The sequence below is a fragment of the Phacochoerus africanus genome, chromosome 2 (genome assembly GCF_016906955.1).
Source record: "Phacochoerus africanus isolate WHEZ1 chromosome 2, ROS_Pafr_v1, whole genome shotgun sequence".
Lineage (NCBI taxonomy): Eukaryota > Metazoa > Chordata > Mammalia > Artiodactyla > Suidae > Phacochoerus > Phacochoerus africanus.
The window spans coordinates 253,776,143-254,010,943 of NC_062545.1; the positions used below are offsets into that span (position 1 = coordinate 253,776,143).

Sequence of the window (234,801 nt, forward strand, 5' to 3'; positions counted from 1 at the left end):
CTGAGCAAAGCCAGGGATCAAACCCGTGAACCTAATGGATGCTAGTCAGATTCATTTCCACTGAGCCACGAAAGGAACTCCAAGATAATTTTCTTTATTATTTCATTTTCCCTTATAACACACATCATGTTACTGAATCTTGGTTGTTTTTCTCTTTTACATCCATCTAAAATAGCCCCACTTCTTTCCATCTACACCAACACCCTAGTCTAAGCTAACATCATTTTTAACTTCAGATACACTGGTAACATCCTACTGGTCTTCTAGCATCCACTCATGCCCTCATCTAAATTATTGTCCAATTAGCAAGTTTTTGAACCTGCATAGCTCATGGTTTCCCTCCCTGCCTTGACACCGAATACAGTTCCTAATTACCATCCCAATTCTAGCACCCCTCCCTATTTTATTTTATTTTTTGTTTAGGGTCACACCTGTGGAACTAAATATATAAGTTCCCAGGCTAGGGGTCGAATCGAAACTGTAGCTGCCAGCCTACACCACAGCCACAGGAACGCAGGATCCAAGTCATGTCTGTGACCTACACAAGAGCTCACAGCTATACTGGATCCTTAACCTACTGAGCAAGGGCAGGGATCGAACCCATGTCCTTGTGGATACTATTTGGGTTCATTACTGCTGAGCCACGACGGGAACTCCAGCACCCCCCTTTTGATGCGCTCTCTAATATTTCAAATACTTAAGAGCACCTTAAGAGCATGCTTTTAAAACTTTTACACATGACCTTCCATCAATCTTCCCACGCCCTCCTTTTACCTGGATAACATCTACACAATCCTCAGCTATAAACTTGGAAATTATTTCTCAGAGAAACCTTATTTGCTGCCTTCATCCCCATTTTCAGACAAGGTTAAGTCCCCTATAATATTCCTCTGATTCATAAGAATTACTCTTTCCTCCTGTGCATTGGGTGGTTTAACTAAGGAGATTTTCAGGTATAGTGTTAGAGGTTTGCTTATGTTTTTTGACATTTATAGTAAAATGCAACAGGAGAAATGAGCTACAGAAAGAACTGTTAAATATAAACGATCCAGGAACTGTTTGGTTTGAAAATTGTCATTTTCTAAAAATGCTAAAGGACGCTAAGTAAAAATGGCTTCGAGCAAAGAAGAAATTGAGGGCACTGTCAGGAAAACATGGTCTAAAGATGAAGCTAAGTTTGTGACTATAAAGTATCTTCTTCAGACTTCAGGAAGGTCTAAGTTGGTGGCTCTGAGAACCATTCAAATAACAGGCTTATTAAAAACAAAACAAAACAATTTGTTCCCACTATAAAAAAAATCCATGTGCAGTTTTTTGTGTGAACATAAATTTTCAACTCCTTTGGGTAAATAAGAAGGATCTCAATTGCTTAAGATAAGAGTATGTTTAGTTTTGTAAGAAACCACCAAACTGGAGTTCCTGTCATGGCTCAGTGGTTAACAAATCCGACTAGGAACCATGAGGTTGTGGGTTCGATCCCTGGCTTGCTCAGTAGGTTAAGGATCTGGTGTTGTAGTGAGCTGTGGTGTAGGTCACAGACACAGCTTGGATCCTGCATTGCTGTGGCTCTGGTGTAGGCCGGCGGCTACAGCTCCGACTCGACCCCTGGCCTGGGAATCTCCATATGACACAGGAGCGGCCTAGAAATGGCAAAAAGACAAAAAAAAAAAAAAAAAAGAGAGAAAGAAAAAGAAACCACCCAACTATCCTCTAAATTGGCTGTACCATTTTGTATCCCACCAGTAGTGAATGAGAGTTCCTATTGCTCCATATCATTGCCAGCATTTGATGATTTCAGTGTTTCAGATTTTTGCCATTCTATTAGTTTCATAGTGGTATCTCATTGTTCTTTTACTTTATAATCCTTAATAATACATGTTGTTGAGTATCTTTTCATATGTTTATTTTCCATCTATTTATCTTCCTTATTGAGGCACCAGCTCAGGTCCTTTGTCCACATTTTTTAATTGCATTGTTTTTTTTATTGTTGAGTGTTAAGAGTTCTTTGTGTATTTTGGGTTACTGTCCTTCATCAGGTGCATCTTCGTAAGTATTTTCTCCCAGTCTGTCCTCTCGTTCTCTTGATAGTAAATTTCACAGAGAAGATGCTCTTAATTTTAGTGACATGTGGTTTATCAATTATTTCTTTCTTGGATCATGACTTTGGTGTTGTATCTAAAAAGTGATTGCCAAACACAAGGCCATTTAGTTTTTTTCCTTTGTTAACTTCTAGGAGGTTTATAGTTTTGCATTTTACAATCAGGTCTTTGATCTATTTTGAATTAATTCTTGCAAAAAGTATAAGTTCTATTCCTAGAGTCATGCTTTTGCATGTGGATGTCCAGTTGTTCCAGCTAGCAATAGTTTTTCCCATTGTATTACTTTGTTCCTTTGTCAAATATCAGTTTGACTATATTTACATGGGTCTATTTCTATGCTCTCTATTCTGTTCCATTGATCTATTTATCTAGTCTTTCACCAATACCAGACTGTCTTGATGACCATAGCTTTACAGTAAATCTTGAAGTCAAATAGTGCCAGTTCTCCATTATTCTTCATTATTGCATTAGCTATTCTGGGTCTTTTCCCTCTCTGTAAAAACTTCAGACTCTGTTTGCCAATAGCTACAAAATATTTTGCTGGGGTTTTGGTTGGGACTGCATTGAATTTATAAATCAATTTGTGAAAAGCTGACACAACACTATTGAGTTATTATACAGAAACATGAAATATCTTTCCATCGATTTGGTTCTTTTTGATTTCTTTCATCAGAGTTTGTAGTTTTTATTATATAGATCTTCTCCATGTTTTGTTAGATTTACATCTAAGTATCTTTTCCTTTGGTGTTAATGTAAATGGTGTTTTTAATTTCAAATTCCACTCATTAATTGTTGATATAGGAAAGTGATTGACTCTTGCACATTAATCTTACATCTTACAACTTTGCTATAATTGCTTATTAGCTTTTTTGTTGATTTGTTCAGATTTTCTATGTAGATAATCATACCATCTTCAAAGACAGTTATATTTCTTCCTCCATAACCTACATACCTTTAATTTTTCTTGTCATAGTACATTAGCTAGAACTTTCATTATAAAAGTTCTTTAAAAGGAGTGGTGAGAGGGGACATCCTTGCCTGGTACATAGATATTAGTGGGAAAGCTTTGACATTCTTGTCATTAAGTATCACATTAGCTGTAACTTTTTTGTAGATACTCTTTACCAAGTTGAGGAAGTTCCTCTCTATTTCCAGTTTACTGAGAGTTATTTATCATGAATGGAGATTATAGAAAGTTGGTATAGTTTATCCCTTAAGGGGAATTCACCAGAAAACCAATCTGTGGCTGACACTCTCTGTTTAAAAGGTTCAATTTCTTTAATAGATACAGACTTCTTCAGATTGTCTATTTTTGCTTGTGTGAGTTTTAGCATACTGTCTTTCAAGGAATTGCTGAATTTTATATAAGTTATCACCTTTATGAGCATAGAATTGTTCACTATGTTTCTATTATCCCTTTTAAATCAGTGTGATCTATACTGATGCCCCTCTTTCATTTTGCTATTAGCAACTTGTTTCTTTTTTTTTCTTAATCTTGTTAGAGGCTTATTTTATTGATCTTTTATAATAATCATCTTTTGTTTTCACAGATTTTTCTTTACTGATTTTTTTTCATTTTCCCTATTTTATCATTTCTTTTCTTCTGCTTACTCTGGTTTTAATTTGCCCTTCTTTTTCTAGTTTCCTAAGGTGGAAGCTTAAATGATTGATATTAGATGTTTCTTCTTTCCTAATATAAACATTCACTGCTATAAATTCCCCTTAAGCACTGCTTTCACTTAAGCAGTGAAAATTTTGGTAAGTTATGTATTCATTTTTATTTACCTCAAAATATTTTAAAATTTCCCACAAATTTTGATAAGTTATGTATTCATTTTTATTTACTTCAAAATATTTTAAAATTTCTCTTGAGATTTCTTCTTTTACTCATATGTTATATAGGAATGTTTTATTGCCAAGTATTTGGGGATTTTTTAATTCAAACTTCAAAGACAGATAGCATCCAGTATTGGTGAAAATACATATAAAAATATTCTGTGAGTTCCCATTGTGGCTCAGCAGGTTAAGAACCCAGCTAGCCTCTAGGAGGCTGCAGGTTCAATCCCTGGCCTTGTTCAGAGGGTTAAGGATCCGGCATTGCCACAGCTGTTGTGTAGATCATAGATGAGCCTGGGATCTGGCATTACTGTGGCTGTGGTGTAGGCTGGCAGAATGTATGCCCTAGAGGGTCTTACAGATTCATGTCCATTAGGTTCAGTTTCAAACATGACTTGCAAAGCCCTCGCAAGTGAGTATGTTTGGATGTTAGGATGTAGGAAGTCAAGAAATAACTTCGTTATCCTCCTTAAAAATACTTAAGGCCAAAAAAATACTTAAAGCCAAAGAATTTATTATGACATTGGGCAAGGTGTATTCAGAGTAATGGCTGAATCATTCAAAATAATTAGTCTTTTCAAGGAAAGCTTTGTCCTGATATATGCTCAAGACTGGGATTGCTGGGTTATATGGTAGTTCTATATATAGTTTTCTAAGGTACCTTGAAAGACAAATACCATAGGATATCACTTATATCTGGAATCTAATATATAGCACAAATGAAACTTTCCACAGAAAAGAAAATCATGGACAAGGAGAACAGGCTCATGGTTGCCAGGCTCATGGTTGGGAGGGGGAGGGAGTGGGATGGACTGGGAATTTGGGGTTAATAAATGCAAACTATTGCCTTTGGAATGGATAAGCAATGGGATCCTGCTGTATAGCACTAGGAACTATGTCTGGTCACTTGTGATGGAGCATGATAATGTGAGAAAAAAGAATGTATACGTATATATGTGACTAGGTCACCTTGCTGTGCAGTAGAAAATTGACAGAACACTGTAAACCAGCTATAATGGAAAAAATAAAAATCATTATAAAAAATAATTAGTCTTAGTCTTAAAAAAATGAGAACAGTTAAATTCACAAGTCATGTTTCTTAATTTTTTAAAAACCCATAACTTACTCCAATATATGACTTTTTTTGGGGGGGGGCAAAAAAATTACATTATATATTACCCAAATATATGGTTTTTTTTTTTTCCTGGCAAAAAAAATTTAAATCACTTTCACAAATGTTGAGTAGCTCTAGTCAGAAGTCTTTGGCTAATCCAAATGCTCATAGTCAAATGATAGCTTATGCGTACTTTGAGTGTTAATTATTAGTGACTCAAAAGACTCCTCACATTTACAAATCTCTATGTCAGACACTGCTGGGGAAAATTCCCATTTCTGGTACTTAGAACTTCGCATGCTGAATTTTTGGAAAGTTCATATTATAAGAAAATATAATTATTCATTGATAATATTCATAATCTTGATTACTTGAAGTTTCAACTCTGAACACTTTCCTCTGTGTGACATACATAATGACACATGTTTTCCAAGCATTCCATCAGAGAAAACTCTAAGTATAAAACGGACTCGCCTGACTACTGACTTCATACTTCTTTTTGATGTGTCCAAGAACAGCAACTGGCACTACGCTCTCCTCTGCTGATGAGAAAGTTGAACTAAAACCTAATAAAATTGAGAAAACATTTGAAAAACATATGTGTGTGTTAGAGACATTGCCAATAAGTAAACTCTACTTAAATACAATAGTCAAGATTCTGGGAGATCCCGCTGTGGCTCATCAGGTTAAGAACCCAACTAGTATCCAAGAGGATGCGGGTTTGATCCCTGGCCTTATTCAATGGGTTAAGGATCTAGCATTGCCATGAGCTGTGTTGTAGTCTGCAGACATGGCTTTGATCCCGCCTTGCTATGGCTGTGATATAGATCAGCAGCTGTAGCTCTGATTTGACCCCTAGCCTGAGAACTTCCATATGCCACAGGTGCAGCCCTAAAAAAAGAAAAAAAAAATGAACCACAAAATCTCACCAAAAACAAAGCAAATGTTTATTTCTTGATCATGTTTTACATTCATTATGAGTTGGCAGGGATTTGGCTCTACAGAGTCACTCAAGGCCCCAGGCCAATGGGGACTTCACATCTCTGTGTCTGGCTTTTAGGGGGAAAAAAGTCTGGAGAGTGGCAGGGGCTTCCACTTCCTCAGCTTAGCAAAGGCACTTGTCCCATCTACTCATATTCTACTGGCCATAAGTAGTCACGTGGACCAGCCTAACATAATTTTAGTTTTCCCAGGGTCCAGGAAGGAGAAAAAAACAAGATATTAATAGGCTCTAAGCATCTCTACCTCAACTACACAGTGAGGCAGACACATATTTATCAACCTTGGATCTATCTCTATAATGTATTATCAAGTAAAAAAAAACCCCAAATATATGTAATTACACTTATTTGGTTGAAAAGAATCATCTCCACATTTTCTGGATAATATTTTCAGCTATTAAGGTCTGTTCCTTTATTTCTCCCCATTTCCTTTTCCTTTTTTTCTTATTCAAACACATCAAAGGTTCTGTGTTTTCTATCCCAAGGAGGAATGTGGCAGGATGAAAGCTGAAGAATTTGGACCCTAAAATCTAGATTTTTTTGATTCAGAGATGCACCCTGAGCTTCATGTATCCCATCGCTGCCTCCCTACTGTAAAATTCTTGAGTGGCTCATAGATATCTCAAAGTGTACTCCACAGCTTCCTCCTGCAGACTTGCTCCTCACCCTATGTCCCATAATTGCACCATATCACATCCCCACCTGTCCAGTGGCCAAGGTCATAGCCCAAGGTATAACCTTAGCACAGAATCACCAGGTCCCAAACACTTCTTCAATCCATCCATCTCTTTCTCTCTACCTCCACAACCACCTTCATCTTTCACCTAAGTTAACGAGACAACCTCTGAGCTTGTCTTTTGCCCCCAGGCTTCCTCCTCTTCAACTTATTCTGAAGCACCAACCAGACTATGCCATTCCTTTACATAAGTGCTTTAACTCATTCCTCTTATTTTTCAGGATAAAAACGACTTGCAAAATCACTCAACACATTATGTCTGTTGCCTTTCAAGCCTCAATCTCACAGTTCATATTGCACTTCTTTCCAAAACGCATGCAATCTCTCACCAAGAATTGACACATCTTGCCTGGAATTACTATCTGCCTGTGCTGGATTCCTGTCCATTTCTCTAATGGGTTGTTTTGATGTGTACTAGTGACCAGAGTGAGTGCAAGTTAAAGAGCTTGACAGAACCAGAGACCTTCATGCAGTTCAACTCAAGGTGAGGGTACTGAGAGGACAATTCCTATCCTAAGAGGGAGCCTTCCTTTCTAGACCATCCTTTCAAAGGTAGTTCCTCTCTCCATCTTTTTTATCCCTTTTATTTTCCTTTAATTTCTATGTCATGTGATTTCCTGCATGGCTTTTAATACAATTTGTAATTTTATTTTTAACTTATTTATTTCTCCTCATTTTTTCTCTCGCTCTTTCTAAGTTCTAAGCTCCACTAAAGATCTTCCACATTTCCTGGAGTTCTTGTCACAGCTCAGTGGTTAATGAATCCAACTAGGAACCATGAGATTGCAGGTTCGATCCCTGGCCTTGTTCAGTGGGTTAAGGATACGGCGTTGCTGTGAGCTATGGTGTAGGTCGCAGATGTGGCTCAGATCCCATGTTGCTGTGGCTCTGGCGTAGGCTGGCAGCTACAGCTCCGATTAGACCCCTAGCCTGGGAACCTCCATATGCCGCGGGTGAGGCTCTAGAAAAAGACAAAAAAAAAAAATAAAATCTTCCAAATTTCCTAAGGGCCTAGTATATAGAGGGCTCTCAAAAAAGCCCTTGGGATGAATAAATTAAAAAATGAGTGACAACACCTAATCATGGTCTTACAGTTCTCAGTCAAGAACCACTTAGTAAATGGCACCATAGTTTTGGTTTTGTTCCTGTCATTTGAATCATTAAAAGGAGGTGGAAAATACAAGATTATCCCATTCTCAAAGAATTTATAATCTAGTTTTTTGTTTGTCTGTTTGTTTGTTTAGGGCTGCACCTGCAGCACATGGAAGTTCCCAGGCTAGGGGTCGAGTTGCAGCTGCAGTTGTCAGCCTACACCACAGGCACAGCAAGGCAGGATCTGAGCCTTGTCTGTGACCTACACCACAGCTTATGGCAACGCCAGATCCTTAGCCCACTGAGAAAGGCCAGGGATAAAACTCGCATCTTCCTGGATACTATTCGGGCTCATAACCTGCTGAGCCACAACAGGAACTCTCCTATGATGTAGTTCAGGATGTAGACACACCTGCAACAACGTTAAGTTCCACATAGAACAATTCATGTGCCTGCTCATGACCACATTATTTGTGACTTTTACTGTATTAGGTTTTTTTAAAGAATTGTTAAATGTAATACATCGTACTAGTCAAGGAACTCACATTTTTTTTTGGAGAGCTGCGATAGATAAGCACATATGAGGAACTATGAATTACAATATGAAGACGTAATTGGGTCCAAAAAACTCTATAGACAACAAATATTAGGCCCACAATTTTTCCTCTGATACAGTTTCCTCATGTGTAGCAAAGTCTCTGCAAAGATCAAAATACGAATTATATGAATGTGTTCTGTAAGCTGTAGGTAACATTAGATTCACCGTACAGTAAGATTAAAGATCAAAATAAGTTAAACAATACACACTGAGCACAAGCTAATATTGATAAAACATCCTATCATTTCTTTTTAATATTATCAACCTCAATATTCTCAAACCTGAAGGGAAACCTTTATCAGGGTTGTGGAAGTAAGGAGCATTTCTTGGTCCAGAGTGCCTTTATTTATGGCTCCCACATTTTCTTTCACTTAAACAAGCAAGTATTAAATACTCTTTAGCGTTGTGTTATGTGAAATGGAGAATATAAAGTGAAATAAGCTTCCTTTCCTAAAAGGAAGGTGCAAGTTAAGAGATAAGATGCAAAACAAGCAGCAAATCTGAAGCCTGGCTCCCCTGATGCCAGTGCAAAGGCACTGAGAATTTCACAAAACAGAACACAATGTAAAATCCTTTGCTAAAATCTACGTTTGACGGGTAATGTGCTCAACAAGGATGGGTAGTCTAGCTTCCCTCCTACAGGAGAGATTCTTATTTTTTACTTTACTCATTTCTGTATTCCTTGAAGTATGTTTAAGTTTGGGTAGCTTGTATAATCACAAAACTTCTCTCTCTCTGGATGTATCAGCCCCCATACTCTAACATTGTTGTTATATAAAAGGGTTTGTTTTTTTTTTTTCTTTTCTTTTGGAAGTTCAGTAGGAAAAAGAAGTTTAAATGTAATTGAAAAAAAGGAAAATAGATCAGGGGGTCAGGGTAGTGTAACAGGAAATCAGATCTAGGGATCAGGATAGTGTAACAGGAGGGATCCACCAACAACATAGAGGGTGGAACTATTTTGTCCTTAGCCTGTATCAATGTCAATATCCCACCTGTGATGTCACACACTGGTTTTGCAAGATATCACCGTTGGGGGAAACGGGGTAAAAGGATCTCACCATGTTATTTCTTACAACTGCCTATGTATCCAAAATTATCTCAAAAGCTTAATTCTAAAGTAATAGTGGAATTCTCATCATTGCACAGTGGAAACGAATCCAACTAGGAAACATGAGGTTGCAGGTTCGATCCCTGGCCTCACTCAGTCGGTTAAGGATTCAGTGTTGCCATGAGCTGTGGTGTAGGTCGCAGACGCGGCTCGCATCTGGCATTGCTGTGGCTGTGGTGTAGGCAGCAGCTATAGCTCTGTTTAAACCCCTAGCCTGGGAACCTCCATATGCCTCAGGTGTGGCCCTAAAAAGCAAAAAATAAATACATAAATAAAGTAATAGCAACATTATAGCCAAATGAAAAAAACAGGACCCATGAGCCCATTCTGGCATAAATCAATGAATAAAAAAATGGAGAGGACAAAGACTTTTCACAGGAGAGAATTAATACATTTTGAAAAGAAAATTAGAAATTCATCATTTGGTGACCATCAGAGCAATGATTCATTCATCCAAGAAGTATCAATGGATGTTAAAACTAGATGTTACAATTTGATAAGGAACAAAGGAGTTCCCGTTGTGGCTCAGTGGTTAACGAATCCAACTAGGAACCATGAAGTTGTGGGTTCGATCCCTGGCCTTGCTCAGTTGGTTAAGGATCTGGCATTACTGTGAGCTGTGGCGTGGGTCGCAGACGTGGCTTGGATCCTGTGTTGCTGTGGCTCTGGTGTAGGCCGGAGGCTACAGCTCTGATAAGACCCATAGCCTGGGAACCTCCATATGTGGCGGGAACGGCCCTAGAAAAGACAAAAAGACAAAAAAAGAAAAAATGCAAGGAACATAATATTTCTTACAAAATGTGTACTACACAGGGAAAATATTAGTTCTTCTTCCATGGAGAAATCTGGCAGACATCATCCTAAGTAATCAAAGTTAACAGCACTAGTCATGGAACAAGTGAATACCATGGGCTCTCAGGAGGCTGAGAACCACAGCAGCACTTCTGTGTTGTTGTGTCAAAGATAAATAATACAAATCAAATTATGAAGAAATCATCAGACAAATCCATACTAGAAAATGAGTGTAACCTGTGATGTTTCGATGACAAGGTCATATAGGTCAAAAAAAGACAGAGGGACTGTTCCAGAATGACGATGACTCAAGAGAGACAACCACTCAATGCACCTGCTGACCCCTGACTGGATTCTTTTATAAGGATCATGATTGGAAAGACAAGTTAAACTGGAATGGGGTCTGTAAATTAAAGGGGAGTTCATCTATCAGTGGTAGCTTCCTGACGTTGATGGTTGTACTGAGGTTTTAAGAGAGAATATCCCTGTCTGTAGGAATTACACAATATTCAAGAATGATGGGGCATTGTGTTGGCAACTTACAAATGGTTCAGGGGGAGCTCCTGTTGTGGCTCAGTGGGTTAAAGACTCCATGTCTCTGTGAGGATGCAGGTGCAATCCCTGGCCTTGCTCACGGGTTATGGATCCTGCGGCGTAGACTGCAGTGGCAGCTCCCATTCGAGCCCTGGCCCAGGAACTTCCACGTCCCAGGTGTGGCCACTAAAACAAACAAACTGAAACAAAACAAAACAAAACAACGGTTCAAGAAGAATGTTCTATAAATTTGGCAAATTTTTCTCTCAGCTTGAGATCGTTTCAAAATAAAAATTATTTATTATTTTAAAAAAAAGCAATTGACAATTTTCCCAGCAGTCTAGAGCGCAAGAGATCATGGTGTGTCCAATTTCTCCTTTCTTTTCCAATAAACACAGAGTCAAATGAGGAGAGTGAATGAAAATACAATTCTCTAAGTCAGGGATGGGCACACTTTCTCTGTAAAGGATCAAATGGTAAATATTTCAGACTTTCGAGGCACAGTCTCTCTTGCAGCGATTCCATTCTGCTGTTGCAGTACAATAATAGCCATAAACCATACATATCCTGGTGAGTGTGCCTGTGTACGATTAACACTTTATTTACGGCCACTGAAATTTGACTTCCGTATAATTTTATGTTTCACAAAATAGTCCTCCCCGCCCCCATCACTTAAAAATGTAAAGCCCACCCTTAGCTCTTAGGTCATACAAAAACACTGGCCGATTGGTCTTGGTTTGCCAACCTCTGCCTTAGATTTGTAAATGCCGTATCATTAAACAGATTAGCTGTAAGTAATCTGCGACTGTGAACATGATTAGAGAATGTATATGCAGACTATACAGAGTACAGATGAATGTTACAGAATAAATAGTTCCTGCATCGCAAGACTGATGACCCAATCTGGTTCCTAGTTACACACGTATCTTCTGTCAGATGGTGCCTAAATTCAAGCCCATCCCAACACACAAACCAACCCCAAGCCTTCTGAGGGTATGGGATCAGGTGAATCTCCCTTGGTGTTAAAAAAAATAAGCCATTTGTTTCAAAAGGTCTTCACATGGAAATGTTAGGCTTGGTTTGGCATCATGAAGGGATCTGACAAAGATGTGTTTCTATGGCTTCTATCCAGCACAAGTCACTCTCTGGGCTTAAGAAGGACTGGAAACAATATCACAAAATTCCATTTCAGATGATGAGAGACTAATGGAATAAATTAGAAAGGTGATGAACAGTGGAATCTAAAGCAAGAGCTAACTGGAAAAAAAGGATGGGAAAACTGACAATTGTATAATGTTAGCTTAGGTTGTGAGTCTTGGAAATTATGGTTTCATTTTTTTAAAAAGGTACTATGTGAAGGATAGTTCATTTGCGAAGAATTCTGAGATATTCAGCATTCTAACAATCTTACAACCACCTAAATTTAAAGGTTCAGAATTCTATTCCAAATACTCACTGAGACATTCACTCGAATAAACTGTTCTTTTCCCCCAACCTTTTAGCAATATATTAAAAAGAATATAACTAGCATATACCTGGAAGACACCTATCATCTTTACCTGGTGAGTTATAAATCTAAAATCATAAAGACCACTGTAACCTTTAAAACTCCTAGTGAGGGTTTTTCATAAAGTTGTCTTCAAGTTTTTATAGCATCAGTTTTGCCAAAAGAAACTGACTCTGAATAGTTATACTGCTGAGGTAAAGTACTGTCCTAAGATGTTATCTCTTCCTTTCATGCAACGTAAACCACAACTTCTTGGACACTGCAAAGAATTATGACTCAGGCTAAAAAAAAAAAAGGCAGTTCTGAGATGGGGAAGCATATGGCAGCTTCACCTCTGAGTGCAGAAGCCCTTTTTTGCAGGGACAGAAGAGAGGTCACAGGTGGCAGGCACCAGGCAGTGCCAGCCAGAAGGAAGACTCTTCAACAAGAGAAACAGCATGGACCAGAACCACACATTATCAAGCACTGATTGAGAATGATTTATTAAGGTCCAATTAGTATGTTTTTAATTTTCAAATAGTCCATATCTCCTTCAGAATAAACGCACATGAGTAAAGACCCAACTTCCTTTCTTTCATTTCCACTATAAAATGCTCTCTATTTTGTATAAAGTCTGTGCAAACGCTTTTCTGCCAACTGGTTCCCCAGACTCTTTCCACTTGGGGCACTTGTTGAGTCTGCCCTCCGCTCAAATGGTGACCATACGCTGCCTTCCTCCTTCCGAAATAACCGTTCTTCTTCTGGACATCTCTCTCTTAAACCTACTTCTGACTTGCCCACACCTGCTTCGTGACCGGGACTTTATCGGTTACTTCTTAGAAAAATTGGTGCAGTTTCCTGGACCATGAAACAGGTATCATCTAATATGGTGGCATCTCTGAGAGTGACCCTAGAGAATACACAGTATCCAGTCACGTACTGACGCACTCAACCCACTGGCTACCGAAGGGTCCCAAGATACTTAATAGGAAGATGATCCTTTATTCACTCGGTGGATTTGATTTCTTTGCATTTTCTTCAATTCTGCATTACAGTTGTGGCTATCGAGAGCTGGATAATCCGTCTCTCAAGTGGAATCTGGAATTGCTAGACCTATTGGTTGGGGTATCCTGACAATTTGTGACAGCTGACTGTTTCTCATCCATCTTGTGATACAAAAAAAAGTCACTCTCAATTAGAGCAACCACTGCATTTCCTTTGTACAAAAAGGTAATTGGCTTTCCTCACAATTACCACCCACGCAGGGCAGAAGCAGGAAATCCCCTTTTATAAAAAGTAAGCGCATACAAAGATAGTTCACATTAAAAAAAAAAATCCTTCAGGGGAATGCGTCCTAATAATCAACTATATGGACAAAGTTGTATGTACATAAAATTTTTCACAACATTATTTATAATAGTGAAAATGAGACATAGCCTAAGTAGTCAACAGTACGGGAATGGTTAAACTGAGTGGTGTCCATTAAATGGAATATTATATAGTCATTAAAATTATGTTTTTGTAACATTTTTAATGCCATAGGAAAATGCAGCAATTCTTCAGTGGAAAAAGCAAACTAGTTATAAAATTGTATGATCCCAATTATATAAAAGGGTATATAATATACATATAGGCATATACAGGGGGAAAAAGCTGTTCATGGTGGTTACTTCTGGGGTGTGATATCATCAGTATTTTTTTGTTTTATACATTTCTGCATTTTTTCAAGTTTTCTACAACGACTATGTATAATACTATAGAAAAACACAGGTTATTAAAAAATTCTTCTGACGAACTGATAATTAGAATGTACTTGGGTATTATAAATATGTGGGAACGATACCACTGTGCTCTCATCTTCTATAACTTTTATAGAGTACATATTCTTCTGATAATAAACTTACATTCCTGTTTGTTTTATACATGTTCCAACACTTGAACCAAAAAAGGTAATATTGTGATTAGATCATTGTTTGTTTCATAACCCAAACAAATACTGGCTTTGACATCTAGGTTCTTCTATTTCCTAGAAGACTTAAAATTAATACCCTTTTATCTTTTGAAGTAAGGCATACTGCATACATACATTACATGCATGCTTTCTAAAAAAGTAATTCTAATTTACAGTTTTCCTACATAAGGAACAAAATGGAGTTATGATAGTTTAAAAACAGTCTATAGTCTTATCCATCACAAGCATGCTGATAAGCATAAACAGGTTTATTAAATGACATGTATCCTTTAAAAAAAAAAAAAAAAAGGGAAGCCTGTATGTAAATGACGTTGTGGATTCCATTAGCCAGAATTTATTCCGACTTGCACCAAACCACACAAAATCTTTTGAAGACTAGTTAGTGTAGTGTAAATGGACACTCCAGAGTCTGTTTATGAATTCCATCGTGAAATCGCCACTTTCTACTTTCAAAAGGAATGGGGATCAGGATGAAGGTTGTCACAGAAGCTAATTTTCAATATGTATCAAGTCTTGTTGGGTCTACGAAGAAATACTGCCATGGGTTAGTGTTTATTAAGTACATGAGTGTATTTTTCCTCTCTTGCTCTCTCTCTCTCATATCCCCCACCTTGCCCTGGCCTTGGGTTAGCGGAGGCTGCTCATCGCTCAATAGATGATGGCTGCGTCTCATCTTAGTTTCCTTTCTAAACCACCGAGTGGTCATTGCTGTGAACTCCAGCCAAGATGGTGTGGTTGAGGGAGGAAGCTGAGCGGTCTGAGCCTTCGGTGGGGCCACTGGTGTTCTCACTGCGCTGGCAGCAGAGGATCTGCCTGAAGGTGGCGCTCATCTCCTTGTCGCGGTAGGAGTAGATGATGGGGTTCATGGCAGAGTTGAACTCGGCCAGCAGGAGGAAAAATTTCTCATACGCCAGAACGTCACACTGTGGACAGCACACATCGAGAAGTAACAGGACCAGTCCAGGAGTCCAGCAGATGATAAAGGCGCCTGCAAGGATGGGGATGGGGATCGGATAGATTAAAAGAGAAAGAACAAAAAAAGAGAATGATGAAGCAAGCCACCAGCAAGTGAAATGATTTCAGTTCAAAATAAAAAAACGTTGCGATTCAAAGCCACCAGATCCTCCTTTGAAATAAAATGTCCATTTTCTTAAGACATCTGTTTTGCTGATAAAATAAGCAATTTAATAAAATCTCATTAATTCGGACCCGACTAAAATCGAGTACTTCTGAGACACCGATGATGATTACTTGGAGCAAAACAGAATTTGCCAAACTGAGACAGGAAACGGAGACATCCTACATCCCGGATAAACCTTTCAAGCCATGAACCCCACCCATCATCTACTCCTACCGCGACAAGGAGATGAGCGCCACCTTCAGGCAGATCCTCTGCTGTCAGCGCAGTGAGAACACCAGTGGCCCCCAAGACTGTTCTCAGGCAAAAGCATTGTTGACAATTGCCCTTTGAGTTTATTAGCTAAAGCACAGTTTCTAGATTCAGGTTGACTGGACGACTCAAGTCCTTGCTTTGCTATTTAATAAACTGAATGAACTCATTAGGCAAATAATGTTCTCACCTCAGTTTTCTCCTCTGAAACACAGAAACGTTTATATTTACCTCATTTGGTTTGTTGCAGGAGTAAATGAGTGCTAAGGAAATAATCAGTATATCTTATCAGAACCAATAATAACAATATTGTTATTCTCTGCTCAGTAACCCGGGCCTGTTTGGAAATAGCAATTTCCAACCATAAGATGTATACTTACTTTTATTTTTAGTCAAACTCTCGTTTAAAGGGTGCTTTTCTATATACTTTACAAAAATCATTTAAGCTGCAACAGAGCCATAATGAGATATGAACTATTATCTCATCACATAGAGGAAGAAACTGAGAATTGGGAAATTAAAGTAACCTGCTCAAGGCCATGGTCCTTGGAAGTGACAGAGAGGATGAGACCTCAGAATTTCTGCTCTTCCAGGCTGGCTCCAGAGTCCACGCTCCAAAAAATACTATGTTATATTCCTACTTCTTAAACTTTAATGGATAAAATTAAATATTTTAAACCAAAAACTTTATGCTTTGGATGTTTTCCTATTTAGAATCTCTTCCTCCCCAACTCTTCAGAATCATTAAGGCTTTTCTAGAACTGTAAAGGAATTGAAATACAGATTATATTCTTAATTTCTTTAGTTTCTGAAGTCACTCATTTTACTCCCAGGGAAAGTGGAGGTTGTGAAACAGTATTAAAATCTACCACTGTGTTACCGGAGGGCGAACTGGGGATTCTTGATTAAGAGAAAGAGAACCAGTGGGCACCATCCTATCCCCTATCTCATTTCCCAGCCCCTTGTGTAATCAGGCTACACAGTGAGCAGAGAGCAAGTAGGGATGGCCCCAGAAATGCATTTGAATCTTTTGATTTAAATGGCACTGACCTAGGTGGATGCAGGCTTGCTTGGAATGGGGTTGCAAATCTGCCTAGCCTCAAGGAAAGAGTTTCACAAAATGCAAACACACGGGATTTAGTCTCCAAACAGCCCAGTTTTGAATGTGAGCTTTCTTTTTTGAAACTTTTCAGCAGGGAAATGAAAATAAAGAAAGGAGTGAAGTTACCCCCATAAAGCTCTTTGTTCTAAACACAAATGTGTATTGATTTTAAACTGCTGTTCACTTTGAAGACTGTCCAAGGTGCTTCATTTTGCAATAAATACAATACCTTAGACTTTCTTTAGAGAGAAAAATATTTCACATGTCAGAAGATAATGGCCAAGGAGATATTTGAACTTCAAGTAAAAATGTTAATAAAGCATTCATTCCAAGTCCTTGAATTTCCCTGCTTGAAAATCACTCAGAAAGCTAAACATAAAGGAAAAATCAAAGGAATGCCTCTTCAGTTTCAGAAATAATGCATTATTCATTGAGAAGCCAGGAAGGGAATTATTCTCAGGGTGGAAAATGCTTGGGTGGAAAATGCATGGCGCCATTATTCCATTGACTTGGAAACTAAAAACATTCAGGCCCCTCATGAATGGGCAAGCATTCTTTCAAGTTTCCTGTCCCCTTTCTTTTATCAAAGCTCTAACTGAGCTCAAATTCAGAACTTGATTAGATACCAGCAACATGCATCTCAATAGATGACTAGATTAACTTCAAATGAAATGACCTTTCTCTCCTTCCAGGCAGCAGAAGGGAACATGCTTCTTCTCAGGGTCTTTTGCTCAAGCTGCGTGACTTTGTTCAAAAGGGACAGAATTCAAATACCGTCATCTGTTGTCTGTAACCTCTTCTGGTTTTTCAGTTCAGAAAGAGCAAAATCTTTGCGATACAAGCCGTGGTCTGATGAAACTGGCCCAGTGGGCCTTAGCAACCATACAAGGGACCTAGCACGATTAGAGACAGAAGTGGGAACACCAGGGCCTGACCAGGAGCTCACACACAGGGACACTTCACTGTGGAACTCTGCGTCCTCTCCCTGCCTCACTAAAAGGAACTGTTTCTAGAACTATAATTAGGCCCAACCACACCATCCCAACACTGTGTGTTTGGATCTGCAAGACGTAATGGAGTAGCTTAAGGGACTCATGGGACCCGCCTCAAAGATCAACATCTAAAACCAATCACCTGGAGCTTCCCCTTCTCCCTGCCCTTCCCTTTCGCAGAACTGCCAAGCAGCAAGTGAAGGAAAGAAAGCGGAAAGGGGCCCTGGAAAATCCCAAGGTGATCAGGCTTTAAAACAATAGTGACTGAACATGATGAGATCAAGTTTGCTCAGATGATGCATTTACCACCAAGCCTCTAAAAATCAAAACAACACCCACGCTCCTTTAGCAAAGAGGAGCTGACCAGAATCCAGTCAGGTCACAGAACTTGAGATGTGCCCTGGGAACCCTCAAGCTGTAATCCGAAAACAGATTATCAACGCATAACCTGTAGAGACTCGAGTGCACACCTCTAAGGCAGGTTGACAAGAATAAAAAGAACTTTTCCTCTCCACATCCGTGAAATGCAGAGGTAACAGCTCTCTGCTTACTCCACAGGGTGTGGGGAGGCTCAAACTAAGCCACAAAACATAAAAAGCCCTTTAAGACATGGCACATCAACCTGACTACACTACCCACTGCCATCGAGTGTGGCAGAGTGTGGAGCACAGTACCAGGGACAGATTCCCTCCAGAGCCATAATGACCCGGCATTTCCAAAAGCTCTGAGATGATACCATCCAAAGAGGTTTCTAGGTAGGACTCGCAGTGAGATGTGAAGAGGAGAATAAGGCAAAGAGAGGAACGCAGAGAAGCACCAAGGCCCCAAACCATTTTGGAGTTTCTCATGGGCCAATTCAATACCTACCAAGGTGGTAAATAAAAAAGCATGTGGGACTCAGCAGGGACAGTCCCTTAGGTAGCTTGCATATTTCCAGAACATTTCTGATGGATGAATCCCCATGGTCCAAAGCATAAAACCAAGAAATAATATGCAACAGCATGAAAGAAAGAAGAAGCACAAGTAGTTTATGGTTACTTATTGTAAAGTCCCCGCAGAAGTGGCAGAAGGTAGGATGCCCAAGTTCACAAGGACCTTGTATGTAGCCTGGCTAAGACATTTGAAATTTCTCCAGTCTAGCGTTGATTCTCAGCCCCAGCCACATACCACAATAGCCTGCAGAGCATATAAGAAATGATAATTTTCATCTACCCTTCCTCCTATGAGACTGTAAGTTCACTGGCCTTTTTGGTTAGAGTCTCCTTTAATATAAGAGAAGGAGAAGAAAATGATCTGGATAAAAATAAAGGTAAAACCATCAGATATTTCCAAATTCCAGAGGAGAAATAATAAGAGGTGGTGGCAACAGGAGAAGAGAGGTATGAAAGGACTGGAAAAGTATTTAGGAGATGGACTGCAGGGAACGGATGAGAAAGATGCAAGAGTCTAGAATGATTTCCTAGATTTTCCATTTGGGTGAAGGAAGGACGGCGCTACCTTTCGCTGAAGGAAGAAACACGGGGGCAAGCACTGCTTGGTGTTTTTTGAGCAGAGGTGATGACACAGATGGTGCTCTCAGTTTTATTGCTCTTTAGCTTGAGGCACCTGCAGGACTTCCAATAGAGAGGGCTTAAAGACAGCCTGAAGGGCTCATGGCAATCCTGGAAAGCTCCCAGTGGGCTGAACAAGAGTACTTATGATCGGCATGGTTTGCCAATATTACAAGTCCCATGGGGGAGGAGAACATTCAAATGTATCTGTGGGTTGGGATAAAGGGCAGAAGCCGCTCTTCCTCAAGCAAGCTTCATTCCTTTCTTCTACATCTGTCAAGTCAATCTGGGAGGGCCCCACTGTGCAGGAAGGTGGAAGGAGAGGTGCTGGAATGTAGATACAAAAGGTGGGGAGGAAGGAGGCTGTTTTGGAAGGACAGGTCACAGCTGCAGACCAAGATCAGATTACCAAACCATCCCTGAAATCTACACACCCCCATGAGGCTGAATAAAAAAGCTTACCATCCGGTCTCACGATTAGAGGCTTTTTTCCTAGAATGACTTTTTCCTAACCCCTTGAACTTTGCTTACATATAGAATACAAGAACCAAAGTTAAAGAGAAACAAATGCCTGACAGAGAAGACCTCTAGGGAGGGAGTCCAAGGTTTTTAATGAAAAAAACAGAAAGTATTTCCAGTCTAGCCGGCCAATTTGTGTTTTGACAAAAAGAAGTTAGACATCCTACAGATCTAAGATGAGTCAAGGTGAATCAATTCTATGCAGAGGCGGTGTCCCAGTTAACCTCTCCTTGTTTCTCAAACGCAGATCTCAGAAATAGCCCTGAGGCTTGTGGTAGAAATCAAATGGGAAAATAAGAGTTCAGGAGTTCCTGTCGTGGCTCAGCGGAAATGAATCTGACTGACATCCGTGAGGACGCAGGTTCAATTCCTGGTCTCGCTCAGTGGGTTAAGGAACTGGCATTGCCCTGAGCAGTGGTGTAAGTCGCAGACACGGCTTGGATCCTGTGTTGCTGTGGCTGTGGTGTAGGCTAGTGGCTACAGCTCCAATTTGACGCCTAGCCTGGGAACCTCCATATGTCATGGGTGTGGGCCTAAAAAGATAAATAAATAAATATCTGAAAAATCTGTTAAAAAAAAAAAAAAGAAGTGTTCAAATCCACAAACTACCTTTTTCTATTGCCAGTAAAGTTTCTATTCTTTCATCTTGATATCCCAGAATCCAATCCAATTTTGGTTCATTGCCACAGTTACAATGCGATTTCTGCTCTTAAGGTACACATAGGGCTCATTAGGAAATAATTCTAAACTATAAATCTTAAAAGAGACTGACAGGTAACAGACCACAGATACAAAGCTTATCTCTAGGTCCAATGGTCAAGGGATCGCTGTAAATAGAGATGTATGTGAATGGCTTTTGGAGATGAGAACTTTTCTAAATGAATACACTAGATTCATTAAAATCTCTGTTTTCCCTAACATTGAGAAGAGGCTATTCATGCAACTGAGATAGCTCCATAATGAATCATTTCTATCGTATCAATTTTACTTCATTTCGTGTCCAGCGCTTCTACTTCTTCATGGCTATAGAAAATGTTTTGTGCATTTCAAGTTTCATGATTTCATTCACTGTGTGATAAATTTTAGTGTTTCTAGAGTTCCCCCATCATGGCACAGTGGTTAATGAATTAGACTAGGAACCATGGGGTTGCTGGTTTGATCTGTGGCCTTGCTCAGTGGGTTAAGGATCCGGTGTGGCTACGACCTATCGAAGATGCGGCTCGGATCCCGCGTTGCTGTGGCTGTGGCGTAGGCTGGCGACTACAGCTCTGATTCAACCCTTAGCCTGTGATCCTCCATACGCCACAGGAGCGGCCCTCGAAAAGGCAAAAAAGACAATTAAAAAAAAATTAGTGTTTCTATCACTTACCCCTGAGAGCAGCATTTATCTTTTATAGAAGGGCACCCACAGGACACACATCTCCAAAGCAGTGTAGAATACGCATTATTCCAGGGCGGAAGATTCAGCCCCATCATACTGCCCCGACCAACACAATGCTGGCTTTCCTACACATAAGAGAATGCTAACCTTGCCTTCCTCTCACATTTTACATTTTCCTACACATTAAGCAGTGAGTATCATATATGCACATGCTCCATTTTCTACAACAGACTCTAAACCATGTTCCGCAATGCTACATTGGAAGGCACGTGCTGAAATGGCTTGCATGCTACAACTACTTCTTAAAGGCCACCATCGGTGCCAGGCTCCTGACCAAGTCCTCTTCCTCCACGCTTCTTCCCTCAAGTCCAGCTTGTATGGAGCAGCTAGAATGATCTCTCAGAGGCATAGACGAGTTCACATCACAGCACTTTCCCCCTTAAAGTCCTATAAAGGCTTCCTACTTGACATCCTTATAGGGGTCCATAATGCCCTACGTGACTGACCCTGCCAGAATCTTCAACCGTCTCTCTTCCCACTCGCCCTTCTTCCACTGGGTTCTAGCCACACACACCAACCTCATTTCTGTCTCAGGACTTTTGCACGTGTAATTCCTTCATCTGAGCATCTTTCTGTAGACCTTCATGTCTACTTACTTACTACTAAATACCATGTCCTCAAAAGCCAAACCTGATTATTCTAACTAAAGTAGCACCCCTCCCCCATGAATTATCCCATTTTATCATCTTCATATCTCTTATCTAGACCCCCAAATATCTTATTTACTGGCTCTTGTGTTTATTTTCTGTCTTCCTTCCATGAGAAGGGACGCTTCATAAAGGAAGGAATGGTATCTCTTTCATGTCAGTATCTCTGGCATCTAGAACAATGGCTGGTAAAGAGGGGATACTCAACATACCTTCTGCTGAAGGAATTGGCAAATCACAGCTAACTGCCTGGTAGGCACATAGAAAATAAGGAAAATTAATTAGCAGGAAAGTCGCTCAATTCTGTTTGGAAAAGAAACATTAACACCCACAATGTGCAATGCCTTCAAGTGGATGCTAGGAGGCAGTCAAAGGGGCACAAGGTGGACCCTATGTGCAAACGTCTCATTATCTACACATTTGTTACTGTAGCAAAAAACTAGCCTGTTGTTTCTAAGTCTGATGGGTATCAGATTATCTACAGAATACACTGAGCTGGGGAGAAGTAGGCTGGGTCCGTGCCGCATCTGTGACCTACAGGGCAGCTTGCAGCAACACCAGATCCTTAACCCAATGAGTGAAGCCAGGGATCAAACCCACATCCTCATGGATACTAGTCGGATTCACAACCTTCTAAGCCACAAGAGGAACTCCATATAAGGAATCATTTTAGTAGGATGCTATCTCCCCATCAGACCCTGTATTCTGTCATAGCTGCCAGGAAAAATCACACTAACTGACCCACTATACCTTTGTGTTACTCTCTCAAAATTCAAAGTTCCACTCAGGGGCATCCAACTCACCATGACGTAGTCTCTTATCAATGGTCCAGCTGTCAGGACGCAGCTAGAAAGAATATATCCCCTCCAGCAGGTATCTTACCATTTTCTAAAATACATAGTTTTAATCACTCATCAAACATTACCAATGTCCATCTCTACTACTAAGTTTAAGTATTCATAAGACTTTTTTCAACTTTGATTTTCTGTAGGGACTCAAATTGGTGAGTTGTTTTCATATATTTACATCTTGATGATTTGTAATAATGTTCTCTTAACTCAGGAACATTTATAATTTATGAGAAGATAATTCTCTTAAACTCATTTTTCTTCCCAGAATGGTGTCTCAGCTGCTTTCCTTCCACTGACAGATGTCTGAATGATGGTATGAAGCTAATGCCTTGAATTATTATTTCTTTCTTATAGAAAACTTTGAAAATACAGAAAACTATAAATAGGAAAACTAAAAGTTGCTTATAATCCTGCTGTCTTGAGACATTTTAGTTACAACCTTACACACTTTTTAAGTGTTTCTCTTCATTCTAAATGCGTGCCCCTTTTTTGAATTGCATATGAAATCAACACTGAAAGATGATCTGTTTATTAGTTATGGGTAAGGGAGAGCAGGCGATCATATGTTTTATCATCAGGAATAATTTTTTTCCTATTTTTATATGTTTTTGGTGTTTGAAATGTTTTTTGGTGGTTTTAATATAGCCATATGTCCTAATTTGGTCAATGCAATATCCCCTTGATTCTGTGACGATGTTCACTGCAATTTATTCTAAGCTATGCCACCTTTGTTTCCATGTAAGATGATTCAATACATACACATACACTGGTTGGGGGAGGGGGCACCAAGGGTCAAGGACTGTCTGGCCATTGTGCAGAAGACCTTCCTGAATAGGGAACTCGCTAAGATGACAGGGCAGTGAACTGCCACCAAAGCCAGCATCTGGTGATGCCATCTCATGAGTGGGCAAGATACTATATTAGACAATCACATGGAGAAAGGTGTGATGCTCTGAAAGTTTCTATGGCTAGAGAAAATGAAGTTGCAGGAATGCTCAAATGATACAGAAATAGCTGGCCATTCTCATTGGCTCCAACTTCTAAGAAATGAAGAGAGAGCTAGAAAACTCAAGAAGCACTAAGTTACATGTCCTTCCACACACACACACCCGCACACTCCACTTCCAATAGTAGCTAATGTTCTCCTGGAGTGTTATATGACCCCAGATCTCTGTATAAGCAGACAAAACAGGAAATGCTTTAATTTACTGTCCACAAAACCAGTGCGTGTGAAGCCATGTTAAAAGATGGGTCACTGCCTCTCTTTTTCCTCCCTAAACATGTTTTCTGATTTTTCACCCATCTCTGTCTTGGAGCAAAGTAACTGGATTTTAAGGCTGGCTCACCACAGCATATAATCAAAAAATACCACTTATAACTAAAAGACAATGTACTCCAAAGGATGTGTGCCAAAGGATTTTCCTATAAGCCCTTTCCACTTTCAAGGAAAAGATAAATTTTAAACTTAAAAACACAAATATAATTTTTATATGTGCACATACACATATACACATACTTGCATTATATAAATGTACATAACATATATGTCAACATATATGTCTATGAATATATATATACATATCCCCTCACATTCAAAACTGTCACTGCATTTTAGTATCTCACAAAGGACAATGAGATTTACTTTCTCTCACACGAGAGCCAACGAGAAAGGATAACGCCACTTACATATTCTTCACATAGGAGATAATTCACCATTCTCAGAATACATCTGTTTGGCTTCCTAAACAGTGATTACAAAATTTTCTAAAAACCAGATTTCTCTCCCTTAGTTTAAAAATAATAAATCCTAAATCTCATAGAAAGTCAGGGTTGTCAACCACAGACCAACACCATCTAACTCAGAAAGTGATACTAAACCTATTGCATGACTGTGGTCTAGCTATTACCAAGGTGATTTGAATAATATTTATCCCTTTAAAGGATAAATGAAACTCTGCCCCACCCCAGAATCTTTCCCTAGAAAAAGCTCAACATAATCAGGGAATTTATAACTGGTTTTGCAACATATTTAATTTTTCAGCCATGAATTAAGACTCTCCCAAATGGTATGAGTCTACACAAGTACTAAAATCTGGCTGAAAATGCTCACAGAATACAGCTGATGACAGAATCTTGGGGATTATACTCTTTGCAGTTCATGAACTACTGGCGTGAATCAACAAGATATGTGTCATTCTGAAGACAAAATTCAAGGACAAAGAAACATAATGGAATTTTTTTTTTTTCTTTTTGGCTGCACCCATAGCATATAGAAGTTCCTGGGCCAGGGATTGAACCTGTGCCACAGCAGTGACCCAAGACATTGTAGTGACAATGCCAGATCCTTAACCTGCTACAGCACAAACTCCTGGACATTTCATGTATTATTAATTATTTTAACAACAAAATGAGGGGAGAAAACCAAAATTTAATACAAAAGCAAATTTAGAAACATTTTTGCAACCTAAAAATATTAAAAGATTATATGTGTGTATATCTATTTTTTTGATGGCTGAAAGACATGAAACAAAGAATGACAGAAATTGTAAATATGCTGACTTGCTCTGAGATTGGCTATGCCTGTTACAGTTGCTAAATGTCTTGGATTGATGTTTATAAAGTACAGATTCTTGGCAGAGTAGGAGGGAGGTACAGTCTGTTCTGCAATAATATGAGAGCTGTGGGCCTAAGATCTCGTTATCAAAAACTTTCATTAAAATGTTCTTTTAAAGTTATAAAAATGATTATTCAATCGGGAAGTGGGTATTTCGGCTAACAAGTTCCAAATGCAAATCATTAACACATTTTTCTACCTCGCTAGTTTAACTGCAGAGTCAAATAGCACTTGCTCAAAACTGAGATAAAATATTACAAAGCAAATTCTAACATATAAATCCTGAACCAAAGGCAATCTGTTTTAAAGCCATCAAAATAAACTGTAACACTTTCTCTTCTCAGAATTTACCCTATAGATATATTTACACACAATATAATTACGGATGTGCAGGGAATTCTTTGCAGCATGATTTTTAACAATAGGAAATAATCTAGGTAACCACAAGTAGAGAAGTAAAGTTGGATTCATAAAGTGGAATTCTATGCAACTCTCTAAAGTTCTTAAGATATTCTATACTTACCAAATAATCTCCAAGATCCACTGTTAAGGAACAAGATATTAAAAATACGTATAATATGGTATCAATTATGCTTTAACGATATGGACAAAAATAGCGTGTGAACACACAAACACAGACATCCCATAATACGCTTCAGTTGAGGCTAACAGTCAATTAATTTTTAAAATATTTAGAACACAAAACTACAAAAATGATACCTCCAATATTTTCTTTGAATTTAAAACACCAATTTGTATTCACTTGCCGATCCTTTAACACAGAGCCAAGGCTTTGTACTTGAACATGGGTCTGTAAACCCGAGTTCTACGTCACCTTCCAAGCCAAGCCACACTGCTAAGCATCACACAGTAACTATTCCAAACTGGCTCTTCCAAGTGGAGTCCGAACTTCAAATTCTTGCAAAGCAACTTGAGTACAAAAACCCTGCAGATTTTTCATGGTTTTCCCCACAGGGACAGTTGTTCTCCCTAGCAAATGCAGAAGTGATTTCTCTTTGCAACTTGCCTTTACTGAATGCTGAAGAACAAAGCCTTCCCCTTGTTTTGCCAGAGACATTTTCTTGTTGCACTCATTTTTTACTGGATAATGTGATATTTATCTAGCTACATTCTTGGTATAATAACCGCACAGGTGGCTTTAGGAGCAAAAACAATTGATTCTTGGTACCTATCAAGAGCTGAATGATTTGGCCTTAAGACTAGGGTCTACTAACCTTCCTTTTTTAAAAAAAATTCATCTGATATATGAATGTATACTGTATGTCAGCTACTGTTCTAGGTGTTGAGGATACCACAGTGAATTGAACAAAAAAAACTCTCTCCCCTCATTGAGCTTAGGTTCAAAGAGAGTGAAAGACCACTTAAAAAATAAGTGTAAACTATCTTTTAGTAAACTGTCTTTTAGAAGGGATAGTATTTGGAGACTATGGGAGAGTAAGTGAGGAAGGAGAAGGGCAGCTAGAGGCTCAGAGGGTAACCCAGACGAAAAGCTAAGGGAACTCTGAACATGAGGAAGTGGTGATCACAGATAGAGGTGGATCATAAAGCTGATATCATCTGCTAACCAACTGGGTGATGGGGAGAGAGAAGTCAGGAAACCTGAAAACAACTGAAAGAAAGGATTTAGCAACCAGGAGGTCACGGGGGACCGTTCAGTGGGTCTTGAGAATGGAAGGCTGACTGAAGCAGGCAACTTGAGAGTGAAAAGGAGAAAAACTGGAGGTTTTAGGTAATTTTGCTGTGAAAGAAATAAAAGTGGCTAAGGGCATGAATTATGATGTTTTACAAAGCTTTCATTAACAATCAAGTTGGTTAAGAGAAAGCTAAGAATAGGTCTATACTCTGTGTGAGTGTGTGTGTGTGTATTCCACACATATATTCATATATGTACAGACTTCAGATTGCTATACCAGAAAATGATTATCAATTACATGTAAACTGTACACTTTAAATACATGTGGTCTGTTATATATCAGTTATACCTCAATAAAGGGAGGAGGGGAGAAAGAAGGGTGAGGGAGGGAGGGACGGAGAGGGGGTTAGAGAGAGTGTGAGTGATTGAGATTAAGAAAGAGAATGACCCGGGAATTGAATGTCAAGCTTCTGCACATTGTTTCAATTGTTTCAAAAATGTAATGCATCTGTTTCAGAAAGTTACAAAAATTTTATATTTTATGAATTCCCTGTTGGGTCAGCAGCTTAAGGATTTGGTGTTGTCACTGCTTTGGCTCGAGTCGCTACTGTGGCACAGGTTTGATCCTTGGCCTGGGAACTTCTGCATGCTGCAGGTGGGACGAAAAAAAAAAAAAAAACACAAAAAACCCCCAACATATATATACACATACATATGTGTACACATACATGTATACATATACATACATATGTATATATGTACAAAATGTAAAATATATGCAAAATACATGCATATACATTCATACATATACACACACACATATGTATAGAAGGGTTAAGAAAACTGTTGTGTTCAATATTACTATGCATCATAGACTTGAGATAGTGATCTTTTACTTACCTCTTTAACTAACCTGGTACAGGAAAATAATGTAATAAGAGAAACAGCCCAACACTGAAGCATGGCTCTAGCAGATAGTGTTAAAAAGAACCTAAGCAATTATTACACAAATCCATATATCCTAAAACAAGAAACTGCCCACATCACACCCAAACCTCTTACCTTACTATTTTGTGATTGTTTTTCTCTTTAAATATGATCTTGTTTTTTCTCATTTTGGATTGATTTGATCTATATAATAATGTCCCCAGTGAGTGCAGAGAAGGAGTATGATTGCGTTATAGACAATTATACTTATTCAGTCTGGCACACAGGCACACAGGATGAGGAAGAAGATGGATTGAAGCTTCTTGGAGATAAAATTTCTACTAATCTCCCGGGCTGCATGAGTGGAGGGTTTTAAAGGACGGCATTCATATTTTATAGGAGAAAAGACATACACCTGCTGTCTTTGACATAATACTGCTTCTTTGCCTTACTAGCGGTGTGACAAATTAGTCAATGTTTCTGAGCCTCAGTTTCCCCGCTGTCAAGTGGGGGTGCTACATACTTTCAGGGCAGAATGAGACACTGCAGACAGAATATAAAGCAGGGGCCATCTGCATTTTTTTCCCCTTTCCTTCTCCTTCAGGGAAAACCCAAGGGATAAATCTATAAGAAATATGGATAGGATAATTGGGGCAAACAGCTTTTGGTTCTCCCAACCTACAGACAGCAAATTGAGGAGCTGTGTTTCGCTTACGCTATCTGTCTGGGTACAGAGGGACCATCGGGCTTGTCTTCCCTCAGTTTGAGAACCTTCTGAGCCACCACCAGTGTTTCTTGACCAGCTCTCATCAAACCCTTAAGTTCCAAGGGTCAGCCTCCTTTCTGCTTTCAGTTGAAAACAAAATGAGTGGTTTATTTTCATTTCTTACGTTCAGATCCTACCTCATATGAAAAAGGATTTGCAGTAAGAGATGAATTAATACACAGTCTACGTGAGCCGTGATTTTCCAATGCTGCAGGCAGAGGGGACCAATTTCTAAAGAGTAAGGGGCTACTTTAGCCCCTTCTGCTGCTCTGGCATTCTGGAAAAGGATGAAACCCTCCTGGCTTTGGAGAGCCTGGGAATGGAGACACGCTGAGCCTGCTCAGAGCTGGCACAGCCAGTGGGGTCTCCAAGCAGCTTGCTCCAAAATTCTCTGGGACAGACACTGGGACCTGCCATGCAGCACTGGGGGCCCAAGGTGGAGGCCAGGTCACCCTCTGGGCTGGGAAACTGGGTGACGCTGACTTGTTTTTAATGACAGGCCTGACTCAGCTGAGACATTCGAGGAAAACAGATAAGGCGGGGAAGGAACTTCTTCAGGGAGTGGACACAGGCCTCAGATTTCTGTTCACAAAGTTACAGCTTGGGGGGTGGGGGGACAGGTCAGGCCCTGTAAGCACTGAAGGTGGGTGGTCGGCCGGCCATTCCAGATGCTCCAGCCAGCTCTGTAGGATGGGATCCTGCCCTCCTGAAACACTTGGGCTGTTGGGAAAGGGCCAGGGCTGAGAGAATACCATCACAGTCTAGTTTTGGCTAAAGGGGAAAAGAAAACAGATAAAACAAAAAATAATTTTCCTAAGAACAAATGAAGTCGAGAGGAGCTGCGTGTTTGCTTTTGTAAGAACAGGGAAGGGATGTTTTAGCTACCCCGGACATTTCTCTTGTTTTTCTTGCTCCATTTACCCACCCACTTCATATACATTTCTTTTTTTTTTTTTTCTCTCTCTCTTCTCTCTCTCTCTCCCCCCATTCAATTCAATAATTTATTATTATATCCCAAACTGAGGGTTGGAAAACTCCTCAAAATAAATAAAATGATGTGCAAACATATTCAAACAATCTGAAAAAAGATCTGCAGGGGCTTAATTTCATACCTATTTTCAATCAGTTGCCTCTTTTGTGTTCTCTGGTGAAGGTACAATTCTATGCAACACTCTGCACCTGTTCCATGACGACAGCTGCAGTGCATGTTCAATTTATCCTCCAAAGGGTGGGACATGGCTTGACGCTATAATCTGTGTCCTTCCAGGGATGGAACACTGTCATTTTAACCAAATCAGACTCAGTCTGTCATATATATATTTCTTAATCAAGGATCTTAATCAAACCAGGCTTGTAGTTCCCATCATGGCTCAGGGGAAATGAATCTGACTAGCATCCTTGAGGATGCAGGTTCAATCCCTGGCTTCGCTCAGTGGATTAAGGATCTGGCGTTGTGGTAAGCTGTGGTGTAGGTTGCAGATGCGGCTTGGATCTGGCATTGCTGTGGCTATGGCGTAGGCCAGCAGCTACAGCTGCGATTCAATTCCTAGCCTAGGCACTTCCATATGCCGCGGGTGCAGCCCTAAAAAGACAAAAAAAAAAAAAAAAAAATCAGACCAGACTTACAGAGAGAAAATTTTGTTCGGGAAGATACATGCTGTGGCAGTTCAAATTTTCCTACCCTGTGCTCCAAGCTGCACAATATCTGCTTCCAGGCTACACTGGAGAAAGAAATGGATTTTCTCGATTTCATCAAAGGCTATGATGCTAAGGAGGAGCTTCTAGTCTAATTTGTAATTAGTCCTGTTGCTTCTTAAGATTTTAAACCCTGCTGATAGTTTCTAGGGCTGTCATTTTTCAAAAATTACTACTGATGGTTTCCTTTTAATAAACCTTTATTTTTCAGACACCTGCTATTTCTTCCAGTCTTTTGTGGCTTTTTTTTTTTTTTTACTATATTTTTAACTATCTAAAGTCTTAAAGTGCAATTATCCCTTTTAAATGCACTTCTACAAGATATCTTTTTTAATGTACAATTGAACTTATCAGGGGCAACCCATACATGGTACATACACAAGGCTTATCAAAGTGTGAAATGTAGTTGCTTAAGACTGATTACTGACAGCTCATTTTGCACTTTGCACTTAAATATTTGATTTTTTTTAAATTCCTCATTGTGTCCCATGGTACAATGTGGAAGGTAACCCTACAATGAAGTAGGTTAAGGAAAATATAGCAAAGGATCAGCAAAAAAAAGTACCATTCTGTCCTATTAGATGGAATAGTATAACAAAATTAGAAAGCTCCAGTAAGATGGAACTATGATTGTTATAATAGTATAATAAAAAAAAGTCAGGTTGCTAGCTTGAAGATTTCCAGAGTCAAGCACCACACAAACATTTATCACATACACAATACATTTAAAGATGGCCTAAAAATTAGGTGTAGGAGTCAGTAACTTGCATATGAATGTGCAACTTTTTAGAAAATTTTTCTTATTAAAGTATAGCTGATTTACAATGTTGTGTCAATTACTGCTGTACAGCAGTGACCCAGTTGTACATATATATATATATTCTTTTTCTCATATTATCTTCCAACATGCTCTTTCACAAGAGACTGGATATAGTTCCCTGTGGTACACAGTAGGACCTCATTGCTTATCTATTCTAATGAAATAGTTTGTATCTACGAACCCCAAACTCCCAGTTCTTCCCACTCCATCCCTCTCTCTGCCCTGCCCTTGGCAACCACAGTTCTGTTCTCTATGTGAGTCTGTTTCTGTTTTGCAGATAGGTTCATTTGTGCCATATTTTAGATTCCACATATAAGTGTACATATAAGTGATATCCTATAGTATTTGTCTTTCTCCTTCTGACTTATTTAGTATGAGAATCTCTAGTTACACCCATGTTGCTGCAAATACCATTATTTCTCAAAAGAAGACATACAATGGCCAGCAGGCACTTGAAAAAATGCTCAACATCACTAATTATTAGAGAAATGCAAATCAAAACTACAGTGAGGTACCATCTCACACTGGTCAGAATGGCCATCATTAATAAGTCTACAAATAACAAATACTGGAGAGGGTGTGGAGAAAAGGGAACCCTCCTGCATGGTTGGTGGGAATATAAATTGGTACAACCACTATGGAAAACAGTATGGAGGTTCCTCAGAAAACTAAATATAGAACTATCATATGAGATAGCAATCCCACTCCTGGGCATATATCCAGACAAAACTAAAATTCAAAGATACATGCACCTGTATGTTCATAGCAGCACTATTCCCAACAGCCAAGACATGGAAACAGCGTGAAAGTCCATTGACAGATGAATGGATTAGAAGATGTGGTTCACATATACAATGGAATACTACTCAGCCATAAACAAGAATATGCAACTTTTGAACCAAGCAGAAAATTGTTTCCCTGCATCCTGCCTTCCTACCCTCCAACGCCCTGAGCATACTGGCAAAGCTTCAATGGATCACAACTGCAGATAGATCACATAGGGAAAAACCTCTGTATTAGTGTCATCTCTAGCATAAGTTACAGGCACCTGTGTCCTCCAAATGAGAACACCCCCCCCTAATACTTTCACTGAAGATTAGAAGACATGAAGTAGAAGAAAAAAGACAACTGGAAAGATAGGGAGGAACACTGAGGCTGGGTATTGACTAAAATAAGCGCTTAAAAATATTTTTTTTCAGAGTTCCCATTGTGGCACGGCAGAAACTAATCCGACTAGGAACCATGAGTTTGCGGGTTCAATCCCTGGCCTTGCCCAGTGGGTTAAGAATCCAGTGTTGCCGTGTCAGTCGCAGATGTGGCTCGGATCTGGTATTGCTGTGGCTCTGGTATAGGCCAGCAGCAACAGCTCCAATTAGACCCCTCACCTGGGAATCTCCACATGCCGTGGGTGCAGCCCTAAAAAGACAAAAAAAATATAGTATTTTTTTTCTAACTAAGCAGATACCTACTTTGCCCCTGTCACCTCTATACCACTGCTGTTGAATTTTCATCATTTGGGGATTGTTTCATAAAAGTTACCTAAAGTCCTCAATCATATAATTTTTGAAGAAAGAAAACATTTAAGGGAAAATAGGGGATTCAAGAAATCCTACTAATAAAACTTGCAATCTTGGACAAGTCATGTTCTCACTGGCCTTCAGATTTTACATATATACATACATATGTATATGATATATATTATATCAATAAATGTATATTTGAGGAGTTGAAAAGGTTGGTGCTTCTTAATCATTTTGATGACATCAGCCCCTCTCAGAGTCCGAAGAAAGCCAATGCTTTGTCCTTAGGGGGAAAAAGTGTCCTAAAACAACTTTTTGCTTACAATTCTAGGCAATCCATGCCAAATTTCTGGACCAAATTATTTTTTCCAGTACTAGTTGTGCTTTCAGGAATTCTTTTTAAGGTCTCTTTGACTTTGTCTAGTAGATTTGGAATTACAGAACTGTGACTGAGAATTAATATAATTTGGCACTTTTATTCATCTGTGTATGAAGCAAAAACTTTTTTATGGAGATTAATAGGTGCAAAGGAACATGAATTTAATCTAACTTCAATACTAGTATTGAAGGGAGGGTTTCCACCCCAGACAGAAATAGTCTACAGAGAGGCAGTGTGAAACTATAAAAAGAACATTACTTTAAAAATAAGAACTGGATTAAAAATGTTTTCAAAGTTGCAAGGGGCACTCAAGGATCTTCTGGTTCACTGTATGCACTTATGAGATGAAGACATAAAGTCTAAAAAAAAAGGTCTCCAAAGGTGCCCTTTCCACAAATACAAACAATGAGATCATTTTTTGCCCAACACTGACTTCTCTGGGTCTCCGTTTCCTTATTTGCAAAATGAAAGAGATCCTTAACAATCTGAACAATCTATGGTTACTTAAACTACAATTTTTAATTTGTCCATTTTCCAAGGCAGTTAATTCTTCGGTATGCTAAAAATTCCAACATTCAGAATATCAAGTCATTGCAGCGTATGTCACCGCAACGCCAAAATATTTTCTGAATGTTTTCATTGCATCTGTGCAAAGAAAGAACCAGGTTGACTTCCTTGCAGTTGTAACTATTATATAAAGTAACAAATTATGATTGATACCCCCCCCCAAAAAAAAACCCTGATAATCCTCTCAGGTGACTCAGAAAAACATTAGGCAATTTTTTTTAGTGTAATGATAATTATTCTATTAGAATATACGATGATTCCAGAGAGCTTCACAATTAACATTAAGAATTAAAAAGTGCTGCCATATTTGGTTACACAGAAAAGACTCAATATGGTATATTATGATGCATTCTCTTCATTCATGTCATAGAATTACTAGGAGCCCTTAATTTACAATGAAATTCCCAGATATCTGCAAAGGTTTTATTTTTTTTCATAATCAAAACTCAAGGAAACGCCCAAATTAAGCTATAAAATAAGAGATTAAAAATAGCCATCCTAGGGAGTTCCGTTGTGGCACAGCAGAAATGAATCCAACTAGTATCCATGAGGATGCGGATTCAATCCCTGGCCTTGCTCAGGGGGTCAGGGATCTGGTGTTGCCATGAGCTGTAGTGGAGGTCGCAGACACAGCTCAGATTCAGCATGGCTGTGGCTGTGGCGTAGGCCAGCAACTGCAGTTCTGATTGGACCCCCTAGCCTGGAACTTCCATACACTGCAGGTGTGGCACTAAAAAGCAAAAAATAGAATATAAAAATAAAAATAAAATAAAAAACAGCCATCCTTTTGGTAAAAAGCAAAAGGACCTATACTAAGATTGTTCAGAAGTTATTTCACTAAAATTCAGTCCAGAAACAATAATAACCCAACAACTATTTTGTGCAAGACAATGTACTAAATGTCTTTGGCCAGGGTGGGGATGGGGAATACAGAGATGAAATAAGACATAACTCTGGCTTGAAAAGCCTGGAAACTAAAGTTGAGAAGAATGGCATTTGTGCAGCCTTTAAAAGGGAAATAGAAGAGTCAGGAGCACCAAAGGGGAGGGAAAAGACAAGGCAAGAGAAAGTCATTGAGACTTCAACTTGAATGTGAGTGTAAATCATATAGGAACCGTATTACAATACAGATTGAATAGATTAGCAGTGGGGCCTGGGCATCTGCATTGCTAAAGAGCTCCCAGGTAAATGCTGATTTTACCTGTCCATACAGAACATTCCAGGTAGCAGGGATGTGGAACACCCGTGCTACCTACTAGAACTTTCTTCAACTATAGAAATGTTCAACATCAGTTATCCAATACAGTAGACACCAGGCACTATGACCAGAAAGCACTTGAGATATGACAAGTATGACTGAGAAAATTCATTTTAAATTTATTTAACTTATTATTATTATTTTAATAGTTATTTCCCCAATACAGTTTTTTTTCCTACTGTACAGCATGGTGACCCAGTTACACATCCATGTTCACATCCTATTTTCTCACATGATCATGGCCCATCATAAGTGACTAGACATAGTTCCCAGTGCTACACAGCAGGATCTCATTGCCAATCCATTCCAAAGGCAATAGTTTGCATCTATTAACCCCAAACTCCCAGTCCATCCCACTCTCTCCCCCTCCCCCTTGGCAACCACAAGTCTATTCTCCAAGTGCATGATTTTCTTTTCTGTGGAAAGGTTCATTTGTGCCATATATTAGATTCCAGATATAAGTGATATCATATGGTATTTGTTTTTCTCTTTCTGACTTACTTCACTCAGTATGAGAGTCTCTAGTTCCATTGATGTTGCTACAAATGGCGCTATTTTGCTCTTTTTTATGGCTGAGTAGTATTCCATTGTGTATATATACACTGCATCTTCCTAATCCAATCATCTGTCGATGGACATTTGGGTTGTTTCCACAACTTGGCTATTGTGAACAGTGCTGCAATGAACATGTGAGTGCATGTGTCTTTTTTGGAAAGTTTTGTCCGGATATATGCCCAAGAGTGGGATTGCTGGGTCATATGGTAATTCTATGTACAGATTTCTAAGGTATCTCCATACTGATCTCCATAGTGGTTGTACCAGCTTACATTTCCACCAACAGTGCAGGAAGTTCCCTTTTCTCCACACCCCCCATAGCGTTTGTTATTTGTGGACTTCTTAATGATGGCCATTCTGACTGGTGTGAGGTGGTATCTCTTGGTAGTTTTGATTTGCATTCCTCTAAAAATCAGTGATGAGCATTTTTTCATGCGCTTGTTGGCCATCTGTACATCTTCCTTGGAAAAATATCTATTCGGGTATTTTGCTCATTTTTCAATTAATTTAATTTTAATGAAGTTAAGTTTAAATAGCCATGTGTCTAACAGCCATCCTTTTGGAGAGTTCAGGTCTAGACTATGCAGTTAACTGAGAGCAAACTGCATGCTTGGCCTCAACTTCCTGCAAACTTTGAGTGTGAAAATCAGCCTAGTTCAGGATTCCTCAACCTGGTCACTAGTGACATTTTGGACTGGATAATGCTTTCTGGACGCGGGGCTGGTCTTTCCATTGTAAGCTATTTAGCAGGATCCTTAGCTTCTACTCGCTAGATGCCAGTAGTACCAACCCTAGTGATGAAAATAAAAAAATGGCTGTGGACACTGCCAAACTGGGGTGGGGGAGGAGGATGGCCAAGACAGTGGTCTAGAGAATACTTTCATATGGAAAGGCATTTGAGGAGAACAAAATATCCTTAAACATAACCCGGGTATTTGCACTAGTTTTTTGTTTTTTTGTGTATGTGTTTTTCTTTTTTCTTTTTCAGGCCACACCTGTAGCATATGCAAATTCCCAGGCTAGAGGTCAAATCAGAGCTTCAGTTGCAGGCCTATGCCACAGCCACAGCAACATGGGATCAGACGGAGCCACATCTGTGACCTACATCACAGCTTGCAACAACACTGGATCCTTAATGCACTGAGGGAGGCCAGGGATCGAACCTAGATCCTCATGGATTGTAGTCAGGTTCTTAACCTGCTGAGCCACAATGGGAACTTGTGTTAGTTTTCTATTGCTGTCATAACAACAAATAATCACAAACTTAGGAGCTTAAGACAAGATAATAAGTTTATTATCTTGTATTTAGAGATAGGCTAAACTCAAAGAGTTGGCAGGGTTGGATATCTCTCTGGAGGTTTCAGGGAGAACCCATTTCCTTGACTTTTCCAGCTCTCAGAGGCCACTGTGTTCCACTGCTCACGGTCCCTTCCTCCATCTCCAAAGCCAACAATTCAGCAAAATCTCCCCATCTCAAGGTCCTTAACTTCATCATATATGCAAAGTCCCTTCTGCCATGTAAGGGGACTTACAGGTTCCAGGGATAAGAATATGGATATCCTATATGGGTTACTTTTCTCACTCCTCCAATATTAAAAGGAAAACTTAAAGCAGTAAATAATTCCATACCTAAAATAATTTAAAATTGTTCCCCACAGTTCTAGAAATTATTTTATTCTGTGCTGCAAGTAATTTTCTACCTGAAAACGTTTTATTGCATTTTCCATTCACACATAAATTCACTGAAGGAAGAATCCAGTTTTTTGATTTTTACTAGGACAGTTCTCATGAACTTCCCATGCTTCCCCAACTCTGCTGAGATCACTAGTATAAAATTTTTATTTGTATTATTTTTAACACCCAACAAGTGAGAAAATACCATTGCTTTCTAGCTCTTTGGATTCTTTTGAGAATTTGAGAATTCCATCTATACATGTCCTGGTCCATTCATGCTGCTATAATAAAATACAATTGATTAGGTAGCTTGTAAGTCCAATATCAGGGTGCCAGCATGGTCAGGGGTTGGTGAGAGCCCTCTTCTGGGTTGTAGACGGCCAGTTTCTCATGGTATCCTCATATGATGGAAGGGGCTAGGGAGCTCCGTGGGGGTCTCTTACATAAAGGCATTAATCCATTTATGGGGGGCCCACTCTCAGGATTTACACATCTCCTAAAGGCCCCACCTCCCAAGACCATCACCTTGGGGTAAGGTTTTAACCACTCAATTTGAGGGGGACACATTCAGATTATAGTTGTTATATTTACTAATGGTTTAAATTTCCTTTCAATTTTTTTTTTACTATTTCCCTTAGTTAGAAATGAAAGGAGAATTTGGTTTTCCAAACCCTCATCCAGTATCTTCATCAGCAGCTTCTCTGCATTTTTTAGACTTTTGCTCATATGGGCCAAGGGCAAGGGCATCTTCAGTGACTACATTAATTAGGTCAAATTATTGTTCAAAAACTTGAGAAGAGGAGTTCCCATTGTGGCTCAGCAGAAACGAATCTGACTGGTATCCATAAGGATGAAATTCAATTCCTGGCCTCGCTCAGCAGGTTAAGGATCCAGAGTTGCCACAAGCTATGCTGTAGGTCGCAGACTCGGCTCAGATCCCATGTTGTTGTTGGCTGTGGCGTAGGCCAGCAGCTGCAGCTCCAGTTCGACCCCTAGCTTGGGAACCTCCATATGATGTGAGTGCAGCCCTAAAAAAAAAACACAAAAAAACCTTGAAAACAATCTTCAATCTCTTCCTATAAACTGCTCTTTAGAGTAAAAGGCAGCATCTGTTCAACAGTTGCTGAAGGAGATGGGCGATGAAGAGGAAATAAAGCCAGATGGCAGCTATACTTAAGGTGTCTTTCCCTTTTTTGAGTTTGAATGTATAAGATGTGACAAACTGTCTTTAAAAGCCCATTTTCCCAGTCTTGGGAAATTACGCTTGGTGAGGTTGACAAGAGGCGATAAGGAGGAAGGTGGAGGGAGAAGTGGTGGCCCAAGGATAGAGTATTTGCTGACTCACTTTCCCACCACAGCAGCTGGCAAACTGAAACTGAGGCTTTAACTCTTCTTCTGCACATTGAAAGACACAAGAACTTCCATTCATAGAAGCCTATGGTTGGCAGCACGATTACAGAAGTGGAGGGAAGATTGGGGAAGAGACTGTCTTCTTGTTTTGTTTATGGGGAACTACGCGAGGTACAAATGTACCAGAACAGACTACCTTCTGCTGAAATACAGCCAGAGACCAAATTTGTTTTTTTCTATTATGGGTTTCCCTCTACCAAAAATCTGGGAATAAGACTTCTGGACCAGACAAGATGGTGTAGATTACTTTCTCCTTGCAGCTCCAGCCAAGTACAAATATAAGCCCTGGAAAAAACACAAGAGGCAACCAAGAGGAGGCTGAAATGCAAACAAAGGAAGGTGAGTCGACTAGAGACCCCAGGACTAAATGATCTTGCAATCCCAGTCCTAAAATAAGGTAAGCCAAGCCCAGATTCCCCAGCCTAGCAATAAAAGGCAGCCCACCCTCATTCCTTCCACCAGGTACCACCTGGGAGAGGTACCACCAACCCAACCAGGCTAGCCAGCAGCACTGGCAGAAGGAATGGACCAGGAGCTCCACTGACAGTACGTGGCTGGGGACAGTACTCTCACCAGGCCTAAGACTCCCCTCCCCTAGTGAGAGAAACCAGGCAGCTGGAAGCATCTTCAAGGAGGATCCTGTCACCAAAAAAGCTCCACCTGGGAAGTGTTCTCCTTCCCTGCAAAGTGGGGAACAGAGAGAGGAAAGAGGATTATAGCACAGTAAGTGTGTTGTTCTCACTGACCAAAGAATTCCTCTCCCAAACCCCATCCGAGACACTGGGAGGCCAAACCCACAGAAATTCCTCCATCTCATCCAGTGGGATCCCAGGTAGTCCCAGATAAACTAAAGTCTACCAAAATAGCACCACAAATCTCTGAAAATGTAATTGTCATTGGAAGCATAGCCTATAAAGTTAGGACAGAATCTGTGGGCTAAGCCTAAATGGGATGGCTGCCAGATAAAAGATTTAAATAGCACTTTGAATCTCCAAATATAATAGCCAAAATGTCTAGGATACAATGAAAAAAAATCACCCATCACATCAAAAACTAGGAAAATCACTACCTGATTAAGAAAACACTGAGTGAAGCAGTTGTTAGAATTATTGACAAGGATTTTAAAGCAGCCATTGTAAAAATGCTTCAACATACAATTGCAAATTCTTTAGAACAAATGAGAAAAGAGAAATATCTGGAGTTCCCATCAGAGGAACTAAATTTTATATACAGGTTCCCATCAGAGGTTAACAAACTTGACTAGGAACCATGAGTTGCGGGTTCGATCCCTGGCCTTGCTCAGTGGGTTAAGGATCCAGTGTTGCTGTGAGCTGTGGTGTAGGTTGCAGATGTGGCTCGGATTCCGTGTTGCTGTGGCTCTGGTGTAGGCCGGCAGCTACAGCTCTGATTGGACCCCTAGCCTGGGAACCTCCAAATGCCGTGAGATCGGCCCTAGAAAAAGGCAAAAAGACAAAGAAAGAAAGAAAGAAAGAAAGAAAGAAAGAAAACAGATATATATGAGCAAAGAACTGTAAGTTATAAAAAATGACCATATGGAATATTAAAACTAAAATATGCAATAACAAGAATAAACAGTGGGTGACAGAGGATAGGCATCAATAAACCTGAGGACAGATCAATAGAATCAACTCAATCTGAACAAGAAAGAGAAAATAGACTTAAAAACAGAGTGGCAGGGAGGACAAAACAAAAGACCCAACATCATCAAAGTCACAGAAGGATAGGACAAAGGAAGTGAAATTAAAAAAAAATTAGAAAAAAAATGATTTATTATATCCCAATCTGGCAAAAATTATAAACCTACAGATTCAGGAAAGAGTATGAATCTCAAAGAGGATAAAGGCAAAGAAATCCACATCAAGATATGCCATTTCACAATTAATTTCTGAGAACTGAAGAAATATATATATATATTTATATATATATATATATTTATATATATATATACAGACACATATATATGTAAAGCATCCATAGAGGAATGGCACCTTAGTCATACAGGAACATTAACTCAAATAAGAGCAAATTTCCCATCTAAAACCATGATGGCCAGAAGGAAGTGGCACATTTTCCAAGTCCTGGGATGGGGGGAGTGGGAAACTGGTCATCCTCAAATTCTATATCCAGCAAAACTATCCTTTAGGAACGAAAGGAAAACAGTGACATATTCAGATGATAGAAAAGTAGAAACAGTAAAAGAAGGAATCTTAGAGCATCAGAAAAAAAGGAAGAACAACAAAAGGAACAGAAATATGGCTACATATAATAGACAATTCTCCTTACGGGTTTTAGAAAACGCCTGAGATGACTGAAACAAACACTAAACACCACCTGATACTCAAGACAGTTATATTTAAAAGTAGAGCAAATAAAGGGACCTAAGTGGAAACAAGGCTTCCACATCTCAAAGTGGTGTTGATGGTGGTAAGTTGCATTTTATACATATTTATACATATTCAAAATCACTGTAAATCAAGAGGCAATCCTAAAAGCAATCCTGAATATCTACATGGGATCTGTGTATAAAAGGACTAAAGGTATACAAGAGCATACAGTCATTTAAGGAAAAGCCCTGGACTGGGGGCTACCTCACTCTGGAATGGCTCTAGACTAGAGTATGATCTGAATGTACCTGGGAATGGAGATCGCCAGAACATACTGGGCCTCAGTTTCTACACTGAAATAGAAGTGGCTGGAGAAATAGGTATAGAAGACCATCTGGGGCATTTTCAGGGCTAAAATTTGATTATTCTATGAATTATGGATCTTCAATCTTATCACCCACCCTGTGTTATTCCTTATGATTCAGATGTCTCTAAAAGTGCTCTGAGAACTGTGAGAAAATCTACCAGCGAAAAAGCTATTTTATTTGTATCTACAAAGTAGAGAGAAGAAGTAAGAGGAAGAAGAGATTTCATATGTAATTTTCTTCCCATTGGGGCAAAGACCACTTCCACTTAGAAGAATTATTCATTCCTTTCCCACCACTGGCAGGAAAAGTAAGTAAGCAAGGCAGACTCATCTCTTTACTGCTGGACACTCGGCATTCTTCTTAGATCAAGTGGTATCAAATCTCTGAAACCAAAGGGATTATGGGAAAACTGGCTGATACCCATCAGAGTACACCAACTCAGCATGCTTTCATTTCTCCCTCAGCTGGCCATGCTACCCTATTCCAAGTCTGCATCAGTGGTCCATAAACAATCTGCCTTTGGGAAATGCTGCATCCTACGTGGACAGTTTGTTACATTAGACAAAGAAATACATTTGATACAAAAATACACTTTCAGTGGCATTCACTGGTAGTTCAGCCGGTTAAGGATCTGGTTGGTGTTGGCACTGCTGTGGGCAGGTTTGATCCCTGGCCCAGGAACTTCCCATGCCATGGCCATGGCCAAAAAAATTTGCCTTTATAGGTAAGTATAAACACCTTAATTTTATCATAAAGATTAAAAATATTCCATTTTCTTATTGGTAATGTGGAAAGATTCAAAAGAATATAAACTTCTTTCAATCTCTTAGGTTCTGTGACCCAGAGTGAATTACTGTTCCTCAAGACAATCAGATAGACTCATTCAACAAGGCTGTCTAGCTTTGTGGTTAAGAGACTGGCCTTGGCTCTCAGGTGTATCTGGATTAGAAAACATCCTGATCTGTGTACTTGCTGGCTGAGTGTCCTAGTTTAACATCCTGAGCCTCAGTTGACTCACTGGTTAAAAAAGATTCACATCCTCTATAGGATTACTCTAAGAAGCAAATGAAGTTACAGACACCAAGTGCTTGGCATATAGTAAACTTTCTTGTCCGAGGTAGACATAATTTTGGAAACAAAATGAAGCATTTTGAGAGGTCAGATCAGTAAGCTCTATGACATAACAAAACAAGTTCTTAGAGAGGTTACCTCGGAAGCCAAAATTCTCCTGGGTTCCTGTTTGGGGCTCTGAGAACATCTGTCACATGACTAGCCCTCTGTCTCCTATGTTAGGATCATGGCAACCTCCTCTCACACTTGGTGTAACATGTTCCATAGAATAGGATACTTCATTCATATGACTGCAACACTGGTGATTTTAAAAAAACTTATTTCAAGCCTTTTTTTTTTTTTTTTGAGAGAGAGAGAGAGAAATTTGAGTAAAGACATGTAATCATTAAAAATAGCACCTCTATAGCCTAAGGGTCCAGTGTTGCCATGAGCTGTGGTGTAGGCCGGCAGCTACATCTCCAATTTGACCCCTGGCCTGGGAACCTCCACATAAAAAAGCACCTCTATGATTTTAGCCTGTACAAGAAACACATGCTTATCTTCCCTTTTTTAAAACCAACCAGTGGATGCCAAAGAGTCACCTCAAAAAATGATCTAATAAAAGCATACATTCCAATCATTCTGTGGTAGAATTCTTTTTCATATTTAAGTATTTTCCTTGGATTTGACCCTCACAACCATAAGAGTTGAGAGCCAGTTATCAAAGTACTTTAAAAACAGTTAACAAGGCCTGTTTTTCTTCTAGGCCTCCTCTAGGAAAAGATTTTTTTAAATCAAAATGATTTCTATGTAAAAAATACAAACGAACATATTTAGAAAATATAAAATATAATGGATATAGCATATGAAATACAAGTAAGTCCAAAGTTTCTTGAGAGATAAACTTTAAGGGGCCAACTTATGGATAAAGGAAGTTTCTGAAAATTATGATTTGAAGTAATCCTTTACTGACACCAAATGAATTTGGAATAATATTTTAATTTTGTAACTTAAAAAAACCTTAAAATTAGGAATAAAAGAACTTCTACAACTATCTGTACAGTTTCTATTATTACAAGGTAGATAGCGAATCACCATAGCTAACATGCGTTTAAAAATATTAAAAATGCATTCATCATATCACTTTCACAAAGAGACATGCATATGAGAAAAGAATAACACCATCTAAGAAGAGATTTCCATCTTATTTAAGAATTTGATGGCAATGATGTCACAGATAATCAATGTTCTTGATAACGTTCTACCAGCAAATATCATCATGGAACCATCGAGGGGGAGGTCGAGAGAAACTTAGGCTAATAGACATGGGTGGAGGACAACCTAGAATGATCTGATCCCCTTGGCATTGTGGGGTAAAAGGTTCTAGGCTTCCAATGAACAGCTCCTTGGTGGAAGACAGAGCAGAGACAGAAGTATAACGGCAATGAAAAGAACCACACACCTACCTACGTGGAAATAAACAGACTATCTGCAAAAGGGAGAATAATCAGACTGACCTCAAACTCTTCTAAACCAGGTTCAGTAAAGCAACATCTCTAAGGGTTTGTAGGAAACATCTGATCCATTAATTCGACATTTTCTCCTGTCATTACATGTCAGGACAAGAGGAAGATCCTCTCGGATTAAGGACAGGTACTCTGTATCACAGGTCTATATAAGTGACTATTTCCTTTCCTTTTCAATATTTCCCAGTTTATCTGTATTGATCATATATTACCTTACAATGGAAGAAAATAAACATCATTAATAACAACTAGAGATTAAAGCAGAATGAGACTTAAGAACCAGACTTCCCTTGCAGCTCAGTGGGTTAAGGGTCTGGCGTTGTTACTGTTGTGGTGCAGGTTTGATCCCTGCCTGGGAATATACACACAACTCTGACTCAGCCAAAAAAAAGAAGGAGATGCAAGAATCACAGAGGATAGAAGGATGGCTTACTCTTCAAAGAATATTTAAGGTTTCTGATTTATATCAATTTAATCACTCTAAAATTTTCATACCCCAAAAAGACATCTTAGGAATTCCCATCGTGGCTCAGTGGTTAACGAATCCAACTGGGAACCATGAGGCTGAGGGTTCGATCCCTGGCCTCGATCAGTGGGTTAAGGATCCAGTGTTGCCTGAGCTGTGGTGTCGCAGACTCGGCTCGGATCTGGCATTGCTGTGGCTCTGGTGTAGACCGGCGGCTACAGCTCTGATTGGACCTCTACCCTGGGAACCTCCATATGCTGTTGGTGCGGCCCTAGCAAAAGACAAAAATAAATAAATAAATAAATAAATAAATAAATAAATAAATAAATAAAAGACATCTGAAAACACACACCACACAGGCACCAAACCTCTTATTTCAGAATGGATTTGTTAAAAAGTTACAGTAGATAAGGGCTAAGCTCTTTTCCAGTCTAAATAGTTCCATCTATTGCACCTTGTTTATTTGTTCTTAGGAAATAACTAATCAGTCTGTTTTTCTTATTTTCCTGACTTCCCTTAAGCTTGTTTTAAGAACATTTTCCATTTTAACTAGAAACTAAAGTACTATTACATTTAAATATTTTAATTTAAATATTTAGGAATACTTAGATACTGTAAAATATTTTTGTTACTTTAAAAAATTTTACAATGATTTATTAATACTTAATAAAATATTTGTAAGTTATTATTCAGAAGGGTATTTTTACCATTAAATTTACTAATAAAATACCTTAAATATAATAGTTTAATTACTAACGTCTTAAACTAGGAAACTCCCATATAAATGGATGCCTTACCACATAATATCTTTGAAGGAAACCCAGAGGGAAATATTTTAAAAAATAATAACCTAAGAGGATAAACACAGGTAATAGAACATTCTAGTCTCTGAGAAAGAAACTCATCAGGTGGTAGGGTTAAGTAGATACGGTGAAGCAGTGCCTTTTCCTCTGTGGACCAGAAACTCCCAAAAGTGGGCACAACTTCCCAGAAAGCCTGATTAATTCAGAAGCGGCTCCTGAGGGTGGCGGGAAGACCCTGGCTGAAGGAAAGGACAGGCATGCCCAGAATCCCTTGAGGATAGGTGGTGTGCTCTATGCTTAGGGAAAATTCTATGGAATTTTGCGTTTCCAATTCAGAAAGGACAAGAGAACCACGGACTAGACACCAGAGTGGTACAGAGCTGCATGATCCGGACTCCTTTTCACACCTTCCCCATATTCCTGGTACTGTCTCTTTCTCAGTTGAGATTGGAATTAAACACTTAATAATACACAAAAAAGTGTGTGTGTGTGTGTGTGTATCTTATATATAATAACAAGTAAGGGCCAGCAAGAAAGCAGAAAGGCCAGGGAGACTCTCAGTCTAAAGAAAACCTCAGAGGCAGAAAACCCAGAGTGAGAGAGGAAGTGGACAGACAGATGCAAAGCCATGTGGGTCACCAGGGACGGGGGAGGGAGAGAGGGGAGCACAAAAGCGATGCCGAAGCAAAACCGCTAAATCACGGGCTTCAAAACCGAATAATAGAAAATGGAACAAAAAACACCGCTTCTTTCCAAACACACCCACTCCTGACCACCCATGAAGCCAGGCCTCTTCACGGTGATGTTCTGCCCCCACGAAGATGAGCAGAAATTCATGTCACAGAACCCTGGCACTTGGAAACTTGGACACTGCCAAAATCCACCACCCTCAGAAGCCATTCTGACCTCTTTGCAGATGCAAATGTCAGATCCCAGACTCAGAGATGAAATATAAAACTTTGAGGAGTTCGCACTGTGGCTCAGCAGGTTAAGAACCCGGCTAGGATCCATGAGGACACGGGTTCGATCTCTGGCCTCACTCAGTGGGTTAAGGATCTGGGGTTCCCATGAGCTTAGTGTAGGTCGCAGACATGGCTTGGATCTGGCATTGCTGTGGCTGTGGTGCAGGCTGGCAGCTGCGGCTTCAATCCCACCCCCAGCCTGGGAATCTCCATATGCCACAGGTGTGGCCATAAAAAGCAAAAAACAAACAAACGAAAAACCAACTAATAATAATAAAAATAAATAAAACCTCAAAAAGGGGAAACGCTTGTGTTTTAATAACAGTTTACAAAAAAGAAAAAAAAAGAGAGAGAGAGGGAATCAATAGAGGTCAAAGGCCCGTTTGTGGACTACAGAGTTCTCATTTAATTGTTTCTACTTCTAAAAGCAAAGAGAGAAGAGGCAAGATTAAGCGAGCCTCTCTGTTCATAATAAAACCCATTTTCAGAATTCATCATTCAGACAGCACTGAACTTGTATTAATGGAGCTAGTGTTTGGATGCTCAGGCTTTCATCAGCTACAGAAACTAGCCATGTCTAAATCTGAATAATTATGATATAGCCCTATGCTGCTTGCTGAAGACAATGTCTCAACATCACAGGTTTTGCATTACTCAGGAACCGTGCCCAGAGGGAAGGGCTAGAAATTCCACTCTAAATGTCCCCAGGACCCTGTCCTTCCTTCTTCAAACCTCCAGATGAGACTGGCCCCTTTTAGTTCACAGGGCACTTGCTAATCTTGCCTCTTTGGGGATTGCCCTAATTAGTGCAAGGGCTGGCCTCAACTGGACTGAGCAACTGGTCAAACTTGGGAAGGTCCGATTTCCAGCCACAAGAAGGTCTGGCTCAGGAACAAGGACTCCATGGCAGAACCTTCAGCATTTACTCTTCGACACAGTGTTTTAAGAAGAATCAAGGGTCTCATTTCCAATGAGGAACCTAGAGTCAAATGTAATCAATGTGGCAAACCACCGTTCAAATTGATGTGTGTGTTCAAATCCAGATATTCTAACGTATTCCCAGATCCAGAAATTCATCTGGCCTGTAAGAGGTACCATCTATCTATATATCTACCTCCCTACCTACTTACCTACATGTATGGAAAAAAAGTGTTGAACTATCCCATTCCAAGGCAATTTTCTACCAGACCATGCTGCATGGAAAGTCAGACTTTTAGAGCAGCCATTACATGAGGTACAGGTTTGCAAAAGTAATATTTGCCACTATTACAAGTCAGTCCTAGAGCCAAATCAGAAAGGTTCATCTTCCTGAAATGAAAATTAGCACCAATGTGTTATTACATACACACAGGCAGACACACACCTTTGATTCTAAACGTCTTTAAGTCAGTTTTACAAAAGTATTGATGAAAGGTGTTTTATATACATTTTAAGTATGTCCATTTTTAGCTTTAGACATTATAAACCCACATAATAACGAGATTAGACCAGTTAGGTAAGTGCATGATACACCCAAGGAACAACAGCCCATTTTGGATGGAACACAGTAAGTGAGGGGGAATTATGGGAAATAAGTCTGAAGAGTGGGCTGCAAGATGATTCGGGGAGAATGAGAATATTAGGGTAAGAGATTTCAGCTTTCCTTCTTAGACACTGGGGATGACCCATTTGAATTGCTGATCAAAGTGACTATTTTGCAGGATGGAGAGGAATGGTGAGATGCTGAAAGTGCACAAAATGGCTACAGAGTTCAGTTGGGTACCTGTTACACTCCTGCCCAGGGAGGCCGGTTGTTTCTAGATTGCATTAACAGGACATGTCCAAGCTTGACAAGTACCCTTGCCCTTTATCTTTGATAGGAGATGAGGAACAAAAAGACATTCTCCGTTGCTTTCTTCCCTTGGTTCCTGCCCACAAAGGATGCTATCATCTCAAAAGTTGCCTCTCCCTAGGGTAAAGCAAGCTCCACACCCAAGAACATACAGAACTCCCACTGGATTCTAAACAAACTCCCCTTTGTCTTCTTATGTAGCTGCCTCCCTAACTTTTAAACTGTTTTATCACTGAGTATACAAATCTGTTTAGTAGACATGTTTCTACCAAACATCTAGCAATCCTGGTTGAGAGAATAACTCATGGTTTTCTTCCTCCCCAGACTGTATCATATAAGTCTCCCAGAGGCTTATCTGGATATTCCCAGATGCTTACACGGAAGATGCCTACACATAGCATGAATACAAGAGTCCTCTCTCTCTTTCCACTTCTTTCCTCATTAATGACTCATGAAACTTGCTTCATTCTGCTTGCTGAGAGCCTACTTCTGTGTTTCATTTCTCCTTAAGAAGGGATATTTTACCTCTTCAGCAAAGCCCATTGCTAATCCTTGAGAATGGAATCTGTTCTTAGCTCTGGCCACCTGGCTGGCATAGGAACTTGGGTGAAACAGATTTCACAAGTTAAAAACACAAGTCTGAACTCAGGGATGATGATAATGATGATGAGGGCACCTTTTGTGCCTACCACATCAATGTGCAGTACATGCAACATATGTTTAAGACGCAGACTTCATCCTCAAGGAGAGGTTGGATGGGTTTTTTTGTTTTGTTTTGTCTGTCTTTTTTGTCTTTCTAGAGCCACACCCATGGCATATGGAGGTTCCCAGGCTAGGGGTCCAATCAGAGCTGTGGCTGCTGGCCTACACCACAGTCACAGCAACGCAGGATCCAAGCTGCGTCTGCGACCTACACCACAGCTCACGGCAACGTTGGATCCTTAACCCACTAAGCAAGGCCAGGGATCGAACCCACGTCCTCATGGATACTAGTCAGGTTCTTTAACCACTGAGTCATGACGGGAACTCCTAGATGGTTTTTAAAGTCTATAGAACTGTACTCTTAAACTACTGTTTAGGATTTTATCATTTTTCTTAACTTCTGTCATTAAAAATATTTAAGTGTTATTTTGTGATCATGAGAGTTTTATACAATGTAGAACCCTTGAAAATGAAATATGTAACAAAATTTATAATTCCTTCCGAGATCCAACCTGTGAATGGCATCTATGCATCAATATATGTACATGCACACATATACATCTAACCACACACCCACATTTCTTTGTACACATTTTTTCCTCGGAATAAATTCTTAGGAGTACAAAGACAGAAAAGGATACAAAGAGTTTAACGTCTTTAGATGTAGCTTTTTGCTTATTTTTCTATACTTATTATCAGGGAGGATGTAACCACCTTCCCTAAGAGGAGAGATTGAACAAGTTTGCCTTCCTCTTCCTGTTTACGTCCAGGTCTCTGTCATCAAAATAATTTAATAAATGATCAATCATCAAACCATGGAAACAACATGAATGACCAAATTAAAGCAAACAGGTTAGGCATAGAATGAAGTAAACCCTATGGTGAAAATACTAGGCAGCCTTTAAATATTACAGGTAAAGGAAGCAGTATCAAGCATGACATGAATTTTATAACGTGACTGTACTGCTTATATGCATGTACACACACACGCAATAGCTACTGAAGGCAGCCACCATATGCCCTGCACCATGCTAAGCTTAGCACGTGTACTTTCTCAGCAGTTCTCTCAATAACCTCAGGAGATGACACTCTCGCCGGCTCTGTCTTCCAAATGAGGAAGTTGAGGTTCAGAGAGCTCACGAAGCTTTTCTGGGCAACCCAGCTAAGAAATGGTAGATAGAGCTGAGAGAGTTCCTGTTGTGGCTCAGCAGAAACAAATCTGACTAGTATCCATGGGGACACAGGTTCAGTCCCTGGCCTCGATCAGTGAGTTAAGGATCTGGCAGTGCCATGAGCTGTGGTGCAGGCTGCAGACATGGCTCAGATCCTGCGTTGCAGCGGCTGTGGCGTAGGCCAGCAGCTACAGCTTCAATTTGACCCCTAGCCCAGGAACTTCCACATGCTGCAGGTGCACCATCTGCCCACCACCCCCCAAAAAAGGGGGAAAAAATGGTGGCGCTAGAATCAGAGTCCAGATCCTAATCCCTGAAGAAGCCATGGTTCCAAGCCCCAAGACTACACTGCAACAGGGAAAAACACACTGGATGGAAAGGTGTCCAAACGATGGTGGTCAGATGTAGGATGGATTTCTATTCTTATTTAAAAGTTTGAGTCCTTTATAAAGCACTGATACTGGATTGATTTACTTTGCTAATCGGCATAAATCAGTGAAGAGTAAATAGATAGCACATGCAGCCCTTGTGACTGGGGGCCAAGAGGTGTGGATGCTTCACTCTCCAGGACTTGGCCACGGCTACGGTTCTCCTCCTCCTGCCTTGCACTTGAGGTGGTACAGTCTTCTAACAAGACAGCTATCTGCTTGAGCCCCTCAGGTTTTCTCTAGAGAATGTCAGTTACCGCCCTCACCTCCCACCCTTGCCAAGAAAAAAAAAAATCTCCACTGACTTCAAATATTCTATACTTACTCGAAATGTTAAAATAACAGTGGTTCAGATGCTATCAGGTAATATAATCTGAAAAATGAAACCTTGCAAAAAGAACTATATAATACAATATGCATGGCTCACTGCATAATTTATTCTTCTAATTAAGGTAAAATAAAGAATCTTAAGAGCTGTTGCAGGAAAGATTACAGCAGCATTCTGAGTGCTAGGCATATTCGTTCTAATGCTATTAACAACTTTATAGTTGGAAGATTAAAAAGCTTATTCTCAAAACATAATCCGGAGTTCCTGTCATGGCTCAGCAGAAGCGAATCTGACTAGTATCTATGAGGACACAGGTTCGATCCCTGGCCTCGATCAGTGGGTTAGGGATCCAGCATTGCCATGACCTGTGGTGTAGTTCACAGATGAAGCTCGGATCCTGGGTTGCTGTGGCTGTGGTGGCCACAGCTCTGATTCGATCCCTAGCCTGGGAATCTCCATATGCCGTGGGTGGTACAGCCCTAAAAAGACAAAAAATAAATAAATAAATAAAAATTAAAAATCAGTCAATCAAGGTACGGGGAAAATTTTCAATTTTCTTAAATGTTCAAGGTACAGGATAACAGGTTTTAAACAGTCTAGGAAATACTCTAATGAACTTCACTCTAGACTGAATTAACCAACATACTAGAGAGTCAAGCCCCACAGAGGTGCTTTCCCTGAGCTGCATTCTGGCAGCAGACCACTGGCCTTCAGGAAGGAATGCTGGTTAAAAAAAAAATAACAACAACAACAAAACAGCCCTATGCCCCTGCTGAACGTGGTGGGCTGTCCGGTCCATCACACCATGGCTCATGTGTCCATCAAAGAGGAAGACCCATGAGAGCAGTGTCTCTCTGGACTCAGTAGCCAAAAGTGCTATTGCTCCTGATTCCACCTTACAGCCAGCAAGTCGTGGATCCAACTGGGTTTACGTCTGCTTTAAGCACTAGAAAGTATATCCTTGCCTGGCCCCATGTCACTTTCTTACATTTATTTTTCCCTTTCCCTCCTTTTTCTTGCTTATTTTTAATTCAACTTTGTCCTCTGAACTGTATGCATCTTTTTAAGCTGCCTTAAATCCTTCTTTTAAAATTCAAGGTGAAATATAAACAAACATAGACAGATACTCTGCACAAGCCTATGAGGCTGTTTATGTCATAAAAATCACCCAATATGCATGGAATCAGCATGTCTCCCACAAACCAAAAAGGAGAAAATAGGTTTTCATTTCTATTTTAACAGTGAGGTCCAGTCTGAGGTCACCGGCCACTCAGCAGACAGATTACAAGTGACCCCAACACAGTTGCTGGCTTATCTGCAGGGTCACTATTCCAACATGGTTATGTGTTTCCAAGCCACTGTGCTCAGGAAGAGAGTAGTCAGGGATACAAGACTTCTGCTATCCTTGAAGTGAAGAGACAAAGGGAAATGTCAGGCTGAAGATGTGACATTTCCAAAACAGTAGATGGATGATGAGGCAAGAGACAGGAGAAACAGGACAGAGTAACAACTTAGCAGCCAATGGAAAAGAAGAATTCAAGATGTGTTAAATGATGCATTCTTTAAGGAAAGACAAATATTTGTGGTGCAAATATTTTTTAATGTAGATTTAAATACAGAATTTCCCACCCTTTAGTTGTCCATCTAATAATGTTGATTCCTTTTAAAATGGTGCTTTTCAAAGCCAATTTTTTTCTTGCAGTTGAGCTCATATTAAAACATGTGGCACGTGATATGATCCAGCAATCCCTGTCCTGGGCATATTCCCAGATGAAACTATAGTTCAAAAAGATACAAGCACCCCTACGTTCACAGTAGCACTATTTACAGTAGCCAAGACATGGAAACAACCTAAATGTTCATCGACAGACGATTGGATTAAGAAGCTGTGGTCTATATACAAAACAATGGAGTATTACTCAGTCATAAAAAATGAAATAATGTCACGTGCAGCAACATGGATGGACCTAGAGATTATCACATTAAGCAAAAGAGAAAGACAAATACCACATGATATCACTTATATGTAGAATCAAAATATGACACAAATGAACAAATCTACAAAACAGAAACAGACTCACAGACCTAGAGAACACTTTTCTGGTTGCCAGGAGGGAGGGAGGGTGGGGAAGGGAAAAACTGGGAGTTTGGAATTAGCAGATACAAACTATTATACACAGAATAGATAAACAACAAGGTCCTACTATATAGCACAGGGAAATATATTCAATATTCTTTGATAAACCATAATGGAAAAGAATATGAAAAAAGAATGTATACATATAATAATTACTTTGCTGTAAAGCAGAAATTAACACAACATTGTAAATCAACCATACTTCAATGAAAAAATTTTAAACCATGATCTATAAAAAAACAAATATGGCACATATATGGTGGACACACTCTATGGTGACCTCCCCCAATGAGTCACAGCCTTGAATAGTTCCCCCCCTACCCCACCATGTGTGGGAAAAACCTGTAACTTCTTCTAACAGAACACAGAAATGGTTATGCAGCATTCCCTTGATGGTTTGGTTATACGGGAAAGGTGAAGAGATTCTGTATATGTAATTAAATAAATATAATTATTTATGTAATTAAATGGATCAAAATGGAAATTATCCAGAGGCAGTAGGACCTAATCAGGTAAGCTCTTCCAAAAAGAAGCTAGAGGTCAGAGAAGCTATATAGACTTTCTCTCTCCATTACTGACTCTGAACAAGCAAGCTACCATGATTTCACGATCACAAGAAAATGAATTTTGCCAACTACTAGAAGGATCCTGGAAGCAGGCAGTCCCCTGGTCTGGTCTCCAGATGAGAAAGGAGTCCAGTCAACTCACTGATTTCAGCCTGGTGAGATCCTGAACAGAGAACTCAATAAGGAATTCTGACCTACAGGACCTATGGGAGAGTAAATGAGTGTTTTACCACCAAGTGGCTACACAGCACAGAACATTAATGCAACGTCTAAAGATAGTCAGTTTGCATGAGCATTGCCTTATAGTAACAGAAAAAAATGGAAGTTTTTTTTTGCGTTTCTATATACATAGGATCTACTTTTTTTTTCTCTAGGGCTGCCGGTGCAGCATATGGAAGTTCGGAGGCTAGGGGCCAAATTGGGGCTACAGTTGCCAGCCTACACCACAGCCACAGCACTGCCAAATCTGAGCTCCATCTGTGATCTACACCACATTTTGTGGCAACACAGGATCCTTAACCCACGAGCGAGGCCAGAATTGAACCTGCATCTTCATGGATACTAGTCGGATGTGTTTCTGCTACACCACAACGGGAACACCTATTTTTTTTTATACCTCTTTATTGAGATAAGACTGACATCAGACTCTTAACTACTCACATCATACCTAGCCAAGCTCTCTTGTTAAATTCTCCAGATACTTAAAGCTGCTGCCACCACGCCCATGATGCTTGACTAGAGGACCACCGTGCTGAGTCACTGTGGGAGTTGAGTGCTTGCTTGCCCAAAGAGACTTGCCTCTGGTAGGCCAGGAAATGCTTAATTTGCTAGCCTGTGACTTCTACAATTTTCTAATAATGCAAGAGAGAACTAGGCTACATCTTAACATCCGTACAGTGACTCAGTACGTAGAAGTCAGTGCCTTTGACCTTCAACCTCAAAGCTACAAGACCATCTATTCCCCCCTCACCTTCTTCTTTCGTCTTTTGACTCTTTAGGGCCACACCCACAGCATGCGGAGGTTCCCTAGCTAGGGGTCTAATCAGAGCTACAGCTGTCGGCCTATACCACAGCCACAGCAACACCAGATCCGAGCTGTGTCTGTGACCTACACCACAGTTCATAGCAACTCCGGATCCTTAACCCACTGATCAAGGCCAGGGATCGAACCTGCAACCTCATGGTTCCTAGTCAGATGCATTTCCACTGCACCACAACAGGAACTCCTATTATCATCATCATCATCATCATCATTATTATTATTATTTTGCATTTTGCCATTTTAGGGCCGCACCTGTGGCATATGGAAGTTCCCAGGCTAGGGGTTGGATCAGAGCTGTAGCTGCCAGTCTACACCATAGCCACAGCAATGTGGGATCCAAGCCATGTCTGCAACCTACACCACAGCTCACAGCAACGCTGGATCACTAACCCACTGAACGAGGAGGCCAGGGATCAAACCCGCATCTTCATGGATACTAGGTCAGGTTCTTTAACCACCAAACCGTGAGGGGAACTCCGCCCCCTCACCATCTATTTGGGCATGACAACCACAAAACAAGCAGAGGACCAGCAAACTCCCTACAGACTTGAAAAGAGAAGCCAGGGTTTCATTTTTCCATTTTTACACTGAGACCAAAACATAGTCCAAGGCCAGGCTATTCAGCTGAGCCTCAGTTCCATAATAGCATGTTCTCTCTGCTGTGTGCAAAATTATACACTGATGATGTATTTCCATGCCACTGTGCCCAGAAAGTGGTTAGGCAGTGATGGCTCTGACATGGGTGAAAGGGTTAGTCATGTGAACATTTAGAAAAAAGCAGAATGGGGGAAGAGAACACTTCTCTCTTTCTGAAGCACTTTTTTGTCAATTGGAGATTGAGCTTAAAAAACATTTATATCTTTTGAGAGATAAATACAACGTTGTTTTTTTTTATATTTGAAAGCTTTATTTTCTTCTCCATATTTTTATTTATTTTTATTTTTTATATAATGGTTTTTTTTTCCATTATAGCTGGTTTACAGTGTTCTGCCAATTTTCAGTTGTACAGCATGGTGACCCAGGTACACATATATGTATACATTCTTTTTTTTCTCACATTATCATGCTCCTTTATAAGTGACTAGACATAGTTCCCGGTACTACACAGCAGGATCTCAATGTTAATCCATATTTTTAGATTATTTTCAAGGAAATGAAGACACAAACTACCCTGGAAAATTTAACAATCTTAACTATAATTACAATATATTTTGTATAAGTGGAATATCTTTGGTAGAATCTCACTTGGCTTTGGCTGAGTCTTTTCCTTTTTTATTTATTTATTTATTTTTTATTTTCCCACTGTACAGCAAGGGGATCAAGTTATCTTTACATGTATACATTACAATTACATTTTTCCCCCAGCCTTTCTTCTGTTGCAACATGAGTATCTAGACAAAGTTCTCAATGCTATTCAGCAGGATCTCCTCGTAAATCTATTCTAAGTTGTGTCTGATAAGCCCAAGCTCCTGATCCCTCCCACTCCCTCCCCCTCCCATCAGGCAGCCACAAGTCTCTTCTCCAAGTCCATGATTTTCTTTTCTGAGGAGATGTTCATTTGTGCTGGATATTAGATTCCAGTTATAAGTGATATCATATGGTATTTGTCTTTGTCTTCCTGGCTCACTTCACTCAGGATGAGATTCTCTAGTTCCATCCATGTTGCTGCAAATGGCATTATGTCGTTCTTTTTTATGGCTGAGTAGTATTCCATTGTGTATATATACCACCTCTTCCGAATCCAATCCTCTGTCGATGGACATTTGGGTTGTTTCCATGTCTTGGCTATTGTGAATAGTGCTGCAATGAACATGCGGGTGCACGTGTCTCTTTTAAGTAGAGTTTTGTCCGGATAGATGCCCAAGAGTGGGATTGCGGGGTCATATGGAAGTTCTATGTATAGATTTCTAAGGAAATACAACGTTTTTGACACGTAGTTTAACCAAGGCCACAAGGTACTTTCTCTTTCAGAATTATTTCTAACAAAACATCAGCAGTATTTTTTCAAGCTGTTATTGCTTCTTATACACTAAATTAATAAAACTATTGTAACGTAATCTTCTAGACACAGCAGAAACAGCAAATTTTCATTGCTTAGGGGAAAAAAAAATCAAAGAAGATAACAATATCATCTTTCCTTTTCCTTTTCTTCCTTCCTCACTCATTTTTAAGGTTTTAAATATTAAAGGTAGTAAGAGATTAAGTAAGGAGTTCCAGCATTGAAATCACAAATCTGGAGTTGGGGTGTTGGTTCCAGCAAACCTTTAGCAATACACATAATTTCTCAAGCCTCAGTTTTATCATCTCTAAAATGGGCAAAAGGTCATAAAGTATATGCCAATTATGTCAGGAAAATCTTGAGATTATGTCTGTTAAGATACTTTAATTACATAAACCAAATGTTATAGGAATGTAAAGTGGTTTTATTTTCTCATTTTAATACCCATGTTCTCGCTCAGAAATTGGCAAAAAGACAGATAACTTTAAAAATGACTGGTTTGTAACTTTATTCCTAACAAAAATCAAAATACTTGCAAGTAAATTTTATGGCTGCTGCCAGGAAAATAAAATAGTAATGGTTAATATTTATTAACTGGTTTAATAACACTTACTAATGTCAGGCATTGTGTTAAAAGGCACCAGATTTTATTTTATTTTATTACTTCAGTTCATTTTCTTATTTTTTGTACAAAGTCAGGTCCATTATTATCTTCATTTTACAGATGAGGAATCTGACGTTTCAGGAAATTAAGCAATAAGTGGTAAACCTAGGATACAAAAGCAAGCAGGCTCATTCAAAGACCACAGTTAACGCAATGGCTTTGAACGCATTTTCTGGATCGACATGCAGAGGGCAGGGACAGTGAGAGAGACGTGGACCAAACAGGTCCTTGTTGCTCTAAGGCAAAGAGCGGCTCTGGTGAACTGGGAGGCATGGTGTGGAGAGCGTGCCCACCCCTGTGGCAGGGACACCTCTGCAGACGGATCTAAAGATACAGTACCTCCCGGGGATACCAGTGGGCAGCCTGCAGAGGAGATGAAGCTCCCGAGAGTTTCGAACGGCAGAAGTCTGACAAGATTTCGAGGATGGTGACTGATCCAGAGCCAGCTACCAAACCACACCAGGACCTCCGGGGCGGCAGAACTGGGGCAGCGGCTCCAGAGATGGCTGCGGCTGGATGGAGACCAAGCAGAGAATGGCTCGGGGCAAAGGGGAGGGAAACTAGACAGCGAGAACCAAGAACGGGACTAAAAACAGGAACCAGAGAACAAGAGAAGTCAAGTTGCCCAAAGAAAACAAAACAGAACTGAAGTACAGCCAGAAAGCAGGAACCTAGTGGGGCTCTAGTTCCCAAACTGCGCCCCATGGCACCTGAGGGTTCCCATTAATTTAAAAGAACAGAAGCAGACAGACAGATAAGATGGACAGAAAGACAGACAGACATCAAGGGGAGAAGAATAGGTATCAATATCTGTCAGAAACCCCTGAACAGCGAGCTTGAAGTAATTCACCGTTTCAACATTAGATGGCATGACATTCCTTTCCGTGACATCACGTCTCTACAGTTTGTCTGCTGTGACAAAAATCAAATCCTGCCAAAAAATCAGCGTGGGGAACAGGAAATGGGGATGGCAGAGGCCACTCTTAGTCCAGGTTTTGAGAAGTTGTGATGAGGCCTGACGAGGCACACATGGGGCCCTTAGTCACTGCTGTTAAGAATGAAACATGATTTTCATGTTTGGGTTTTTGCTTTGTTTTCTTGTATGGGTTTCTTGTATGATTTTCATGTATGGGTTTTTGCTTTGTTTTCTAAAATGGCTACTCATTTATCAGGACCTGTCAGCTCATTAAGTTTATTTAACCACTTAATAAGTGAAACTGTTAAGTATTTCTTTGGGCCTGAAAGCACTGTGAAAAAAATTACTGAGATCATAAGGGCACCGAGGAATTATGGAAACATCTAGATCAGAGAAGACAGACACGTGGGGCTCTCAGAAGTTAGTTGTGTCTCGGTTTTCAGAGTCATTCTGGATCCCTTGACATGGCAGCACCGCCCAGACCAAGGAAAACCTGTCTTATGGAATCCCAGAAGCAGGATGGGTCCTGTTCCTCCTGGGCTGACCCTTCTTCTCACAACATAATGAAGATTTACAACAGAGAGGATTAATCCAGGGACTTTGGGTTTCATCACGGCAACACGATCATTCAAGGAAAACACCACGTTACCTATTTCACAATAGTATCTACCAAGTACTTACATGCCTGGCATCTTAAATAATAACCCTACTTAATTTTTTGAGGTTTTACTGTTTCTGCCCTGCCTCTCATCGTGCAGACGGGGACATGGAAGCTTGGAGTAACAATATGTTGCCCAAGTTGACTCTTTTTTTTTTTTTTGTCTTTTTGCCTCTTCTAGGGCTGATCCTACGGCATATGGAAGTTCCCAGGCTAGGGGTCTAATTGAAACTATAGCTGCTGGCCTACACCGCAACTCACAGCAACATCAGATCCTTAACCCACTGAGCGCGGCCAGGGATCGAACCTGAAACCTCATGGTTCCTAGTCGGATTCACTAACCACTGAGCCACGACGGGAACTCCAAGCTGACTCCTCTGGTATGCAGTAGGGCTAGGATTAGAACCAAGCTGCTGGCACTTCAGAGGTAACACTGTTACCCCTGTGCTGCACTGTTCAGCTGTTAGGCTTTTAGATTCTAAAGAAATAAATATACTTGACTTTTGCATAGGACAAAGTACTTCAAAGCCATACATATATTTAAATGGGACTAAATGTATCTCTATTTTTGTTCAGTCTTAGTTTCTAAATCCCAGAAAAGTTTCCACCTCTTTTCTAGGTTTACTAATACCCACTTTCACAAACAAAAATAATGTCAAGGGTTACAATGTGGCACCATTAAGAAAGGGGGGGAAAAAGCCACCCAACCAATATTGGCATGACTATAACAAAACATTCTCATTCTCTTGTGCTAAGAAGGTAAACTGGTACAAACTTTCTAGAGAACATTAAACAAGAGTTAATCAAGATTTACAAAGTCTCAGTGAAGAAGGCAGAGATTCATACTAGGTAATATTTATCTCGCTATTATTTATAAAAAAAAAAAAGAGAGAGAGGGAGTAAGATAAAACCCAAGTGCCTAGGGATTATATAATACCCCGTCACTAGGCTGTACTGAACTTTGTGTGGAAAACTCATGTTTTCAAAGATTACTTAATGGCATGGTTGTTAACATGCTGAAGAGAGATTTAAAAATCATGCCAAAGAAAAGTATGTACCATACGGGTCTCAATTGTAAACTACTAACCAGAACAAAGGATTGGGAAGAAATAGCATACTCATTTTAATAAATATTTTGGTTTTTCTCTGAATGGTTTAGAATTCTAAATTTTCTTAATTTTTCTTTCATAATTTCACCTATTTTCCTCTTGATAAATATGCATTCCTTTGGTGATTAGAACAGGATTCAGTACTTAAGGGGGTAAATGCAGTCCAGCAGATTACCTCATTCCTAAAACATCACCTAGGATTCAACACTGGAGACTCAAGAAACTCATTTACATAAAGCTTTCCTGATAGGATTCTCTCTCCTCTAAATTCCCAGATAGCTTTATCCATACTTCTTTTTTGGTATTTTTGTCACCTCTGGTCTTTCAAAATAATCATCTCTGTACACATGGCATGTTTCTTACCAGACTGCAGGCTTTAGGATGGCAGGGCCATTTCTGCTTTGTGATCGTATTTGCCTTAACCCTTAGTTCCATTCTACCTTATAATTTAGTCACATCTGTAAATTAGCAATGACTGTACATTTTGGTATTTGTTATCCCAATACATAAGAGGCATGAGATGTCCCTTGAACTGAATTGGTTTGTATATAGTTGCAGTGTTCCTCACGGCACCAAAAGGAAAACACGAGATCAAGTGGGTGGTACCCGCTGGCTCAATATATACGATGGTCCATCTACATGAAGACATTCTGGCCTCTAGGGAGATGGGAGACAGGATGTTCCCTGCACCCAAGATGTTTGAGGAAAGGATGAAAGACCATGGAAGACCAGAGAGCCCTACTATTGCACAGATAAGAAAGCCTGGCTTTGGAAGAGGGTAGGAATGTCATAATCCTTATAATCTTATCCCACACCAGGTTTCTAGGATTTTACATTCATTAGTTAAATGAGTAATTAAGAGATGAATGGATGGATGAATAAACAAACCACAGTAATGCAAGTTGAGTCCCCATAATAGGACACTCAGTTCCATTTCTATGAGCAAACAGTGGGAAAATGCCACTACTGATCATATATGCCAATAAAAGAGGCTAAATGGCTCCAAGAAATGACTATCTTAGGAAAATAGTTCAAAGGCTAATTGCTACTGGTCAAAGGTGGTACTTTCATAAACACAGAGCAATAGGTCAGGCATGAGAAGTTCATGTTGATTGTAACAAGTGCCAGGCAGCATTCTAAGCACTTTGACACATATTTAATTCTCACAACAACCTCCCCATATGAGGGGAGAGTGATAATAAATACTGCTCTCCCCAGTCATCAATGGGGAACAGAGCTCCGAAAGGTCAAATATATTGCCTAAGGTAACAAAGTCTATGTCAGTCAACTTGAGGTTTTTAACCCATGTACATGTAATGTACCTCTTAATCCCATGCTCTTTAGGTTATGGCATGCTGCCTCTGGAAGGAAAGGGGAGACATGTAGCCTACGAACTAAATGACTGATTTATATTCTGTGAACATCTCCATGTAGATGATACAACTGTACTAGGTTAATGCAAAAACAAACACTATTGCTCTATCTCCTCTCTTTGGAGCAAGGGATAAAAAGTTCCTCCTTAGAATAATATAGTCACATGCCTACCTGAAAAAAGTCCTAGATTTTATGCCATGATTTCTCAAGGTATCTTTATGACAGGTCAGCCACATTTTTCAAGCACTAAATTAAAGGTGACAAACTTTCCTTGGGTGACAATAATAGCGTGGATATTTCATATATGTTGAGGAAAGCTTATTTAGTGTAAAAATATCAATTTCCTTAATAATAAACTACTTTATCGTAGTAGTATTGTATTTTCTCCCTAATTCCACCTTCCTTTACCTTTTCTCCTCATCCTCTTGCAAAAGCAGGTATACAAACACACACATGTCAGGGAGATCGCAGGTCTTCACCCATTTTGTTTTTTTGGGTTTTTTCTTTTTTTTCTTTTTTTTGTCTCTTTTTTTTTTTTTTTTGTCTTTTTAGAGCTGCACCTGTGGCATATGGAATTTCCTAGGCTACTGGTTGAATCGGAGCTGTAGCTTCTGGCCTACGCCACAGCCACAGCAATGCCAGATCCAAGCTGTATCTCTGACCTATACCACAACTCATGGCAACACCAGATCTTTTAGCCCCTGGGCAAGGCCAGGGTTCAAACCCGTGTCTTCATGGATACTAGTCGGGTTCATTACCACTGAGCCACAGCAGGATCTCCTTCACCCACTGTTTAAATGATACCAATCATATGTCCATTTTGGTGGGAAAGGTGAAAAATAGACTTTAGAAATGAGCAAGGACAGGCTTAATTGCTAGGTTTGTGCAACTGAACTATGGCTATCTGGAAACCAACAGAGATTCTGCTTCCGTAGGTTTGGGCTGGGACCAAGGAATCAACCTGTTAAACAAGCACCCCAGGTGATTCAGATGCAGGCGATCCTTGGGAAACACTTGGAGAAACACTGGTACAGATGAAGAAATGCCATAGAGGTTAAGTGGACTGCCCAAAGTCACACCAACTAGGAAGCGGCAAATGTGGAGTTAGAACATAGTTAATGCCTTTGCAATGACACTACATCATATTTCATGCTTAGCATTCCTTTTTTGGGGGTCACTACTCTATAAGCAGTAGCTGCAAAAATATCCATAAATTTATCTGACAATTCCTATAAAAAGAGCTCTCACAATAATTACCATACATGATCATCATAAAAATATATTATCTACATCTAGCATAGCAGGGAACTGAAATGTAGAGAGCTTAAGATTCGTGCTAAAATTTTTATATTAGATAAATTTGGGGCAAAGTAGTAAGACTTAATGAAACCTGATGACTAGTAAACACTCCAGTATTAACCATATCATCCTCACTTTTTTAGACACTCTCAAAACTGTAAATACTGACCTAGGAAAAGTTAAAATTGGTATAAAAAATTAAAAATAAAATTAACAGCCAAACACACAAAATTTATTATATATTAAAACCTAAAAGGAGCTCCTGATGTGGTGCAGTGGGTTAAGGATCTGGCATTGCCACAGCTATGCTGTAGGCCACAGCTGCAGCTCGGATTCAAGCCCCGGCTCAAGAACTTCCATATGCCATGGGTGTGGCCAAAAAAAACAAAACAAATAAAACTGGAAAAAGTAAAATATTTTTGGTAAAACTTAGCTTGTAAAATAAAGCCAAAGAAAAGTAAATGTGAGAGGAAAAATAAAAATTCACAATGGTAGACACTTAAATTGCTACAATCTAATATATTTACCAAAAACTAACCAATAAATTAAGTCTTCGTCTTACAATCTATACAAAAACATTTGATTCCCATGAAAATTTCAGTTAAATTATAAAGATGGCACAAAAATATCCTCAAAGCCTTTTCAAAATAATGGATCAAACATCCGATAACTTCAATAAGCTACTACGAATAGAGTTTATAAGTCAGTGGTTGCTGAAGGATAACACACCGCAAATGCATTGTAATGTAATGCCAGTAAATTATTTATTATTTGATATATTATAGAAATATCAATGCATACAGACGAATGTATTTTCGAATTCTTTGTTCAAAACATTATTTTCTTGTTTTGAATTTTTTTTCTGTTCCTGCTTCTGATGTCTTGCAAACGTATGTATGCTTTAGTGACAGATTTATTGCCTTAAAAGCAGTAGAACCAGTTCAGATGGAACTAATATATTAAGAAATTTCATTATGGAATTATATCAACCTTATTATCCTAGCCTAGCAATGTAATAATCTCTACTGCAGTTAGACTTATTATTCCAATTTGGTTTCTACAGCATTCTCTTCCATTCTAAATAAAATGTTCTATGCATTAATAGTTGTAAATAAGCTAGAATATACATGCACAGTGCCTTAGAAACAGTGGGGGATTTTTTTGCATTTTTGTTTTTGTTTGGCTACCCCATGGCATATGGAGTTCCTGGGCCAGGGATCAGATCTGAGCCACAGCTATGACCTAAGTCGGCAGCTGCGGCAACGCTGGATCCTTAACCCACTGGGCTGAGCCAGGGATTGAATCTATGTCTCAGAGCTCCCAAGACGCCGTCGATTCATTGCGCCACAGCGGGAACTCCAGAAATAGTGTTTTTTTTTTTTTTAATGAAAGCATCTTCATTTTCTCCTCAAGACATAAGACTCTGCCAAATTAAATAAAGCTAGTGCTCTAATCTCTCCCACTTTTGTTTATTTGATCATTATATATGAGCTCTGCAGGATGTCCAAACACAGGCTTCCCCTGTTTTCGTTCAGAAACTCAGATTCCAGTGCCTCGATTTATAGCTGGGCCCCTCCTTTGGGGCTGGGGCAATATACAAAGGTTCATTCCCGGGCATCGCATGCACAGCAAGGTTAGCGAAGCAAATCCCACCAGCATAACATGGTGAATCACTTGCTGGCTGTAGCAAAAGCTTGTCAGCTTTTCACCTCATCAGTTTCCTGTGCAGGTCCTGGAAGGCTGGGCTCCTAAGCAGCTATCTTCTGTCTCCCCCCCAACCCCAAGAAAGGAAAATAACCCGAGCAAATGAATTCCTGCCTGCCACATGAAGGGAAGCTTTCCGAAGTGTAGAAATACCCATTAAGAATGAACTCATGGAAAACCCTACTTAAAATGCAGTGTTCTTTGTGTCAACAAAAGTCTACTCGGGCAGGATAAATAGGTGAAGCCATGAATTTCCAGTCTCTGGATGCCAGACTAAACCCCACTTCTTGAAAAAGACCCTGTTATTGCTGTGTCACCCCTATGAGAACTTCGTATTTGCTTTGGATCATTATAATAACTCCTCTATTGGCAGAGGAGACCTGCCAGGGTTTAAGTAAAGCCATGACCACACTCAGTCTAGACAGTATCATCTTCACTAAAATACATGAATAAAAAGTAGTTTCTCAGAGTATAAGGCCCTAGTTTAGACCTCAAAGGGGAAAAAAAAAAAAATCAAAGGTACAAACACAAGGAAAAGATATTTATAGGGAAAAACAAATTGCTAAAATGCTGTTTTCAAAGAGCATGACAAAGTATATGCAAAAGAAGAGAAAAATTCAGTTTTGAACTGGAGGTATATATTACCTGTTCATAAACATACATAGTTTTGTGAAACAAACATAAGATTCCACAAAGCAGATATGCCCCTTTATTTCTAGACAACACAAAAATCAGAAATACTAAATAAATGAAATCCCTGTGTACTTAAATTGATCTCCAGGATAATACAGAGACCTGTAAGACAAGGAAAAAAATCTGTAGAGAGTTGACTGCCATCTAAAATGCTTCATTTCTCATCCAATGCTGTGGGTGTTGTGATTGCCAGATAAAACACATAATGCCAGTTAAATGTGAATTTCAGATAAACAATAAATACTTTTGGGGTTGTTTGTTTGTTTTGTCTTTTTAGGGCCGCACCCATAGCATATGGAGGTTCCCAGGCTAGGGGTTGAATCGGAGCTACAGCTGCCGGCCTACACCACAGCCACAGCAACGCGGAATCTGAGCCGTGTCAGTGACCTACACCACAGCTCATGGCAACACCGGATCCTTAACCCACTGAGCAAGGCCAGGTATTAAACCCCTGTCCTCATGGATACTAGTTGGATTCATTAACGACTGAGCCACAACGGGAACTCCTGAATACTTTTGTTAACTTACGTATGTCCCATGCAATTACTTCTATTTTTCTAAATTTGGGAATCTCCCTGTGTGTATGTATTTTTCCTAAGTATAGAATGTCCACATCTGTGGTCAATGATCTTTCAAGTCCTGAAATATACATGTTACTATAGGGCACTTCTTACTTTCTATGAGATGTTAATGTGCATATGCAGAAAATCATTCCTTTCCTTATAGGTCAGTAGCCACTCAAACTCATTTACTTCATGACCAATTTAATGTGAATCTAATAACTGTGGTCAAGTCAAAAAATGAATCATACCAGTGTAAAATCCAGGCAAAAAAAAATGACAAGCCCAATGCTGTCTTAAAATCACACAAGCTTCCCTTCCCATCCCCACCCCCCACAAAAACCTAATGGGTTAATTCCATATCTAAGTAACGTATTACTTGCAATACAAGGAAGTAACTGAGTATTTAATTCAATTCAGAGGGTAAAGAATATCTAACAGAAATCACTTCTTGACCTGGGTTCACATGGCAAATTCCTACACATCACCGAAGATGTTATTTTGACGTCACTTCATCATGAAGCCTCTACTGACACTGCCCAATTAGAAGAGCAAGCTTCCATAAGCACCGTGCATATTTTATTTATCAAATTATACTGTATTTATTTAAATTATCTATCACAATCTACTAAAAGAAAGCCCCTTGAGGACCGGGTCCCTATTTTCACTAATCTCTGCACCCCTACCCCTTAACAGAGGACCCAAGAGACACTCAATATATGTTTTTAAACAAAAGAGACTACTATTAACAAGCTCACATTAGAACTTAACCTAAAGAAATGCCCTTGACAGGAGGGACGTGGAAGTGCCTTTTTATAACTACCTTATAATAAATACTCCTTTGAATGAGACTCATTGCTAAGTTCCATTGAATTTCAAGCTACACAGGTATATTTCTACTGTTGCTAGGGAACCTGTAAAACTCCATCCTGAGTAAAAGGTATAGTTCATCTATTCATTCAACAAAAGGGTTTTCCAAGTGTGGAGCCCTGTTCTAGATGCTGGGAAATAAGATAAAGCCTTGCCATCATGGAATGGCCATAAGAATACTCCAAAGAGATGCATGAAGTAGCAGTGAGCGAAGAGAAGGGGGGTGAAATTTTCCTTTTCCTTCCAGGTGGACAGAGATGGTGCCCAGCGTGAAGGAATCAGAGGTGGTCGCACTGTAAAGCCAGGACTGACAAGGATCAGCAATAATGTCTCATGACTCTGTCCATTTGCTATGTCTTTCATTTTCACCAGACACAGCCCTTCACTGTGGATCAAATGGAGCCCTTAACTGTGACCAGGTTGTCAGCTGCATCCTAAGCATGACTGGTCCGCCAGAAGAAACGGATGAGCTCTTCTAACAGACATGGACAAAGTGGCCTGCCTCATCTCAGAATACATTTTAATGGTCAAACACTATTTGATCATCTCCAGAGAGTTACCAGGTCAAAACCATCATTTCTTATGGTGCTAATAGGACTTCTTCTACATGGGGCTGAGGCTCAACAAATAAAGTGCAGGTGACTCTGCAGTACATATGTATCTTTGGAAAAGCAAAGGCCACTCAAAATAAAATTTGCAGCCTGTTGTTAGAACCAACAGCTGCTAAATCACAACAATATTTTCATGCCACGTCACAGATATGAAGCGCCATCACAGCCACCAAATCCACTACTGTATGTGTGCTGGGGTGTGGATCAGTGGGGACATGTCAGAGAGAGAAAGGATGGGGGGGGGGGTTGTAGGGGGATGTGGGGCAGAAAATGCACATGCAGACAAGACTTCAGAGTAATGACAATACTTGCTACCATTCAGTGTTTGACATTAGCCAGATCCTGTGCCAAGCATGCTTGACATGAATTACCTCATTCGACGCTCACAATCACTTGATGAGCAAGGTCCTAGTCTCTCTATGTCATTAATTCTGAAGCCAAGGTTCAGAGAGGTTAAGTCATTTACTCAAGGCTAATGAATCTAAGAAGCGAAAAGTCAGGATCCAAATTCTCAACTCCGGCCGATTCTATTTCAAACAGAACCTCTCAAGCCCTGAGCAGCAGTGATGCCCAGAGGTGACCACGACTCCTTCAGGAAACCTTTGCATCCTTCGTGACCTTGAAGGCTAAGGACAAATGACTGTGTGACATGCACACTGGGACTGACAGGCGTCTCAGCGAGACGAGGGCTGAATCTGTCTCATCAGACCTAAAATAAGCTTCATGTTCTGGCTGCTCCGTCCACACCTCAGAAGGAACTCTGTTAGGTTAGTGTGGTATTTTTGTTTTCTGTTTCTGTCTCAAAGTTTCTTCGGCGTAAAAATATTTGAATGGAGTCGGGCAACAAAAAAAGGCACAAAGAGCTGGTCTTTGAGGGTTGTTTTCTCTTTTGACCAGGCCCAGGATCCGGGGTCTGGGCAGCACCGTGGGGCTTGCACGGGGCGTCTCTCCCGACCACACCCGCCGTGCCAACCAGCCTCTGGGCTGGCCCAACAATGGAGGCTCTCAGGATGGTCTCCCAGGTCCTTCCTCAAAGAGGCCTTCAGAAGGATGCCACGGGGACCTGAGGAGACTCGAGGGTAGCTTGGGTTCCTCTTCAGAGCACCAGGAGGTGCAGCTGGTCACCTGTGGCCAGAGAATAAGAGACTCCTGTGTCTACTCCCTTCCCCCAGCAACAGGGCCAACTGGGAAACCCTCCCTAAACAGCTCTCTATTTCAGAGTAATTTTTTTTTAACATTTTTTGAGACCCTAAATGGACCACTCCCTTTACGGGGGCATAGTACATCTCAAGCCAATTATTAAATAAGAAGCTGATATGGAGAAAAATCATAGGCCCTTGGACTTACTCCAGTTCTCCTGCTGTGCTTTCCACTAGAAATCTCTACATGGCTGATCCACAGTAGTTATGTCCTTATCTTATTTATAGAGTTATGAGTGGAACTCTAAATAATCTTAGAAATGAAATCGGCCAACTCCATCCTAGAGACGGAGGTACAGAGAAATTAATGCACAGAGAAAGTAACATGCCCAGAATCACCAGTTAGTAGAGTCAGAAGTAGACCCACAGGCATCCTGCCTCAATGAATGTAAATAGGAACACACATCACACACACACAAACATGCATGCACACACACATGGTAAAATATAAACTTAATTTTAAAAAGATAAAAGAGAAACTAATACAACACTGCTATTAAGAAAGGAAAGGGGATGATACGTGCAAAAACTACATAATTAGTAATTCAGTGTCCAATGACTTTTGTCAAAGCTTCATTTCAGAGATCACCAGTTAGTTATAACAAGGCCAGATTCAAGGGGACCCTTTGGATGGGTTCCAGGTACCTTTATAGCCACAATGTTTACACCTAATCCTGGTTAGCCACATAAATACATGTTGATATTCACGAGGAAGAAAATGATGGAAAGTGTGGATGGACCCGAAGAAGGTGGAGGCCTAGGCAGTAAGAATAGCACCCTCTGGGAGGTAACAAGCCTAGTTCTTGGTTTGAGCCATCAGCTAACTCAGACCCGCATTTCTCACTTAACTTGGCAGCTTTGGTCTCTTTATTTGTAACATTAGGAAATTGGAACATGTGTCGGGTATTTTTGGGGGGGGGTGTTTTTTTGGTTTTGTTTTTTAAGGCCACACCCATGGCATATGGACGTTCCCAGGCTAGGGATCTAATTGGAACTGCAGTGTCCAGCCTACACCACAGCCTCAGCAGTAAGTCTGAGACCTACACCTCAGCTCACAGCAACACCGGATCCTTAACCCAGTGAGCAAGACCAGGGATCAAACCTGCATTCTCACGGATACAAGTCAGGTTTGTAACCCACTGAGCCACAATGGGAACTCCCTGGACAGTGTGATTTTTCAAAGCACCCTTTCAGCTCTAAAATTCTAAATCTGAACAGATCCTTGGTTTAACGAGGGGAAAAAAAAGTTGTTCTTTACTATCTTTCTACAGTGGAACAAGTCCAGTGTTGCGCTCTACATTTAAAAAAAAACAGAAAAAATGTAGGAAGACTATAAACAAACAGGAAGAGAGCCTAGAAGGAGGGTGACCATACATTCTGGATAAGTCCTGCGTTGTCCCAGTGTCCTGGTTTGTGCCTGTGTTCACTCCCAAAAGTGTCTCCGTTTGCATGATAACTTATACAGGGACCCCTAAAAGGAACTGGTGTTCTTTATCTTAAGGAATCCTTCGGATCTCTGGTCACCTACAGGCAGAAACCCAAGCTCCTTAGTATGTTATGAAGGCTTTAAGCCCAACCTTCTCCAGCATACCCACCATATGGTAATCATACCTGACTATTTTCAGTTCCCCAAAGGTGAGCAGGTGCTTAGCCTCTCCTCTACCCCCTCTCCCCCTACAGGATGGCAAGCTCCTTCACAGGCATCAAGACTCAATACCACCGAGAGGAGACCGAGCCTCCCTTCCCTCCACGCTGCCTGTACATCAGCTAGCATAGGATCTGACGGCTTTTGCAACTTTTCTGAGTCCCCCCTGGTACACTATAACCTCTGTAAAGAACAGAGTTTAAAAAGCCAAAATAAACAAGCCAGAAAGCTTCTGCATAGCAAAGGAAACCATCCACAAAACAAAAGGACAACCTACTGAATGGGAGAAGATACTTGCAAATGATACACCCGATAAGGAGTTCATACAAATATATATATGAACTCACATGACTCAACAAAAACAAAAAAACTGTTTAAAAAATGGGCAGAGGAGCTGAATACACAGTTTCCCAAAGAAGACATACAGATAGCCAAGAGGCACATGAAAAGATTCTCAAACCACTAATTATTAGGGAAATGCAAATCGAAACCACAATGTAATACCATCTCACGCCTATTAGAGTGACTGTTATCAAAAAGGCAGGAAATAACAAGTGCTGGCGAGGACAGGGAGAAAAGGCCACCCGCCTGTACTGTTGGTGGTGATGGGAATCGGTGCAGCCGCGATGAAAAACTACATGGAGTGCTCGCTTCGGCAACACATACACTAAAAAAATTGGAACGATACAGAGAAGATTAGCATGGCCCCTGCGCAAGGATGACACGCAAATTCGTGAAGCGTTCCATATTTTTGAACATCTCCTCAGAAAAGAAAATCATGGACTTGGAGAAGAGACTTGTGGCTGCCTGATGGGAGGGGGAGGGAGTGGGAGGGATCGGGAGCTTGGGCTTATCAGACACAACTTAGAATAGATTTACAAGGAGATCCTGCTGAATAGCATTGAGAACTTTGTCTAGATACTCATGTTGCAACAGAACAAATGGTGGGGGAAAAAATGTAATTGTAATGTATACATGTAAGGATAACCTGACCCCCTTGCTGTACAGTGGGAAAAAAATAATAATAAATAATTTAAAAAAAAAAGAATTCAAGAAGAGAAAACACAGTAAAATATAATTATAAACCTATTGTGCTAACAAAAAAGAAAAACTACATGGAGATTCCTCAGCAAGTGAAAAACAGAACTCCCATATGATCCAGCTATCCCACTTCTTGGTATTTATCCAAAGAATATGAAAACACTGATTTGAAAAGGAATAGGCACCCCTATGTTCATCATGGCATTATTTACAATAGCGAAGATATGGAAACAATCTAAGTGCCCATCAATGGATGGCTGGATAAAGAAGATATGGTATATATACACAATGGAATACTATTCAGCCATAAAAACAGGTGAAATCTTGTTATTTGCAACAACATAGATGGACCTTGAGGGAATTATGCCAAGTGAAAGAAGTCCGAGAAAGACAAGTACCATGGGACTTCATTCATATGTGAAATAAAACAAACAAAAAGAAATAAAATAAATGAATAAACCAAAGGCAAACATGTGGACACAGAGAACACTGTCATACTTACCAGAGGAGAGGTGGGGAGGAGTGTGAAATGGATAAAGGAAATCAACAGCATGTTAATGGAAGGAGACTCAATTTTTGGTGGTGAGAAGGCTGAAGAAACCATGCTGTACATATATGTTAACTTAAGTTATAAACCACTGTCATCTCAATTGAAAGAAACAAAAGAATGGAGGAGTTCCCGTCGTGGCGCAGTGGTTAACGAATCCGACTAGGAACCATGAGGTTGTAGGTTCGATCCCTGGCCTTGCTCAGTGGGTTAAGGATCTGGTGTTGTTGTGAGCTGTGGTGTAGGTTGCAGATGCGGCTCGGATCCCACGTTGCTATGGCTCTGGCGTACGCTGGTGGCTATACCTCTGATTAGACCCCTAGCTTGTGAACCTCCATATGCCGCAGGAGCGGCCCAAGAAAATGGCAAAAAGACAAAAAAAAAAAAAAAAAAAGAATGGAGTTTACCTTATACATCTTTTTATCCCTTAGCACATAATTAGCACTCAACGTATATGTCTGCGGAATTAAATTGAAAAGAGACGTGCATGGGAGTTCCAGTCGTGGCTCAGCAGTAACGGGCCCAACTAGTAGGATCCATGAGAGTTCGATCCCTGGCCTCACTCAGTGGGTTAAGGATCTGGCATTGCTGTGAGCTGTGCTGTAGGTGGCAGACACGGCTCGGATCTTGGGTTGCTGTGGCTGTGGTGTAGGCCAGCAGCTGTCGCTCTGATTTGACCCCTTGCCTGGGAACTTCCATATGCTGTAACTGCAGCCCTAAAAAGCAAAAAAAAAAAAAAAAAGAGAGAGAGAGAGAGAGAAGAACATAAAGATTTGCTAACAGGCTATTAGCCAAATTGTCTTTCATCAGAGTGAACATAAAGTCATTTGGCCCCACCTACTATTATTCATACCAGTCACAGTCTCTTGCGGGACCTGTGAACAGCATCCTATGATGGGAGGTCATGGTTTACCAGTTCTGCTACTTACAAAATAAGTTTTCCTGAACAAGTTACCCTATCTTAACTCAGTTCCCTCAGTATGCAATGGGGAAAACACACTCTTCCTTGGAATTAGAAACAGTGCATGAAGGGCAGTGTCAGGTACTGACCCTAGCACAGGGCACACAGGTAATGAGCAATAATTTAGCTTCAGCAGTGATCATTTCTGGCCAGGACAGATCAAACTAGAAAAACAGTGTCTTCTCCCAAAGAGCGAAGCCCCACCTGGTTTTATTTCGCTTTATGTCCCTCATTCTCTCCCATGATTAAGATGCAAAAAACCTCCACACCATAACCATTGCTTTGTCTTTCCAAATCCTGGTTTCTCTCTTCTCTAATTATCCCCAACAGGAGTGTCATCACAAGGAGCAGAGCGAGAAAGGCAAGGACTTGCAACTCAAGATAGACTGTGGTCAAATAAGGAAGAACTTCTTGACTGCCACTCTGATTCAACCGTGGAACAGACTCAAAAGGAATTCTTGGTAAAATGTCAAGGGGGGAGAATTCAAGCCTGGGGAAGGATTACATGACTTCACGCTGGGACAATGAGACCTCAAGTTAACTACACCTTGAACTAAACACTCCCTCCATCAGAAGCATTCAGTTACGGGTGCTCCAACACCAACCAGTGGAAAAGGGCCCGTGAGAGGAGAGTCAGAAGCATCAGTCTCAGAAGCAAAAGGGGGAAAGGAATGCTCCCTTAAAGCTGTCTCCAACTCAGGAAATAAAGCACAGGCGGCTAGGCAGTTATCAACAGAGAAAAAAAATGGGGAGAGGGAATCACAAGGTTTCAATTTAATAGCGCAGTGCTGTTCAAACATTATAATAAAATCCCGCATGTGCTGGTAGCTGTTTTTATTATAGAGAGTCAGCATAGCATAGAGGTGAAAAATACTTGGGCTCTGGAACCAGACTGCCTGAAACATAACTCAGCTCCTATACATAACTAACTGTGTGACCTTAGGTGAGTTACCTAACCTCTCTGTGCCTCGTTTTCAACCTCAAAATGAAGATAACAAATAGAGAATGGTACCTAGACTCCATAGGGTTGCTCTTTATAAATACTAATTTCTAAGGTAGGGTAGCGCTGGGCACATGATTAATGCCATATGGATTTGACAAATAAAAAAAAATTATTTAGACCCAGTCCTCACTCAAAAACAGCTTATAACAACCTTGCACTTAAAAACTGCTATTGTGGCGTTCCCGTCATGGCGCAGCAGAAACGAATCCGACTAGGAACCATGCGGTTGCGAGTTCGATCCCTGGCCTCGCTCAGTGGGTCTGGGACCTGGCATTGCCATGAGCTCTGGTGTAGGTCACAGACGCGGCTCGGATCTGGCGGTGCTGTGGCTGTGGGGTAGCCGATTAGACCCCTAGCTTGGGAACCTCCATATGCTTTGGGTATGGCCCTAAAAAAAAAAAAAAAAAAAAAAAAAAACAGAAAAAAGACACCTCCAAAATGCTATTGCTATTGTCGCCATTAAATCTCAAAAAAAACCTTGATTTTATGCTAACAAATCTCTTTGTTGATCAAGATGACTAAATAGGTCTAAAACCCAGAGGTCATTTCCATGCAGTGAAACAGAAACTGAAGGTCGGACAGTTAATCAAACTGTAATCATCCTCAGAATAAATGAATAAAATATGCATTATTTATTGAGCAGCCATTGTGGCCAGTCACTTCCCAAGTTGTTATATTTGGCTGGAAGGCACGAGATGTGACAGGAGTGCAGGTAAGTGTGGCTCCTGCCACATGACAGAATAAACTGGCACTGAGTTAGTGAATCCACCATGGCTCTCTCCAGACCTCAGTTTTGAAGGCTCGCAAACTTGGTTTTGTCACCACATTCATTTATACAGCAGTTATTTGATGAGCACCTACTTTTGTGCCAGACCCTGTGCCAGGTAATGTGGAGAAAATGGACAACAGCATTACAATCCCTGCCAGTGGGCACAAAGCTGCCATCTGGCAGAGAAGACGTATTAAAAACCAAACACGTACCCCCAGATCCTAATCGTCAAACAACTCATTTACTAGGAGAAGAGCTTCAAGGAGACTAGAATTCTTCTTCCTACAAGACCAACCCATCTCTTCCAGGCAGTTATGATCACACAGAATTCAAGCAGGGGCGTATGTGGTATGAATGGTGCCAGGCACCACCTGGACAACCACAGGACAGTATAGGATTGAGAATTATCTATTCCGACCCCCACCCAGCGGCCCATTCTCGCTGCTTTTCTCAGAAAGGCTATAGTCGTAATCAACAAGGACCTAGGATATATATGGCACAGGGAACTATACTCCATGTTTCGTAATAATCCATAAAGAAAAAGAATCTGAAAAGAGTCTCTGAATCACTGTGCTGCACACCTGAAAGTGACACAACATTGTAAATCAACTATCCCTCAATTTAAAAAAATATTTGAAGGTTACATCCACTTACGCAATTTCTTCTTCCTATATTACAATTCCATACACATCTCGCCTCACCAACTTTCTTCATCCATCACCCTAGTTGAAGTTTTCCATGTTCTAACACTTCTTCCATCACCCATCTATAGAAATAACCCTGGTTATTCCAGAGACAGTTACAGGTATTCAATCTTTATAGAGTCCACTGCTTAACCTCAGAGGGCAGCATTATTTGTCAAGTTTGGGGTTGGTGTGGTGGAGCAGAAGAGGCACTTAGGGATGCAGAACACTGAACCTGTTGCTCCGGAAACTCAAAATATTTCTTCTTTAACCTGCAAAACTACCCAATGAGGCACAAAAGTTAATTTTATAGGAACCATTAAGCATACCACACGTCAGAAAAATGCCAGGCATTATACAAAGGTCAAAATTAAAACAAGAACTTGGCAGGTTCATAGTCCATAGTCATTTTTCTGCTGGTGGTTCTATGAGCTGTAAGCAGTACCTGAGATCATTTTAAAAGTGCACTCATATGAAAAGTTTCAACCAACATTCAGATCAGCAGCAAACAAACACTTGAGTCAATACAGAAGTAAAATATCTCATGATATTTGATGTAAAAATAGCACTCATGGTAAACCCATGGGTTTACACCCATGGAAGATGGGTTTCCTCTGTATCGTGCAGAATGTATACTTGAGCCCCAGGTATCTTCAAGGCTTTGGTTGCTAAGTAAATACAGAGGGGAAAGCACTTTTGTATTTCTCCTGTACTCTGTTGGTTGGAAGAAGAGCAGCCATTGTGGCCAGTGACTTTCCAAGCTGTTGTATTGGAATCACATCTGAGGTGATGCTGGCCTCAGTGGGGATATTACCTCCAGCTTTAGTTGTGTTAGCAATGCCCAGGCCTGGTCTTTATTCTTCTAGTCATAATTAGGGCTCTCCTCCCTGGGCTACAATTAAAGTAGCTCCCAGAGTTTCAGAGGAGCCACACAATCCCAGGTTGCAACCACCCAACGCTGTTTACAAACTGGAATAAAGAGCAATAGAGGGAAATTCCCAGCATGGCGCAGCAGAAATGAATCCGACTAGAAACCATGAGGTTGTGGGTTTGATCCCTCGCCTTGCTCAGTGGGTTAAGGATTCAGCATTGCCATGAGCTGTGATATAGGTGGCAGACATGGCTCAGATCCTACGTTGCTGTGGCCATGGTGTAGGCCGGCAGCTATAGCTCCGATTAGACCCCCAGCCTGGGAACCTCCATATGCTGCAGGTGCAGCCCTAAAAGGACAAAAGACAAAAGACAAAAAAAAAAACAAAAAACAAAAAACAGTGATAGAGGAACTTGCCACTGACTTTCCATGGAGAAAGATGAAACACTAATGATTTTTTTAACTATTTTTTAAAATGGAATCAAACATTAAGATGAATACAGTCTATGGAGAAAACGTAATCTGATAGGAAAATTTTGAAAAATGCTCATTGGAGAACTGTTCAGCCAGGCACTCTGAGCTCCAAGAGAAATGTTCTGAGCGTCTTCGTCGTGGGCACGTCTCTAGGAGTTAGCACAGGGCCTAGAACTTATGAGGTGTTTGTTAACTATTTGCTGAAAATACAAATGAATAAATAAATACATGATCATTACCATGCATTCTGCATCCAGGAAAAACAACAGTTATTTCAAGGCCAGTTATTTGTATATACATCACATAAAAGAACAAAATCTTGCTTTTCACCTTGAATATGAATTAACTTCCACCACCACAAACAAAATGAATGGAAGAAAGTTTTCACGAAGACGACTACCACAGAATGGTACTCAATTCCAACCCATTTTGTGCAGTAAATGTATATGCAAAATCTTGATATACTTACCCACATGTATGTGGGAACAATTACACAGTGTGAAAGATACCTGATGTAGAAATAGACTCATTAAAAGTAACTATATATGAAAGCATATTCAGAGGACAGTAAAAACACTTTCGGAGAATCTGTAATAAAGAGACCGCAGGCAAAAGTGCCACAATTTGGGCTGTAACGAAACCTTTCCAAAGGAGATATTTTCAATATTTGAAAGCCAAACTCATCCACAACATCATCCACGTCACCAACATTTCTCTCACATCATTGAGATATTCTTTCCCGGAGATCAACTCCATATGGGTCCCAGAGAAACAAAGAAAGAAAGAATAAAGAAAGATCTGGATGCTGACTTCAGCAGAGACATTTGCTCTAAAGGTGCCCCGTCCTTCCTTGATTCCTGCACACATACCCACTGGATGTTCATATTGCACTTCGCCCCTGTCATAATAAACTACTCTGGTTTATATTAAGATACTGAGAATCCGTAAAGTAAGTCAGAGTCGAGGCACAACTCACCGAGAACAATGACCACAGTCTTCAGAAGACTCATCATGGTATCCCGGTTCCGCCGGGGGCCAGAACTATGCCGAGACATTCTCATAGTCCTCTGGCGAACATAGCCAAAGATGTGAGCGTAGAGAACCACCATGACGACAAAGGTCACCAAGTTGAAAATGGCCCAGAAGACCAAGTAAGAGTCACTGTAGAGGGGCGCCATGTTGGAACAATGCTCAATATCACAGATGCAGTTCCAGCCCACACTGGGTATCGCGCCCATAACAATGGCCATGGTCCAGATGACCACGATCACCACCACCACCCGCCGGTTGCTCATCCGCGTGTGCAGCTGCATGCGGAAAACTGTAATGTGCCTCTCGATTGCAATGGCCAGTAAGTTGGCCACGGATGCCGTCAGGCTGGTGTCAATGAGGCCCTGACGCAGGAGCCACGTGCTGACCGTCAGTCTCCGAGTGTTGGGTCCTGTGTTGAACATTAAGTAGAAGTAGGCCAACCCAGCAAAGAAGTCTGCGGCAGCCAGGTTCGCCATTAAGTAATAAATAGGAAAATGGAAGCGGCGGTTGACATAGATTGCCACCATGACCAGGAGGTTGGCCAACATGATGAAGATACAGACGGTGATTCCAAGTCCCATCACCAGCTTGCTCACTGTGTTCCATTCTGTGGCAAGGTACTTTCCACTCCGGTTATAGAAGAAGGCGATGGATTCGTTGTAAAAGCACTGCGGTTCATTCATGGCTGTGAACTAAAGAGAAAGGAAGAGAGATGAAAAAAAGAGAAAAACCACAGATCCAAATTTGAAGATGTATAGATAACACAAGGCTTCTATGGTAAATGTGGCAAAAAAAAAAAAAAAACAGGCTAAAAGCAAAGATTTTGAAAATCTGATCCTGCTAATGTTCTATGATTATGTCGAAACCCCAAAGTTTCTCACTGTTTTACTGTCTTCAAGATTAAAGACAGTTGAAATGAAATAAATGACAAGGTCTGTGCTTGGTGGTTGCACATCACTGCAGCCGACTGGAAAAGCCACATGACCCAGAAATCTTGCTTAAAATACACGAGACAGATGAGAATTTTGCAGGGCACTGCAAGTGGAGTATTTACCATAGTAAATCTATTTTGACCTGTTATTTAGGGCATCTGTAAACACAGTTGGTTTACAGATAGGGTATTATTGTTCTATTATTCTGCATTTCTCTTCTCACATAGCACGTTCACTCCGTGTTGGGCATCTTGTAACCAAGTCCCCATGTGGACCATCAGTCCCAACATTTCAGCGAGGTCACTACGCATCAAAGCTTCTTTGCCCAAAGCCAGTCTTTGCTGTTTGGCATTCCTGTGGTCAGCCCTCTCTATCCCCACAACTCCTTACCCCAGAATAGCATTTGTCAACCAATCTACGACATGTGAGAAATTTTTCTTTTTGAGCACATAAGAAATACGTTGCTTAAGGTAATCTCCAAAGAGCAGATGACACTTTATGACACTGCTCTACAAAAAGCAAGGTATACTCAGATAAAGTCTACCTGCTAAAATATGGAGTGATGTTTCATTATGTGTTTTCTTATTTTTCAACATCACCAATTAGAATAAATTTTCTCATTAATTGTTTATACTCACTTGAATCTAAAAAGGATCAAGGAAGTTTATAAGAGAATAATATAGGCAATCAATAACTACTAAGACGAAAGCAGAAAGGAAAAAGTAACATAAAGGAGAAACCAGAACATTATACAGCAAATAGAATAAATCACCCTTCAGGAAGCCTTAAGTTTGTCTGTGACTCCCAAAATTAGAGAAGATTTCTTGAAGACAGCTCACACACAACCTATTTTACATTGCACTTAATAAATCACTTAGTAAATATGACAGTTCTAACCATTATTATTATTTTTGTAAATGGCTGTATCCATGGCATATGGGGGTTCTTGGGTCAGGGACTGAATCCAAGCCGCTGTGCACCCATGCCAGATCCTTTAACCCACTATGCCAGGTTATATTTCATAATATACCCTTTCAATCTCTCACTCTCTCTCTCTCTTTTTTTTTTTTTTGCTAACACAGCAACACGTTTTCTTCAGAATTCAAAAATCTTCTCGTTTTAAAAACAGTTACAGAGGACAAAATTGATATATGAGGTAAAACAATAGCCCCATCAAAATTTGGGGCAGCACTCCATATTGATACACATTAATTTCTGAGGTAAAACTTATAAAAGTATGCACTAAATTTGATAAATAAAGGTGGTAAGTAGCTTCACAGCTAGTCATCCAGATCAAGTTTTGCCACTGAGAAAAAAAATCTTCAGGTTTAAGATCTTCTTGAATTTCCTAACTTCAGGTAAGTAAACAGAGACTTTATCTTTTAAGCTACTTGCTCCACTGTATTTCTATGGCAATTTCTCTAGAATGACACCAGTCTTGGATGAATGCATTTGGTTCCCGCTTCCAAAACTTATGCCAAGGTTTCTGAGAAATGTGAGAGAAAATCAAGTTATCTGGAAGATCAATTCTGGTATAAAGTCATGATGTCTGGCCTCAACGGAGAATTTAATGCCACATGCAGTCAATTTCCTCTCTAATTATTATCCTGTATCTTCTTCATCATGACTATTTTAAACATATCTACTGTTCCCTTTTGAGCTCCCATCTCCCCTCTTTCCATTAGCAGTTGCCAGAAGAGGAAAATTAGGTATCATCAGATTGCAACTTTTTTATCTTTACAATTACTTCTCCAAGAATCCATCCTTTCTTCCCCTTCCATCACAACAGAAAAGGTGTTCCTTTGCCATCCAAGTGTTCTGAACCCTATCTATTCCTACTATTTCCAGAACCTTGTTCTATAAATTATTTCCTTTCTCTTCCTTGTATCTTCAAATCTCCCCCCTCACTCCTTCTCCTCTCCCTTGAACCTTTCCTATCGATATTCAAATAAATTTAATCTCTACCAAAGACAGACACACAAGAAAGCCCCATGGGACCTCATGTTGGCCTTTCAGGCCTGGATTATTTTTCCCTTCACAGCCAACTGCTCTCTGGTGTCTCACTGGAGACACATAAATTTCTCAATTACCTGTGGTATGGCTTCTCCCTCCACTCTGCCATCAAATCCACTCTTGCCAATTTTTTTTATTGCCCTTTTTAGGGCTGAAACCATAGCATATGGAGGCTCCCAGACTAGGGGTCTAATCGGAGCTGCAGCTGCCGGCCCACACTACAGCAACGCAGGATCCGAGCCATATCTGCGACCTACACCACATCTCATGGCAATGCCGGATCCTTAACCCACTGAGCAAGGCCAGGGATTGAACCTGCATCCTCATGGATACTAGTCAGATTTGTTAACCACTGAGCCACAATGGGAACTCCCCACTCTAGTCAATTCTTGACGTTCATATAACATTCCAAAGTCACGACAATCTGGTGGCCATTCCAGTGGAAATGTTTTAGTCTCTATCTTAACTAAGGCTTCAAAGCATTAGACACATGACTGGGGAGACTCTTAGAAAATTCTTTCTTTGGCTTTCATGACATCATACTCTTCTGGTCTTGATCCCTCTCTCTGGCTAGTCCTTCTCGGTCATTTTTTTTTTGTCTTTTTGTTGTTGTTGTTGTTGCTATTTCTTGGGCCGCTCCCGCGGCATATGGAGGTTCCCAGGCCAGGGGTTGAATCGGAGCTGTAGCCACCGGCCTACGCCAGAGCCACAGCAACGCGGGATCCGAGCCGCGTCTGCAACCTACACCACAGCTCACGGCAACGCCGGATCGTTAACCCACTGAGCAAGGGCAGGGACCGAACCCGCAACCTCATGGTTCCTAGTCGGATTCGTTAACCACTGCGCCACGACAGGAACTCCTTCTCGGTCATTTTTGAGGGTCCCCATCCTCTGAGCAACATCACTGTTTCTGCACTGTTTATATCCTCATTCAACACGATTGCACAGAGTTTTCTATGTGTCCTCTAAGAATTCTATGAAAATATATATATATATATATATATATATATATATATATATATAATATTCCCATTTCTATATTTAGCCCCTGCTTTTTACCTGAGGTCTAGGCAAATATCAAATTGCCCACGGTTATATCGAATGGACTACCCCACAATTTCCTCTGCCTCTGCTCAAAATCAAGCTCAAACTTATAACTTTCTTCATGAGCCCCTACTTGTTCCTCCCATGTTCTCGTTTCCAGAGGCTAGAGAACCTGGAAATTTCCAGGGGCCTGTGTGCTCAACCTAGAAATTCCTTCTCTTCTCATTCTCATCATTTCAGCAATAACCAAACCCCTGTAAATTCTCCTTCCTAAGTATCTGCTCAACCTATCTACTCTTCCGTCTCTCAGAGCCCCCAGAAGTATTACTACACAGGCTTCCTAAGTGTCCTTTCTGTCTGGCACCAATTTCTTCTCTAGGGATCTTTCTAGAAGACAAAGTTGCCCAAATTGCTCCTCTACTAAAAAGGCTTCTGTGGCTTGTAAGCAAGTGCACTTAGGATAAAAATCTAAACTCTCCGACTGTCATATCAGGCCTCCTCTGCCTCTCCGGCCTCAACTCAAGCTATTAATGACTTCAAGGTCTCTGCTTTCGCTCAATTTAATGTACTGGGTTCTCTCTCACCTCTTGTTCTTGGCCATCAGTGAGAACAGCGGTGTTGTGCAGCAGCCACCCAGAGGGTTTGTAAAATATAGACTGGTGGCCATATCCCCCAAATTTCTGTTTAGCAGATTTGAGGCAGGGCCCCAGATGATGCTGATGCTGTACTTTGAGGACCACGGGCCTAGAACACTCTTCCCCTGATTTTCACCGTATACTCATTCTTCATGTACCAGCTGAAACACCACTCTTTCCAGTCATTCTCCCTGGATCGTCTCACGTCTACACAAGGTGCTTCCAACCAAAATTCCCTGCATTACTCCTGTAACAACACTTAACACACTAATAATTGCTTAATTTTCTACTGCCACCTCCCCACACTAGGCTGTAAGCTCTGTGAGGGCAGAGATTCTAGCTTTCTTGTTCACTCACTGTTGTATTGCACCATCGACTAGATTAGATGCTAAATATAAAGGTTGCTTTAATAAATTAAAGATCATTTCAAAAACGTTCACATTTCACAAGTTTCCTTTCTGCAAGGATGCACACACACATACACACACACACACACACACACACACACACACACATCAAAAAAAAACATAGACATAAATTAGGATTCTGTTATTTCCTTTAGCCCTCTGGACAAAGACATTGCTTAATCAAACATGAAGCATATAGTATGTCACAGCATTCCAAAGGTGGAATGCCAGCTGCTGACAAAAGCAGTGGTATGTACAGCTTCTCCGCTTTTCCCACTGAGAAAAACTATACAGTTAAGAATGGAAAAATAAAAAATAAATTGTCTTTTTTTGTTTGTTTGTTTTTAATGGCCACACCTGTGGCACACGTAAGTTCCTGGGTTTCAGACAGAGACTGAATCCGAGCTGCAGCTGTGACCTATGCCGGATCCTTTAATCCACTGTGCCAGACTGGGAAGCAAACCCGCACCTCTGCAGTGATGTGGGCTGCTGCAGTTGAATTCTTAACCCACTGTGCCACAGTGAGAACTCCTAAATTATCTTTCCAAGCCAATTGCTAAGATGAATAAAACTGACAAGTTTTCTCTGAAGGAATCCAGTATGTTTACTTAGCAAATGGCATGTGACCTGGTTCTATGCCATCTTATCTCTCAAAAATTGAGTAGTGATACCATAAAAACTGTACCCTATTTAATGATATAACTTACATGATTTTTTTTAAACCTTGGTTTCACCATCTGTGAAAGGAGAAAACAGGACTAAACTATATATCAAGTCTTTTGTAGGTAAAATCCTATACTGAGAAAATTCTGGGTAAGGATCAAGTAGAAAATGTACCAGGAATTAACATTTATAAGGGTAGAATACATTTGAGAAAAAATTCAGAGGAATTTTAGCTAGATTCAGTGCAACAGGACTGAGCTGAAAGAAGAATTAAATCCCCTCTTCTACCATCTAAAATGCAACCGATCTGGAGAGTAAGGGAGGGAGACTCTAGCAGCATCTAGAGTCATGTGGCCGTCAGAAGACTGGTTGAATGGGCTTCTTTACTTCTTCGGGACCTGAGGGATTTAGGCAAAAACCTACATCAAGCTCTGGGAGAATCTAATTCAACAATGATTGGACTATAAACAACTTAAGGTAGTCATGGCTATAATGATACAGCAAACAGGAAAAAACATATCAAACACAGTGGAAAGAAAGCAATCTCAGAGGAGGAGATGATCATTCTAAAAATAAATAAATAAAACAGCTCCCTTGAAGCAGATTTATGGGAAACAAAGGGAAAATGAAAATGACATGTTATTTCTGATTGGTCTTCTCAAACTGTTTTGTGAGGGCACCAGCACTGAAAATACAGAAAGCCAGGAAGTTCCTATTGTAGCTCAATGGAAACAAGCCCAACTAGGATATGGGTTCAATCCCTGGCCTCACTCAGTGGATTAAAGGATCTAGCATTGCTGTGAGCTATGGTATAGGTTGCAGACACTGCTTGGATCCTGTACTGCTGTGGCTGAAGTGTAAGCTGGCAGCTGTAGCTCCAATTTGACCCCTAGCCTCAGGAACTTCCATATGCCACAGTTGCAGCCCTAAAAAGCAAGAAAGAAGGAGTTCTCATCATGGCTCAGTGGTTAACGAATCCGGCTAGGAACCATGAGGTTGTGGGTTCAATCCCTGGCCTTGCTCAGTGGGTTAAAGATCCGATCCAGTGTTGCCGTGAACTATGGTGTAGGTTGCAGATGCGGCTCGGATCTGGCATTGCTGTGGCTCTGGCGTAGGCCGGCAGCTACAGCTCCAATTAGTCCCCTAGCCTGGGAACCTCCATATGCTGCAGGGGCAGCCCTAGAAATGGCAAAAAAAAAAAAAGACAAAAAAAGGCAAGAAAGAAAACAGAACAAGCCATTATGAAGACAGAACATAAATAAATAAAACTCCAGTTAAAAAAAAGTACAGAGATTATATTAGCTTTCTATTGCTACTGCAACAAATTGCTAACAAACTTAGTAGCTTACAAATAGGAATTCATTATCTTACAGCCCTGGAGGTCGGGAGTCCAAAGTGGGGCTCATAAGGCTAACACCAAGGTGTTGGCAGGACTCTATTCCTTCCCAGAGGCTCTAGAGGAGAATCTTTCTTGTCTTTTCCAACATGCTGCCCATATTCTTTGTCACCTGGCCCCATTCCAGCTTCAAAGCCAGCAATGGCCAAGTCTTGCTCACATAGCATCATTCCAATACTGACACTTCTTCATCTTCCACATTTAGGGACCCTTGTGATTACAATGAGCCCACCCAGATAATTTAGGATTATCTGCCCATCACAAAATCTTGAACTTAACTGCATCTGAAACGTCCCTTTTGCCATGTAAAGTAGCATATTCACAGGTTTCAAGATTAAGTACACTGAAATGCACATCTTTAGAACTCCATTATTGTGCCCAGAGGTGAAAAACAATTTCTGAATTAAAAAACGTAATTCAGGCAATGAAGTTTAAAAATCCCAGAAAACTGAAAGGGCAAGTAGAAAACATAGTTAAGAAATTCACTCAGCACTTCGAGAAGGTCAGAGATCAGAATAAAAGTAAAGAAGACACGCACAGGAAAAATCCCTAATGTAACTAGCTTTCCAAGTAAAACTAGGATGAAGCTTAAGGAACACAGCCTGAAGTACGTGAAAAGTTGTTCCTTAAAGAGAAAGACCTCAGGTTACTGGCTTAAGTTTCTATAAATTACAGAAGAGGTAATTAAAATCAACTGAAATTCAGATACAGCTAGTTTAGATTCTGGCATTTCAAGGGTATCATTCAAAAATTTTTAAGTACTTTTTTAAAAAGCAAACAAATTAAATATTGAGAGAAAGAAAGAAAATAAGGTATCACCAAGATTCTGCTGTAGAATTCCAAAGGACAGAACACAAACATCAAAATCTCCATTATGCTTCAATTAAAAAAAAAAATCTCTGCTATGTGGAGAAAATGTCTGAGATTCAAATTCAAATTCCTCAGCCATCTATACTGATGTTCTCATTTGAGGACAATACAGAACAGTCCCACAGATAGGAGAGATCGCTATCTATATTTCCTTCCTAAAAAAAATATAAATTCAAGTAAGCCATAAAAAAAAACAAAAATGAAAAACACAATAGAATAAAACGACTGGCAGCAAGCATCGAAAATACACAAAACCTAATTGAGTCGAAGCAACCGATCTTCATATAGTTATAAAACAAAGCAAATATCAAAAATAACTCTTGAAAGTATACTTAATAAAGAACTAAAATCCCTGTATCAATAAGAATTTAAAAATGGAAACGAAGTATTAAATATCCATTCATTTTCTCTTACTACTCAGGTATGAATCAAAACATTCATTTAAACTGTAATGATAATTTTCAAAAATAAGTTTAAATATGGGGATTCAAAAACCACCAAACTGAGTAGTTAACACACTAAAAGTGGGATGACTACTTTCCATGTTACTGGGGAAAATAGAGTAAAAAATGGCAGGGGGGGACATAAATGATGTCAGAACAATTTGTGAGATGTATTCAGCTAAGATTGTAAATGATGTCTTTTCTTCCTTAGAAAAGTGGTATTTGCTGCAAGAAATTTGGAGGAAAACAAAAACATAATCATACAAAACTCAATAAATATTTGTTTAAAGTCTATTACTCTAAAATCCAAATCATTATAATTAGAAATTTCTCTAAAATAAGTTACAGAAGTCTGCCCTGCCCAAGAAACAAAGATATAAATAAAACAGAATGATTCAAAAAATAAATTATCCTCAAGGCTAAAAAGAGAAGTCCACATTCAGGCCCTTTTCACATCTACCAATTACATCTCAGGATAAGGGGGCAGATGGAGGAGAACTCGTTAGCTGCTCCACAGAATGGATGTTCCAAATCTCAGAAATTTACCTCACCCTATCATGTGATCTCAAAAGAAGTCATAACAAATGTGCCAAGCCTGAATTCTAAAGAGGCACAGATGGTGTTCTCCTTGGCAATGCACTTCATTCATTCAACTGGCATATCCACAAGCACTTCTGGAATGCCAGATATGGCCATGGCACTGCCCTGGGTTGTGCCTTGAAAGGAAACAAAATGACACACCCGGGCACCAACTATGGGGCCATGCACAGTCCATCCAGTGTGGTTTGGTAGCTCCCGAAAGACAGCTAAATAGTCATAAGCCAAGTGGAAAGGGAACACTTAGCACAAGCTCACCAGCTGGTTATTAAAACTGTATGGTTTAGTAAGTATTTAGATAAGAATGCAAATATATATTCCAGTGACATCCTAAAGAGAGATTTTCACCTGTGCTGGTAAAAGGACCCGTAAAAAGATATAAATCAAGCTACTTTGGTTTCCCACCTCTGTGAAAGTACAATACTGGAGTGGGTGTGAACTTCCTCCCGACCCTGATGCTCACCAGCTAATCTGGCCTTCAGTAGGTCTCCTAACTGCTCTCAGTGTTGATTTCTCATTTGTAAAATAAGATACCTCTAAGAACTCTTGAATCTAAAATAATCAAACCTTCCATACGTTTCCTCCCTTCCCTGCAAAAAGATTGAAAAAGACAGCGCTCGAAATGGGATTAAGATGGCGGAATAGAAGGACTGGAGCTCAACTTCTCTCCTAAAAACAACAAAATTCACAACTAAAATCTGAGCAATCCCCACCCAAATGGACCGGAAACCTTAAAAAAGATACCCTACTCCAGAAGAAAAAGAGGAGGACACATCAAGAGGTAGCAGGGGCAATTTCATGATATAAACAACCCCATATCTCCCGGGTGGGAAGCCCCACAGACTGGAAACTAACTAGTTCACAGAGACTCACCTACAGGAGTGAGAGTTCTGAGCCCCACATCAAACTCTCATGTGTGGACATCTGGCAGAGGGAGAAAGAGCCCCGGAGCATCTGGCATTGAAGAGCAGTGGGGCTTGTGTGCAGGAGCTCCACGGGACTGGGGGAAATGGAGACCCCATTCTTAAAAGGCGCACACAGACTTTCATGTGCACTGAGTCCCAGGGCAAAGCAAAGTCTCCAAGGGAATCTGGGTCAAACCTGACTGCAGTTCTTGGAGGACATCCTGGGAAAACAGGGGTGAATGTGGCTTGTTGTGAGGGAAGGACATTGGAAGCAAAGCTCTCCAGAATATTCAGCAGCAGCAGTGCCGTTCTCTGGAGGTGGCCATTTTGGGAAAATCTGGCCCCACCCATCAGTCAGCTGCTGAGAAGCCCCAGGGCAAACAACAATCCAGGTGGGATCACAGCCCCACCCCTCAGTAAACAGGCTACCTAAAGACCCCTCAGGCACACAGATGCCTCTAATCCCATCCAGAGATGAAGCCCCACCCACAGAAGGATTAGAATCGGCTCCTCCTACCAGGGGGCAGGCATCAGCCCCTCCCATCAGGAAGCCTACAGCAAGCCCCCATACTGACTTCAGCCTCAGGGGGGCAGACATCAGAAGTAAGAGAGGCTACAACTCTTTTACCTGTAAGAAGGTCACCACACCAAAAACCTATAAAAATGAAAAGACAGAGAACTATAACTCAGATGAGGGAGAAAGAAAAAACCCCAGAAAAACAGCTAAGCCATGAAGAGATTCTCAGCCTCCAGGAAAGACTTTAGACTGTTGATACTGAAGAAGATGCAAGACATTGGAAATAAACTGGAGGCAAAGATGGATAACTTACAGGAAACACTGACCAAAGAGATACAAGATATAAAACATAAGTAAGAAGAGATGCAAAATGCAATAACTGAAATAAAAAATTCACTAGAAGCAGCTAACAGCAGAATACAGGAGGCAGAAGAACGAATAAGCAAGGTGGAGGACAGATTAGTGGAAATTACAGATGCAGAACAGAAAAGAGAAAAAAGATTGAAAACAAATGAAGAGAGCCTCAGAGAACTCTGGGACAACGAGAAACGCACCAACATCCGTATTATAGGGGTGCCAGAAGGAGAAGAGAGAGAGAAGGAGACAGAAAAAAATATTCTAAGAGATAATAGCCGAAAACTTCCCTAACATGGGGAAGGAATCATTCACTCAAATCCAGGAAGCACAACGAGCACCATACAAAATAAACCCAAGGAGGAACACCCCGAGAAACATACTAATCAAACTGACCAAAATTAAAGACAAAGAGAAAATCTTGAAAGCAGCTAGGGAAAAGAAACAAATAACATACAAGGGAATCCTGATAAAGCTATCGGCAGATTTTTCAACAGAAACTCTGCAGGCCAGAAGGGAGTGGCATGATATACTTAACGTGAAGAAAGGAAAAAACCTCCAACCAAGATTACTCTACCCAGCAAGGCTCTCATTCAGATTTGAAGGAGAAATCAAAACCTTCACAGATAAGCAAAAGCTGAGAGAATTCAGCAACACTAAACCAGCCTTACAACAAATACTAAAGGAACTTCCCTAGGCAGAAAAGAACAAGAAAAGAAGGAAAGGAAAAAGAGCAGCAAAAACAAACTCAAAGTAATTAATAAAATGGCAATAAGAACATGCATATCAATAATTACCTTAAATGTGAATGGACTAAACGCCCCAACCAAAAGACATAGACTGGCTGAATGGATACAAAAACAAGACCCATATATATGCTGTCTTCAAGAGACCCACTTCACTTCTAGGGACACATACAAATTGAAAGTGAGAGGATGGAAGAAAATATTTCATGCAAACAGGGATCAAGAGAAAGCTGGAGTAGCAATACTCATATCAGACAAAATAGACTTTAAAATGAAGAGTATTTTAAGGGACAAGGAAGGACATTACATAATGATCAAAGGATCAATCCAAGAAGAAGATATAACAATTTTAAATATCTACACACCCAACACAGGTTCACCACAGTATATAAGGCTACTGCTAACAACCTTAAAAGGACAAATCCACAATAACACGATAATACTGGGGGACTTTAACACCCCACTTACACCAATGGACAGATCAACCAGACAGAAAATCAATAAGGAAACACAGGCCCTGAATGAAGCATTAAACCAGATGGACTTAATAGATATTTATAGGACATTTCATCCAAAAGCAACAGAATACACATTCTTCTCAAGTGCACATGGAACATTCTCTAAGATTGATCACATCCTGGGCTACAACTCCAACCTCAGTAACTTTAAGAAAATTGAAATCATACCAAGCATCTTTTCCGACCACAATGCAATACGACTGGAAATCAACAACAAGAAAAAAACTGCAAAAAACACAAACACGTGGAGATTCAACAACATGCTACTAAAAACAACCAATGGATCACTGAAGAAATCAAAGAGGAAATTAAAAAATATCTAGCAGCAAATGACAACGAAGATACGATACTCCAAAACCTATGGGATACAGCAATTTGGCAAAGTTGCACAATACAAAATCAATACACAGAAATCGATAGCGTTTCTATATACTAACAATGAAAAAGCAGAAAAGGAAATTAGGGAAGCAATCCCGTTTACCATCGCATCCAAAAGAATAAAATACCTAGGAGTAAACCTACCTAAAGAAACAAAAGACCTGTAGTCAAAACTACAAGCCACTGATGAAAGAAATCAAAGATGACACAGAGACAGAAAGATATACCATGCTCATGGATTGGAAGAGTTAATATTATCAAAATGACTATACTACCCAAGGCAATCTACAGATTCAATGCAATCCCTATCAAATTACCAAGGACATTTTTCACAGAACACAAACAAAATATTTTAAAGTGTGTTTGGAAGCACAAAAGACCCAGAATAATCAAAGACATCCTGAAAGAGAAAAATAGAGCTGGAGGAATCAGGCTCCTGGACTTCAGACTATACTACAAAGCAACAGTCGTCAAAACTGCATGGTACTGGCACAAAGACAGACATATAGATCAGTGGAGCAGGATAGAAAGCCCAGAATTAATCCCATGCACTTACAGCCAACTAATCTATGACAAAGGAAGCAAGACTATATAATGGAGAAAGGACAGCTTGTTCAATAAGTGGACAGCCACATGGAAAAGAATGAAATTACAATACTCCCTAACACCATACACAAAAATAAACTCCAAATGGATTCAAGACCTAGATATAAGACCAGACACTATCAAACACCTAGAGGAAAACATAGGCCAAACACTCTCTGACATAAACGACAGCAACATCTCCTCAGATCCACCTCTCAGAGTATTGACAATAAAAAGAAAAATAAACAAATGGGACCTAATTAAACTTCAAAGTTTCTGCACAGCAAAGGAAACCCTAAACAACACAAAAAGACAACCCACAGAATGGGAGAAAATCTTTGCAAGTGAAACGACTGACAGGGATTAATCTCCAAAATTTATAAACACCTTCTGCAGCTCCATACCAAAAAAACAAACAACCCCATCCAAAAATGGGCAGAAGATCTAAACAGACAGTTCTCCAAAGAAGACATACAGATGGCCGAGAAACACATGAAAAGATGTTCAGCGTCACTCATTATTAGAGAAATGCAAATCAAAACCACTCTGAGGTACCACCTTACACCAGCCAGAATGGCCATCATCCAAAAGTCTACAAACAATAAGTGCTGGAGAGGGTGTGGAGAAAAAGGAACCCTAGTACACTGTTGGTGGGATTGTAAATTGGTGCAACCACTGTGGAAAGCAGTATGGAGATTCCTCAGAAAACTAAACAGAGAACTACCATTTGATCCAGCAATCCCACTCCTGGGCATCTATTCAGAGAAAACCACGACTCGCAAAGACACATGTACTCCAATGTTCATTGCAGCACTATTTACAATAGCCAAGAAATGGAAACAACCCAAATGTCCATCGACAGAGGAGTGGATCCAGAAGATGTGGTACATATACGCAATGGAATATTACTCAGCCATCAAAAAGAACGAAATACCAGCATTTTTAGCAACATGGATGGACCTAGAAACTATCATGCTAAGTGAAGTCAGCCATACAATGAGACACCAACATCAAATGCTTTCACTGACATGTGGAATCTGAAAAAAGGACAGACGGAACTTCTTTGCAGAACAGATGCTGACTCACAGACATTGAAAAACTTATGGTCTCTGGAGGAGACAGTTTGGGGGGTGGGGGGACCTGCTTGGGCTGTGGGATGGAAACCCTGTGAAATCAGATTGTTATGATCATTATACAACTACAGATGTGATAAATTCATTTGAGTAATAAAAAAATGAAAAAAATTAAAATATGTAAAGTAAAATAAATAAATAAATAAAAAATAAAAATAAAAAAATAAAGTCTTCACAGGAAAGCACCACTCAAATGCCTATCAAGCCATAACAATAATAATCATAATTCATCCTGTTGCCCAAATAAGACCATGGTCATTGACCTAGATTGATAAATTTGTACATTGAGAAGACACATGAACAGATATCTAAGAGAAATAGTAGGGGGAAAAAAGGTAGGAAATTTACCACCTTTTATATCACAGGAGTGCCGGAAAGCTGAGAAAAATTAGGTATGTTAAATATTATTAATATTTACTTAAGTGTTTTCCACCTAACACCTGCATCACTTAAGACACAAATGATCCCAAACACAGCTTTCAACTTTTCTGGATTAATTGACATGTTTATATAACAATTTCAAACTTGATATTTTAGAACAAAATTAAAAATAAAATACGACTGTCTTTCAGGTAGCTTTGGTGAGTCAATGCTTATAAGGAAAATATTCCATATTTAAAATTATTCTATGGAACATAATAAATCCTTACTTTTCTTGCAGCCTCCCTCTTGAAAACTGTCTCCACTGGTGAGCCTTTTAAGCTATGTGTACCACTATTCGAAAACCAAATATTCCATGCACACTTTTCATTTGTTAAACACAAGCAAGATGCCTCTTAAATCAGAACAAGCCCAGGGAGAGAAGGAGGTGGGGTTTTAACATGCTTGCATGGCAAGCCCAGGAAGTTAGATCTGTCAGGAGAAGGCAGCTCGTATTCTGCATCGATGACATCGTCATCAGTCAATCTCTGGGGCCACATTGTGCTGAGCACAGCAAGCAGGCTTCAGCTTCTGAACAGAGGGCCTCCATGACTCTCAGTCTCACTGAGAACTGTGGAAGATGGCCTAGGTTTGCCCTTCTTAGTCTGGATCTGGAAGGCTGGCTCTGAGGAGGTGTTTAAGTGCTAAGTGTTTAAGGCTCCTCTGGCATCTCCCTGCCCTTTCCCAGATTCTGCTCCAGCCATGGAACCTCCCTCTCCCTTAGCTCCTGTTTTCAAAAAATTCACCCTGAAATGTTTTAAGATGAGAAAATTCCTTAGAAGAGAGGGGAACACGGGAGAACCAGGTCCAACGGTACCATCACATATCTTGAAGAAAAGACCCTCAAAATCCAGCTATTAAAGACAGGATCATAGCTAACAAATAAGAGAGGAAATATCAAAGAGAAAACATCAAGATACTGGTCATGAAGAGCTTTGTAGTTTGACTTCATGCTTTTCCTTAAAAGTAATAAGCAATTTTTCAGTTACAATAATACGGTAACATTACTTTAGCACTATCAATATCACTAATATTGATATTAAAGAAGAAAATTTGTATCCTAGAAATCTTTGGTTTTTTGAGATATCAGAGTTGTACATTCCCCGTTCATTAAAGCTATTGAGTAACTGGATTTATAGCTGGAAAATGTGAAGGCATAGATGTATGCTGCGGACAAGTGTGCCTTTCATTTGTGTGTTGCTCCCTTTTTCTGCTTCATTATGCTTTGCTTGGTATTTTAGGAAAATATTTTTTTTCAATCTCCTTTGACTGCTGGGTTTTGACTAGTTCTGCAACAGGAATGTTGGAAAAGAATTGGAGGATAAGGGGTAATTTCTCTTTCTTGCTCTGCCTCATAGCCTATAGAAGAAGCTGCAACTCCCTCGTGGCTCAAATCCCGCTGGGCAGTTGGGTGATGTGGCCTCGCATCTAGATTCTGGCTACCCCACTGCTTCCCACCTTTCCTTTAGCCATCGAGCTTTCCACCTTTGCTAGTCTGGTTTAACTGATTGCATTACATTGCTCAATCAGATTCTCAATTCTTCTTCATTTACATACCCAGTTTATCCAAATTTTGCCTGTATTAAATTCTCTTTACTTTGAAAAATCTACCACACACACAAAAAAAGACAGTGCCGAATTTATGAAATGCCATTAAGTCTCTATTAACAAGAAAAATAGTTCTCGCATTTTTAGAGCCTCAAATTAGAAACAATTTTTTAAAAAGGAATGATTTGCCAGTAGAACCAAAAAAGAGGCCACAGAACAATGTTGAGACAAACTAAAAATATTTTAAAGTTAGACTCCCAGGAGTTCCCACTGTGGCTCAGCAGGTTATGAACCCAACATAACATCCATGAGGATATGGGTCTGATCCCCGGTGGGTTAAGGATCCGGCATTGCCATGAGCTGTGATGTAGGTCTCAGACTACGTTGCTGTGGCTGTGGTGTAGGCCGGCAGCTGCAGCAGCTCTGATTCAACCTCTAGCCTGGGAACTTCCATAGACATCCTTGTGGCCCTAACTAAAAAAAGCAAAAAAAGAAAAGAAAAGAAAAGAATCCTCAAAGTAGCTGAAGAATATACAGCTTCTGGATTTTTTTAAGTTTATCTGAAAAAGTACATAAAATGCTGCTTCTTATAAAGAAACGCTGTACATGAATAGAGTATATACACGTAAAAAAGAAACTACAGAACATAAACTAAACGAAAATGTTATAGTCCCTCGTAACAGGCAGAGTGAGGGACGTCATCTTTGCTCAATTTCCAAAGAGAATTTTGAGCCAGTCCCAAGAAGAAATGGGAGAAAAAAATAAAACACGAAAAACACTAAGACACGCTGGAGAAAAATACAAGTAGTGTTTTAGATGCGCTGCTGAGCTAAAAGGGAACAACAAACTGGGGTGACAGGCTGCTCTGGCGGCAGACTGTCAAGATTATGGTCATTAAATATGTCCATAATTAATATGGGCATTAAATATTTCAGGGAAAAAGAAGATGAGTCCTTGGCCTTGACTGGGACAATGACTTAGGACGAAGACCTAAGGAGGATCCCCACATCATTTCCTGAAAAATGTAAGCTACCCAGCTACTCCGAAGAAAACAAGGAAGTTTGTCTGTTTTAGCTTAGGCTCCAGATTGGAAAACAAATAAATAAAAAGGTTTCCATCAGAAATCAAGCCCCCAAAGTTCCTGCTGTGGCACAATGGGACTGGCAGCGTCTCTGCATTGCCGGGACACGGGTTCAATCCTTTAACACCGTGACTTTAAGGATCTGACGCTGCCACAGCTGGAGTGTAGGTCACAACTGCAGCTGGGATCTGGCCCCTGGCCCAGGAACTCCATTTGCCACAGGGTGGCAACAAAAAAGGGGTGGGGGAGAGAAATCAAGACTCCAAGCCTGTAAATCGTGCACCGATGGGACGTGAAGTTAGACGGAGTCTGAGAACCCACAGAAAGAGAAGTCAACACAAACCACAGTCCTTGGCCTGTGATATCTCCACCCCCTCCCGTCCAAGGGCCTGGCACTACCGAGCATCAAACCTCTCCAATTCAGCCACGCAGGATTCTCTCAGATCAGCCCCACTGAAGGGGAATTCATCATCGCAAACAATAAAAACACACAGGAAGGATACCATGTGCGAGAATCGGCAGAAGAGTCCACAGAGGACTGGACCCAAAAATGTCAGACTAAAGACAAAACTGAACTGGTTGAGATTTTGCATTCTCCCTTTCCACCTTTACCAGTTTCAGTTACATTTCTAAGTCTATTCTTTAAGGCTTATTTTTAAGATTGTGTGTGTGTGTGTATGTGTGTGTGTGTGTGTCTTTTTGTCTGTCTAGGGCTGCACCCACAGCATAAGGAGGTCCCCAGGCTAAGGGTCTAATTGGAGTTGTAGCCTCTGGCCTATACCACAGCCACAGCAATGCGGGATCCGAGCTGCATCTTGGACCTACACCATAGCTCACCGCAACGCTGGATCCTTAATCCACTGAGCAAAGTCAGGGATCAAACCCGCAACCTCAGTGGTTCCTAACTAATTGTGTTCATTTCCACTGAGCCACGACAGGAACTCCTATTTTTAAGATTTTAACATGCAAACGTGACTTGAAGTCTGAAGGCAATCCTCTTCCCTTGGTAAGCTTTCACTCCAATACCTCTGCTCTCATCTTACTATGGTTCAGCATTTTACTTCCATCTGTTTTGAAACCTACCTAAAATTACTTGATATTACTCTTTTGATTTTATAGTCTCAGTTTATTTGCTTATCTTGGTTTCTTTTTGTTTTGTTTTTGTTTGTTTTGCTTTTTGGGGCTGTACCTGTGACATATGGAAGTTCCCAGGCTAGGGGTTGAATCAGAGCTGAAGATGCCGGCCGTCGCCACAGCCACAGCAATGCTGGATCCTTAACCCACTGAACAAGGCCAGGGATTGAACCCGTGTCCTTATGGACACTAGTCAGGTTCATTACCACTGTGCCACGACAGGAACTCCTATTTGGTTATCTTTGTATGAAACCAGCATACCCATGTTATAAAAACAAAAAGGAGATTAGGAGTGAAATAAATTATCGACCAGTATTATTTAAGAATATAAATGAGGGTTTCTAAATAAAATACATATCTATTTTTAGATATATGGGGGAGAAAGAGGAGGAGGTGTAACTAAATAGAGTTTATTCCAGGAGTTCCCACTATGGGGCAGGGTGGGTTTTTAAAGTATCCAGCCTTGACTCTGCCCCTGCTCAGGTTGCTGTTGAGAAGCAAGTTTGATCCCCAGCCCAGGTGCAATGGGTTAAGGATCCAGTGTTGCCACAGCTATGGCTAAGGTTGCAGCTGCAGTTCAGATTCAATCCCTGGCCCAGGAACTTTCCACATGTGGCCAAAAAATAAATAGGGTTTATTCCAGAGTGCAAAGTTGACATTACAAGTTAAAAATCTCATAATAGAATTCACCACACAAAAATGTTCAAGAAAAGAAAAAAGGCCAAGGATCATCTCACGAGACATGGGAACATGTGTTTGGTAAACTTAAATACCCTTTCAGGATAATATGACAATCTCGGATTAGAAGGAAACTTCTCTAACTTGGTAAAAGGTATATGATATGTATGGCAACTGTCATATTTGATGAAAGTATTTCCCCTTCAAAGACAGAAACAAAAAAAAGCTGATTTGATCACCAGCTGATTTTACCATGTACTGCTGATCACAGCCAAAACAATATAGAAAGAATTGGAACAGAAAAACCTATTGTTTTTCACAAACAATTAATCAGTTACATATAAAATGCAAGATACTTTATAAATAAACTGTACTAACAGTGTTTAGCAAATTCGCTGGGTTAAATATCAAGCGACATGAGTCAACCGTGTTCCTACAGAAACTCTGGAAACAAATTTTAAATTATAATTTCAAAAACAAGCATATTTCCGACCACAAAAGGCCTAAGGTATCTAGGAAGATGTCTAAAGATTCAAAAGCTTACAAGGAAACCTAAATAACTGAAGACATAATACTTCAGGGGCAGAAAAAGATATTAAGATGTCAATTTTCCCAAAATTAATATATACATTCAATGCAATAAAATGAAAACCACAAAGGGTTTTTCATGAAGCTTAACAGGCTCCCTGAACATTGCTACAGAAGTACACAAGAACCAGAGCATCCAACTTGAAAAACAAAGAACCAGATGCCCTAAAGAATGCATATTTTATTTTAAATTGATAGCAGTAAGACACGATATGGGCACAGAAAAACATGAATAGCCAATAACCAGAAACACACACTTCCATGATAACTTGATATAAAAAGACATGGGGAGTTCCCGTCGTGGCGCAGTGGTTAACGAATCCAACTAGAAACCATGAGGTTGCGGGTTCAATCCCTGGCCTTGCTCAGTGGGTTGTGGATCCGGCATTGCCGTGAGCTGTGGTGTAGATTGCAGACGCGGCTCAGATCTGGCATTGCCGTGGCTGTGGCGTAGGCCGGTGGCTACGGCTCTGATTCGATCCCTAGCCTGGGAACCTCCATGTGCTACGGGAGTGGCCCTAGAAAAGGCAGAAAGACAAACAAACAAACAAAACACATGGGTTTACCCACCCATGGGGTAAATAGTGTAACTGTTCATCTATATGAAAAAACAAACTGACTATGACATAACATACACAGAAATCAATTTCAGGTGATATAAAGGCCTGTAAAAAGGAAATAAAGAATACATTTATAATTTATGAAAAGGGGATTTTTCTAACCAAGACAAAAACATTGACAACATTAAAAAATTCAAGACTTCTGTGCCACAAAAGACTTTCTCATCAGTGAAAAGCTGAAGAATTGTAAAATGTTTACCAATGCACACAAAAAAAAGCTTACAAATCAAAAGCAAAAAGCAAAACAATCCAATAGCAGAGTAGGCAAAGATGGGGACAGGCAATTCACAGGAGAGGAAGCCTTAATAGCCAACCATCGGATGAAAAGACAATCACCCTTACAGGAGATCAGAGAAAGTCAAGTACAAACTGGAGTCAGATCCAACTAATCACTGCATCAGGGGGCAGAACTCAACAAGTCTGAAGATATCAAGAGTTGGCGAAGACTGCCGCACAGTTACGGTGGAAATACAATTTAGTACAACAGCTTTGAAAGACAGTTTGGCAAAAACCACTTAAATTGGACATATATACATGATTGAGAGATTCTAACCCTAGAAAAACTCTCGCATGTGTCTAAGGAGATGTATATAGGAATATTCATTGCCACTTTTTTATAATATCAAAATATCAGAAGCAACTGGAGAATGGATACATTACAACATAACCAGAAGGGTATACCATAATGCAGTCAAAACGCTCGAACTAGAGCTTTATGTATGGTGATGACTAAAGTAATCTTCAAAGTATACACGCAATCCGTCATTCTTAGACATGTTAAAAATTTACCGAAATATACTATATATTACTTAAACACTGTCTCAATATACGTACATATTCACAAACACATTTGGGAAATGACAAATATCAACATATGGTCTGAGCCCAGAGGGAGGTTAATAGAACTGTAAAGGACTACAAGAGACTCAACTTGATCTATAATGACTTGTTTTATTTATTACAGCCCGAAATATTTTCTTATTGAGCCATATTTGACATATAACTTTATATTAGTCTCAGGTGTACAACATCCTAATTCAATATTTGTATATATTGTGAGATGATCCCCATAAGAAGTCTAGGTAACATCCACCACCACACATGATTACAAAATATTTTTGCCTGTGATGAAAACTTAAGCTCTGCTCTCTTAGCAACTTTCAAATATGCAATATAAGTATTAATAACTATATTCACTGTGCTACACATTACATCCCCAGCAATTTTTTTTTTTTTTTGTAACTGGACATCTATACTTTTGGCCCACCTTCACTCAAAAGGTTTTGAAACAATTGCATCAAAATGTTAAAATTTTACAAAGCTGGGTATAATCAATATTCTGTTGTACTATAGTACTCTCTACACTTTTCTGTATGCTTAACATATTTAAAAAACAAACACCGGAGTTCCATTCCCACTGGCACAGGGGAAACAAATCCAACTGATAACCATGAGGTTGTGAGTTCGATCCCTGTCCTCACTCAGTGGGTTTATGAACCCGCGTTGCCATGAGCTGTGCTCTAGGCCACCCACAGACGTGGCTCAGATCTTGCAATGCAGTGGCTGTGGCATAGGCCAGCAGCTGGAGCTCTGATTCCACCCCTAGCCTGGCAACCTCTATATGCTGTGGCTGCAGCCCTAAAAAGCAAAAAAAAAAAAAAAAAAAAAAAAAAACAAACGCCTTAATCAGTCTGAGTCCAAGCAAGTGGGTTCCATTGTCACTAGAGCAGAGAGGAGAAGGAAGGTGAGGAGGAGTAGGAAGCACTATCGCTAGGCTCCACCAGGGCCAAAGAATGATTAACAGATAAAACCTGAAATGCACAATGATGCATCATTTAACATTTCAATTTCCCAGCAGACGGCAAAAGGTCTGGGAGATAACGTTACAGATTGATAGAGCCTGAGAGCTTAGACCACACAATCAGTGAGAGCTGGGTTCAAATTCCAGTTATTTTGTTTACTAATATGACTTCAACACTATTTAGCACTCTCAGGAGTTAGTTTCCTCATCTGTAAAATGACATAAACACCACCTTCTCTTAAGGACTGAGTTATTATTCAGTTTCTGTAACATCTATTTCTCCTGAAATTTTTAAGTAACCCAGAGGGCTTAAACCTTTATAAACCAAACACCACACCTAAAATGCAACCTTCTTGAAATCAGAGATCAAAACAAGACAAATAATTCCTCGTATGAAGAAAATTTTAAAAAAAACCAAAACACTTCTATTTGCATTTTTCCCCCATAGACTAACAGCAGAATATGTTTATTTTGTTTCAAATTAATTTCCTTACAATGGTATGTGTGGATAGGTGTTTTCTGTTGTTGTTTTCTTTTGTTTTTGAAATTTTATTTTAATTAATTAATTTTTTTTTTAAGGCCACACCTACGGCACATGGAAGTTCCCAGGCTAGGGGTCGAATCAGGACTGCAGCTGCCAGCCAGTGCCACAGCCATGGCTATGTGGGATCCAAGTCTCATGTGCAACCTACACCACAGCTCACGGCAATGCCAGATCCTTTAGCCCACTGAGTGATGGAACTCCAGGGATGGAACCTGCATCCTCATGGATCCTAGTCCAGGTTCTTAACCCTCTGAGCCATAATGGGAATTCCCTGGATTGGTGTTTACACTCTATTTCTTCCAATGGTTTATCCCTTTCACAGTGACTTTTTAATTATAACTTTACAACAATTCTGTTATCTGGAAGATCAGTTTTTTCCACCTAGATCATCTTCTTTAAGATTATGTTGGCTAGGTTTGACCTTTTGTATTTTTATATAAATGTTAGAATCAGGGTGGCAGTTTCAAAACAATTTTCTGGAATTTTGATTGTGATTGCATTTGATCTAGAGATATGTTTTAAGAGAAGTGACATGAAATCAATGAAATCTTACAATATGTTGACATGGTATTTCTTTAAGACTTCTTTAACGTCTATTAATAGGGTTTTATAAATAATCTCAGAGTTCTTACACCAGTTCTATTATTAGAGTTATTCTTAAGTACTTGATACTTATAACACACTTCTATATAGCAACTTGGGGTAATTTTTTCACTTAACAGTTTTTAAAAATTGAGAATATAACTGATATATCATTGTATTAGTTTCAGGTGTTCGATTTTTTAAAAATAGGTTTGTATACCTCTGCTGTAAGTGTTTGGTGTATTCTACACTTTTTTTTTTTTCTTTTTGTCTTTTTGCCTTTTCTAGGGCTGCTCCCGAGGCATATGGAGGTTCCCAGGCTAGGGGTCCAATAGGAGCTGTAGCCGCCGACCTACACCAGAGCCACAGCAGTGCGGGATCCGAGCCACGTCTGCGACCCAACACCACAGCTCACGGCAACGCCGGATCCTTAACCCACTGAGCAAGGCCAGGGATCGAACTCACAACCTCATGGTTCCTAGTCAGATTCGTTAACCACTGCACCACAACGGGAACGCCGGTGTATTCTACATCTTATACTTACTGTATTCTTCTCTTCTTACAAACAGCTTGTCTATGCTTTCTCTGTGACCAGCTTGGAGGAAAGCAAAATGATGTGCAACCAAAAACAGGCAGCATTCAATATTTTAAATATTTGATGAAACCTGAATAAGTTTGAGGAAAAAAATCATGCAAAAAAAGTTCTTATAAGCATATATTCCTGATATATCATTTGAATTAAATATCTTGCTGTACCTAGGACTACAACCTCACCAAGTTCCCTATCATTCACCATCTTGTTCTACCTTTTCTTTCTCCACCGAGACAGAGCTGAATTCCTAGCTGCAGGTTGTGTTGTCCTACTTTTCCAAGGTAGTCCTGAAGGAGACAGGGACCTCGCCAGCAGCTCAGTCTCTCCACCCTGACTTGTCACTCAGAGATGCATCTACGCATGCCTGACGGTGACTGCTGAGTGCTGAGGACCCACTGGACCTCCCTGTACAAACCAGCATGTCAGACGTAAGCCCTGAACACAGGGCAGAGGCCTCGGCTACTTCCTGAGCCCTCCCCTCCACTGGTTTTGCCAGGTGACTTCGGTCACCTGATCAACCACAATTAGGGTTAGCTAAACAGGGTTCTAGGAGAGGCAAATCCCTTAGAGTTGGGACCCAAACATGAATCCAGATGAATGGTTCTTCCTTGCAGGCCTGAACTAAGGTTTCAAACCTCCCTGTGCTGGCTGGTAGCAGTTCATCTAGGTGCAAATACTTTCTTTTTTTTTTTTTTTGTCTTTTTGCTATTTCTTTGGGCCGCTCTCACGGCATATGGAAGTTCCCAGGGGTCGAATCGGAGCTGTAGCCGCCAGCCTACGCCAGAGCCACAGCAACGTGGGGTCCAAGCCGCATCTGCAACCTACACCACAGCTCACGGCAACGCCAGATCGTTAACCCACTGAGCAAGGGCAGGGACCGAACCCGAAACCTCATGGTTCCTAGTCGGATTCGTTAACCACTGCGCCATGACGGGAACTCCAAGGTGCAAATACTTTTAAAAGCAGTTATCATCTAGTTTACCAACACCCACACCCAGAAGGGGTACCTCTGCCTACGGGACAGGAGCTCTAGCTCCCAAAAGCTATCTGGATCTCTGAAAGTTGCTTAATAGCTCACCTTTCAGGAATTCATCTCCTCCATGGCTCTTTCCTAAACTATTTTATCTGATGCTCAGCAGCAGATAACAACCCACTATTACTTCTCGCCCAGCCTGAGCCTGCCTAGGATAATCATTTACTACATGGAATAAGCATTTACAACATGTAATAAGTCTATCTTATAGGCAGTTCTTTAAGGGATGCTACGCAATTACCAAAGGGCTGTATCATCACGCAGCAAACGAAGGCTGATTTTTTTTTTTTTTTGTCTTTTGTCTTTTGAGGGCTGTACCCTCAGCATATAAAGGTTCCCAGACTAGGAGTCGAATCAGAGCTGTAGCTGCTGGCCTACACCACAGCCACAGCAAAGCAGGATCCAAGCTGCTTCTGGCAACACCAGATCCTTTACCTACTGAGCGAGGCCAGAGGTCAAACCCATGTCCTCACAGATACTAGTCAGGTTCGTTAACCACTGAGCCACAATCGGAACTCCTGATTTTTTTTTTTTTTTTGAAATGACAGCATTGTGTCCTCAAAAGACATAAATCTCCTAGACCCTATGATTATCATTTCCTCAGCTGGTAAAAAGAGCAGGGCATCATCCCACCTTAGCATGTATTTATGGAAAAGCAGCAACTAAAGTTCAAAGAAAAATAGCTGGAGAATCTAAGCATGACAAGAGGAAAAGAGGCGAGGAGAACCCTAATGGGCAGTAAGAGGGAGGAAGCCACATCCCTTTGAAGGATAAAGAGTTAGCACCATTAATCATTAAAGACTAAGCCAATTAGAAAGGATGTATCAGAAAGAAAAAGAAACAAACGTGAAAGGTCTCATTTGTAGTTTACCGTAGGTAGCCCAGTACAATTTGGTCTTATGAACAGAAAATTCAAAATGTGCCCTCAGATTCTGAAATAAGATATCCTCTCAAGCTCCGAGTTTATAAACACAGAAGGGGGCATAGATGAATTCACACTGCAATATGAGAACAAATTTAACTTCTAATAGAAACATGGTTCACGATGGAGTAAGTCAGAAATCTCAATGTTTATCTCCACATGCATTTATTCCTGGCAATACATTGGAGTTTTCTGTAGAGTGTTTATCTAACTTGGCTTTCTTCTGATGGATCTTCTGGCATGCTACATAAGCTCGTCATATACACAGCCCATATGCAGAGGTAATCACTTTCTCTCTGTACAGAAACTCCAAGAATAATTATGAGGGAAAAGGAAGGAGCTAACATATGTCAGGGATCTATTAAGAGATGGATACTGTATAAAGCACTTAACAGATATTTTACCATTTAAATCTGTGAACACAGTGAGTACTACTGAATTCTAGAGATTTAAAAAAAAAAAAGTTAGCTGGAGAGATACCTATACTGAACGATCCCCTAGCTACGGGATTTAAACCGAGATTTGCTTTTTTTTTTTTTGTCTTTTTCCCATTTTCTTGGGCCACTCCCATGGCATATGGAAGTTCCCAGGCTAGGGGTCGAATCAGAGCTGTAGCCGCCAGCCTGAACCAGAGCCACAGCAACGCAGGATCTGAGCTGTGTCTGCAACCTACACCACAGCTCACGGCAATGCCGGATCGTTAACCCACTGAGCAAGGGCAGGGATCGAACCCACAACCTCATGGTTCCTAGTTGGATTCGTTAACCACTGCGCCACGACAGGAACTCCATTAAACCGAGATTTGAACCAAAATTCACCTGGATCTAAGATCATTCATTCTCTTTACTCAGTTACATGTGCGGCAAAGCCAGACCACATCATGTCCTCATTGGGTGACCTTAGAAACATACTTCATACTGCAATTAACTGCTCACACTTTAGTCCAAAAGAAAGCACAGTCAACACAGACATGATTCCTTATTTTGGGGACTGACAATTTTAACAACTGTAACAACTCCCTTTATAAACCTTAAAAAGTCACTGAACGGAGCTCCCTTCATGGCTCAGTGGCTAACAAATCCATCTAGGATCCATGAGGATGCAAGTTCGATCCCTGGCCTCACTCAGAGGGTTAAGGATCCGGCGTTGCCGTGAGCTGTGGTATAGGTTGCAGACTGGGCTCAGATCCTGCGTTGCTGTGGCCGTGGCACAGGCTGGCAGTTACAGCTCCGATTTGACCCCTAGTCTGGGAACCTCCATATGCTGTGCTCCATATGTGTGTCCTAAAAGGCAAAAAAAAAAGTCACTGAATAGTTTCAGGCAAAAGAGTAAATTGATCTAATCAAAGTTTTAAAAAGATAACACTTAACAAGCCAACTGCAAAAATCACTTGAGAAAAGCAACTGGAAACTGCATATGGATGAGCAGAAAATGATACCAAAGAGTTGTTTCCAATTTTGTGACATATGAGAATGGTACTGTGGTGACACAAGTGAATTCTTCCTTCGAGATCCACACGGAGGCATGAGGACTAAGATAAAATGACAGGATGCCAAGGATTTGTTTTATTTCATTCCCCTCAAAATGCAAGAAAGTGATCAAGTATGGACAAATGTTAATTACTGCTGAATCTAGCTGATTGGCTACATTGGCATTCTTTATACTCTCTTGATGTTTGTGAATGTTTGCAAACTGCATAATACAAAGTTAAGAGAAAAAACAATAGTCGTCTTTCAATCTCAAAAAACACAACCCATTGAACATGGAATTCAACTACTTTAATCCATAAGTATCCACTCTCTAATATCAGAAATAAAAACTTAGAGGTTTTAAAAACATAGATTTTGGAAATATGATGGAATTAAAAAAACCTATTAGTAATGAGGCTCAAAAACACCTGTCTTCCAACAGACACAAAGTAGAGACCTACTTGTTAGTCATAACAGAACACTGGGTAAGAATCAGGGAAACAAACCTATGAATTAATTAAGACACTGAGGATCTTACCTCACGTCTTTGATGAAAACTACAGGAAATCACTTGATGAGATCAAAATACATTCATTTCCTTGGCTTAAAACCAAGATAGCCACTCAGCAAACGAGACAGAATGAAATACCTTGTAAAACACAGATGGCAGATTCCTTCCTTAGTGGAATGGCAGGTGTGAGATCCAAATTCCTTAGAAATTCTCAGACAACTTTTCTGGTCTCCAATACCAGCCCTGGGTTTGAGAGAGGCCAAACCACCCATTCATGGATTGAACCGGTGACCCATTCAAAAGGAAAAGAAAGCTTTTAATCCAGAGTCTACCCACAGTAACTGGGTGAACCACCCTTGAAGTCGTGCAAAAGAGTTTGAAAAACAGAAAGCAGCCCCAAAGAGTGGCAATTTTTTGGAGTTTTCTCATGGCATAGTGGGTTAAGGATCTGGTGCTATCACTGCAGTGGCTCAGATCGCTGCTGTGCTGCAGGTCTGATCCCTGGCATGGGAACTTCCACATGCTGCAAGGTGGCCAAAAAAAAAAAAAAAAAGTGGCAAGTTTTTTGGTGACCTAGTCTACCTCCATCCTCTCCATCCTCCCATCCCTGAGGGTAAGAGCACATCAGTTTAATTTAATGATGAGCAAAGTCCTGTCTGCAAACATCTCCGGAGCTTCCTCTGGGTGTTCTATATGGACCAGCGCAACTACACAGCAGCTACAAACACAGTCTTCCTGCGGCTGCAAGCCCAGTTTCTCCTTAGAATTCAGCTGGCTTCAGAAGAACAAGGTGCTCGCTCTCTCTGCCTGAGCAAACAAAAATCCGTCTTACAGTCTAGGCAGGAGTAAAGCAGGGAATACAAACTCGCCCCACTTCAAAGCACAAGGCATATCTTTCAGTGACTAAACAGCAATTCCAGCAGGAGTGACAATGAAGGCTTTCTTCCCTATTATTGCTGGAAACAATCACCAGCTATTTGGTTCATATTAATTAGTTTATGTCTAGTATTAGGCAGCCTTGCTTAGAAAAATGCTCTTTGTTACCAAATGAATAGAGTAACAAACAAAACCAAAAGCTTTTTTTTTTTTTTTTAATTGTTGTTTTTGCCTTAGGAAAGGATTGTCAGGCCTTTCACACTTGAATGTGGGCTTATCTTTGCCCACGTCCCTGAATTCACCCTAAAAGAATGCAAGTTGATGTGCCAGACAATACCAGGCTAAACTGATTGAGTGAGCTGCTTATTACACTTTGCCTAAGGAGATGCTGTATTTGAATTACTTTTACCTTCTCTGAATGGGGCGGGCGGCAGGGGTCGGGGGGAACCCTTGATAATAGGAGAGAATACATGAGTACAGGCTTGGGGGCAAGAGCAAATCAGCCGTGGATTAAAATCTAACTGCACAAATCACATGTGAAGCGTGGACATATAATCAGGAGGCTCCTCATTGACAAGAGGATCCTGGGAACCAGGTGACCCAATGATCCACATCTCCCAGAAAAGTAAGCTGCCTCTCTCTGTGACCACCCCACACAGCCCAGCTTATAGCTGACTCCTTCTGAGAGGGCTTGAGTTCTTCTAACATCAGAGACTACTGCTGTTCCCATCATCTGATGAGGAAAAAAAAAGAAAAAAAAAAAAGAAGGCATTCACTTCCTTGATCAAGATTCATTCATGAATCAGTTCAACAAAACTGTCAAACGTCAAGGTTTGAACCCAGGTCTGAGACTCAAGAGCTATGCAGGCTTCTTTGAGGGTAATGTTAAATACTTTTAACGTGGCCCACGAGGCCCTGCAAAATCATCTCCAACCTTGTAACCCATTCACCGACCTCCTCTACAGCCAGAAGGAGGCTGATAAATATTTAACAATGGGCTCTTAGGAATGAGGGCCTGTGTTTGCCAATTTCCGTGGTGTAAATACTCCACGCTGGCTGATTTCAAGCTATAAGCATGTAGTCAGTGGGCTCACGAGAAAGTTGAACAATAAGATCTTGTGAGCTGGGAGAGCTGGCTGTAGACATCACTGTTGACAAACTCACACCCCACTCTACTCCAGCTACCCCTCAACTAACATCCAAACACTGTGTACTCGCTCACCTTGGGAGACCTGAAACCTACACAGGCTATGTTTTCCCCCTTACTGGTATAACTCGTACTCATTCCTAAGTTCCCAACCTGGCAGTCTTCCTTTGAGAAGCCTTCTCTGATCCTCTTTTCCGGTGTTCCACTTAAACCCTGGACACTTGTACTTTCTATATCATAGCATTTGTCACCCAGTATTGTAATTTTTTGTTTCCTTATTCTGGTATTTCCCACCACACTTCTAAACTCTGACAGGGTAAAAACCTTCTTTATTTTATGGATTCTTGCATCCCCAGGCCTGCCACTGTGCTTGCTGAACAACACAGCAATGTCTTGAGCAATATGTCAGATACTAAGTTTTTTACACACATGATCCCATTTCAACCTTAAAACCACCTTATGAAGTTGGTTTTATTATGATGATGCTCATTTGGCAGATGAGGGAATTGAGGCACTGAGAGAAGGAATACCTTCCCCCACCCTCCCCCACAGGCTGTTAGTAAATGTTACAGCCAGAATTTGAACCCAGGTAGTGTGACTGGAAAGACCTGTACATCCTTCTAAACCCATGTTTTTTGACTTCTTTTTTTTTTAACTATTGGTGACGCTCAAGGAAAAAATGTTGATTAACTTTGAATTCTCCCTCATGAGAAATTAAGTACTAAGGAACAGGATTTCATCAGGCAGGGTTAGGCTCTGGAGCGATTTTTTTCATCTCCCAAGATCCAACTTTTGCCCTGCTGGGGGCAACATCACTCCCACTGACAGTATATGTTCCAGACCTTTCACTATGCATTTACATTAACGCTTATCCCTAAAAACACATGGTCCTGTTTTACAGTTTTAATGACATCTTCCTGTAAGTATTAGTCTGAATCTTGCTTTTTCTCCCCCTCTACTGGACACCTTGAGGAGACAGAGCTGTGTTGAGATAGACAGACATCCATCATTTAACTACTGAATAATATTTAAATCATATCAACTTAACTGACTTTATTAAAGTCCTTCGACTATTGAACATTATCAAGTTTTGGACTTCTTGGCCTTCAACTAATGCTTCAATGAATATCTTCCCGTACATCTCCTTGGGCTCATGCTTTTCTAACATAGGTACCAAGATGGGAACAGCATATGTACAAAGGTATACAAATTTTTTTTAATTTTATTTTATTGGCGTAGAGCTGATTTACAGTGTTGTATTAGTCCCAGGTGTATAGCAAAGTGAATCAGTCATACATATAAACATAGCCATTCTTTTTTCCCATGGAAGTTATTACGAACTATTGAGGCGACTTTTCTGTGTTATACAGTAGGTTCTCATTAACCACCTATTTTATACACTAGGGTGTATGTGTTATTCCCTCCCCCCCCCACCCCGCCACAGTTTCACCTATGGCAACTATAAGGTTGCTTGTGAAATCTGTAAGTTTGTTTCTGTTTTTTAAATAAGTTCTTTTGTATCATTTTTATTAGATTCCACACATAAGTGTTATCACATGATATTTGTCTGACTTCCTTCACTCGGTATGAAAATCTTTAGGTCCATTCATGTCACTGCAAATGACATTATTTCATTTTTTTTAATGCCTGAGTAATATTCCATTGTATATATGCACCACATCTTCTTTACGCAATCCTCTGTAGATGTACGCTGAGGCTGTTTCCATGTCTTGGTTATTGTAAATGGTGCGGCAATGAACACTGGGATACATGTATCTTTATGAATTGTGGTTTTGTCTGGATATATGCCCAGGAGTGGGAGTGCTGGATCATATGGTAGTTCTATATTTAATTTTAATAGATACTTTCAAGTTACTCTCCAGAATGACTGTAATTTACTTTCTCACACAGAACTTATAAGAGTACACATTTCCCCAAGAGTTTATATTAAATATGACCTCTTTCTACCTAGGGCGGTGCTAAACATTTTCATTAAATGAGTCATTTAAAAGTGTTTATATTAATCACGGCTGAGAGTAGCTTGGGTAAGAGGGAAGATGTGTAGATAAGATGATGCTGTTGGAAATGCCGACCAATGAGAGTGTGAGGTTGGGCTGCTGAAATGTCCAGAAAACCTGTATTAGGGCCTAACTTACCCCCACAAAACACCAAGACTTAGTCTTAGCAGGGGACTTGCAGCAGACTTTGAAATGGTGACCTCAGGTAACCGGCACTAAATCTTTTTACCCCTTCACCATGTGTCTCGGGCACCAAGAACAATATTGAGGGGAATGGAAACCAAACACCCAAAGTAAATGAAGTGGTGAAAAGGCAATGATCCATTTACCAGAGAAGAACAATACATATGATGATGAGAACACTAAACAGCCTGAAAAATGAGGCTAAAAACTTTACAGTGTTAGGGAGCAGCAAGGACCGCATCCATATGATAAATGCCAAGGTCTTTTAGAGAAGAAAAGCATTTCTAGTAAATAAAAGTAGAAATGCCCCTTTCTCCCTCTCCTTCCTTTCCCTTCCTCCCCTTCTTAACACACACACACCCATATACATACCCCTACCTGAAAGACATACAACCAGGACCTACTGTAGAACACAGGGAACTATATTCAATATCTCCAAATAGACTATAATGGAAAAGAATCTGAAAAAGAATATATATATATATACATACAAATATACATATGCATAACTAAATCACTTTGCTGTACCCTTGATACTAACGCAACTTGGAAAAACAACTATACTTCAATTTTAAAAACAAAACCAGCATCAAAATCATAGGTCTGTTACTTCAGATAGCCATTTCCTTACGAAGGCTCCCATACCACATAAAACTTATATTCAATACACACACACACACACACACACACACACACACACACACTTTAGTATCCCGCAAATTATGATGCAGTGGGAAAAAAAGCATGGAACAACATTTCACAACACAAAGATTCAAATTTCAACTGTGGCTTTTTCTCAAAGGTGTACTTTTTCCTTCCAACTTGGCCTAAAAACAATTCTCATCAAGGAGACAGGAGGTCACACTCTAAGGAAGAGAAGATGCTGAAGGAAGAGCAAATGGGAGACCATACTTGTTGAACACCTACTGAGTGCTTGGCATAGAGACCCTCGTTCAATCCCTGTAACGAGGCTGGGAGGTACGATGACCTAAGAAATGGAAACCAAGCAAGGTAAACATGACTAAGGCCCCTGATTCAGCAGCTGAGATGTGAACGCAGCCCTAAGAACTCCAAAGTCTGCTTCCCCAGGGTACCATGGAACCTGCTGAAACTCAAGAGTCCTGTTAATACTTGAAGAGGTCAGACTGTAAAACAGACAGAACAGTGCTCCTGCTATGTTACTGTTCTTCCCTGGACAGAAAGAGGAACTCATGTTACTGCTGCTCAGAAGTTTCTAGAATTGCATTTTTCTCCTCAAAGTTACTCGAACATATCCAGGGAAAATAATCATCATTATAAGAGGAGGACATCAAGACAATATTCAGAAAACTTGCTGGAAGATTAGAGGCTGTCTTTTTTCTTTTTTTTTTTTTTTACATGAAAGACTCCATTGTTTTAACAGTACTTTTTTTTAATTATAGTTGATTTACCATATTGTGTCCATTTCTGCTGTACAGCAAAGCGACCCACTCACACATATATACTATTGGCTGTCTTGATGGGAATTTTGGGGCCTACAGGGGCAGCCAGACATCCCAGGCACTGAGAACCAAAAGCATCCCCTTCACAAAAACTCCCCTACCCCAAATCCCCACCAAATAATCATTCTGTAGACACATGACCTCCAGGATCCAACACACTTTCTGAAACTCAACTGAAACATTCAACAATACAATGACAAGCCCAAACCTATGCGGGTCCTGAATCACATACCTGGGGCTGTGAAATGACAGGCGTGGACGTGAAGGCAGCAGCCATGGCAGGTCCGGAGTGGTGGGCAGTGACCAGGCCCCAGGACTAAGGCGCCGGACACAGGAGTCAGGTTCTGGTGGTTGCTGATCAGATCGCAGTCATGCTAGGGGCAACTGTACCTGGAAAAGGATGGCAAACCCACATTTAGCCTGAGAGGATGAGCACTTGGGAGGGAAGTACCGCTGGCCACAGGAAGTGAAAATCCCCCACATCAAATGCCAACTACCCACTTAGTGAAAAGTGGAAGCTGGGAGAGAGCCGCTAACACCCCAACACCAGGAGTCCTGTACCACATTATGTGGCTGGATCTTCCGAAGTCTGAATCCCACTCGGCATGCTAGCTAGATGTTCTGGGCAGGTGAAATGACAGGCGTGGACTGTCAAACTGTAAAGATGGGGAGTGTAGGCAGGGGGGAAGGGCCATCCTGTCACTAAGTCATAAAGTGAGGGGCTCCCAATTAAGAGCTAACAGTTTATAGACAAAAGGCAAGGGGAATGCTAGCATCCAGTCTCTTGGAGAGCACCCAGTTCAGCCCTGCCCATCAGCAGATGAAAAAAACTGAGAACTGGAAAAGATCGATGACAGAAGCAGACTCTTCATCAAAGGCAGAACCAGCCCTAGAGCATCAAACATTCCCAGTCCCCCAAGAGGCATAAGGAAATGGGTTCCATGTGTCCGTTTCCTTAGGGAACCTGGGACCACTTGCAGAATTAAAGAAAGACAAGACACTGCCCCAAGGCTATCAGAGTTGGTCACAAGAAGTAGTCAAGTATCTGGACTGGGCAGGAAGAGAGGCTTTGAAAATCAGACTTCCGCACGTGTCAGTGTGTGTATGAGGAAGGATGTCTCTCAACTCCCCTCAACATCGTTAGGGAGCGGATGCTGGATAAGCACAAAGTATAACCAAAACTTCCAATATTAATATGTGTATTAAGAATAACTCACAAGTATGATAACGTCCTTGCAGTAAAGCATGGCCTAAGTTCCATCAAAAGACTGATGTAATCATTTCCACATTGCAATCTAGTCCAGACAGGAGAATTTTTTCATTTTTTATTTTTATTTATTTATTTATTTATTTATTTATTTATTTATTTATTTTGTCTTTTCAGGGCTGCAGTCACGGTATATGGAGGTTCCCAGGCTAGGGGTCTAATCAGAGCTGTAGCTGTCGGCCTACACCAGAGCCACAGCAATGCCAGATCCGAGCTGTGTCTGCGACCTACACCACAGCTCACGGCAATGCCAGATCCTTAACCACTGAGCAAGGAAAGGGATTGAACCCGCAACCTCATGGTTCCTAGTCGGATTCGTTAACCACTGCGCCATAACGGGAACTCCAAGAATTTTTTCATTTAAAAAATTTAAGAAAATATACAACTACCATATGATCCAGCAATCCCACTCCTGGGCATATATCCAGACAAAACTATGATTCAAAAAGATACATGCATACCTATGTTCACTGTAGCACCACTCACAATAGCCAGGACATTGACAGATGAATGGATGTGGTACATTTATACAGTGGATTATTACTCAGCCATAAAAGGAACAAAATATGCCATTTGCAGCAACATGGATGCAGCTAGAGATTCTCATACTAAGTGAAGTCAGAAAGAGAAAGACAAATACCACATGGTATATCATTTATGTGTGGAATCTAAAATGTGGCACAAATGAATCTGTCTACAAAATGGGAAGAGACTCACAGACATGGAGATCAGACGTATGGTTGCCAAGGGGGAAGGCATAGGGTGGACTGAGAGTTTGGGGTTAACAGACGCAAGCTATTCCATTTTGAATGGATGGACAATAAAGTCCTACCGTATCCAGTCTCTCAGGATAGACTATGATGGAAAGGAATATTTTAACAAAAAGAATGTATATAGGACTGAGTCACGTTGCTATACAGCAGAAATTGGCACAACATTGTAAGTCAACTATATTTTAATTTTAAAAAGTACTTAAGAAAATATTTTCAAAACTAAAGAAAATATTTTCATTTAAGAAAATTTGGAGTTCCTGTCATGGCGCAGCGGAAATGAATCTGACTAGGAACCACGAAGTTGCGGGTTCGATCCCTGGCCTCGATCAGTGGGTTAAGGACCATGCGTTGCCATGAGCTGTGGTGTAGGTCGCAGACACGGCTCAGATCTGGTGTTGCTGTGGCTGCAGTGTAGGCTGGCAGCTGCAGCTCTGATTCGACCCTAGCCTGGGAACCTCCATATGCCATAGGTGTGGCCCTGAAAAAAAAAAAATTTTCATTTTTGGGTTGTTTCCATACCACCTAACACCACCGTTTTATGCAAAAGATACTTATGGGACTTCTAAGTGAAGTAAGGGCATGATGAATAAAAATGAGCTGCCTACAAGGAGCTTCTGTCTGTAAATATACTTTCTAGCTTCACCAGCATGCAAGATGACGCCGGAACACTTTTAAACTATTGGGAAATGATACACTTCATAAAAGTACAAGCTATGAACCAGGATCACAAGATCAAGTCTTGAGCAGTAAGTAAGGGTGGAGTTGGATATTTAACCCAAGTCTTCGCCAAATCTTCTGGCACTATTCTCCAGTAGTTGGATGGTGCTGGGCACGTCAGACAACCTCAAAAGAACTGTTTCCTAAGAAACAATCTAGATTTGGCAGCAATGTCTATGAACCCTACATTTTGACTTTTCTCCTGTCTTCGTGTTATCATCCTTCCCAGTGCAATCACGTTCGGTTTCAGTTTTTTAGAACCGTGGCAGCTTCCTGATTTCTACCTCTCACTTTCTGTTGGAGTGGCTTTTTTCTGGCTGCACCCCTGGCACACAGAATTTCCTGGTCCACAAATTGAACCAGTGCCACAGCAGCAACTGGAGCCACAGCAATGACAATGCTGGATCCGTAACCCACTGAGCCACCCGGGAATTCCTAAAGCAATTATTTTTACTGATAAATAAGAAGTAAAGCTTTCAAGCCAATCAGTTCTAACATTCCACACAAAATTCCATAGCTACCCTGAGATGACCGTGATATTCTCTTTGGTCCCAGTTTTAGGAGGGAAAAGAGCTGCTGTTTATCACACCAAGTTTAGACAACAGCCCAGGAGAAAGGCATAAATACACAGAGTGCCTTTCTTCTCTCAGGATGGCTGCCAGGGAGCCGAGGCTACCCTGGGAAATTACAGGGCCCCACAGTGCCCTGCTTTGTACGCCACTTACTCCTGGCATCACTCTGTGTGACCCCCTAGTCCTCTCTTTTTCCTTTTTCCACATATTTATAATTCACATCATCTTGTCCTTTCATGTGTAGGATGGATAGATGAATATATTAATAGCATGATAACCAAAAACCAAAAGACGCAGGCAAGTGAGATTCTATTCTTGAAGACTCACACTGTGTGTGGGGGTCCAATCTTCTTTCTGCCCAGCTAAGTCATGAAACAACATAACCTTAAAATGTATTCAATATTCAGAGTACATGGCATTGCCCAAAAGAGTGGCCACTCAGCCTGCAGATGGGAAAGGAGTATGACAAATATGCCATATGGCATCACTGACAGCAAAGGGGAGAGGGCGGGAGATGGAATTTAACAGATACCTACCGGATGCTGATGCTGGCCCAGTCGTTTCACATACAGTTTGAGGCAGTAACTCATTTAACAGATGAGAAACCCAAGGCTTTGAAAGGTTATGCATCACGCCCAGTCACATGGCCAGGAAATGATGGGTCTAAGACCTGAACCAGGACCCACTCCAGGGCCTTCCATAGACAAACCCTCGAAGTGAATGTAAATTAAGGAAGAGAAAATGCTTGGAGTTTTTTTACAGCAAAAATGTCAGGGGAGTTCCCATCATGGCTCAGCAGAAGAGAATCTGCCTAGTATCCATGAGGACTCGGGTTCCACCCCTGGCCTCGCTCAGCAGGTTAAGGATCCGGCATTGCCGTGAGCTATGGTGTAGGTCACAGACGCAGCTTGGATTCTGAGTTGCTGTAGCTGTGGTGTAGGCCGGTAGCTGTAGCTCCAATTGGCCCCTTAGCTTGGGAACCTCCATATGCTGTGGGTGAGGCCCTAAAAGAAAAAGAAAAAAAAAATGTCAGAAAGTTCTGAAGGAAGCAGGATGCAAGTCAGATGCCATGCAGGGTAACTATTTCCCCAAATCCTTAAATAGGGGACCATGGGCTGCTCTCATCCATATAAAACTTTGATGATGTGTCCCTAAATGATGATCCCTAAACTTGAATGATGTGTTCTGACTTATGTGACATATCCCCGAACTACACAGTAGATAACAGAGATTGTTAGTTTCATATTTTGAAGAAGAAAATTAAGACAGAAAATGAACAGCCTTTGAGACAAATCAAGTTTTGAGGCTTTCATGAAAACTTTTCTTTTTTTCCAGATGAAGACCTCTTTACTTCTGAGATAACAGTGTGTAATACTAGAAGATTCATGAAAGATGGGATATAGTTACCTAACTCTGAAAATATATAGGCTACCTCAAAGAGTAGTAATGTCTTAAAGTTACATATGAAACCTATTTACTTCCCAACCTATTTACAAAACTGTACAAATCATGGAGGAACAGACTTGATGACAAAAAAGACAACATGCTAAGAAAGGATGCCATTCAGTCTTTCGCCAAGTAAGCTGGATTATTTTGACATACTTGTCTCCGGCTTTCCCTGAGCCCCATCAACTACAGACTTGCACAGAATTTAAAAAAAAAAAAAAAAAAAACCATCCCTCTCTGAAATCTTCCAAGTACGTAGATACCTGTCCTGCGGTTCTTTGAACCTGCCCTCAACCTAACTCTCTGCTCCTTTGGCTTGAGCTCCAGCAATCCACAAGGCAGTGTGAGTTGGCCCCGTTAACCCCAGGTGTCCCTTGCCATTACTATTCCCCCTTCTCCTCCTCCCTAGTTGTCCCCATTCTCCATTGTAGGCATGCCTTCTACTCTCTATCACTCTTCTCAAAACCACAGAACTACTTTTCTTTTTTTTTTTTTTTTTGTCTTTTTAGAGACGCACCTGCAGCACATGGAGGTTCCCAGGCTAGGGATCGAATCAGAGCTGTAGCCGCCAGCCTATGCCAGAGACACAGCAAAGTGGGATCTGAGTCAACTCTGCAACCTACACCACAGCTCACGGCAACGCCGGATCCTTGACCCACTGAGCGAGGCCAGAAATCAAACCTGCGTCCTTATGGATACTAGTCAGATTCGTTCCCACGGAGCCGTGACAGGAACCTGCAGAACATGAGATTTGTCACTTATTTACTTGCCCCTTCACCCATTTCCTTACAGGCACTGGGTATGAATTACCGTAGCATCCCTCCATATAGTTCAAAATGGATATATACAATACAATTTACAAGTAAAAAAGCTACATAGGCTCATGCGTCCGTGCTAGATTCCTAGAGAAATAACCAATGAATATAAGAATGGGAAATATCCTGAATCAACCACAGGCACCACAGAGGGATACCAGCTATTGTGGGAAGTTCCAGAAACATATACTGGAAAGAATCCATATGGGAGGTTGGAGAACATTTAAGGCTCAACTTTCCCTTCATGGAAAACTGCAACTACACGGGGCCCCGCTAGACTCGCAATGATACTCCTTGTTCAGAGGGACAAGAGCTGCAGCGAACCAAGCCAGAGAGCATTAGGGTACATTTAAAATATACTCAAGTCCTTAGAAGGGGTTCCTGGCTCCAACCAAGCAAGTAATCTCTGGCTGTATTTACTTCTAATTTACATGTGGCCATAATGACTAGCCCAGAAAATATGTGGGGGAAAAACACTACCAGCTGGCTTCTGATATGGGCAGCCATGCCAAGTGACAATGATCTTGCTAATTACTGAGTGTCACACCAAATGCCTGGAAAAAAAGGAGCTGGTTCTGAGGCCAATGTTCCCTTTGATTACTTCTGGAGCTGAAGCTGGCTGCTTCCCTAGGCCTCATAAGAAGATGAATTTCTAATGGGCAAATTTATCTACTCTAAACTCAACCTTTTTCCTTCATCTGGACTTTAGTCAAACAGTGACTTATTTCAGCCTCTTGAGAGAATACAGGGCAATACTTGATACTGAGTATGCATACCTTCTTCTAAGACAAATCCAAATCTACCAGGCAAATGGAAACTATTATGAGGCTCAAGAGAAGGGAAGACTCTAGAATCAGAGCAAATATTTACTTAAGAAATAGGTATACCTATTTATACATAGGTATGGTATACTAGGTAACTTTAGAAAGATACAAGATCAGAAATGAGTCAGCCTTAACAAAAGACTTAATGATTTATAAACTTGAATGAAGGTAGTTGATAAGGTAGAAAACAGAATAAAAAGGCAGAAAATGGTATTAGTGAAACAGAAGATAAACCAGAGCTCGGGGTGGGACCTACATAGGTAAAAATGTCAAAGTGCCCATCCCCAAATAGAACAGATGAACAAAAAGTACTAAAGGAGGAAAGAAGTCATCAATGCTCAAACCAGAAATGGATAAAATTTATCCTCAAAATGTTACATAAATAGAGCCATTGAGGTCAAGTAGGAAAATATTTCAGATTTGAAATTTGTGATCCTTTCTCAGAGAGTTCCACAATCTGGCAGAAATCAAACAGGAGAAAAACTTTCAATCTCAAACCTGGATGAACATGATGATGCGACAGACGAAAGTAAGAGCTATAGCTTATCTTTCTCAGTATTTACCTATTCCCCTGCCAGAGCTAAATAACATCTGAAGCCAGCCTTATATCTAAAGCCTGAGATTGGAAGCTTCTTCTGTGGAATCTAAGATGGAAAGACCTTAACAATGGTAACATCAGGAAGAAGATACTGCACCCACTGAAACAAAAACAGGAAACTTGAAAAACAAGCAGTGGATGCACAGTGGGTTAATGATCTAGACTGTCTCAGTGGAGGCATGGGTTCAATCCCTGGCCCAGTGCAATGGGTTAAGGATCCAGCACTGCCACTGCTCTGGCTTGGATTCAGTCCCTGGCCCGGGAACTTCCACATGCCACAGGTGCAGGTGGAAAAGAAAAAAACACACACACACTGGAAATACAGAAAATAGAGCAGTAAGAATGAGAAAAGTAGTGGATGAGTCCAAGAGATCTAATAGCCAAATAAAAGCAATTCTGGAACAAAAAAACAATGGAAATTTGGGGGAGAGTAATCAAACAACTAACTGAAAACATTTCCTAAAGGGACACATCCTAAGTTTGTTGACTTTAAAGGTCCTAAGACCCTCATGTCCACCTGCACTTATTTTAATATGCCCATGTTAAGCACATCATCAAGATTTTTTTAAAAAAATACCAGATTTTGGGGGAGTTCCCTTCGGGGCTCAGCGGTTAACAAACCCACTTAGGATCCATGAGGATGCGGGTTCACTCAGTGGGTTAAGGATCCAGCACTGCTATGAGCTATGGTGTAGGTTGCAGATGTGGCTCAGATCCCACGTTGCTGTGGCTGAGGCATAGGTCAGCAGCTGTAGCTCTGATTAGACCCCTAGCCTGGGAACTTCTCTATGCCTCAGGTGCGGCCCTAAAAAAGCAAAAAAAAGACACAGATTTTTAAAAATTCCTGTAACCGATCCTGACGGAAAAGTGATGGGAGCTCGTAAACAAAGGACCAGGGATCAGAAAGTCTTTGCATTTCTCAACAGCAATCTAGAAGCTGGAAGACAATGAACAATGAGCAAAGCGATTTACAATCGACCATCCCATTCCAGGGTATTCTTTGGCAAAACAGGTGGAAACCAATCAAAAAGAAGGCATGAGATACGGAACTGGAGTTCAAATTAGGAGAAAACTAAAGGGAATTCTTGGCCTAACTGTGAAAGGACATTGCTGGATGACAGGTAAGAAGACTCGCAAAGTAGGTATGACAAAATAACTATCTGTCTGGGTATGTTGAGAGATTTCCAGAATGGACAGAGTTTGAGACAGAATGAGCATGCAGAATCCTAAGCACAGAGAATAGAATAGTAAGCACACAGAAAAATCAAGCAAACAACATAGGAAGACTAATGAAAATTGAAAGGAGAACAAAGAATTTGCAGAAGACGGAAAGGACACATAGACTCTGCGATGGCTCCACGGGGAACATTCACGAGATTATCATAACATTAACAATGAACAACGGCCGGAACAAAATCATGACCCAACTCTGTTAGGATGAAAAGGAACAGGAGGGGAGTATGTATTCAGCACATCTTGTAAGCGGTTAAGGCTATAAATTCTTGAAATTGACAGATCAAAAAATACAAGTAACAACCTAAGTGATGCAATGCACACACCCAATGAAACAGCTAAACCAGACGAACATGGTAGCTACGAAGAAGGTCCAATGGCAGAGAAGGAGAAAAGAACTCCTTTTTCTTGGCAAATCTCATATAGCTATATGACACTTTAAATTACAACACGGAGAACTTAGATTTTTAAAAAGAAAAGCGGAGTTCCCGTCGTGGCGCAGTGGTTAGCGAATCCGACTATGAACCATGAGGTGCGGGTTCAATCCCTTTCCTTGCTCAGTGGTTAAGGATCCGGCGTTGCCGTGAGCTGTGGTGTAGGTTGCAGACACGGCTCGGATCCCGCGTTGCTGTGGCTCTGGCGTAGGCAGGTGGCTGCAGCTCCGATTAGACCCCTAGCCTGGGAACCTCCATATGCCGCGGGAGCGGCCCAAGAAATAGCAACAACAACAACAACAAAAAGACAAAAAAAAAAAAAGAAAAGCAGAAAAGAAAACATACTACTCCTAAAACTAAAAATGTATTTCAAGTGGCAACAGACAGAAGGGCCACTATAGAAAATCAAGTTGATGCCAAGGAAGATGAGCTTTAAAAAAAAAAAAAAAATCACACATGCCTATAAAGTAATAATAGCTATTAGAATGATTAGAAATTATGGCTGTTGGAGTTGCTGTTGTGGCTCAATAGGTTAAGAACCCGACTTTGTCTCCGTGAGGATGCGGATTTAATCTCTAGCCTTGCTCAGTGGGTTAAGGATCCAGTATTGCTGTAAGATGTCACATAGATTGCAGATGTGGCTTATATCCAGTGTTGCTGTACTGTGGCATAGGCCAGCAGCTGCAGCTCCAATTCAGCCCCTAGCCTGGGAACTTCCATGTGCCACAGGTGCAGCCAGAAAATAGAGAATCAATATAAGAATAACTGGCACACCCAGAAAAAGCCAATGGAACAGACACTATTTAACAATAAAAATAAACTTTTCTTAAAGGATGTTAAGTTCTTAGTCTTAAAGAGCTCACTACAGTACAAGCAACCAAAGAAAAATAGACAAATGCACTAAATTGAAATTTAAAACGTCTGTGCAAAAACGAATAAATAAAACACACAAGAGTGAAAAGACAATCCACAAAATGGGATAAAATATTAGCAAATCAGGAGTTCCCTTTGTGGCTCAATGGTTAACAAACCCTACCAGGATCCATGAGGATGTGGGTTCCATTCCTAGCCTCATTCAGTGGGTTAAGGATCTGGCGTTGCCATGAGCTGTGATTTAGGTTGCAGAAGCAGCTTGGATCCAGCATTGCTGTGGCTGTGGCACAGGCCAGCAGCTACAGCTCCAATTCGACCCTTAGCCTGGAAACCTCCATACGCCTTGGGTGTGGCCCTAAAATAGCAAAAAAAAAAAAAATCTGCAAATCATATATCTAAAAAAAGAGGTGATATCCAGACTATATAAAGAAACTCAGTAGCAACAAAATCAAACAACCCAGCTTAAAAATACATAAAATTAATAAATAAAAATAAACAAAAAGACCTGGATAGACATTTCTCAAAGAAGGTATTCAAATAGCCAAAAAGCACATCAGAAGATAGTCAACATCGATAAATCATTAGGGAAATGAAAATCAACACCACAATGAGATACACCTCACATCCATGAGAACAGCTGTTTAACAAAATAGTCAAGGATGTGGAGAATTTGGTCCCTTTACGTACTGCTAGTAGGAATGGTCAGCTGCTACAGAAATCAGAATTGCCATTCCTCAAAAAATTAAAAATAGAATTATCATACTATCCATCAATTCCACTTCTGGGTATATATCCAAAAGAACTGAAAGCAGGGTCTCAAAGAGTTATTTGTATAGCCCTGTTCAGAGCAATATTATTCAAAAAGACCAAAAGGGAGGAACAACCTAAATGTCCATGGACAAATGAATGGATAAACATAACGTAGTGTATACATACAGTGGAAGAGTATGCAGCCTTAAAGAGGAAAGAAATGCTGGCACACACTACAACACGGATGAACCCTGAGGACACGGTGCTAAGTGAAATCAGCCAGTCACAAAAAGACAAATACTTTGTGATTCCACATGTATGAGGCACCTACTGCAGTCAAATTCACACAGACAGTATGCAGAACAGTGGTTACCAGGGGCTAGTGGAGGAGGAATGGGGAGTTGTTGTTTAATAGGTAGAGAGTTTCAGTTTTGCAAAAAGAAGAGGGTTCTGAAGATTTGTTTCATAGCAATGTGAATATACTGAGCACTACTGAACTTGAAAATGGTTAAGATAGTAAATTATGTCATTTATATGTTGCCATAATTAAAAGAAACAGCTCATTCCAAGAAAAACAGGAACTGTATGATCTACGACTGAGGCACAGGTTTGTTAAGTTACTAAACTTAGCAAATTTAATTAAAAGAATTATCATTAAAAAACTAAGGGGCTCAGTTATCAGGAAGAAAATCAAATTAAAATAACGAGATACTAAAAAAATAAAAAAGAAGAAAAAAAAAAAACCTAAGGAGGGGAATTCCCACTGTGGCTTAGTGCGTTAAGAACCTGACATAGTGTCCATGAGGATAAGGGTTTGATTCCTGGCCTCACTCAGTAGATTAAGTATCTGGTGCTGCTGCAAAGGGTAGCAGAGGCAACTCAGATTCAGTGTTGCTGTGGCTGTGGCAGAGGTCACAGCTGCAACTCCGATTTAACCCCTAGCCTAGGAACTTCTATGTTTCGCAGGTACAGCCATAAAAAGATTTAAAAAAAAAAAAACTAAGAGAGGAAAAAATATCAAATCACAAAAGGAAAAACTTATACTGGACAGTCATCAGCTTGACCACAGCAGATGACAAGACTTTGTCAAAAATATGGAATGACTCAAAAAGCACACTTTCAGCTAAGCTGTCATTTACTTGCAAAAGCAAGAACAAGGCACTTGTATTAAATATAGTCAGGATATATTTCACCCTGAAATCATGGGACAAATCAAAATAATGTGCTCAGGAGAGACTAGGAACGACACTTGTGATAATTATGGTGACCCAAAAATGCAGCTATTACAACTATTAAATGAAGCTTTTTGGCTGAAAAGCATTTAACTCTAATCAATAGGGATGGAGCAGGATAGTTACACAGGTGGTTGGAGAAGTCCCAACAAGGGGCCATAAGATAGAGAAATCTAGGGAACTTGGGAAGACCACTGTAAGTTAATAATTGCTCAAGAAAGCTATCAGACCAAGGCAGGACTGCTAGACTAGTGGAGGCAGGAGATATGCCTCAGGTCCTTGGGTAGGAGATGGAGTGAGGCCTGCATTCAGGTTCAGACCAAGGGCAGGAGTTGAAGGACCACCCTTCAGCTGATTTGAAAAAACAAAATGACAGTCCTAGTTTGACCTTATAGGGTCAAATACTCTCTTACTAGATACCAAGAAGGAGAAGGAGCTACTACTCAAAGAAAAGAGGAAGAGGCGGTATTTTCCCACACCCACTCCCCTTAGATTATAAAACTGTGGCCCACCTAATCCTGAGGGCAGAGCCCCTTGCCTGCCACTGGCCTCTCTCACAAGCATCCTATCTTAATAAATCTATTTCCTGCCTATCACTTTTTCTCTTGCTGAATTCTTTCTGCACTGAGGCACAAAGAACCTGAACCCCAGTTAAGCCCAGACACCAGGAGAGTGAAAAACCATGGGTTCAAGTCCCGAATTGGGTTTTGGCTAGGTTCAAGCCTTAAGTGCTGTCAGTTTCATAATGAATGAAGATTGAAAAAAAAAACAAAAAACAAAAAACCTCCAGGAAATCTCAAGAAAAAGGAAAAAAATCCTCACTTTTTGAGAGGCAGTCAACACTGTTCTCTTTCTAATGTGGATAAAACAGGAATTTCAGGCCAAATTTAAAGAACAAAAACAGGAAAAGGAAAAAATGGGTGACAAAGAATGGCAGCCGTGCATGTTTTATCTGAGCATCCTATCCTTAGCACTGCATCCCATAAAACCAGGGAGGCAAATGGTCCAGCTGGGCCGGAGAAAGCTGTGATCACTTTCAGAGTCCATTTGCTTCACACGCAGATTGAGAACAACAAAGGTAGGACAGCCCTTGAAAGGCCAAATGATTTCCTCATGCTTCGCTTTAAAACACCACCGTCTACCTCTGGTGGCAGAAACTTCTTCAAAGGATCAGGCCCAAGTTCTTGCTTCAGTATACTCACTGAAGACAATCTATTTCATGCTCTTAAATCATTCCTTTTCCACATTATATAGGATCAGTTTTTCCATTTGCTTCTCCAGCTCTCCAATCGGACCTTTTTTTGCTACAGTTGGCCTGAAAGTCTACCGCTCTTTCCATATGGCTCTCAGCTGATGCATTCAAAGGAAGGAATACTGCTGGCCCTTCCAGCTCACACGGCTCGAGGGAAAGAAACACTCGCACCACAGTCACACTGCTTTACATGTATTTTTAATGGTTCAGAGTTCAGTATGCTATAGATGGAAGAAAGTGGCTAAAACTATTTAAAGAAAACTCATTGTCCTGATGTCAAAGACTGTACTGACTGGCATACAGTTTTCCCTTTTGGAAAGTGTTCCTGCTGGGGAAAGATGCTATCCTGAAATATGTCAAAATAACCGGGAATTTGTAAAGCAAAATTTTCGGTAAAGTCTCGGAACAGCTGTCCCCACAAGGGCCAAGGACGTCTTGGCCATACTCCATTTGAGTTTCAAGCTCAAGCTAGTTTGTGCTATACTTCTTAGAAAATGCGAACATTTTGAAGCTTAGGAATAATGGGTCAGAAATCGGGCAGAAGGAGAAACACACCCTTAAAGTTTAAAAAAAGAAAAGAAAAATGAACTCGTTGAGTGTCCTCAATCATAAAGGGAGAGAGCAAAGGAGTTCCCATTCTGGCTCAGCAATAAGGAAACCCACTAGGATCCATGATGACCTGGGCTCGATCCCTGGCCTGGCTCAGTGGCTTAAGGATCCAGCACTGCTATGAGCTGTGCTGTGGGTTGCAGATGCTGCTCAGATCTGCCATTGCTGTGGCATAGGCCAGCAGCTGCAGCTCCGCTAGGACCCCTGGCCTGGGAACTTCTATATGCTGCACCTGCAGCCCTAAAAAATAAAAAATTTGAACAATTAAAAATTTTTTAAAAATCAAATAAAAACAGGAGTTCCCGTTGTGGCTCAGTGGTTAATGAATCCGACTAGGAACCATGAGGTTGCGGGTTCAATCCCTGGCCTTGCTCAGTGGGTTAGGGATCCGGCATTACTGTGAGCTGTGGTGTAGGTCGCAGACACAGCTCAGATCCTGCGTTGCTGTGGCTCTGGCGTAGGCTGGCAGCTATAGCTCCAATGAGACCCCTAGCCTGGGAACCTCCATATGCCACAGGAGTGGCCCTAGAAAAGGCAAAAAGACCAATAAATAAATAAATAAAATAAAAAAACAAAGCGAGAGAACAAGAAGATGGGATAAGGACAAAGGAAGAGAAGTCAACTCAAAGGACCTAGAAAATCCTCTCGGAAGACAGGGCAACCAAAAGAATTACTCTTTGAATAAGACATAGACTTACTACCCAGTTTCTTTCCATTGCCCAAGACCCATGGTGTCTCAACTCCTGATCTTTTTAGTATCTCCAAGCCTTCACCTCACCAAGCCATTTGCATAAGAACCCAGACTAACAGTAATCAAAAGTTCCAACCTAGAAAGTAAATATCCTGAAGCATAGGGTGGATACATTTCTATTGAGGAATGTTTCTGGAGGGAGCCTGTGAACCGGGCTGCAGTGTTTGCAGTCTACAGGTTTCAGGAGAAGATTACAACCTCTATAACCAACACTCAGGCTGAGCTAGACTCTTCCAACCTGAGCCCATGAAGGAGTTTGGGGGCAACACTTCTAAAAGCAAGTGCATGTTCTACCAGCAGAAGTAACTGCCAAATGGCTTAGAAGAGACGGACGGGGAGGGGAAGGGAAAGAGGGAAGAAGAGGGAACAAATGGGACGGAGGGCAAAGTGTCAAAACAGCTGGCCAGAATAGAAGTCTATGGCTGGGGTAAGGAAAGTATTCAGCCCAGAATAACAGCTGGTGACGGCGGGATTCTGCTGACAGAGGCATCTTCCACTACTGGAGATGTCCAGGAGCTTAAACTTCAAGTGCCTTTGAGAAAATAAGTCAAAATCAATTCTGAGGGCCTGAATTGAAGAAGCATGATTGAAAATGACCACAACATAAAAAGGCTACACCTGAAAGATGGTTTTCTGATGTGTTTTCCAAAATGTAACAAAATGAGGCACTCAAGTTTATTTCTGGTGCAAAATGTTTACAACCTTTCTTGAATACAATCTGGGGGGGGTGTGTGTACATGTGTATGGTTTGCATCAAGATCCTAAAAAGTAAACTTCATTAGGGGATACACAATTCTACAACTAGGAATTTATGCTTTGGAAAGAATTAAGGGCAAAAATTTTTCTACAAGGGGGCATAAAGCAATATCATATATGACTAGAAAATTTTACAAACTAATAATACAGCATTTGTCAACTGAGTTTGTCTTTTGTTTCTGTGTCTGTTTGTTGTTTAGGGCTGCAGGTGCAGCATATGGAGGTTCCCAGGCTAGGGGTTAAATCAGAGATGCAGCTGCTGGCCTAGAGCACAGACACAACCTTGCCAGATCTGAGCCACATCTGAGACCTATACCACCGCTTGCAGAAATGGCAGATCCTTAGCCCGCTTAGTGGGGCAAGGGATTGAACCAGCATCCTCATGAATACCAGTCGGGTTCGTTTCCACTGAGCCATGATGGGAATTCCTATCAGGTGAGTTGCTAAAACAATGTTTACATGCAATTCAGTTTTATACAGCCAATAAAAATTAAACTATTGAAATCATGTAACTATATACTCTCCCGTTTGAGAAACATATACATAAAGAAAGACTGTACATATGTGTGTGTGTATGTGTTGTGCTCTGAGGTGGAATGGGCATTTTTAATTTTCTACAGAAGAATAATGTACAGGACTAAGAGTAACAGGGACCAGATAACATATGCCACAGCCACAGCAATGTGGGATCCAAGCCACGTCTGCAACCCAAACCACAGCTCATGGCAATGCTGGATCCTTAACTCACAGAGTGAGGCCAGGAATCAAACCCTCAATTCTTAGGAATACCAATCAAGTGCATTACCACTGAGCCACAAGGGGAACTCCTAAACTGTATGTTTTAAATACGTGCAGTTTATGTATGTCCTCAATGAAAAATATTACTAGAAAGCCTAAGTCGTGTAATAAAGAAGAAATGCTATTTTACAGAGTTTTTAAATACAGTATTTAAAGAACATTTTCCTTGAATGGAAAACACCAGCTTATAGGAAAATCTGAGCTGTCACAAACATATGACTTTATATATAATATAAAATTACATTACATTATATATTATCATATACATATATAAAATCGTATGTTTGTAACAACGCCAGGGCAGCCCAATGCAGAGCATCAGAGACCAAATGAGGTGAGGAGGATGTCTGGTGGGGAGTCAGCCAAGAGCACGTATCAAAGCCTGAAAGGTAAGGAGGCATCCAGAAGAGGGGGAGAGAGAGGCAGAGACTCACGGTTTTTAATAGCTGTGGAAATAAAAAGAGAGGCTTAAGCATGTGTGTGGTGGAGTGTGTGTGTGTGTGTGTGTGTGTCTGTATACAAGTCAGAGGCCTGGGAGTAGTGACACCCCAATAACTACGATTCGCCTAGCCCTTAGGTCTTGGGCTCTAAGCACCACTCTCTACTGAAAAGCCCCAGGCTTTCTGGAGAAGCGTGAGTCCAGAGCTGGGTTCAGGGAAGTACACCATAACTTGGAACATCTTCTTGTGCCAGAAAGATCTACAGCACTCAAGAGTGATGAAGACATGTTAAAAGAATAAGGAAATTAGCTTGCAGGGCCCCTCCCTGGCCTAAAATGGATAATGTTGTGCTTCAAAATAAATGACCGAGCAGATTGATAAATCAGGAATCTAGGAGTTGGTCTTAATATAAATAAACCAGTAAAAGTTTGCTGAGAAACAGGGCATTTGCCTAGACTCAAATATTTCCCACAAATCCTCATTCCTTACAAAGAAAAATAGTATCTCTACAGTGGACAGGTCTGGCAGGTACTGTGTTAATCAAGGGATCAAAGTAAACATCACCAGGAATTAGGACAAATATACATTACGTGCCACCTGATAGGATGTGCTGAGAAAAAATACAGCGTTAGTTACCTCTGTGATGTTCCTGCCAAAGTTTCAGAATCTGAGTTTAGTCAAAAGAAAGCATGGATGAAATCCAAACTGAGGGACATTCTATAAAATAACTGTCCTATGAGCATTCAAAGACCAAGGTCATAAAAGACAAGACCAAAACCGAAACAACACGGAGACACTGACACACATTAAAGGAGGCTCACAGACATGACCAACTAGTCCAGATTCTGAACTGGATCCTTCACTATAAAGGGTATTATTGAGACAACTGGGGAAAACCATGGCTTTGAAAATTAGCTGATGATAGTTTGATGATGCTAATTTCTGAAATCCAATGATTGTTTTGGACCATGTAGAGGGAAGGTCCTTGTGTTTAGGAAATACATTATAAACATCTTGAGGGTGGTTAAGGAATCCTATCAGTTAAGGAAGTCATTCTTAACTGACTGTGCATTTTCATACTCATACTGGAAACTTTTTTGTAAGTTTGAGAAAGGAGGAGGAGTGGGGAGCAGGAAGCGAGGATCAAGGACAAGAGAAGCCCCATCCTCTCAAATAAAATGTGTTTCATCAGGAGACAGTGCTCATGTGTCACTATGAACCAAAAGAATCAACATGCCCAAGAAGAAACTGCATTTTTTTTCAAAAAATTGTTTTAATCTGGTTAGAAGTTACTGTTACAAATGACATGACTACCCCAGACACACATGTGCCTAATTTTAGAGAAGACAGGAAAAGAAGTCTCAGACAAATGGCAGAGGAGAAGAGGCATGTTGCCAAAACGTCAAATAGGTCTTTTGAAAAAGGAGAAGTCTGGATCCCAAACAGCATCACTCCACCCAATTTTGCTGTATTTTCAATAGCTAGCGACATATTAGCGTATCGGAGACGCACGTTTACATTCAATGCAAAACAAAGAGGGCAGGTACCCCACAAATGGCATCCTAAGAACATCTTAGGATGTTCTTCTGTTTCCAGGATGTGGGGAAAATGTGACGAGGTACCATGTTCTTTGAGGAGGGTGGATTATGAAACTTCTTCTACCAACTGGTGAGAATAATCGCTTCCAGATGTTGTTTGGCCCACAACGTGCTGCTATTCAAAAATATGAAAGTTTTGTTTACTTTCGGAGTTCAAGAGCCAAATAAGAAACGAGTTTCCTTCACGAACCGTCTCATTAAACCAGAGATAAGAGCTTTCAGAAACAAAATCAGCGTACGGTCTAAGTCTAGACTGAAGACATCCTGCTCCTAGTTTGGGGGGAGGGGACTCAGATCTGTTAAATACAACCCCAGTATCTAACCCACCACGGGAAAAACGAGGCATTTCATTTTATTCCCTTTACCACTACAATGTCCATCGCTCTTCCTCAGTGAGGTCCCTCTTGACAGGGTCTCTTGCAAACAGTGGGTTTCGTATTGGGCTAGAGGATGCGCTGGTCCCATCTGAGCTGAGGATACGTAAATGCCATCGTTTTCCTGAGGATGCACATACCGTGCTTTTGGCAACTTAGGAAATCAGGAAGGCAAGGCTGGCCTTGTTCCCTGATGGAACAATGCTGTGAGTAACATTTCCAACATGAATCACGCTTGTTGAGGAAATCAGCAATGTGAAGCAAAGGGAGTTAAAGGACTCTATTCACATATGACGATGATAACAAATAACCAAAAAGGAGCCCTTCCCTCCCCTCCCTAACTTGCGAGGTGTTCGAAACGCCTGTTTCCCTTTTATGAAAGGGTTTTACGTGTAACAGTGGACATCTCTTGAAATGATGGGTGACACTGCTTATCACCAAAGCAGCAGAAAATGGAAAGGAAAAGAAGCCTTTTTTTTTTTTTTTTTTTGATAAACTGTGAAGAGATAATAAAACCACAAAGTAGCCACAAAGCCCCTCTGCCCAAGATGTGACCTAGAAACCAACTGGAGACCTGAAACAGCAGTGAGGTGCCACTTGAGAGACCTCTAGCCATCCAACCATCAGCCCAAAAGATACTGTCCTGCATGTCTAAAAAAATTATAGGAAAAACCCAAATATGAAGAGAATGAAGTGTCATATAGAAACTCGTATGAAAGGAATTATACAGTCATTCCAAAGAGCAGATAAGGCACTATAACATGAAAAGGGGAATTCTGATATAAAGGGACTCAGGGAAAGGAAAAAAAAAAAATTTTTTTTTTTTTTTGGTCTTTTGTCCTTTTAGGGCCACACTTATGGCATATGGAGGTTCCCAGGCTAGGGGTCGAATCGGAGCTGTAGCCGCCAGCCTATGCCACAGCCACACCAACACCAGATCCGAGCCACATCTGTGACCTACAGCACAGCTCACGGCAATGCCAGATCCTTAACCCACTGAACCAGGCCAGGGATTGAACCCGAAACCTCGTGGTTCCTAGTCAGATTTGTTTCCGCTGCACCATGACGGGAACTCCGAAAAAATGTTTTGATAAACTGATATTACCTAAAAAATCTGAGAGGTGAAGAAATAACCAGAATCAGTGGCAGCAGTTTCTGCCTGACCAACACTTTCTTAGGGCTTGAAAAGAAGAGTGTGCTGTAGGGCCAGAGCGAGCATGATGGCTGTTTTAGGGCAAGACAGGGAAATAAAATGAACCACTAACAGATCTATAAATCTTTTGGGTTCCACGACGTCTTCATGTCACACTACGGTAGTTCTGGGTTCTGAGAAACTCGATGGAGCGTGTTGGGACCATGGCAGAAAAAGTGAGTCCACGAAAGAGCAAGGTCACCTTGAACCATGCCAGTTTCTCTGACAGGTGGTTGTGGAGGTGACTGGGAATGCCAGGCAAGGACTCGACTCGTCTGCTGGGGCCTGATGGTTTCGTTTTAGAGTCCGATCTCAGATCCGTGTTACATCAACTCTTCTAGGGTGGAGTTCAGAACACCACACGGATTTCTTTTGGCCCCAATCCTGCACTGCAGCTGTTTGTACTTATTTGAGGTATGGTGTATTTTGAAACAAAGTGAGCCAGATTTCCCCTACTGCCTATGTCAGTGGCTGGTACTAGGAACCATTAACACTTTCACAGCCAGGCGACTGGTGACGGCAGTACACCCATCGCACGGAAGAGACATAAGGAAATGTGGCCCAGAACTAGGAAAGGAGCTCCAAACAAGAAGCTCGTTTCAAAGCAAAGGCAGTTATCCCATCAATTACTTTGTTTCTGGACCTTATCTATCTCCAAACAAGTTTCAGCCAGGTTACAACTAGTTACAAAAGAACAAGAGGCATGACTACAAATGACTGTATGCCAACAAATTGGATAATCTAGAAGAAATGGATAAATTCCTAAAAACATCCAACCTACCAAGACAGAATCATGAACAGAAACACTGAACAGACCAATAATGAGTAAGGAGATTTTTTTAAAAGTAGGCAAAAATCTCCCATAAGGAAAGACTAAGACCAGAAGGTTTCACTGGTAAATTCTACCAAACATTTCAAGACAATACCAATCTTTCTCAAACCCTGAAAAAATTGTAGAGAAGAAAACACCCCAAATCTCACTTTACAAGGTTAGCATTACCCTGATACCAAAGCCAAAGAAGGACACTACACGAAAACTACAGGATTCTCAATTCTAGCAAACCAAATTCAACAACACATTAAAAAGATCAAACACCACAATCAGGTAGGATTTACCTCTGGGATACAAGAATGGGTCAACATAAGAAAATCAATCACTATGATACATAACATTAATAGAATACAGGATAAAAATTATACAATGCTTGGAATTTTTTCCACTGTGGCTCGGCAGGTTAAGAACCCGATTAGTATCCATGAGGATGTGAGTTCAATCCCTGGCCTTGCTCAGTGGGTTAAGGATTCGGCATTGCTGTGAGCTGTGGTGCAGGTCGCAGATGCAGCTTGGATCTGGTGTTGCTGTGGCTATGGTGTAGGTCAGCAGCTGCAGCTCTGATCTGACACCTAGCCTAGGAACTTGCATATGCCACAGGTACAACCCTTAAAAGCAAAAAGAAAAAGAAAAAAGAAAAAAGAAATACTCTCCTCTCAGTAGATATAGAAAAGCATTTGTCAAAATTCAACATATGTGCATGATAAAAACTCAAACTGGGTAGAGAAGGAATGTACCTCAACCTATATATGACAGACAGATAGCTGACATCATACTCAGTGATAAAAGGCTGAAATCTTTCCCACTAAGTTCAGGAACAAGACAAGGATGCCCACTCTACCACTCCTATTCAACACAGATAAGTCCTAACCAGAGCAATAAGGCCATAAAAATAAAAGACATCCAAAGAGACATCAAACAATTAAATATTTGTCTGTTTGCAGACTATATAATCTTATAATATAGAAAAGCCTAAAGATTCCATCAAAAAAAAAAAATGTTAGGAGTAAGAAACTCATTCAGTAAGGTTGCAAGATAGAAAAATCAACATTAAAAAAAAATCAGTTGTGGGAGTTGCTGTTGTGGCTCAGCAGGTTAAGGACCTGACATTGTCTTTGTGAAGATGCGGGTTCAATCCCTGACCTCGCTCAGTGGGTTAAGGATCCAGTGTTGCTGTAAGATGCAGAGTAGGTTGCAAATGCAGCTCGGATCCAGTGTTGCTGTGGCTGTGGTGTAGGCCACAGAAGCAGCTCCATTTTAACCCTTGGCCCAGGAACTTCCATGTGCCACAGGTGCGGCCATAAAAAGAAAAAAAAAGGGGGGGGGGAATCAGTTGTGTTTTTATATTCCAAAAATGAATATCTGAAAAATAAAGAAAATCCCATTTACTGTAGCATCTAAAACAAATTCTTAGGAATAAATTTAACAAAGGAGGTGAAAGAGCTGTACTTTTGAAAACTATAAGACATTTGATGAGAAAAATTGAAGACAAAAAAACAGAAAGATAATTTGTGCTCATGGATCAGAAAAATTAATGTCAGAGTTCCCATTGTGGCTCACTGGAAATGAGTCTGACTAGCACCCACGAGGTTGCAGGTTTGATCCCTGGCCTTTCTCTGCAGGTTAAGGATTTGGCATTGCCATGAGCTGTGGTTAGGCCAGCAGCTACAGCTTCGATTCAACCCCTAGCCTGGGAAGCTCCATATGCCGTGGTGCAGCCCTAAAAAGAAAAAAAAAGAAGAAAAAGAAAATTTAATGTTGTTACAACATCCGTACCACCCAAGCTATAGATTCAATGCAATTCCAATCAAAAGCCCAGTGGCATTTTTCACAGAAACAGAACAGGATTTCCTGTAGTGGCTGTGCAGGTTAAGAACCTAACACTGTCTCTATGAGGATGTGGGTTCAATCCCTGGCCTCACTCAGTGGGTTAAGGATCCAATGTTGCTCTAAGCTGTGGTGTAGATCACAGACATGGCTTGGATTCCACATTGCTGTGGCATAGGCTGGCAGCTGCAGCTCCAATCTGACCCCTAGCTCGGGCACTTCCATATGCAGGTGTGGCCATAAAAAAAAAAAAAAAAAAAAAGAAAGAAAGAAATACGTAGAATAAACAATCTTAAATTGATATGGAACCCACAAAAGACCTCATACAGCCAAAGCGTTTCTGAGAAGGAACAATAAACCTGGAAACATCACCATTCCTGATTTCAAGCATCCTTATACAAAGCTATAATAATCAAAACAGCTGGGGAGAGAGCACAAGATGGCAGAGTAAGAGTACGAAGTGCCATCGTCCCCTACAAACACATCAAAAATAAATCTGTATGTGGAACAATCCTCACCGAAACCTGGAAACTGGCAGAAGGACTCCTGTACAACCAAAGCTATAAGAAAGATACACAAGTAAACAGGTAGGAAGGGAAGAAAAGCAATCAGGATGGGACCTGTGTCCCTGGGAAGGGACTCAGAGAAAAAGGGAGATTACACAAGTGGACATCTGCCCTGGGGAGTGAGTGGGTCAAGCCACAGACTGGGCAGCCTGGGCATCCCAGTTCTGGGGTCCTGTGCAAGGAAGACAAGCCCCCTTGGCTAGTTGTAAGACCACGGAGTCAGACAGAGAGGCTGGAGAAACCTAGACTCCACTCATAAGAAGCATGCATGAGCCCTGATCGCCCAGAGGCAGGACAGAGAGAGGTCTGCTCAAACCTAGACTCCACTCATAAGAAGCATGCATGAGCCCTGATCGCCCAGAGGCAGGACAGAGAGAGGTCTGCTCTAGGAGCTTCCAGGCTTCCCACGACCATCTGGCTGAGCATCTCAGTCCAAGCCAAAGGAACACTCCATCCCCATTCACTCCACACCACAGTGTGGCACTGGATCTACAGCAGCCAGTATCAAGGGCAAGACTCAACTGTGGGATGGAGAGACAACTCAGACTTGGGAAGGAGTCCAGACGGAGCGGTGGAGGCCATCATTGCCACATATTTATGCAGCGCTCCAGACGCTGCCCAGATCTCGGATGATGGCCCCCCACCAACAGCTGACCCTCCGACACTCCTTGAGGATCCACACAGGTTCCTACCAGCCATGCAGAGAGTTCCACAACAGGGCAGGGGTAACAGAAGAAAGGGGAAATGTTTGGGTGTGAGAGACAAAGGGGGCTCACACTTGAGGCTGCATCTGTGCAGAGCCCCAGCCATCCACAGAGGCCGTGCACTGGACCCCCTGTCTACCTGCAGGCCTCATTTCAGCACTCTCCCCTTCTGGGGCAAATTCCTAGTGCAAGAAGAAGGGAAAATAGACACTTAAAGGGAAAAAAGGGATCATGAGCTCAAACCTCAGGGCTTCTGCCCCAGCAAGGTGGGATTGGACCTCACCCATGATAGGGTGGTGACAGCCTCCTGAGCAGAGAGGAAGACCCACCTCACACCTGGATCCAACTCTAGCCCCTCCCATCTCCAGCCCCACCCCCTAGCAAGGTGACGGCTGCCAGCACACCCAGAGGAAAAACAGGACTGGAGCCCATTTCAAATCTAGGGCTCTCACCCAAGGCACTGGCCAAACACCGTCTGTATAGGGATTCTCCCACATAAGAACACCCCTTCTCAAGACCACAACAGGTAACTAAATTCACAGAGAATTTAGTTCCCTAAATTCACAGAGAGAGATAGAGTTAGACAAAATGAAAAGACAGAGGACCTGCCCAATTGAAAGAGCAAAAGAAAAGACCTGAAAAATAATGAAACGGATATAATTTCCAAGATAATGAATTCGAAACACTGGTAATAAAAATGTCAACTGGATTATGAAAAAGAATTGATCTAAACACAGAACATTTGAACAAGGAATGAGAAAGTACGAAAAAGACCAAGTCAGAAATGAATAATTCAAAAGCTGAAATTAAAAAAAACACACTATAAGGAATGAATAGCCGATACAGGAGAATGTATAAGTGACCTAAAAGATGGAATAATGGAAACCACCCAATCAGAACAGCAGAAAGGACAACAATTTTTTTTAAATGAAAGCAATGTAGGAGCTCTGCGGGATAACATTAAGGGTTCCAACATTCCCATTATAGGGGTTCCAGAAAAAGAAGAGAGCAGGAGATCAAAAACGTATTTGAGGAAATTATGGCTGAAAACTTTCCAAACCTAAAGAAGGAAACAAATATCCAGATACAGGAAACACAGAGACACAGAGTCTGCTGCAGGTGCAACCACTCAAAAAAAAAAAGTCCATCAATAGTAGACCTACCCTAAAAGGAAAAGAGAAAATCCCAAGAGAAAAGGCAAATAAATGCATAGTAAGGATTGAGAATCAACCACATAAATAAGCCAGTACATAAATTAAAAAACAGAAAGCTATAAAAGCAACTGTAATTGCAATAAACAGTAAAGGGATGAGCATTAAGACATAAAATATGACATCAAAACCACAAAAATGTTGGGGGGGGTTAGTAAAAAATGTAGATCTCTTAGGAAGTATTTGAACTTAAGTGACTATTAGTATAAAACAACTAGATATAATTACAGGTTAATGTATATGAACCCCGTGGTAATCACAAATCAAAAACCTACCCTAGATACACAAAATCCAAAAAAGAAGAAACACAAACGTACTACAAAAACATTTTTAATTCTTTTTTCTTCCTTTGTGGTCTGTTCATTTGTTTTCATGCAAACAGAAATGACAAGAAAGCAGGGGTAGCAAAACTCCTATCAAATAATATAGACTTTAAAACAAAGGCTATAACAAAAGACAAATAAGGTCATTATATGATGAGGGGATCAGTACAAGGAGAGAGTATTACACTCGTTAACATATATGCACCCAATGCAAAAGCATCCAAATAGCTTTTATATAGCAAATATTAACAGACATAAAGGGAGAAACTGACAACAATACAACAAAACAGGTGACAATATCCCACTTATATCAACAGAGAGATCATCCAGTCAGAAAAGCAGCAAGGCAACAGTGGAAATCAAAAAACAGCGTGGTACTGGCACAAAATGCATAGATCAATGGAACAGAGGAGAGCCTACAGGTAAACCCATTAATCCAAGACAAAGGAAGCAAGAATACACAATGGAGAAAAAATAGTCTTTTCAGTAACTGGTGCTGGGGAAACTGAACAGCTATAGGTAAAACAATGAAATTATAACATTTCCTCACACCATATACAAAAATAAAATCAAAATGGACTAAAGATCTAAATATAATACCTGAAACAACAAATCACCTAGAGGAGAACACAGGCAGAATATTTTTGACATAAACCATAGCAACAATTTTTGGATCCATTTCCTAAGGAAAAAAAAAAAAAAAAAAAAAAACAGCAAAAATAAACAAATGAGAAATTTAAATATTTTGTACAGCAAAGGAAATCACTGACAAAACAAAAAGACAACCTATAGAACAGGAGAAAATATATGCAAGTGATATGACGGATAACTGTTTAAAATCCAAAATATATAAACAGCTTCTACAACTCAAGGTCAAAAAAACAAATAACCACATCAGAAAATGGGCAGAATGGAATTCCTGATGTGGCACAATGGGATTGGTGATATCTCTGGAGCACCGGGAGGCAGGCTGAATCCCCAGCCCCGCATAGTGGGTTAAGGAGTTGATGTTGCCCCAGTTTCAGCGTAGGTTACAACTGAAGCTCAGATATGATCCCTGTCCCGGGAGCTCCATATGCTGTGGGATGGCCACAAAGAAAGGAAAAAAATGGGCAGAAGACCTGAATAGACGTTTTTCCAAAGACCACATACAGATGGCTAACAGGTACATGGCAAGATGCTCAACATCATTAATTATTAGAGAAATGCAAATGAAAACAAGTTATCATCCCACACCTGTCAGAATGGCTATCATCAAAATACAAATAACAAATGCTGGTAATGAAAACAGAACCCCTGTACACTGGTGGTGGGAGTGCAAATTGGTATAGGCCACTATGAAAAATACTAACAACAGAACTACCACATGATCCAGCAATTTCACTCCCAGGTTTATATATGGAAAAAATGAAAACATTTATTTGAAAAGACACATGCACCCCAGTGTTCATAGCAACGTTATTTCTAAGTCATGGAAGCAACCAAGGGCCCATCAACAGATAAACAGGTAAAGAAAAATATTTGTAACTGAAATGACATTTACATTTAATATGTGTATACATACAATGGAATATTACTCAGCCATAATAGAGAATTAAAATCTGCCATTTGCAGCAATGTGGATGGACCTATAGAATATTATGCTTAGTGAAATAAGGCAGACAAAGAAAAAAAGTGTGTCTCACGCATGGAATCTAAAAATAATACAAACGTATGTAAATGTAAAACAAACTCATGGATACAAGAAACGAATTGAAAATAAACTAGTGGATACCAAAAGAGAGAGGGGAGGGGAAAGGGCAAATTAGGAATACGGGACTAAGAAATATAAACTATTATGTATAAAATAGCCCAGAGAATACAGCCAGTATCTTGTTAAAACTTTTAATGGGGTATAATCTATAAAAATACTGAATGACTATGCTGTACACCTGAACATAATACAATGCTGTAAATCAACTATAGTTCAATTACATTTTTTGTTTTTATTTTTTATTTATTTTTATTTTTATTTATTTAATTATTTTTTTGCTTTTTAGAGCCAAATCTGCAGCATATGGAAATTCCCAGGCTAGGGGTCAAATTGGAGCTACAGCTGCCGGCCTACACCACAGCCACAGCAATGCAGGATCTGAGCGACATCTGCAACCTACACCACAGCTCATAGCAACACAGGAGCAAGGCCAGGGATCGAACCTGTGTCCTATTGGATGCTAGTCAGATTCGTTAACCACTGAGCCATGATGGGAACTCCCAACTACAGTTCAGTGTTTAAAAAAGAGTATGGTACTGGCATAAACACAGACACAAAGACAACTGGAAGAGAATCAACACCAGAAATAATCCCACACATACATGGTCAATTAACATTTGACAAGGGAGCCAACAGGGATAGAATACTCTCTTCCTTAAGTGATGTTGGGAAAACTGGGTATCCATATGCATAAGAAAGAAAATGGACTCCTGTCTCACACCATCTTCAAAAATAAATCTGAAAAAGACTGAAGATTTAAATGTAAGACCCTCAAACTCTAAAACTAATAGAAAAAAACATAGGGAAGACGTTTCTAGACATTGGTCGTGGCAAACATATTTTGAATGTAACACCAAAAGCACAAACAATAAAAGCAGAAAACAAGTAGGACTACCATCAGACTAAAAACTTCTGTACATCAAATGAAACAATCAACAAAATAAAAAGGCAGTCTATCAAATGGGAGAAAAAATTGCAAATCATCTATCCAGTAAGGCGTTAAACAGACAAAATACATAAGCAACTCACACATCTACAGCAAAACAACAAACAATCCAATTTTAAAATGGGCAAAGGATTTGAACAGACATTTTTCCATAGCAGACAGACAAATGGCCAACAGATATATGAAAAAATATTCCTCATGAATACCAGACAGTACAAATCAAACCACAATGATGTATCAGCTTAGAGTAACTTTCATCAAAAAAAAGACAAGTGTTGGCAACATCGTTGCAGAAAAATCAACCCTTGTACACTGTTGATGGGAATGTAAATTGGTTCAACCACTATAGAACACAGTAGGAAGTTTCCTCAAAAAATTGAAACTAGGACTATCATATGATCCACCAATCCCACTTCCGAGTATATATTCCAAAGGAAATAAAATCACTATCTCCAAGAGATAACCACACCTCCCTGTTCCTTGCAGCATTATTTACAAAAGCCAAGATGTGGAAACAACCAAGTATTATATCGATGATGAATGGATAAATAAATTATGGTGTATATACATAATACATACAAAATGGACTAACATTCAGCCATAAAAGAGAAAGAAATCCTGCCATCGGCTATAACATAGATGAACCTAGAATGTACTATGCACTGGGAAATGTCAGAGAGAGTAAGACAAGATACTACACAATCGCACTTAGATGTGAAATCTGAAAAAGCAAGCTCACAAAAATAGTAGAACACTAGTTGCCAGTGGCTATAGGATGGGAGAAACGGGGAGATATTGGTCAAAGGCTACAAACTTTCAGCTATGAGTAAGTTTGGGGATCTAACGTGCAGCATGGTGAGAATAATTAAGATACTTGGAAGTTGTTGAGAGTAGATCTTAAATGCTATCACCACTCCTAAAAAACCAGATGAGGTGATGGATGTGGTTATCAATTTGCAATATATACATGATTCTGATCATGATTCTGATCATCTGTTGGCCATATGACTGGCCCAACACATCTGAGGTTTCTTACATCCATTTCCTGTTCATGAGCTTAAGATCACACCATAGCTCTACGGGAAAGGCAATACCTAACTTATACGGAGGGTTTTGGTTTTGGCTTTTTGTCTTCTGAGTTTACACGATATGTCAATAATATCTCAATAAAACAGGGAAGAACTGAAACAGGCAGAGGAAATAGATAAAATTTCAAAACTGTATGCAATTTTACTGAGTTCTCTGTCAACCAAAGAAAGAGGTCAGAAGGAGAAAGACAAATACCCTATGATATCACATATAAGGAATCTCAAACATGACACAAATCAACATATCTATGAAACAAACTCATAGAGAACAGACTTGTGGTTGCCAAGTGGAAGGGGGTCGGGGGCGGGGGAGGATTGGGAGTTTAGGATTAGCAGAGGCAAAGGATTATATATAAAATGGATAAGCCACAAGGTTCTACTGTATAGCACAGGGGACTATATTCAATATCCTGTAATAAACTATAATGGAAAAGAATATAGTATAACTGAGTCACTGTGCTGTGCAGCAGAAATTAACATTGTAAATCACCTATACATCAATTTAAAAAATTTAAAAAAAAGAAAAAGAGTTGCACAATAACTATTAGGACAGAGAAACTATTCTTTTCCAATTACTAGTAAGAGCTACCATACAACACAAAATATTAATATGATTATTAATAGACATATTAATATGAAATATTAATGATTATTTCTTCTTCAGTCAATTCTCAGTGAAAGCTGAAAACAAAAAATCCGTGCTCCTCAGAGGGCATTTCACACATCAACTGAAAAAAACCTACACAAAAACACTTCTCCTCATCCACTCCTCCAAGCTTTTGATATAGAACCCAGGCTTCTGTATTTTTACCCTAACCCTAACCCTAACTCCTTAAGAAATATTCTGGGAGTTCCCGTGGTGGCTCAGTGGTTAACAAATCTGACTAGGAACCATGAGGTTGTGGGTTTGATCCCTGGCCTTGCTCAGTGGATTAAGGATCCGGCATTGCTATGAGCTGTGGTGTAGGTCGCAGATGTGGCTCGCATCCCGCATTGCTGTGGCTCTGGCGTAGGCCAGCGGCTACAGCTCCGATTTGACCCCTAGCCTGGGAACCTCCATATGCTGCCGGAGCAGCCCTAGAAAAGGCAAAAAGACAAAAAAAAGAAAAGAAAAGAAAAGAAAAGGAAAGAAAAGGAAAGGAAAGGAAAGGAAAGGAAAGGAAAGGAAAGGAAAGGAAAGGAAAGGAAAGGAAAGGAAAGGAAAGGAAAGAAAGAAAGAAAGAAAGAAAGAAAGAAAGAAAGAAAGAAAGAAAGAAAGAAAGAAAGAAAGATTGATTCTGAAGCAACCTCTGATTACATGCTATTGTCTTTTATTAGAGTTCTATAAATCTAGAATTCCCTGGAAGTTGTATTTGAACATCAGTGCTTGGGCTCCACCCCCTGAGTCTCAATCAGGTGCTGTGGTAGGTCTGGGATGGGTTCAAGAACTTGCACTTACTAACAGGTTCTCAAGTGATGCTGGTGCTGCCAGTTCCGGGACCACACCTCGAGAACCACTCACTGGAATGTCCATTTATTAAACCTGACGCCTCATGTGGCCTTTGATAGAACTGGAAAGCAGATAATTCAAGAACAAAGTCTCTGATAAGTATATGAAGTATAAGTGGTCAGTGCTGTTAACTGAAAGCCGGCTTCATGTGCTTTTGATACCAGGTATCTGGAATTTTCTCTAGCAAATAAAATAGAGTGAAATCAAAACTGAGGGTCATTTCACCTATTCAATGATGAGGGTAGACAGGAATTTTCTCAGGAAGGAGCTGATGAATTATGCAATAAAGATTTTAAGTGAAACTCCAAGGAAAAGATCTGAGGGCAGGTGTTACCATGCATAAGCCTTGGACACTTTAAAAACACACTTACTGAAGCTGCAAAGAACATGCTATTTTTAAGCAGGACTTGATCCCAGTGTGTATCCATAAGGATAAGAGAACGACAATGAGTACCCACCACATCATCACATGAATTCACTCGTGGAGTGAAGCTATTGATTGCCAGCTATCTGAAGGGTGAAAAGGGTGTCTGCCAAAAGCAACAGGTTTAGTTTTGACAAAGTCCACTGCAAACTCTCCTTTAGAAAAGGACTGGACCAACACATCTGAGGTTTCTTACATTCGTTTCCTGTTCATGAGCTTAAGATCACACTATAGGTCTACTGGAAAGGCAATATCTAACTCATATGGAGGGCTTTGGTTTTGGTTTTGGTTTTTTGTCTTTGTTAGGGCCACATATGGAATATGGAAGTTCCCAGGCTAGGAGTCGAATCAGAGCTGCAGCTGCTGGCCTACACACCACAGCTACAGCCAGACCAGATCCCAGCCATATCTGCGGCCTACACCACAGCTGGTGGGAACATCGGATCCTTTAACCCACTGAGCAAGGCCAGGGATCACACCCTCATCCTCATGGATACTAGTGGGATTCTTAACCCGCTAAGCCACAACATGAACTCCAGAGGGGTCTTTTAAAGCTATTAAATTATAAATTTAAAAGATGTCAGAGGGATGTGGACACATAGGTTGTATATCATTTGGAAATATAATTTGATCAAAAGGTACTTCCTCTACACTGCCTGAGTCTCAGGGTGGCTGTGTCAATCTTCTTAAGAAACATGAACATCTAAAATCTTTGAGGTCAATCAGTTCAACTCAGCAGCATTTCCTTAGGATCAAAAGCTATAATTAAATAACTCATATGTAAGTTCCCATAAACAGACTTCTGAATAAAGATGACATCAGCCCACATCCCTGATATGTCCCCACTCAATTTCCAGTTAAAATACACAGAAAGACAAAAAGGCAAAAACTCAAAATGGCTCTGAAACCAAGAATAGCAACCAGCCTGGGAATAATATATATTAAAAACAGTGTAATAGCTCTAAGTGCAGTGAAGATGGAGCTGAATGAAAAGCCACCAGTGTCCAGTGAAGGCTTTGCTTGCTGAAAAAGAACAGGAAGAAGTTAGAAGGTTCAGACTCCCCGACTCTATGTCATGTTCCAGGAAGGCGGGTGGGAACCAAAGAGCAACAGGGACCAGCTCCTTACCATGCAGCTCTGCTTTTCGAAAAGACCAGACAGGAATCCATTTACCCCCCTCTCCCATCACTTTCACAAGTTCTGTGCTAAAAGTGTTTTCATAAATCAGTATGCATAATCAATAATCCACTGGCTAGTTCGTGGCCTCCTAAACATGGGAAAACAGAAATCCAGTTCCAAAAGTTTGATCTGGGTACAGGAAGAATTCTAACAGGTGCATTTTCCTTGTCACTAGCCAAGCCTCTCAGCACTGATTTGTAATGCAGGAAGAATGGGCCCCCCTTGGATTGGGGAGACTTCTTTGGGAATCGGGGCCAGCGTTTTCTCCTCTTTCAGCAATCAAGGTGCAAAGTCTTGGGGGTGATCAGAGGCATGGTCCTTGTCACTGCACAAGGACATGTGGCCAAGTGGGAGAAGCAGGGCTGGAATCCAGCAGGCACTGGACCACGTGCCCAGCTGGCGCCTCAGTGTGGAGCTGGGTCTGCTCAGAAGAAGCAGCTTTCTGAAACCAGTTAGAAGCTCCACTGCTAGGAACTGAGGGATGGCTTTAACTCCCAAGTCAAGGCCTTTACTGTCCAATATGATAGTCACTTGCCATCTGTGGACAGCGCAAAAACAGCACATTTCACCTCTGCAAAAAATTTCTATTGGATAGTGTTGGCAAACTGTCCACAGAACCTGTGAAGTGGAAAAAAAAAAATTCTGTCTCTTTTCAATTAAAATGGCAGTAATGTTATTCTATAAAATGTGGTCTCTAGAGAGTTCTGTCATTTTGAAGTCAATGAAATCTAGCTACGTGCATCTAGGACAATGGAAACATGAAGACAGGCAATTATAATAATTAACCCTTCTTGTTCACTGTGTTTTCTAATTTTCAATACATTAAAATCAAACGCATGGAAGTGCTGAGCTGTCCTATGTTCCTTAAAATGACATAAAGTTCTAATTACATCTTCATCTATATTTATCTATTACACTGTCCTCATAGAATTCCCTTGAGAAATCAATTTTGAAACTTATTCCTGAAACACCCCAATCTGTACACTAACCAGTAAATGATGGTAACACGTACATGTAGTTACTATAAGGTAAAATAAGCGATTAATTTTATCAGTCGGCATTCACCATGCATCAAAGGTAATCGCACAGAACCAGAGGCAAGTAAGAATACATTTCAGAAATAATCTGCCTTTTAAAAGAGGGAAAAATTATTTGCAGCAAACCATGGATGGAACTAGAGACTCTCATACTGAGTGAAGTAAGTCAGAAAGAGAATGACAAATACCATATGATATCACTTATATCTGGAATCTAATATACGGCACAAATAAACCTTTCCACAGAAAAGAAAATCATGGACTTGGAGAACAGACTTGTGGTTGCCAAGCGGAAGGGGAGGGAGTGGGAGGGACTGGGAACTTGGGGTTAATAGATGCAAACTATTGCCTTTGGAATGGATAGGCAATAAGATCCTGCTGTGTAGCAGTGGGAACTATATCTAGTCACTTATGATGGAGCATGATCATGTGAGAAAAAAGAAGTATGTGTAACTGAGTCAGCTTGCTGTACAGTAGAAAATTGACAGCACACTGTAAACCAGTTATAATGGAAAAAAATAAAAATCATTTATAAAATAAAAAAATACATATTAAAAAAAAGAGGGAAAAATGTCACACAGTGTAAAGAAACAAAGGCGGAATAGCAAGGATGAGTATAAAACAAAGTCCATTGTCTTCTGAGAGAGGAAGACATCCCCTTACCCCTAATCAAGGTGAGATAAACCTGAGAATCTAAAGCTGCAGACACAGGTAGGTTTTTTCCTGCCAAGGCTAACAGAACAAAGAAATTAAAGCTATCAGTAAAAGAGGAATACAAGCTCTAGAAACGGGTGTCTGCCCAAAGTCTAAAGTACTAAGGGTGTGTGAATGCTCTTGAAAACACCTAAGTCCTTCCTAGTTCTAAGTCTAATTTGCACACCAAGATGAGGAACTCTGGGAATCCCAATCCCTAAGTCCTGTGGTTCAATGGGAAAGTATTTAAATCACAGAGATCCAGTCTCCAACGGAGAAGGACAGAGTTGGGGCTGCTCCCAATCCCTGAAGTTTAGCAGGCAAACCAGAACACTCCAAGGTAGAACAGCATTCGTGGGTGCATCACACCTCAAGTGCTTGTTCAGATAAAGGCTGCCAAGAGCTGAGACCAGCAGGGCGGCCCACAAACCATCCTAGAACCCATGCTCCGGGGAAACCTCCTACAACTTGCCTAACAGAATGTACCACAAATTAAAAGAGAAAGGCTTATTTCATGCCAAAGAGTTATAAACATGCAGGCTTCTCTGAAAATGATCTCAAGAGTTTTCCTACTGAAAAAGAATAATTCCTTCTATTTGCAGTGGGGGGGGGTTAAGGTGTGGGGGGGGAATAAGGTGTGGCGGGGGGGGATAAGGTGCAGGTGGTGGGGAGGGGAATAAGATGAACTACTATCAGGGGCGCAGTAGCTAAACAGTGATGGCAGCAGTTACAGAATGGGCAGTGGCATCCTGGAAGCCATGCAGCTTGGAGGGGTCAGGAGCTTCCTTCTGGCGCATGGAAACTGACTGGTCTTTATGGCAGTGAAGGTAAGATGCTGGAGCCTCATACCTTAGTAATTATACCCCAAACCTTCAACTGTACTTCAGGTTCTGGTGGCTTACAGAAACAAGATTGTAATGGAAAACAAAACTAGGCTAGACAGCAAGAATCCAAAAGTAACTCAATTTATTTACACACCCCTTTCATATGCCTTTGCATACTGTCCCCATTGACATGTAATACTCTTATAGTGCTCGTGGTGTCAAAATCATATTAACGTTTCCAGTAAAGTTTATCCCAACGATTCAGACTTAGAAAACACCCAACCACTGGTTCCTTGAGTGAAACTGACAGTATTGACGGCCTGAATCTAGCCAGAACTCAGAGTGGGACTTGAACCCACGGTTTTAAATGAGAATCACTCACTGAGGTTCAGGTTCTTCATGTCTCCCACAGAAGGAATTCAGCGAGAGACAACATGATGGGCAAGAAATAGGTTTATTAGGATAGGACCCTTGTGAGAGATGCAAGCAGGCAGGCAAGGAAGCTCTGCCCGGAGGATCTGGTGGGCTTCAGGTTTATCCTCCAAAGGGAGTGAGGGTTGGAAAAGCCTGCCTCTTCCTTTCTGGGAGCAGTAGCTCCTCCTTAGCATCCTGTAAGGTGTGTATTCAAATCCGCAGAAGGGTGGTCCTCAAACTCCTGTCCTTGGTCTGAATCCGAATGCAGGCCTCATCCCATCCCCCACCCAATGACCTGAGGCAATTCTCACACTTCCATTAGTCCAGCAAGCTGGCCTTGTTCTGAGAGTTTTTTTTGTTTTTTTGTTTTTTTTGAGCAATTTATTAACTCACTGTGATCTCCCGAAGTCCCCTAGATTTCCCTCTCTATTTATGATCCTTTACTGGGACTTCTAAAACTACCTGTGCCTACTCCATCCCTATCATGAGGACATACACAAGGCTGTATCACACACCCAAGAGAAAAGCTACCAGAGGTCTGTGTGCTGGTAAACAATTGTGAAATGCTTGCCTTGAAACCTGCACCTTCCGATGACAGTAGTAAGTCACCAATTTTGGCCAAGATTGACTTTGTAAGATATTTCTCCCACCCATCCTGTCCCTACTTGGCCATGTCTAGTTTGGAATTAAGCTGGCTTCATTCAATTACTCTCTTTTCTGTACCTTCAGCTTTGTTCTCTCCCCAGTTCCCAGCCCTCACAGTAAAAACATGCTATAATTCCCATTTAAAAAAAGAAAAGGGGAGTTCCCATTGTGGCGCAGTGGAAATGAATCCAACTAGTATCCATGAGGATGTGGGTTCAATCCCTGGCCTTGCTCAGTGGGTCAGGGATCCGGTATTGCCACGAGATGTGGTGTAGGTCGCAGATGTGGCTTGGATCTCATGTTGTTGTCGCTGTGCTGTAGGCCAGCAGCTGTGACTCCGATTTGACCCCTAGCCTGGGAATTTCCACATGGACGGGTGCAGCCCTGAAAACACGGAGAAAAAAAAAAGTGTGTGTGTGTGTGGGGGGGGGGGGTCCCATTGTGGTTCAGTGGTTTAAGAATCTAACTAGTATCCATGAGGATTCAGGTTTGATCCCTGGCCTCGCTCAGTGGGTTAAAGGATCTGGCATTGCCACAGCTGCAATGCAATGTAGGTCACAGATGCCGCTTGGACCTGGCATTGCTGTGGCTGTGGCAGAGGCTGGCAGCTGCAGCTCCAATTCATCCCTTAGCCTGGGAACTTCCATAAGCTGCAGGTGTGACCCTAAAAAAAGAAAAAAAAAGAATGAAATACCCCTTGACCCCAACTACTGCTTCTGCTTCTTCCCCTTCTCCTTGTCCCCTCCCCCATCCTCTCTCTCTCTTTTCAAGGCCAAGAATATTGAAAGACTAGGCGATGCTCATGCTTTTGCATCCTTACAGGATATACCATGGCTTCTGCCCTCACTACTCAAAAATTTTTGAGAAAATATCACTTTCCTCTAGAAATAAGGACATTTCTCTGTCCTTACGTTACTTGACTCTTTAATGGCACTCTACATAGTTAATCGCTTTCTTTTAAAACTTGCCTTGCTCCTTTGATTCTGATCCAACTTTCTGATGGCTCTTTCTCAGGCCTCTTTGCAGGATCCTCTTCCTCAGAGGACCTGGAAAGGTTGTGAAATCAAGCAGGGCCCTGTGGGGCTCCTGGGCACAAAAGCCTTTCTGTGTCCCCCATTTCTTGTTTTTAGGAAACAGGTCTCTTTCAGCCTCTAAAACCTTCCCTGAGTTCCACAGGTCAGGTTCAAACAGTTGCTAATCAGGGAAGGGAGGCGGATACAGAGACCAGGGAGGAACAGTTCCCAAGAAACAATTGTGCAGTCTTGCAGCCTTGGGCCAGGGTCCTGGTTTCTCCTTAAGGAATGAATATACATAACAAGGAATATACTTATCTTTGAGTTCTTCTAAAACCCCCAACAAATGAAAACCAGAGAAGAGGACCACCAGACCCAGGCCTGGGTCACTAAACACCAACTGCAGTACAAGCTTGCATCAACCCTGATCTTTCTCTGTGGCTCTATTTTCCAACTCCCAAAACCACAAAACCATCTCCTAATCTCTCCCAAGGGAGGGCACAGTCTTGAGGGCATTAGCCTGCTGTGGTCTCCTTCGCCAGGCAAAGCAATAAAGCTATGTTTTTTCCTCCATCACCCAAAATTCTGTCTCTGCATTTTTATTCGGCACTAGTAGACAGAGGCCAAGTTTCAGCAGCAGCTGGTGCACCCCTGAGCCCTTTGCTTAGCCCTTTTCTCCCTCTGCTCCCTCTCTCCCTAGGCCATCTTACTCATACCAATGGATCCCACAGACACTTGCAGGCTCATGATTCTTAAACATGCACCCCCCATTCCCGAACATTCTCCCACCCTCCAACTGACCTTTGTATAATTTCAGCGCCTCCAATTAAAAAATACCCCCAGGGAGCTCCCGCTGTGGTACAGTGGGTTAAGAATCTGAGTGCAGCAGCTTCGGTCACTGAAGTGGGGCAGGTTCGATCCCAGGCCTGGCACAGTAGATTAAAGGATCCAGCATTGCTGGAGCTGTGGCTCAGGTCAGATTCAATTCCTGGCCGGGGAACTTCCGTTTGCCTTGGGTGGGACCATTTAAAAAAAAAAAAAAACCCTGAATCCAACTCATTTTCCTACACTGCACATGTCACTAAAACCTGTTGACTATACTTTTCAATAAATTCAAATCCATTCTCTCTTCTCCATCCCCCATAGCCCCTTACTTAGTTCAGGTCATCTCCCCAGGACAATTGCAAGGGTCTCTATGTATAATCTTAATTCACTTCCCTGTCTCTCACCAAGTCAACTTCCCATAACGACTTAACTGAAAAGAAATCCTTTGAGTCTTTAACAATCGGGAGGGAGGAGGCCACCTTCAGATTCCTTTGCACACACCCCAAGACCTCCCAGGATCTGGCTTCTGCCTCCTGTGAGAGCAAGTCTTCCTTATGCACCAACCCATCTACTTGGAGTTCCTGGAAACACCACATTTCACATCTTCTCATGTCTATTCTCACTAACTGGAAGGTCCTCTTCCACAGCCTATCCACAAGGAAAACGCCTCTTTACCTTTCAGTCTTTCATTATCAAGTCTTAGAAATCTCCCTCTTAGTCACCCCCCCAACATGCACATCGCCCTCGGCAGAGAGCTGGTTGTGCCCTGCTATATGCCATCACCCCTGCCCCCTGCACCCAAGAGATGGTATTTGTCACACTAACCTCTATTCACTTGTTTTTTTGTTTGTTTGTTTGTTTTTGTCTTTTTGCCTTCTCTAGGGCCTCTCCCACGGCACATGGAGGTTCCCAGGCTAGGGGTCCAATCGGAGCCGTAGCCACCAGCCTATGCCAGAGCCACAGCAACGCGGGATCCAAGCCACGTCTGCGACCTACACCACAGCTCAGGGCAACACCAGATCCTTAACCCACTGAGCAAGGCCAGGGATCGACCCCACAACCTCAAGGTTCCTAATCGGATTCGTTAACCACTGAGCCAGGACAGGAACTCCCCACTTGTACGGCAATGACTGGACTTTGAGCTCCTTGAGGACAAAGTCAGCACCATCATTATGGTTCTATCCTAATGGTCAGTGTGCCTGGCACAGAGACAGTCCTCATACAAGGCTTGTAGAACAAAAGGAGAAATGAATGAAGACATGGGGACACTAGACACGAAAAATGAACCCAAAAAATGGTTGACCCCAAAGGACACAGTATTTAAACACAGCTCTATTTCCTAACCAAGGACTCCCCATTCATTCATTCGTTCATTCATTCATGCAGGCATGCATGCATGCAACAAATATTTATTGAGCACCCCTTGCATGCAAAAAGGCATTTCACACAATAAACAAAGTGTTAGTAACAAAGTTTTCCCAGCTTTTTCAAATCACTGTAAACCCTGACAATTCAAGAACCTCTCTGGTCCATCCCACACATTCTTTTTCTGGTAGCCATCAGGACAATGACACACACACACACACAAACTGGTGGGAAGATGACCCTATGAGGGTTAAGCATTATAGTTCACTTTCTTCTTAACCATATCCCTTAACCCATTCTTTCTTCCTTAACACACTTGCTTGCTTTTTTTTCCATCATGAATTTGGAATTCACCACTGAAAGCACTTACATTGCCAATTCTGTATCATACCAATTCTATATCATGCCAATCCCATTTTCAAAAGTCAGCTTCAACATGTAGAAATTCCCAAATGACTTGGCTTTATCTAAATCATACCTCTAAAGAGGAGCACCAGCAAACCAGCCTGAATAAGAAATCCACAGTGGTATAAAGTGAGAGACAAATCTTCACGTTACATAAACAAATACATTTTCTATGAAAAATAAAGCCTTAACAGACCTAACAGAAAACATAATAGAACATTTATATAATCCTAGAATAAGGGGAAGCGATTTCAGCAAAACCCCTAAAATCTTGATAAAAGAGAATATCTAAATAGTCAAAGTCTCTTCATATTTAAGAAAAATAAAGAAATGCACACTGGAAAAATGCTTTACATTCTATGAAAAGCCATTAATATCTTAAAAGTTTTTAAAAGAATAATTATAGGAGTTCCCATTGTGGCTCAGCAGTAACAAATCCAACCAGCATCCATGAGGATGCAGGTTCAATCCCTGGCCCCGCTCAGTGGGTTAAGGATCTGGCGTTGTAGTGAGCTGTGGTGTAGGCTGCAGACATGGCTGGGATCCCATGTGGCTGTGGTTATGGCAGCTGCAGCTCCAATTCGACCCCTAGCCTGGGAACTTCCATATGCTTTAGGCTCAGCCCTAAAAAGACAAAAAAAAAAAAAAAAACAAAAAAGAATAATTATATATATTAAATACATAATTTAAAGAAATAAAAAAACTTATACATGAGCATCCTAGTAGAAAAATTATAAACATGAACTAGAAATTAATGAGAAATACAAATGCTTAATGAGCATAAGAAAAAGCTGTGCTTCATCATCTCAAATGAGAAAAGAAATCTGAATTTTAAAAATAAAATGCCATCTCCCCTGATATATTGGTGATTTGTTTAAATTTTTAACAGTGGTTAACAAAGTGTGGCACTTTCAAGAGCTGTGTTTGGGAGTTTCAATGTGAAAAAACTATCTGGATCCTTCAAGATAACTCTGGGCTGGAGTTCCCGTGATGGCTCAGTGGTTAATGAATCCGACTAGGAACCATGAGGTTGCGGGTTTGGTCCCTGCCCTTGCTCAGTGGGTTAACGATCCGGCATTGCCGTGAGCTGTGGTGTAGGTTGCAGACACGGCTCGGATCCATCCCCGCATTGCTGTGGGTCTGGCATAGGCTGGTGGCTACAGCTCCAATTGGACCCCTAGCCTGGGAACCTCCATGTGCAGCGGGAGTGGCCCAAGAAATGGCAAAAAGACAAAAAAATAAAAATAAAAAAATAAAATAACTCTGGCAATATCTATAAAAAAACAAACATACCCTTTGACCTAGCAATATCTATAAAAAAACAAACATACCCTTTGACCTAGCATTTATCCTAATGAAATAATCAGAAATCTATGCTAAGATAGCTACACGAGGAAATCGTCTCTAACAGAAAAATTGAAAGCAAGATTCCAAGGAAGGGGATTATTTAAATAAAAATATATTCAAAGGATGAACTACGCCCTCCTCTTGAAACATCATACTGTAGACTTTCTTTCCAGGAATAGTGAGGACAAAATACCCTGAACAAAAACATATAAAATGGCTAGGTGTGTGAAAACATGCAAACACACACACACACACACACACACACACACACACACACACTCTCCTACCTATCTTTTAAAATACTTAGCCAAGTTAGCCAAAAAAAATAATGAACCTCCCGAGAAGCCAAAACATGCCCAGAGAGCAAAGTAAAAGAACACGTAACCTAGCAACCAGCTGTACCTCAATCCCACGTGAATGCGGGTTTTGATTTTTACAAGCAGAAATCAAGTGGGAAGCGGAAGTCAGATTAATGACCTCTGCAAAAAGCTGGGACATCCCACCCTCAATAGGTGAATGGCGGGGGAATACTGACCCATATCACACAGGGAGAGAGCAAAGAAACACCATGGTCTCCGATTTGGATCTAAGCAGGAAGGCAGCTTCACTAAGAATTTATATCCAGACATCTACCCCTAATACACTGGGGGCCTGAATTCATACAATTTGTGTGACCGACCAACAGAATTCAAGCTGGGTAGTTAAGCTGATGTGGACATGAACTGATGGTGCCCTGAAGGCACTGGCAGAGGCAAATACAAGTTCTCTGTATTTCACCTTACGTTTTCAAAGAATTCCTAGAGAAAAAGTTCCTAGAAACATAAGCTCACGTCAAAAAAAAAAAAAAAAAGAAAAAAGAAAAATCATAGAATACAAGGGGAAGCAAGCCAGCACATACCAGAGTCATCAAGAAAACAACAAATAGCGGAATTAAATCTACAAAGTCTACAGATAATGGAATTCTCAGATACAGACTAGAAAATTAAAATGTTTTATATGTTTAACAATAAAAGAAGATTTACTGAAAGAATGGTACATTTTTAAACATCACACGAATTCAAAAAAGGTTCAAGAGTTTCTAGGAACAAAAAACGGGTATTTTAACTTACTCACTTACTGGGTGAGATGAATACCTGATTAAGTGCAACTAATAAGAAAAATTAGTGAGAATGCTCCTACCAAAAAAATGACACAGACTGGAAGACAGAGGCTCAGGGATGAACATTTGCAAATACAGAGGCAGGAATGATACTGAAAAGGTCTCATAACCATCTAAGTGGAGATCCAGAACCACAGAACTGTGAGAACAGAAGTGTTGCTCAAAGAAACAACAGACAAAAATGCCCCAGAACTGCTGGTGGACATGAACCCTCAGATACAGGAAAAGGCAAGATCAATAAAAAGAAATTCGCACCAAAACAAATTTTAATAATGTATTTACTGACAAAAATGTCTGATATATTGCTAAGCTGAAAAAAAAACACACACACAAAAAAAAAAACCTACAGAACAGTGTCTTCTCTAGTGTTTTTATTTTTATTTTTATTTTTTTTTGTCTTTTTGTCTTTTCTAAGGCTGCTCCCATGGCATACGGAGGGTCCCAGGCTAGGGGTCTAATGGGAGCCGTAGCCACCAGCCTGTGCCACAGCCACAGCAACACCGAGCAGTGTCTGCAACCTACACCACAGCTCACAACAACACAGGATCCTTAACCCACTGAGCAAAGCCAGGGATCAAACCCGCAACCTCATGGTTCCTAGTCGGATTTGTTAACCACTGAGCCACAACAGGAACTCCCAAGTGTTTTTATTTTATAAAAAGTATGCATTTATAGACATGTACTCAACTTGAAAAAATTTGGTTTAAAAATGGATGTTTATCTTTAAGTGGAAATATTTCTGTCATTTTTTGATTTTTGCTTTTTATCTTTTCCAAAGGTTCTGAATTACATAGGTATTGCTTTTACAATAAGAAAAGTTACTAAAAACTAAAAGATTAATAATACCAAAATATCAGTGTATCTAAATATGTCATTTACCAAAAATACTAACAGCTAATATTCCTGGTTTGTAAGAATTTGGATTTTTCCCTATAGTTTCTAATCAGTGACCAAAAAAATTATATATATATACACACACACACACACACAAATATATTATATATATATATAAATGCAGAGGGGGAAAAGAGTTGGTATTTAAAACATTGAAAGTGGTTTTATTATGGATGCTTAGTTATATGCTTTATAATTTTTATATTTTCATCTGTTACATTGTCTACATTGCTTACATTTTACATATTTTCATTTACTGTTTCACAGTTACAAAAACAATTTTTAACATACGCCTGTAGATACATACACAGGTGGGTCACTTGGCCTTAGATTCTGGGTAAAATTTTGTGCAAGAAAACCTCATTTTAAAATAATCAAAACAACGCAGTCCTACAACATACAGTTCCTACAGGGAACTATATTCAATATACTGTGGTAAGTCATAATGGAAAAAAATATAAAAAGAATATATATATATATATATATATTGAACTGAGTCACTTTGCTGTAGAGCAGAAATTAGCATACCTATACTCCAATAAAATTTTGAAAAGAAAAAAAAAGGAAGAAAATCAAAATAACTCAACATATTAGGGTAAAGAGATAAAGAAAAAAATCATCAAAATTTTAAATGTGCAGCACACCCATATATTTATAAACAGTGTTTTCAGAGACAGGATGTTATGGGCAAGCGTTGCTTTTAAATGTTTAAACTTTAAAACACAGAACAAAACTAGGTGCAGATCTCAAACAGAATCTGCCAGGGAATAAACGGAAGGAATAATAGAAGCCTGCTAATAAGGGCGGCGGTCCCTCGTGTCGCAGTTTCCTTCATGCATTAACATCAGGGAGGAAGAGAACAAGAGAGCCAGTCAAGGTTTCTCAATGTTGACACACATCTGGCCTCAATTTTGAGTCTTGGGAACAAGAGCAGTGAAAGCAAGAGAACTGGGGGAAAAAAGGATAGGGGCTAAAACCACCTAGTTGAAAACACTTTTAAATTTACAATTATTGGCATTTAGAGGGGGAAAGTCAACATTTACTATGGCCTTTCAACACAAGGGCAAAAGACCAACGCAGCCAAGGAAAAAGGGGCAAAGCTAAAAAAGGCTTGGCTGCTGCCACTTCTCTTTAACGACATCGAAATCCACATCAGATACATGATTTGTGTGTTTATGTACAATATCCTTGAACTAGAAACCACAGATTTTAATCTCTTAATTTCTTCAGGAATAAAAACTCAGACCATCAGCAGCATACATCTATGTGACCTTAAATATATGTTATTAGCTAATGATAGGAAAACCTCATGCTGCCTCCTGAGTTCACACCAAATGTCATGACGCTGCCTCTCTTTCTATAAGCAGATCCCTAAAGGCAAAACACTGGCCAAAGAACAAGAACATACAAACTATTGGGAGAAAGCTTTTGATTTATTCTCTCCAGCCTTGCTCTGATCTTTCAAGAAGTGATTCTGTAGTGCTTTCCAAATTCACAGCAGACCTGATGTATAAACATCAAATCCTCAAAGACAGTTCAAGAGAGCACTTTACTTCTCGAAACGTTACAAGCTAAAACTTAGAGTTTCTACACCTGCAAATAATAAACTTCAAAGGCAACTCAAAATTAGCCTGGCATTTATCATTTGTAAGCATGAGAGAGAGGGAGAGAGAGAGAGTGTGTGTATATAATCAATTGACCAACTAGAGTTTACCCAGTCTTCTTTTCGCTCTTGGATTCTCGTATCCCAAGACCTTTAAGTGTGATGTTCATAAAATAAATAGCACCTCACAATTGGAAGGAAACTTCTGAAGCTGTCTAGTTCTACCTCTTCCCCAAAGCTTTCATCTCATTCTCCAAGATCTGTTGGAACACTTCCAGTGACGGGAAGCTTACTCCCTTCCAAGGCCAGCCGTGAAGTCCTTGGGCAGATTGCTCGCTAGAAATTCTCTTAAATATGGTTCAAATCATCCTGGTGGAAAAGCCCATCTGGAGACCCAGCTGCTCTTCTATAATCAAACTGAATCTCATCCTTCCAACAGCTGAAGGTGGATCAGGCAGTGAGGTAGAGACTGAGTCACCCACCTATTTCTTTCCTTTCTCCTGATTCCTATCTCATAGATCCTTTACAACCCCTTTTGGCTCTCCACTGAGAGAGCTTTTTTTCTGGGTTTTTTTTTTTTTTTTGGTCTTTTTGCCATTTCTAGGGCCGATCCCAAGGCATATGGAGGTTCCCAGGCTAGGGGTTGAATCGGAGCTGTAGCCACCGGCCTACGCCAGAGCCACAGCAACGGGGGATCCGAGCCATGTCTGCAACCCACACCACAGCTCACAGCAATGCCAGATCCTTAACCCACTGAGCAAGGTCAGGGATCGAACCCGCAACCTCATGGTTCCCAGTTGGATTTGTTAACCACTGAGCCACGACAGGAACTCAAGCACTAACATTCTTAAACGGTGGCACCTAAAACGCAATACAGTACGCCTGCTGAGTGCTTGTGACCAACGCAGAACACCTAAAACCAACATCTCACTTGATCTTATTTTACTTTTCAGATATGAGGTGTTCAGAGAACATACTATAGAAATAAAATCTATAGTTTGCCGTACTCGCCACTTCAAACAGGTTCAGCTCTGAAAAATGCTATTACTGTGACGTGAAGAATTATAAAAATTAAAGTCCCCAAAAGTTTCTCAAAGAAAACATGGCCTACCGGTAGAATCTGTTCAAAATGCGGACTCCTGGATCCTTCCCAGATTGCCTGAATCAGAATCTCTGTGAACGGGCCCTGGACTCTGCATTTTAAATATACTCTAGTGACCCATTTGCAGCAACAGGGATGCAACTAGAGACTCTCATACTGAGTGAAGAGAGAAAGACAAATACCATATGATAGCACTTATATCTGGAATCTAATATACAGCACAAATGAACCTTTCCACAGAAAACAAAATCATGGATTTGGAGAACAGACTTGTGGTTGCCAAGGGGCAGGGGGAGGGAGTGGGATGGATTGGGAACTTTAGGTTAATAGATGCAGACTATTGCTTTTGGAATGGATAGGCAATGAGATCCTGCTGTGTGGCACTGGGAATTATGTCTAGCCACTTGTGATGGAGCATGATATTGTGAGAAAAAAGAATGTATACGTGTATGTGTAACTGGGTCACCATGCTGTACAACAGAAAATTGACAGAACACTGTAAACCAGCTATAATAAAAAAAATAAAAATCATTATATAAAAAAATAAAATAAAAATTACTTTTAAAAGAAAATGAATAAATAAATAAAACTCTAGTGGTTCTGACACAAAGCAAAAGGTGAAAACCAATGGCTCTACCTTCATGAGTGCCAAATGGTTATTGCTTACCCACACACAAATCCATTCATTCTCACTCATCCTCTCACTCTCCTTTCCCCTTTCTTTATCTCTTGTAGGTCCACAAAGGCAGAAACAAAATGACTAGTACAATCTGGGATGATTTCAGCTGATGGTTCAACTGGGATTAGAACCAAGTACTGGTAATCGCTTCTTCTGGTTCCAGTTCAAGGTGTCCCTAAAGGGTGAAGAGCATCTGGGAGGCAGCAGGTGAATGAAGAGAGCAGCAGAGAATTAGATGCAGCTGAATTCAAGGGAACAAATATCCTAAAGCAACTATTCACTCACACTTTATTCTTGGAGGTAAGTGATAAAAAGCTGAGAAACTATTCAATTTGAGACCTTGCCCCCCCCCCCCCAAAAAAAAAATGGAGAGGAAAAGGAAGGCATGGGATGAGCGGAGAGAAAGAATAAAGCCCCAACAACAGAGGAGGGGGCTTTCTGTGACTGTACAGGACAAGCCAAATGGATTCAGCCTGCAGCTTTATGAATGCTCTCAAGTTTCACTCTTAGAATTTTAATGTTTGAGTTTTCTTGTTTTAATAACGAAGCTCTGTGTGATTTAGAAAATGTTCTCCCCGCCCCATAAGCCAACTCAAAATCAGAGTAGTTTGTCTGCATTTTCTGCAACAACAAAAATTCAAGAGTCATTTTTATATGCTGGGATGAGGGTCAAATTTATTGGCTCCAACATCGACAGGAAATTCTACCACTGAACACGGAACGTGTCCCATACAATTCTTTCCATTGTTTGGGGTCCTAGCTCTAAAAAGGATACTTCATTCTAGGTCCAAATACAGATGCAAACTGCAGACAAAACATCCTACCACAAAACTCAAATGCCCAGGACCAACAAATCCACAATAAAGAGGTTAAACTCCAAACCCAAAATGGGAAATGTCATAACGATGACCTCTGCCATGTGGTAAAGATGAATCCAACTAATGTTACCTTAAAAAGAACCTTAGTAACTCCTCTCTTTCCTGTCATAATTGCCCATTATCGGCCTCAGAAGCCAGACGTTTGGTGGAGACATTTCTGACCAACACAGTGCTTCACCCCGCATGAACTCTATGAAACATGCATTAACAGAATCCATCCAAAGGCATGGAGAGAGGCCATAATCTGTCAAACATTTACAATGATAAGGGGATCAATAAAAGCAGAATTGTTAAATGGTTACTTTCCAGATTTCTGTATTCTGATTCCAAAACTACCAAAGGGAGGGGAAAAGATAGCAGCTCAAAAAAAAAAAAAAAAGACATACTATTAAATCATGAGGCTAGAAGGGACCTTAAATTAAAGGTTATCAGTTAAATCCCTCCCACCCTCCACTCCTTCCTTCAAACAACTCAGTCTTCAAGCAAGTCATTAGCAAGGATAATTTCAACATGCCCCCAAATCTGACCTTTCTGCTTTGCCCCTCCTTACCCAGAATCTCCCCATGATCCACTTCAAAATCCCCCTTTCTAACTGGAACTGTACATTCGTACAGCTGTTAGCACTCACATGCACTATTTCTGCCCTTGGATGTCAAAATATCCAGCTTCCTGACCCTTCCATCCCCCACCCCCACCCGCCCCTGTCATCAGCCCTGTCCAGCCTCAGTTCTCGCAATAAACGCCAAGGTCCACACCCCCCCACCCCCGCCTTGATACCTCCCACACTCCTTTCTGCCTTTTAACACGCAATTCTGATTAAACTCCAAACGGCCTGCCCTGTCCACATTCACAGCCTCCAAAGGCTCCGTGGAGAAACCATTCGGACAAAATGAAGATGTCGCTGCTCATCAGTTAGTCTGACCTCAGTGGAGCCCACAATAGCTGCCATTAGTGCTGTCATTTCTCTTTGCTCTTCCATTTCTTACGGTATCTCTTCTAAGCCCTTAATCCTCTCAAATAAGCTCTGTAACTGTCACATCCATCATGGGGGAATCAGGAGACATGAGGCAAGAAGCCTCTTTAAATGCCGCCCTTCCCCTTTTCTCCCCTTCCACTCATCATCACTGAGTGATCTGGGCCATTCTTCTGCACATCTCTGGCTCACCCATCACATGCCCGAGACACGCCTCTCAAATCTGGACACACATTAGAATCACCAGGTGGCTGCCACAGTGTCTGTCCAAAGATGATGTCAACTGGTCTAAAGGGGGGCCCCTGCATGTGGTTTATTTTAAAAGCTCCCCCAGATGATTCTCAAAATAAGATAAGAATGGGACCACAGCCCAAGATAAAACCACTCCTATGGTTTTAACTACCAAATCTGGAGGACTTCTCTGAGCTGTGTTCTCACATATATCTAAGTGCCCTCCAGAACCACCACTCCAGATGCAAAGGCATCTCAAACTCGACATGTAGCAATTACACTCTTCATCCTTCCTGTTACGGGCTGAACTGTGTCCCCCAGAGATTCATATGCTCAAGTCCTAACCCCTTCATTAGATATGGGGGTCTTTAAAGAAGTCATCAAGTTACAATGAGGGTGCTAGGATGGGCCCTAGTCCCATATGACTGGTGTCCTTACAAGTGGAGGAAATCTGGACACAGACACACACAAAGGAGAGATCATGTGAAGATACAAGAGGGTGACCATCGACCAGCCAAGTGCTGTCTCCAAAGAAACCAACCCCGCCCACACCTTGGTCTTGGGCTTCAAGGCTCCACAGTTATGAGAAAGTTGTCCAAGTTTAAGCCACCCAGTCTGCAGCACATGTCATGGCTCATACACGTCCCATGTCCTCTTTTCTCGACTTCTCCATCTTAGTCAATGGAATCACCATTCACTCACCATTCACTCCTCCCTCTCCCGCACCTGCCACATCTACTCATTCACTAAATCGTGTCAGTTCTTCCTCCTACACATCTTTCACATCTGCTTCCCTCCCTCCAAAGCCACCAGCGCTGCCCTGATTCAGACCCGACTTACCTCCCCCAGGATATTCCAAGCCCCTTCCGCCTACCACCACTTCTCTTGGCTGTGTGGAGATTAATCTTCCTGGAACAGAAATCTAGCACATCGATGTTCAGTTTTAAACCCTTCTTTCACAGGTTCCCATTGCCTCAAGTCCAGCCTCCTTGGGCCTAGGCATATTGAATCTGCTGGCTACTTCCCACTTCGGCCATAATCTACCCTGCTCATGAGGCACCAGCACTTTGGCTCTGTTCAGAACTCCCCTAACACATAATGCTGGTCCCCACAACTGTCTCTGCACATGCACCTGGCTCTTCCTGGAACACCTCCTCTTGTCCCAACTCCATGCCTAGCAAACACTTAATCCATCCTTCCTGTCCCAGCCTCAGAATCAGCTCTCAGAAAAACCTTTTACGACCCTCCAGCCCACCCAGACTGGTCACGACCTGTTCTATGCCGCCTCTGAAAGTTACACGTATTTCACACTATACTGTGACTATACTTTGGCAGGTGTCACAAACACAAATATCTCCATGGACAAACCAAGTATCAGCAATGAATGAAGTACTTAGTGAAAACAGATATTAAATTCACATGATTAGGACCAATCATAATGCTGCCTATGTCACCTTCTAACACCTTGTACTGAACAAATAAAAGGCATACGGGGCCAAATTCATTGAGCACACAGACTGCCAGTTTTGCAAACGCTAGCCAAAGGCATAAAATGTCATGGCCTTCATTTCTCTTCCTTCTACTCCTTGAATTGAAAAAATTACAGAACCTGCCTGTAGACATTCCCACTGCCTATGGTCACAGGCTGATCCTTATTCCTGCTACCTAGTGAGGCTGGCACTCATAGCACACAGCTCCACACTTACCTGATTACAAGGAAAGGATACAGCGTTGAGCTGTATAACCTTGAACTCGCTGCTTCTCGATACTCACCAAAAATATTTGTTTTAAGAAATAATACTCATGGAGTTCCCGTTATGGCTCAGTGGTTAGAGAACCCAACTAGCATCCATGAGGACACGGGTTCAATCCCTGGTCTCACTCCGTGGGTTAAGGATCCGGTGTTGCCATGAGCTGTGGTGTAGGTCGCAGATGCTGCTTGGATCCTGCATTGCTATGGCTGTGGTGTAGGCCAGCAGTTACAGCTCCAAATGGACCCCTAGCCTGGGAACCTCCATATGCCTTGGGTGCAGTCCTAAAAGTACAAAAAGACAAAAAAATACTGTTCCGTCTTTCTTTCCTATCCATTTTTAGAGTACTTGTTCCATTTGCTAGTAGTTAACCACTTCTTTTGCAGAAGCATAGTAACTAGGAATATTCCACAATCAGGTGAGAGAGTGAATTCAGTTAAAAGCAAAATGATTTTACTGCCACATTTAAATCTGTGCACTAGATGGATACAGGACCAAGGAAAACTTCGAGACATTTTCTGTTAGACTATGAAACTGTAAAGGAGGAGTTCCCATCGTGGCTCAGTGGAAACGAATCTGACTGGCATCCATAAAGACGCAAGTTCGACCCCTGGCCTCATGCAGTGGGTTAAGGATCTGGCGTTACCGTGAGCTGTGGTGTAGGTCAAAGACACAGCTCGAACCCGGAGTGGCTTGGAGCTCCAATTCGACCCCTAGCCTGGGAACCTCCATATGCCGCAGGTGCAGCCCTGGAAGAAAAGAAAAGAAAAAAAAAAAAAAAAACCTGTAAAGGAGTGAAAGCTATCACCATGGAGGAAAAGAAGCAGATCCACCAGTAAGTTCTGATGAGTTCCACTCAGTGTTATGCAGGACCGATTATTATCAAAGCTTCCCGTTGCTCCAATCATTTTCCAAGTTCTACAAACCTACATTTCATTCACGCAGATTTCTGTTTAAATTTTTCTCAAACTGTGCTGGGAAGAATATGAAATGTTATCATTATTTAGGGTCTTGGTTTAATCACTTCTCACCACTAGTCCAAAAATCATCCCTATCTTTTGAGACAATAAATTCTATAACTGGGGACCTACCCAAAACAAAACATCTGAAAAGCAGCAAAAGCCTCATACACCAAGGTGTTCACTGCGGTGAAGCAGAAAACTACTGAATAGAATTAAGGTCACCTCCAATTACGATATACCATTAAAACAAAAGACAGGATAATCATTGTACTCAGCAGGATTTCAACCAATTAGTAAAATGTACAGAGAAAATATCAGAAGAAAAGACCCCATAAAGTTGACAATGGCTATTTCCAGGTGGGGATCATAGCTGCTTTTTTTCCCTTCCTTATATTTTCCTTTGTCTTCTACAATGAACATATACTGCTTTTGTAATTTTTAAAGATTTTCTTAATAATCTTTTTTTTTTTGGCTGCACCCACACGATACAGAAATTCCCAGACCAGGAATTGAACCCAAATCACAGCAGCGACAACACTGAGTCCTTAACCACTAGGCCACCAGGGAACTCCCTCTTAATAACCTTTTTTTTTTCCCTTTTGGTCCACCCTGTGGTATATGGAGTTCCCAGGACAGGGATCAGAGCCAAGCCACAGCTGCAACCTACGCTACAGCTGTGGCAACACCAGATCCTTTAACCCACCGTGCCTAGCCAAGGATTGACTCTGCGACCTTGGCACTGCAGAGATACTGCCAATCCTACTGCGCCACAGTGGGAACTCCTCTTAATAACTTTTTTTAATCTACTGGAAACAAAATAATATTACTCTTAGGTTAGTGATCCCACTCTTAGGTTCAGAAAATTAAGTAGAAAGCTGCCGGGTGCAGTATTTTCCAAAATAGCAAAGAAATGAGAAATAAAACTAAATGTCCAAAAAATAGGACAATGGTTGAATAAGCAACAGTTTAACAACTTAATGGATTACTATTAAGCTATTAAAATACAATGATTCAGACTATATTGCCTCATATAACAACAGATAGAAAACGGTGAGTAGAAACAAAAACGTATTTGTTACCTCTAAGTAGAATTAGATCATAAAACAGACCATAATGGGAACAGACCATAAAACCAACATGATTAAAAAAATATATTACAGTAGAGAACTGCAAGTATGAAGGGTTTGTTTATTTAAATATTGCCATAATGTGGTCTTGAAAATAATTTTAAAACATTTTAAAGAATACCAGTGACTTACATAAAATCTTATTTTTAAATGAGCTGGACAGTTTTAAACACTTTAGGATGTGCTGACTGAAAATTTTTTTAATAGCTGAATTATTGCACCATCAAAGTGGGATGAAAAAGGAAGGGGTTTGGAATTCCCTCTGTGGCACAACAGGATTGACGGCATCTTGGGAGCACTGGGACTCAGGTTCGATCCCCAACACAGTGGGTTAAGGATCCAGGATTGCTGCAGCTTAGGTTGCAGCTGTGGCATGGATCCGATCCTTGACCTGGGAACGCCACACACCATGGGGGAGCCAAGAAAATAATAGTAACAATTCTAGGCATTCTCCCTGTACAAAATAAGCCCAAAACTGCCCACTAACCTCTGTCATAATGGCTACTGGACAGGATTAACACTTATTTTCCCCCAAATTAATAGAACGTTCAATTTGCTTTAGAGGAAATCTCTTGCAGGAATAGACAGGAACCCTGAGCAGATTCCTGCTCCTGGAGAAGAAACTCAAGGTCCCTAATCCTTAAATCAAGGAAGAACTTATGACTTGTGTCCCTCCACTTCAAGATGGCTAAACACTTGGAGATTTGTGGGACTGCACTTCCCCAAGTCAGGATGACAAAATCCTGTTAGAGGATCCAGGTTCCCTCGAACAAGCAGAGCTGTTCAATCATGCTCCCAACTCTGAAAATAAAATTCCTCCAGGGAGCTTTAGACTTTTGTCTACACAGCTTCCCATAGGGCTATCCGGAATGCCTTTAGTCAGGGCATGAGAACACTCTGTGCCTCTTCTTGGCTCTGTCTGCCTTGACCCTGACCTAACCCCATGACTCCAACCTATTTCTTAGTACCAGCCTTGAGCAACATCCCTTCCTATTACCTGCCTAGCCCCATGCCCAACCTGATCCCACAGGCTGCCTGTGTGACCTGCCCTGCCTCGTCGCAGACTGGGAGCCTGAGATCCCGGCCAGGTTTCTACACAGTATCAGCTTAAGAAGATATTCAACAGCAAATAAAAGCACAGAAGCTGATGAACCAACACAAAACACACTAAATAAGATTCCCACAGTTACCCCATTGAGTGAGGAATTAAGTAGCACTCAAAAAGAAAAAGCATGCATCTTATCTTTTGTCTTTTTGCCATTTCTTGGGCCGCTCTCGCAGCACATGGAGGTTCCCAGGCTAGGGGTCCAATAGGAGCTGTAGCCGCCGACCTACACCAGAGCCACAGCAATGCAGAATCCAAACCGAGTCTGCAACCTACACCACAGCTCACGGCAATGCCGGATCGTTAACCCACTGAGCAAGGGCAGGGACCGAACCCGCAACCTCATGGTTCCTAGTCGGATTCGTTAACCACTGCGCCACGACGGGAACTCCCATCTTATCTTTTGTTTCCTCAAAAATAAAAATGAGTGGGGGTCAGAGAGGGATGGATGGGAAGTCTGGGGTGAGCAGGTGCAAACTCTTATATACAGAAGTAAACAACAAGGTCCTACCGTCTATCTAGCACATGGACACATATACACATGCATTTTTTTATTATTACATATATATATACATCTATATATATCTGAGTCGCTTTTCCTTTTTTTTTCCCCCGGCATTTTAGTGCGGCACTTGCGGCATATGGAGATTCCCAGGCTAGGGGTCAAGTCGGAGCTACAACTGCCGGCCTACACGACAGCCACAGCCACACAGGATCCAAACTGCACCTGCGACCTACACCACAGCTCATGGCAACGCTGGATACTTAACCCACTGAGCAAGGCCAGGTATCGAGCCTGCAACCTCATGGTTCCTAGTCAGACACGTTTCCACTGCACCACGACAGGAGCTCCTGAGTCATTTTTCTGTACAGCAGAAATTAACACATTATAAATCAACTCTACTTCAATTTTTTAAAAGAGGGTACTAAAAAAAGAACAAGTGAAATCGAAAGACTGATATATTTTAATCAACTGATTTAATACCCTGGTAAGAAAACCTACGTTGCCAAGTACTTTTCATTCCCTTCCACAGAAAACCCCTTCCCTATCTAATATTCCTTATACTTGGAATAGTCATCAAAACTGAATTAGTCTCGGAGTTCCCATCATGGCGCAGAGGAAATGAATCCGACGAGGAACCGTGAGGTTGCAGGTTCGATCCCTGGCCTCACTCAGTGGGTTGAGGATCTGGCATTGCCATGAGCTGTGATAGAGGTCGCAGACACGGCTCAGATTGGACCCCTAGCCTGGGAACCTCCACATGCTGCGAGTGCAGCTCTAAAAAGACAAAAGACAAAAAAATAAATATAAAAAAAAATAAAACTGAATTAGTCTCCCATGGAATTCCTGAGCCCTTTAAATCTCTTTGAAAGAACATCACTCAGTGCTCAATAGGTTTTTATAAAATGTGGGTTTTATATCTGTAACAACTTAAATACCACATATTTCCTCCAAAGCAAACATCTACCAAATAATCCTAAAATAATGATTTTTTTTTTCACCTTCACTGAATCTGAAAGAGTTTCCGTTGTGGCTCAGTGGTAACAAACCAGACTAGCATCCACAAAGACATGGGTCTTCGCTCAGTGGGTTAAGGATCCAGCATTGCCATGAGCTGTGGTGTAGGTCACAGATGCAGCTCAAATCTGGTGTTGCTGTGGCTGTGGTGTAGGCTGGCAGCTGTAGCTCCAATTCAACCCCTAGCCTGGGAATTTCTCTATGCTGCAGGTTGCAGGTGTGGCCCTAAAAAGCAAAAAAAAAAAAAAAAGGAAAGGTTAAAGACCAATGCAATTTCAAGTGCAGGTAAACTACAAACTATGATGTTAAAGTCAGAAAGATTTGCTCAGGGACGTTCTAATCTTTGCCCCCACTTCCATGTCTCCAGAAGTATCGGTGGTGGTACCCAATGTCAAAGGATATTTGTACTACCTGAGACTCCCTTCACACTACACCTGAGGATGCAAGTACCCAGAGTTTTCCCACATTTAGCTTGAGCTTGTCAGACTAAATCGGCTCAAGGGCATAAAAACATCAATTCTTTGAAGATGAAACAGCCAGAGCAAAGTTAAAAATAAAAAGTATGAAGTCACTGCCTAATACAACGGGGAGAATGACTTGTGCATATTGAGTCCAAATCTTCTATTTTAAGACAAGCACCTGGAGGCCTGGAAAGGGTGGGTACCACCGAAGGCCCCATGGACAGCAGTGGGAAAACTGCACCTTGAATCATTGCTGCCTGTCTTACTTAGTCTCAATGAGCCCAATGAATTTGTGGATTTCCAACTTAAAATATTTTAAAGCGCTTCACCTGACTTTTAAAAAAGAAGGCAGGGGAATGAACTCTAAAATCCAACTATGGCAAAATAAGGAAATAAAAAATAAAAGTCCTACACTAATTCCAAACGATTATTGAAATATCATCAAGGAGTTCCCGTCGTGGCTCAGCGGTTACAAACCCAATGAGCATCCATGAGGAAACGCATTCCAATCCCTGGCCTCACTCAATGGGTTAAGGGTCCAGTGTTGCCCTGAGCTGTGGTATAGGTCACAGATGCAGCTTGAACATGGCATGGCTGTGATGTAGGCCAGCAGCTACAGCTCTGATTTGACCCCTAGCCTGGGAACCTCCATATGCTGCAAGGTTGGCCCTAAAAAGACCAAAAAAAAAAAAAAAAAAAGGAAGACAGAAAAAAAAATCACCAAAAAGCTATGAAAGGCTCATTCAATCATCAGATCTTCACTTACTGAAACTTAACTTCCTGTTCTACTTTCTTACAAATTTTGAGGGATTACTAGATTGGTAACTATACCACACAGGAGTATCTTTTTTAATGCAACCAAAACTACGTATCCGTATCTATGCAGAGCTGTGTACAGTTTCTAATGCAGAGCATACCTTCAACAAATGCTTACTGAGCAATGCACAAAAACTGCTCTAATAAAAAACTGCTTCAAACACACATATGCCCACCTCCCCTAAAATATCCCTCCTATTCCTTTTGACTTTTGTGGGAAAACAAAACACAAACACAAACAGGAAGGCCCGCTAAGTATCACGAAAACGCCAACTCATCAGACAAAAAGGACTGCCTTCCATCTGTCTGTCTGTCAGCCCCCTCCAGTCCTCTGGAAGTATTTTGCTTACATTACTCAGTTCTTCCATGACTCTACAATCCCACAGACACACACACTCCACCTCAACCCTTCAGTGTTAACCCTTTCACACTCTGCAGATCTAATCAAATGTCACTTCCTTCGGGAAATCCTGAATCACCCCAAAGTCAGATAAATTGCCTTTCTTTTGAAACTTCCTGTGTTTTTTTCTTTGAAACATTCATCATATTTTGTACATACATATTTGGGTGGCCATTTGGTCAACATCGTCCTTTCCCACCAGATTCTTATGTTTCATGCCTCCAGTGATAACGGCTGCTTGATTCCCTACTCTAGTCCAGCTATTCGCTTAAGACCTGGTACTGGGTAAATCATTAAGTTATATAGAATAATGAATGACCCTCATTCCATAGCTTCATATAACAACGGACCCCATCCGTGTTTTTCAAACCACCAGTCATGACCAGATCACTGTTTTCAAAACTGCTGGACATTTCTTTTAAATGAAAAGACCAGAACTTCTTTTAAATGAAAATGAACAGACTATAATAGAAATGGGGGGTCATGTTAATTATATGTGGCAAGTGGCACGAAACTGTCATTTCTTCATATATTTATGATCCTTTCTAACTATGGGTCATGGTCCAAAAAGTTTGAAAGTCATGGAACTGACTGTCCCAAAACAACTCCTCCCAACGTCCCATTCAGATGGTCAAAAAGGTGCACAAAATGGCAAAATTGGCAACTGTTCTACAAAGAGGCAGGAAAAAGCAAAAATCAAGGCATGATTTCCACTAAATACACCTTGTGAAGGATGGGTAAGAACCATTGTTCTTGGACCACATGAATCTGAAAGACTCACACCGCACCTTTGGAAATTCAACAAGACAGATGCTGTGATGAATGTGGGAAAAACTGTGGATCTCACCCAGGACTGCAAAAGACACAAGTGACCAGGTAATTATGAGGACATCCCCCAACTACATGGAAGGCATCTTTCAGGCCAGCATAAGCAGGGGGCACTGAATAGTCCCAAGAGCAAATGAAGGGCAAAACTAACTAGAGACACATACAAAATACTCTACAGACTTTGTTACAAAAGAGAATACAAAAATTTAAAGTCTATGCTTAAAATTTAAGTTACAAGCTGAAATATATATATGTGTGTGTTTTATATATATATATATATATATATATATATATATATATATATATATTCACATATACACACACAAATACAATGGAAATTAAGAAGGGGCAAGAAGGCAAAAGAAATAAAGGCATACAAAATTCTCTGTTGTGCCAAAGGGTGAGATCAAAAGTTATTTAGTTCTTTGAGAACAAGAGAAACATAGATTCATGAATGTATTTGGAAAACAAAGAATCGCTAGTAAGCTGAAAACTAGATTCAGTCGTTTAAAAACATTTCAGATACATGAAACAAATGGTACAAAGAAAAAGACAGAAAATAAAGTCCAGAAAGCTTATTAGATTGAACCGCCGGAAACTGCCATTTTAATAGGTCAAAAGCAGTCAAATAACAATTTTATGTGACTCAATACATCAACAATGATAATAAGAATGTCAGCTAATCTATTCAATATGCCAGGCACTTTTAAAGCATTAATTGAAGATTTGTCTGTGCATGTTGTTTCTTCACAAATAAAGAACTCTATAGACCTAGAGACATTATATAATTTATCTAAGGCCATGCAGCTAAATACTAGTGGAAAGAAGCAAACCAATGCTTTTTACAGTAGCTCTCAAAACAAAAAAAATTAACAGAGTGGTCATAGCAATAAACATTGAAGCAGTAAATTTCCCTCTAAGAAGCAGGTTAAATGTTGCTTACAAGCAAAAATAGATGAAACAAAATAACACTAAAAGTTTAAAATCAAAAGGGTGAGTGAAGTCATTTTAGACAAAGAAAAAAAGAAAAGACTGGCAACATTAATACCAGGAAAAAAGGAGAATGTGGTTCCAAATGCATAGAGGGTTATTTTACATTGATAAACACAAAATAAAGGTCTAACAGTCACCTTTATGTATTTGGTATCACATTAACATGCAGAAATTGCTATGAAGAAACTGACAAAAGCCCATTTGTAGAGAGAGACCCAGTATCAGTCTATGACAGCTCCAGTACAAAATCAGAGCATAGAGGATGTGAATAAAATTATTACAGTGGCTGAATTACTAAATATAATCTTCGCTTGTCACAGAAAACCATGCTCTTTTCAATCATCAGAACACGGAAACCCTTAATAGACAAGAAGTAAAAACTGTACAAACCTCACTTAATTACCATGATAAATAAAACCATTAATTCATGTTTACTTGTAAACAATAAAGCAATATTCAGCCGAGTCATATGGAACCACTAGTAGCACACCCAAAAGTCAGGTATTCACAAGAATGTTTATTTTCCCTGCACTGCTTTAAACTTTTACGGTGATCATATTAGCACAAGACATAGAAGTTAAGCTAGTTTCATTTTTTTAATTGCTACTTTCAGATGTGGGTATGACAATTCCTCCCTCAATAACGACTGACTCAAAATTAAAAGTACTGTTGATTATCTCAAAATTGCTGAAAATGAATTCGCACATATCTAAAACGATAACAAAGCTGATGTCTAACCTGTCATTTAAATCAAATGACCTGACTTCAACTCAAGAAGTGGGAACCAGCATTCTATTTTCTTGATTTTTTTTTTCCATCCAGTCACCCCATCATTATCTGAATTAATGGCTCCCTCCTTCTCTATCCTCACCTCTCAGTTTTACTTACCTAATTGAACTCATCTTTCAAGCCTCCATATAAATGCCACTTTCTCAGAAAACTCTCCTTACCCTCCAAGACAAGGTCAGTCTCCCTGTTAGCCTCTTCTAGGTCACCCAGCTTTCCTAATTCAGAGGCTGTCTCCTGCCCTAGATTGTAAATTTCCTACCTTCAAGATTGTGTCTTATTTACTCTAGGATGCTCAGGAGAGGGTAAATAGACTGTTTTCTTAATTCAAAAAAACTTCAGTTCAAACAAATTTTTAATTCAAAAGATTTGAGTTCTACATATAAGGCATTATACTAAGCATTGGGAGAAAACAGCAGTAAATAAAATAGGAATTTTTAAGAAACTGGAGTTCCTATCTTGGCTCAGTGGAAACAAATCTGACTAGGATCCAAGAGGACGCAGGTTCAATCCCTGGTCTCACTCAGTGGGTTAAGGCTCTGGTGTTGCCGTGAGCTATTATGGTATAGGTCGCAGACTCAGATCGGATCTGTGGCTGCGGCTGTGGCTGTGGCTTAGGCCAGTGGCTACAGCTCCCGATTAATCGACCCCTCACCTGGGAACTTCCATGTGCCGCCAGTGCAGCCCTAAAAAAAAAAAAAAGACAAAAAAAATGAATACCTTCTCTCATCTAAGAAGTCAAAAGAAAATAAATGCAACAGAGAAGAAAATATCGGGCAAGCTGGATAAATGGGAAGGGTCATACAATTTTAAATGTACTGATAATTAGAAAAGGCCTCCCTAAGAAGGTGACATTTGAGTTAAGCCATGAAAATGATGACAAAGCAATCATATGAATACCTGGAAACAGAGCATTTCAGGAAGAGGAGACAGTGGGTGGCAAAAGGCTAGAAAACCACAGTCTACTCTGAAGGGAAGTTCATACATGGAGCTTGTTTAAAGTAAGGACATCAGTACCGAAAGATAGGCAGATTCGCAAACCCTTAAAAGAAACAAATTGATATAGGAAATGACTGAATATGACAGCTATTAAATACTGTGACTATCATGTGGTCGCTGGAAATTTAAAATGAAATTTTGGGGTTTTTTTTTTTCTTTCGGTCTTTTTAGGGCCACACTGCCTGCAGCATATGGAGGTTCCCAGGCCGCACAGATCTGAGCCTCCTCTGCAACCTACACCACGCTCACAGCAACCCAGCTCCTTAACCTACTGAGCGAGGCCAGGGATCAAACCTGCATCCTCATGGATACTAGTCAGATTTGTTTCCACTGAGCCACGACAGGAACTCCTAAGATGAAAGATTTTAATGGCATGTGTACATAACCGATTCAAAGCAAAATGCTACTAAATATTCAGGAAGATCAAATGTTTTAAAAAACTGCAAAAAGTTATCCCAAAATGGAATAAGGGAGTGAGCAGTAGAACCATGGATGAGTCTTCTGTACTTTCCAAATCCTAAAATGAGCAGGTCCTGTTTTTACTTTCAAATGGAAATGAGTATAATTTTAAAGAATCATAATGGCCTACAGAGAAAGAGGCTGAGAACAGATTTACCTTTGTTCTGGCTTACATGCAAGAAGGCACGCTAATTAAAAAAAGAAAAAAGAAAAAAGGGGGGGCATGCTAATAGAATTCCCTGAAATGAAAATACGTCTTTAATTGGAAAAGATCTTTTTTTTAATCAAGTAAAGTTCTACTCTATCCTATGTTTACCTTAATCAGGAAGTTAAAGCTTAAATTTACCTGACCAGCTTTTATAAATCCCCATGACAAACCTCTTGGGGTTTCTTAAAGTCTGGTCTTCAGACTGAGATTTTGGCCTCTATAGGCTAGGAGTTTTGTCACTTGTCTTTAATGCTGGTATCCAGGCAGTAAACTAAAGCTATATATTTGCAGTTCCTCTCAGGCCCCAACTCACCATCAACCTACCAGTTCTTTTCAGGACTTTTTTTTCCTTTGCTGGAATGGATTGTTTCAGAAGCTTTTATTCATCTCAACAGAACATCAAGTTGAAGCTCCATCTCCTTTGTATCACCTCAGAGCTACCTTAGCAAGACCAGACTTAATGGACATCCAATGAATGCCTGACAACCTACAAAGCTATTTAAACCACCTGCTGGAAAGAAAAATTACCTGAGAAATCAAAATATGCCTTATTGTCCTTGTTAAGACACCAAGCACATGTATCAATGCAGGAGAATCCTTTCACAAATATCACATCGTCACATTGTACACTGTAAATATATTTGCTTTATTTGTCAATTACAACTCAGTGAACCTGGGGAAAATTTTTTAAATAATTCTTAAAAACACATTGAGTATATGTCACTCTTCTTGCTCTGAAACTTCTCTCAAGCTTATCACATAAATTTCACAGGTATTTACTCTGACATATAACAATTACTCCTGAATACTGCCCCATTCTGGCTTCTCATCGAAGCTTCAGTTTTATAAATAAGTTCTTTTGTATCAATTTTATTAGGCTCCACATAAGTTGTATCGTATGATATTTGCCTTTTTCTGTCTGACTTACTTCACTTATTGTGATAATCTCTAGGTCCATCCATGATGCTTCAAATGACATTATTTTGTTCTTTTTTATGGCTAAGTAATATTCCATTGTATATGTGTACCACATCTTATTTTGAAACCAAACTTATGGTTACCAAAGGGGGGGGGGATAAATTAAGCATTTGGGATTAACATACACACACTACTATATTTAAAATAGATAAGTAACAAAGACCTACTATATAGCACAGGGAAACATACTCGATAGTCCATAATAACTTATGTGGGAAAAGAATCTGAGAAAGAATGGATATATGTATAACTGATTCAGTTTGCTGTATACCTGAATCTAACACAACATTGTAAGTCAACTACACTCCAAAAATTTAATTAAAAAAAAAAAAAAAGCTTCAAGCTCAGATTTTCAGCTACCATCTAAAAATAAATCTCTGCCTCTTTCATTTAAAACCATCTAAAACCAGTGGCATCTAAAACCAGTCTGCCTCACTGGAACAATCCTTATACTCTCATGTCCCTTTCTGTATTAATGACATCAACAGGCCCTTTTTTCTGTCCCCGACAGCTCCGTGCACCGTTCTGCTGGCTCTTTAAGACTGACCCAAAGCAAACCACTACTGGGCCACAAATTGTAATTCATCACTCACACAAAGCTCCCGGGTCTGCCTATGACTCTTCTGTGTGGAACAAGCTTCTTTGCTGCAAATCTTTACTCCAAGGCAGAGTTACTCTCTCCATCCTCAGATATTCAGATGGCACTTTGTTTATGTCTCAGTTTCCAGCACCTATCACTGGCTGCCTCATCTCAGGCATCTGTATCCATGGCTCTCCAGGTTTATGAGCCACTTGAGAGCGGGGACCATACTTTCTCAGTGCTTGTTTTTCTTTCTTTAATTTTTCATTGTAGTGTCCTCAGCTGAGCACAGGGAATGAGTCACCAAAGTGCTCAGAGATTTTAGCTCCGTGAAAGTGAACTGACAGGGTCTCAGAAGAAGTGAGGAGATCACAGATCTGACTGAATTTGCAAAAGTCAGGTCCTCCTGCCCTAGCCTTTGAACCTTGGGATCTCTGTGTCTACTCAGAAAGTAAAGCCAGCAGCTCTCTGTAGAACTACAGCTAACACTGGGTACAGAATGAATGCCTCCTTTTCTTAACATGACAATAATCTCTGTCCCAACAAATCAGAGTCCAACACGGCAAAGCAGCCCCTTAACAAAAGGCAACTCTGTTTCAGCTGTGTTGCTCCGGCCCTAAGAACCCTCCATCCTTATCATCTGCTGATTGGCCAGTTCTAGCGGGGTCCTGGTTTCATACTCCCACAGGGAAACCTGCTGATAACGAATAACTCCCCCCCCTCCAACATCTGCTCTGCCCCTGAAGTCATTCATCCACCTTCCACAGCGGCCTTGCTTTCCGCCTAACAAAAGGTTCGCAGATGCTGAACACGTGCTCCTAAACTCGAGTCTTCTCTCTGCCTGAGACCCGGATGAGGCAGAATCCTGGTGGAAGTAACATTGTGGGCAAGGATATTTGCTGCCGTGGTTGTCATGCAGCTGGAAACAGTTTTCTTGGTTCCCGTTCCTAAGAGTCAGACCTTCCTATCTCCGGGACAAGAACTCTGAACCAAGTATTATCACACGGTCCTGATTCAGGAAGACCCATGGGGGCTCTTGGGACTTCAAACATCTGGCCCGTGGCGACAGCCTCCACCACAGCCTCTCTAAAAACAACAGAGGCAGGAGGGAGCGCATGCTTGGACAGACACAAACCCCACATGCTTCAATATATATGAACACAAACATTTTCGTAGGTTGGTCTAAGGGAAAGTACATGTATGAAAGGCTATGTAACAAACTGATGACAGAGGGCTTGGTTACATCAGATGGGTAAGCTTGACAGCGCAGAGGTAAGTTCCCGTCGTGGCTCAGTGGTTAACGAATCCGACTAGGAACCATGAGGTTGCAGGTTCAATTCCTGGCCTCACTCAGTGGGTTAAGGATCCAGTGTTGCTGTGAGTGGAGTGTGGGTCGTAGACGCAGCTCGGATCCTGAGTTGCTGTGGCCGTGGTGTAGGCTGGCAGCTACAGCTCCGATTCGACCCCTAGCCTGGGAACCTCCATATGCTGCGGGTGCAGCCCTAAAAAGACAAAAAAAAAAAAAAAAGAGCAGAGAGATATTACAATTACTTTAGACACATATATGTCATTTGAATCATTACAAAACCCTTATTTTTCTATAAATGAATGTAGCTACCTTCTTCCAGTTAGAACACTCTCTAAAGTGTTCATGCCCCTGAGTGACTTAAACAGAGTAAGTAAACTGCATGAGCAAAGCAGATACACGGTGGTAGCATGACCTCAAAAGAGGCCTGACTTCCCTCCCTCAGGCTACATTTGAATTATTCTAGGAAGCAAGTCATATACTGAATACAGAAATTCAAGCACAAGTTGGGTCCAAATTAAGCCTATACAAAATGAGAGGGAAGCCAGCCAGGGCTACAGAGAAGACACCATTATGTCTGTCCCTAGACTTGGCAACTAAGAGGTAAATCAGGGCCAAGAAATTCCCAGTTTATAAAATGAAAATGAGACTACCAGGCTTCATCTCCTTCTCATCTTGTTAAGAAAAGCTAACTGACCTGAAAACACGAGGCCACGTTGGAAGAAAACCTTCCTAACGTTGAAGACGAACTCCCTCAACAAACATGCTCCATATCCAAAGATGTTTCCCAAGAACTTGGGTCGCTAACATAGAGTGATAGAACCCTGCAAGAAGGGACCATCTGTGTCTTGTTTCCTATAGTTCCCCAGTACATGGTAGGTGGGCAACAAATATCTACTGCCTATGGAAAAAATGAACAAATTAAAGATTAAGGAACACATCGTCAAAATCTAGCATTAGCAACCGGATTCTATCAGTGCTTATTCCTACCTTACAGACATAAAAAGAATGCAACTTTGACTCATTCAACAATAATATGGGAATTAAAAAGCCTCCTGATTCCTTCTATCTTGGTCCCTTTTTTCTCTTCTAGGTCTCTCGCTTTATCTCCTAGTTTCCTTCCAGATCCTAATCCTCTTTCTCCCACTCCCATCCCCACCCAACCCCCCTGAGAGTCAAGTGCTCCTGCTGGGTGCTCCCATAGTGCTTCTTCTCTCACTCATCACACGTGTTGTGCTGAATGGCAATCATCTGTTAATGTGTCTGTAAACCCAGCTTCTCCTGGAGGGTAGGAATCCTGCATTAGTCACCCCCACTCCCTGCCTCTATCTAGTACCTAGTGCAATGCTTGGTTGATAGCAACAGGCAATTCGGTGCTGCGTGGGTAGAAAAGAACAAGTTTCCCCTACCCCTGAATCATTTGTCCTTTCAAAGAACCAGGAATATCTCTCCATTAGGGCGGCTTTCAGCAAGAAGGCAGCTTAGGGATGGGTCAAGGAGAACCACCGAAACAGAGAAAGCAAACTCCGTATGGCGGACTTACATGACCTCAAATCTAGTCCATTGTTTTGATATTTAAGAAAATGGGAAAAGGAAAACTTGCTAAAAGGCAATGGTTCACAATCGCACCCTCTGTACAATGAATCCTAAACCTTCAGAAGCAGAGGCACACGTGTTGGCCATGAGGAACCGACTTTTCTTTAACAAGCGTTTCAGCCTTGGCGACCCCACCCCAAAGAGATCCACCACCAGGTTTTATTAGTCGAACGTTCTTTTAGAGAAAGAAGCTGGCTTTGAAATCATCTTCCTTTACCTCCACATTAAATAAAACAAACAGAGCCTGAGCTACCTCAGTCAGGCTTACACGTGTTTATTTTAGCACTGGACCAGAGTTAAGAGTCTGCCTGTCATTACATCACTTTTTAAAAACAGTCCCACAAAAATAAAAGAAAGTGCAGCCTAAATCCATGCATGTAGTAAGACAGTCCTCTTATTTCCGAAAGAATTTTGAATTTTCTATCAACTTCAAAGTTTCTCCAGCACTGATCAGATGTCAGGAGCCAAAATCCAACCACTGTCTTTGCCCCACCCCTATGAGTCATTAATAATAATAATAATAATAATAAACATAACTTAGAAATCATACTAACCTGCTGGGGGGTGGGAGGGGGCAGGGCTGGAATTTAAATAAAATCACCACTGCCACACCTCCCTTACCTCCCCACCCACCCCACCAAAATCCAAAAAACTGAGTTCTTTCAACTTAACAAATTTCATTAATTGATTAAACATGCCAAACCCAAGTTCCCTTGCAGGAGATAAAGCTGCTGGGAGTTCAAATTGTATGCAGAAGATAGGAAAAAGCAGCTGACCTAACCTCCTTTCATCATCTGTCTCCTTGGTAGCACCTCCAGATTCGAGGACAATTAGAAGACTTACTCAGATCAGCTCCACTTAGCAGCGGAAAAGCCACCCACTCCCACCTGTGACCACTGGGGTGTGAGAGGAAACCTCCAGAATTGCCAAGAGTCTCTCCCAAATGGAGCACACAGAGATTCCTCCTATAACAAGCTCTAGAGAATTAGGAAAAAGAGGAGGGGGGGAGAAAAAAAAAAAAGCAGATGACCAGAAAGTTCTTAAAGAAGTAATAGTCTACAACACCCAGCAAGCTACTTGGAGACTGGACCTAAAAAAGGATGTCCAGGGGAGTTCCCATCGTGGCGCATCGGAAACGAATCCAACTAGGAACCATGAGGTTGCAGGTTCGATCCCTGGCCTCGCTCAGTGGGTTCAGGATCTGGTGTTGCCATGAGCTGTGGTGTAGGTCGAAGACACGGCTCGGATCTGGCGTTGTTGTGGCTGTGGTAGCTCTGATTAGACCCCTAGCCTGGGAACCTCCATATGATGCGGGTGCAGCCCTAAAAAGCAAAAAAAAAAAAAAAAAGGATCTCCAGGGCTGTGCTAGCCCTCACTGCAGCACCAAGGGTGCTTTCTCCACCAGCATCCCCCCACCTTTTACGAGGGCCTTAACCCCATCTCTAAACGAATAATAATTTTCTTCCGTGCTACAAACATTCAACCACTGTGGTTAAGTACTATGAAAAACGTAAACAGAGTCAAGAAGAGCGGTTGCCATTAGGGTCATGTTTAAATTAGCATTAACTAGCAGGCCCTTCCCTAAACAAGCACAAAACAACACAAAATGCTTTCTTGGGTAGCTGTGTGCCTGGAGAGCTATTTTAACCCATGTGTTTCAAGGGCTTCACAGGACCCAGATGCGACATGGTAACATCACGAAATTTCTCAAAAGGGCACTCTCAATGTGGGGGACAAGATGGGGCAAGAAACTGCATAGTCTTTATTCTATAACCTTTATGTAATCTGGGTAAACTGGCAGCAGTGCCCTAAAATTCATTAGCGGAGAGTTACAAGGGAATGTAACAAGAACCCAGGCACCCCTTGATGACTCCAGCCCTCCCTATGCCCCAATATTTGTGACTCAGGGTCTTCCTGTACCAGGAGTTAAATCATACATCCCCTTCTCCCTTCCCAGGGAACACAATTCTATAAAACAACATCCAAGCCCCCCCACCACAATTTACCATCTTGTATCTTTCCAGCCCTCATTACCCAGCATTCCCACCACATGTTCACTCCCCAGCATTCATCTGTTAAGAGAAGCATCATTTTCATCTTTCAAGTCCCTTTTGTGGGCTCTTCCCCAGAGCCGGAATTTAATTTTCCTTTCCCTGGCACGCCAGGGTTCTTGGAGTCTACAGCTGCCGCCTAGTTATGCAATCCAGCTGCTATAGACTGAAAATTCACTGCATCTCTTCCCTCTGTATTGCAGCTCTCTCTCTAGAACTTTTCTCATCCTTGTATCTGCCACTGTTGAAGGAATTCAGGAATCCCTTATCCAATGAAAATTTCATTTTCTCCCAACTTCCTAAAGCATCCATAATAGTTCTCCATGAGAGAGTTTAATAATAACACTATAGGGATTTCAGGGACTTGGGGGCAGGGGGTGCATGGAATGTAAAAATTGGAAACCAAGTGAGATGCTGAGATAACAAGCCCAGAGCAAACTTTCAGCCTTTAAATCTAGTTTTATTATATCACACTATACTTTTAAAATAAACCATGTTCAAGTATGCACGCATATGGGCACCAAAAAATAAAATAAAAATTAAAATTAAAGGAAGACAGGCCACACATCAAGCACAGATATCTTGACCTTAAACTAAATTTCAAGTCTTGTTATTTGCTGAACACTTGGAGCTTCCCAGTGAAAATGATAGTGTTTTCCACCCAGATTGCAACTTTCCTTACTAAGCATTTGAAATAAGATTCCTGTGCCTAATAATCACCAACTTCAGACTGATTTGTCATTATGCATCCAAAAGACTTAGCAAGTGAGAGATTCACTTTCTTGCCGAATAGAAGAGATCCACCAAACCTTGAAAAGTCTATAGTATCGTCTTTTTTTTTTTACAATCAAACTACATTTTGGAAAAGACTGTATTCAAATAAAAACAGACATTTCAACCTGCAGGTGTTGAAAGAGCTACCATGTACATGCCCATCTCGGGTATCTTTTCCCATCACCGGCAGGGGCACTGAGATGGGCTGGGTACTCACTGCACCTCACCTCTTGAGAGACAACGGAGCAAATGGGAAGGTGGTCAGGTCAGACTACAGATTCCAAGTCAACTTTAAGGTTAAGTAGGCTCACGGGCTTTAAATAACATGGGTAATGGAAGACTGATGGGAAGAGGGGTAGTCCTGAGGCCCTGATGCAGGACGAGAGGAAAAACGGGGGCAATTCAACTCCCAGCATCCACCCCACTGCTGGTTTTCTTCCACCTTCTCCACCCTCTTGCCCACCCCTCCTCCCAGCTGGACTAACCTATTCACCCTTCCCTTTACTCTCTTCCTTTGTTCTACCATGGGATAACCAGCCACCAGGTTCTAGTTATGTGGGGAACTGGAAGGAACAGCAAAGATCACCAAACCCCTCTGTTTTCCAGATGAGGACACTGAGGACAGCTGACCTGACTGGTCAAGGTCACACCGCTAGGGGACGTGGTGTGCCTGTGGGCTCCGATTTTGACAGCCCAGTCCTCCTGCCTGGCCCCTCAGGGCGGCCTTCCCACCCATGGCACACACTACCTCTTTCTCTGGCTACTTGGTTTCTTTATCCTCAAATTAAATGGAATCAGGAAGAGCACGGCTTTACAATCTTAGAGTGCTGGATCGTTATTCACAATTTTGCATTTGGGGCAAATATGCTCTGGCCTCCCCAGAATTGGAGAATCGAGGGCAGAAATAACCACATGGCGTTATGCCTGTGTGTGTTAATGCAATTTAGTTCGGTCCAAAGAGCCATAACTCCAATACACACCCTTTTCCCCTGGGGCTTACTACTCTGTTTGACAAAGGACTAGCTCCTTAGGAGAATGAACTTCACAGTTTTTCCAGTGCAGTCTCCCTTTAACCGGAATTGCAAGCTTTGAATCACAGACCTCCGGCTTCACAGTTATACTTAAGCTGGGCAAACCACACTTAGGCAAAGAGACGAAAACACAGACTGTTAAAGCCTGAAGGAATAGAAAATTTTGCCCTAATCACTGCAGTTACCTGTTTTCAAGACTCAAGTTTGTACATAACTATCTATTCCAGTGGGAACAACGCGTTCATAGTGACACTTCAACAAGCAAGCGCTCACTGGAAACCCACATTCACGAAAACTCCATAGATTACAACAAAAAAAGAAAGAAAAGTAGCAGCAGAGAGCAGCAATCTCAGGCCCCAGAGTGAAGGCAACAATCAGGAGACGGTCATTCTTACACATCAAAGTCCAAATGGCAGCAAGAAAAACAAGAATAAATGGAAAATCCATTCACAACAAACTAGTCTTACACACAGGCGCGCGCACACACACACACACACCCTCCAAAGGAGCCTGTCCATTTCAAAACCACCAACTTAAAGCCAGATTCCTCCCCTGCCTTAGACTCCCCAGTTACTTGCAAAACGTGTTAGGCGGCTGGACGGAAATTTAAAGTCCTCAGCCGGGGAGAGACCGCTGCGCGGTCGGCGAGAAGCAAGAGGTGCAGGAGCTCGGCACTGCGGGGCGCCGGGACCCCCAGCGGTCCGGGTCCACCAAGACGCGGCGGGGGGTGAGGGGGGAGTCGAGCGCCCCCTCACCCGCCTTTTCTTACCCCACCCAGATCCAGGTAACCGGAGACCACCTACGTGTCACTTGGGCGGGTCCCAGCCGCAGACACCGCGCACAGCCTGGGGCCCGGGGATACCGGAGGGCCGATGACCCGGGCGGCTGCAGCAACCTCCCTGCCGGGGCTGGGTCAACTGGTTGGTCGGAGAAGCCGGGAGCGCCTCGCCTCCTGCCGGCCGGCCGGCGGGCACACACACCCACCCACACCCGGCACAGACGCGCGCATATACACACGCACTCGCAGCCACAAAGCCCAACTGCAGCGGGACCACGCACTCGGAGCGCGCCTTTGGGCAGCGGGCGCTGGCTCCGCGCCCAGGGGACACCGTCCGCCCGCGCCACCCCGCGCCGCGCGGGTCCCTTTACCTGCGCCTGCCGCCGCCGCCGCGCGTCCTACTCCCGCCGCCCCGGGGTTGGCCTCGGGCTGCGCGGTCAATCCCCGCAGCCCCCGCCCCGCGGCCAGCCGAGCCCGGCCCTCCGCCCGCCCCTCGGCCGTCGCCCGGAGCGGGGCCGCCCCCTGCGCCCACCCCGCCGGGGTCCCGCGCGCGCCGGGAGGCCGGGGAAGGCTCGGCGGCGCCGGAGCCCAGGCCGCCCGAGATCCGGGCGGGCTTCGCTGGGGGACAGGGGTGTCGCGGCTCGGGGAGCGCCTGCGGCCTCTCGGCCCCGACTGCTCGGGCTTTGGCGCGCTGGCAGGCGCGGCGGGGGAGGGGGCGCGGAGGGAGGGCCGCGGGAGCAGCGCCGACGCCGGCCCCCTTCTTCCTCCGCCTTCTTTCTTTTCTGCCGGCTCCACGTAGCACAAGTCAGCAACTCCCGCACCCTCCGACTCCCTCCCCCTCGCTCATTTCCCTTACCTGGTGCGACGCCCCCAGAGTCCCTACCGTCTGCGCTCCTCCTCCCCCATTCAGTGGCCGGACTCCCCGCCCCGGCTGCGGGACGGGGGCGAAGGGGTAGCCCAAGCCTCCCATTCATTACGTTCCCCGACCCACCCGCAGGCTTGGAGACCCATGGCCTCCAGCTCCGGATCCCCGCCCCCACCCGCTTCTGCGCTCACCTCGGCGCAGGACTCGGGGGGCCTCCCCCACAAGTTGCATTTTCATTTTGTCGCTCTTTTCTTCCCACTTGAAAAGCTCTGGAAAACATCGCGGGGCCCGCAAAACCCCCATATCTGGCCTTTCTGGTAGTTCAGTTTCCAAACTTTCCGGGAGGCACAGTTTTTCCCAGCGCAGCCTTTAAGCCGAGGTTGCAAAGAACGCAGAGTCAGTTTTGCTGGCGGAAAGGTGTACACGTTTCTATTTCTGAGTTTTCGATTGACTGGGTCTGCAGGCCAAAGCAAGTGTGACTGTGCTCCTCTAGTTCTCCATATCCATGATTATAAACTTCCCTTCCGCTTTCCTAGTGTAACTTTGCAAGTGCAAACTATCAATTTTAGAAGAGTAATTAAGGGAGGGTATGAACACCTGGAGGTGTGGGCGGGAGCCTCGCAGGAAGAAAGCCTGGCGATCGCCCTCAGGAAAAGTGGCAGCCACAGCGATTCCTCTGAGTTCTGGAACAACACCCAGTCCACTGGGGGGCTCTCAAGCCGCGCCACCCCCTACCACCTCCCGCCCTTGTCTTCCCTGGATGTTGGCAATTCTCTGCCTTCCGCTCCACTGCCAAAGCCACAACACAACAAAAGCAGCTGCTTAAGGGTAAAAAACGGAGTAAACTCTAGCCTGAAAAGGCACGTGGGGGACCATGACAGCAGTATGGCAGAGAAGTTGGCAGGAGTGAAACGAGTACATGCAAGAAAGAAACGCAGAACAGCGGCGAGGGAGGGCCGAGCTGGTAACTGGGTGACCTTGGGCTTTGCATAAAAGCGAGGTCCTTGCGAGCAGCAGCGGGCGGGGAGGGGAAGACTTCTTGGAAGAGATGGAAACTTCTCAGGCTTCTCAAGAGGTATTCTTCGAAGAGAACTTGACCATGTCCCGCTAGTGACTGCTTAGAACCCCGACTGAGTTCTTCTTGCGGTTTTCACAGGATGCTCAGGGCGAAACCCTGGCTGCTGGTCAATTACTATCTGAAGCTCTTTCCTTTTTCAAACAATCTATCAAAACCCCTTTGTTTAAAAAAAAAAAAAAAAACTTTAAATGACTCTGCGTTTTCTCCTTTCCTACCAATTTATAATTTATTTTACAATAATCCTGACGAGGTGAAAAAATAGAAATTTTAATACATGTACAGGGCTACTATGTTCATGTACAGCATACAGAAAGGCATGTAAAAACTCTTATCACACAAATAATGAGAGCTGATCTTAAACTTAAAAAAAAAATACAAGGATGAATAGGGAAATGTCCACTATACAATCGAAAAATAATAGTATAGTCCACAGTATATTTGTAAGAAAAGAAAGACTATACTGAAAGGATCTTTTGTTTTCAACCGTAGCTCTATCCATCTCAGAAAACTCAGTTAATTTTCCTGTCTTCTTCCTACTGCACACTCTTTATTTACTGTTGGGTTTCTCAATACCAAAACTTCCATATCTAGGAAAAAATATTTTTAAATTTTATTTAAAATAAATTATTGTATTAGTTATAGCAATACTATCAAATAATTATTTAATTCAGAAATTAATTATTTCAATGGTGAGCCCTTCCTCATAAATCAAAGGTAAAGTGCAAATGTATTTCTTGCCTATCACTCAGCTTGAATGTTTTTGGGGGGGGTTTTTTGTTTTTGCTTTTTAGGGCCACACTCATGACATATGGAAGTTCCCAGCCTACGGATCGAATTGGAGCTACAGCTGCAGGCCTGTGCCAGAGCCACAGCAATGCCAGATCCAGGCCATGTCTGCAACCTACACAGCTCATGGCAACGCCAGATCCTTAACCCACTGAGTGAGGTCAGGGATGGAACCCGCAACCTCATGGTTCCTAGTAGGATTTGTTTCCCGTTGCACAAGGACAGGAACTCATTGAATGTTTTCTAATATATTGATTTTACCTCTTTCCCTCTTAAGGAGTGGCTCCTTCTGCTTTGATTATATATTAACTCCCTTAACAACTCTGTGCTCCTTTCTAACATCAAATGAGGGGTTTTGTCCACACAAGACATGAGTGGACGAGTCCTGGAGTTCCAAGTTATTTGCTTTAAAGCACTTTATTTCCTCTTTATTTGGCCTACAGTGACCTAAAATGAAATGGAAAACAAAGTACAAAGTCACCTTGGACAGACCTGTCCCTCTGACACGTGTGGACCTGTCTGAATGAGATGTTCTGCAGCCAGTTTTAGTTCAATAACTTTAAAATCCACTGTAGGTAAAAGGAGAAAGAAAAATCCAATAGGGAATCCAGTTCAGCACAGAGATTAATCCATCAAGGCTAGCGTTGTGTTCCAAACAAGCTAGATTTCTCATCTATAAAATGGGATAGTAATACTAATCCAGTCTATTTTATTGGGTTGAAGTCAGATAATCTTAGAACATGCTTCTTCCAACACAAAAGTAGATGCTGTTGTTTCAACAGAGATGTAGAAGGATAACTTAATGTGCTTTCTTTCATGTTTTTGTCTGTGACCCTCTTGCCATTCAAACAGATTCCCTTTCTTGGATAGGCATCCTAAAGCTTTCTGTCCTAACCCTTCTCTCTTATCCTCTGCCAAGCAAGGTTTCTCTAGATCCGTTTCTTCAAATGACTTCAGCAGAGCCAAAGACCCAAAGACAGCTGGTGCTGTCACACAGGAGAAAAAGTATTTTCAGCAAAATGGAGAGGAGCTGAATGAGGACACTATCAAGTAGAGTTTACATGAATATCTTAAAGGGTAACCATAGACTTTGTCAAATTATTGATGTTATCTAGTGGTCCAAGGACTATAATTTGCAAAGCATTTAGGATTGAAAAATTGGCTGTCACTGCCTCTGGCTCTCTCATTTGTCCAGAAGGGTTCATTGGTCATGCCAGTTCTCTCTGCCTCCCCATGTTCCCTTCCATCTGGCAAAGAGCCTTTGAAATTTTCTACTAAAGAGTACTCAAAACTATCAGCAAAAAGATCTGTTGGAAACGTTCCCTCCAGTCTATTACTGTAGAGACTGATGTAAGGAATATATTCTGGTGAAACAATACCCTGAGAGATTTCAGCCTGCTTGGGAAAGTTTTTCAGGTGCCTCTCGGGCAGAGGTTTCTTCCTTCTTAAAATGGGCTGTTTACGCCCCTCCAGTGTTTTTTCCCCTTGACTAGAAAGAAATCGTTCTCCTTAGGGAACCTTTCTATTTTAAAAGGTCAGTGGCAGGAGTTCCCGTCGTGGCGCAGTGGTTAACGAATCCGACTAGCAACCATGAGGTTGCGGGTTCGATCCCTGCCCTTGCTCAGTGGGTTAAGGATCCGGCGTTGCCGTGAGCTGTGGTGTAGGTCGCAGACGTGGCTCGAATCTGGCATTGCTGTGGCTCTGGTGTAGGCTGGCAGCTACAGCTCCGATTCGACCCCTAGCCTGGGAACCTCCATATGCCGCAGGAGCGGCCCAAGAAATAGCAAAAAGACAAAAAAATAAAATAAAATAAAAGGTCAGTGGCAGAGGTGGGTGAGGCAAACCAATGGAGTAAAAAAATAAAATAATGAAATGACATGAAATGAAAAAATAAAATCACTCTTCAGGGTAGAAGTGACATAAGGAAAACAGGGAGTGGGAGATGGGATTGTGTGTGCAGAAACCCTGTGTGAGGACTAGGTTGCAATGACCTGAAAACCCTAAAGAGAGTGACTCCCGCTCACCTTTTTCTTATCACGTATTTCTACAGCAAAAATCTGGGTCATGTCTCAAGCAGATCCAGGGCTAGCAAACCTTTTCCCTGCAAGTGTCTCTCACTCAAAGAAAAACACTTTGATCTAAAGGCAGTGGAGGCGGGGGAGAAAATAAAGAAGGAAACATATATGTATGTTATATATATGATTTAAGAACTAAAAATAGACATAAACATCAAGAAATCATAAGGTCACAAAACAAAAAGCTAGTTCTATAAAGCAATAATAAAATTAATAGATTTCTAGTAACACTGATAGTGGGAAAAGAGAAAAGAAACAAGACTGTGAATGTGATTATAATTATGAAGTTTCAAGTGTTTTTTCTCATAGTAAGAGAATATTAAAAACTTGGCTGAAATAGATATTTTTAATAAAATGTAAATCATAAAACTTGGCTGAAATAGATATTTTTAATAAAATGTAAATCATAAAACTCTATCGATTCAACAAATTAAAAGCATGAATATATTTATAACCACTAAATAAACTGAATTCATACAGCTAAATCTACCTAAGAAAAGGGTCAAAAATTTGGTAGGAAAGATTTACCAAATCTTCATAGATAATTTCTACTCCTATGATTTCAAAGAATAGAAAAAGAAGGAAAACACCCCAATTATTTTATGAGCCAATAAAATCTTGATGCCAAAATCAGGCAAAAACATAGAAAATATAAGCCAATCTTAAAAAGAATAAAGTGTTTTATTCTAACATACAATATTATCAAACCAAGTTCAACAATGTGTTTTTTGGTTTTTTTGTTTTGTTTTGTTGCTGTTGTTGTTTTTAGGGCCACACCTGGCTAAGGGTCAAATCAGAGCTACAGCAGCTGCTGGCCTGCACCGCAGGCACAGCAACACCAGACTTGAGCCACGTCTGCGACCTACACCACAACTTGCAGCAACCCTGGATCCTTAACCCACTGGTCGAGGACAGGGATCAAACCAGCATCCTCATGGATACTAGGCAGTTCTTAACCTACTGAGCCACAAGAGGAACTCTCATGCAATATATTTTTCTTTTTTTTTTTTTTAGGGCCACACCTGCAGCATATGGAGCTTCCCAGGCTAGGGGTCGAATCAGAGCTACAGCTGCCGGCCTATGCCAGAGCCACAGCAATGCCAGATCCAAGCCATGTCTGCAACCTACACAGCTCATGGCAACACCAGATCCTTAACCCACTGAGCGAGGCCAGGGATCAAACCCATAACCTCATGGTTCCAGTGCCACAACAGGAACTCCCCATGCAATTTATTTTTAAAACATAATCAGGAAGTTCCCACTTTGGCACAGTGGAAACGAATCCAACTAGTACCCATGAGGATGCAGGTTTGATCCCTGGCCTTGCTCAGTGGATTAAGGATCCAGTGTTGCCGTGAGCTGTGGTATAGATGGCAGATGTAGCTCAGATACCATGTTGCTGTGTCTGTGGCTAGGCGGGCAGCTACAGCTCTGATTCACCCCCTAGCCTGGGAACCTCCATATACCGTGGGTGAGGTCCTAACAAGAAAAAAAAAAAAAAAAATTCAGGAGTTCCCATCTGCAGGTTAAGAACTCAAGTAGTTTCTATGAGGATGCGGGTTCAATACAAGGCCTTGCTCAGTGGGTTGAGGATCCAGCATTGCTGCAAGCTGTAGCACAGGTCACAGATGTGGCTTGGGTGGGTTGTTGCTGTGGCTGTGGTATAGGCCTCAGCTTAAGCTCCAATTAGGCCCCTAGCCTGGGAACTTCCATATGCCACAGGTGCGGCCATAAAAATAAAATAAAATAAATTAAAAATAAAAAGTAGAAAATACATCACAAGCACATAAGGTTGATGCCACAATGTAAGGACGGCTTAATATTAGAAAATATATAATGCAATTTGCCACTCATTTTTTAAAAATCTTAGCAAACCAGAAAAGGGAGGAATTTCTTGAACATCACAGAGTTGCCACCAATGATCTAATTCTAGAAGCATTGTTCCTAATGTTAGTTAATTCATTAAACATGTTCCTTTTAAAGTTGGACACAGAACAAGGATTGCTTTTCCATTTCTACTCTACATTGTACTAAAGCACCTTGTCAAAATAATAACACACACACAGAAATTAGATGACATAAAGTTTGGAAAACAAAAATATGATTTGTAGATGATATAACTGTCTTCTAAGAAATTCAAGCAAGTCTAATAAAGTATTAGAGCAACTAGGAGAGTTCAGCAACATTGTTTTTGTTGTTGTTGTTGTTGTTGTTGTTTTTGTCTTTTTGCCTTTTCTAGGGCCGCTCCGGCAGCATATGGAGGTTCCCAGGCTAGGGATCTAATCAGAGCTGTAGCCACCAGCCTACGCCAGAGCCACAGCAATGCCAGATCCTCAACCCACTGAGCAAGGCCAGGGATCGAACCGGAAACCTCATGGTTCCTAATCAGATTTGTTAACCACTGAGCCAGGACAGGAACTCCAGCAACATTGTTGAATAAAAGATCAATATGCAAAGATGCCACAGCCCGTTAGAAACAGTAAGTGTTTAAAAGCCTCACTTATCACAGCAACACATCTTTATTATAACTTGAATAAAAATTAATAGAAAAGTATAGAACCTGTATGGAGAAAATTTATAAAACTTTATTGAAATACAGAAAAGGCCTCAATAAATGGGTAGATAATTTATTTGTGAAGGAGAAGCCTCCAAAAACGGAGTGCAAGCTACTCCAAATCCTAACAGGGTTTTTCATAGACCTCACCAAGGTGAATCTACAATTCATGTGGAAGTAGAAGAGGCCAAGAATAACTAAGACAATTCTGAAGAAGCATAATGGTGGAAAATTGTCCCTACAGATAGCAAAATATTTTAAAGCTTCGCCAACTGAAACAAGGTAGGACCGACACAATGATTGATAAATAATCTCACGAAAGAGAATAGTGGCTTCAGAAATAGAACCACATGTAAGGGACAGAGAAACCAATGCAAATCAGTGAAGCAAAGACATTCTCTGTCGTTCTCTTTAGCACTCTCCAATATGTATATATATACACATATTTATTTTTATTTTTATTTTTAGGGTCACGCCTGTGGCATATGGAAGTTCCCAGGCCAAGGGTCTAATCGGAGCTGTAGCTGCCAGCCCCACCCCAGCCACAGCAACGCCAGATCCGAAACACATCTGTGACTTACCCTGCAACTTGCGGCAATTCTGGATTCTTAACCCACTGAGCGAAGCCCAGGGATCAAACCCACATCCTCATGGATACTATTTGGGTTCTTGACCCACTGAGCCACAACAGGAATTCCTCCAAATACATTTTTTAAAAAACATGGGATCCCTACCTCACACTGTAAGCACTTGTAAGTTATTCACGATATGAAGACTTAATTTGCAGAGTAAAACTTCCAGATTTTAGAACATCTTCATCTTTTCAGAGTAGAGAAGAATTTCTTCCACAAGGTACGAAAAGCACAAACCATAAAAGGGGCTGCTCGTTTCATTCAAATAAAATATGACCAATTCTACTATGCTGGATTTTTGTGAGTTCTAGTAGCAGACATGATGTCTGCCTTGACACATCAATGAGTCTTGCAAGGAATATGAGCAGTGTTGTGCCATTCTGGGCAAAAGTGGGACAGGGATTTTCCCCAGGCTTGTGTATTTTAGGTCATTTCTGTTGTTTTGCTTTGATAGCCTATTACACCATCTAGAGCAAGGTGGAAGCAGCAGTGGTGTGGTGGTCCCCAAGCAGGAGGCTCTGAAACATTTTTGGATATAGACCCCTTTCAGAGCCAAATCAAAGCTATGAAACTACTTTACACATACATGTAGAATATTGTAGCAGAGGCAACTACAATATCCGGTCTCACTTTGGGGGGAACCAGCTAGATGAGATTCCCCAGCCTCTGTAGCAGTTAGCTGAGGCCATGTTACTGAGTTCTCTCCAACAGAACTTGAGCATAAAGCATACGATTCTAGGACTACCAAAAACTCCTCTCATGCATGCTTCCTCAGATGCTTTGTCTCTGCTATTGACTGGGGTGGCGATGCCTACACCAACCTTGAAAGCCATGGATGCAAGATGATGGGCAGCCACAAATCCTGATGCTTGAATGTCGTGTGAAGGACAGCCTCTCTGCTGCTGTGAACACCTCTCTGGACTTTTATGTGATAAAGAATTTTTTTGTTCTTTGAGCTACCAAATGTGAGGACTCTATCAGTTACCTTGGCTTAAATAAAATATATATTCATGTGCATTTTAACTCTAATTTCAGGGATTTGATGACACCCTGTAGGTGGTGGACTGTCTGAGAAAAGAAGAGATTCTGTTTTTGTTTTTTGTCTTTTTAAGCCCACACCCGCGTCATATGGAGGTTCCCAGGCTAGGGGTCTAATTGGAGCTGTAGGCCACTGGCCTACATCACAGCTCATGGCAACACCGGATCCTTAACCCACTGAGCAAGGCCAGGGATCGAACCTACAACCTCACGGTTCCTAGTCGGATTGGTTAACCACTGAGCCACAATGGAAACTCCTGAGAAAAGAAGAGATTCTGATGACATGTCCTCTGAAGTGGGCATTGGCCTAGAGTGGACAAGTTAGAGATGTCACACGTCTTTGCACAAACTCCACCTCAAAGCCCTGGTTACATTTAGCTGAATAGCTCTACCCTCCCATTTCTCTGACAACGCTTACTCTGCCAGAGGCAGAGGCAGGGTAAATTCCGCAGGTTAAAAAAATAATAATAATGGACAGGAGTGGAAGACTAGTCCGCAATATCAGGAACAAACTCCTGATACACACAATGCTCTGGATGAATCCTGAAAACATACTGAATAAAAGAAGACAGACACAAAACCGTGCATACTCTATGATTTCATTTCTCTGACATTCCTTATCCAAAACTTATCTAGGATGTGAGAAACAGAGCAATGATTGTGCAGGAAGTGGAGACTGATAGAAAAAGCACACAAGAGAACTTGCTGGGATGAAGGAAATGTCCTATACCTTGCTTTGCGTGGTGGTAACCTGGGTGTGTGTAATTGTGTGAACTCTGTGAACGGAACATTCAAGATTGGTGCAATTTGTTATTTGTAAATTACACCTAAATAATATATTTTTAAACACAAATGTAATTATTTGGATCTATCCATACAATGGTATTTCAAAAACAAACCATTACGGATTCATGGTCAGCCATTACATCCTCTGGAGGCTACTGTTGTGATGAAACATATATAAATACCATAACATCTAAGCACAGAGAATGACTCACATGAAACCAAGACACACTATACACATATCCTAAGAAAAATTCACTTTGCAGTAAGCAAGTCAGCGTAAACAACAAGTTCCTACTGTAAAACCCAGGGAACTATATTTTCAATATCTTGTAATAAGCTACAATGAAAGAGAATATATATATACATATATATGTAGAGAATATATATATACATTAAGAATATATATATATACATTATATATATATATATATATATAACTGAATCACTTTGCTGTAGACCAGAACCCAACACAACATTGTAAATCAACTATATAGAAAAAATTTTAAGACCTTCATTTTTAATTTATAATAAAAATGTACAGCTTGATTTTTTCAAAACATTCAACAAATTGCAAGCACTTGTTAAAAAAGTTCTTAAATAATTGTCCAAAAAATTTAATAATAAGCAAGTCAGTAGATTATTCCTATGTAAAAAGCCTGTGATTTTCAATGGCTAGTGCCCTAATTCTCTATAACTGTAAAATATATTTCTATAATCAATAGTATGTGTTTCTTCTGACTTTCGTGGGATATAATAATTATTTGACAAAACTACACTGTGAGGTTTTTATTCCAGGTTTTCTTCTCCCCATATTTCCACTTCCCTTCTGTCATTGTGGAATAATCATAGGTTCTGTGCTCATTGCTCAGGAGAGTATGCAGCAAAACAGAAAACAAGAGCCAAAACTCTGTATAGAAAGCCTAAGCTCTTAGGAGAAGGAGACTTACAGTCATAAACAGTATGTATAGACCTGAAGGAAAAACAATACACTTGGAGTGTGCGGGCGACACAGAGACGTCTGTGTATCTGGAGAACAGAAGGCACCTCTGTCCTGCTTCCCAGCAATGTTGTTGGGGAGACAGCCAGCTGCTTAGAAGGAAAGACTGCAAGGTGTGTTTAGGTAGTTGAAACCTGGAATCGCTTAGTCACAGATGCTTGTGTCTCACGGGTAGGAGTGGACATGGACAAAGGAAGTCTCAGAGGCCACCTCTGCAGATCCACGCTAGAGGGGCCCCTCCAACCTGTTGTCATTATATAAAACTCTGGAACGGTGGCTGATCTAGATAGGAGTGTGTGACTATAATTCCCCAAGAATGAAAGAAAACTCCAAAAAGAGTTTGTGTTGTCCCACCACCCATGAGGAATGGGAGATCCAGAATCTTTAACTGGAAATAGAGAGAAATCCTTCTTTAATATCTAAGTTTCCTGGAGTTCCCGTCGTGGCTCAGTGGTTAACAAATCTGACTAGGAACCATGAGGTTGAGGGTTCAATCCCTGGCCTTGCTCAGTGGGTTAAGGATCCGGCGTTGCTGTGAGCTGTGGTGTAGGCTATAGACATGGTTCGGATCCTGTATTGCTGTGGCTGTGGTGTAGGCTGGTGGCTACAGCTCCGATTAGACCCCTAGCCTGGGAACCTCCATATGCCACGGGAGCGGCCCAAGTAAAGACAAAAAAAAAAAATTTGAAGTTTACTGACGGAGATTATCACCCCCTGTGTTGGTTTGGTGGGACTGCTATAACAAAGTACTACAGACTGGGGAGTTCAGCTGTGGCTCGGCATAAGGAACCCAACTAGTATCCATGAGGACTCAGGTTCAATCCCTGGCCTTGCTCAGTGGGTTAAGGATCGGGCATTGCTGAAGCTGTGGTGTAGGTCACAGCTGTGGCTTGGATCCTGCATTGTTGTTGCTGTGGCTGTGTTGTAGGACAGCAGCTGCAGCTCCAACTCAACCCCTAGCCTGAGAACTTCCAGACGCTGTGCGTGCAGCCCTAAAAAGACCCAAAAAAAAGTACTACAGACTGGGTAGTTTAAACAACAGAAATTCACTTTCCCACTGATCTAGAGACTGGAAGATCAAGATCAAGGGTTCTTTCTTCCGAGGCCTCTGTCCTAGATACAGATGGAGATTTTCTCCACATATGGTTTCATTTGGTCTCCCCTCAGTCTATGTGTGTCTGTGTCCTTATTTTTTCTTATAAAGACAGGCTTATTGGACTTAAAGACCCACTCATATGACCTCATTTTATCTTAATTACCTCTTTAAAGATCTTTCCTCCAAATACAGTCACATTCTGAGGTGCTGAGGTCTAGACTTCAAAGTATGAATTTGGAAGCGATACAATTCAGCCTGTAACACCCACTAAGTATGGAGTTATTATCCATGATGGCTTAGAACCCCTGGCCACCTTGCCCTGTACCATGGCAAGATTACAAGCCCTAGAATAGGAACGAATTTGATATAAAATACAGCCACAAGCTTGAGAGGATTGCCATGCAGAACAAGAGGTGACCTCACAGAAGCCACTGCTAATCTGCAGAGTATAGGCGGACTCCAGAGGGTTCAGTAACACTGGAGACTTTCAAACCCCTGGGAAGATGCAGGATGATCAGAAGGAAGGAAGTGATAGAAGTTGAACCTTGATAGAATTTGCTGATGAGGTTAATTTGTCTCCAATGTCTACGAAAGTATCTAGAAAAAAATGTCTATGAAAACTTATCTAAAACCCATTTCTGGGACTTGGTTTCTAGAAGATTAACAGCCATCACAGTAACTGGATTTCTTCCCAGAAAGAGATCTAAACTGACCTGTAGAAATTTCAACCTAGGGAGCGTATATCTGATCCTTTAGGGATAGGTTTTGGCAAGTGGAAATTATACCAGGTGTCATAATCTAGTTCAAGATGAACTTGGATGAACATGATCCTCCTCCTCCTCCCATAATTTTTCCATCTGGTAAAGGAGAGGGAAGGGGTAGGATTCCTGCTCATGGCCACAAGCAGGGACACTGGGACAGACAGCCCTTGTCAGCAGCACAATGGACTTGTGAATAAAGTGGCCACCATGGCAGAGAGAGAGGCTATGCCTGCGTCCAACAGTGTAGACTCCCACTCACCCAAGCTGATCCCTCTAATGCTTCTGAATATCCAAACTGCCAGCAACAGAGACCACTTCAAAGCCCCAAGTATGGACATAAGCCTAGACTAACTCTGAGGGCCCTAGTATTGACTTTCTTTTTTTTTGTTTGTTTTTTTGTTGTTGTTGTTTTGTTTTTTAGGGCCACACTCTCAGCATATAGAGGTTCCCAGGCTAGGAGTTGAATCAAAGCTAAAACTGCCGGTATACACCACAGCCTTAGCAAGGTGGGACCTGAGCCACATCTGCCACCTACACCACAGCTCACGACAACACTGGATCCTTAACCCACTGAGCAAGGCCAGGGATTGAATCTGCATCCTCACGGATCCTAGTCGGGTTCATTAACTGCTGAACCACGAGGGGAATTCCCAGTATGAATGATTTCTTAAGAAGATCAATGGGCAATTTGGTGGCAGGTTGACTAGGTTGGGCCTCTTTAATCCTAGAAGGGTTGGTGGCTCATTTCCCTAGGAATAGACCCTATTCTGGATATGGCATTGCCTGCCCTGCCCTCAGGGCCTCAGCCAGCATCACTATCTGCGGTTTATGGAACGCCTGATCCACAAGAATGGAATCCCATTCGACGTTCAGCCAAGGTATTCATTTCACAGTGAAGGCGTAAGAACGAATCATGTGGGTTTACTGCCCCATCCAGGAGCTTCCTGTGGAGGGACGAAATGTCCTCCTGAAGACACAGCTGAAGCACCAACTTGGAGACAGTACCCTGCAAGGATGGAGACTCTCTTTCAGGATGCACTGTATGCACTGAATCAGAGACATTTATGTGGTGCTTTGTCACCGATAGGAAAAATACATGCATCCATGAAGTCAGAGGGTGGAAGCCGAAGGGACCCCACTTACCATCCATCTCAATGACCCACTATGGGACTTTGTGCTTCCATCACACAAATTTGGGATCTGCAAGGTAGAGGTTCTGAATGCTTACCAGCATCAGAAGTCTTAAAACAAAAGTCCCCTGGGGTTTGGGGTCCTTGTGTCTAGAGACCAGCAGACACAAAATATCATCTTTTTTTTTTTTTGTCTTTTTAGGGCCACAGCCTAAGCTTATGGAAGCTCCCAGGCTAGGGATTGAGTAAGAGCTGTAGCTACAAGCCTATGCCACAGCCTTAGCCACTCGGGATTCAAGCTGTGTCTGTGATCTATACCATAGCTCATAGCAATGCTGGATCCCTACCCAACTAAGCAAATCCAGGGATCAAAACTGCGTCCTCATGGATACTAGGCTGGTTTGTTACTGCTGAGCCTTGACAGGAACTCCCACCATCATCATTTTTAAGGGATAATGCACCCTGATAATTAGCAGGAGACAATTTACTATTTGTAAATTACACCAGGAAGTAACTACTGTTACTCAGCAGGGACAGGGAGGAACAGGTGTGGAATTCGCGTGGCTCAGGTGGGTGCCTCTTGGTACCCCCTTCCCCAGTTGTGACTGTGAAGGGACAGATGGGGCCATCAGAATCCAAGATGGTTACCAAGGTCACAGACCCCTGAGGAATGTGGGTTTTCACACCATGAGGTAAGTTTCCAGGACTGGCTGAGGGTAAGGGGAACTTAGAATGTGTAATGAGAGGGAGGGAGGAGGGAGAAAAGTACCAGTGATGATCCTGAGATGAACTGCAGTGATGAAGGCTATGGTTGATCTCGCTAATATCCCTCTTCTAAGTTTCTCCTTGGAAAGAGAAGCCCAACAGGTATCAGGAGGTGCTTCTTCCTCAACACGTTATTGCCAGTCTATGCCACAGCGACAGCAGCACGTAGGCTGGCAAACTTATTTCTGATTTGCTGAAATCCCCCACAGGCTCTTTTGCGCTCTACAAATGTATTTGAAGTGCCTTCTCTTTGTGTTCTCTTGAAAAAAGAAAAAAGTTTGAATTTGAAACACTGCAAGTGGAACAGCTACAGAAAACAAAAACAAAAACAAAACCCAAAAAACCTCTTCTGGTAATATTAGCCAGCCACAAATGGCCAGGGTAAACTTCCTTCATGAAAGCTTCTTGCCTAGAGGTGGGATTGGGTCATTATGTCTGCACAATAACCGCCCTGCAAACATATGAATGCCAGATGGTTGGAACTGTTCCATTAAGAAACTGATGCTTTCATTGTTTGGAATTTGATTTTGTTGCTTTCTCCATATAGTGATTTGATTGCAGCATTTAGAAGCCTTGAGAGCTTTCCCATAAATTATTCTACCCCTTGAATGTGAAACGAGGGTAGGCTTGTTAGCCTGTTTTTCCATTAGTGTGTCATTCCCACTTTCTTACTCAGATGTGGATAATTTAGGCAGGATTCATAAAAAGAAAAGGTGGGTTTTGAGCTTGAGTTGTTTCTTCAAGGAACTAGCTACTGAATTATACTCCTCTTACTTTGTTCCTTTGAATATTTGTATCTGAATATTCATGAAAAAGGACATAATGATACCTAACAAAGTTCTTACTCTGTACTTACACAGCTTTTTTTTTTTTTTTTGGCTTTTTGCCTTTTTGCCTTTTCTAGAGCCGCTCCCACAGCATATGGAGGTTCCCAGGCTAGGGGTTGAATAGGAGCTGTAGCCACTGGCCTCCGCCACAGCCAGAGCAACACCGGATCTGAGCCGCGTCTGCGACCTACACCATAGCTCACGGCAACACTGGATCCTTAACCCACTGAGCAAGGCCAGGGATCAAACCCGCAACCTCATGGTTCCTAGTTGGATTCGTTAACCACTGTGCCAGGACGGGAACTCCTGTACTTACACAGCTCTTATAGTTCTTACATAAGAACTATAATATTCTAAACATACATCTATTTATTTATTTATTTATTTATTGTTTTATTGTTTTATTGTTTTATTTTTGCTTTTCAGGGCCACACCTGGGGCAGATGGACGTTCCCAGGCTAGGGGTGGAATCAGAGCTGCGGCTGCCAGCCTATGCCACACCAACAGCAATGCTGGATCCTTAACCCACTGAGTGAGGCCAGGGATCAAACCAGCATCCTCACAGACACTAGTTAGGTTCTTAACCTGATGAGCCACAATGAGGACTCCCCTAAACACTTTATACATATTAACTCATATAAGCATCACATACACTCTGTGAGGTCATACTATTCTTTTTTTTTTTTCAGTACTATTCTTATTTCCACTTTATAGATGAAGAAACTAAGGAATAGAGAAGTCAAGTACTTACCTAAGGTCAAACAGGCAGTGAGTGGTAGACGGAGAATTTCAACCCTGGAGTCGAAAGAGTCTGTGATCTTAACCACCTCACCCTACACAACATTAAGTCCCAGCTAGTCTAGCTTGTTCTAAGAGAACAATAGTAAAATTTGACTCTCTGCTCTATGTTTAGCCTTAATTAAGGGAACAAGATCTTCATATTACGGTGGCAAACATTTATTCCAGGCCTTAGAGAATATGTCAGGCTGTATAACCACTCATCAAGAGGGCCAGTCTCTACCGAGCCTTGGAGAAATCTATTATTCTGTTCAAGAAGTAAAGGAGGTTTTCTTTCCTGAAGCCCTTATAAATTACTCTTGTGATGGGTGCTCTACTTTGGGTGTCCCCCATTACATTAAAGCGGAACGTGAAATTTTTTTCAGTGGTCCCTTCATTGGAAATAAAGTACAGCATGAAGTTACACACAACAGAAGTGGGTTGTGGAAACACTGAGCAGTTAGCACTGCACACCAGCAATTACTGTGTCATAAGTCATGACCAGGGGTCCTTGCAGGAAAGCATATGCCTGCCCTCAAGGTGAAAGGACAGGGGGATGCGATAATGACAAACACTTGGAGTATGACTGCTGGAGGAAGAGTGAGGGAAAGGAAGTAGTTTAAAAAGCTTTCAAGACTATCCTTACTCAAAGGCAAGTATTTATGAGTCATCCAAAGCCTAGTTTGGATTTGCCAGTTTCACAGGCAAATGGATGGGCAGTGGACATCTGTTGTTGTTTTCCTGCCCGGCATTCAGGCTGCCTTCTTCTAACAGCACCCTGACATTCCTTTCCACTGTTTTGTGTTGACTTAACCTTTTCCTAAGATGTGGTGCCGACCATTCACAGCCTGCAATTCCACAGTCACATTGATTAATTCAAACATGAGCCAGAGATCCTATTAGGGCCATGGATGTACAGTCTTGGGTATTTTCCTTGAGCTGAAGAGAAAGGGGTATATTCTCTTTTCCTGCTACTATGAGAGCCATGACACTGAAAGCCTGACATGTTGGAGGCCAACGTGAATGAAAACTTACCAAAGGGAGAGGCCAACACTCAGAAAAGTCGCACTGAGAGGCAGGAGGAAGTAAGATATTATCTTCATGACCTAAAATTGAACCCCTGGCTCAAGGTGTACCTCCAGTCTGTCCCTTGAATTTTACGTCACATAAGCCAATAAATTCCAGTATGTATTTAAGATTTTGAGGTCCCCAAGAAGTTCTGAAAGAAGGCAAGAACTAAGAGTCCTTGGGCCCTTTGGAGAGAATTTGCCTTGTGTTTCATGGAGCCCTTGAAGAAGGTTCTAGGGGAAAACAAAAGTTTGGGATGTGAGAATATTCCTGAGCAGAGCTAATCTTTCGGGGCATTAAAAGAGAGACTCTAGATTGTTTACTTTCACCCAGAATCCTTGGGGATGAAGGGAAAAGAAAACAATTTAAACAATAGTTGACATTTTATGATGGCAACTAAGAAGGTCCATCTGTGTTATTGTGCCAGATTTCAGGGACGTGTCTTTGGGCCCGTAACCCACAAAGATAACTTTGGGTTCTTACAGAAAGACATTATTGACCTGGGTTTCCACCCTTTTCAAAAGGTTTAATCACCAGTGGGGAGGATCTTGGTAACCACATTGCTAGTGGTTACCAGAAAGTCTTTCTTTCCTTCTTCCCTGATAGTGGAATTTTACCTGCCCCATGGACAGTCAGCGAGAGCCTCCACTTCCCAGCCTACTTTGCAGCCAGTTATGATCGTGTGATTAGTTCTCACCAGTGGAAGTATAAGAGTATGAGCGAAAGAAATGTGTGCAACTTCCATATCATTTCCTTAAAAGGAAATTGCCTGCTCTCCATCTCTGGACTTTCCTCTTCTAGTTTGATCCAATTTCAAATAATTAAGGAGGACAATACCCTTAAGGGACTGGAGAAGCAACAAGATAGAAGAAAGGATGTTCCTAAATGACTGACTGAAGACAGGAAAGCCATCCCACCAGCCTGGACTACTCACCCCTAGATTGTTTATTGACAGAGAAATAAATTTTTCATGTTATTCAAGCCGTTGTGTTTGGGGGCTCTGTTTTCCTATAGCACCTTTGCATCTATTCTAATATTCCTATTTCCTGAATCTTTCACCATAGCCTTCTCCATTCTTCATAACAGTTTCCATTCCACAATGTCTCCTCAATTGCACTTCATCTGGGCAGGGTCTTTTAGCCTCTCTTTAGGTTCCATAAGTTATTGCAGCCATCACCTTATTGCTTTCTTCTCTGACAACTAAGCTGAAACTTTCATCAACCAATATTGAGAAAACATCTCTGCTCAAATATTAAGAGGGGAGTTCCCGTCATGGCGCAGTGGATAACAAATCTGACTGGGAACCATGAGGTTGTGGGTTCGATCCCTGCCCTTGCTCAGTGGGTTGACGATCCGGCATTGCCGTGAGCTGTGGTGTAGGTTGCAGACGCGGCTCGGATCCCGCATTGCTGTGGCTCTGGCATAGGCTGGCAGCTACAGTTCCGATTGGACCCCTAGCCTGGGAACCTCCATATGCCGCGGGAGTGGCCCAAGAAATGACAAAAAGACCTATATATATATATATAAAAACATATATATATGTAAACATATATATATGTAAACATATATATAAACATATATATATATAAGGTTTCCATATATATATATATATATATATATATATATATGGAAACCTTTTAACATTAAAACTTCATTTTTATTTCTAAAAGACTTGCCTGCTTGAGTTTTGTAAGAGGTATGTCTGTCATTTTTGATCATCAGGACGACTTCACCTACTTGGCTAATGACTCTCACTGAATATTTCAGAACAAAATACTCTCTCTCTCTCTTCAGTGCAATTTTAAATGCATCAAGTAGAGGGGAAAGAAATGTATTTTTTCCCATAAAGTAGCTGACATTTTTTTTAATTTTCTCAGCTTCTGAAATGTGCATGGTCTGATGATTAAGAACCCAATCATCTTCCCCCAAAAGGCAAAGGATGTAGTTGTCATAGGGACACGTTGGTTCAGGTGCACCTGCTGCTCTGAGTGATCTCATGGAGACTGGAATGGATCTCTGAGAGCAGCAGCCTGGTTGATATTCACTGTAAAGCATGCCTTTAATGTGATTCCAGTGCTATTTCAATCTCTGTTCTCTCTGTGTCTTCTTACCTCTCACACTATCAACCGAATTCATCAATCTTGACTGTACATCTTTGATTTTTTTTTTTTTTTTTTTTTTGCTGCCCCACAGCACATGGAGTTCCCTGGCTGGGGAATCAGATCCCAGACACAGTTGTAATCTATGAAATAGCTGCAGCAACGCCCATATGCTTCAACCACTGTGCCAGGCCAGGGATCCAACCTGTGTCCCAGTGCTGCAGAGACATTTATTCCATTGTGCCGCAGCAGAAATTCTTGTATATCTTTGACTTAAATGAAATATTGTCTGCTTCTTCCTAACTTTAACTTGATTATGGTCCCTGAAGTATCTCAAGATCCCTCCATACACACTTTAATCTTCTGTTCTTTCAGCCACTGCCTGATTCTCACCCTATTTCCTCATTTGAATTCTTGAGAATGAGAATCTGATTGGCCCAGCCTATCCCCCTTTGGACAGAAACTTTTGGTTCCAGGCCTCCTTGTAGGACTGGCTACCTTTGGGTTAGATGTCCTTTCCCCTCCCTGACAACCGCAACATGGGGAAGGGGAGACTCCTGTGCAACAAAACACACCTGCCCAGGGCTGTTCCTTCCATTGGCACGGTAAGCTGTGATTAGCCATTGCACCACAGCGTGGTGTTATAATACTGTGGTGTAATGGTTAATCCATACCATGATGAACCCTTATGCCACAGAAATGAATTTAAATGATTATAAAGTCGTACAGAGTGGCCAATTATGATGTTCATTTCCAGGCTTCGTTTTTGTTTTGTTTTTCCCATAGCATGCGCAAGTTCCCTTCCCAAGCCAGGGATCGAACCCACCCCACAGCAGTGACCAGGGCTGCCACAGTGACAATGCCAGATCCTTAACCTCCTAGGCCACAAGAGCACTCCAAGACTTCATTTGGTGAGGACAACTCAAATAAATATAGCAGACACTTCTCTCTAGCTGATTTCTGAAGCAGAGTAGAGTCAAAAATTCTGTTAAATGGAAGTTTCCACAGCAAAACCACATGGCAGGTGGAGCGGACAGCTCAGGATATCAATGAAACCCCACACATGCTTAGTCATTGTAAGAAGCCCTCTTGCTTCCTATTGGCAACCACATTTCTAACCAGCTGTTAGTGTCCCTGGGATCCCATGAGCAAAGGTCGTGTGAGTGGCAGGTTGAGGATCCCTTAGTCACCAGAGAGCAAACCACAGGATGCTAAAAGCCACTCTGAGTGGCCCATGTACAGAATGGCTGGCATATCATTCGGCCTGAACTTCACTTGGGACATTCACTAAAGAGACACTCCTGCAACTGTTCCTCAGGTCTGCTTCTAGCTTGCACATCTGGAAAAGAAGAAAGTTCTCTGACCCAGTCCAGCTGACCCATCTCATCCAGAACCCTTATATCCACCTGCTCTAGATGAGTTAGGAAGTGGAGGGAAGAGCACCACCAAGGATGTTAAACACTATCCAACAAGCTCTTCAAGGAAGCCCATGCTGGCTACTGCTGCTGATCATTCTAGCCCTTCGCTCAAAGGAGTGGACAGCGAAAAATAACTAAATGAAAGAAGAGAATCTGCCACCAAAAAAAAGAGTAGTTCTCTTCTGAAAAACCAGATAAATGGCCACCCTTAAGAGTAGTAATGGGGGTGGGGGGGACTAAATAGAACTTTAAAAGAATCCTGGGAGTTCACATTGTGGCACAGCGTAAACAAATCTGACTAGGAACCATGAGGTCGCAGGTTTGATCCCTGGCTGCTCAGTGGGTAAAGGATCTGGCATTACCATGAGCTGTGGTATAGGCTGCAGATGTGGCTTGGATCTGGTGTTCCTGTGGCTGTGGTGTAGGCTGGCAGCTGTAGCTCCAATTCGACCCCTAGCCTGGCGACTTCCATATGCCACAGGTGTGGCCCTAAAAAGACAAGAAAAAAAAATTGACTAACAACTTTAGATGAAAATATTCAAACAGCAACAATATACAATAGATGGCAGTATTATAAGATTTCAAAATAACTCTCTAAATTATTTCTAGCCATTTAAAAGTGATTTGTAATTTACTCATAAGTCACCCCAAAACCAGGTCAAAGAAGAAAACAAAATATATCTTAATAAATGTGGTTAAGTCTCATTTAGACCTTGGAGACTGAAGCATGAACAAAATAGAGCTTTCCCTCAAAGAGCTTATATTCTAGTGGGAGGAGACAGAAAATCAACCCGTAAGTAAAGGATATACAGGTGCTTGAAGAGCCATGAAGAGGATTAAAGTAAGCACAGAGCAATTAGGCAGCACTTCTTTCATATATAATGGTCAGGAAAGACCTTCCGTAAGGATGACACCTGAGCAGAGACCTGAGGAAAGCAGATAAGGGGGGAAGGCAGGAGTGGAGGTGAGCATCCCAGGTAGAAGCAGAGGTGAGTGCAAGAGTACTGAGGCGGCAGTTTGTTCCCCTCATTCAATAAGGGAATTTGATAGCAGTTTAAAATGCCTGTAAGTACACAAAAGAACCTATCTACAAAACAGAAACAGACTCACAGACCTAGAGAACAGATTTGTGGTTTCCAAGGAGGAGAGAGGAGGGAGTGGGATGGACTGAGAGTTTGGGGTTGGTAATAGAGATGAAAACTATTACATTTAGAATGGAGAGGCAATGGGGCCCTACCGTACAGCACAGGGAACTCTATCCAATCTCTTGGGATAGACCATGGTGGAAGATAATATGAGAAAAAGAATATATATGTATGGATGTCTGGGTCACTATGCTGTTCAGCAGAAATTGACACAACACTGTAAATCAAATATATAGTCTAATAAAAATTTTTAAAATATTTTATTTATTTATTCATTTATTCGCTTTTTAGGACTTCACCCACAGGAAATGGACGTTCCCAGGCTAGGGGTCGAATCGGAGCTGCAGCTGCCGGCCTACACCACGGCCCCAGCGACACAGGACAAGCCAGTCTGTGACCTACACCACAGCTCATAGCAACCCAGGAACCTTAACCCACTGAGCGAGGCCAGGGATCAAACCTCATGGATACTAGTCGGATTCTTTTCTGCTGAGCCATGATGGGAACGCCCCAAAATATTTTTTAAAATGAAAAATAAAATGCCTATAAATAAAAACAAGCAGCACTTTAAAAATGATACACGGGGGAAACATTTGTCTCACATGAGCAATGTTTTTGAAAATAATGTGATTTTTTTTTCCTTTTCTGAGGGGCCGTCTGACTTGGATGATGATCAGGAGTCATTAGGACTGTTCACAGCAGGAATGCAAGAGAGAAAGAAAGGTCAGTGTTCAGCTCCTGATTGTCAAATGGCTTTGCCCAGAGAGAAAAGGATTTTCAAAATTCTTTGGGATCTCACTTCCATGGTCCTTAACTGGATCACAGAGTTCCCTGATAAGTATTAAGCAGGGAGAACTCAAGGTTTTTGTCATTAGCCAACTCCCCTCCAGAATGCAGGCAACACTTTTATCAGTCTCCTTAAGACTCTTGTTTTGGAGTTTCTGCTGTGGCTCAGCTATTAATGAACCCAACTAGCATCCATGAGGATGTGGGTGTGATTCCTTGGCCTCACTCAGTGGGTTAAGGATCTGGCGTGGCCGTGGCTGTGGGGTAGCCAGCAGCTACAGCTCCAATTGGACCCCTAGCCTGGAAACCTCCGTAAGTCGTGGGTGCGGCCCTAAAAAGACAAAAAAAAAAAAAGATTCATGTGTTCATTTTCTCTGTGATTTCAAAGATATTTTAGTGAGGCTTTATGTGAATCTGCTTCAAGGAGTAGCAGCCTCATTACTGGCTCTTGAAAAAAAAAAAAAAAAAAAAGGACTGAAATAGCTTTCACTACCCTCACCTACCACCAATAATATCCATCATCCCTCGTCCTTTGAGGTGAACAGTTGACTTTCACAAACTTCAGTAAAGCGCTATACAAACCCAATTCCAGGCTCCCTTCCAAACCTACTGCCGCCCCCCAAGTCCCTCAGAAGTAAAAATTCTGTAATCATCAGTGGCCAACCCCGATACCAATTTGACCTCTAAACTCTTAAAGTGGACACTTAAACTTTGACGTTCCGAAGTTTTCTGGGTTAGAGAATCAGAGCCTTCCATCTTTCCATGGGCAACTTTAGACCCTATCTCATCTAGATCCAATTTTTCTTTCAGCTATTCTAAAATTCCATCTTCTTTCTTTTCTACTAAAAGGCAGGCACCTCAGCAGAACTTCTGGGAACACAGGTGATGAATTCCACCTGTCCTTTATTTCCAACGATACTTTCTGATGATTTTCCTATTGTGCAGTAAGAATCTCAAAAAGAAGTGTTGGGACTTCGGACTCATCAAGTGATCAAGCCACAAATTCTGGCTACTTTAATTAGCAACTTAGTCATATCCTATTTCTTCTCCTCTTCCTGTCTTCATCTCATGAGACAAATCTGGATGTTGGACCATAAAAAGCATCACTGTAGGTACTCCCTTCCTCTTTTAACCCCCTCTTTGCTACATCTCATTAGGTCATTGGGTCCAGCACCCAACACACTTTGCTGGCCCTGTTCCCCTGGGTCCCTCGGAAAGGTTCGTTCTTCTTTCTGCTTCTGTGACTTCCTTAGGCACCTGTTGCCCCTGCTCCACTTCAGGCAACTTTTGCAGGCTGTAATACCTGGGAGGAACTGCCTTTATCACATTATAAAGACTATTAAGTTGTTTCTTATTAAAATGCAGATTCCTGTGTCCCAGACACATCCAAAACTGTCAGCGAGTTTTGGGACTCTTCATTTTTACAAGCTTCCCAGATGATAATGATGTGAATTAAAACTTAGGAAGTAAAATAATAGGTAAGGTCTTCAGTCCTCTGAATTCCTCATTCTTTGGTTCCTTCCTTTCTCTCTTTCTTCTTTCCTTCTTTGGAAATTAATGCAACACCCAGGGCTCACTGTATGGTCTGTAGTCTTTCTTCCTCCTGTCCTTCTCTCTCATTCTCTCTCTCTCCTTCTCTATTCCTCTCTCTTTCTCTCCTTCTCTCTCTGTCTCTCCCTACCCTTCTCTCTGTCTCTCCTGTCTGGTCCCACCTTGACCTGCCATTTAAGGGATCTTGGCAATATGTTGAGCATTACAAATATCTAATACTCGTAAAAAAAAAAAAAAAAGGAAAGAAAAGAAAAGAAAATTAACTTGGGCAAGAGCTTCTGGACCAAACTCTCTCTTGAACTTGGGACATGTAGACTACACCCTACAGGACAGTAAAGAGCCAGGAAACCCAAAAATAAGCACAGCTGGGATCCATAAAGTCCCCTCCCTCTGATTCAGGGAGAAGTGTTAAAACAGCTGACCTACTGCTCCAGCATTTCTGTTCCATCATCTGGAATGTGTGATAAATGGATATTTAAAAGCTGACGTGCTGCCTCCTTTATCCTTCACCACAATTTTATGAATTATTTTTTGCAAACGCTTCCATCCTATAGCCCTGGTGTAAAAAGACTTAATTCTTCCACGTGGTTTTAGAGTTCTGGTGTTAGCAGAAAAGGAAGAAAACTCTTCAAAACCTGATGGTAGCAGAGGTGGGTAATACTGGCCAAGTCCTTGGTGGTTGTTTCATTCAAAACAAAGAGCTAAAAGAAAACTGTTTAGAAATGCATTATTTTTAAGACCTAAAAGAAAATTATTTAGATATTTGCTGTTTTTTTTATTTCAATTGATATTACTGAAAAGTGACCTATTAATTATGGTTAATAAAAGTCTATTTAAGCTATATTCTGTAATTGAGAGGAATTTTGTAGTAATTGGGGGTTTAAATAATTAATTCTTGAAGTTCCCATCAGAGGTTAACAAACCTGACTAGGAACCATGAGGTTGCGGGTTTGATCCCTGGTCTCGCTCAGTGAGTCAAGGATCCTGCTTTGCCATGAGCTGTGGTGTAGGTCACAGATGTGGCTCGGATCTGGCATTGCTGTGGCTGTGGTGTAGGCTGGCGGCTATAGCTCCGATTAGACCCCTATCTCGGGAACCTCCATATGCGGAGGTTGCAGCCCTAGAAAAGATGGGGAAAAAAAAATTAACTCTTACAATGTGCACATATATATTCTACTGTGTCTTATTTTGCAAAAAATCCATTTTTCTTAAAATGGAAGCATTTCTGTCTGGCTGAGTGGCCTTAAACGTTAGAAGAAACATGTTTACTTTGCATAAAATCAACTGTCATTATATGTAAGTTAACTGGTGAGTATCACAGTGTATAAAAACATTATGTGGAAAGTGGACTGAAAAAATTCTAGTTTGCTCTAGAATTGTCTCAGGTGACCAAGCTTTGTGTCCAGGCACTAGATAACCTCTTTCACTCGAGGAAAAAAAAAGTCTGTTTTATCATCATCAGTTGGTTTTTAAAATAACCCATTCTGTTTTATTTGCAAAAGTTCACAAAGAGACCTATGTGATTTGCTGAATTTAAATAATTTAGAGACAGATAGCTTTGCTAGCGAGAGGAAGAGGGGGAAAAATGTACCCATGGAGAATTATCTTCCAAATACCGCCTCTAAGTCTGGACTTCACATCAAGATCTGGCAAACAGACAGTGCTAAAATTGTCAGCTCTCTGAAATAATCACGCCTGCTGTCTGTCAGAGGTTTTGCAATTGAATTAATGCACATTTCTGTCTTATGGAGCAACCCCCCTCTAATTCCTATTCTTCTCACTTACTTTTGTGGCAACTTCAGACCGCCACCCCTATCTGTCTCAGCTGTACAAACTCACAACAGGAAGTATAGTCAAGGGACCTAAGCTGACAGAAAAAAAAAGTTGGGGTGGGGGGCGTGTGTAGGAGAGAAAAAAGAGACAGGGAGAGAAAGCCCTAACCTCTGAATAGCTTCAATATGCCCATCCCAGGTCAGATAAACATCTCTTTCATATTAAATATTGGCTGGAAGTACTTTTACATAAAGGAAAAAGAAGACCTTTTTCTGCCTTTGAAAGGTGAGCACAAGATCAAAGCAGCCAGGATAGAAGTTTCTTGACTGGAATTCCACCAACGCAGATGGAAAACCCATTTAAAAAAAAAAAATCAAATCTATTCACAAATAAAAATAAGCCACTAGGTTTTAAGAGCTCTGGCTTATGTTATGCTGAACATCAGGAATCAATTAAATTGCTCTCCCCTTCTTGTTTATCCTAAATAATATAGCCTTTTCCCTCTTCTGATTATACCAGCTTCATGCCCCTGTGACAGGGGTCTGTTCTTTCCACTTTTTATTTAAGCTCTTTCTCTGGAGCATATAGGAACTGGGTGAAGATGGAAAACTTGCATTTTTATCATGCTTAGGAAAAAGAGTTAAATCGCTCTCTTCTCGCATGGAGCATTTTCTTTTGCCCCCAAAAGACAGTTGGCAGTCGGTTCATGGCTGAGCGCATCAGTTTGTGGAATCATGATATCCAACCATTGACAACGACTCTGTTTTTCATTTGCTTCAACTTTTCACCTCCCTCCTGAGCTTATAATGGAACATATTCTTCATGTTCTGCTTTTAGTTTTCCTTTTTAAGGCTTGGGCACATGGTTCAGTTCTGAGAGGAGAGAAAGCCGGGCTTAGTGCCTTATTGTGAAATATGGACTATAAAATGACATCAATCTTTCCAGTTACTGTCTGAGAACAAACCACGCAGCGTGTCTGTTTCCCGTCTGTCCACCAGGACCACAGCCTCGGTGGAGGGTACTATGCCTCATGTCTACACATCAACACATCTACATATCTGCTCCTAGGGGTTAGTCCAAGGAGCAGGGTGGATGTTACGCATTGAAGAGAGCTACCGGCTAAGCTCAGAAAACCACAAGTCACATGGCTCTTGACTTGTACAACACACAGACACGGTCATCCTTGTACATTTTGCCATAGAAAACAAATGGGGAAAGAGAAGGAAGTTGGGCTAGTGCCCTTTTAAATCCATCCAGAATGACTAAGAGAACACTGGAGCCTCCGCATGCTTGGGTCAGAGCTTCTACTTCCTGTGCATCCCCATCGGTGAGTTCAATCATGAGCCTTGTTAATGTCCAGACAATTACGCCAGGAAAGGACAAAGGCAATAGTATCTCTTAGTTGAAAACCTAGCTTTCACCTTATATCCAGAATAACCCAAAGGCTTAGCTTCACCATCTCAGGGGCTCACCAAGAAACACTTTTTCCTCAATAAATGCTTTCACTGTCTCACTCAGATCTGACTGCCCACCTCTTACTCCTGTGTGAGGTCTCACTTTTTTTTTTTCTCTTTTAGGGCCTTGCCCTCAGCGTATGGAAGTTCCCAGGCCAGGGGTCAAATCAAAACTGTAGCTGCCAGCCTAAGCCACAGCCACAGCAATGAGGGATCTAAGTCATGTCTTCAACCTACACCACAGCTCTAGGCAACACCAGATCCTTAGCATGCTGATCAGGGACAGGGATCAAACCCACATCCTCATGGATACTAGTTGGTTTCTTAACCTGCCGAGTCACAAAAGGTACACCCTCTTTTCATGTTTTTGTTATGAAAGGGTGTTGAAATTTTTATTTTATGTGTTTATTTTTTGTGTGCAGCAGCTTGAATGTAGTATCTCAGTTCCCAGACCAGGGATTGAACCTGGGCCACAACAGCAAAAGCACAGAGGCCTAACCACTAGACCACCAGGGAACTCCCAGATCTCACACGCCTTCTCTAACTCAACCGCTGGGCTAAATTCTGTACCCTCAGGGGCAGCTTACAGTCCATCTGCCTTGCTGTCTCCATGACAGTTCTACCTTTTGTGCTTTTCTGGGATACAGAAAGGAGTAGTTGCCTTCCTAGAAACTGACCTGGCAATGACCAGATGTGTCCAGGTTGCCTAGTAGAGGTCATTCAAACTCAAGTGGTGACAAAGCATAATGGGGCTTGGGAGAGCGAGGGGGTGGGAGGAAATCAGACCAGGGAAAATGAAACCTAAATTTGGCCAAATCTCATTTTCAAAGATGGCACCCAATCTACTTGGACTCAATGTTGCTCTCTGTTAAAGGGATACAGAAATTAACATTCATAGAGTAGACAGAATTTTTTAATTTTTTTGGTCCTTTATCTTTTTAGGGCCGCACTTGTGACATATGGAGGTTCCCAGGCTGAGTCAAATCAGAGCTTCCCCACAGCCACAGCAACGCTCAATCCGAGCCATGTCTACGACCTACACCACACCTCAAGGCAATGCTGGATCCTTAACCCACTGAGCAAGGCCAAGGATCGAACCCATGTCTTCATGGATACTAGTCAGGTTCATTAACCACTGAGCCATGACAGAAATTCCCATAGAGTAGATAGAATATTCCATGCACTTCAGGGAAGTTTTAACATTTTCATGTTTCACACAAAACCTTTGCAAAGGAAGCTTTCCTCTCCCCATTGTTATACATGAGGAAACTGGAACTGAGAAAAGTTCATGAACTTGCCCAGGATCACAAAGTCAAAAAGTATCAGAGCAGGGAGTTCCCTTCATGGCTCAGTGGTTAATGAGCCTTACTAGGATCCAAGAGGATGCAGGTTCACAGACACGGCTCGGATCCTGTGTTGCTGTTGTGGCTGCCGTTTAGGCCCGCAGCTGTAGCTTCAATAGACCCGTAGCCTGGGAACTTTCATATGAGGCAGGTGCAGCCCTGAAAAACAAAAACAAAACCAAACCAAACAAAAAAAAAGTAGTAAAGCAGAGATTTGAATCTTTGTCTAGTTTTAGAGCTACTATTTCCCCTGAAAATACATGTATGAAAGCATTTTGCTCAGTGCATAGACAGTGCTTGATAGCTTTCTTTTTCCTTCCAAATTTCCTTCTAGCTTTAAAACATAAATTCTACTGTAAATTCCAAGCTTCAGACCTATTCATTTACAGAAATCACGTGGCTCACTGCACACACATCAGGGCACTATCTACCGAGTCCCCGCTTTAAATTCTCACCCGTCTACTTGCCCTTCTAACATTTCATTTCCTTCAAGCTAAATTTCTTGTTACTCTCTTTTTTGGGGCCGCACCCTCGGCATAGGTTCCCAGGCTAGGGGTTGAATCAGAGCTGTAGCTGCCAGCCTAAACCACAGCCGCAGCAACACTGGATCCAAGCCGCATCTGCAACCTATACCACAGCTCAACGCAATGCCGGATCTTTAACCCACTGAGTGAGGCCAGGGATCGACCCCACAACCTCATGGTTCCTAGTCGGATTCGTTAACCACTGAGGGACAACGGGAACTTCTGCTCTCACTTACTCATCTTTGATACCGCTCAGGTTATACCCTCCCCTCCACTACCATTTGCCAAGTTCTGATCCTTTTTTTTCCTATGCCAAGAGGTTTGGAAATGTCAATCTTCATTAGAGGTCTTTTCAAAATAAGTTAAAATAAGCATAGTAACTCCCTGACCCCTCAATGACCTAGCTGACAACTGATTTTCATTACAGAATTGCATTTAAGTGAAAATATAAAATATACTATATGTTATATATATATAAAATAATGTTATACATAATTACATTATATTTGCATTTTATATAATTATATATAATTATATCCTAATATGATATAATATATAGTATGTTATACATAATTATGTTATATAATCATATGTAATTATATTATGTTTTAAATAATTATATAATTATTATAATGTTATATAATATATTAGTGTTATATATAATTATAATTTATAACATATTATGTTTTATAGGTACAATACAAATATATCACATATAGAAATATATGACATATGCATAAATCAATATATTAAATATATATTATACTGTATATATAGCCTGTAGATAACTGTGAAAACATAGGCACACACACATTTTATAAGAAAAACAATTTTTTTTTTGTCTTTTTAGGGCCACACCTGCAGCATATGGAGGTTCCCAGGCTAGGGGCTGAATAGGAGCTACAGCTGCCAGCCTACACCACAGCCATAGCAACCTGGGATCCGAGCCGCATCTTTGACCTATACCACAGCTCACGGCAACACTGGATCCTTAACCCACTAAGCAAGGCCAGGGGTCAAACCTGCATCTTCATGGATGCTAGTCCGGTATGTTAACAGCTGAGCCACCATAGGAACTCCTTTGTGTGTGTGTGTGTGTGTGTGTGTGTAATTTTCAATATCAGTGCAGTCTAAGATATACTTAGAAAAGCAGCGCTTTTCAAAAGGAAATACAGTCTGCAGAGATCCATCTCTGGCCACAATGGAGTCAACTTTTTATAGCAGCAGCAGAGGATTTTTGTTCCTGGAAACCACGTGGTTTCGCAGCTCCCCAGTCCCAAATGAGGTGTTTGTGGTGGTCTTCCCCTAACAAAGGAATGTCCCCTGCCAAGCACACTCAAAGCAGAGAACGGCCGGGAGCTTTGAATAGATGTTTTAGCTAGGAATCAAGCTCCCAAACTGTGGCATCCCCTTCCCTCAGCATCTCCTGGGAGGGAAATAACTTAAGCCAAGCACCTGGCCTGGGAAGAAGAGCCAGATCCTGAGATGAAGACAACAGATGACTTCTTTCCTCTTGGGTAGCAAACCCCAGAGGCTGTGACCTTTTTTCCCTATTAAAACTATTCTCACACCAAGACATCTATTTCTCCACACTTTTATATTCCTCTTTTTTTCCCCAAACACTGCGGAATGTGTAAAAAAAGGATAACTTTCTCAAATTTGACCTTAGCCATGCTGCTATGCTATTTTCGGTTGTGCATGTGAATAATTTTACTTTGAAATTTACCACTTCCTAGAGGGTGGCTTAAAAGAATTGGCAGGTACAAAAAAGAAACAAACTCATGGACATGGAGAACAGACGTGTGGTTGCTGAGGGGGAGGGGGAAGGAGTGGGATGGACTGAGAGTTTGGGGTTAGTAGATGCAAACATAGCATTTGGAGTGGGTAAGCCATGAGAACCTGCTATAGAGCACAGGGAACTGTATCTGATCACTTGTGATGGAACATGATGGAGGATAATGTGAGAAAAAGAATGTGTGTGTGTGTGTGTGTGTGTTTGTGTGTGTGTGTGTGTGTGTGTGTAGGACAGGGTCACTTTGCTGTGTAGCAGAAATTGACAGAATATTATAAATCAACACTTACAAAAAAAGAATTGGTAGGTGTGGGAGAAGGCAGGAAAGGAATATTCCAGGTAGAATGGAAAAGAAATTCCTACAGCTATTTCTGTACTTTCCTCATATGAAATTTCCCCCAAAGATGTCTTTTTTAGGTTATTTTGACTCATTTTTCAAAGATTCCATCTCGATAGCCCTAAGGTAATCACACTTATAAACCTCTAAAACTATGATTATTTCCCGCCCATCCTGCTCTTGAAGAAGGGGGGAAAAAAAAGGAAACCTGGAATCTGTCCACTATTTCTCTTTCCTCATCACTTTTTCTCTTACTCACTTCCTCTGCTTGCTCACCGGGGATGGCAATTGAAAACCTGCCCACAGGGACTGGTCAGCGAGCAAAAGGAACTGTCTCAGCACTGCACATTCATAATCTCAAAACTGGAATCTCATTCAATTTTTAGAGTGAGTTACATAAGCCAAGCATAAGGGCATCCTATTTCCTGAAAAAATAAAATAAAATCTAAATCACACATGAGAATGAACCCAGTCCTGAACATGCTTCCACAAAACACGTTTGCTACAGGGATTAAAATCCCAACTTTCTCATACCCCACTCTGTTCTCTCAGAGTAACACCATGAGGAAATACTGCTCTACAGAAGAAAATCAGGACGGTCAAAGATCTTACTGGTAGGAGATGTGGGGGCAGAGGCAGCTGATTCTCTGGATATTTTTCAGCATCAGATAAGTCAGGTATCAGGGAAATTTATTCAAGAATATGAGTTCCCGTTTTGGCCCAGTGGGTTAAGAACCCAAACTAGTGTCCAGGAGGATGTGGGTTAGATCCCTGGCCTCACTCAGTGGGTTAAGGGGCTGGCACTGCCGCAAGCTGCAGTGTAGGTTGAAGATGCAGCTCAGATTCGGCATGGCTGGGGCTGCAGCATAGGCTGGCAGCTACAGCTTCAATTCAACCCCTAGCCAGGAACTTCCGCATGCTGCAGATGCGGTTATAAAAATATAAATAAATAAAAAATAAAAATAAAAAAAGTATGACCAATAATATCCCACTAGACAGGAACTTCAGCATTTTTTTTTTTTTTGGTCTTTTCGACTTTTTATCTTTTCTAGGGCTGTACCCACAATCGGAACTACAGCTGCCGGCCACAGCCTCAGCCACGCCAGATCCAAGCCATGTCTGCGAACTCCACCACAGCTCATGGCAATGCTGGATCCTTAACCCACTCAGTGAGGCCAGGGATCGAACCCACAACCTCATGGTTCCCAGTTGGATTCATTTCCGCTGCGCCACAACGGGAACTCCTACAGCATCTTTCTACACCCTCTTCCCCTTGCACTAACACCCTGGTGTAGGGTGGGATATTGTGATAATTAATACCCTTTCCAAGGAAGAAGTGAGAAGTGCAGAAAATACCCAGAGCTATCAATACCAGGAAAACTCTATCTGGGGACAGCTGGTAGAAAAGGGTGAGTGAGAAAGGTGTGCTTTCCATCCTGAAATGAATAGTACGGCTGTGGAACCCAGCTCAGAGGGCACTCTCTAAGAGAGCAAGTAAGTTACCTGTTGGTTTAAGCATTTATGAAGAGACATGGAAAAGCTGAAGACACATCTAACGCCATTAGAGAATGGTTCTGGAAACTATTCCAGCCAAAGGGCAGAGGCTATAGACATGGAACTTCCAAAGATTTCCCATCGTGGATCGGCAGAAACAAATCTGACTAGTATCCATGAGGATGCAGGTTCAATTCCTGGCCTTGTTCAGTGGGTTAAGGATCTGGCGTTACCATGAGCTGTGGCATAGGTCAAAGACACGGCTTGGATCCGGCATTGCTGTGGCTGTGCTGTAGACTAGTGACTACAGCTCCAATTTGACTCCTAGCCTGGGAAACAGATATGGCCATAAAAAATTAAAAAAAAAAAAAAAAAAGGAGAATCTGAACTCAGTTGAGCGGTAGGTTAATTTTCCAAAGAAAGCTGATGTGGCTTCTAGGAAAGTAAAGAGGCAAAACTAAGCTAATAGACAAGAATTCTGTGAGATCAGATGGAAAATGCCTGGTCAAGGGTCTCCAGAAATCCTCAGAAGGATCTATACTGCCTCTTTTTAGAGGGTGATGACAGAGGGTGATGACTTGAGGACTGAATCCTATTCTGGGGAGGGTATTCTGCTGGCCTCAGGCCAATTCTGAGGTCACTTGGTCAGGCCAGCTGTCATTTAGAAAAGGAGCCAATGAAAAGTCATAGAGGCGTGAGGTTCCCCCAACATCCTGTAGCACAAGGCAGGGGACCTGAAGGTCTTGGTCCAGATCTCTCTCATCGGGATGGATTTGTTGAGGCAGGAGTTGGTTCCAAGGCAAACCAAATACCTGGGTGGATTGTAAAAATCAGTAAATAGCCTTGATCTGCTCTTGACTAACATGGAGGGAAGAGACTGAGCTCACAGAAGCCACCATATGTCATCAGCAGGAACTCCTTGAGGTTTGGTGGGAAACTCTGGGATGTGCTCCTCGAACTGTATGGATTCCTTAAGAGTTCTAGGAAAACTTCTTAAGCCTAGATTCCTTTTTTTTTTTTACTCAATGAATTTATTACATTTGTAGTTGTACAATGATCATCATAATCCAATTTTATAGGATTTCCATTCCACAACCACGGTGTACCCCCCCCCCACCCCCCAAACTGTCTCCTTTGGAGACCATAAGTTTTTCAAGGTCTGTGAGTCAGCATCTGTTCTGCAAAGAAGTTCATTCTGTCCTTTTTTTCCAGATTCCACATGTCAGTGAAAGCATTTAATGCTGGTGTCTCATTGTATGGCTGACATCACTTAGCATGATAATTTCTAGGTCCATTCATGTTGTTAAAAATGCCGGTATTTTGTTCCTTTTAATGGCTGAGTAATATTCCATTGTGTATATGTACCACATCTTCTTGATCCACTCCTCTGTCAATGGACATTTAAGTTGTTTCCATGTCTTGGTTAAGCCTAAGAATCCAGATACAGTAGGATGTACTCTCTTATTATGGGGGAGTAGGAGGGTGCAGGACTGGGGGGATGGGTTGGAGAGAAGGGTATATTTTACACTACTTAACCCACTGAGCAAGGTCAGTTGCTGTGAGCTGTGGTGTAGGTTGCAGATGTGGCTCAGATCTGACATTGCTGTGGCTGTGGCATAGGCCAGCGGCTACAGCTCTGATTCAACCCCTAGCCTGGGAACCTCCATATGCTACAGTTGAGGCCCCAAAAAGACCAAAAGACAAAAAAAAAAGACAAAAATTATTTTAATGCATATTGCTATTCTTTGAAAAATCGAATAATCTTAAATTGTTTCCAAGCTGGCATTTACAGAGCATATAAATCCTTGTTTAGCAAGAACTGTTCTCATTGCACCAAATATACTTTCTCCATTTCTCTTTGCTGCATTTAGGCTCTTAGTGAACTGGTGTTTCTTTTCTAATCTGCTTAAATTTGCCCACATAAACTTGTTGCCATCTGCAGTGGAATTATTCCCCAGGTTTCCTAGAAGGCAAAGTACCTGTGTTAAACTGAATGATAGAAGATGGGTTTTTCTAACATTGACTAGTGATGTGACTTTAGGAAACATACCGAATGTCTATTCAAAATAGAATTGATAATAGTACTTGCCTCACAGAGTTGCTGTGAGGACTAACTGAGACGACACGGATGTGACATTGAGTGGCTTCTTAGAGCTGCTCAATGAATGGAGTTCCCCTCTGAGATGTCTGGGGACTCTTTCGTTTCCACCTAGCATCATGTTGGGCAGCCACTAGCGGAATATGTTATCTGACCTCCTCAAGTCCCTTTATACACTTCTCCATTCTCACACCGAGAAACATGCTGTTACCCAGAGTTACCCTCTCAGCTTCTTCATCAATGCACTGAATACTCCTCCAAGTTCCTCTGGCCCCGAGTCCACGCCCTCACCCTCCTCTGCTGGCAGCATTTTCTAACTCTGTAACTTTTTCTTTCTTCCTTCCTTCCTTCCTTCCCTTCTTTCCTTCCTTCCCTCTTCCTTCCTTCCTTCCTTCCTTTCTTTCTTCCTTCCTTCCTTCCTTTCTTGCTGGCAGCATTTTCTAACTCTGTAACTTTTTCTTCCTTCCTTCCTTCCTTCCTTCCTTCCTTCCTTCCTTCCTTCCTTCCTTTCCTTCCCTTCTTTCCTTCCTTCCCTCTTTCTTCCTTCCTTCCTTTCTTCCTTCCTTTCTTCCTTCCTTCCTTCCTTTCTTTCTTCCTTCCTTCCTTCCTTCCTTTCTTGCTGGCAGCATTTTCTAACTCTGTAAATGTTTCTTCCTTCCTTTCTTTCTTTTTAGGGCCACACCTCACCTATGGCATATGGAAACTTCCAGGCTAGGGGTAGGATCAGAGCTGCAGCTGCCAGCCACAGCCATAGCCACGCCAGATCCAAGCTGCATCTATGGCCCACACCATAGCTCACAGCAACACTGGGTCCTTAACCCCCTGCATGAGGGCCAGGGATCAAACCCGCATCCTCATGGATACTGGTCAGGTTTGTTACGACTGAGCCACAACAAGAACCCCTAACTCTGTAATTTTTCTCATCCTCTCTTGAGGGGTCCCCATCCTCTGTCCAGAGTCAGTCTGCCTGCCGAACATTTCCCTTTGGCCACTTCAGCAGCATTCTCTGTCATCTGGTTTCCAGAGAGAGAGGGTCAGTCCAATTCTCCAGAGATTTTTTAAATAATGGGGGGTGAACGATGGTAGAGGCATTCAGGGGAAGCTAATAAATAGTTCTGGGTGGTTGGAAAACCCTAGGTCCTGGGAGTTAAATGTAGAGTTCCTGGAGAAGCAGGAAATGTCTTCACTCCCCACATCACGCCAGGCCCTTCTCCAATTTGAGCAGCACTCTGGGAGTCCTTACTAGGTGTAAGTTACTGAATATGTTACAGGGATGGTCTTATTTCATTGTAAACGAAGTCTGTAAGTAGATGTATTTTCTATCATCGTCCTCATTTTGTAGAAGTTGAACTTAAAGCTTGGACGGATATTCCAGGTCACACAGCCAGGGAGTAATTCAGACATTCTGGCTGCAGGGTCTGTCCCCTTAGCTATGGCTCTCAACTCAAGAGTTCAAGGTTTTCAGGCTAAGAGAAAGTAGCTATCTCAGCCTTACCAGTTTCTCTAAGACTTTGGACCCTGATTACCTGACTGATGCATTTTAATGAGCCTCGGAGAAAGGACCTGACAAAGATAAAAATGTTAGTACTCTGCTCTCAAAGCTCCAGAATTTTCCGTAGTATTAAGGTAATGAAAATAAGCACTGCCATTGAGTATTAACTATGTGATCACACTACAGTGGGAACCTTCCTTATTTCATTTAATTCTTAAAATGACCCTTCCAAGTACTTCTTATTATCTCCATTTTATAACTGAGAAAATTGAGGCTTTAAATCATTAAGTAACTAAGTAGCTGAGATGTTATTTAATTCTGGCTCTAAGTCTCCAAAGCCCTAGTTTTTTCCAAGATACTGTCTTTTAACTGTTTACTTTTAGAAAAAGCATGTATTACGAGCTTCTCCCTCTAGTCTCTGACCTATGACCATCTTTAATTCTGCATGAAAAGATTTCAATGATAAAGAGATTAAAATGATTCAAGTAATCAATTTCTGATTACCTCAAGTTGCCAAGCAAAGTGAATTTATCTCATGAGCCAAGACCTTTCACCAAGAAAAGCAATAAGACAAACACATTATTTTATCTTTTGTTATGTGGTTTTCGACTCCCAATCAGAGGAACTCAACTGTAAAATTAAGAAACAAAAACCAAATGGTTCACAATGAAGTATCTGGAATCTATTCTCTTTAACAGGTAAGAGAAAAGGCAGAGGGAGGCCAGGTCTGACTGGGCTAAATAACTAAAAGTACAGGAGAAAGACTGTATTCCATGGAAGAACACAAAGTTTGGGGTTCTAGTCCCAGCTCTGCACAAATCATGTATTCTTGAATCATTCTTATCCCTGAGATTCAGTTTCCTCATCTGTAAAATGGGTCCAATATCTGCTTTCCTCACCCATTAGATTGATGGAACAATTAAAATGAAAGAAGGTATACGAAAATGTTTTATAATTTATAGTCTATTTAAACATAGTGCTCTGGAGTGGCCTTTGGAGTGAAATGGATCCATCCTAATCCTATATCGGAGATGCTGGTCCAGTCACCTAACCTCTCTGTCCTTCCATTTATCATTTATAAACTGGATGCAGTGAAAGGAGATGTTACTTACCCCAGAATTTAGTCCCCCCCTTCTGTAATCTTAACATTATCCATACATTTCATTCAGAAATGCATGCCCCACCCCCACCCCACCCCCAAGGAGTTCAAATACTTAGGTCACGTGATTCCACCTTCAGTTTCAAAGGTGAGTCTTGAGGGGACTAAACAAAGCAGGGACTAGGATCATCACAGTGATTGATTTATAATTAGCATAATTTGATGACAAAAGAGATTGGTTCAGAAACAGCAAATTTATTACCCACCTCTGATGATAAAATGCACTGGAGGTTTGCTGATGAATGGCAGCTTTGGAGAAGAAGTTTACCAAATGTTTTTTGGGGTTTTTTTTTTTGTCTTTTTAGGGCAGCACCCAAGGCACATGGAAGTTCCCAGGCTAGGAGTCGAATTGGAGTTACAGCTGCCAGCCTATGCCACAGCCACAGCAGTGGGAGATCTGAGCCATAGCTCACAGCAATGCCAGATCCTTTAATCCACTGATGGAGGCCAGGGATCAAGCCCACGTCCTCATGAATACTAGTCAGGCTCATTACTGCTGCACGATGGGAACTCCAGAAGCTTTCCAATTTTATGAGATAGTACCTAAAAAATCCTTTACATTCCACTTCTGGCCAGGATAGAATAACTGATACCAGCCTAGGCTTTCTATAGTAAACCACTAGAAACTAGGTAAAATTTACAAAACAGCTATTTCTAGACACCACACAATGGGCAGCACAAGAGTGTCACTTCTGAAAGAAGGAAAACAAGTGAGTTGAATCCAGTGATTACCCCAGCTTTCTGTGTGGAGACATTTACCAGACATGAACACAAGCAGGAAAAATCCATCCAGAGAACAGCAGTCTCAATAAGCTGAGGTTACAAAGATCAGGGTTCAGGAGGGTCAAAGTGGCTAGAATTTGCATGGAGCACCAGAAAGGAATGAGGTGCCCAGATAAATTACTCCATAAATCTTCATGGGAATCGCCTTGAATGTTCTTGCTTTTGTTTAATTGCCACACCCACGACATATGGAAATTCCTGGGCCAGGGAATGAGTCTGGAGCCGTAGCTGCAACCTACACTGCAAGGGCAGCAACACTGGATCCTTCAACTCACTGTGCCAGGCCAGGGATTGAACCCGTACCTTCAAAGCAACCCGAGCCGCTGCAGTCAGATTCTTTACCCACTGTGGTGCAGCGGGAACTCCACACCTTGAATGTTTGAACAAATAATAAGCTGTGTGTGTATAGGGTGAGAACACATAAAAGCAAGTACTACAGAAAGACAGCTTATGTGGGATCTGTAAGTTGAACAACCACCAGAACTTTCACAGGGTTAAGAAACCTTTCAGTTTGACCAACCAACATGGAAGAAGTTCCCTGAACACTCAGGGATCGAACCCATGCCACAGCAGTGACCCAAGCCACTGCAGCGACCATCCCAGATCCTTAACCTGCTGTGCAAGAACTCTGACAAGGACTTTAAAACAGTGATTATAACTGTGTTAACTTATTATATTAGTTATCTGTGGCTATGGAACAAAATAATCCAATTTAGCAATGTAAACAAAAAGATACTGTCTGATATTTTCCAAGAATCAGAAATTCAGCAGAACATTAGCCGGTGGTTCTAGCTGAGAACCTAATGATTCCTTAAGCATTTAATATGATAAACTTGACAGTAAATCTAAACAATAAAATAGAAAGGGCAGTAAAAGTCAACATGGTAAATGTAGTAATAAAATGGCAAACATGGCAGTAAATACAAAAGACCTTTTCTGGCTTGTTAATTTCTTCCAAAGGTAATTAGAGGAATTTTCTCCTTGTGACAGACGAAGCCCCCTCCCTTCTGCAGAAACAGCTATAAAACTTACCTATGAATATAGTGTTGAGACCTCTGTTGGAAGACAACCCAAAGGACTCAGACAAGAAAAACAGAGAGCTTACATGTCACATCCTCAGGAAACAGAAAAATCACTAGGTAAGGCTTGCCTGGTTATGTCCCAGTCTGGCATAATTTCAGGAGAAAAGCACTAGGGTCTGTGTAAAATACTTAGACAAGACCCAATTTAGCACATGCTGGGGAAAAAAAGGAAGTTCAAGCCAAATAGTGCTGGTACATGAATTTATTTTTAGGTCTTGTTGGCAAATCAAAGTTCTCTATTAGATCACTGAGGAAAAAGTGAAATATCTGTCCCAGTGGAGTGAAACCAAGAGTGAGATTCTAAGATTCCCCATCTAGCCGCTTTTCCACGGCATCACACTGATGTGCCCCCAGCCAGTTGGGCTGTTCCTGGTACCTGATCACCAAGAGCCACTGAGAGCTGTGGGCACTCCTTCCAGCTTTCTTAGACCATGTCAATAAGCTTCTTGTTTCCATGAGCACCAAATGATTTGTTTTATTTTCTTTTATTGTTTTTTTAGGGCCGCACCCTGGGCACATGGAAATTCCCGGGCTAGGGGTCAAATCAGAGCTGTAGCTGCTGGCCTACACCACAGCCACAGCAACGCCAGATCTGAGCCACTGAGCAGGGCCAGGGATTGAACCCATGACCTGAAGGATGATAGTCAGGTTGTTACCACTGAGCCATGATGGGAACTCCCCCAAATGATTCGTTTTAAAAAGACTTCCTATGACTTTACTTTTTTTGTTTTTTGGTGGGGGGGTCTTTTCTAGGGCCATAACCTCAGCATGTGGAGGTTCCCAGGCTAGGGGTCGAGTCGGAACTGTAGCCACCGGCCTACACCACAGACACAGCAATGCAAGATCCAAGCTGCATCTGCAACCTACACCACAGCTCAAAGAAACACCGGATCCCTGCCCACTGAGTGAGGCCAGGGATGGAACCCGCAACCTCATGGTTCCTCGTTGGATTCGTTAACCACTGAGGCATGATGGGAACTCTTTTTTTTTTTTTTGGTCTTTACATGTTTTAAAAGTGGGGACTTCATGTCTTATTAGAAAGTCAGCACAGCCCATGTCTGAGCAGTCACATGACATGACAGGATAACCAGGTCCATGCTGGGAATAAGGAAACTGCAGGAGCACATGCGCCCCCACCTCGAGGGTTTGACAGGGGAGGTGTGTAGGAGGGAGTGTGGGAGAATCAAGAGAGAAGCATGTCCCCTTTTAGCAAGCGAAAAAAATTAAGATGTAAAAATTCAGTGATGCTAGATTTTGACATCATCATTGAAGGGGTCAACGGCTTCTGCCCTTTGGGTTTTCAACATGGTTAAAACCAGTCTTCTTTAGGATTTAGATGAACTTACCACGCCTCTCCTGCACTGGTTTCCAGCTCTTGAGTACAATGGAGTCACCTGGGAAGCTTAAAAAAAAAAAAAAAAAACAACTCATGCCTGGGTCCCATTCCCAGACATTCTGACTTCATTGGTCTAGGGTGCTGCCCAGGCATCAACTTACTGTAAAGTTCCCGGCTGGGGAGTTCCTATCGTGGCACAGCGGTTAACGAATACAACTAGGAAACATGAGGTTGCGGGTTCAATCCTTGGCCTTGCTCAGTGGGTTAAGGATCTGGTGTTGCCGTGAGCTATGGTATAGGTCGCAGATGCAGCTCAGATCCCGAGTTGCTGTGGCTCTGGTGTAGGCCGGTGGCTACAGCTCCGATTCGACCCCTAGCCTGGGAACCTCCATGTGCCTGGGGAAGCAGCCCTAGAAAAGGCAAAAAGATGGGGAGAAAAAAAAAGTTCCCAGCTGGTGCTAAGAGTCAGCCAAGTTTGAGAACAGGATCTCTACTCATTTGTGAGGGAAAATGTGGTCTGCAGGCCTCGAGCTTATTAGAAATGCTAATCTCAGGCACCATCCAGATCTACAGATTAAGAATCTCCACTTTAATAAAATTTCCCCAGGTAACTTGTATGCATCTTCAAGTTTGAGAAGCATTGCTCTGTTGCCTCCTTCCATTCTGCAGAGAAATAGCTCTCACCCTGGCTGTACATTAGAATCATCTAGAGAGCCCTTTTAAAAAAAAAAACACTGATGCCTGGGTCCTCCTCCAGAGAATCTGTTAGAGTGTGGCCCAGGCGTGTGATGACATTTTTTTTTTTTTTAATATCCCCCAAGGGATTTTAATATAAACGCACAGCTATGGCTGTGGCTATGGTGTAGGCCAATAGCTGCAGCTCCAATTTGACCCCTAGCCTGGGAAATTCTCTATGCTGTGGGTGTGGCCCTAAAAAGACAAAAAAAAAAAAAAAAAGTCAAGTTCTGCTACCAGGCTGCTTCATGTCGAATCAACTCCAAGTTGCTGTAGAAGCAGCATCTTGCCTAGCCTGAGTGCAGACCTGACAGAAGCCCTGGCAGGGAGATCAGTGAGACTCTTAACTGCAGTTTCCCAGGGTCGCCCAAGTCTCCCCTTTCCTTTCCTGATGCACTAGATTAAGAATTAGAAGAAACAGAACTTACACTGGAATCTGAAAGACTATTCAAAACCCCAAAACCATCAATGCACATTGCCTTACAGAGAAGAAGCATATGAACAACCACACTTGGAATTTTGGTAAATCAACTGATATTTTGAATCACTACAAAACATTATGAATTATCAGGGAAATGCAAATCAAAACTGTAATGAGATACCACCTCATACCTGTTACAATGGCTATTATCAAAAATATAAGAGACAAGGGGAGGGATAAATTAGGAGGATGGGATTAACACACACACACACATATATATATATACTATATATAAAGAAGATAATCAAAAAGTACCTACTGTATAGCACAGGGAACTATATCCAGTATTTTTATTTATTTATTTATTGTCTTTTTTTTTTTTTTTTGCCTTTTCTAGGGCTGCTCCCACGGCATATGGAGGTTCCCAGGCTAAGGGACTAATCAGAGCTGTAGCCACCGGCCTACACCAGAGCCACAGCAACGCAGGATCCGAGCTGCGTCTGCAACCTACACCACAGCTCACGGCAACGCTGGATCATTAACCCACTGAGCAAGGGCAGGGATCGAACCCACAACCTCATGGTTCCTAGTCGGATTCGTTAACCACTGAGCCACGACGGGAACTCCTATACAGTATTTTTTAAAAAACTATATGGGAAAAGAATCTGAAAAAGAATCTTTATCTGTAGAGATATGTGTATATATATATATATATATATAGAGAGAGAGAGAGAGAGAGAGAGTGTCATGGTCCATGCATGTGAGTAGGAAGAAGAATTTCCAGACTCCTAGTGGGGTGAAAAGAAAGAAGAGTTTATTAAGAAGAGAAACACAACTTGCACAGCAGGATGACTTCCTGATAATCAGGGAGAGCCAACCCTGGGTACAGGGTCATATCTGTTTTTATAGCCCAGGGAGGGAGGAGAGGTCTTGAGATACACCTGCTAACCTGCTGATTGGTTGGGGAAAGATGGGGTTTTCTGATATACCTGCTGCCTTGTTGGGGGCATATATTGACCCTCTAGGCACTGGGTGAGGAGTGGGCCATGCATGCATTTCCTAGTAGAGGGCAGGAAGGAGTAGGCCAGGTTGCTCAGGATGCGGGAGAGGGCATTACAACAAGACAGGTGGAGCAATGATAAGAATCTGGTAATTCTTGTCTTGGCCAGAGGCTGTGAGTTCTATCTCCTTGAAGAGGCCTTGAAGTCCAACATATACACATATGTATCTGAACCACTGTGCTGGCTGTATACCTGAAACTAACATGACCTTGTAAATCAACTATACATCAATTAAAAAAAAAAAAAAAAAAGGACAAGAGACAACCAGTGTTGGCAAGGATGTGGGGAAAAGGGAACCCCTGGATACAGTTGGTAGTAAGGTAAATTGGTAAAGCCATTATGGAAAATAGGATAGAGGCTTCTCAAACAACTAAAAATAGAACTATCACACAATCCAGCAATCCCACTTATGAATATATAGCCAAAGAAAACAAAATCAGTATCTCAAAGAGATACCTGCACTCCCAAGTTCACTGCAGCATTATTCACAATGACCAAGATACAGAAACAACCTAAGTGTCCATTGATGAATAAAGAAATGTGGTTGTAACTCCTCTGTATGTTCCCCTTCCTTGTACACACACACACACACACACACACACACACACACACACACACACACAGACATATACTACATGAGTTGATGTGTTAATTAGCTTGATTGTTGAAATCATTTCACAGTGAATCACCTTGTATACCTTACGGATGTACTTTTGGTCAATTATTTCTTAATAAAGCTAGAGAAACACTATAGCAGGGGAAAAGGGCTTGCAATGTAAAAGAATCCCCTGATAATTTGCATGTTAGATTTTTTTAATAAAGGAGGACATGTTGACAATTCATTAGGCTCATTATTGGCTTAAATGAGAAAATGCATTTAAAACCTTTGGACACAACACTATAAATCAACACTGTAAATCGACTTTACTAAAAAAATTTTTTAATTAAAAAAAACACTAGGACAGTCCCTGGCACCTAGTAATATTCAAAAATGATTAAGAGTTTCTGGTGTGGCTTAGTGGGTTAAGAACCCAACTAGGATCCATGAGGATGAGGGTTCGATCCCTGGCCTCACTCAGTGGGTTAAGGATCTCTCGTTGCTTCTAGCTGTGGTATCGGTCACAAATATAGCTCAGATCCCGCATTGCTATTGCTGTGGCGTAAGCCAGTGGCTGGCAGCTCCCATTCAACCCCTAGCCTGAGAAATTCCATATGCCACATGTGTGGCCTAAGAAGAAAAAGAAAAAAAAAAAGTTTAGACATTCTTTTTCCTATGATGATGGAATTTGTATAACCTGTATCTCAGAGCTTATGTACACCATCCCCACCTCAGGGTTATAATCAGTCTTGGGAGCCTTAATGTGGTGTCAATTTATTACACAAGAGCCTACAGATGGGAGCATTTTCAGGCAAAGCCACAATCTGTCAACGGGTGACCAAATGCTAACCCCCCAGAGCAGGTGGGAACGAGTAGAACAGGGAAATCCAGACCCCCGTCTCCAGCACTGGTAAGGAGTAGCTGTGATTCTTTTTTCCCTAATAAATCCAATCATAAATTGTTTGTTCTCATTGAGGGAGGGTTTACTATGTAAAGACAGGGTTAAAAATCTCATTTAATCCCTAATGGCTGTTAGTTCCACTTTATGGATGGGAAAAGGTCTAGAAAATGCCAAAGTAGTCACGAGGAGCTGGGTCTGTCTGTACCCCAGCCCAGGCTGTAACTCCTCCTTATGTTCCTCTTCCTCAAGAACTACTGTGCCAACAAATGCTCACTTGACCACTCTATCAAAATAAGCAAAGGCAAGTTGGTCATATGATGACACTCCGCCATGCTACATGAGACCTCAATCTCAAAGGACAGAACGTACAGCTCCTTCTTTTAAAAACCAGATTCCACAGGAGTTGGAAAGATATTGGCTTTTCATTCAGGAGCTCAGGAGACCTCACTCCTGTGAGCCTAGTTTACTTCTTTATGAAGTGACGTCCTTAGCGATGACTTGGGATGTCAGGCAGAGCTTCAAGACAGGCACTTACCCACTGCAGGTCTCCACGAAGAGTCTGAGCCCCTGTGCTCCCAGCTTGGAGTCACACCTGAGCCCTGCCTTCAAGCAGCCTTAGCACAGCAGGCCTGTCTGCAGAACCAGCTCCACAGACTGTGCCCCAGTGGGTCTTCCATGAAGGGCACACAGTTACAGAGTGATGATTTGACATACGTATGCATCGTAAAAGGGTCAGCACAGTCAAACTAAGTAATACATCCATCACCTCTCATAGTTATCATTGTGTGTGTGAGTGTGTGTGGGTGGGTGTGCATGGTGAGAACACTTAAGATCCACGCTCTTAGGAATTCCTGTCGTGGCTCAGTGATTAATGAATCCAGCTAGTATCCTCGAGGATGCGGGTTTGATCCCTGGCTTCGCTCAGTGGGTTAAGGATCCAGCGTTGCCGTGGGCTGTGGTGTAGGCCGGCAGCTGTAGCTCCCATTCAACCCCTATCCTGAGAACCTCCATATGCCCCGGGGTGTGGCCCTAAAAAGACAAAAGCCAAAAAAAAAAAAAAACCACTACGCTCTTAGCAAAGTATAATTATACATTAGAGTATTTTTAACCACAGTCACCATGCTGTACATTTGACTCCCCAGAATTTATAACTAGAGGTTCATACCCTTTGACCAGCATCTCCTCATTTCCCCCACCCTCTAGCCCCAGCAACCGCCATGCTAGTCTTTGCTTCTGGGAGCTGACTTTTGTAGACACCACATAAAAGTGAGATCACTTGGTCCCTCCCTTCCTTTCTATTCTGACAGCTCTACCTGGATTGTCTGGCAGCCCCAGTTTTCAGCTTGGCAGTCCCATTACACCAGCTGTCCCAGCGGACCTTCTCAAATGCAGGGGTGGGGGGAGCTGACATTTGGTGGGGCTTTACCCCTGGAGAAGTAGGACCACAGGACAACAGCAGCAGAGCCAGATAAACTGGCCCACGACAGTCCACAGCACTTAAGGAAATGAAATCCCAGCAGGTTTCTGATTTTCCCCTTAATTAGCTTCCTCCCTTCTGTAGGCATTTGTTGGCTTAGCACGATCCTACCCCATAAACTTCCCTTTGTCTCCGCTCAAGGGTGTTAAGTAAATACCCAGCAGCCAGGGCCTGCAGCTTTAGAGGGCTTTCTGCAGCCCCCAGCAGGTCCCCTGCCTTGACAGCTTCTGCTAAGGCTAATGAGAGTGCTTGGATCACACTTTCTGTCTGGAAGAGATTTCCACCACACTGCTGAGCCTGCCTACACCTCCCGCCAGAGGAGTCCCAGAACCTCATGCAAAGAGCTTCTCTCTTGTGCATTTATTCCTGGCAAGTCTCCCAAGGGGGTGGCAGGTGCCGATTTTACACACGTTAAAGGACTTGTCTTCCATATCTCTAGGTGTTCTGAAATTGAAAGATCAAAGGACAAACAGACTCAACCCAGAACTATAATAACATTATTTCCATTTGAAACAGATTAGGGCAACTCAAATTCCAGGTCGAATGGTACCAATGCTAATTCTACAGAGACATGTTATGAATCTCATCACCAGGTTCAAGTCACACACAATGTGAAAACAACCCTGACATCGGGTGATCTGTAGGATCTTGGTTTCTGTCATGACAGTCACTCCATCTGAAATGCGATGGCCCCATTGGTCTGTCAAGCCTGAACCCTGTGTTCAGCTTTTTTAAAAAGAAAAGGGGGAAAGTTAAGAGGGAGGAGAAGAGGACTGAAGAGAGAAGAGACCCCTTTCTACTTCCGTATTAGAAAACCTGAATCTTTATTTCGATGGCTGAATTTTGCTTCCAGGTAGAATGATGCTGCATAACGTGATGCAGAATGCGACAGCTGAAACACTCATCTTTGTTGGATGAAGGAAGGAATTCCTTGCTTCCTTCCTCCAATAGGTACCAGGGTTGGGATACACATGATTCATCAACCAAACAAGGACAGCTTAGAGAATGAGAGGGATGCTCTATTAAGTTCACCCAGACAAAAGGACATCCCAGGACCGTTCTGAACAAATGGGAGGTATTTACTGGGTGCTAATTAATGGGGGCTAGTTCTTGAGAACTTTCTATACACCTTGTGTAAAAACAGAAAATGTCTAGGGGATGTTGGTAGAGGTGTTGTTTTGCCTTCTGAGATCCAAAATCTGTGCTAATTCCCACCTGCTCTGGGAAAGAATATGAAAAAGAAGTGTATATATGTATCACTAAATCACTTTGCTGTATAGCAAAATTAACACGATATTGTAAATCAACTATACTTCAATAAAACACTTTAAAAAAAATAAGTTCACTTTTCAACATAGAGTGTAGATTTCCTTTACAAGTGTCAAGTGACAAGACCTAGAGAGAACTGGCAATAAACTCCTGAAGTTCAGGGGGATGTTCTAGACAGTAGATACAGATTTGAGACTCTCTAGTGTGTGGCCAAAGACGAGGCAAAGAAAAAAACAGCCATTCACTGAACAGAGGAGCAAAAGGATGACTACTTCGACTGGGGGGGGGGCGGGATTTTTAAACAATAGAAGGTTGTTACCCTGTTTGTTTTATTGGAGAGCTGATTAGTTGGAAATATGTGTTCTGATCAAACAATATGTGGCCAAAAAAATGTTCCCCTCACTTTGTTTTATTAGGAAATAGACATGTACATTCCCAGCCTTTGCCCTTAATAAATGGACTTTGAGTCATACAAGGAAAAACATGATGGAAGGAAGCTTTTCTTCCATGATGTCAAATTGATGAATGTGCGCTGACCTTTCATAGAGAGAGTTGCACTAGGGAAAGGGGGACATCGTTCCAGAAGCCCCAAAGCATTGACCTTCTTCGTTTTTCGCCAGTTCCAACACACCCTCTGAGATCATACCATTTCATTCAGCCTCACCATGTACTCGTATCTAAACAAAGTTTCAACCTCCACCCACCCATGTCCTCATCCCTTTCAAAGATGAGATGGAGAAGTCCCCATGGCCAGCAATCATGCCAAAGAATGACTGAAATCTCTCTCCAGCCCTGGGAAACAGGCCACATAATAAGGAAGAGGGAGGTAACTCCGCTAAGTGTCCCACAGTGAAGTCACTTTTGGCTCCATTCTGATGGTACAAATGGCTTGAGCAAATGGATCCCGTCATCTCAAGAAACGGCTTACTACAATGAGAACAGGGCTCTGATCTTTGTGACCCCAGACCATGTTATGGGCCAAAGTGTCTTCCCCCCACCCCACACATTTGTATGTTGAAGTTCTGACCCCCCCCCCCCAAACACAGAATTTGGAGATCAGGTCTTTAAAGGAGTCATTCTGTGAAAATCAGGTCTCTTGGGTGGGCTATGATCCAATGTGATTCGTGTCCTTATAAGAAGAGATGTGGACACAGATGCACACAGAAGAAAAAGCCAAGTAAGGACACAGCAGGAAGGCGGCCATCTGCAAGCCAGAGAGAGAGAGGCCTCAGAGAAAAACCAAACTGACTGGTACCTTGATCTCGGACCTCCAGCCTTCGGAAGTGTGAGATAGTAAAATTGGCATCATTTAAGCCACCTCGTCTATGGTACTTTGTTATGCAGCCCTAGCAAGCCAATAAAAAAATTATTAAATGTGGCATAGCTAGGTACCAGGGATTTCCCAAAATGAAATTAAATAGGAAAAAAGAGGCTTTTTTTTTTTCCCCCTTCAGTGGAGGATATTGATGGTATACGATTGTACTGTGTAAAAGATGTTAATCTGGGAGTTCCTGTCTCGGCGCAGTGGTTAACAAATCTGACTAGGAACCACTAGGTTGTGGGTTCAATCCCTGGCCTCGCTCAGTGGGTTAAGGATCCAGCGTTGCTGTGAGCTGTGGCGTAGGTCACAGACGCAGCTCAGATCCCGCATTGCTGTGGCTGTGGCATAGGCTGGTAGCTACAGATACAATTCGACTCCTAGCCTGGGAACCTCTATATGCTGCAGGTGGAAAAAAAAAATCATTTTAAATCCATCACCCTACAGTGTCTTGTCATGCCAAGATTTTCTCATCCTGAGATTTCTTATAATTTAGAGGATGAAAACAGAAGGCCTGTTGAATGTTCTGTTGCAGACAGCACAGGCTTCTCCTGCCCAGGCTGACTCAGTGAAAGGCCCAATGCTCCCTGTTTGAAAATCCTGGTCCTAACTGACATTTCCCAAGTCCCCACGAAAATCCGTTCTCCCAACTACCCTATGCTCCAAGTTCTATTTCCTTTTTTTTTTTTTTTGTCTTTTTGCTATTTCTTTTGGGCCACTCCAAAGCCCTGAACTCAACTTTATAATCCTTCCTCGGCCTCCTGGTTCAGGGGATGAAACCCAAAGGCTTTGAGATGTTGACCCCTCTGCCCCCAAGTTCCCGTCTCAGCCGCAAGGCCCAGCCCAGGGCCTGACAAATGGCAGGAGCTCAGCAAATGTTTCTTTGATGGGAAGAGAACCTGAAAAACGCAAGCCAGGGAGTTCCCATTGTGGCTCAGTGGTTACGAATCCGACTAAGAACCATGAGGTTGTGGGTTCGATCCCTGCCCTTGCTCAGTGGGTTAAGGATCTGGCATTGCCGTGAGCTGTGGTGTAGGTCGAAGACGCAGCTCGGATCCCCCTTTGCTGTGGCTCTGGCGTAGGCTGGTGGGTATGGCTCCGATTGACCCCTAGTCTGGGAACCTCCATATGCCGTGGCAGCGGCCCCAGAAAAGGCAAAAAGACAAAAAAAAAAAAAAAAACCCACAAGCCAGAGGCTAGAAGACTTGCCTCTCCTCCATCTACACCATCTACATCTGTGTGTTGCACTGCTTCCTAGGGCTGCCGCAGCAAAGGACCACAGACTGATTCTCTCAGAGCTGAGGCCCTGAGGTCTGAAGTCAAGGTGTTGCCAGAGCCATACTCCTTCTAAAAGTGCTAGGGGAGACTCCTCCCTTGCTCTCCAACTTCTGGGGGCTCCTGCTGGTCTTTGGCTTGGGGCTGCATCCCTCCAATCTCTGCCTCCATCTTCCTGGGGCCTTCTTCCCTGTCTCTGCTCTGTCTGTGCATCTCCAATTTCCTTCTCTTTTCTCTTATAAGAACACTCATCATTGGACATAGGTCCCACTCTAAAACCAAGATGACCTCATCTTGAGATCCCAAAGATGTAATGATATCTACAAAGCCTCTATTCCCAAATAAAGTCACCTTTGCAAATACCTGGGGTGAAGAGTTGGACCTATCTTTTTGAGGAACACAATTTAACCCACTACAACTGTTGAGGCTTAGGAAGGTCCAGAGGTGAGGAGTGACTGGAACACAGAGAGCTCTGACCATGCTTAGGAAGGAAATGGGATTTTTTTTTTTTGCTTGCAGTTCAGAGATCAAAGCTACATGGGTACTGGAACCAGCCCAAGGTAGCAGGGGAGCAATCTTTTCTGCCCAGACCTCTTGTTTCACTTGTTAGGAGTTCCCTGGTAGACTAACAGTTAAGGATTCAGCATTGTCACTGCTGTGGCTCAGATTCAATCGATGGACAGGAACTTCCATATACCACGGGTGCCATTAAAAAAAAAAAAATCTGGAGTTCCCATCATGGCTCAGTGGAAACGAATCTGGCTAGCATCCATGCGGACACAGGTTCGATCCCTGGCCTCACTCAGTGGGTTAAGGATCTGGCATTGCCATGAGCTGTGGTGCAAGTCACAGAGGCAGCTCGGATCCCACCTCACTGTGGCTGTTGCACAGGCCGGCAGCTGTAGCTCTGATTAGACCCCTAGCCTGGGAACCTCCATATGCCACGAGCAGAGCCATAAAAAAAAAAAAAAAAAAGCAAAAACCCCACTCAATAGTTTGGGTTTTTGTTTTGGAACTGTGACAGATTATTTGTTTATTTAATTTGCCTTTAAAAAAATTTTTTTTTTTTTTAGGGCTATACCTGTGGCATATGGAAGTTCCCAGGCTAGGGGTCTAATCAGAACTACAGCTACCAGCCTACACCACAGCCACAGCAAAACCAAATCTGAGCTGCATCTGTGACCTACACCACAGCTCACAGCAAAACCAGATCCTTAACCCACTGAGCAAAGCCAGGGATTGAACCTGCATCCTCAAGGATACTAGTCAGATTCCTTTCTGGTGAGCCACAACAGAAACTCCCAGATTATTTATTAATAAGGCAAATTAGATAAAAGAAAAAATCACATAAATCCCATCATTCTCACGTCTTTTTTCCCATATTTAGGTTTTAGTTCGGGTTTTTTTTTTTTAATAGGTAATTCAAAAATAGACCTGCTTATAATTTAAGTTTATAAGGTTTATTATAAGAAGAACAATAGATCATAAAATGAAAATAGCAATCCTTTGCACCAAAGCTCCCTCCTATCTCCTGCTACCCAAAGAAAACCACTTTCAAGTCTTTCAGCTGATTTTTTTTTTTGTCTTTTTGCCTTTTTCTTGAGCTGCTCCTGTGGCATATGGAGGTTCTCAGGCTAGGGGTCTAATCAGAGCTGTAGCCACGGGCCTGTGCCAGAGCCACAGCAATGCGGGATCTGAGCCATGTCTGCAACCCACACTGCCGCTCACAGCAACGCTGGATCCTTAACCCACTGAGCAAGGGCAGGGATCGAACCTGCAACCTCATGGTTCCTAGTCGGATTCGTTAACCACTGCACCACGACGGGAACTCCTGAGCTGATTCTTTAAGCACATACTTCCATATATCTCAATACCATGCTCACAGTAATTTTTCTTGCTTTATCAGTTTCAGATGTTATTTACTAGTTGGCTAGTGCCTTGGCCTAGATGGTGCTTCATCGCTCCTCCAACTCCACCATCACCGCCTGAGCTAACGCACACTCACACACACACTCAGTCACTCCAACACTTCCTACCCCCTTGTACTCTCAACATGCTTAGACTATTAATTTGAGATTAATAGTCTGTGTTTGCATCATCCATAGTCAAGCCAGAAGGTATGCATTCTTTGCTTGGTATTCTAGATATTTATCACTAATGCCTTTTCAAGCCCTTCTCCATTTTGCAAATCTCCTCTCAATATTCTACTCATTGCTTCTTTTGGAGCCCTGACCTGTTTTCCCTGGCTTGGTGGCTTCCTGTACCTGTCACACACCTGCTGTCCTGCCAGCCTTCACCCGGAGGGTTCCCTTCACCTCCATCTCCCATGGAGATGAATGCCTTCCTTTTCATTTGCTTACTCTCTCACTGGGATGGAGCACTTCCTCTCGTAGATTTCTGAGAAAGGATGTCAATTCCTAGATATCCTGAAGGTCTGAAAATATCTTCAGTCTATTTCATCTTTAATTGATGTTCTGACTGGAAATAAAATTCAACAGTGAAAATAATTTTCACTCAGAGTTTGGAAGAAATGGCTCCATTGATTTCTAACTTCCTCTATTGCTGTTAAAAACTCCAGAATCATTCACTGCCAACATCTTCTCCCAACCACCCACTTCTGCCTCTGAGCTGATAGGATGTTCTCTTTGTCTCCAGGGTTCTGTAATTTCATGATGATGTGAGAACCAGCCAGGGGCAGAAAATCAACCATACTCCCAGATGCAATTTTTTTTTTTCTTTTTACAGCTGCACCTGTGGCATAGGGAGGTACCCAGGTTAGGGGTCAAATACGAGCTGCATCTGAGGCCTATGCCACAGCCACAGCAATGTCAGACCCAAGCCACATCCATGACCTACACCAAAGCTCATGGAACACTGGACCCTTAACCCACTGAGCGAGGCCAGAGACTGAACCCTCATCCCCACTGATGCTATGTTGGGTTCTTTACCCAGTGAGCCACAATGGGAACTCCCTAGATGAAAATGTTTAAAGGCTTTTTAGTAAAGGAACTAGTTACCTAGGCCATGACGAAAGGAACCAGGGATTGGGAGATACTTCAGGGCAAGCAAATGCAGAAAACTCACAACACCCTTTGATGTGAAGGGCCAGGAAGAAAAAAGAAATATCTGTATCAGATGCTGTTGCACACAGCAGATCTAGACAAAAGATTGCCCAACAGGAACTGTAGCAAGAGCAGGCATAGCCACGTCTGTGACTGAGTATGATCTTGTCAGAGTCGGGGTCATCTGGTCATGATGAGAGTAAAGCCACATTTTTGCTCTCACTCACGAGGTCTCCGTGGTGAGTGCTTGGTGCTTGCCAGCAGCATATTGGCCTCTGGCTTATCAGACACTCCTCCCTATATTTACACATAACAAAGGCCTTCCTTTTGCCCAGGAAGACGGTGTGCATTAGACTGGATGCAGGAAGGAGATTCGTTGGTAGAACTCAGTCCTTGCAATTTAGTTGGACATCCCAGCTGTCCAGTAGGGATGAAGCACAGCTCTTGGCCCACTTCTCCAGGGGCCAGTTTGAGCAGGAAAGAAAGAAACAATGGGACTTGTGTCTGGAAGGCCATAGTAGAGGCCCTTCTAAGTAGAACACAATGGCCAGACAGGAAGGAAAACATCATTCAAGAGATCCAGGATGGCTCAAAGTAGGTCCTGATAGAGCCTCTACAGAAGAATCTCGGTGGGAGTTCCCATTGTGGCTCAGTGGTTAATGAATCCAACTGGGAACCATGAGGCTGCAGGTTCGATCCCCAGCCTTGCTCAGTGGGTTGGGGATCCGGCGTTGCTGTGAGCTGTGGTGTAGGTCGCAGACTCAGCTTAGATCCCTCGTTGCTGTGGCTCTGGTGTAGGCTGGCAGCTACAGCTCCAATTAGATCCCTAGCCTGGGAACCTCCATATGCCACAGAAGCGGCCCTAGAAGTGGCAAAAAGACAAAAAAAAAAAAAGAACCTTAGGATGAGCTAAAGAAAGCTACCCATTCTGTGAAGACAAGAGAGAAATGATGCCCACTCTGGACAGACAAAACCCTGTGGGAAAAGAGTTTGGTGAGCAAAACAGGGCGAGGTGTCAGACCCCATTCACTTGCCGGATCAGGCACCTTTGTCAAATAGACAGGCAATTATGTAAAGTGGCCCTGGGTCCCCTTTTAGAGATTAGATACGACACATTTGTCCAGGTATGGACCATGACCAATAGGGCATGATGGTGCCAGGAAAAAAAGAGGCCCATTGTTATCATCCTAGAGCTGACTCAGTGAAATAATAAATACATTTTTGGAAGCTAAAAGCACAGAAAGATGAATGATAACCAAGCTATCAGATTCAAGGAAGGTGAATCCTCAACCAGCAACAGAGAAAGCCAAGATGTCATCGGAATGACACCATAAACGCAATTCCCAGACACTCTCAGAATTCCACCCCCAAGGGGCTCATGCCCAGCCTCTCCCATTCCTTTACTTTGGAACAAGCTTTGCTGATAATCCTAAGAATGCTGTTCTCCAAGTAAGGCCACTAGCATCCTGGAAAGGACCTTGCTAGCCCTCTGGAGTCGTAGCTTCAGTCATAGCTGACGGTCAGGATACAAGAAGGCCACCCTGCCCTGAGCTCTCACCAATACCTTGAACAGAGGCAGGATGGAAGAAGAGTTGTTTTGTAGACCTGACAGAGGGAGGGATGGGTTTGTAATCTCCAAATGGGGCTGCAGAAGCTACAAAATTGTGGGTGGAAGAGTTTCAAGGCAAAGTGCCCTCTGGCAACCTTTGTTACCAGGTTTTCAGAAACATTGGAATGTGTTCCGTTATGCTTCTCTAATGATGGCAGGGCCACCAGGCCACACCTCCTGCTGTTCCTGCCCCATCTTTCCAGGCCCTGGGGGGAAAAAAGTTTTATAAGGATCTTACTTTCCCATTCCTGAGAGTTTAGCTCAACTAGGAATAAAGAAAACCCAGAACAGCAGGTCATAAGTCTGGGTTCCATGGGTGGCCCCCACTGTGGCATTGTTCTTACGATTTTGTTGCAGCTCCACATAGACACTGTGGAAATTTTCAAGAACGTGAAAGCCTTGACCTTCCCAAGACTGCAACATTGGAGGCCGGGAGACCCGTTCAGGAAGATCATAGTTCAA

At 41.6% G+C, this 234,801-nt stretch overlaps 1 protein-coding gene and 1 non-coding gene across 5 annotated transcripts; one reads left to right on the forward strand and one right to left on the reverse strand.

The window, feature by feature from the left end:
* Positions 1 to 12,883: 12,883 nt before the first annotated feature.
* On the reverse strand, positions 12,884 to 181,282 carry LPAR1 (lysophosphatidic acid receptor 1). 4 transcript variants are annotated; one of them, XM_047768136.1, is made up of 4 exons: positions 180,769 to 181,282; positions 110,704 to 110,861; positions 77,052 to 77,799; positions 12,884 to 15,356 (listed from the first exon to the last, which is right to left on the reverse strand). In XM_047768136.1, the coding sequence occupies exons 2-4, from the start codon at positions 110,746 to 110,748 to the stop codon at positions 15,055 to 15,057; spliced, it is 1,095 nt and encodes a 364-aa protein (XP_047624092.1). In that variant the 5' UTR covers positions 110,749 to 110,861; positions 180,769 to 181,282; the 3' UTR covers positions 12,884 to 15,054. The 4 variants fall into 4 exon arrangements, with proteins under 4 accessions (XP_047624092.1, XP_047624094.1, XP_047624093.1 ...); XM_047768138.1 differs by lacking the exon at positions 180,769 to 181,282 and adding an exon at positions 180,569 to 180,684; XM_047768137.1 differs by lacking the exon at positions 180,769 to 181,282 and adding an exon at positions 180,084 to 180,217.
* Positions 70,370 to 70,479, forward strand: LOC125121633 (U6 spliceosomal RNA). The gene has a single exon (XR_007133521.1). It is a non-coding gene; the product is annotated as a U6 spliceosomal RNA (small nuclear RNA).
* Positions 181,283 to 234,801: the final 53,519 nt, after the last annotated feature.

Excerpts from the sequence above, each read along its gene's own strand:
- LPAR1 (XM_047768136.1), bottom strand. The coding sequence starts at position 110,748 with ATGGCTGCTGCCTTCACGTCCACGCCTGTCATTTCACAGCCCCAG. Across the intron at positions 77,800-110,703 it reads CTGTCATTTCACAGCCCCAG|TTCACAGCCATGAATGAACC; the intron begins GTATGTGATTCA and ends CTTTCTCTTTAG. Across the intron at positions 15,357-77,051 it reads GACTGTGGTCATTGTTCTCG|GCGCCTTTATCATCTGCTGG; the intron begins GTGAGTTGTGCC and ends CCATCCTTGCAG.